This window comes from Vulpes vulpes, chromosome 11 (genome assembly GCF_048418805.1).
Source record: "Vulpes vulpes isolate BD-2025 chromosome 11, VulVul3, whole genome shotgun sequence".
Classification (NCBI taxonomy): Eukaryota; Metazoa; Chordata; class Mammalia; order Carnivora; family Canidae; genus Vulpes; species Vulpes vulpes.
In genome coordinates, this window is record NC_132790.1 from 101,374,733 (window position 1) to 101,663,090 (window position 288,358).

General features: G+C 43.8%; 2 protein-coding genes and 1 long non-coding RNA gene across 12 annotated transcripts; 1 reads left to right on the top strand and 2 right to left on the bottom strand.

Moving 5' to 3' along the window:
* Positions 1 to 6,777: 6,777 nt before the first annotated feature.
* VEPH1 (ventricular zone expressed PH domain containing 1) lies at positions 6,778 to 232,663 on the bottom strand. Of its 10 annotated transcripts, none has more exons than XM_072727239.1 (14): positions 232,393 to 232,661; positions 227,032 to 227,327; positions 208,966 to 209,181; positions 198,694 to 198,868; positions 174,953 to 175,119; positions 160,671 to 160,880; positions 134,973 to 135,193; positions 115,456 to 115,665; positions 114,273 to 114,670; positions 62,701 to 62,840; positions 59,377 to 59,511; positions 32,689 to 32,806; positions 13,133 to 13,269; positions 6,778 to 8,345 (listed from the first exon to the last, which is right to left on the bottom strand). In XM_072727239.1, exons 2-14 carry the CDS (start codon positions 227,227 to 227,229, stop codon positions 8,109 to 8,111), a joined length of 2,562 nt encoding a protein of 853 aa, XP_072583340.1. In that variant the 5' UTR covers positions 227,230 to 227,327; positions 232,393 to 232,661; the 3' UTR covers positions 6,778 to 8,108. The 10 variants fall into 10 exon arrangements, with proteins under 10 accessions (XP_072583340.1, XP_072583342.1, XP_072583343.1 ...); XM_072727241.1 differs by having other exon boundaries at positions 232,332 to 232,456; XM_072727242.1 differs by lacking the exon at positions 232,393 to 232,661 and adding an exon at positions 231,843 to 232,016.
* On the top strand, positions 182,895 to 189,403 carry PTX3 (pentraxin 3). The gene is made up of 3 exons (XM_072727249.1): positions 182,895 to 183,528; positions 184,295 to 184,585; positions 188,177 to 189,403. The coding sequence occupies exons 1-3, from the start codon at positions 183,399 to 183,401 to the stop codon at positions 188,788 to 188,790; spliced, it is 1,035 nt and encodes a 344-aa protein (XP_072583350.1). The 5' UTR covers positions 182,895 to 183,398; the 3' UTR covers positions 188,791 to 189,403.
* Positions 195,114 to 198,518, bottom strand: LOC140594475 (uncharacterized). Its single transcript, XR_011995327.1, has 2 exons — positions 198,408 to 198,518; positions 195,114 to 196,729 (listed from the first exon to the last, which is right to left on the bottom strand). It is a non-coding gene; the product is annotated as an uncharacterized lncRNA (long non-coding RNA).
* Positions 232,664 to 288,358: the final 55,695 nt, after the last annotated feature.

The window sequence follows — 288,358 nt, forward strand, 5'->3', positions numbered from 1 at the left end:
GAACTAATATAACACTGCATGTCAGTTATACTCCAATAATAATAATAATAATAATAATAATAATAATAATAATAAATGCTGATCTAATTGTGTCACTCTGTCTTAAGCCTGTCAATAGCTTCCCCCTCTGGGCCTGCATGACTTGCTCACCTCCCAGCCTCACTACCCTCATTGGTTTTCCTTTCCCTGCTGCTATTTTCTGGACACAGTGGCCTGTTTTGATTTCTCTGATGGGCTGTGTCCCTGAGATCTTCTCTCACTGTGCTCTTTCTTATCGGCTTCTCCTCCGCCACTGCCACAGATTAGAAACTCCTGTTCGTCTTTCAGATTTCGGGTCAGCCTCCCTAACTTCCTGACCACGTCAGATGTCTCATTTCACAATCTCCATGCACTGTGCTTCTTTGTAGTACTGGTCACATGGCAATTTCCTAGTTAATTAAGAAAAGACTTTAACATCTCTTTCCTCTACTAGAATATAAATTTCACAAAAGCTGGGACACTTGGATCACCTTAGCATTCCGAATCCCTAGTCCAGGACATAGGAGGTGCTTTATGTTTTGATTTACTTATTGGATCAATGTGTATTTATTTATTGAGTCTCTTAAAGGCGGGATAATTTACTAGTCATCTTTGATCCCTGATGTCCGAGCATAGTATCTGTCATCTATTGGATGCTCTAAGTATCTGTTAAATGAATGCCTGAATCTAACTATTTGAAGGGTTGTCGGGGAAGAGGGAACAGACATTTTGTGTGGCTGCAGGGGAAAGAACCAGGACTTGAGCTTAAAATTTAGGGAAAGGCAGATTTTTTTCCCCCAAAACTAATACTAATAAAAACCTAATAAATATAACCTTATAGGAATCACATCTGAACAAGTCTATTGAATGTGTTTGGGTTCTGGGATCATGAGTAATTTTTATTATATTTTAGTAATCTTTTTGTGTTTTCTAAATTTTTTCTACAATATTACATTGTTTTCACATACCATAAATAAATCCAGTAACTAAAATTAGACAAAGATTATTTTTAACAGCTATGGACAGGTGACAAGGTAGTGGGATCTCTGTCTCTAGGAGTGTTTGACCAGCCGGGAATGACACCTGCCAATGATGACAAGGAAGGGACTTCTCCATTGGAAAGGGGGACGTTGGAGTCCACATGCTCTAAGATTCTTCTGATTCCAATAGCCCATGATACTACATTTTTATGTATGTATGTATGTATGTATGTATGTATTTATTTATTTATTTTATTTTATTTATTTATTTGAGAGACAGAAAGAAAGAGAACACAAGCATGCAGGGAGAGGGACTGATGGGGGGTGGGGGAGCAGCTGAAGCAGACTCTGCGGAGCGTGGGGCCTGACTTGGGGCACAGTCTCGGGACTCTGAAACCAAGAGTCAGAGGCTTAGCCAGCTGAGCCACCCAGCACCCCAGCCCGTGATACTGTTAACTGAATGATAAATGCCGTGTCCTTTTTCTTGGGAGAACTTGCTCCAGTGTGCTTGGTCGCCTTACCTGCTTCCAGTGGCTTCCTTACATTGGAACCTCCCTGGGGCAGGATTAGCTACAGTAGAACATGATTCGTATTCAACTGAGGCTGATAAACAGCGGGATTTAGTGATGCCAAGAACATGAATATGTAGTTGAGGGCTGTTTGTGTGGAGAAGCATTAGAGATCTGCCTAAATTGTTTGAATAAGTCCTGATTAAAATGTTCTCAAATCAGCACTTAACTCACACATACATACCCTAAGTATTATATTTGATGGTTAATCTTTTAAAATAGACATTTCCAAACTGACTGCGGTTTTGGAAAAATTAAAAAGATGGGCTCCACTCTGATTTTTGTGTTTATAGGCTAGTTTGGCAAACGGGACCCTTGTTTTTCTCTCTCAAGAGAAAGGGCGTTTAGACCATTTCCTACATATTACAATAGCTCAGAACTGAGAGGGAACAGAGAACTCCCAGAGGGAATCTGGTGTGTAGAAGTGAATCTCTGTCCAGAAAACACTGGAACACACATAAAGCTCTTCCGGCTACATTAAATCCCAGCCTAGATAAACGGAAAGAGAGAAATCTAAGGTGATGAAATAGTACGACTGATTTCTACAAGGCACGTGTGAAAACCACCGCGCTGCTGCCGTAACACCCGTGTGAAAGCGTATGCGTATGTGGGCAAACGTGTGCTGTGGGCGTTGCTGAGTGAAAGCGTGGTCAAAAAATAGAACAAGGTGTAGAGGAATTCAAAAGGGAAAAAATAGTTTCCGGTGAGGTCTTGCGGAGCACCCTCATTCCAGGGACAAATGAGCCTGTCACTTGTATGTCACTTGTCATACTTTACGCTTTTACATTATTTGACTTCCTTAGGACTCTTCAGCTTCTCAGTACCACAGTGAAATCTAATCATTTCATTGATCAAAAGAGGAAATGCATTTTCTTTCTATTAGACGTAAGCTTTTAAAAAGGTTTGCCCGCAGAGCCATAAGGAACCACGTACACACGACGTGTCTGATTATCATCTTACAGAAAAATTGGCGAGAAGGTTTCAGGATTTCCAGCTCCCCCTCCCCACGCCCTCGGACAGTCTCTCTTTGAAGTAGGTAAGTTCAGCATGCATTGGGTTGGGGGTCTAGGGTGAGAAGAATGTCCATCTGGAAGGTACTCTGTAAGGCTGGAGTCTCGTGGTGGGCCCCGTGCTCCCGCAGGCCTCTGGGGGAGCTGGTTGCCTGTTCTGCCAAGGTCATGGCTATAAGGCCTGACGTAACCTAGTCACAGATAAACACGCAAGAGGAGATAGAGACCTGTCTCATCAAAGCACATTGAACAGAACCCTTCTCACCTGGCGAGTGCCTGAGAACACCCAGCCCTAGGGATTAGCATGCTGCTCCCCTAAAGGTCCTACAGGCCTCAGCACTTCCATCTGCACTACCCTGTGCCTCCTTCTGTTCTACCCTTGTTCCCCAGCTCCCAACCTGGCTCAAGGCCCTGCCTCCCTCATTTTGTCTCTGGTGTGGTTGACCTTGAGGGCCTCGTCTGGAAATGCTCTTCCTACTTGGTCTGGAATTCCTCCTTAGAAACCATCCTAATTTCACCTCCAGGCTTTCCAATCTGTGACAATGGGTAAAAGGCACACCAGTGCCCCCTATCCTCACCCCTGCCACCTTGGTCCATTCCCTATTAGCTTCCCTGCCAAGAAAGAGAACTTGGAGAAAGGAGAACGCAGGAAAGCAGATGCAGAGGCACCAGGAACATGCCTTGTGTATGGATATTAACCATCTTTATTTCCATCAAAAGAGAGGGTGTGATGGTTAATTTTAGGTGTCAACCTGACTGGCATAAGGGATACCCAGAAAGCCAGTAAAACATTATTTCTGGGTGTGTCTGTGAGGATGTTTCTGGAAGAGATTAGCATTTTGAATCATTAGACCGAGTAAAGAGATCCAGCCTCACCACTGTGAGTGGGCATCATCCAATCCACTGGGGGCCAGAAGGGAACAAAATGTCAAAGGAAGGGAGGATTCTTTCTCTCTACTTGAGCTGGGATGTCCATCTTCTGCCTTTGGACATCAGAACTCCTGGTTTGTGGGTCTTCAGACTCTAGAACTAACACCAGCGGCTCCCTGGCTCCCAGGCCTTTCAACCTGGACTGAATTACACCACTGGCTCTCCTGGGTCTCCAGTGTGCAGACGGCAGATTGTGGACTTCTCACCCTCTGTAACCACATGAGGCGATTTCTATAATAAATCTCCTCTTATATATCTATCTCCGTGTATCTTGTTGGTTCTGTTTTTCTTGAGAACCCTGATAATACAGAAGGTAAGCATTCACGGAAATGGTTGATCTCATACCTTTGAGAATGGATGCACGGGGCATATCTTTACCATTTTAAAAGATTTAAAAATGCGACGTGCCTTATTGTTCATGAAAACTTTTACATACAGTTTTGATTACTATGAAACAAATCCACGTACAACTCTTCAAGTAATACTTTTGCTCATTTATTTACATTTCTTCCTCCCATATATTAAGTTCGGAAATTGGGAGGTGTCTTAGAATCAGTGGTGTTTTGCAGTTGTCATCCACCAGGAATGACTGTGACCAGGTGTCACTTAAACTTGGTCCCAGTTCTTTGTGTTGTCACTTTGGTTGAGTTATATGCATGGTTGGCACCGTATGTGTTAATTGCTATTTGTATGTCTTAAAAATTATAATATGATTTTATTTTGAGACAAAAAGTTATCAGCTACAGGGAGAGGCAAAGAAAGAGTGGGATGAAATGTGACATTAGGGAACCAAAGAGCTGTCACTGGAGGAGTGACTGCAGGTCCTTATGTCTTGCAAAGCAGCCACCACGTGTTTTACCTAGTACAGGAAGATATCAACACGTAGAGAAGGCCGGATTTCATTTTGTTGCTGAAATAGATACAAAAGAATTTATCACACATCACTCAAGGTACCCCAACTAGAAACAACTGCCAAAACTCTCAAAATGGATAAAAGACATCTGTAAGTAAAACACCACTGATTTAAGACATGATTTAAGACTTTATTAAGACATGGCATCATAATTTCATTTGTAGGATTTTTTTCTCCGGTGGTGATGTGTCAGAAATGGTGCACAATAAGTACCTGTTCAATTAAAGGTTCTCTGTGGGATGCTTTTACTTGACATTTAAACCTCACACCAAGTCTCCTCCATTGACGTCATTATCCTCAACCTAGAGGTGAGAGACAATCATTTGCTCAGGTTGGTCATTTATTTTTTGTAGACCCAGGACTTGAATCCTCATATGCCCGTGTCCAGAGCCTATGCCACCCTCTCTAGCCTTCACTGCCTTGGTAGAAATCACCCTGATTTTCCAACTCCTCTGTCCTTCAGGAGCACTCATGGGAAGAAATGGCTCCAAAAGGCCTATAAACTAGAGCTGTTCTGGAACAAGATGACATTTTGGTTTTTTCTTGGTTTTTCATCTAAAATCTTATATTCTGGGGACTGGAAATCCTGGCTAGGGCTTTTAAGCCTAGTGTTTCAAATCTTGACACGGGTACTTATGGCATTTACTTCTCCATGAATTCCCCTCACGTATTCTCTCACCTCATCTTGCAATGGTTTCCTAAAGGCAATTTTTAAATGTAGATTTACCTTTAAATTTGAAAATAAATCTCAAAGGTAATTTTTCAGCTGGGTAATCTTTATTTATGCCCGAGAATAAAGTTACAATAATAGTCCCCAAAGGGCCTATAGAAAATAGGTGAATTGAAGATAACTCAATAAATGTTTCTCAACATCACCAGCCAAGGATTTTCCAGAAAACTTGATGTTAGAAAAGTATTGAACATTTATTTTTACCAAACTCCAGGTTCTCAAGAAATAACTAAATGAGAATTTCACATACAAATGTTTGTTTCCACAGCTATCTGAGACGGAAAAAAGAACCAAAATAAAATAAAAATGAAAACCACTTGGATTTCTAACCATTATTATAATTGTATTCATCCCAGCATTTTTAAAGGTTTAAACATGTTTAGAAAAGTGGTTTCTTCTTAGATCAGGATCAGGAACTTCAGCCCTCTTGGGAAAGGCCAGCCTGTGGTAAGCTAGCTGGCAACAGGGGTGGAAGTGCCAGAAATATCAGTGGGAAGACAACGAGTCTGAGATTCTTGTGTGATTCAACAATTTGCTTGAGTTTGGAATTACTACTATGTCATGGAATGAAACCAGAAAGATCATTATTCACACTTCATACATTTCTTTCTTTCTAGCTTTGTAAATCTTTTCTGAAAGTCTTATTCTTAACTAGAGGTATCCAGTTAATTAAATCACAAGGACTTTGTATCAAGTAACAAAAATAATTCATTTCTTCTAAATTGAGCTGGTGGGGCCATTTTCATCTTTCTCGGGACAAGCATTCAGTGAAAACAGAATCAGCGTGCACCCAGGTTGAGTTTTACTATAATCTCTCTACTATGAAAGGTTTGAGCACATTGCTGGCATTTAAATTATTAATAATTAATGCAGTGTCACTTAATATTCTATTTGCCTGTTACCAGTTTTTTTCCTAATGAACAGCTCGGATTATTCAATGGACTCTTAAGAATGGGCCTGCTAGATCTCACAATAATATTTAGAGACTCATGTACAACTATACCTATTCCCACCTTTTCCTGCCTGACTTCACAGGAGGAGATATGTCTCTAGTCCAAGATGAATCACCGATCTGTACTCTAAATGTTTACATGGAATTAACTTTACCATTTGGCTCACCTCCTAAACTATTGCTTTGGAATTTTTTCTCTCAGCAAATGCCACCATCTTGCGTTATTCTCCTTCCCATTCCTATATCTACACTCCATCCAATCCACCAGCGTCCAATTCATTTTACTAATTCAACATTAACTGATTACCTTCAGCTAGTTCCACATCTTCAATGACCATCTATATACCCAGTAAGGCAAAATCTTGACCTTCAGAACTGTTTCCAACTTGTAATAACTTCTGTGACTCACAATACCCTCAAACTTTACATGTTAAAATTCAATTGTTTCTTTCCTCCACCTTGGCCTCGTACATATTTCCTGTCCTACTGAGTTAGCAGTAGAGTCAAGATAGAATTAAGAATATTTATTACTTAGATTCCCCGCACCCCCCCAGGTTTCTATACTAGACTATGTAGTCAATAAATTTTAAAGAAAAAAATGACCCTTTATATGTACTCCAACTTAACTTTTGTATTAATGATCTATTTCTATGGAACAAATGTTCACACACTTAGTGGCTTTAAACAACATGTATTTATTATCTCAAAGTTCCTCTGGGTTAGATGTCCAAGCATGGCTTAGCTGGGTCCTTTGCTCAAGGTTTCACAAAGCTGCCATCAAGGTGTTGGCTGGGGCTGAGATCCTCTTCCAAGCTCACTGGTTGTTGGCGAAATTCATTCCCTTGAAACTGTAGAACTTGTGGCAGCTTGCTTATTCAAGGCCAGGGGAAGAGAGAGTCTCTGACTCATTCACTCTTTTTTAAAAGGCTTATCTGATGAGGTCAGGCCCAACCAGGTCGTATCCTTTTGACTGACTCAAAGTCACCTGATTAAGAACCAGAAACCTCTTCACCTTTGCCATGTAATATAACATAATCATGGAAGAGACTATCTTATTCTTTCTGCCATATCCTATCAGTTAGAAGCAAGTTATAAGTCCCACAATTAAGGGGACAGTCAGGGTGTAGACCATGGGGGATCATTCTATAATTCTATCTGCCACCGCTTAATTAAAAAAAAATGTATATATGAGTGATGAGAAAAACCATTAAATGTAATTTTGAGATATTAAAATGTTGACTATAGAGAAGAAAAGTATAGAACTTGAACATCTCCAAGTTTGGTGGAAATGGCACATATTTTGAAGATGGTGAAAATGGTTTCCTATGCCTATCCTTACATTTACTGCCTTGGGCAGGAGATATATCCAAGAACCTAAACTTTAGATCATATTATATGCACCTAAATGGAATAATCAGAGACGTTGTTTTGAAAGACAGACATTTAATTACACAACTGTCTTCACTTGCAAACCATCTTACTATGTGTTAGTTTCATTTGCATAAGAGAGAGAAAAAAAACACCATTTTATGAATGTAAGTAAGTTATATGTGTTCCCTCAGGGTCCATAATTTTGACTTTTCCTCTCTTTTTTTCTTCTAATACTTTTGGCAGACAGTGGTTTTCCTCAGAAGCGTTTAATCTTTCCTCCGGATAGGTATTTCAGGTATCTTGTAAAGTTGTGTTCTTACAGCATACAATGGAATACCTACAGAGGTTCCTAGATCCTCGACACCCCCCTTTCTGCCCCATATCATCTCTAGCTCCTTTTCCTCTTTTCCTGGATGCATCACACAGATGCTCTTGGAGTTAACGCAGGCGCCATTAGAACATGAGATGCATAAGAATCCTGCCACTTTTAGGTCCTGCTTCTTAGGGAAAACTGTTCCACTGGTACTTAGTAAAAACACAATGTGACTTGGTGAGTTTCTTTCTTTCTCTTGACATTGGCAATGATCAGGCAATGCCCACGGTATACGATCCGTGTGAGGTCGGCTTGCAAATCCCTAGAGATATGTGGTTACTTCTCTACTTTCCCTCTCTTTTGCTTGGGCAACTGCCACATTGATGCACTGGAGCCACTCTTCTGCATTCTTCTCATCCTTGGCCTTGAAAACATAGGTTTTATTGTCTGTGAAGATTTCAAAAGCCCGAGGGAGGGAGCGGTCCCTGCGTTTCCTGGCCACAACTTTCACACTCTGTACTTTGCTGAGTTCTATTGGGGAGTCATCAGGATCATCTTTCTGAAATGCATATGGGAAGGAGAGAACATGAGCTGGCTCCCAGAGTATGAAAAGATCTCTGGCAACTGGAGACTTTTTTAAGAGGATCAGAATCCTTTCACTGCATATAGTTCATAACCTTTGGTATTTTGAATGCTAAGGCCTCAATGAGTCATTAAAACAATGGAAGGAGTGAGCAATTGGCCCTATGTTACAGTCTATTAAGTTGGCACAGATGGCTAATTTATAAAAACTTATTATTTGGTGGGATTTGGGGAAATGTTTAATTCATTTTCTTTGATTTTATGTCATTTTTTTATTGATATCAACACTGTACCAATAGAGCAAAAAGCAATAGTACAGTTAGAGTACTATTAATTCAGAGTTTGAGACAGTTTGGGAAGCATGAAAATGAATTTTCCTTTGTATTATCTCTTAGAAAGGTGTATGAATTGAATAAACAGGGTTCTAATGTTTAAGTAAATCAAACTGTTTTTGAAATACACTGGAGCTTTGGAAGTATGATTTGTCTACAAACATTTAGTGAAAGAATACTTGATGATTTACATTTTTCTTGCATCAACACAGAGCCTCAAAGATCCCTGCTGCAACACAGGAGGGTCATCACAACGGGCTAGTATGAATAGTTTCAAAGGAGCAAGTACTTCTTTACAGCAATTTCTTTAAAACCCCTGAATACATTTGTCTACGGGAGGACTTGCCTGTGCCTGAGGCTCTTGCCAGCTCTCCTTTCCCGCCTCCCCTATACAACTACCTTTCTTTCACCTTCCAATGGAAAGGCACCCTTCTCACTCATCCCAGAGTTACCATGGTGTATCACCCAACTTGGAAAAATCTCAGGAGGAGATTTTTCTCCTGAGACAAGTGAGAAAAGCAATTGAAAATATTGATGCTGGGGAAGCATCTTTCAACCAAAGCAATACAACCACTCCCCAGCTGTTTCGTTAAGAGAAGCATTTCCAACAGCATTTCACTTTTTAATGGTTGGTACCCATTTATAACATTTTGCATTATACTCATGACTTTTCATAAGTGATAGTCTTAAAAATATAATAATAAAATATTAATATTTAGAGACTGATGTCACAAAATACTAAAATAAATTTCAATTTATATAGATAATTTTACTGCAGTGAAAAATGATTGGGTGATCAGGATAAAATACTGTGGAGCAGGTAGGAAACAATATGACTTGAAGGAAAAAGGATACCGTGTAAACGCTGCGGTAAGAGATGAACTAATTTGTTTATTTTTTTTAATGGATGGTCGTAGGTGCCAAATTGCTATGGTATGTTATTCCAATGGCTATATTTGAAGGAGAAGTGTGAACTTTTTATTTTAAAATGATAATATTTTCAGTTCAACAGAAATTACAATTTGGACAACTTCTTAAACGTAGGATAAACTTAAAATGCTGCAAAGTATTGCACAGATTTTCAAAATTCTTTTAGGGAATAGAATAAAGTTTGAAGATCCTTGTACTAGATAATACTTTGTTAGCACAATTTGGTCTAAAGTAAATATCTGACAGTGATAAGTTTGTATTTCTTTGAATTAGAGACTAGACATTGATACCTGGAGGAACTGATCAAGAAAACAAAAAGTTACCCTAATTCTCTGTAGTCTTTCAGTTCTTATTGAAAATGCACATTTTTCTCATTTACAAGAAAGGTCCTTTACTTTTATTTTCTGTCTTTAATGTTTGTTTGTTTCTTTCTTTATTTTTTTTAAATTATTATTTTTTTAATTGGAGTTCAGTTTGCCAACATATAGCATATCACCCAGTGCTCATCCCGTCAAGTGCCCCCCTCAGAAAGGTCCTTTATGATGGGGCCGAAGTCTCAGGTGGCCTGGTGACCCCTGCTAGGTCACCATGTCCCTGGGGTGAGCGGGAATTTGCTGTGGTCCTCCTACTGCATTATATTATTTCTCAATATTTGAGCTACATGTTCCATCACATTTTTGAAATGTCAAACCATTATTTCCCAGTAAAGATGTCAAACAAGTTATCCAATTATAAAGTAGTTTATTCTTTAAGCTTTCTTAAAAAGCTCTGAATCAAGAAGTATAAAGGTTATTATCTGAGCTCAGGAATAATATTCTTATGCACAAACTCTGCTCTGCCTCAAGGGATTGGAAAAATCACTGTATCTTAACTTCTATTTCTGATTTCTTTAATAAAAACGGGAAATTCAGATGGTCATTTTTAGATACTTTAAAAGTACTTCAATGTGGAGCTATGCTAAGAAGAGTTTCTTTAAAGCTCCAACCACGGTCTGAATCGAGCACACCATTATGCTTTTCCTTCAAAAAGATCTTCAGCCACAGAAAAGTCCACCTGTATATTTGATAATACCCACAGACGAAGAAAGTAGCATGAGCTTAGCGTAGGTATCACCAACTTCTCTCATTCAAAAAGTTAACATGAAGTTTAATTTTTTTTAACATGAAGTTTTAGTAACTAAAGAAGTGCTGATCAAAATTTGTCATAATTCAGATATACTATGTTCCTGTTGAGTAAAATGTTCAAATAAATTTTATAATGAGCACTCCAAAGATACAGTGCGAATGTGCTCAGTGAATCGTGATTTTTAAATACTTTAAAATCTTTCATTAATTAAATTCAAACATAGTTTGGTTTGCCACTGACTCTGTATTGTAAGTGTTCATGGGACGCAGGACAGTACACTCACTTAGTAACATGCTCCGATGTCATACTGCCTGTGTCAGACTCCAGTTTTATCCCTTTTTACCTTACTGGCTCTATCTTTGGTCAAGCTGATCAGTCTCTGTGTGTGTCTCTCCCTCACAAGGGGAAGGGAGTGGGGTGGGGCTTGATGTTATATGATGTTAAATGCTATACGGTGGAACAACTCTGAGATATGCTAGTTAACTGAAATTAAGTGGGCTATCTCCTGCGAGACTTGTCAGAGCCTTTAGCTCCTTTGTCTCTCCCAGATAACTTTGATGAGGACCAAGACCAACACCTGGTAATGACTGACAGACCCTGGGTTTTAAAGGCCACCAGCGGAACACAGTGGGCAGAGAGGCCAGCGCAGGGCGCTGTATGCGTGTTCTTTGGGGCATCTTTGTGCAGGAGTGGATGACCACATGTACATATGCACATGCTTTCTCCATCGCTCTGATTCTGGGGCTCAAATAATATCTGTAAAAGGAGGGACATGACAGAAATCCAAAGACCAAGGTCTTGCCCTTCCTGGCCTGCCTACCAGCAAGATAAAGACAGAAAGTACCTCCGCTGCCCACTCAAGTCAGATCCCACAAGGCTTTCTTGGGGTCAGACAACCTGGTATCTGCTCCTCCTGGGAAAGATACAGGCAAGTGAGGGCTCTCACTGTGCACTGTGCAAGGGGCCTCCGGGATCACCCCCCATCCCCAGAGGAGTAGGTTTCCATTCGCTGGCAGGGAGGGAGGGAGGGAAAGGCACCCCAGACTTACCCGTCTGTAATGCAGCAATAACAATAATGCTGACCTCAAAGGACTCTTCTGAAGGTTTTTAAATTGTGTTTATTTGACAGAGAAAGAGAGAGAGAGAGAGAGAGAGAGAGAGAGAGAGGCAAAGCAGAGGGAGTAGAAGGCAGAGGGAGAGGGAGAAGCAGGCTCCCATGTGGGGCTTGATTCCAGGACCCTGGTATCATGACCTGAGTGGAAGGCAGACGCTTAACCGACTGACCCACCTAGGCACCACCCCCACTTTTTAAAGAAGATTTTAGGGCAGCCCGAGTGGCTCAGTGGTTTAGTGCTGCCTTCGGCCCAGGGCATGATCCTGAAGACCCGGGATCGAGTCCCATGTCGGGCTCCCTGCATGGAGCCTGCTTCTCCCTCTGCCTGTGTCTCTGCCTCTCTGTCTCTCTGTTTCTCATGAATAAATAAATAAAATCTTTAAAAAAATACAGAAGATTTTATTTATTTATTTGACAGAGAGAGAGAGAGAGAGTTCTGAGGATTCTTTAAGGCAACCCAGTGTGGCATGCAATAAGCTGTTATCATTATATTCACAATATCCAAGAAGTACGTCAAGATTTCTTTCTCTCTGATCCTGAATGAGTAGAATTTAATGATAAATAAAACTGACTTGAAAAGAAGAGAATAGCTTCGCATTGCTGATTGGAGTAGAATGCTATTTCAGAAGTTTCCTACTCAAAATCCAGAGCACAGATATTTACTGAGCATCCTACTTCAGACTGAAAATGATATCCAATGAATATTTATTAATTCTTTTAGAATCCCATTCTAGTTATTATCTGGGTATTAAGTGAAGGGTGATAATGGTTTTCCCTAACCAGAACTGACCTTAGTTGACTACAAGGAGTACTTAAGATAAACCAGCCTTCGTTTCTTTCCCCCAGCCTGCTGTCTCTCTCCCCTGGGTCTCTGCCTCCAGATATAACCTTTAGTTCTAAAGGAAATCAGGGCCAATGTCATACGCTATTAATTTATGTGAGTGATCTATAAGGAAACAAAAGAAACACTGTTCAAGTCAAGCTCATTGGTAGGAGCTCGTCTTCAGTAGTTCATCTTCTAAAACTTAAGTCAACTTTTAAAAAGATCTCCCCTAATGAACCAAAGAGAAAAAGTGAACCGACTAACATAGGACCAAACAGAATAGACAGTCCAGGGAACGTATGCAAAAAACGCCGACACTGTAAAATTTTAAATGGAAAAGGGCAAATTATCGGCGTTTTACCTCAAGACAAAATGCCTAGCTGGTTGGTGGAGAGGGAGACCTTAGAAATACAGGTATAAAAGACAAGGGGGAAACTTACAGACTTTCCTTTTTGAAACAGAAGTTGATTTCCAGCCAGTGTAAAATAACGAGTTTTCCACCTCTTGATGAACTTCCATCGGACTTGCTTCTCTTTAAGTTTTCCTTCTATGAGAGGCTGGCCATCTTGATTTATAACTGTTGAAGGCAAGAGAATGATCAAGCCGTTTATTTCCCATTATTTTTTTGGCAAGCGATCAAAAGTCAGAATTATACAACAAACCAGAACCCAGGAAAGTATATTTGGAAAGTGCGGTAGTAAATTATGAATTTGGTTAACCTTTCCCCCTTTTGTCCCTAAAGGAATGCACAATTTAGATATGATAATGGGAACCCGTTGAAAGCCCTCATTGAGATTTTCAAAAGGAATAGAGTTCACAAAAAAGAGCATCTGGTTAGCAGTTTTTAAGATGCAGCCAGATACTCAACTTTCTGTGCTTCTTAACTCTTTTGTTTCACATTAACTGCTCACACAAGCTGCTTAGAAGTATAGCTCTATAAATAATCATAAATCAAGGATATTTAGCTATTTGGCAGCAAAAGCTGAAGAAATGCCCCTGAAGATGTGTTTTTCCTGAAGACATAACATCGCAAAGGCCAGCCCAACTCTTTTGAACGTGGTATTTCCACTCGGGAACACACGTCCTCCCTCTCCATTCTGCATACGCCCATCTCCGCCCAATCAACAACTAATCATTTCAGGTGTCAACCTAGATGTTGCTTCTTTTGGGAGAACTTCCCCAATCTCAGAGGAGGGCAGATTCACCTGCCATATGTTCTCATCACATCTGGCATGGTTTTTTGTGTGTGTGTGTGTGTGTGTGTGTGTGTGTGTGTGTTTTTTTTTTTTTACATCAGGAATCATTGGTAGATAGTTATTGGTATTTATCTGATTCACATGTGTCTTTCCCATTGAACTGAAAACTCCGCGAGGGCAAATTTTTGCTTTGTTCACCGATGTATCACCCGGCATCTAGTCTAGTAGTGCCTGACGAACATAGGGAATCTGTAAGTATTTGTTGACTGAAAAGGTTAATTTTACAGTGAGGTAGAGTGTACGATAACGATAACGTGTAATCATGGAATTAGAAGATGTGTTACAATGTCAGAAGTCAAAAGTTACAATGCTGAACTGAAGAGTTTCATTTATTTTGCCAACTACACAAGATTCACTCCCCAAATTCACAGGCGAGGATCTGATTTCTGGGGATTATGCAATATTTACTTACATACATTATGTTCAATTTTCATAACGCTTTGAATGTAACGAAATGTGTTCCATCACTTAGAAATCCAGACAGTGCCTGTTTGACCATAGAAGCACAACCCACTCTTGCTATCCTACTGTTTCTCTTTTCCAATACAGGTCAAGGAACTGCTTCAGACCAGGAGGATTTGTCCATCTTGACAGTATTTTCAGGATAAGAATGATGCAATTTACAGCATGGATAGTTTTCATAAACAAAGTTCTACTAAGGCTAGTTTGGCCCTTTTCCCCCCTGTCTGATGAACGTTCAATGGAATGTTCTATTGTCAATCCCAATAAGGCTAAACACTGAAAATATCAAATATACTGTTAGATAGTGACAGGGCTATGATGAAAATGAATTGGGAGTGACATGGGGGTCGGTGCCCACGCACATAGGTTGTCAGGAAATAGCCTGGACGTTTGAAGGGAACTTCAGTCTGAGACTTCAGTGCTGAGAAGTCTCCTGTCTTTGGAGGAGCTTCATGGCGGTGAGCATGGTGCACAGCAGAGCATAGAGAGAGCAGGAACTCAAGAAATATTGACTAACAATTTCAAGAAAATTATTTCAGAGCTCTGCCTTGCCTTACTAGGAATCATCTGATTTAGAGTATTAATACAGTAATGCTCTTTGCAAGTTGAAATGTCCCATCAACATGGTGCTTGCTCCTTTTGTATGGCCTCTACACTCAGCGGTTACCTCGGACAGAGCACTCAGGACAGATGCTCTGTCTTTCCCGTGCTGCGTGGCCTAGAGAGCCAGAACAGCCTCACAGTGTTGGCCGGGACCGTGGGTTCAGTGTTTACCAACAGCCTGCTCTTGAGGCACGAAGGGGGCCGCAGTCCCTCTGAGAGGAGGAGCAGAAGGTCCAAAGGGAGATCCAAGAAAAAAGGAAAACACACTCTAAGCAAACAATGAAAAGCCCAGGACAAAACTTACATTAAAATCTTTCCTAAAACATCCATTTCTTATGCTTTCAAATCAGAAAAAATCGCTAATCTAATTATGATGTCCGAGGATTTTTGAATAAGAATTCAGAACTAAGAATTCTTAACTCTTTTGAGAATTAAGTTAAGTTGACTCTTTTGAGTCCTTTCAACTATAGTTTTCTGATCAGCAAGATCCCACCTGCTTTGCAAAGATGATGCGATCTAAAGTCAAAATTAAGAAACTTACGTGAGGACACCGGGTAAGTAAACGCTACAGCCCCCTCCGTCCTCTGCTTTTAGTAGACTTTACCACATGGTTTGTGATCACATTGCTTTCTTGCCAAGGTTTTCATGGTAAGATGATTGAACGTAATGGCTTCATAACAGCACATTTTTCTAGTCTCAGTCTTCTATATTTACTCAAAGAAGCATTTGAAATAGTCATGATACCTGAGCTGATTAGAAATCATGGTTGACTTAAATAAGATTTAAGCCCATGGATCCTTCTGGATCTGACATAGGGGATTTTCTTCAAGTATTTCTCCTCAAGGCAGATCCAAATGTTGCTCTTGGGGCACCTGGGTGGCTCAGTCAGTTAAGCATCTGATTCTTGATTTCGGCTCAGGTCATGATCTCAGGGTCAGGAGATCCAGCCCCTCACTGGGCTCCACACACTGGGCATGGAGCCTGCTTAAGATTCTCTCTCTCCCTCTCCCTCAGCCCCTCCCCTGGCTCACTCTCTCTCCTCCTCTCTCATACTCTCACTCTTTAAAAAAAAAAAAAAAGACTTTACAAAGGTTGCACTGGAAGAGTATGTGACTGTGACAAAGGTTTTCAAGGAGCACTTGGCAAAATAGTTGAAGGAATTGTTTGAGATACAGAGTGGATAGGATCTCACACCCACAGACCGAACATAATGACCATAACGACCAGGAAAGACTCAAGACGAAATGATAGGATTACTGGAGATCAAAAAGATGAAGGACTGCCGAGAAATTCTGCTGAACAGAGGCTTTCCATTATATAGCCCAGCCAAAATTATCCCAGGGAAAAAGTCCACGGAAAGGGCTGTAGGAAGGAAATGTTAGCAGAACTTTAAAGTAGCTGCATGTGAGGGCCTGAATTTAGGGGTCGGAGTCAGCTTCTGATAGTTTTGTAAAAGCCAGACTATTTGTAGCTCTGGGATTAATTTAAAAATAGTTTCAGAAGTAAAAAAAAAAAAAAAAAAAAAAAAGACTTAAAAACGCTCCACCTACTATTCCATATCTTAATTTTATTTTGCAGTGATATCTAGCACGTGCACAAGAGGCCAAGTGTCCGTTTAATAGGTCTACTGCCCGTATCGTGTCCTTATCAGCAATAGTTCTCATGATAACACTGTCTGCATGATCAAAACGAGGAATTAATTCTTTCCAAGAATGATCATATCCTATTTGAAAAATAGCATATGTGGAATGAGACTGAGACAATGATCATGTGCCTGGAACTATGTAACACACGCAGGATATGTAAATCTTTTCTCACTCGCCAATTAATGCATTAGTTCATTGAAGGGCCACCATTGGTCTAAGACATTCTCTGCCAACCCAGATCTGTTCTTCTCTTCGTCAGTTAGCTGAAAAGCTGTGGAAAATTAAACTGAATTCCCTCGTGCAATTGGAACCCAAACTGTTAGCGTCTTACCAACTTAGAAGTCTTTCTGAGTGTTAATACAAATGTTTATACACTAATTGTATTTCTTTTGGGCACCAAGGGTTGAAGATATTTATGTCGATAAAAAATGAACTTTGAAGGCATTAATCTGACTCAGTGTGACGTTGGTAAGAGCGAAATAATACCAGGCAGAGACCTCAAAGCTGAGAAGCCCCACGGCAGGGAGAGCAAAGCAGTAAAGAATAGTCCTCTGTTCATCCGCCAACCATCCAGCCACCCCCGCACATACTCCCGAGCACAAGTAAGCTGAAAGGCACTGTGCTTGGATCTGAGCGGGTGACAATGTCCAGTTCAGAGGGAGCTTGAATTTATCATCTTGCAGGGGAGGTAAAGTATTTTTACAAATTACACAGCTCAATGTGGAGTTTGGCAAGTGCCACCGGAGAAGTAAAAGCCAAGCACTACCATACTCAAGGAAAGGAAATTCTACTTCTGGCTGGGAGGAGGTGACATGGGGACTGGGCCTGTGCGAAGGAAGAGAAAAAGGGTATTTAGGAAGAGGGAAAAGGGCAGAGGTACAAGGGGGGTGTGTAAGGGAAAGCTCGTGAAAAGAAAAGAACGTAAAGAATCTGAAAAAAATCCATGAACTCAGAAGCAAGTTTGTAAAGCACTTGCCCTGGGACAAAGCCGTGAGGACTGAGGGTATGAAGGCAATTCAAGGTTTTCTAGGTGTAAGATCCAGGAAAGAGACTGGGTAACAAACTGTCATGGCGAGGTCATATTGGACTTCAGTTGTAGGTCCTTTTGAAGACTCACTAGAAAGGACTTTGCTTTTCTTTTTTTTTTTTTTGGACTTTGCTTTTCTTAAGGACTAAGCAGGAGCCCAGAACCTGTGAAGGTCCTGCTGGCACAGGCACGAAGCCCCCCGGGGCCCCAGATGGGATCAGTTACGTATCACAGAGTCTCAGCAGGAAACAGAGGACACTTCAAGCTGGGTAATTGAGGGGGGTTAATAAAGGGACTATTTACACAGATGTGAGCAAGGTGTAGGCAAAGCAGCCTCGTGCCCTGGGGCCAGGAGCCACAGGGAGGCCTAACACGCCTCTGCATGAAGAGGAGAGGGGAGAGAGCAGTGAGGACCCAGAGGGAAAGCTGTGGGCAGAACACCACCGACTCACAGGAGCTGTGGCCCTGGGCTTAGGGCACAGTCAACCTGCAGCAACCAAGGGGAGGGGAATCTGGGAAGAAATGACCCAACCCCACTCCGCTCCCTCCCTCTGATCTCCTGCCTTTGTCCTAGTGGTCAGCTGTAACTGAAAGCCGGAGGTAAGGGGGACTGGGACACTTCTTAACTGGGCAGACGAGGCAGGAGAGCTTCCTGGAGTAAACGTATCTGAGCTGAATTCTGAAGACCAAGTAACGGTGATGAACATGAAGGGAGAAGAGGCATACTGAAAAAACAAACAAACAAACAAGAACAAAAACAAAAACCATAGGCAAAGGGCCGCAGCTTAGAGAGGGGTTGTGCAATGCATTCTAGAAACCAACTCATTCTATGAGATGGGACTTGGAGGGGCGGAGATGGTGGGAAAGTCGAGGAGAGGCCAATTCTTAAGGGTCCTGGACATTGTGCAAATTGGAATCTCAGGCTTTGCAATGAAACATAATGAAAAATAATAATTTCTGTAGTCACATAACTTTTATCTCAAGAGCACTAGTTTCCTTGAGTCAAGGTCTCCATCTTGTTTTAAGCGTTCTTGCAACTTGGAATATGTCTTTAGTCATTTATCGCTTTATTTATTTATTTATTTATTTATTTATTTATTTATTTTTTATCGCTTAATTTAAACATGGTGCACTGAATGCCACGTTTACTCGCCACACAGGGCTACACCAGCAACTTTTTCTGGTATAGGCCTATAGTTTATGAGATGAGGGCAGTGGTTTGAAGCCAGATCTCAACTGGAGTCCAGAATCTGCTACTTAACAACTGACAGGTCTTGTGCAAGTTACTCCACTGAACTTCATTTTTATCTTCCCTAGGGTTGTCACGCTTAACACCAAGGCCACCATGAATGGCTGTGCAGTTGGCCACTGCACAGGAGCACTCAGTCAAGGTCGTGAGTGGAGGCTGAAATTCGGCTTGTATTTTGCTGTCCAAGTCATACACCCCCAAGTGGATTTCATCCACCATAATAAATAAAGACACACAGAAGTGCCATTAAAGTTCACAATGGCCTTGCTTAACCAAATGGCTGGTATATTGTAAGGGATCAATAAATAGCAGCTACTATCATCATGATCATGATATCATCATCAACATAAAATGATGCTCATCATCCTTTTACTGTGATGATGAACAGATGGTTCTTATAAATCCCATATCCTAATGGCTCCAGGATAAAACCTGCCTCCATCCCCCCAAATCAGGAACGTAGTGAAATCCACATGAAGATGTTGGAATAATGAGAGAATTCAGGGTGAGGCAGTGAACACCCCTTTAAGGTTCAAGGACTTCAGGCTTTGAACTTAAGGTGTGAGGGGGATTTCAAAGAGTCTCAAAAAGGAGGTGAACTCTCCTGTTTTTGTGTGACAAATTAATTTATTCACTAATACTGCCATTTTCAAGCCAATCCAGTACGGATTGGGCTGCATTGGGAGTGGTTTCCACACCATCTGAGGTTGCTCCCCTTTCTTCCAGACTTCTGGCTTGTTTTTATGATGGTAGATGGTAACCCCCATATAACTACTATTCACATTGTGCAGTGACTTCCATCCAGACTCAGAGACTCAGAACTCCCTGATACTGTATGTCTTTTGGATTATGTAACTTTTGTCTTGAAAACATTGTGCTGTGCATGAATAACCCATAATGGAGACTGCCATGAATTTCATTTGTGATATGTGAGTTCTTAGATATTCTTTCCTGATTGTTAAAGATACATATACCTTCAAAAGAAGGCATATTCTGGAAGAAAAAATATATAAATGTCAAATACTTAGTTTTCTGAATAAGAACAGAGAAAATGCATTTTTTAAAAAAAATTTCCCTTGAAATTACTGCTTCTGGGAATTATAACTCCTATACAGTCTGTGGGGAATTTCTTTGTATGCACTGAGATTTACTTGAATTCCCTTTCATAGTTTTACCTATTTTTTGTAATGTGTCAGTTCTAATAAAGGCAACTCTAATTATAGAGGAAATGCTTAAAGAAGGATAGAAGCATTAAATGAGGAGGTTATAGGAGTCACATTTAGTAAACTGAGTGTCTGTGGTTTTTGAAATCACTAAGGATCATCACGAATGGTATGTTTCTAATGAACATCTAGGCGTTATTTTCGAGTGCCACATTTCTTTATCTGTAGTAAATGAAGCAGGAGGTACAAACCAGCATAGGTTTTGAAACATCCTTCAAGATGCCGAGGTTCCAGAATAGGACAGACAAACTCCATTTGACAGCAGCCCTTTGAGCACACTTCCACATATAACTGAATGGCTTCCCTCCTCAATAATTTTATACCTGTCAAAACGTAGTATGCTTCCTAGGCTTCTCTATCAGTCATGGAAATGTCGATCTACAGGAGCCTCAGAACTGCTATTTTATAAGCCCGTAGAACAATGTTTTCCAGACTGTTCTGAGGCCACCTACATTGGAGTTACTTGCTGGTTTGTTGAAATGTACCTTCCAAGGTACCGCCCAAACCTTTTGAATCATATTTTTAGGGTGGGGTGAGGGACCTTACATTTTTAATAAGATCCCTAGGTGATTCTCCTGTAGCCCAAGAACTTCTAGGAAATGAAAGCAGCCTCATGGCAAATGACAGTAACAGGTCACATAATACACAAAACAGTTAAACTGCAAAACCAAAAATGGGAAGAAAATTGTTATAACCTTTCCATGAAATTAAAAAACAGGATAGCAGTATGAGGTAGCAGGCACGTCCTTGGCTTAAATCAATAGCGTTAACAGAAAAAATGCTCAGAATCAATATTCGTGGAATTTGGCTTACTATTGTATCAGCTACTTGCTAAGAAGGTAACCTGTTCAGTAGTTTTGTGCAGCAAGCACGATCACCTTTGTGCCTTTATGGTAGCTATCAAGGAAGACTGGCCTGGACTTGCCCAGTAATGACTAGTAGGGGTCAATGGGAAATGATCAGGGGCAGTGGAAGTGAATGAAGATAATCGCTCAATTTTAGGATGGAATTTTGAATGAGGAAGGGTTCCAGACACATTTCTTATGTTGGGCTCACACTGCCATTCCGTTAATACGAGCTCGTGGATGGGTCTTGCTGGCAGAGTTGGATTTGCACGCTTGTAAATGTTGAGGGCTTTCTCACGCGCCTGTGGACTGTGGAGCTGCTTCCCTTGCAGAGGGAAAAATCCATCTGACATACTTGTCAGCTTGTTTGCATTGTTCAAGTTGAACACATCCTAGCCATCGTCCCAGCTTCCTGTACATTGCTGCTGTATTCGAACATCCTAAGGTGTTCTCTACAATGCTTTTGTGGAATGATTTAACACAAGTTCCATCTGTTGTGGTTCCAACTTTTTGGTAATAAATAGAAATCTTACAATGTCTACACTGGAAACTTGATCTGTAACACGTATACATGTATGCCATCTCTCTCTCTGCTCTCATATTACTTTGAAAAGAACTTATTTAGGAAGATACTGTTAATTCAAAAGAATACGTTTGGCACAAAAATTACACCAGAAATGTTATAATACGAATTATCTTTGTCTCTTAAAATGAAACACTGTGAATTCATTAATTTGTTTTTTGTCATCATTTGCCTGAGGAAAATTTTACTGAAAATTCTCTGAGAAGATACAAACTTTGGATGTTCACTTATTTGACAAATATTTATTGAGCATTGTGTGCTAGGGGCTGAAGGTGGATGGATGAGGAGGGCTCCCTTCATAGAATTTACTATTTACCAGAGGAAATAGACATTAATCAAATAACCACATGTAAAAAACAAAAACAAAAAACAAGACAGCAGGTGCTACGATTGTCGTGAGAAGAAGGCTTTGAAGGTTTTGAAGACCCTTGTTATCATGGAGGTCACAGAAGGCTTCCCCATGGTGGTGAATTTGAATTGTAATGGGAAAAGCTAAAATCTCTATTAACCAGATGAACAGAGGAGAAACTGCACTCCGTACAAAAACCCAGTGGCAGGAAGAAGCAAGGTGTGTATGGGAAACTGAAAGAAGATCCTCCTAGCCTGAGCAGAGAGAGAGAATAGATGACATATGGGACAAGATGCTGCTGCAGAGGATGGGAGAGACCATGTGAGGCTGTGAGGGGCATGTTACAGTCTGGTCTTTAAACTAAGACCTGTGGGAAGCTGTTTTAAGGTTTCATGCAGGGGAGTAGCATCATCAGAGTTGTGTTTTGAAGAGATTGTTCTTGTTGCATCATGGGAGGCCAGCTGGCAGGGTTAAGTAGCTCATTTAGGAGGCTTTTTCCATTATTTTAGGGAAGAGGTGATGTTATCTTGCTCTATGTGATGGAGAGAGACAGACAGGGTTGAGAGCCATTGAGAAGGTCAAATCCACAATGCTAAGTGAGGGGCTGGGTGGAGGTAGGGAGAGGGCAGTGGGTCTCTGACTGCTACAGTGGAATGATTGATGTGTTTACTCATAAAGGGAATGCTGGAAGACAACTTAGTCTTTTTCAGGGGTGAGGGAGGGACAATCATTTGAAATGAAATGAGCCTGAGATGCTTTTGAGGCAGCCAAGTAAGTGATGCAAGATGCAAATCCAGAGGTGGAAGGAGTGGCAAGCACCGCAGATAGACATTTAGAAGCTGTCACAGAGAAGGGGCTGTTGAGCTGTGGACCCAGTGAAGATTGACTGGGGAGAGGTTGTATGGTGAAAAGGAGAGAGGTCTCGGCAATGAGAGTCTGGATGGAGGAAGGCAGCCTGGAAAGCCGGCTGAAAGGACTATTTGGAGAGTAGGAGGGAGACCGGAGTGCTGCATCACACAGTTAAAAAGGGAAAATGCTGGAAGGAGGAGGAACTGGTCAGCAGAACTCAATGCTGCTCAAAGTCCATAAAGCAAGGATTGAAGCACACTGTACATGCGAGACTTACCTGCCTGAACCTGCCCGACTCCAGAGAGCACAGGGACAAAGGATTTAGAAGGCAGCTTAGAGAGGGTCTGGTTAGGAGGAGAAAGAGGCAAAGATATACAAAGTGAGCATTGACACTTCCTTTTGTCTTAGAGGAGGCAAGAGGCAGGGCAGCAGGTGGAGAAAAGGAGAGTGTAAGGCACTTTCGCTGAGTGAAAGCCAATGGCAGCCACCTGGCCCTGGACTCTTGTTTGTTGGGAGTTTTTTGATTACTGCTTCAATTTCCTTTCAGGGCAATTCTACCAAACATTTAAAGAAGAATTAACACCTATTCCTCTGAAGAGGATGGAAAGAAAACTTCTAAATTGGCTCTATGAGGCCAGCATTACCTTGATTCCCAAACCAGATAAAGATCCCAGTGAAGAGCAGAATCACAGATCAATATCCCTGATGAATATAGATGCAAAAATTCTCGCCAAGACACTAGCCAATAGGTTCCAACAGTACATCAAAAGGATTATTCACCACAACAAGTGGGATTCATTCCTGGGATGCAAGGATGGGTCAATGTCCACATATCAATCAATGTGATAGATCACATTAATCAAAGGACAAGAACCATATGATCCCTCAACTGATGGAGAAAAAGCATTTGACAAAGTATGGCATCCTTTCTTGATTAAAATTCTCCACAACGTAGGGATAGAGGGAACATACCTCAATATCATAAAAGCCATCTAGGGAAAGCCCAAAAAGAATATCACTCTCAGTGTGTGTGTGTGTGTGTGTGGGGTGAACTTAAAGCTCTTCCCCTCACATCAGGAACATGACAGGGATGTCCACTCTCACCACTGTTGTTCACATAGTACTAGAAGTCCTAGTCTCAGCTATCAGACAATGAAAAGAAATAAAAGCCATCCAAGCTGGCAAAGAAGAAGTCAAACTCTCACTCTTCACAGATGACAAGATATTTGATGTGGAAAATCCAAGAGACTCCACCAAAAAATTGCTAGATCTCATACAGCAATTCAGCAATGTGGCAGGAAATGAAATTAGTGCACAGAAATCAGTTGCATTTCTAGTCACCGACAATGAGACTGAAGAAAGAGAAATCAAGGAATTGATCCCAAGTATAATCGCATCAAAACCCATAAGATACCTAGGAATAAACCTAACCAAAGAGGTAAAGGATCTACACTTTGAAAACTAAGGAACACTGATGGAAGAAATTGAGGAAGACACAAAGAGATGCGAAAATATTTCATGCTCATGGATTGTAAGAATAAATATTGTTAAAATGTCTATGCTCCCCAGGGCAATCAGCACATTCAGTGCAATCCCCATCAAAGTACCATAGACTTTTTTTCACAGGGCTGGAACAAGTAATCCTAAAATTTGTATAGAACCAGAAAAGACCCTGAATAGCCAGAGGAATGTTGAAAAAGAAAACCAAATCTAGTGGCATCACAATGCAGGGCTTTAAGCTCTATTACAAAGCTGTGGTCATCAGGACAGTGTGGTACTGGCACAAAAACAGACACACAGGTCAATGAGCAGAATAGAGAACCCAGAAATGGACCCAATGGTCAACTGATCTTTGACAAAGCAGGAGAGAATATCGAATGGAAAAAAGACAGTCACTTCAATAAAGGATGTGGGAAGATAGGACAGCCTCATGCAGAAGAATGAAACTGGACCATTTTCTTACACCACACACAAAGATAAACTCAAAATGCATGAAAGACCTAAATGTGAGACAGGAATCCATCAAAATCCTAGAGGAGAACATAGACAGCGACCTCTTCGACCTTGGCTGCAGCAACTTCTTGCCAGACACGACTCCAAAGACAAGTGAGACAAAAGCAAAAATGAACTTGGTAGTTCATCAAGATAAGAAGCTTTTGTACAGCAAAGGATATAGTTGAAAAAATCAAAATACAACCTACAGAGTGGTAGAAAATTTTTGCAAATGTCTTAGCAGAAAAAGGGCTAGTATCCAAGATCTATAAAGAACGTATCAAACTCAACACCCAAGTACAAACAATCCAGCCAAGAAATGGGCAGAAGATATAAACAGACATTTCTCCAAAGAAGACCTACACGTGGCCAACAAGCACATGAAAAAGTGCTCAAAATCGCCTGTCATCGGGGAAATACGAATCAAAACCACAATGAGACATCACTACACATCAGTCAGAAAGACTAAAATTAACAGGACAGGAAACAAAACATGTTGGCGAAGATGTAGAGACGGGGGAACCCTTTCCCACTGTGGATGGAAATGCAAACTGCTGCAGCCACTCTGGAAAAGAGCATGGAGGTTCCTCAAAAAGCTAAAAATAGAGCTGCCCTACGACCCAGAAATTGCACTATTGCACATTTATCTAAAGGTTACAAACATAGTGAACCAAAGGGGCACCTGTACCTAAATATTTAGAGCAGCAATGTCCATAGTAGCCAAACTATGGAAAGAGCCCAGAGGTCCATCGACAGATGAATGGATAGAGCAGTGGTCTAGGTACAATGGAATGTTGCTCAGCCATCAGAAAGGATGAAATCCTACCATTCACACTGACGTGCGTGGAACTGGACGGTACTACGCTAAGCGGAATAAGTCAATCAGAGAAAGACAGTTATCGTATGATCTCACTCATGTATGTAAATTAAGAAACAAAACAGGACCACAGGGCAAGGGAGGGAAAAATAAAATAGGTTTAAATCAGAGAGGGAGACAAAGTATAAGAGATTCAACCGTCAACACAGTGAGGGTTGCTGGAGGGGAGGGGAGTGGGAGGATGGGGTAACTGCGTGATGGGCATTGAGGAGGGCATGGGATGTGATGAGCACTGGGTGTTGTATGCAATGGGTGAATAACTGAACTCTACATCTGAAACTAATGATACACTATATTTTAATTGAGTTTAAACAAAATAAGGGATCCCTGGGTGGCTCAGCGGTTTAGCGCCCCCTTTGGCCCAGGACGTGATCCTGGAGTCCTGTTATCGACCCCACATTGGGCTTCCTGCATGGAGCCTGCTTCTCTCTCTCTCCCTCTCTCTCTCTCTCTCTCTCTCTCTCTCTGTCTGTCTTTCATGAATAAATAAAATCTTAAAAAAAAAAGAATCTGTTTAAAAAAAATAAGTCTTAAAAAAAAAGCCAATAGGACAATTCAGTTCAGAGGAAGAAACAGAACAGGGAAGAAAGGGTAATCTATAGGATCTCTAGGAGAAGGGGGAAGGATGAGATCCTACGCAAAACACTAGCCCTCTCTTGAGACACTTGATGACTTTATTCTTTGTGGCTGCTAAGAGCACGTGTATGTCATCCACAGAGGTGAGTTTGTAGCCGAAACACAGATTCTTTCCTAATGTATTTGAATAGGTAAATAAAGAGGGTTACTCTGGAAGGTGATGACTGGAGCTCTTTTGAAATATATTACGTGCTTTATTTTAGAACGACATAAGAATTTCTTACATCAATGTTATCGTAAGGCTGCAGAGTGGTGAGAGATGGATTTGCTCATCTCGTCTCCCTTTGGAAAGGGAACTTCTCCTCCTCCTCCACAGATTTGCTTGACTCAGCTTGTTCTCCGCGGAGAAAAGGACACATTTCCACGCCCGATGATTCACTGGTGGAGAACCACAGGGTGACTAATGCTTGGCGGCAAGTATAAGGCCTATCGGACACTTTTATCCTATTTCAAGATAAGATTGTTGACCCAATATGAAAAGGCAGAAGGATGAGGAAAGTGACGGGAGACGCAGAATAGAAATGAAGCCATGAGGGGTGCTCGCTTACCGACCTCAGCTTCTTTCCCGTGGAGGCTCCCGTGTTACTAGCGAGTTTCCTGTGGACTCTGTGTGAATCGCAACCTTTTAGTAAGATATTAAAAGCGAGTATGTTGGGCAACCCCAGTGGCCCAGCGGTTTAGTGCCGCCTTCAGCCCGGGGTCCCGGGATCGAGTCCCACATCAGGCTCCCTGCATGGAGCCTGCTTCTCCCTCTGCCCTGGTCTCTGCCTCTCTTTCTCTCTCTCTGTGTCTCTCATGAATGAATAAATAAATAATCTTTAAAAAATACTTATTAAAATCGAGTATGTTAAAATCCTGTCCGCAGCAACATTTTCTTCTTACAGACATTTATTTTGCAGAAGTTGTTATGTTAAGGTTTAAGTTCAGGGTGTATTTAATTCTGAGAAAGTGTTAGACGCTAAAGTCACACTTCAAACCTTGTATGTCTCATAGTCATCCTGTCACCTACACTATCCACGAATTACTCAATGGTCCATTTATTACCTGGGGTGGGGGGTGCGTCTGTGTGTCCCAGCGTGCGAGCTTTGTGAGAGAGAGCGGGGAGTGTGCGGGCAGGTGTACGAGAGAGAGGCATGGCCACGCCAGGAAGGCGCAAAATAGAAAAATGGGAAGAAGGGGGAGAAGGAAAAAGATTTCAGGATAATACTTTATCTGAGTCAACCTACGTGTCATTAGGGAATAGAACGTACGTCGGAGCAACAAGCTGGGGGTCGCTCTTACAGAAGGAGTGTGCAGTCGGTGGTCACCAACAGGAGGTGAGTGTGCAAGGGTGACATTTTCCTACACAAGCACTGCACCGCTCTTGGGGCTCTAACAACCCTGAGCACGTAAGACACCATCCTGACATGTGTAGGAGGAGGGAAGGCCTCAAAAGACACCCCAAATGGGCTTTTCCTCTCATCACCTCCAAAGTAGTGTGCAGGCTGACCATGAAATTCAGTGGAAAGTTTCTTATCAGTGGACTCACAACGCTATTTGCCGCCTATGGCTCGGGTCCTCAGAGGTCACTGAGCCACTTGCACGTTGGCGTCTGGAGTGGGAGGAAGGTCGTGGAGCCCCCACCGGGGGTGTCCAGCGAGGAGCGCCCCGGCGGCTGTGACCAGTCACCTAGCAGCGTGTGGAGCCAATCTCCTTCCAGAGGCCTTTCTTTCCTTGCTGTCATTTTTTTTTTTAAATTTTATTTATTTATGATAGTCATACAGAGAGAAAGAGAGAGAGGCAGAGACACAGGCAGAGGGAGAAGCAGGCTCCATGCGCCGGGAGCCTGATGTGGGATTCGATCCCGGGTCTCCAGGATCGCGCCCTGGGCCAAAGGCAGGCGCCAAACCGCTGTGCCACCCAGGGATCCCTCCTTGCTGTCATTTTGAGGCCACCTCTGCCTGCCCATGTGACCTAGCGGATGGCGTGCTTTAGAGCACAAAGATCTGAAATCAGGTTCTAAAGAGGGATCCTGATCGAAGGTTGTCTGGGAAAAAAAAAATGCACTCAGTTTCCTTCATACCCTAAGGAGACCTCCTCCCGGCAGTCACGCTCAGCATCTAGATACCTAGTGACTAAGAGCACAATCACACCGGGGACCGCCAAGTCCCAGAGGAGGACCCGGTGCCAAAACCGAGAGGTCTCCGAGTTATTGTTTTGTAGGGTGTAAGAGCAAAGGCATCCCACGTGTCTCAAGAGATAAGTGAAAGTCACGACCTAGTTCTTCCTCCTTTTAACAAATGTGACTTCACAGAAAGTCGGACGTGTCCCAGGATGGCCCAGCTGACTGTTACCGTGACATGTGCGCTCGCGGCCCCAAGACATGAGGCCAACTGATAAAGGGCTTTTGCTTCATTTTCCGGAAGTAAGTTCTGTTCTGTTCCACCCACTTGCTCAATCTCTATTCTCTCATTCCTGTGGAGTAAGGGATTGGCCACGAACGCCGCCAGCAGCTCCCAGAGGGTTCCTGAGATATGTCAGTGATGTGCTAATCTCCTTGTCTGTACTTCCATGAAACGATTATCAGAAACGGAATCAGCAATTGGAAGGACTGGAAAGAGCTTCCACTAGACCCATTTCCCTCCTGTGACCATTTCCCACCCATTGTCATGCCAAAGCCCCTGTTCTTTTTTTAAGTAGAATAAGTCATCAGGGAGGCGGGTGTTCTAACATCACGGAATAACGGTTCTTGGCGTTCCCAGTACTCTCTGTCCTTCATTTGGATGTGCCCAAGGGGTTGAACTTTCAGGCTCAGGAATTAATCTGCATTAAATCTGATAGCAGCGTGACCTTGGGACAATTACTTAACCTCTGGGTTTCGGTCTCCTCATCTGTAAAGTGGAGTCAACAATGATGAGAATAGTGCTCAGCTCCTAGCCGATAAACGACGGCAGTGATGGTCATTCCAGGACGTTAGACCCTCCGGCGCTCATTTTCCTCGGAGTTCGGCTGTACCTAGTTGGATTCCAAGCGTATTTTCCTGACTCCTAGATATTAAATGTCCGAGAATTTCTGTAGGTTGGGGGGGGGGGGTGTTAGCGGGCGATAAGACTTTGATCTAACGAAGGGGATATACTCAGGCGACCTTGCAAGCCGCATGACTTGCTGTCGGTTTCTAGATGAGTCCCACGGTTAAGCGTACACACTGCTGGGAAGGATTTATATTTTAAGACGTCTTTCCTGATGGCTAACTGAAGTTTTCTAAATGACTCGTTTTATTCTTCATTTATGGAGATGTTGAACAGTCTTTTTTGTTTTATATTGGAAAAATGAATACTTGACAGCAATTGTCAAAAAAAAAAAAAAACCCCATCCAAATCCAGTTTTTAAAATTTCTTTTAACGAACTAGGGGTGATAGAAATGGAAGTGGGCGGGGGGTGGGGGTGATTGGGTGACGGGCACTGAGGGGGGCACTTGATGGGATGAGCACTGGGTGTTACTCTCTATGTTGGCAAATTGAACACCAATAGAAAATAAATTTATAAAAAAACAAAAATAAAATAAAATTTCTTTTGTCTTAGACTCCAATCCTACTTCTTTACATCTGAGGCTGAACCCTGTGAGGGGCCTCGGGACCCTATGGGGGCACTGATTAAACCCAGAACGGTAACAAGACTCAGGCATCTATGTCAGGTGCTAAGTTAGGAAGGGAGCCATTTGTTTTATATACGGTGACTTCTCTCAAGGAGGAAAGAAGCACCAACCTCCACTTGCCAGATTCACAATGCCCCGGGTATGGTATAGTGATGTATTTGATTTTATTAACACATAATCACACTCTTGAAACATCTTATTGTAACATTCGAGGTGTATTTGATTTTGCCATTCCCAAATATTATTCATTCATTCACTCACTCAGCAAGTATTCACTGCATGCTATAAACACACAGGGTGTGTGCTAGACTTTTTCCATATAGGCCTTCTGGCCCTAACTGGATTATGAAGCCTTTCAGAGCAGGGATACTGCACCTTCCTCGTATTTTATCCCAAGCCTCAGCCTGTAGAAGACATTCAACCAATGCAACAAGCATATATCACGTAAATGAAAAGTGGGGGATCCCTGGGTGGCGCAGCGGTTTGGCGCCTGCCTTTGGCCCAGGGCGCGATCCTGGAGACCTGGGATCGAATCCCATGTCGGGCTCCCGGTGCATGGAGCCTGCTTCTCCCTCTGCCTGTGTCTCTGCCTCTCTCTCTCTCTCTCTCTGTGTGTGACTATCATAAATAAATTAAAAAATAAAAAAGAAAAAAAAAAGAAAAGTGGGAGGCAGGTACTATGCTTGCTGTGCATAACCAAATGATAGAATATTTATTTCTATGTCTTGTTCATCTTTAAACTCAAAATTTAAGAACACGAACGCAGACATCACCTCCATGAGTAATATGTGTCAGGAGTATTACGTTGGACCTTTCACTTACGTGAAATGTATCATCTATACGCTTCTAATAAAAACAAGAGATCAACAACCTACATAAATTTTTCAGGGAATCGAGAGTTTTTGGTGAAAATAGTAAGTTTAAAATAGGATTTCTTGCAGACTCACATCCCCTTTCATGTAGCAAAAGGAAATGAGCAAAGAAATCTAAGCACACTGATGTTTTCAGGGCCACGCGTTTTGATCCAATATGTTCTGCTATAAAATATCTGGACTTGTTTGAATCTTTATTGCTGTGTGTTCTCAGTCTTTATTTAACTGGGAGAAACACAAGTAAGAAAGAGCAAATTGCAAAATGTTCTTTTCAAGTGTATGGCAGCGAATTTGAGAAAACCTATATTAAAGGAACGCTTTGTGTTTTTAACTTCCAGCCCCTTTTCTGAGGCCTCCATTGGCCAGAAACGATGAAATGTGTATTGGACCAAGGACTCAGTTGACTTGGAATAAGAATTCTTAAGGGTCTCTGAGAGCCACCTACGATCAGTGCCTTACTTCTCCGTGTCTTTCATGCTCTTTTTCAGAGGTGAAATCAGGTCTACTTAGAAAGTTTTAGAATTCAATTCCCCAATTCCTTATTTGCTCAAATTAACTTTTTAAAAACTGGGGTGTTCACTCTGGCATCAGCTCAGTGCAGACTCTGTAATCAGCCAACAATCTGCCTCACAGAGGCTGCCGCCCTTCACTGCCAGCTTCTTCCAGCCACACCTTTTCCGTGGGGTAATACATCTTAATTGGTGCCTCTCCGGGAGTCCCTCTCCTTTCCATCTGGCCGAACACACGTTTCCCCCCATTCAGCTTTAACTTCTTGGAAAGGGAATAGGCTTGCCACAACGGGCAATCTTTAAGATGCACAAAGTCCTAAAGTGAAGGGAATGGGTACAGGTGGTGCCATCTGGGGTTCTCTAGTTAACTCACCTACAGAGTGGCTTTGTGCTCAACAGTGTTTTAACACTGCTCTCCCGGTTGATACTGCAGCTCCCGAGCAGTGTCAGTGTTGAGAACTCTGTGTCCGCTCAGAAGGCAAATGAGTGATGAGATATCCCATTTCCAAGGGCGGCACAACTTCCTGAAGACAGGCTTACTATCAGCCTAATTCCACTGGTCAGATTGGAGCAAGTGCAACCAGGAGGCAGGGCGGTGGAAGGATGGTTAAGAGCACAGGCCCTGCGGTCAGACTGGGTTCAAATCCTGTTGCTGTTAATATGTGACCCGTGAGACTTCAGTCAATCAAATTGCTCCATGCCTCTGTTTCCCCATCAGTAAAATGGAGATGATATTAGTACCAACCTGATAAGGTCATCGTGAAGGTCAATGAGATATACCGACACATTTAGCCGAGGGCTTGCCTCATGTTCACTAGTAATTATTTCTAGGCAAGGTCAGTAGGCCAAATTCTTTGGGCACCAGAAAGGGAGGGAGAGGGTGAGTAACAGCTCTGCAGGGATTCCTCAAATAATTCCTCACTCCTTAAATGTTTCCCTTTTTATGCAGCTCTGTCATGAGCAGAAGGTAAGGGAGGACCAGAGATGCCAGCTGGAGCGTGCACCCACTGCTTCAGCGTGGACTCCTTCCTTTGGGACTTAGGATAGGATGGATGCCTGTTTTTCTCTAAGTCTCAGGGTCATCTGGGCTCTAATGACTGCTTTCAGGGCAAAACAGCCAGGCCTGCTTTCCTAATCACTACGGGCAGGTAAGGTGGTGTTTCTCTTGCTCGTTTCTGGTCTATGTTTCTCTCCCTTTCCACATCTTCCCTTTCTCTCCATCCCGCTTTGGTCAGAGACCTTCCTCGGCCATCAGGCCTTCCTCCATGCACTATCGCAACCTGGGATGTAAGAAGGTGGCCGACTCGAACGGCGGGGCCACGGGTCCCTGTGAATCCCAGGGGCACAAGGCTTCTGAGCAGCAGGTGGGAGGGGGGTCTCTCACCGGTCGCTTTGTCAGGGTTGTTGCACATGAAGCACTGCCACGCTCCTGCTGCTTCACTGAAGCCAAATACGTCAAAGAATCTCACTTCTTCCAGATGGAGCTGTACCTGGTCCAGATCCTGTTCCAGGAACACAAAGCACAAAGAACTCATAAGCGGGTGTGCCTGCCGCACAGCATTGGGAGGCTGGAAGGAAGGGCTCTGGAGCAGGATGGCCGCTGCTCCCACTCAGCGCTGCGGACACGGAGGGAGCACCGAGAAAGGCTCCCGTGGGCATCCCGGGCGGCCTTCTCAAACCCCTCCAACGCGGCGCTCCTCCGGGTGGGGGGCCCTGAGCACGCGGCCCAGGCTGGGCCCAGCCGCCAGGGTGCGGCCTGCAGTGGCAGGTGCATTCCCTTGCACGTAATGGCAGCTCCAGAATCTCTGAAAAGGTTGGGCAGCCAAGGGACAGTGGGGCTGAAAGCAACGCTGCAGGGGCGTTTGTCTTTTACGTACACTTTGCATAAAACTGGGAATCGACCGCACATAGAACAAATTATTTTTGTCATGTTGGTTTTGCAGGGGGCTGATGGGAAATATGGGAGAGGGCTAATCCCTCGGCCCTGGGCTCTGGCACTGTTTTAGGTCTACATTTTATCTTAAAAGTATATGCAAACCTTGCGTTACGTTCCACGATATGGCTGTGTCGGTTCTAATGGAAAATAATGTCTTAAATGACTTATCAGTAAATTAATTAATTTCTCCCTCCCAAGAGCTGAGTTGGACCGACCCACCGAGGCGAGGACGCCACCCCTGTCTTGGGTACCCTGTGGCGTTGTGCCAGTGTGTCCCCGTTGAAGACGCAGGGGAGAGCGGTTCCATCACACTGTAAATGGACGGAATACGATTAGCCTGAGCAAGTTAAATCGCTCTACTGACCTCCGAGGCTCTCCTGTTATGTAAATGGCTGTACAAGGCTCTGCTGCAGGGTGGTCAGAACCACATTCTTAAAAGCTTGCTTTCCTAAGAGGGATTTGATGTCTTCGCTAGCTAGCCTTACATGCGCCAGCTGACGGATGGGTTGGTCCTCTGCTCAGTTGTGATTCTATTCCCTTTCCTCTGGTCCACACACTGACCTTCTCCCCAGGGTGACAGCTCCTAGTAAGCTCAAGAGCCAAGGGATGGAGGCACTGTGCTGCTTTCGACGGATCTAAAATAGAGAATGGGCAAGTGGCTCCTGAGTCCCTACCCTAAAGTTCCCGTTTCTCAGGTCTACATTTCTTGACAGAGGTGAGAAATATGCCAAACTCTAAGCTCCTTGAGAGAATAAGCATCTATTTTGTTCACAGTTGTATCCCCAGGATCTAGTCCAACATCAGGAATGGATTAATAGCACCAGTTTACAAGCCCGGTGCAAAGTTTTCCAATGAGCTATGTGAAAGTATTATGAACACTTAAAGGGAATTCTTTTAAGAGAACATTTACACTCACCGGAACATAAACACAATGAAGGCAGGGATTTTCTCTGTTATATTGGCTGCTATGATCCCAGCACTAAAAATGCCTATCACATAAGCAAGCATTAAATAAATATATGTGGAATAATAAAAGGTATAAACTGGGACCAGAAATACATCCTTTTCAGCACTCTTTATTAAGACTGTGATGGCTTGTGTTCTGGGATTGGACATCTTGGAGGCTCAACATGCTGAATACAGCGTTTTGAGTTGCTAACGTTTAATATCATTTTTTTAAAAGCATTTTCCCAAGGTAAAGACCGAAGAAGCACCTGGGAGTTTTGAAGGTTTCAAAGGATGAAATCTATATTAAAATTTATGGGGAAAAAGCAGATGTTCATAAATATCAATTTCAAAACTGCGAAGTCTCTGAAGTCTACGCTTGGCCATTGGGATGCAGATCACTTCTCTGTCGCTCACACAACTAAGGACCAACTTTTCATTCACCACAAACACTGCTAACAAACAAAGTACTTAAAATAATACTTAAGGGTTCCTTTATCTTTCCTGTTCTGAGACAAGAAAAGTCCCAGGTTGTTGCTTATAATCCACACTTGTCTTGGCAAAAAAGTTACTTGAAAAGTTTAGGACAGATGGCAAGCTGCATCCCAGTATTCAAGTTCTGAAGTCAAAAGCAGGCTTACTTCTTCAGAGGATTTAGGTGATGTGCAAAGGGAACTGACTGAAGAAGATAGACAGTAATTCTATGAACTGTTGGAATCAGCAATAACAGCCAACTTTGAATATAGACAGATGAAACACACGTGGCTCCAAATATTGTTGGAAATTCAAAGTAAAATCAGTCACAAAACAAGCAAACAAAAACCGTGAACTAGTGATACCTAAATTTTTGGAATTTTGGTTTCCTGACTGTGCTTGAGATGATCATTTCTCTCCCCAACTTCTTTACGCTTCTGGGTCCTATAGCTTCCCAGGCCTTGCCCAGGAATTGCTTATATGATTTTATTTTATTTTATATTTTTTAAAACTAAACATACTCTTTTTTTAATTTTTATTTATTTATGATAGTCACACACACAGAGAGAGAGAGAGAGAGAGAGAGAGGCAGAGGGAGAAGCAGGCTCCATGCACCGGGAACCCGACGTGGGATTCGATCCTGGGCCTCCAGGATCGTACCCTGGGCCAAAGGCAGGCGCTAAACCGCTGCGCCACCCAGGGATCCCATGATTTTATTTTTTAATACAAGAGAACTAAAATTGATTTGTTTAAAGAATTACAAGCTTCTTTTAAAAACAATTAGAGTCCAGAATAATAATAAAAATCATGCATATCTAAGTGGAGTCCCTCCCTGAGTAGTTCAATGGGATTGTGGTGGACAGACCCTCTGGTGACCCTCCTCCCAATAATTCCCATCTCCTGGTATTCATCCCTTCATGTAATCCTTTTCCCTTAAGTGTGGAAGAGATTTGTGACTTGCTTCTAAGAAAATGGCAAAGATAATATCAATTCCATGATTACGTTATTATGTACACACACATACCACTTACACAGTACTCACGTATATACACCACATCGACCTATCTTATTAGCAAATGCATAGGGAGACTCTCCTGTTGGCCTGGAAGAAGCAGGCCATGTTGTGAAGTGCCTATGGAGGGGGCTACCTGGCAGGTAACTGGGGGTGCCCTCTAGGACCTAAAGGCAGCTCTCAACCAGTAGCCAGTATGAGTTCCAGGCCTTTAGTCCTCCCACCCCAAATAAATGGTATCTGCTAACAGCCTAAGCACATTTGGAAGCAGACCCTTCCCACTCAAACCTCCAAATGAGACCACAGCCCAGCCTGTATCTTGATTTTGCAGGCTTGGGAGACCTTGAGCAGAAGAGCCAGCTAAGTCACAAGCAGAGTCCTGACCCAAGAAAACTGCGATAACAAACAGATATTGTTTTGAGCTGCTGGCTTTGGTAATTTGTTACGCAGCACTAAGAATCAATACTGACATTGTGCCACGAAGAAGGGAAGGTGACGGATACCCTGTTGGCCAATTCTCAGTGAAAATGATGAATCTACTTAGAGGGGTTTAATTCTTCTGAGAACACTCCAGATCGGGCCTCAATAAAATCAGAAGGATATAAAGAGAAAGAGATATAATCACAGTAAGAATATACTTAAAAAGTTTTCCTGATAAACACCATCAAATTCAAAAGGGATAGAAGCCCCTGGAGGAAAAATGATGTTTTTAAACAGTTGATCAAATGAATGTTTCTCCGTTTTTTTTTTTTTTCATCATCAATGGGAGTAGGAATTTGCAGAAGTATATAAAAAGTCTCTTGCAAAGTCTCTTAGGGGAAAAATAAGCCAGATAGCATGGAAAGATGAGAGCATACTTATAACATTATTTTGATGACAGTGACAGCATGAGTCAATGCTATGGATTCCGTAAAAGTGCAAAGTAGCCTCTGGATCTTATAAAGTGGTCGATGTACTGTGAGAGGGTACGGGGAAGCAATTTTCCAGAAATCAGTGAAAGCCTACATCTGGAAGAACTTTGGGTTCTGGTACATTTAAATTCTGTTTAAAGCTATTTTTGCACAGATACAAAACATGGCATTGCCTCATGTGTTGTGTGTGCCTATGGTTAATGGGATCAACTCTAGGCACATACCTCAAGTATGTTTTAAGAAATGTAAACAAGAGTTTTTTTTTTCTTTTTTAACGATCTCCAACATTTTCACATATTATTTATGGTTATTTCTAGTGCCTGAATTCTAACTGTATGGAGTCCAGGGTGTGCAATAAACTTACTGAAGGAACAAAATTAATGAGGCATCCTTATACCATTTATCTTTCTATTATTTATATTGTCCTACATTGTGCAACCATAGGGTCTTGTAAGAAACATACTGTATGCTGAATGAATAAATCACCAAGAGAGACTCTAAAAAATATTTATGCTGTAATTTAATTTTTAAATTTACTTCAACTTCTGAAAAATGTTACTATAAAATTTAACTTATAGCAATTAGTATTTATGGCATCCAGTGTCAGGAATCAAGGATAAATGGAGGAAGGAGACGCCATCCCGTATGCCAAGAATGTTGACACAGTAATGCCCTGGGTCCATAGTATTCCTCACAGAGGAAAACTGGAATACATCTTTATTTGTGTTTAGTTGTGGTCATTATTAAATTTCTTCTGGTGTGACTCTTGGCTCTCAACCGGATTAAGGCCCCTTGGCAAGAAGACTAATTTCTATATTACATTTTAGCTTCTGAAAAGACTAAGTATAGTGCGTTGCCCATAAGAGATGTTCAATGAATCTTTTTAAATTTTTGCTAATTGAGGCACATAGATTTGTAATTTATATTGATAGTAGCATTTAGATTTCTGTTCTTTGTTTTAAGTAGGCTCCATGCCCAGTGTAGAGCTCAATGCAGGGCTTGAACTCACAACCCTGAGATCAAGACCTGAGCTGAAACCAAGAATTGGACACTTAACTGACTGAGCCACACGGGCACCGTAGCATTTAGGTTGTTAATTTTCACATCTATTCAATTATTCCCACTAAGATCTTTTAGAACATTTTTGTTTTTAAAAAACATACCTACATCTCTATGTATATTGGAGGAATTCATTTAATTTAATTTTATAAAACAAGTTTCTAGAATAAAATGTTAGTAATTGAAGAATGATTGTCTAAATCCATCAGTGTAGCATTGTCACTGTTTGTTCTCAGCTTTTCCAAATCACCAGTTCTCAGGAGGCACAATCCCAGGGAAATGTGTTACAAACATCAAATACAGGTTCCGCCCCTGGAAGCCTAACCGGATCAGTCTGTGTTTGTGCCCAGGAATCTGCATTTCTAAGCAAATCCCTAGGTTATTCTGATGTGCAACGACTGGCAATTAATCCTACATCCTTGGAAACAGATGAGGATGACTGATTTGACTCCATCGATTGGTATTTGAGGAATTTTTTTCAACTCTCATGTGCATATGTTCATACTTCTCCACAATAGTTTGGTTTCAAATGTCAAAATATACAATCTGGTTGCAAGAACAAAAATTCCATTCTTGAAGATCAGAGACATGATTACTCCAAATTGTGAAACTTGGAAGGAAAGAAGAGGCGTGAAAATTGAAATTGTTGGGGCTCGTTTGAAAGTTGGCAGAAGGCAGGGATGTGTGGGGAAGGGGTGGGCAACAGGTGGGAGGCAGACCCTGAGCAGAGGCAGTGAGGGTACTGACCCAGGAGAACTCCCAGGGTGATCCAGTGCTCAATGTAAACGCCACACGTGTGCTCTGTTCCATTGTCTCTCCTTTTTCTATCCCAGATTAATAAGGGAACACTAGGGACACACGAGTATATGAGGTCAGTGTGGCCAGCTTCTTAGTTTCACTACAGACCATGAAATAAACTTGACTTTCTTCCTATCCTTTGAGTACCCACATGTGGGGAAGAACTGAATCGCTTCTTGGCAAGTTGTGGCGATTCTAACCATGGGTCTGGCTCCATGTAGCTGGAACACAGCATGTTTGACTCATTTCACAGAGAGGTTCTGAAGAACTGTTTCATGTAAGAACCAACAAATATGATAGAATATTTGATTTGATTCAAAAAGCCAAGTTTTTACACTTGCCTAAGGATCGTGAAAAGAAAATGTGATTATAAAATGTTGGCAGTAAACATTACAAGAGTTTGAATAAAGCAGTTTATGCAAAAGCTAATGTAAGCATGTGGGTTGAGTGGAAACGAAAGGAGGAAAATTGGGTGAAGCTTTATGAATGTTTGATAAACCCATAATGACTTTCTTTATGAACCAACTTTCTTCTAAAATGGAGCCCATTAAAGCCAGCAAAGTATTTTTAATCAGAGTGGAAGAAAGGGCAAAAGATTACCAATGCTCAAAATGTCAAGAAAAATTGACATTTTACAGTGGTGGCAGCAGTAAAATGGAAATGTTGGCATGACGGCGAGCACTCACATGGGATCTCCTCTCATACTGGAAAGCAAAGAATTTCAGTGTTGTCGTTTTTTTTTCTTCCTGATGGTTGCCACCTGCATTTAACAACTATATATCAAGCATCTAGCGCCACTATGTCCAGTAGTTCCCCCTCTCTGTGGTTCCACCCTCCAGTTTCAGATCCCCACTGTCAACTCCAGTCTGAAAGCAGACGAGCCTCCTCTCGATGTGTCACCAGCAGGTCATTAGTAGCCTAATACGACTACGTCACACTGCCTGCGTCCTGCCCCTCACTTCATCTCATCACTCGGCACTTGATCATCTCACATCCTCACACGAAGAGTGAGTACAGTACGGCAAGGTATTCTGAGAAACTATGTTCACATAAGTTTTATAACAGTACATTATTATATTATTGTATTTCACTATTAGTTACTGTCCTTAATCTCTTTCTGTGCCAAATTTATAATTGAGCCCTTGTCATAGGTATGCATGTTAGGAAGGAGCATTGTATATATGTGGTTCCGTACTATGCCTGGTTTCAGGCATCCACTGGGGGTCCTGGAATGTATGCCCGAGGACGGAGGAGCAGGGGACTCCCCCGTGGTACTAGGCCACACCCAGAGGGTGCTGATAGGGAACTAGCTTAGCAAAGGGGCTTTCTTTTTCTCCTTTAGAAATCAATTAGTGAGGTAAACACACGCCTCAGCCATGTAGGTTATTTTGTTGGGGGCGAGGTCCTTCTCTTATTTTTCCCCAGTTATCCCCGATACCACCTTCATTCCCAGATGCTCCTTCCATCTCCCCTTTATGTAAGTTCTCATTCTGGGTTCAATACATTTCTTTGAACAGGTCTGGATTCATGAAAAATATGTACTAATGTTTAGTTATTTTTCATTTTCGTAAATGATGTGATGCGTGGACCATATTCTGTGTCTTGCTTGTTTCTCTCAAGCTCTACACATGGCATCGTATGTGGACTTGTTTGTTGCCCCCATCGCTATGGAGCGATTTCATAGTGCACATCTGCCAACCCCACATTTTACTTAGCCATTCCCCGTGCCTCCATCTTTGCATGTACAGGAACCGTGCAACAATTAATATCCTCAGACGTGTCCCCTTGTGACATGAGTTAGAATTTTTCTGGGATAAATTCAGAAGTGGAATTATTGCTGGATCATAGGGTATGTTTAAGACTGTAGAGGAATTTTTGTTGTTGTTGTTTCTACAAAGGCTTTCTGAGCAAATTTTCTTGAAACTTGGGATTTGGGCTAAAAGAACAAGCTTGAAAAGTTAATTTATGACTAATTAGAAAGTAAGAGACCATCTAGAGAGATTTATCTTCCCAGAAGTATGTGTTTACATCAAGGTAGGAATGAGACCCAGGATTTGAAGACATCTCTAAGCTGTCAAGCTGGAGACACTAGTCTTATCCTCTCCTTGGAGAGATTTATTTATAACCCACAAGACCAAATTTTTTTCTTCTCTTCTTTCAGATGAGGGAGGGTGCTGGCCCTCCCCTGTATAAATATCCAGATCCATAGTCTCAGGGTTCCTTTACCTACAACACAGACCTGGCATGTATAGGATGACATCAGGCTCTCACTGTGTGGTCTACGGTTAATAACTGAGGCAAAGGGGAGTTGGTGAGGTTATTTGCTGTAAGTCATCTGCTCTGCTCCAGAAATCTTGTTTGCATGACACATTAAAAATTTAACATTATGCATATCCTTAACTTCATTAAGTTTTGTTAAATTACTTTTCCAGAATGATCTAATTTATATTCCCACCAGCACAGTATGAATTCCTTTTCTGCATCATGATGGAAAGCCTTTTTAGGCTCTGAAATTTCTGGAAAATTACTATCTAATAGTCTTTTTTATATCTGAATTAGGCCATGCTTTTAGTGACCACAGTCATATTGGTCTGATTGCAGTCAGGGGCTGGCAGTAGTCTCTAGTGACTATTTAAACCATTACTTCTTAAACCAGGGGGAAAAATCAGCCACATTTCTGTGTCAAACATTGCATTTTTCTTCATCTTTATTGCCTTTTGCTATCATAAGAAGCATTCCAAGTTCTGGGAATCAGACCACCCTTTCTAGGTGCAATTACTTTAATACACTAGTGCATATCAGCATTTAGCCAGGGTCTAGTTTTATTTAAGAACTACCATTTTGCTGATATGCTTACTACTTGGAATGGTTACAAAGGTGATAAAACTGACTGTGCCATGGATGCATGGAGAAGACATTGCTTCCCATGATGTAGAAATTTCAAATGTCTCCACTTAGTTTTTCAAAGAGTAGAGCACAGCACTAAGTGCTGATGAAGTACTAAGAGATCAAGGCAGATGTAATATTGAATTATCTCTCATAGAGAAATGGATTAAGTAAACTCTGCTCTATTTACACAATGGAGAACTTTACAGATACTAAAATGAATGAGCTAGCTCCACATGTGTGAACAGATAGATATATTTTTAAAACATAATGGTAAGCATAGAAAGGATATTGCAAAAGATATGTGCAATATGATAACACATATGTAAAAGTTTAAAATGATAGTACAAAAATATCCATGGAAATAATACACACCAACCTCAAGAGAGTATTTACAGCAGTTTCTTTTTGTAAAGGAGAATATTTAAAGTAAATATGGAAGAAATGTAAACATCTTTTTTTATCTTGTGGTGGGAACGGGTATTATCTTTCTCCACTTTCTGAATTTATGAGCTATTTCAGAATTCAATAAAAAATAAAAGTAAGACAGAGAACATAAGGAAGCAGAAACTGGCTAGTGTTAGGATCTGTGAGGAAGAAAGGTTATACATTTGGGGAAGGCTTCCTTGGTACCCCTTGAATCCCTTGTAGGGAAGTCTCCTTATTTTGCCTGTGGGAGGCTGGCCTTGGTGGTTAAGATCAGTAAAAGACAACCTCTTTCTCCTGATTTTTGCATTTTATACTACGTGCATTTATTCTTGTTGGGGAGCTCCACATGAAAGCTTCTTTTAATCTAGCTCTTCGATCTTAAATGCACAAGCTAACACATCTAAAGGAGCTGGAGAAAGAACAGCAAATAAAGCCTAAATCTAGCAGGAGAAGACAAATAATAAAGAACTCAATAAAATAGAGACCAGAAGAACAGTAGAACAGATCAATGAAATGAGGAGCTGGTTCTTTGAAAGAATTAAGAGGATAGATAAACCCCTAGCCAGCCTTATTAAAAAGAAAAAAGACTCAAATTAATAAAATGATGGATGAAAGAGGAGAGGTCACATCCAACACCAAGGAAATACAAATGATTTTAAGAATGTGTTATGAGCAACCATATGCGAACAAATTTGGCAATCTGGAAAAGATGGATGCATTCCTGGAAACTTATAAACTACCAAACTGATAAAGGAAAAAATAGAAAACCTGAACAGACCAATAATCAGCAAGGAAATGGAAGCAGTCATCAAAAACCTCCCAAGAAACAAGAGTCCAGGGCCGGATGGCTCCCAGAGGAATTCTACCAAACATTTAAAGAAGAATTAATACCTATTCTACTGAAGCTGTTTCAAGGATAGAATTGGAAAGAAAACCTCCAAACTCATTCTATGAGGCCAGCATTACCTTGATCCCCAAACCAGACAAAGATCCCAGTGAAGAGCAGAATTACAGATCAATATCCCTGATGAATATGGATGCAAAAATTCTTGCCAAGACACTAGCCAATAGGGTCCAACAGTACATCAAAAGGATTATTCACCACAACAAGTGGGATTCATTCCTGGGATACAAGGATGGTTCAATGTCCACATATCAATCAATGTGATAGATCACATTAATCAAAGAAAGGAAAAGAACCATATGATCCCTCAACTGATGGAGAAAAAGCATTTGACAAAGTACGGCATCCTTTCTTGATTAAAATTCTCCATAATGTAGGGATAGAGGGAACATACCACAATATCATAAAAGCCATCTAGGGAAAGCCCAAAAAGAATATCATTCTCAGTGTGTGTGTGTGTGTGTGGGGGGGTGAACTTAAAGCTCTTCCCCTCACATCAGGAACACGACAGGGATGTCCACTCTCACCACTGTTGTTCACATAGTACTAGAAGTCCTAGTCTCAGCTATCGACAATGAAAAGAAATAAAAGCCATCCAAGCTGGCAAAGAAGAAGTCAAACTCTCACTCTTCACAGATGACATGATATTTGATGTGGAAAAACCAAAAGACTCCACCAAAGAATTGCTAGATCTCATACAGCAATTCAGCAATGTGGCAGGAAATGAAATTAGTGCACAGAAATCAGTTGCATTTCTAGTCACCGACAATGAGACTGAAGAAAGAGAAATCAAGGAATTGATCCCAAGTATGGGATCATACTTCCATCAAAATTGCATCATACTTGCATCATAATCGCATCAAAACCCATAAGATACCTAGGAATAAACCTAACCAAAGAGGTAAAGGATCTATATTCTGAAAACTACAGAACACTGATGAAAGAAATTGAGGAAGACACAAAGAGATGCGAAAACATTCCATGCTCATAGATTGTAAGAATAAATATTGTTAAAATGTCTATGCTCCCCAGGGCAATCAACACATTCAATGCAATCCCCATCAAAATACCATGGACTTTCTTCACAGAGTTTGGAACAAATAATTCTAAGATTTGTATGGAACCAGAAAAGATCCCTAGTAGCTAGAGGAATGTTGATAAAGAAAACCAAATCTAGTGGCATCACAATGCAGGGCTTTAAGCTCTATTACAAAGCTGTGGTCATCAGGACAGTGTGGTATTGGCACAGAAACAGACACACAGATCAATGGAACAGAATAGAGAACCCAGAAATGGACCCAATGGTCAACTAATCTTCAACAAAGCAGGAAAGACTATCCGTTGGAAAAAGGACAGTCTCTTCAATAAATGGTGCTTGGAAAATCGGACAGCCTCATGCAGAAGAAGGAAACTGGACCACTCTCTTACACCAGACACAAAGATAAACTCAAAATGGATGGAAGATCTAAATGTGAGACAAGAATTCATCAAAATCCTAGAGGAGAACACAGGCAACACCCTTTTTGAACTTGGCCACAGCAACTTCTTGCAAGATATCCATGAGGGCAAGGGAAACAAAAGCAAAAATGAACAATTGGGACTTAATGAAGATAAAAAGCTTCTGTGCAGCAAAGGAAACAGTCAACAAGACTAAAAGACAAGAATGGGAGAAGATATTTGGAAATGCCTTATCAGATAAAGGGCTAGTATCCAAGGTCTATAAAGAATGTATCAAACTCAACACCTAAAAAGCAAACAAATCCAATCATAAAATGGGCAGAAGACATGAACAGACATTTCTCCAAAGAAGACCTACGAATAAATGGTCAACAGGCACATGAGGAAATGCTCTGCATCACTTGCCATCAGGGAAACGCAAATCAAAACCACAATCCCACCTCACCCCAGTGAGAATGGGGAAAATTAACAAGATAAAAAACAACAGATGTTGGAGAGGATGTGGAGAAAGGGGGACCCTCTTGCACTGTTGGTGGGAACGTGAACTGGTGCAGCTACTCTGGAAAACTGTGTGGAGGGTCCTCAAACAGTTAAAAATAGACCTGCCCTACAACCCAGGAATTGCACTGCTGGGGATTTACCCCAAAGATACAGATGCAGTGAAACGCCGGGACACCTGCACCCCGATGTTTCTAGCAGCAATGGCCACAATAGCCAAACTGTGGAAGGAGCCTCGGTGTCCATCGCAGATGATGGATAAAGAAGATGTGGTCTATGTACACAATGGAATATCACTCAGCCACCAGAAACGACGAATACCCACTATTTACATCAACGTGGATGGAACTGGAGGGTATTATGCTGAGTGAAGTAAGTCAATCGGAGAAAGACAATTATCATAAGGTCTCACTCATATGGGGAATATAAGAAATAGCAAAAGGGACCACAAGGGTGGAAACTGGGTGGGGAAAAATTAGAGAGGGAGACAAACCATGAGAGACTCATGACTCTGGCAAACAAAAGGAGGGTTGCTGAAGGGGAGGGGGCGGGGGATGGGGTTACTGGGTGACTGAGGCACTGAGGAGGGCACTTGATGGGATGAGCACTGGGCATTATACAGTGTTGGCAAATTGAATTAAATAAAAAAACCTTCAAAAATAAATCTAGTTCTTCGAACTCAGAGACAGAGATAAACATGAAATGCAGAGTGTTTGATTTCAAAGAGTTGATGTTACGTTGTTTTGTTTTAGAAAACAAAACAAAGCAAAAATCCAAAGCATGTTAACACCAACTTATGTCATAGAGAAGTGCTACGGAATGGGTTAAATGACACAAGTGATACTTCAAAATAAGGGATTTTTTTTCTTCCTGGAGAGTGGTATGGCACAGAGAACGTAGGTTTTGGAACCCGATGTGAGTCTGAGCCCTGTCACTGCCACTCACTAACAGTTCTTGGGAAATACCTTAATTTCTCGATGCTTTCAATGCACTTTTCAATCTGTAAAATGTCTGTGATCTCTAAGCTGTCCCCTTCAGAATTTGCTGCTGCAAATAAATTCATGGATAATTGTACCACACTGTAAACTATAGAGAAATAATACAAAGCAGTGATAATGATGACGATTTGAACGCAATGAGATAAGGAGCTCTTTTTTATGCATATGGATGGATACAGGGTTCTTTGTCTCTTAGCTAGATAAATATGTAAATCTTTCCAAAATAAATGAGTCATTTAAGAAACACTGATGTTAGGCGCCTGAGAAACGTATTTTGTTTTCTAAAAGCAAGTAACATCCTTATTTGTCTTTGTTAGTTTGTTGTCAAATCTAGGGATATTGGATGTAATGAGATGCAAACATAGAAGGATGTAATGCAACGTGAACACTTGAAAGGGGAGTAATGCCATGTGCATGTTTGATGGGGCCGTAATGAGATGTACAAATAGAAATGCACATGGAGATGTGCATGGGCAATAGTGTAATGAGATGCATAAATGGATGGGTGTAATGATAAAAGCATTTAGGGGGGATGTAATGTGATTTATAAATGGAAGCATTAAATGGGAAGGGTGGAAAGGGCAGGCCGTGATAAGAAGCAGAGAGAAAGAATGCAGTGCTATGCGTGAATGGGAGAGCTAATAATATGTGCACAATGAGGATGTAATGAGATAAAAATGGGATGGCATAATGAGGCTCACAGATGGAGGGATGTAATGAGCTGTGCAGAAAGGAAGGAATCATGACAACCATAAAAGGAAGGATTTAATACTATGAATAAAGAAATGGGCACAAGAAGACGTGAGCAGTGAAAGAAGGAGCAAAAAAAAAAAAAGGACATGGATGAGGGGATGGGAAAGGGGATGGGAAATAACAAGGTGGGCAAATGGAACACTCTAATGAGATGCTGAAATTAAAGGGTGCAACGAGGTGTGCCCATGTGGGGAATAATTAGACACACATCTAGGCCTATAATGAGGTACCTGGGCCCTGATCAGACGCGGGCCACAGTGTTCAGTTCCTATGAAGTAGGTGAAGGTGGAAAAAATTCAGAGCAGAGCCATATATGTCTATCTAAATGGTTACAAATGCGAGAAAGAGAATACTGAACAGGTGATTTAACCGGAGCCTCAAAGTTTATGAAGCAACGGTTTCACTGATGCTGTTTATGGGGCGCTCACTCTGGGCCAGGTACTCTCCTGGGTGCTTGACTGAACGTGTCATCTCCGACCGCCTTCCTAGCAACCCTGCCAGGCAGGTGGGTTTGTTCCTAGTTAGAGGTGAAGAAGTTAGGCTTCAGGGAGGTGAACCAACCTGCCCAGATTCCCAGAACATGGTGGTGGCAGAGATGTGACTCAAGCCGAATCACCTGCATTCCAGGTGCCTTTGCCTCTTTTCAGGTAGTTCCCAAAGGGTAGTCCGTGGGACCTCCTGCCTCACAATCACCTGCACCATGTGGCAGAGAACCAGCCCATCCCCAAGATTACCACTTGCAGAATCCACAGAGGTCCCGAGAATTTGCATTTAAACAAGGTCTCCTGGGACTGTCACATGTGCTAAGGTCTGGGAACTACCCCACAGAGTCGGGGGGCGGGAGTGTTCTCACGCTTCCCACCAGCTCTGGTACAAGATCATGAAGAAAGGGGCTTACGCACAGCCTGAGCAGTTTAGGTTGGCTCCACGGGAGACTCCAGAAGGAATTATCAGACCCTGGAATGGGGCATCAAATGATTCTGTGGACTGTATTTACCAAAGCTGTTTTTTTTTTTTTTCTAAAGGCCTTTACCCTCAGAATGGCCTCCAATAGGAACCCCAAGTTGTAGTCAAGATGTAGAATGATGCAACAATGCATTGAAAATAATTAGACTTTAGGAAATATTTGGATACTGAATTAAAAAAAAAAAAAAAGGGTTACTCCATAATCCTAAAAGGAAAGAGGGTCTTGTGGCAATGTGTTCCGAGAACCAAAAGTCTGCTAATCTACATGCGACGTACAGGATCATAAAACAAAAGGCAAATAGTGCCTCTGACTCTTCTCTTTCCTGACACGCTTAGCATCGAGATATCTAAATTGCTATGATTTTTTTTTTAGATGAGAAAAACCAGAATCTGTATTTTGAAACGAGTGCTAGTTAAACTTGGATGACTGCTCGCACGTCAGTGACACCCTCTGGAAGTCTCCAGTCTCTTCCCGAACCGTTGTGTAGAGTACGCTCGTGAGCCCCGGACAAAACGGTTGCATGACTTTAATGAAACCCAGCTTGTACGTCTCGATGCCGTTGGGGCCGTCCCCCTGTATCGTCCACCTGGACCTGCATAAGCCTTTGGGGCTCTTGTGAAATCTGATCTCATTCTCAGAAGATGGAACCTTCGTCATTCATTTTAAGGGGAAGTACAATAAAATGAAACCCGTTCGCATTGGCTGAGCTCTTGCTGCGTGCCCAGGGAGTCTTCTAAATCTCCTAACATGCTGGTGAGGTGGGCACTGGTATTCCGTGCCCTTCACAGGTAAGGGAGATGAAGCACAGAGGACCTACCCCAAGAGTCCGCAAGCGCCGCGGTCAGCATTCACACCCAGATCCTGAGCTCCTAACTGCCGCACCTCCACTTTGCTTGGAAAGAGCTGGTTATTCTAATAGTTTAACGCCCAGGATTGCCCTTCACGCAGTATCCCTGACAGCACTGAGGGCAGAAAGTCTACTATCTGACTCATGCACTGATTCTTTAAGAAAAGGCCCCAAACCACTCCTGCACTATTGGACTGGAATAGACATTTCAGAGCAACTATGTACCTCTGTTCCCCCAGGAATAGAGTTATTTTGCTAAACTATTTTCTAAATTTTTTTTTTTTTTTTAATTTCCTTGACTGATGCAGACCATCTGGCTGACTGCGCAGGAATGTTCACTACAGTAGTAAAATCGACATGCCTCGTTATAGGACAGCGTGGCTTGTGAAAAGCCAAGGAAACACAAGACAGGTGATAAACCAGGTTTTAAGCTAAACCGAGAAAATCGCTCTTCTGCCAATTTTCATGTTTCGAGAAGAGCTGACGTACAACATAAGTATAATATGTGTGGGTGGTGGTCGGGGAGACACGAGCAGTGTGCATTAATTAGCCGTGCGTAAGGATAACGATTTTCTAGTTTTTAGAGGGTGAATCAAACACTCACTCAGGTTCAATGTGTTTATAGAGTCATGTGCAATCACTTAGTACGAGTTGCGTGTATGGAACTGTTTAGATGAGGGTCCCTATGGATTGTTCCAGTGTAGAGCTGTTAAGGGGGGACAAAGAAAGAAGCTGAGCGAAGGTCGAGACCGTATTTAGGGGGGCAAGGCTGAGAGTGCAGCTGACCTTCCCCACTCTGCGGGCCCCAGGCAGGTAAGTCAGGCCCGCACAGGTGTCCAGGGCATGTGTCTCTTCTCAAGGGCTCCCTCCACCTCCGAGCCTGTGTCCTCTCATGTGAGTCACCTTAGTCCCCGGTGAACGACACCGTGGCTCTGGTGGGCGCACAGGCCAGCAGCTGGGGCAGGAGTGCGTCTTGTGCCGAAGCTCACCATCCTAATTTTGCAAGCCTGGCCTGGGCAGCAGGGCGCCCCCAACCTCACCTTGCCCACTGGCCCCCGGAGAGGGGTCCCGGGGGGGGTCCCAGGGGGTGCCCTGGGGGTCTGCAGCAGCTCCACCCAACAGCACGACCACTGAGCTGTACCCTGGGCTCTACGGGGAGTCACAGAGCGGGTGTGGGGCGGAGAAGAGAGGCAAAGATGTCTTGTGAAGAGAAGCCCAACACGAATCCAAACCCTCCTTCATTGAGAAAAATAACCCGTGGTTTCCTCCCTGCGCTCTGAAGATGGTCTTTCTGTTTCTCAAATTGGGGTCCCTATGTACCCCCCTGGTCTGCGCCGTGGCTCTCCAGACCTGCCCTACCTTGACGCCTCTCAGCATCGAACTGCCCCTCAACTAGGGGACAAAAGCCCAAGCTTAGGCAGACCCCACTGTAGCACCTACACAGCTGAGCACCACCGAAGGGGACCCTGTTTCTGTATTACTTCATGTGTCTTATCTCGGATCCCACATGGACACGTCTCATTGCCCGACACTCCTGCTGTGTCTCCAGCAGGTTCACCGTTCCTTTGTCTGAGGATTTCATTTGAGACCTCCTTTGCTCTAGCCTCCTCCCTTCCATCCCTCCTCCCCCATCACACTCTCAGCTGACGGCCTCACCTCTTATTTCACTGAAAAAGATGAAAAGCCACGAAACAGAACTCATTCATCTTTCCCCCATCACATCCACTTCTGGATCTGGGTCTGTGTGCAATCGCTTTTTCTCATCTGGTCACCATCCTCGCCCTTTCTGTGGTGTCACCCCAACACTTGCAAACATGCGCGGGGGGCTTCCATTCCCAACCATCTCCATACTTACTCCACTATGAACCCATTCGGCACCAACCTCTCAAATAGCTCTCCACAGATGCTTGTCTCCGTCCTCACTCTCTCCTCATGTCTTCACCTACTCCGTTTTGAGCCTTGCCTTTAAAATCCTCCTAGAACGGCCTTTTCCAAGCTGCCCAGTTGGATGGACACTTTTCTATACCCTGCTGCCTTGACCTGGCCGCCAAATCCCATTCGCTTCTCTTCTCTCTCTTTCTTAGACTCTCTTGAGATGTGTGACTTCTCTTTTGTCTTTTGGCTGCTCTCTGGACTCAATCCTGTACTGGGTCCTTGGCTCTCTAGACTGTCTTCTCAGATTGGCTTAATCTTCCCGTGGTTTTCCCCACCTCAGTGCCCAGAGTGCCCTCTTCTGTGGCCTAAACCACAGATTTGCATACTAGATGATTATTCTGGGACATCTCACAGACATTTTTAAATTTAAGATATTCAAAAGTCCCCCTCCCCCTTACACTCTCCCATTAGCTTGCATTACCCTTTCACCTCCAAAATTTATATTGACTGTGTCATTCATTTTTATCCCTAGCAGGACCATCCCACCTCTAATTACCTTCTTCTCTCATCTGGGTGAGCAATAGTCTTCACAGTCTCTCTGATTCCACTTTTGCCCCTTTCTGATCTAGGCCCCACAGAGCAGACTGAAAATAGGCTGGGTAACGATGTCTGCCGCTCAAAACTCTTCAACGACTCCTCCATAGACCGCAATAAAATCTAAGGCCCTTGCCATGGCTTACAAGGCAGACGTAAATCACCCCAGACCAACTCTCCCTTTGGTTCCCTGGGCTCAACCCTGATTCTTTTACTTCATGGAACAGTGGGAGGGGAGAGTTCATTCCTGGGGTGGGCATGGCCACCCACAGTGTTGTAGGAAGAAGAAAATATTAGAACTCTCACTTTTGTTTACTTTTCATCTCATCCTTTAAGATTCCTATTTTGAATATTTTTAGAATAAAAATGAGTGTCATAATACATATATATTATTTATAGGCAAATAAATATATAAACACAGAGGGTGCTTACTCAAAATTTTTTTTTCTGATGGGATGTGTGATTTAAATTTGGAGGAGAATGCTCTAATGCACCAAGGTTTTGTCTTTCTCTTCTTTTTTTTCTTTTAATTATCATTTTTGTTTTTGTTATATGGTCTCAAGGTCTTTGAGCAAATTATTCTCTTTGCCAGGAAAACTCATCTGACACCAGGTCAGAGAAACTTCCCTTACCGCGCAACAAACACTGCTGTTCTTCATCACTTCCTTCAGGCATTTTTTTTTTTTTTACAGTATCTTTCAGTGTGGCATCGTGCATTTCTTTACTTGCAAATTGCTTGTCTCCTCGGGGGAAGAGCATGATGAGTTATTTTTGGTCTCTGCACAGAGCTTGGCATAAAGTAGGCATTCGCAAAAAAGTATTTTAACTTAATGAATGAATTTACAGTTCTATCCACCAGGCCTTCACTATGATTTTTTGTTGTTATTTCCTCCATCTTACTACGTGCATCATCCTTCTTACATGAAACCCTGTCCCTCTTTCATTTAAAAGTTCAGACTCTATTTTAATGTCCACTCCTCTTCCAACTAGCTCTCTGAGCCAGGGACGTCCCAGACATTGGCGTCTGTATCTACATCCCGCCCTCAATCTGCCTTCTCAACCCCCTTGCCTTCAGCTTCCTATTATGGATTATATTCTCGTTGTCTCTTGACCTCACCTTTGCCTCTGAGATGGTGCCAATCAGATTTTCCTGGTTCTCAGCTTACAGCCTAAAAGTCCCCACGCCAAGCTAGGCTTTGGAAATCACAAACACAAAACCAGTTCCCATTTACCCCATTCTCACCTAGCTTGCTCCGAAAGGGAGGGCCCGACAAAACCAATCTCTCTCCAACACCGTGACTCGCCCTGCTCCCCAGGAGGCTGACCCACCCCACTTGTCACACACGCAGACTTAAACTTATTTTGAGAATGTGAATCGTTGCAGCCTATATACAATAAATCCGCACCTTACTTAGGCATTCGTTGACTGGAGCACCGTATTAACACTGTGACTCGACACGTTAAATCTAAGTCTTGGGGAGCATCAGAAAGTCTCCTTTTGTTATACCCAGAATTGGTGTTTCAGTCTTATTTATGCTTTGACACTACAGCCAATTACCCTGGGAACTGTCAAGTATGTTTGTAGCAGTGTGGACTGAAAACAAATCTCCAAATGTTAGCCATATGGGGCACATTTTATTTCAGCAGTAAATTTAATTTTTTTTTGTTGTTGTTGTTTCCATAACGGACAGTTTTGAGACCTCTTTTCTACGGCATATGGAATTTCTCCATACTTTGGGAACTAGAACATGTGTGTCAAAAAAGGAGATTCCTCCCTCAAATTTCAGTCTTTTAGTAATCCCCAATCAACTTTGTCAACTGCCTGCTTCCCTGGTAATCAGAGCACCCCTCCTTCTGAAGGGCTGGGCCACACATGCACTGGAACGAAATCATTAATGAATCCTCTAGTTGCTCCCGGAAGCCATCCTCCTCATTTCTTGAGTAAATTATTGGATTTTCTGCCTTTTTCTAAGATCTTTATTTTATAATGAAAACTGATGAACTTAAAATGGATTTTTCTTTAAGTAAACGGCTCACTTACATTTACTGACATAAGGCAATGTAACTAAAACTGTTAATAACTGTTATAACTGTTATTCTTTGATTATAAAAAGAAGCCATACTTCTAACAGAAAATCTCAAAAATGCTAATTCCACCAACCAGAGCTAACCATTGCTAACATTTCAGTATATTTCCTTTTGGTAGTTTTAATGGAATTTTCCAAATAATCCTCTTTGGATAAATAATTTTGAATCTTGCAATGTGGCATTTGACATAGTACTGTTTCATGCCACTAAACACTTTTTATAAACATGGTTTTTCATGTTTTCTTAATATTCTTCCATAGGGGTGGAAAAAATATATATGTATACTTTTATTCTCCCATCTTGAGACATTTACACTAAACATAAATAACCCCACAATATTTTTTTGGTGTGCATATCTTAAGTTTTGTACACATTTCAGATTGTTTCTTTAGAATAGATTCCTAGAAACAGAATCACTGTGTTAAAGGATATGAACATTTTTAAGACTCTTGACCTGCATTGCTAAATTGTTTTTTAGAAGTGTTGAAATAATTTACACCCCAACTAAAAATGTGTGAGAGTGTCTAAACTCCCTTGCTGTAACCAGAACTGATTATTATCCTTCTAAAAATGGATTAAAAGGGGGTCATGTTAATGTTAATTTCAGCTTTTATATCTTTGACTATTAATGAAGAAAAATATTTTTTCTGAACTGAGTCTCCTTTGAGTTCTTTGCTCATGTCCTTGGCCCATTGATTATTGATTTACATATCTTAGGGATATTAAAAATTCATCTTTCATACTGATTACACATTTTCATTTTAAGTCACTGTGCATGACAGGTTTTGTTTTTTATAAGCTTTGTATTTTTATGTAGTTGAATCTGTCAACACTCTACTCTTAAATGTTACTCATAGGTTTAATTGATTTTTTTAAAAGAAAGAAAAGCATATGCAAAGGATAATGTAACAGATATCCATGTACTTGCCATATTAATAAATATTGATATTTTGCTTCTGATTTTAAAGGCTTATTTATTTTAGAGAGAGAGAGAGAGAGAGAGAGAGCCCAAGCGTGAGGGGCAGAGGGAGAAGGAGACAGACTCTCAAGCAGGCTCCGCACTCAACGTGGGGCTCAATCTCATTATCCCGAGATCACAACCTGAGCTGAAACCAAGAGTGGGATCCTTAACTGACTGTGCCCCCAGGTGCTCTTGCTGCTGATTTTCTAAAAAACAAAATTACAAATGAAATTGAGATCTCTTTAATTCCCTTTCCAGTAACATTTCCCTCTCTCCTTTACCCACGTCTTCATTATCCAGAGGCAAGCCTCTCATGAATTTTGGTGTGATTTCAAAAAAATTTTTTTAACATTTTATTTATTTATTCATGAGAGAGAAAGAGAGAGAGAGGCAGAGACACAGGCAGAGCGAGAAGCAGGCTCCATGCAGGGAGCCCGATGTGGACTGGATCCCGGGTCTCTAGGATCATGCCCTGGGCCTAAGGCAGATGCTAAACCATTGAGCCACCCAGGGATCCCCCAAATATACTTTTTTATATTTTTACCACAGGTATGTGTTCTCATAAGCATTCATAATACTGCTTAGAATGTTATAAAAATTTATGTAAGTTATCATACTATTTTTTTACACTTTTGCAACCTGCTTATTAAAACTTAATATCCTGCTTTCAAGAGGGACTCCACGTTACTACACATAGATCGAATTAATTCACTTTCACTGTCTGTAGAGCATGATTATACCACAACATTTCCTCATTTCTCTACTGATGAACATTTGCATCGCTCCTGATGTTTTGGTGCAGATAATATTCAGTGACATCTGTACATGTCTCCTGGTGCAGGCACGTTGAGAGTTTCACCTGGAAATGGAATCACAGGATGATAGGGTACAGGAGTTTATCATACCACCAGCTACTGCCAGGCTGTTCTTTGTAAAATGCTGTAAAGAAAATTGCTTTGGGACGCCTGGGTAGCTCAGTGGTTGAGCGTCTGCCTTCAGCTCAGGACGTGACCCCTTGGGGTCCCGGGATCGAGTCCCACATTGTTCTTCCTGCATGGAGCCTGCTTCTCCCCCTGTCTGTGTCTCTGCCTCTCTCTCTCTCTGTGTCTCTCATGGATAAATACATAAAACTTTAAAAAAAAAAAGAAAAGAAAATTGCCTTAAACTTTGTCTAGGACAGAACATTTTTGTATGTTATAATACAAAAGACCTCCCTGTGGTAAAAAAAATTAAGCATTTATGATAAAATGCTTAAGCATTTTTCTGATAAACTTTAAGTGGAATTAAAATTCTGGAAAGTTAGTTAATCACCTACCTTGTCAGTTATCAGTCATTTATGAATCTAATTAATGATTATTTACTTTTTTCTTAAGTACTTTTTTCTTTTTGAAGTAGGCAATCTTTCATATTCTTATCGATAGTATATGAATATTCTCATTTTTTTTCACATCCTTCCAAGTCTTGTATTGTTACAATTTTTTATCCTTGCCAGTCTGATCATTGTAAAAAGGCATATAATTTTTAAATATTTAAATCAATTATTTCCCTGATTTTTAGTGAGACTAAACATCTTTTCTTATGTTCATTGTTCATTTGAGTTTCCTGTTCTGTGAATTTTCTGTTCATAGTCTTTGTCCAGTTTTGTCTTGTGTTGTTTGTTATCTTCCTTGTTGATTTAGGATTTTTGTCTTAATTATCCATATTTCAAATACCTTTTCACATCTTGTGCTAGTCTTTTAACTTTGTTATAGTGTATTTTTGCAATACAGACATGTAAACAATGATGTAGTCAAAACTATTTTTTTCATCATTTCTGCTTACATATCTCAAAAAATTCTTTCTTATCCTGAGGTCACAAAGACAACTTTTGATATTTTCTTCTAATTATACAGTTTCATTGATTACATGTAGGCCTTTAATCCACCCAGAGTTATGTTGTCTAGAGTGTCTTTGTTATTCTTGAAAGAAAGAGGGAGAGAAATGCTGGCCAGAAATCAGAATTTCAGCCGACCTTTCTTGAGACATCGCAATGGCTGTCACTGTTCTGAGAACTACGTGTTGACTTAGTCCTCAAACAGCTCTATGAGGTAGGAACAGATATTTTGCAAAAAGAAAGAAACTGCATAAAGAAAGAAACTGAAGCTCAGAGTCAAAGTCTTCAGAACCCAGAAAGTGGCACAGATTTTAAACCCAGGAAGTCTGGCTTCCGAGCCTCGCTTACCTACTCTGGCAGGTGTATGAGTCACCATAGGTAGGTTATGTGGCTGCACTATCCAGGCCTTAGTTTTTAACAAAGCACAAGACTGTCTCTTCTTCATGGGAAGTGTGTAGTGGGCCTGGGTGGCTCTCCAGAGCAGCAGTCCTCCGCGTGGTGGCTCAGAATTCTGTGTGCACCTGCTGGCAACTCTCAACATTTGCTTCTGTAGTGACCGCGGTATAAAGAGAGGGATCACTTCTCATATTTCATTGGCTGAAGCAAGTCACATGGCCAAACCTTACTTCCAGATTCAGGGAGATGTAATCTTCTTATGTGCCCGGAGTAGAGAGGAACTAGATGCATTCGTGACAGCTGTGGTGTCACCTCGGCATGTGCTCATGTTCTAGCTCAGCCACTGACTAGCCGTGTGACTTTCGATAGGTCCCTTTGCTCCTGATTTTAATTTTGGGAAAATGACAGCATTCACCTATTTATTCAGCTGGTGCTCATTAGTTATTGAGAGTCCAGTGTATGCCAGGCGCTGTGTGACGCTGCCATTGCAAGGATAAATGGGGTGCAATTCCTGCCCTCAAGAGGGTGGCAATTTAATAGCTATCTTACTGCTGATTTTCAGTTCTAAAATTCCAAGACACTGTTAAAAAGCAATCACAATAACAAACCCTCCAGAGCATTATGTACTAGAGACTCAGACATTTTCTAAGAGTTTCTTCCTTTTTTGTATATGTGAATCCACTTGGCTGCAGTGTTAGCTCATTTGCAGCAACAGATACACACATGCACATCACTTCCAAATTTCTGGTGTATGCACATACTGGCATGTGTGGGGAAAATAAAGCAGACTTTGGATTATTCTCACGGCTCTTTTGAATTTAGTGGGCAGAACACTTCATAAAAAAAAAAAAAAGAAAAAGAAAATCGATTCGATTGAGAAATACCTGGGCAGATAACTTTGCTACATAATGTAAATTCCAGATATCAGTGGTTTTTTTTTTAAATTACTTATGAATAAATAAAATTATTAAAACTAAAGATTTCAAAACCATTTTGATTTGCAGTTAATTTTTCCCTAGAGGAATATTTATTCATATAAAATAGAAGAAATATGAAGACATATTTATGAGCATGCACAAAACTGGCTTGCCAAATTTTTAAAAACATCTCTCAGGACTCGAGGCAGACTGCCAAGTTTTAATTTACTAGTGCCTGTAGTGAAAATACAGCTCACATGGAAAGATTTATAAGAATTTGAGGTATTGTCTTTAATCATGATGCAACAGTTTAAAATTTGAATGAAATATGAAAAAAAATCCATTCTATTTTACATTGATGCAATTATGGCATTTCCTTTATTCCTAATACTGCAAGTCTAATTCTTAAACTAAAGCCAAAAAAAAAAAAAAAAGTGATGCAATAGTTGGATGCATTTTCAGTGTCTTACAGACCATTCTAAATAAATTTCTGATTAATCACATGCATTTGTCATCCTTCTTATAATCCTTCAACACTTAAGGGGTATTGAGTTAGTTTCACAATATAATAGTTTTTGATTAACTTACTACTTGTTTGTTCTCGAATTTATTTAACACTGATATGCTTGTTCCCCCTTCTAATAGTAAAACAAGGATAGAGACCATGACCATATACTCTCAGAACCTCTGGTTTGTCCAATAAACATCCAATTTCTTTCTTGAAGGTAAAAAAAGGATAATCAGAATCTTTGAGTATGCGAAGGGCTTAGAGAAGCTGGTTATATTTACTAAGGAGAGATCAATAACCATTCTCGATTCTCATCATACATATTCTCCTTGAATGATCTGATTTATTGCCATGACATCACACGTTACCTTATGACTTCTAAGTCTATGTCTCCAGGAATGGCCTTCTTCCTGGGGTCCACACAGGCATTCCAGCCACGATCACCACTTAATTATCTACACAGATAGCTCAGATTCAAAACACACAAACAAGAATGCCTTATCTTCTTCCTCCACCTCAGCAACATTTGTGGCCTTTTTCAGAAGGGTGCCATCAGCCATGCAGCCATATGATGCACCTGGAGTCATCCTTGGTTCTTCCATTTTCTTCAACAAGAACCAAGTCCTGTTGGTTCTATTTCTATAATAGCTCTTGAACCCAGCCTCTCCCTACAACTTCCAACTTCAGTTTACACCTTTGTTTCTTACCTGATTCTAGTAATAGTGTCTAAGTGGCCTTCCTATCTCCACCAAGCTTACTCTTGAATCATTTTCTCTATTACCCAGGCCTATGACTTTTCTCATGCAAATCTGAACATGTCAGTATTGATACACTTCCAGTTTTACCCTATTTGGTGAAGGGTGCTGTGCCACATTCTGGTCCTTCCCCAGCTTGGCTGTCTGCTCAGTAGCTCTCGGTCAGTTGTGTCCTGAGAGCATTATCCCTGCTTCCACACTCCTAAAATGCTGCGTCTCAAGTCATACTTGCCTGCCTCAGTAGAACTCTTTCTCACCTTGACCATGCTCTCTCTTCTGCTCACCTTCTTTTCTTTTCTTTTCTGTTTTCTTTTTTTGCTTTGTGGCAATTGCAGAGGACAAGGGGATGAAGGGAAGTATGGAGGGGAGAAATGAAAAGCACCAAAGAACTGGAGCTCAATTTCCTGATGCTCTTTGCCTTTCAACCCTAGAATCCATAGTCTATTTTGGTAAAACGTTTTCTATTCTACACCAGGTGCATAGTTTTTGTGTGTCTCTGAGTGGGCTGTGTTATGTCAGTTTGTCAGCCTTAAACAGCCCTGTTGAGAATTTGGCTAAGCTACTCCATAGTATTGCTGCCTCGGCATCCATTTTTCATTTTGGTTGGCCAAGTGGGCTGCAGGGGCCTTAAACTGGCACTAATCCTCTCATGCACATTCATGCCCTAGATAGCAGCCTGCAGAGTCACAAGCAAATACACACTCCTGATATGACACCTCCAATAGCTCTTGTGATCAACGGTTTTCCCTGCTTCTGAGGGCCTTCTTGTGGTGTCCCCTCTGGCCTTAGCCTTGGAACTCCCCAAAGCCCTCCACTCACAGCTGCAATAAAGACATGTGTCCCAGGTCCTGCCGTCTCTCTGCCTGCACCTTGCCTTGACCTCCCACTGTAGCCCCTAGGGGTATGCTGTATCCTTCCTGCGGAACCTGTAAGTAATATGTTTCTCTATTTCAGTCTCTCTTGTGGTGTTTTATTCACCCAGGACTCATCATCTAGCACTCTGTTCTGCCATTTAACAAATATTAATTTAACAATCATATCAGGCAATGACCCTATCTACCAATATCACAATGATTTCCACATCAAAATTATTAATCAGTGTTTTTTGATAATGATGAAAGAAGGTAAAGGAAAGAAGAAAAAAATTCAACTATTAAGAAAAAGGCAAACTGTTTCAAGGCAATCTTGAATATTGGTTTAGAATAACATGTCCGTGAAAGAAACACTTACCTTCTGCTGTGGAAACGTGGACTCCATCATGGCTGTTTCAAAGCTGTGAGCACCCTCTGCCTGAGTCTTCTCCCACAGAGCTCTGAGAAATTGTACAGAATGACTCTGTATGGACAGGGGCTCAGGAAACAGGCTCTGGAAAGGCATTAATGAGAAAACCATAACATTTCCTCTTGTCCCAACAATATTGTTAGATTGACTACCAGGTACTATTTAGGCTTGGTTTGAAATTCAATATGGTATAAATTTAAATAAAACAACAAAGCAATCTATCTTGAAGATCAAACAAATAATACATTTTAGGCTTTTCATTTTTTAATAGACAAGTAAAATTATATAATAGGATTCCAAGGCAGTTGATATTGATCTCTAAGTATGCCTAACCTTTGTAATGTAATGTTTACCCCAATCATTTCCCAAGCATGGTACTTACTTGGAAAGTGGTTAATATAAATATTCATATTTATTTGTTCAAAGATCTGACAATTATGGTATAAAATTAAAACTAAACTACAAATATCAAGTCTGTGAATACAGAGTAGATCATGAAGGCTAGAAATTAAGTAACTAAGAGTTCACTATGTAACAGCTCAAATATGAACAGTGTGAATGGATGGTGGGGAAACAAAAACACTTCTAATCCTAAAATGTGTAAGAGATGACTATTCTCAGAGCTAATACTCTAGTTTTGGATAATAAGATTATTCATATAAAGAAAATCACTTTTACATATACTTCATTCAAGTCAACGCAAATAAAATTTTTGAAGGAAGATGTAAATTGTGTTTGTTATGTATTTATTAATCAATCATGGGTTGAACAGTCATTTAAATATCATGATATGATATCTATAAAATGAGAAGTATCAATTCAAGGGAACAATTATATAAAAACATAGAGCATAATAAAGGCATAAAACATTATTTATATACATAAAATACCATACATATTATCCTTCATGTGTGAGGTATGATAAAATAATGATTTTGGCTTACAAAATTTTATTTTTGTGTCAATGACTGTCCAAGCATCAGTTTATGAGAATTTAGGTGGTTTATGTATATAAAGTTTCTATTTAGTAAATGAAAACTAAAAATGTTTTTTCCAGAAAAATCTAATTATTATTTACAAGATAAACTGTTTCTTATGCGGAGTGGGGAAAATGGATCTTCTACCAGAAATGGTCCACAGATTATATAAGGCTAAGAGCCAGTACCAGATAGATTGATGATACAACCCATAATGTGGACACATCTGGGAATTTCTTGATTATTATCAGAAACTTATACGGCATATGATTTTCACCTGAAGAACAGGGCCTGATGTAACTAATCACCATTCCAAAGGGGACTATTTAGACTGGAATCTGTGAATTGAGAATTCTATTAATGCGTTAACTTGACAGAGAAAGGAAACAGCCTGACCCAGCATAGAAGGCATCACTAAGTTTATAATGATCAAGTCAAAGATCTGATTTTTGATGACCCCAAAGTCAGGGTTCACCCAGACTATACAATATCAAGGGCGTAGAAAAAGAAAGGAAACATAGTAAAATGAACAAAGAGAAAAAGCATCATAAACAGATGCTTTTGGGTGATTTTGCTTAAAGAGAAATACAACGAATCAGACTAATTTAATAAAATAGGACTGAAGGAACAAAAACAAATCAAGTTTTTTGGTTTAGTTTCAGAAAACTGATAAGTAGTGAGCAAAGCCAATCATGAAACCAAATAAAGACTTACTGATGGAAACTATTTGAAAAACATAAGTATAAGAAAAATAGAGTCATTTCTAGAAAAGGGAAAAAAAAACAATGCTGGTTTTTATACACATACAGTTTGATTCACATCAAAATGTGAGTTGTTCTCTATGAGATATTATTAAATGTTCTTAAAAAGACTTCCCATAGGAAATGATGGTTTCCTAAGGCGTCTCTATGCTGTCTTTTCTTAATTATTATACTTCCATTTTATGATTATGATCTATTCAGCATTAAAATTCATCTTTTCTTGGGATGCCTGGGTGGCTCAGCAGTTGAGCGTTTGCCTTCAGCTCAAGGCATGATCCCGGAGTCCCAGGATTGAGTCCCACGTCGGGCTCCCTGCATGGAGCCTGCTTCTCCCTCTGCCTGTGTCTCTGCCTCTCTCTCTCTCTGCATCTCTCATGAGTAAATAAATAAATAAATAAATAAATAAAATCTTTTAAAAAATTAAATTCATCTTTTCTTAATAAGCTTACCTTTTCTTTTCCTTTTTTTTTTTTTTTACCTTTTCTTTATAAAAAATGTAATTGGTTGTTAGGGACTCATAGAAATATTTTACTAAAATAGAAATAACTAAGAATAGAAATAGAAACAAACTATACTATCGCTTGGCCTAATTTTTTTCTATTTTATAACATTTGTGTTCTGTTTTTTCTGCCTCAGCCCTCTCTGCTTCTGCTTATAGTCCCTCATTTTATTTTTTAACACAAATGCCACTGAGGAAAAGACCACTGAGTTAGGAGCCAAGTGGTCTGCATTCTGCCTTTAATCTTCTTATGAACTGTAGAAATGATGTCTGATATTCCTTCTATTACTAGCATTTTATAATCAAGTTTTAAAACATATTTATTTATTCATGAGAGACACATAGAGAGGCAGAGACATAGGCAGAGGGGTAAGCAGGCTCCCTGTGAGATTTGATCCTGGGAACCCAGGATCATGCCTTGAGCCAAAGGCAGACACTCAACCACTAAGCCACCCAGGTGCCCCTTATAATCAAGTTTTACATGAAAGTTTAATGCATTCAAGAGAAGTATTTCCAAATATTGAAGAATCTCTTTTGATGCTAAAATCTTTGCATCAAGTTGTTCATTTAGTTGAAAGTTCCTCTTTACATAACTTTTCCTATATCTATAAATTCTATGGGCAAAACTGGTATTCCAGTATCTTGACAATATCAAAAAAGATATGTTGACACTAAAATTAATTAGAAAGCTGTGAACCCTACATAAGGAAAGCTATTCCTCCAAATAAGCTGTTTTTGTTGTTATTTTACAAAAAATATTTTCTCTCTTTTTTTTTTAAAGAGAAGAATATTCTCTTCTTCTTTAAAGCGAAGGACATTAAAGATATTACTAGGTTTGGCCTCCTTAATACTAATCCACATTCTTTTATAAAGAAACTACCCTAAAATATAGAAAACCTATGTTAAGAATTAATGAAACACGTATGCATTGCTGTTATTTACACATGAACTCATCAAAGAATATTCAGTAAAAATGATTATAAACTCATACCCCACCAACTCACTAAGGAGCCATGACAAACATGCAGATACACACCTGCTGAAAGAGGAACATGATGTGGATCCATGGCTGAGGTTCTTGGCTGATGAGAATAAAACTGGATTTACTGTAGAGGCAGTAATGACCCTTCAGGGAGCATGTAAAGAACAACTTTGCTACACAACTTCTAACAGAATCTAGAAATGAATATACATAGCATTACACATAGATTCGTCCAGAGTTATACTTTATACTTCAATATAGAAACGCATTTAGAAATACGTTCTTCAGTTTCAGTCTGCAAACTAATAACTACAAACAAAACTATGCATTTGGGAGTGGATCCATTTCATGGAAAGTAGATTTAACTAAAGATGGTTTCAACAAGTTATATTCTTTCTATCCATCTTTCCCTTGTTTTCATTAATAATGCATTAGGAATCTCCAAGCAACTCACCTGAAGGAAAGAAAACCTCTCTCCAATAAAAAGGGAGATATAGTGTTATTACTCCCTGACTGGGCACTTTGAAATGAAAATGTGGGAAGGATAAGCAAATGCACAAGTAAATGCAAAGGAAACCTAGGCATTTTCTGCATGGACCAGTGACACTGTTCTCTTGGTTGTACAGGGGCCACAGAGACAGGCTCCAGAATAACTGCCAGAGGTGTGGCCTCCTGTGAACTGTCCTGGTTTGGTTTGAAAAGTTTATCTCAAATTGAAGAGGTTCATCAGGGACATTTAATGAGATTATTTTTAGAGATAAGAAAGTGGGGGAGGGTGGTGGTGGCGGCATGGAGCAGACGTGGCAAGAAGCTGTTAGTAGGAGGAGCCATTTAAGTTTCACACTCTACAAGATGGGTGTTCTTTCTATTTTAAAAATGAGGAAACTTAGCACATTAGCGGGTCAGCCTAGTGAACCACTGTGAGTGCCTAGTTCACCACCATGACCTTGGCATGTGGCATACAATAGATGCTCAAGAGAGCATCTGGACAGATGAATGATGCTCTGGTAACCAGAAAAACTCCACAAGCCTACCCAATCTGTGGCAGAGCCAGGATTTAAGCTCAGCTAAGCTTATGCCACATTAAGATGCTTTAGGCTCTACCATACTGGGAATTTTTAAATCTGTCATATTGATAATACATGAGATATTTATTATTTCAGAGTTCAGCTAATATGTTAAATGAAATGTTTTGAAAACCAATAGATTTTGGTATACACTACTTTTAAAAATGGAAATATGGGTTATGGTTTACTAAAATTTGATGGGGACCTTAATAAAGTAGCAATCAGTCCCCACCTAAGAGAGTACCCTGGGTTCCCTGGAGAATTGGGGAGGCCTGTCTGTGCACTATAAGGACTCAGGTGTGAAGGAATACCAGGCTTTTCAGGAAAAGGTTAGAAAAATTAAGGAAGAGTGGCCAATGACACATTAGAGGAGAAGGCATTGGAAATAAAGCCACAGATCAATTTAGAAATATGTACATCAATCTTAATAATTATAAATTTTTGTGATTCTGAAACACTGATATGGAAGAGGATGTTTTTGTGAAGTTAATTGTTTTGGGGAATTAAAAAAATGAGCATTCAATATTGAGATCAACTTCAAAAATGAGTTAAGCATTCAATATCCTTGTGTAAGATCAGAAATCATTTCTGTATTCTGTGGGTGAATGGATTATGAGATGTAGAAAGACTGAAGGTTCAGTGAAAAAGACCAGGAGGCCCTGCACTGAGAAAGAGAGATCTGAGTATAGAATTGAGCACAATATTGGCTTAAAATTGTCCTATCAGAAATTGTTTGAAATGGTAATTAAAAATATTTTTGGTACAAATGTTCTAAAAATTGGATTTAAATTAATCAATACCAGAGAAATAGAAGACCAAGTATTCTATAAATGCACATACACACCGATGGTATTTGCAATAAAACTAGCTGTGATGTATACACTGAGATAGCCATATGTTTTGCTTTACTAGAAGAGTTCAAAAGAGAACAAGTTCTTTTCTAAGAACCTATGCAATAGCTTGACAGTCACAAGGTGGACTTCAGGCCTCTGCCATAAAAAAAGTTTTGTCTTTTTCCTTTCCTTAAATATTCTCAGTGCTCATTCATGTTTCCTTTTGCAAATGAACATTGATTAGATTTATCTTACTTGCCTGGAGTCTACCAGTTTTCTATACACAAACCTCAGGCGTCCCAGATCACACAGAATGGGCAAAGCAGTAGAAGATAGAGGTATTTAACTTAGAAGCATATATGCTGGCTATAAAAAATAAGCCAGTTCTGTGACATCTTCTGTTAATGCTTTCCATAATCTGATCTGTAGTGATATTTTTTTTCCTCACTTTTTTTAGAACTTTTCTAACTTGGAAAAATTTCCCCACAACATTAACATTTAATTATTGATTTCTCTCTGCAATTTTCTCCCTCATGTTCACTCTGTGGTACTGAATGGTAGGCATGCAGTAAATGGTTGTTGGATGAATGAATGAATGTCAGACATTATGTGGAGAGCAAGAAGGGCCAGAATGTTGACTCTGCTCTTAAGAAGCTTACAGCAAAATGGGAGAAACGTTTTTAAACAAAACATAAATTGTTTTAAGACCATAGGATAATGGAGAAGCACACAATTCTAACTGCTCAGAGAAACGAGCACCTATTTTAATTGGGGAACAAGGGGAATCTTCATGGAAAAGAGAATATTTGAGGTCACTTTGAAAGATAACCAAGATCTTTAACTTAGAAAAAATTGGAAGGAAAAAAGCAATTTTAAGTGTATGGAACATCCAGAAAAAAACAAAACAAAACAAAACACAAGGCATGAAGTTCAAGGTAATTTGAGTTAGTAACTTTAGTGTATCTGGGTCATTATGATATTTTTTTTACTATATAGTTGATGTCCAAAGGGTTATTTATTTTTATAGAGTAAATGTTGAAGGTCATGCTTTGCTAAATATATAATGCTTTGCATATTCCCCAAATCTGATTATTTCTTTTTTTCTGGTAGATAACAGCCTATCTTTGTAAAAATCAAAGGATTTTTTGTGGTCTTTATAAATATTGAAGTTAACATGAACAGGGGGGGAGGGGCAAGACGGCGGCAGAGTAGGGTCCCCAAGTCACCTGTCCTCAACAAATTACCTAGAAAACCATCCAATCATCCTGAAAATCTACGAATTCGGCCTGAGATTTAAAGAGAGACCAGCTGGAACGCTCCAGTGAGAAGAGTTCGCGCTTCTATCAAGGTAGGAGGACGGGGGAAAAGAAATAAAGGAACAAAAGGCCTCCAGGGGGAGGGGCCCCGAGGAGCCGGGCTGAGGCCGGGGCGAGTGTCCCCAGGACAGGAGAGCCCCGTCCCAGAGGAGCAGGAGCTGCACCGACCTTCCCCGCGGAAAGGCCTCCCGGGGAATTGGAGCAGGATCCCCAGAAAGGCGGGGATGCCCTCGGGCTCCCTGGGACAGTAACAGAGGAACTGCGCCCCGGAGAGTGCGCCGAGCTCCCTAAGGGCTGCAGCGCTCGGCGGGACCCGGAGCAGCTCGGAGGGGCTCGGGCGGCGGCTCCGCGGAGGGGGCTGCGCGGCTCCGGGAACAGCTCGGCGGCGGCGGCTCGGGCGGAGGAAGAAGCTCCGCGGAGGGGGCGGCGCGGCTCCGGGAACAGCTCGGAGGGGCTCGGGCGGCGGCTCCGCGCAGGGGGCTGCGGGGCGGGAGCTTGAATCCAACAGCGCAGGCTCCGGAGCACAGGGCGCCGGGACACAGCCCAGGATCCGGCCTCCCCCGGGACAGGCAGAGGCCGGGAGGGCCCAGGACAGCGAGGACGCTCCTGCCCTGAGCTGAGCACATCAGCGGCCCCGCCCCGGAGCCTCCAGGCCCTGCAGACGGAGAGCCCCGGAGCTACTGCGGGGGCTGACTCCAGGGTCCCAGAGCTGCCCCCGCCACTGTGGCTTCCTCCGGGGCCTCACGGGGTGAACAACCCCCACTGAGCCCTGCACCAGGCAGGGGCAGAGCAGCTCCCCCAAGTGCTCACACCTGAGAATCAGCACAGCAGGCCCCTCCCCCAGAAGACCAGCGAGACGGACCAGTTCCAAGGGAAGTCAAGGGACTTAAAGTACACAGAATCGGAAGATACTCCCCGTGGTTTTTGGTTTTGGTTTTTATTGTTTTTGTTTTTGGTTTTTTTTTGTGTTTTTTTTTTGTTTGTTTTGTTTTGTGCTTTTTTTTTTTCTTTCTTTCTTCTTGATTTCTGATTGCTTACCCCACCCCACCCCTTTTTTTTTCTTTTTTCTCCTTTCTTTCTTTTTCTTCCTTTTTCTTCTCTTTTTCCCCTTTTTTTTCTTCTTTCTCTTTTTTCTTTTTCTCTTTTCTTTCCTTCTCTCTCTTTTTCTCCTTTTCCCAATACAACTTGTTTTTGGCCACTCTGCACTGAGCAAAATGACTAGAAGGAAAACCTCACCTGAAGTTAACATGAACATCAATAATTGTATAATGTAAGTTGAAATATCCAAAATACATACATCACACACATGGGTATATTTAAAGGTCTGATACAAAATACAAGAAGAGGTTCCAGTTCAAGATGGCAACATAGGAAAATCCTGGACTCAGATAAGCAATATGCTTGATAAATAATTTAAAATAATGATCATAAAAATACTAGGCCAGAGAAAAGAATGGAAGAACTCAAGTGAGACCTTCAATAAAGAGATAGAAAATATTAAAAAGAACCATTCAGAATTGACAAATACAATAACTAAAAAAACAACTAGAGCGAATCAACAGATTAGAGGATGCAGAAAATGTATCAGTGACCTGGAAGACAGGATAATGGAAGTACGCAAGCTGACATCAAAAAGAGAAACAGATTTTTAGAAATGAGGATTAAGTGATCTCTTGGATAATGTCAAGCCAACAAATATTTGCATTGTAGAGGGTCCCTGAAGGAGAGAGAGGTGTAGGAAACTTACGTCAAGAAACAATAACTGAAAACTTCCTTAACTTAGGGAGGGAAATAGACATTCAAGTCCAAGAAGCACAGAGAGTGCTTCAAACAAGATGAAATGAATCCAAGGAAGTCTACACCATGGCCCATAATAATTAAAATGTCAAAGGTTAGAGATAAGGAGGGAGTCATAAGAGCAGCAAGAGAGAAACAAGAAGTCACCCACAAGGGAAAACCTATAAGACTATAAGCTGCTTTTTAAGCAGAGACTTTGCAAGCCAAAAAGAGTGGAATAACATATTTTAAGTGCTGAAAGGAAAAAACCTACAACCAGGAATACTCTACCTGGCAAGGTTAACATCCAGATTTGAAGGTGAAATAACAAGTTTCCCAGACAAAAAGAAGATAAAGAAATTTCACCACTAAACATCCCTATAGGAAATATCAAGGGGATTTCTTTAAGGAAAAGAAATGGCCATAAGTAAACATAATAAAAAGATGTAAAATATGACAACATATACATAGATGTGGAGAAGAGAGTAAAAAGGGAAGAGAAGGTAAAAAAATTATTTTTTTCTGTTTCCTTTTTAAAATGTGTTTGAACTTACATGATCATTAAATGCATATGGACTGCTATTTACTTAGAATGTTATATTTGAAACTTATAGTAACCACAAGCCCAAAAACCTATGATAAATACACAAAAAGTCAAGGGAAAGAAAGGCAAATAAAACACTAAGTATACTCACTGATCACAAAGATATAGAGCAAAAGAATATAGGAACAAAAAAAAAGAACTACAAAAACAACCAGAAGACAACATTTTAAAAATGGCAATAAATACATACCCATCAATAATTACTTAAATGTAAGTGGCCTAAAAGCTCCAATCAAAAGACATATGGTGGTGGAATTGATTAAAAAAATAAGTAAAAATAAGACCCATCTATATGCCACCTACAAGAGACTAACTTCAGACCTAAAGACACATACAGACTGAAAGTAAAGGTATAGAAAAACATTCAACATGCAAATAGAAGCAAAAAATAATAACAATAAAAGCTGGGGTATCAATATTTACATTAGACAAAATATACTTTAAAACAAAGACTAACAAGAGAAAAAGAAGGCATCAATCCAACAAAAGGATAATTATAAATATCTACACAGCCAATACTGGAGCACCTAAATTTATAAAGCAAATATTAACAGATATAAAGAGAGAACTTGATGGTAAAGCAATCACAGTAGGGGACTTTAACAGTCCACTTACATCAATGGATAGATAATCCACACAGAAAATCTGTAAGGAAGCAATGTCTTTGAATGGCACATTGGACCAAATGTATATAACAGATATATACAGAACATTCCATCCAAAAACAACAGAACACACACTCTTTTCAATTTCACATGGAACATTCTCCAGAACATATCATGTATTAGGCCATAAACAAGCCTCATAAATTGAAGAAGATTCAAACCATACCATGCATCTTTCCTGATCACAATAGCATGAAACTAGAAATAAATCACAATAACAAAACTGGCAAAAACACAAACACATGGAGACTAAACAACATGATAGCAAAAAATAGGCTAATGAAGCAATCAAAGAAGAAATTGAAAAATGCAGAGAGACAAATGAAAATGAAAACACAAGAGTCCAAAATTTCTGGAACACAGTAAAAGCAGTTCTAAGAGGAAAGTATATAGCAATACAGACTTACCTCAAGAAATAAGTAAAACTCAAATAAACAATCTAACCTTATACCAAAGGAACTGGAAAAAGAAGAACAAACAAAGCCCAAGGTGAATAGAAAAAAGGAAATAATAAATGATGGAAGAGAAGAAATATATGATGTAGAAAAAGCTAAAACTAAAACAAAACAGTAGAATAAGTCAATGAAACAAAGAGCCAGTTCTTTCAAAATATAAACAAAGTGGATAAACCCTTAAGCAGACTCACCAAGAAAATAATAAGACTCAAATAAATAAAATCAGAAATGAAAGGGGAGAATGAAAAACTCACACCTCAGAAATACAAAGGATTACAAGAGAACATTATGAAAAATTATTTGCCAACAAACTAGACAACCTAGAAGTGGATAAACTTCTAGAAACATATAATCTTTAAAAACTGATGCAGGAAGAAACAGAAAATCCCACAGACTGATTACAAGTAATGAAATTGAACTATTAAGTAAAAAAAACTACCAAAAAATAAAAGTTCAGGACCAAGCGGATTCACAGTTGAGTTCTACCAGATATCCAAAGAGTTAACAGCTATTCTTCTCAAAATATTCCAAAAAATAGAAGACTAAGGAAAGCTTCCAATGCATTCTATAAGTCCAGCATTAATTACCCTGATACCAAAACCAAAGACATCACAAAAAAGAAAACTACAGGCCAATATTCCTGATGAACATAAATATAGAAATCCTCAACAAAATATTAGCAAATTGCATACAACAATACATTAATAAAATTGCTCACCACAATCAAGTGGGATTTATTCCTGGGATGCAAGGATGGTTCAATAGTCACAAACCAATCAATGTCATACTCCACACCAACAAAACAAAGGATAAGGGGCACCTGGGTGGCTCTGTTGGTTAAGTGTCTGCCTTCAGCTCAGATCATGATCCCAGGGTGCTGGGATCAAGCCCCGCGTTGGGCTCCCTGCTCAGCAGGGGAGTCTGGTTCCCCCTCACCCTCCACCCCTTCCCCCACTTGTGCACTCTCTCTCTCTCTCTCAAATAAATAAATAAATAAATAAAACCTTAAAAAAACAACAAAAATGAAGGATAAAAATCATACGGTCATTTCAATAGATGCAGAAAAACACTGGACAAAGTACAACATCCATTTATAATAAAAACTCTCAACAAAGAAAACCATAGCTGGGGGCATCACAATGCCAGATTTCAGGTTGACAAAGCTGTGGTCATCAAGACAGTGTGGTACTGGCACAAAAACAGACACATAGATCAATGGAACAGAATAGAGAACCCAGAAGTGGACCCTGAACTTTATGGTCAACTAATATTCGATAAAGGAGGAAAGACTATCCATTGGAAGAAAGACAGTCTCTTCAATAAATGGTGCTGGGAAAACTGGACATCCACATGCAGAAGAATGAAACTAAACCACTCTCTTTCACCACACAAAGATAAACTCAAAATGGATGAAAGATCTAAATGTGAGACAAGATTCCATCAAAATCCTAGAGGAGAACACAGGCAACACCTTTTTGAACTTGGCCACAGTAACTTCTTGCAAGATACATCCACGAAGGCAAAAGAAACAAAAGCAAAAATGAACTCTTTGGACTTCATCCTGATAAGAAGCTTTTGCACAGCAAAGGATACAGTCAACAAAACTAAAAGACAACCTACAGAATGGGAGAAGATATTTGCAAATGACATATCAGATAAAGGGCTAGTTTCCAAAATCTATAAAGAACTTATTAAACTCAACACCAAAGAAACAAACAATCCAATCATGAAAAGGGCAAAAGACATGAAGAGAAATCTCACAGAGGAAGACATGGACATGGCCAACATGCACATGAGAAAATGCTCTGCATCACTTGCCATCAGGGAAATACAAATCAAAACCACAATGAGATACCACCTCACACCAGTGAGAATGGGGAACATTAACAAGCAGGAAACTACAAATGTTGGAGAGGATGCGGAGAAAGGGGGACCCTCTTACACTGTTGGTGGGAATGTGAACTGGTGCAGCCCCTCTGGAAAACTGTGTGGAGGTTCCTCAAAGAGTTAAAAATAGACCTGCCCTATGACCCAGCAATTGCACTGTTGGGGATTTACCCCAAAGATTCAGATGCAATGAAATGCTGGGACACCTGCACCCCGATGTTTCTAGCAGCAATGTCCACAATAGCCAAACTGTGGAAGGGGCCTCGGTGTCCATCGAAAGATGAATGGATAAAGAAGCTGTGGTCTATGTATACAATGGAATATTCCTCAGCCATTAGAAACGACAAATACCCACCATTTGCTTCAACGTGGATGGAACTGGAGGGTATTATGCTGAGTGAAGTAAGTCAATCGGAGAAGGACAAACAGTGTATGTTCTCATTCATTTGGGGAATATAAATAATAGTGAAAGGGAATATAAGGGAAGGGAGAAGAAATGTGTGGGAAATATCAGAAAGGGAGACAGAACATAAGGACTCCTAACTCTGGGAAATGAACTAGGGGTGGTGGAAGGGGAGGAGGGCAGGGGGTGGGGGTGAATGGGTGATGGGCACTGAGGGGGACACTTGACGGGATGAGCACTGGGTGTTATTCTGTATGTTGGTAAATTGAACACCAATAAAAAATTAATTTATTAAAAAAAAAAGACAGATACATTACAAAATTAAAAAAAAATACAAAATGGGGTTAGAGGAAACATAGCTCAACATAATGAAGATGTATATGGAAAATGCCCTGTTAACATCATCTTCAATGGTGAAAACTGAGAGCTTTCCTTCAAGGTCAGGAACAAGACAAGAATGTCCACTCTCATCACTTTTATTCAACATGGTACTAGAAATCCTAGCCACAGCAATGAGACAAGAAAAAGAAATAAGCATCCATATTGGTAAAGAAGAAGTAAAACTTTCACTATTTGCTGATGACATGATACTATATAGAGAAAAATCCTAAAGATCCCACCAAAAAACTACTAGAAATAATATATAAACTCAGTGAAGTGATAGAATACAAAATTAAGACACAGAAATCAGTAGCATTTTTATACGCTAACAATGAAGTCACAGAAAGGGAAATTTAAAAAGTAACACCATTTATAATTGTACCAAAAAGAATAAAATATCTAGGAATGAACCTAAGCAAAGAAATGAAGGACATGTACTCTGAAAACTATAAAACGCTGATAAAGACATTGAAGATGACACAAACAAATGGAAACATATCATGCTCATGGATAGGAAAAAATATTATCAAAATATCCATATTACCCAAAGCAATCTACAGATTCAGTGAAATCCCTATCAAAATACCAACAGAATTTTTTTTTTTTTTTTTTTTTTTTTTTTTTTTTTTTTTTTACAAAACTAGAATTTTACTAGGATTTGTATGGAGCCAAAGTAGACCCTAAATAGCCAAAGCAATCTATGAGAAAACAGGAAAGAATATCCAATGGGAAAAAGTCTCTTTAACAAATGGTATTGGGAAAACTGTTCAGACATATGCAGAAGAATGAAACTTGATCACTTTCTAACACCACACACAAAAATAAACCCGAAATGGATTAAAGACCTAAATGTGAGACCTGAAACCATAAAAATCCTAGAAGAGAGCACAGGCTCTCTGACATTGATCATAGCAACATTTTTCTAGATATGTCTCCTGAAGCAAAGGAAACAAAGGCAAAAATAAACTATTGGGACTATGGTAAGAAAAAAGTTTTGCACAGCAAAGAGATTAAAAAAAAAGACAACCCATTGAATGGGAGAAGATATTTGCAAATGATATATCCAATAAGTTGTTAATATCTGAAATATATAAAGAACGTATACAATTCAATATATTTGCAAATGACATATCTAATAAGCTGTTAATATGTGAAATATATAAATAACATATACAATTCAACATAAAAAAATAATGATTTAAAAATGAGCAGAGGACCTGAATAGACATTCTTCCAAAGAAGATATACTGAAGGCTAGCAGACACATGAAAAGAAGCTCAACATCACTCATCTTTTTTTTTTTTTTAACTTACAGATGACGTTTATTAAGGAAAAAGCATCCTGAAGGACCAGGACCATCTTCATCAGCCAGCAAATCAGATGAAATACAATATAATGGAAAGAAAAACTTTCTTTTCCATAAAACCAGAGTCTAGGAATATGCTAGTAAACTTAATGCGAATATAAAGGCTGCCAGAGCAATCTTCTACATAAATGCCTCCCAAATTTCCATTTCAGACACAGGGATGAGGGATTTGGGGGGAAATGATCTTTGAATCAACATTTTATCTTCAATTCTTTGCTTCGCTGACTTCTGACAGTTTGGTAAATTGGGGGTGGGGGTGGGGGTCATCGCATTTAAAAGAAATGCAAATAACAACCACACTGGGGTATCACCTTACACCAGTTAGAATGGCTACAATCAAAATTACAAAGATTAGCAAATGTTGGCAAGGGTGTGGAGAAAAAAGAAAACCTCGTGCACTGTTGGTAGGAATGTAAATTGGTGCAGCCACTGTGGAAAACAATATGGAGCCTCCTCAGAAAATTTAAAGTAGCAATACCATGTGATCCAATAATTTCACAATCAGGTATCTACCCACGGAAAACAAAAACAGTAACACAAAAAGATATATGCACCCCTAAGTTTACTGCAGCATTATTTTTAATAGCCAAGACATGGAAGCAACCGAAGTGTCCATCAGTAGAAAAATGGGTAAGGAAACGTCGTATATCTACACAACAAAATATTCGATGGCCATAAAAGAAGCTGAAACCATGCTATGGAAGACAACATGGGTGGGCCTAGAGGGTATGATGCTAAATGAAATAAATCAACCTGAGAAAGACAAATAACTGCATGATCCCCCTTATAAATGGAATCTAAAAAAAAAAAAAAAAAAAAAAAAGAAAGAAAGAAAAAAGAATAAACCAACAAAAACACAGAATCAGAACTTTAAATACAGAGAACAAAACTGGTAGTTGCCAGATGAGAGGTGGTGGAAGGTTGGGAGTGGGAGATACAGGCCTGCAGGGATGGAATGAGGAAGTCAGGGGAATAAAAGGCAGGAATATAGGGCCAGTGCTACTGTAACAGTGATGTAATGGGACAGACGGTAGCTAAACTTATTGCGAACATGGCATAATGTATAAACTTGTTAAATCACTAAGTTGTGCACTGGAAACTAACGTAGCATTACGTGTAAGCCACACGATTCTTTAGGAATCCTTTGGAATTCTTTTTTTTTTTTCCTCTCTTACTTTTCTCCCTCAGTTTATACTCCTTTATTCCTGCACTATATTCATGGTACCATTTTAAAATTTTGTTTGTATTTTCAAACAACTTTTATTTTAGAGTACTTTTAGATTTACAGAAAAGTTATGAATAGCTAACAGTTCTCATACACTAGGCAACCAGCTTCTCCTATTAATTTGTTAAGAGTCATGAACCAATGTTGATACACTGTTATAAACTTACTTCTTAGTTTATTCAGATTTGTTTGTTTATACTTAGTGTCCTCTTTCTGTTCCAGGATCTGGTTCAAGATGCTGTGTTCATGACGTATCTTTAGGCTCTTCCTGGACGTGGCAAGTTCTCAGACTCTCTTTGTTTTTGATGACATTGACTGTTTTGAGGAGTACTTCTGTTGTGTGTGTTGTGGGATGGCCCTCAGATGGGGTTTGTCTGTTTTTCTTTTATAATTAGACTGAGATTTTGAGTCTTGAGGAGGAAGACCACACAGATAAGGTGCTATTTGCATCAAGAGGAGTTTATTTGATCAACATGACTTAAAAACTATCGATGTTGACTTTGATCACCTGGCTGAGATAGGGCTGACCAGGTTTCTCTGTTTCTAAGTTACTATTTTTCTTCTTTGCACTTTCTACACTATCCTCTTTGGAAGGAAGTCATTACGCGCAGCCCACACTTAAGGAGGGGGTGAGTCAGCTGCACCTCCTTACGGGCAGAATAACTACATTAATTATGTCAGATTGTGCACATATTTGTCTCTTATTCCTTCAGTCATTTCATTAAAATGATTTAGTCAATTATTATATCAGTATGTACTCATGAATATTTATTTTATAATTCAGCACTATTTTATTCATTTTGTTGCTCTAATTGTTTCTGCTTTGGCCATTGGGAGCTCTTTCTGTTGGCTCCCGTGTTCATTTGATGTGCCCCCATCATTGCATGGTGTGGTTTTGTTTTGTTTTTGAGCACTTCCTTACTTTCTGGTACTAAAAGATGCTCCAGGATCATCATGATTGTTTTCTGCCCTGTTATAGAATCATCTATTTCTCAAGGACTTCTTTTGATTGGAGAATAGTGTTAGAAACTAAGATGTGGGTACTAGGTATGTTTGTTGTTACTGGGGTGTCATTGCTCCTTGGCCCTCTCAGCTGACAAAACAAGGAAATTATGTGTGCACACTAACCTGGGTGTGATTATATATAACCTGTCTGAATATATGTCCAGAAAGATAAAAGTTGATGAATTTGTGACTCACAGTCTGTCCTTTGATCAAATTAATGAAGCCTTTGACCTGTTGCATGCAGGAAAGAGCAAACTGTTGTAAAGCTTTAAATTCAACAGAGAAAACATGTCCATCCTTGTACTGAAGTCTTGTGGTCCAACTGGAATAGCCAGACAAGCAGGGAGATGCTCTTCTAAGTTCACAGCCTCTTAGACCTTTTCTACTACTACTTTTAGAGTAACCTTCTCTAGGGAATAATTGTATAATTTGTATAATTCATAAATCTCTAATCAAGGACAAGGCTAATACAGTCATAAATTTGTTTTCTGAACTCTCCTTCACATGAATAATTGCCAACCCATTAAGGAATATTCTAAAGTAATAAAAGTAATTTCTGCATAAAAATTTGTAGTTTGTATATTTACATATCTGTAATATGTCTATGTATAGCCATCTGCATCTATGTTAAGCTAAACATGGGTTCATATCAACAACTTCAGTTTATTACCACATGGATCATTCTAGCCTCGTCCCCTTCTTATCTTAAAATTCTCACTTCAACAGTAAAGGAGCCTGGTTCTCCCTCTGTTAGATTTTATCTGTCTACTATAAAAGGTAGAGTTCTCTCCCTCTTCCTCCCTTCCCTTCCTCCCTTCTGTCTTTCTTTCTTAAAAACCTTTGTATATTGAGCATCCACTATAGTGCCTGGGGTACAGGCCTACCTCTAAACATAACCATGATATTTCATTCTACTCTTCCCATTCCTTCTAGAAAAACAAAGGTAAAACCAATAGGATAACTCCATGAACATAATGAAAAATTATAATACGAATAATACAATATTAACATCTATGTTGAAGTTTTATTTCACTTTAAACGCTCCACAATGTCATCTCTAACATGAGATATATTTGTTAACATGAACATTCTACCTTAGTTTAGCCACTTGTTTTTTTGGCCATATTCCAGATGCCAGTATCTCTTTATGATCTTGGTAAGTAAGTACTTCTTTGTTTTTTGGCTGTAAAATGCCAAAACAAACAAACAAACAAACAAAAAACCCTAAAGGGTATACCAATTAACATTTTGGAAAACATAAAATTAGCAATGGTCCTAAATGACATCCTGAAATTTCATAAAGGAGTTATAATTTTATAATAAGATTTTAAAAGTCTAGAGGAAATCCTAAATCAACCAAAACTATAAACAAAAATAAAACTTAGGGCAGCCCCGGTGGCTCAGCGGTTTAGCGCCGCCTTCAGCCCGGGTGTGATCCTGGAGACCCAGGATCAAGTCCCACGTCAGGCTCCCTGCATGGAGCCTGCTTCTCCCTCTGCCTCTCTCTCTCTCATGAATAAATAAATAAATAATAATAATAAAAAAAAATAAAAGTTAGACTTTTGTTGGCATGTGTATGAGTGTATGTGAATTACTTGAAATATTAGAGAAAGTCAATGTGTGAAATAACTAATATTAGTATTTACTCTTGTATCAATCACTGTTACACTTTATATAATTCAATAAACCATTCAATCCTCATAATTATCTATTATTATCTCTTTTCACTTAAGAGATTAAAGGGTTAGAGAGGTAAGTGACTTAATAAAATAGGATGTGGAACTACAATTTTGACTCAAGTTTATTAAAATGCCAAACCCATGGGTTTTTTTTCATAAAGAAATAGGACCTCCTTCAAAGTTGTCTATTAGACTCGAATCTGCCTCTCAGCTGAGCTATCTATAATTTTTGCAGGGACAGGATGAACAGTCCAAAATAAATCACCAATATCTTTAACAAGACCACATCAGTTGTCCAACTCTAAGAAACCGAAGGCATTAATTTCTATGCAATTACTATATAGTCAACATATTTTTCTAACCTGGGAGGAGGACAAATCTTCATAATCTAAAGAGCTGTGGCAAATCTATAAAGAGAAGTTCTTTACAGGTCCATGTAAAATGGGAATAATTGGTCTCCTTTAGCAGGAAACCACAAATGTTGGAGAGGATGCGGAGAAAGGGGAGCCCTCCTGCACTGTTGGTGGGAATGTGAACTGGTGCAGCCACTCTGGAAAACTGTGTGGAGGTTCCTCAAAGAGTTAAAAATAGACCTGCCCTACGACCCAGCAATTGCACTGCTGGGGATTTACCCCAAAGATACAGATGCAGTGAAACGCTGGGACACCTGCACCCCGATGTTTATAGCAGCAATGGCCACAATAGCCAAACTGTGGAAGGAGCCTCGGTGTCCATCGAAAGATGATGGATAAAGAAGATGTGGTTTATGTATACAATGGGATATTCCTCAGCCATTAGAAATGACAAATACCCACCATTTGCTTGGACGTGGATGGAACTGGAGGGTATGATGCTGAGTGAAGTAAGTCAATCGGAGGACAAACATTATATGGTTTCATTCATTTGGGGAATATAAAAAATAGTGAAAGGGAATAAAGGGGAAAGGAGAAAAAATGAGTGTGAAATATCATAGAGGGAGACAGAACATGAGAGACTCCTAACTCTGGGAAACGAACCAGGGCGGGTGGAAAGGGAGGTGGGCGGGCGGTGGGGGTGACTGGGTGATGGGCACTGAGGGGGGCACTGGATGGGATGAGCACTGGGTGTTATGCTATATGTTGGCAAATTGAACTCCAATGAAACATAAATACAAAAAAAATAGAAATAAAGTAATGGTTAGCAAAAAAGGAAAAAAATAAAAAAATAAAATAAATAAAATTGTCCTGCATATGAGGACTGATACGAAAAAAAAAGGTCTCCTTTATTTTCAAATGTGCTAAGAAGAAGTAGGAGATGGTTCTAAACCCAAAAGAATAATCAAAACGACTATGATTAGAGTTCCTTGAGGTGGACACAGCTGTGGAATCAGGAGAAGGAAGACTATGGTGGTAGTTTTAATGCCCCATGATGCTCTGCTAGCAGCTGACAAGTTGCCTTTTCCCCCCTAAATATCTATATTGGGTCTGAGAAACACATGATTCTTCTTGACTCATCACTCAGGGTGGTTCTTATATATAATCTATGCCATTATATACTTTTTATTTGGAGATAAATGCCTTTCAAGGATAAATATAGAATACGGCTTTGACTTTTTTTTTAAATATAGCTAGAGGAAATATCAAAGAGTTCGCTTTATTTTTTGGAAAAAAGAATGTTAGCCCTTGTTTTGAATTCTTTACTGAACTTATACTTTGAAACTTCTCTCCCAGCTAAATAAGGATCAAATAAATGTATCTGGCTCATTTCCCAGGTATTTTAGCTGAGCCATTTGTCTTCATATCCAAACTATATTTCTAGAATTATTTGTAAAAACTCAAACACAGGAATATATTTGCTGAAATTGCTAGACTGAAAGTATTCACACATTGAATATAACATAAATATGCAACAAATTTAGGAAGGCATTTTGTGGGACTTAGCAGCTAGGGAGCTAATTTTCATTGACTCCTTATTTTGTGCACAGGCATAAATATAACAAACTGAATCTTTATGCAGTAGGTCTTATTATGCCCATTTTACAGAGAAGGAGATTTCAAGATCAAACTTCCAGGAATCAACTGAGCTGGAATTTGCACCCAGGTTCCAAAGCCCATCTCTTTCCAGTGTATTATTGAGTGGCTCGGATAAAATAGAGGTAATAGAAGTACTTGAAAAAGGAATATAGTTCAATTTAAAGATCATGGGCCCAGAAGTCAGACACCAGGGTCTTAGTGGGTTGCCTCCTGTTATCTTTTCTCTCTGTTCTCTGGCTTCTTATCTATAAAATACAGCCCAGCCTAAAGCTGATCCAGAAAGTACTTTTTAAATTTTACATTTTTGGGACAGCCTGGGTGGCTCAGTGGTTGGGCATCTGCTTTTGGCTCAGGGCATAATCCTGGGGTCCTGGGATCAAGTCCTGCTTTGGGCTCCCCACAGGGAGCCTGCTTCTCCCTCTGCTGGCGTCTCTGCCTCTCTCTCTGGGTCTCTCATGAATAAATAAATAATTTTAAAAATCTAAAAATACTTTTTACATCTTTACTTGCTTATTATCTTTCTCTCTCCTAAATTGTAAGCTCCATGAGGATAAGGATTTTTTTTATTGTAGTAAAATATATATAACATGAAATGGACCATTTAAACCATTTTTGGATATACAGTTCAATGGTAGTAAGTACATTCATATCGTGCAGTCATCACCACTCTCCATCTCCAGAACTTTTCCACCTTTCCCAACTGAAACTCTGTAACCCTTAAGCTGCAATTCCTCATTTCCCTCTCCCACCAGACCCTGGCAACCACCATTCTACCTTGTGTCTTTATGGGTTTGACTACTTATAGGTATCTTGTGTAAGTGGAACCATACAATATTTAACCTGTGTTTGGCTTACTTCATTTAGCATAATGTCCTCAAGGTTCATTTATGTTCTAGGATATATTAGAATTACATTACTCAAAACTAAATAATTTTCATTCTATGTATATACATCACATTTCGTTTATCCATTCACCTATTGGTGGATGATTGGATTGTTTCCACTTTTTGGCTATCGTGGATAGTGCTGCCATGAACATAGGTGCACAGATATCTCTTGTAAGACCCTGATTTCAATTCTTTTGAGTACATACCTAGCAGCGGGATTGCCAGATCACATGGTAATCCTATGTTTAATTTTTGGGGAACTACCATACTAGAATGTACTTTTTAGCTCTGAAGTTCTATGATTCAGTGAAGAGCTAAAGAAGCCCATGAGGGTGTCTGTGATGACTTCCAAGATTAAGGTTGGATGTTTGCCCGGGGCTATCAGGACTTGCTGTCAGTACTCAATACAAGACAGATGGCAACAGGGTCTGAGAGAGTAGATTTCCTCCTCCTACCTGATACTAGACAGACAGGAACCACTGAGGCCATTTCCCCCATCTCCCATGTAGTCCTCCTCTGATGAATGTCAAAGATGTGAAATTCAAAATACTAAATTGGAATAAATATTATTGTCATTTCACTTCTTGCATATCCTAAATTAGATGGAAAAAAATAGGAGGAAATGAATCTGGTGATTGGTTAGATGAGAGCTTTTCCAAAACAGGTAAGATGAAGAATGTTTTTGAAGTCAACCATAAATTACAATTTGGGGGCAAAATGTAGAGCACGCTTATTAACTTTAAAATACTTTTGCTTTTGGGGTGCCTGGATGGCTCAGTTGGTTAAGTGTCTGACTCTTGATTTCAGCTCAGGGCATGAGCTCAGGGAGATTGAGCCCTGCATGGGGCTCTGCAGTCAGTGAGGAGTCTGTGTGAGATTCTCTCTCTCCCTCTGACCCTCCACCCACTTGTGCACTCTCTCACTTTCTCTCTGAAATAAATGAAGTCTTTAAAAAAACAAAATACTTTTGCTTTTGCCTGAAAAGAGAAATGGAAGAAGGCATCACAAGTCACTATGGAACACTTCTTAAACTTTAAGTCCACATGATTTACAAATACATATATTTATTTTAGACTAAAATTGTACTTGTCACTCCCAAATTAAAATTTAGGTGTTTTGAACAGAATAACTATTATTTTATAACTTTGATGTAGGGAATAGAAGGAAAGATATTCCAAAGTAATAATAAGTTCTATTACTATTATATATATTATTATATAATATGTATTGTATACCATAATATATATTATATATTTATTATATTATATAAATAATAAAAAAATTAGACTGAAAAGAAAGATGAATTTCTGAAATTACTTTGAAATATCAAATAATTCTCTAAGGGTAGACATGCTTTAATAATTGTGGTATTTCCAGGGCTTGCTTTTGCAGTAAGTGCTCAGAAGTATGAGTTATTGAACTGATGTGTGCTTAAGGAAAAATTACCAAATTTCTCATTTGATGAAGAGTCTAGGGAAGGAAAGTGACGGGAAAGGAGACTGTGTGTCTCATTTTCACTAAGTTCTACTTACAACATTATTGAGAAATACATGGTCTCTTCTCAGCAACTGGCTGGCTACTGGCCATATCACATGCACATGTGTGCAACATCCCCACCCAGAGCCAGAGTACAAGGCTCATTTTCCTGCTCATGTCAAAAATTTTAGCCAGTTGCCAGACAAGCATGACAGATGCTTTTGTTTAGTTAGAATCATCCAAAAAATGAAATAAAGTTATTTTGCAAGTGATTTTTAATCATACAAATAAAATTCAGAGAAGCAAAAGGAAATTTGGTAATTGCACATTCAGAAATGTACAAACCATTGGTGTCCAAAGTCCTATTCTTTGACCCTTGTTTTGGAAAAAAAAATGTCAAAATTATATATTTGTATATGAACGTGTATATTTATTTAAATGCTTAGGAGAAAGATCTCCTAAGGCTGTAGGAGATTACTGTAGGCTGTAGATCAATCACTGACAGTGATTATTCTGGGTTGAGGAGTGGGACTGGGCATAGGGGGCGTACACTTTTTATTCCATACGCTTCTATTTTGTAATTGTCTCCTTGTGGGTTTATATTCACATGTACCTACATAATTTAAAAAGAAAAAAATTACATACAATGAAAAAGTGAATATTGATGAAATAAGGTGACTTGAATAACATCTCACTAAATTACTATGCAATGGAGCCAGTATTTATCGTTTTAAAAATATTTTTCTCTTATGCCTTCCTGAGTTCACAACCTCTGCCTCTATCCACGTGAACCTCCACCTACCCGTCAGTCAGAGGGGTGTGGGAGTGGTTGTGGGTAGACATTAGGTAACGATGGGAGTACAAAGAGAAAGACCAAGGTAAAGTAGAATTCAGCTGCCAAAACTGGATTATGTAGCATGACACAGCCTTGCTAACAAAACTTTTGTCTTGATAATGGATATTCTAATTTATCTATCTCTGTTGAGTCTATCAACCCTGGAGTCTGGCGGACTTGCTTTATAGATTGGTGGCATGGAACAAATGGCAGCAAGGTCAATTTGATGGTTGGTTGGGAGAGAAAGAAAGTTGGAAAGTTGGTTGGAAGTAAAAGAGAAGGCTTTTCGGCTCTGGTAGGGGGGATTGTGGAGAGAAAGAAAGGGACAAGTGTGAAGTCATCAGAAACGGGTCCTGACTTCCCAATCTATTGGTGTCAGCCTGGGGAAGAGCGAATATATCAGATAAATTATGGTGACACGGGGGGCCTTGGTGATGTTTACCAAGGAGATCCACTCCCAGGTGGCAGTCACCACCAATACAGGGCGGCCAACTTAGCGACCAGCACAGCTCACCGAGCTAAGCAAAGAAGGTCTGAGGTTCAGCTCTCAGGGGCCACCCTTGCCTTCGCTATGGAGTAGACGGAAGGAGAAAGGAGCTGAGACTGTCCCTGGAGAACTTTTCAGAGAAATCACTACAATGTGTGTGGGAGTGGAAAGCTCTGCACGGGGGACTGCAGAGAGCACTAAGGCCGAGCTTGGAGAGGCGTGTCCCCCGTGAGCGGCGAGCTGGGGTTAGAATGGCCAGGTAGAGCTTTGGGCCTGTCCTTGTGTACAGTTCCTAGCTGATATTACACCACTTTGACTCAAGCTAGGAGAGCGTGATCAGGAAAACAAAGGGCACTCCCCTTTAGACGGGAAGACCCTCCTCCCCGCTCTGCACTCCCAGGCACAGGGCTTTCCACCGCCACACAAAAAGAGCAGCCCCCAACGCCACCTTAGGGAGATAAGCACAGGCGGGGGGTAAGAGAAAGAACATTTTCAACATTTTCAGCCAAATGAGAGATTGTTTCTTAAATGTACCCTTCAAATGATCACATGGTATTAAATTTAAATAGGACTCGGTTCATTTCCCCCCTCACTAGCCAGTTGCTAGTTACTGGACATGAGTCCTGGACAAAATGATAATACATCTTCTCTGCAGGTATGAGCCGTACTGTGAAATTTTGTAATATCACAATAAATGAAAATTAGAGATAGAGAATAAAAGTATACCGAATAAGAAGACTCAGGGGGGGAAGAAATCTTGTCCTAATAGAAAGTCAGGAAGTCTTATTAAGAGTCACGCAGCAAAGGATAGCGGGTAGGGAGTCGGCTTAAGGAAGGATGTTGGATACTTGGCACATGAGGGCTGAAATCTAATCACACACAGGGCAGTGTAGTTAAGGCCCCTTGGTGCTTATGCTTGCAAATTTCTTATATGAAAACGGTTCAGAAATGATACCAGCTACCATGTCACGTCATTGCTAAAGAACAGGATGAGACTTGCCCATTAACTTTAAGGCGACGGCGTATCTTGGATGCTGGCGTACAACCCATCTTTCTGCTCCACAGAAGGAGAAGCCCCTCTCAGCAGCCATTCTAGGGTCAGTTGCTCTGACCTCCCGTCCAAAGTCCAGTCGTTCTCGAAGGTGGTGATGAAGAACCCAGATTCTCAGCTGGACTTCCCTACTTACAAACTTCATGTCCTTAGGAAAGTTGCCTAAACTCCCTGTGACGTAACTGGGAATGAGAACACCTATTTCTAAGGGCTGTTTAGGGTGATCAACCATCCTGGTTTGCCGGGAACTGAGCTGCTGGGACTTGAGACTTTTCATGCTAAAACTGGGAAAATCCTGGACAAACGAAGAGGCAGCAGTCACCCTGGTTAATATGAGCACAAGAGGAGTTAGTTCATATGAACTTCTCTGACAGAAGCGCACTTGGCACAGAGCGAGTGCTTAGTAATGGTTGTTACCACCATCACGATCGCTATTACAATAGCGCTATTGAATATAAAAAACAAAAAAGAGGATTCCTCAGCCAAGTGGAATATTTAAACGTTGCCATAATGCTGTTTGGAATAAAGGGACCGAACAATGACCCCTGGAGACTCTAGGTCTCTTAAGTGTGCTGAAATTTTTGCCCTAATTGTTCATTTAAAAAGAACTGAATACAGAGCTAATACTGAAGTGCAGGCTGAAATAAAATTGGGTACAAGTGAAATAAACTTCTCTAGAAACATGACTGAAGACGATGTAGCAAGAAGGAAGATCTAGCAGCAGTGCTGGAAGTCATCCACTAGGTCCCTGAAATCCTCCAAGTTCTAGTACTCCAGATAAGAGCACGCGTGGCTTTTGATGCCCATGCTATTTGGAGGCTCAGGGGCACAGAAATGTGGCAAGAATGTGCCACCAGGAAGCTCTGAGAAAAGGTTTGATACTTGCTGTATTCAAAGCAGAGCAAGAGGAAGGCTTTCTTGCAGCTGAATAAAGAAAACACAGCTACCATGAATTGGTTCGTTTTTATATGTTGGGTGGTTGGGTGGTCTTTTTTTTTTTTTTTTTAAGATTTTTAATTTATTTATTTGAGAGAGAGAGAGGGAGCAAGCAAGTGAGTGAGAACACAAATGAGGGGAGGGGCAGAGGGAGGAGGAGCCAGTGTGCGCAGAGCTTCCTGTGTGTATTCTCACTTAACACTCACAACGGTCCTGTAATACGGATACTTCCAGTTTAGGGAAAGAAGTTGAGGCTCCGAGATTTTAAGTAATTTATTATGCTTAGATTAAATAGCAATTAATAACAGTTGAAGGGGGAACTTATTTATACGTGGGCATTTTAAATGACGTAAATCCTATTATAAATTGTGTCTCACTTAGATTTATACGGAACTTAGAGATTTGTTGATAGTTAATGCTTGGTTTTGATTGCAGTTTTGATCTTGATAGCATAATTGGGTGAGTTATGTGGTACATTCCCATTCATGCTCACACCTTTCTTGAAAGATGCACACGTGACTGACCCACGAAATCCCTGTTCAAGATATTACTGTTCCCCGGTGGGCACCACCTGACCTGGAAGCATAGCAGTCAAAGAAACAATAAGCCAAGGAGATAAACTGCCTGTGTCAAGTTAGCTTTGGAAACTAGAAAGCTTACCAGAGAAGCAAAAGTCATAATCATGAAATTATTTTTCTATAAATCAATGTTACACACGACAGAGGTCAATATATCTTTGAAAGCCTTAGTTTCCCCTCTTGTTTCTTTCAAGTTGTATTTTAAGCGCAACTTGTTTGATTCTTAGGAACCTGAAACCCATGGATGATGACATTAATCATCATAATTAGCATTAATGAGAGTCAGCTATTTTACTCTTTCTGGTAAATTATTCCTATCTCCATTTTCTTATTGCTGCCTAGAGAGAAACTTATATCATAAAATAGAGTAGCAATATTATTCAGCTTCCAGAAAACTCAGCCTTCTAGTTGTAAATTTGGAACAGCTGGTTATATATTTTGTTCCACAGAGGAGGAAGACAGAAAGATCTATTGAAGAACTAAACCGAGACTGAATAGAGCTGAATTATCCCTGCCTCAACTGGCTGGTTTTCAATGGTCTATGGGGTAGCATAAACTTTGAGGTGAGAAGACAATCAGCGTGCATTCGCCGGAGACTGCAGGAGTGGCCTGTTGCCCTCAGGAACTCTGGCATCTCAAATATTTGCCTTGTGTGAGAAATCTGATAAAGTCCCAGAGCTATAGTTTCTCTCTTATAGGATAGGACTGCGAAGGAACCAGCCCAGAAAACTATTCTTTTCTTTAAAATCTTGAGATTCAAACACACTCGGAAGCATGGCAAAGCTCACAATTCAATTCTCCCCATGCATTTAGATCAGAATGGCTTGATTCCGAAATGACATGTTTCTACATTGGCAAGGCCTCCATAGTCCATTTTTTTCTGCTTCACTGAAAGCCCCGTGTTGTAAAGGGGAATCCGAGAATCGGAAAGTCAAGATGGGAGGTGTCTGAAAACAGTCGAGAGATTTTTAAAACCTATCTACATGTGTGACAGCACCTTTCTCAAATGAGATCTCTCAGCGGAGAACCATTGGGCTTCCTGCCGAGGACTTCTGGAAAGAGGACTTTCCACATTCATGAATTCACAATCATCTGAGCAACTGCACAATGTCTGGTATTGTCCCGGGTGAAAAACTCTAGAAGGAAACATTTCATTATTGTTGAGTCCTGGATTGGTCTGGGATGGAGAGAAGCAAGAGAAAAAGAGCATGTGGGATAAAAGACAAAGGGTCTTTCCCAGGATTTGGGGGGCAGAAAGGCAAGAAGTGGCCCATGTGCTGTTTTGATTGCACCTAGGAGGAGCCTGAAATGGCCACGGTGCTCCAGGTATACCTATCACGGAGCTGGCCCTCGCCTGGGCCAGCCCTGGCCCCCTGTCCAAAGCTACTTCCAGAACCAAGGGAGGCAGACCTGGTGGTTAACCAGGAGGCTCTGTCGCCACTAACGTCCCCGGGCTGGAGAGGGTCTAGGTTGGAATGAACGAAGATGGAGAAACATGAATAGTGAGCCACGGGTCTCGCATTCTCCCCACTGCCGGGACCCATCCCATCTCCTCAGTGAAATGGGAGCTGACGGTGACCTTGCTTCACTGCAGCCAAGTGCCCTCCCCTCTGGAGACTGGCCCAGTGTGCGGATTTCCTTTGTCCACCTGAAAGGACTGTCCTGGAAGCGTGCCTTTGGCACTCACTTGCTGCCAAGAACTGCATCTGTCCAAGAGTTCTGCCTGCCCTGCAAACCTCATCCTTTTAGACCTGACTTTGGGCCTTATCTGCAGGGCCACTGCTTGCAGCCACACAGGCTTCCCCTACTGCAGGAGGCCAGAGAGTGTCATTCTCACCCGCCGTGGTGTGAATGGCTCCTTCCTGGAGTTGGCCAATGCAGACGCCCTTCTGGAGCGGGCCACAATTTTTGGACGGCATCATTTGGGGTGGTATGGAGATCCCTGGAAGAGGCTGACTTTCTATCTTAAGTTTTTTTTCTCACTCATGAGAGACTCCCATTCTTTGTGCTTATGATATTTTTTACTTCTCTAAACCTCTTGCATGCCTCGTGGCCAAGCACTTTCTTTGAGACTTGACCAAACTTAGCTTACTAAGCAATGAAAGACAGGAAGGAGGAAATATATTTGAGAAATTGCATATATCTCTTGTGTCAACAGAAGAAGACTGTAAGAGCCACAGGATACCTCTGACCACAGCAAATCGCCTTACAGAGCGTAGTGAATCCGCACTGAAAGGGAACTGTCCTTCTTGTGGTTACTTCGTGTCATGTGCATATATGTTTGATGGTAATTAGGCAAGTAAGCAATAAAGCCAGTAGAAGTATCCTTGTACTTTGCAGATTTGAATAAAAATAGTGTGCTCTGTAGGAACTCAAACTGCATGAGCCTTGTTCTGAGAACCTGACAACATGCTGCCATAAGCACATTAGCTTTATTATCACAGGACAAGATCAGCTCAGCCTAATAGCACAGCAGCTAATAAGTGCAGATTCTGCAGCTAGACAGCCTGGGATCAATCTCAGGTCTACCATCTATCTGCCAGTTATGCAATCTGGGGCAGATATTGTTTTATCTTTTATATTTCAGTCTCTGCATTTGTAATTCAGGAATAACAATACTTTACTCAGCACTAAAACCAGCATATTAATTGTGAAGGAGATGGATAAGGATATCTTCAGTCACTTTCATGGTCCCCTGATTGCACAGACAGATGAGTAGCAACTGTCATAAATAATTCTTAATATTGGGATTATTTCTGATCAAGTGACTGTTTATCATTACAGAAAAAGTTATTGTAGTAACATTAATCATATTTTTGTATTAATTTCAATATTGTTTCTAATATTTCCAGGAATTTAGCCAATACTTCTCCCAAAATAGGGATAATGAAAATGAAAATTATGAAACTAATTTAGAGTTGAGCCTAGCTTTAAGTGACGATGTTGATACTTTTATTACTTCTCCAGTGAAGTTTTGGCTGCCGTTAGAAAGAATGTACTGTCCAAGAACAATGATGAGTTTGATTCAGCTCTGGAAGGAGGAACCTGGGCGCTTTACATCACAAGCCCTTCAGGGGGAAGTTCATTAGGAAGAGCTCAACTGTTTCCTATCATGCACCCTTGATAATCACCAAATAGAGTTTAGATGTCCAAACAGTAAGAATACAAAGTAGTCAACATCAACATGGTCAGAAATAAATCTGGGATGGTTTCATAGAAGCTAGCACAATTCGAAGAAGTGAAAGTAATTTTGAAATTTATATGAATTTTAAATCAAATACATACATACGTATCTCTCTATTTTTTATGATGCTAATGTAGTTGATTTCTGGCAATGATACAGAGTCACTTTGTGGTCACACTGAGTCAGTGGAAGCCCATGTGTTATAAATAAACATTTGGCTCTACCAAGCAGAAATTTATCAAAAGTTGTGCAGAGGCAAACAAGGCAGGCAAGCCTTGATCCCCTGCAGGTACCATTCCATGTGCGACCAATTACTTTACGATTCTGCAAAATATATAACAGCAACCAGATTTAGGGCACAGAAAATTTTAGGAAATTTTATTATTAAACTCCATTAAAATAAGTCTGTTTACGTATTTTCTCTGCAAGGAAGGAAGGATAAGTCTACGATTGTCTACATGCAAGTCATCCGTCTTACTGCTCTCCACCTGGTAGTTCTGAACTAAGACGTTCTGGCCTAGCCACAACCCATCAGCCTCAAGAGAACACCCCTGGGAGAGTGATATGTATTTTCTAAGAGGTTTGATGATGTCAGATAGGTTAGTGCAAGATGTGTGATACCTCCACCTAGTATATATCAACTATCTCAACTCTTTGAAGCTCTTGCAAGAAGTGACCTTCAGCAACTCCTCGTGAAGCCTGGCTTTTCTAGGATGTCTGCTCGGATTTATTCCAGGTTGACTGCATAATCATGTGTCTGATGTGGAAAAATTAGGGAGCATTTTGTTGCATTAAATGCTGCTAAATGAGGACTCACTACCATAGGAAGCAGCTCATTTTGTGCAACCAGTTCTGGGGATATACCATGAATTTGGAAGATAATTTTAGAACGTAATTCTAGTCTTAAGGGAAACTCAATACTATAGTCTATAAATATGACTGAAAACATCCAAGGAAGGCATTTTCATGCGAACTATACTCTTAGAGCATAAATTCTGAAACACGTTACAGATTACCTTTCATTGGTATAGCTGTTGTAACAATGTAAATAGCTATAAACTTGAAGAAGGTTGACTTTTTTTTAAGATTTTTAATTTTTATTTATTGGAGAGAGAGAGGGGGAGAGAACAAGCACAGAGGGGGAGGGAGAAGCAGACTCCCCACTGAACAGGGAGCGTGACATGGGGCTCGATCCCAAGACCCTGAGATCATGACCTGAGCTGAAGGCAGACGCTTAACCAACTGAGCCACCCTGGCGCCCAGAAGGTTGATTTCATTTGTTATCTGGTACAAGGGAAATACCTAACATGATCATCATTATTAACAAATATTTTGTCAATTTACCAACTGTGGAACATTGGTCTAGGTATTGAAACAATAAAAAGGCTGAGTCTTATCACTTCAAAAGAAGTATTAGGAATATAGGAATATAAAAAAATGACAATTCAAGGGGATCCCTGGGTGGCTCAGCGGTTTAGCACCTGCCTTTGGCACAGGGCCTGATCCTGGAGTCCCGGGATCGAGTCCCACATTGGGCTCCCTGCATGGAGCCTGCTTCTCCCTCTGCCTGTGTCTCTGCCTCTCTCTCTCTCTCTCTCTCTCTGTGTCTATCATGAATGAATGAATGAATGACTAAATAAATAATAAATAAATAAATAAATAAATAAATAAATAAATAAATAAAATCTTTTAAAAAAATGACAATTCAAGGTACAGTGCAAGATGAGCAGTACTGAGGACAGAGGAAGTAAGATTTGATCTAGACTTGATGAATGATGAGCCCAGATATTTGGAACAGAGGGTACCTAGGGGAGTACTCGTATGGGCAAAGGCATGGAGGTGTGCATGAAAATGGCATGTCCAAAAGGGGAGTGTGGGGTACACTGGCAGTGGCATGGCCTTGAACCCAGGGTTGAGTCCTGACTCTGCCCACTGCTGACTGTATTACCTTGGAGAGGCTATTTGACTTTCTGAGTCTACTCTGTCATCCACAAAATGAGGACAATCATAACTAGACTGCAGGCTTTTCATCATGGTTAAATAAATCTATTCAGTTATTTTTTTTCAACAAATATTCCTTATGCTACATTGAATAAAGTTAGCTATTCTTACAGACAATAAGTTGATTTACTTGGAAAGAGCAAGTCCTTGTGGGAAATTAATGGAGCCCGAAACCAGAGGCATAAGCTGCATCCAAATAAAAATGACAGTCATCACCAACTGGTAACCCCTAAATACTAACACTGATACAAAGACAAAACAACAGCAAAAACCAAGTCATGGTCTATTTCTATTATTTATAATCAGTATATTCCTTTGTTCAGTAATTTATAGGCAATTCTCCATTTTCTTGTTTGTTTTTACAAGGGTAGGGATTAGCTGGGAATAAGGTTGTCAAAGCTATAAAAATAAAATCCCAAGTACCCAGATATACAAAGGTTAGAGTGGGCTAAGAGTGCTCCTTATAAAGATTTTGTTTTTCTAAGCAGAAAAAATATAAGTTTTAAGAGGGGTTTAACATAGTATAGACATAGATTTACAAGAATTTTCAGAAGATCATTTATTCAACGTTTACTGAGTTCCTACAGTATGGCCACTGGATATGTAGGAGTAAATAAAATAAGGATTATTTTGTTTAGTGGAAGAGAGAATAAAGGATAATACACAAAAAAGCAAATGTGATATATGCTCTAAAGGGAAAAGAAATGGTAAAAGTTCCCCCAAAGAACAATATTGGAACAACTCATTTAGACTAAGGTGGGGGTCATATAGGTTTGTTCCAAGGAAGCGGTGTTTGTGCTGAGACATCAAGGACAGGCATGAGTGAACGAGGTGTGGGCAGAGGGCAAAGTGGTCAAAGACCCTGGGTGGGAAAGAGCCTGGTCAATGGGGCTGGTACACAGAGTTTTCAAAGACTATGCCAGACCTGGTAATCCATATATACATATTTTAAATTTACATAAACCTTGACCACAATAGATGACTTCAAAGCCAACTTGGCCTGAACGATCTTTGAAATCCACTGGCAATTCTTATAAGTAGGACTTCAAATATTTGTTCGGGAAGCAGAGATATTCTAATCCTTGTATCCCCAGGCATATGTAGAAGGATCACTTTAAAAAGGCCTTCTGGGAAAAAAAAATAAAAACAAAAAAATAAAAAGACCTTCTGGCTTCAAGAGATCACATTCTTAAAAAGCAACTCAAATCAGACTCACGAATGGAGAGGAAACCCTGTGACTGTTTTGTGCTCTGAGAAGAAAATGGTGCTGAAGGGAGTAACAACAGGTGGTAGGGTTAATTTTATTTTCGCCACAATTATACGTTGCTTCCTCTTGGCTTGAACCACTACGCACCTCACTGGGAGTGAGATGGCCAAAGCCCTTTGTGCAGGGGCAACACGGCAAATGTTGGTTTGCCTCCCTGTAAACTGGCTGATTGAACCTTTCTCCCAGTACAAGCATCACTTAACATAAATCCAAATGGTAAACAACCACAGACTGTCTCTGGCTGTCCTTACGCAGGGTCTTGGCCACGTGGATGCCTCAGGTATCCACAATAATGTAAAATCCAGGAGGCTGGGGAAGCAGAGGCCACCGTGGGCGCACGGGATCTGGCAGGAAGTGATGACGGACAGTGCTCCGTGACCATGAAAAATACACGCCTTTCCTATTCCCTGTGGGGGGTAGGCCTGCTATGCTTGAATTCTATTTGATCTTATTTTTGCCTCTGTCAAAACCGAAAATCCGTGACCAGCACGCTCCCCTAATCACCTTCATCAGTATATGATGCTCTGAGCTCAGCGCAATGCTCTCTGAAAAGCTGCCGCTGGAGAGCCCAAAGTTTGTGCGTATGGGGTATTGAGGGATGGTTTTTTTTTTCCCCCTTTGACATTCTCCAAGAGAGGAGACCGATCTAAAGAACGAAAGGAATGAGGATGGAATAAGGAAATGCAAATACAATGAACTGAGACAAAGATGAGAACATCACAGAGGGAGAAGACAGGAAGATTTATTATGAGGAAAGGAAATCCAATCAAAGGAAAGACAATAATGGGATGGAGGTAGTCCTAACCCAAGGCATCCAGTTTTTTTGTTTTTTTTTTTTTTTCTCTCTGAATAGAGCAAACAAGACCTGAATATAACTAGTGTCTGACTTTGGGACAAAAGGGAGAACAGAATACAAAAAGTGTCTGTCTCAAACAACAACAACAAAAACCCACACAAAAAACGAAACCAACTCAGTCAACCATGTTTTTTTTTTTTTTTTTCTCATCAATGCTCCAAATACTCTGCTGGGAGAAGGCGATGGAGTCACTGAGGTCTATTATATTGGACCCCAGTCACCCCTGAAGTTTGCATCTGTCGCATCAGAGCACACAGCTTCCCCAGGCACCGCAGCTGGGCCTGCCTCCCCGCCTCGCCTCCCTGCCTCTTCTGCAGACAGAGCCCCAGACGTGCAAATCCGCATCCCCAGTCGGGCCTCCCGCCTGCGCTCCTTCTCTTCCAATTTTCTGTCCTACGCTTCCTCCCTTAATGGGATCTTGTCAGCGGGCCCCGGGGGTGACTCTGCAAACAAGGAGCCACGGGGTCCCTTGGAGAGGCCCAGAAAGGAGGCTGCACGGGAGTTTCCAAAGAGGCCTTCTCCTTGCACTGACCCTCTCCTCCCAGAGCCTACGGAGCACCGGGAGGTTTGCAGCCCAGGTCAAGGCCTCCACCCTCAGTCCCCGTCAAGTACATTTGAGTTTTGCAAATACGCTCAGTGCAGCTGTTCCAACAACGGAGCATCCGTCGGCCTGCAGCACCTGCAGCCCTCGGGCCCTGGAGAGCTCGGTGCACCTGCTGGCCCCGCCCGCCCCACCTGGTGCTCCACTTGCATCTCCTTTGCTCTGCCACATGCTCTGTGGACAGGACATCCTCTGTCTGCTGTTTTCACCTCCGTTTTCCCGAGCTCATACCTTTTAACTCCTCTATTATGATGTTGGTGGGATTTTAGTGAGAGTGGCAATAATCACGTATTTGACTGGCTATATGGACAGGCAGTCTGGGGTGTGTGTGTGTGTGTAGGGCAGTGTGAGGGGAGGGTCAGAAACCCTTAAACACCATCTACCATAAACATGCAGGTGAATGCAGCAGCCGGTAAGAACTGTCCTAGACCAAGGCTTGATAGAACTATAGCTCTGCACCAAGTCTGACCACATTTGTTGGTGTAAATAAAGTTTTATTGGAACACAGTAATGCCAACCCATTTATGCATTATCTGTGGATGATTTTACACTACAGTGGTGGAGTTGAATAGTTGCAATTGAGATCAAATGGTTTATATCGGACCAAAAAATTTCACTATCCGGCCTTTTACAGAAAAAGTTTGCCGAACTCTGGCCTATAATGCAAGCTGCTAACAATGCTTAATGATTGTAACACAATGCAAACATTTTTCTATATTTTGAACGTGTTTGAGGAATGTTCAAAGCTTTGGCATTATTACATTTAATTTTAGTGTCAAAGTGAATGGCACAGGCAAGAAGAAAATATTTTTTACTAAGGTATGGTAAAAGAATATCTTCTCTAAAAATAAAAGTACTGATCTAAGTTCAATATATTGTATTCAATATAGCTGTGAGTTAATGTTACTTATAGAGGGAAACCTGGCAACTCTTTAGCATATTAAAGAAATGTTAGTTGACAAGCAGGCCTGTCCTTTCCAGGGCCTCAACAAAAAATATTCCATTTAGGAGGTCATCATGCTAGAATTTTGTAGCAAACAGTAGCTGTGATTACACATTGCCTACTTGGATATTTAAATTGTATTTGCAAAATAATAAATAAATAAATAAATAAATAGTATTTGCAAACTAGTCCACACTTTTCAAATCCAAATTTTCACCATTATGATCAAAAAGTGAAGCATCTTCACTTTTAAAACATGACAGCCCTTTAAAAAGCGATGGATAGCTCTTCCCTGAAAGGTCAGAATACTTTTCAAAATAGGCCTAGGAAGAAAATATATAGCATTTCTAACAGTAGTTAACAATGTAAGGTTAAGGATAATTTTCTTTGCCCCCTTCTCTCTTTTCCAAGTTTTTACAGCGGACATGACACTTTTATAATTAGAAAAAAAATTAATTTTACAAGGGATTTTTTTTTCCTACCAGGAAATGGATTAGAATTGGGTTGTGCTATTAGTTGATAAATTCAATTTATCTATCAGCTGTCACAAAGTTATTATCACAGGGAGCTAGCATTCTGAGGGTTAAATGATGAGCTAAGGTTGTTTTGTAGATAAAATGATTTCAGGCAATACCAGTCTCAGAGGTGCAAAATACTCAGACTAAGAATTGCGTCTGAACACCACTGGACATAAATGGGTCGTCAGTTAGTTTGGTTTTGTTTTGTTTTTCTCCAGTTCACATGTCCCAAGTTTAGTTGGAGAATAGCATCATCACCCCCCAGGTAACACAGCCCACGGAACTGCTCTGGAGAATAAGTCCGCCTCGCCCACTGCTCCGCTCGAGCCTCGCCTGGATATGGGAGGTTGGCGAGGGTTCTGGAGAATTACACTGTGCACTCATTCCCCACATTTTCTACAGATAAAATCCATATGTAATTAATGTCCATGATAGCTGGAGCCTGCAATGTGAATACTGAGTTTCAGGTAAAAATCCCAAGAGCTTTTAGGAGTAATAATTTGGGGATACTTATCTCATTTAATTCTCAAATATGTGATGCATCAGGTCATTACTGGAGAAAAGAGACTTCTGGCTCTTAGTCTGGCTCCTGAAGTCCATGTTCCTAACCACTCCACCCAAGTGCCTTACTTTTGAAGTTCTCCTCTGATTTTATTTTTTATTATTTTAAAAAATTTATTTATTCATGAGAGACACAGAGAGAGGCAGAGGGAGAAACAGGCTCCCTGCTGGGAGCTCGATGAGGGACTTGATCCCGGATCCCATGATCCTGACCTGAGCCAAAGGCAGATGCTCAACTGCTCTGCCACCCAGGCATCCCTCTCCTCTGATTTTATAAATAACTATAATGATACTCACTTATTAAAAGAATTAACAGTTATCAATTTCCACTAATTCAGTATCTTCTTCAATATATCAAGTGTTTTGAAAAAAATACTATGCACATACTCCCAGCAAATGACTAACCATTTTGCATCTTATTTTTTTATTTTTAAAGATTTTTTTTAATTTATGAGAGACAGAGGGAGAGAGAACACAAGCAGGGAGGAGGAGCAGAGGGAGAGGGAGAAGCAGGCTCCTCACTGAGCAGAGAGCCAGATGAGGGGCTCTATCCCAGGACCCCGGGATCATGACCTGCACCAAAGGCAGATGCTTAACCAACCGAGCCACCTAGGCACCCCACATTTTGCTTCTTTTTAAATGATAAGTTTGAAATATAATTTATTTGTGGAATTCTCTGTGTGTTTCAACCTTTTATATTGTACAAGACAATTAACTTTTCTTTTCCTAATTAAGCAAAGGCTACCAACCTAACCATAAGTGAAAAGTCACTTGCAATGTTAAAATCCACTTGACAAAGACACTGATTCAGTTGCACACTAATGGTACACAAGCTGTCTACTAGATTAGGTTCTGGGTAAGCCTGCTCCTTGTTCTCCATTTGTTGGGTCATTTGTTCATTCATTCATTCAATTATGTGTGTTGGACACTTGTTCTGCACTACGCAGGGCACAGGGATAGCGAAGGTCTAGAGCCTACAGGGATGTCACAGGGATATAGACTCAGACCCACGGTGCTGATAGCTTCTCATTTTAGTTGCTGTGCTTAGGGGGTTCCACTGTCTTTCTCTGTGTGGGGGACTCCAAACCCTAACACTCTCAGCAGATACCTCACAAGGTGTGCAACTGTACAGGATAGTAGATAACTGAGTTATTTAAGCCAGAGCCCTAAAAGCCAAGTTATTGGAAACATTAAACAAAAGGCACTCTGAATCTTATTCCAGGGCCCAGGGAATCTCCTCAGGTTACAAATGCTACTCTTGTCCCACCTTGGGCCTGGTTGAGGCCCCTAGGGGCTGAGAAGACCATGTCTGGTGCCCTGGGCTCTGCTTCTTCCTGCAAGGTTAGTAAAAGACTAACCTTGGGAAAGCATTTTGGGAAAGTCATTTATTTGATAAAGGTAGTGATTTGTGACCTGAGAAGGCCTACAATGGCCACAAAGCCTGACTTTGATGGGATTCATTGCTGCATGGATTTCTCTGCCTTGGTCAGCTGCCCATCAAAGATGTCAGGTCTGCTTTTCCTCCTGGGATGGTGTTGTCGAGCACTGGGCCCTGCACTGAGCGAGCAGATGCAAAGGCTGCTGAGGGCTCCAACTCTTCTTATCATCCTGGTCCATTCACTCAGGACACCTAACGCTTACATTCCCCTTTTAGGGTTTTGTGTCTCCAGACCTGCATCTGTCTGAAGAATGTGAGCCCAATGCTGCCTGGAGGAATGGGATAAAGGGTGAAAACACAAAGACACGCATTGTTAGTAGAAATTATTTGAGGCTACTACCTAAGAATATGGTGATATGATAGACTTTGGATTGAGAAAGAGAAGGGGAATTCTTCTCAGACCTTTTAACTGATTTATGGCATATAACTCTCATCATTACTTTATTTTGAGATAGTTCCAAGCCCAACCTTGCCTAACATGAATGGGCAAAGTACCCTATCCACACTCTCCCTGTACAAACCCTGCCCACAGCTAGTTGATTCCATGATTCCATGTTAAGTTATGCAGATTTGTTTGTTTAGCAGTAAGAAGTGTGACAGAAACCAGAAAAAATTTTTTCACATCACTGAGGTCATTATTAAGGCAGTTTCGGTATAGGTTTCTTCTTAACACCAGCAAAGGTCCTTCTTTGATGATATTTTTATCAGTAAAACACCTCATAAGGATCAGAAGAGTTTACCAAGCCATATCTTGATGGATAAAGTGAAAATAAATTTGAAACACATGGATTACATTTCCTTAAAATGTGCATGAGTTCAAAAGTTAACAATAATAGTCTTTGACTAAAAGTATTTGGAAATTTCTTAAGCCTCAAGAGTTTGAAAAATCAGTTTCTAAGTTGAACTTAGATGAATCTTAGGACACTGTAATTAACATTAAAGTATTCACAGATAACACAAGGATGGCAATATGCTATTATTTTAGCCTTTGCTTTGGAAATTTCCTTGTATTTCAATGTTTTAAAATAGACTTTTAAATTTATAAGTTACTGAATTACTTTATGAAACCAGAATAATTCTTGCTATTGCACATAAATTAAAAATACACAATAGTAAATGCAAAATTAAACAGGATAAAATTTCTGAAAACATTAACAAACACCTTAAGTGTTGAATGTACATTTGACTTTGGAATTATGGAGAGATTATACAATTTCAGTGTTGTAAGATATAAAGATTTGTCTTGATTTTTTTTTTTTTTACTATAGATTCAATTGTTTGAGTTTAAAGGATTTGTTAAAAGAACAATCAAGGGGATCCCTGGGTGGCTCAGTGGATTAGTGCCTGCCTTCGCCCCAGGGTGTGATCCTGGAGTCCCGAGGTTGAGTCCCTCATCGGGCTCCCTGCATGGAGCCTGTTTCTGCCTCTCTCTCTCTCTCTCTCTCTCTCTCTCGTGAATAAATAAAATCTTAAAAAAATAAAATAAAAAAAAATAAAAGAATAGTCAAGCAAACACAAAATCACCTACGTATAACTGGTATGACTGAAAAATAGACATGATAGGCATATAGAAGACATGATAGGGATGTAGAAAGACATTAACAGGGATGTAGAAATGTCCTGTCTACATTTACTGGAAAAGGTAGGTTTTAAAAAAATATCTTCAAGTTTCTTTTTAAAAGAAGTTAGAAAAAAAATCAGGTAGGTCGAGTAGAGAAAAGATGGTCCAAAGTACAACTACATAATTGCCTATTAAAAAGAATGAGGGCCAATGGGATTAATCTGTAAATATTAATGATAGATAAGTTCACATATAGATACTTATCTAAACCCACTTTTCAATGTTTTGGGTTTAAGAAAGTATATATTACCTCTAGCACACTTTTGCTTAATTTAAATTCTCTGCATATTTTAAGGGAAATGTACTCCATATGTTTCTAATTCATTTATACAACTTTACTAATCATCGCTGAAGATGTATTTGATACCCAAGTTATTTTGAAGCTATTAGAACTACCTGCTGAAGAACTAAATTCCTCATTCATAAAAAAATCAGAAGGTCAAATACACTACAAATTCAAACATGTACCATGGAGTGGAGTTTCCTTACAAGCCTATTCATCCTTACTTAACTGTATATCCTGTGAGAAGAATCAAAGGACAACTGGAACCACAAAAATCAAGGAATAGTCCGGATGTCTGGGCCCTGTAACCTTGAGTGTCCTTGAGAATAGGCATCTCTTCAATTAAGAGGTGATTATTAAATGAAGTCAGTTAATTAAATCACAAATTCACTGTAAGGAATAAAATTATTTTCCCTACTATAGGGTCCACTGGCATTTCTCATTCTTGTAGTAGCAGTGCTTCTTAAACTCAATGTCCATATGACTCACTTGAGAGATCCTGTTAAACTATAGATACTGATCCAGTAGGTCTAGGATGGGCCTGACAATCTGATTTTCTAACAAGTGCCCAGGAGATGCCAATGTTTCTAGTTCATGGACCACACTCTGAGAAGCAAGGGTCTGATGCAGGGTTTCTCAACCACCACTGATATTTCAGGCTAGCTATCTTGTCCTTTGTAGAATGGTTAGCAACATCCCTGGCCTCTACCCACTAGATGACAGTAGCACCTAACTCCACTCCCCCAGTCATGACAACCAAAAATGTCTCCATGCATCATCAAAAGTCCTAAAGCTGGAAATAAAATTGCCTCCAGTTGAGAACCAGTGCTCTATTTTTATGTTTAGTGATTAAATATTTATTGTATAAACACCTCTTTTGATGAACTAGCTTCAGTGAATACAGCATCATTAACCAAATAAATAGTTTCTTTTCTATCCCCTCCAAGCTATTATACTTTTATTTATAGACACTCTTGATTCTTCACTGATTTTAGTTCCTTCCTTACTGGCCACCAGGGTGCTCAGAGTAAATTTGCAAACCACATTTAGCAATTGTGAAAATTTATAGGGATAAATTAAAAAAAAAAAAACTAAACTACTAGATTTATATTATTTCTTTTGTCCCCCTCATATTAGTAAATCATCTCTTTTTATTTTATATTTTCATAAACTCCTATATACCATTTGAAATAAGATTAGCTTCCTTTAAATAAGGTAAAAAAATTTTTTTTTCAATAAAAAAGATCAGCTAGGGGACTTCTAGAGAAGATGGCAGGATACGAGGACCCTAAACTCACTTCATCCCAGATACAATGATATAAAACTTGCACCAGAGCAAACAACCCAGATGAGGACCCAAAAACTGGCTGAACAAATTCCACAACTAAATGTACAGAAGTGTCCACTTCAAAGAGGGTAGGAAGGTCAAAGACTTGAGGACTTGGTGGAAACCTAAACCTTACAGGTATGCCACTGAAGGGAGGGAGCCACAGACATATAGAAGGGTAAGAAACAGACTAGCACACTGGGGATCCTACAAGGGGAAGAGTAATCCTCACAGCATTTGGCTTTGAAATCAGAGGGGCTGAATTTTGTGAATGCTTACAACCAGTGGGGACTTAAAGCTCAGAAATTTAAAATTCAGTAGGCTCAGCTCTGAGGGAGCCTAGAGGATGATAGGAAGCTGAGCCCCTGTCCTTAAAAATATAACAGCAAACTCCCTGTGGAGATACAGCTTGGAAGCAGCAGTTTGAAAGGTACCTGGAACTTCCAGGAGGGAGAGTTAGTTACTAATCTTAGAATTCACTAAAGAACATCTCTAGGAACAAAGGAGCTTCCAGGTGCCATTTGCCTCCCTAATCCCTCATCATAAACACAGAGCCACTTGTGGGAACCAGCATGGCACCTGTACTCACTACCTAACTTGCTTACACCATGCCCTCTCTCCAGCTAGACCTGCCTCAGTCCCAGTACTAGAGATCCCCTCCCCTAGAAGACCTGAACAAACCTTGCCAACACTGTCTCCTGATTTTCCACTAAGGATATGTGCACTTGTTAAAACTGTGCCTCCCTCCCACACATGCTTTGTGTAGTGGCCCTGGCTGGCCTGGACTCCACCATGGCTGCACATTTCCATGGAGGAGGACCAGTGTCACCTAGTGAAAGGTTCATATCCTGCCCACAACTCACAAGGGCAAGAGAGTTTCCTAACTTTTAGAGCAAGCTGACTTTCCTAACACACATAAACAGACACAGAGAATTAGGCAAAATGAGGAGACAGAAGAGTATGTCAGAAATGAAAGAAGAGACAAGACTACAGGAAGAGACCAAAGCAAAATGATTATAAGTAACATGCCCAATATATAATTTAAAACAATGATCATAAAGATGCTCAGGGGACTTGAGAAAATAATGGAGGACATCACGGAGACACTTAACACAGAAATGAAAAAGAACCAACACCGGTGAAGAACACAATAAATGAAATTAATGAACTAGAAGACAGACTAATGGAAAGCAATCAAGCTGAACAATGAGAGAAAAAATAATTATGTAAAATGAGGATAAAATTGGGGAATTTGGTGATTCCAACAAGCATAGTAACATTTGCATTATAGGGATCCCAGAAGGAGAATAGAAAGAAAAGGGGTCAGAACATTTATTTGAAGAAATAATACCTGAGAATTTCCCCAAATCTAGGGAAGGAAACAGGTATCCAAATCTAAGAGGCATTGAGATCCCTCAACAAAATCAACCAAAGGATGTCCACACCAACACACTCAGTAATCAAAATGGCAAAAAGTAGTAATAAAGAAAAATTCTAAAAGCAGCAAGAGGAAAGAAGATGGTTACATACAAGGGTAACACCTCCCCCCCCCCCCCCCCCATAAGGCTATTAGCGGGATTTTCAGCAGAAACTTTGTAAGCCAGTGGCATGATATATTCAAAGTGTTGAAAGGGAAAAATCTATAGCCAAGAATACTCTATCCAGAAAAGCTATCATTTGGAATAGAAGAAGAAATGATCAATTTCTCAGACCAATAAAAAACAAAGGAGTTCATGACCATTAAATCAGGCCTACAAAAAAATAATAATATTTCCACTCTGAGTGGAGAAACCATAATTAAGAGAATGAAAATTAGGAACCACAAAGGAAGTAAAAATAAGTATTTCTGTAAAAAAATCAGTCAAGGGATTCACAAAATAAAAGGATATAAAATATGACACCATACGCCTTAAACATGAGAGAGGGGAAGAGTAAAGAATGGGGTTGGGGGCACCTGGGTGGCTCAGTTGGTTGCATGACCAGCTCTGATTTTGGCTTAGATCAAGCCAGGGTCATGAGATCAAGGCCCACTTTGGGCTCTACACTGGGTGTACAATCTGCTTGGGATTTTCCCTCTCTGTCTGCCCCTCCTCACCCCCACTCACTCTTTTTCTCTTGAAAAGAGAAGAAAAGAAAAGAAAAAGAATAGGTTTGAACTTAAGCAACAATCAACTTAATACAGACTGCTATATGCAGAAGATGTCATATACAAACCTAACAGTAACAGAAATAAAAAATAAGTAATAGATATGCAAAGAATACACAGAAAAGAATCCAAATATTTCACTAAAAAAAAAACAGAAAACCATGAAAGAAAGAGAAGAATGGATCAAAGAAAAACTATAAAAAACATAAAACAAGTAACAAAATAGCAATAAATACATATCTATCTTATAATTACTTTGAATGTAAATGGACTAAGTGGTTCAATAAAAAGACATACGGTGATAGAGTGGATAAAAAAAAAGATCTATCTATATGATGGCTACAAGAGACTAATTTCAGACTGAAAAACACTTGCAGAATGAAAGTGAAGGGATAAAGAAACATTTATGATGCAAGTGGAAATGAAAAGAAAGCCAGAGTAGCAATACTTCTATCAGGAAAAAATAGAATTTAAAACAAAGACTATAAGAAGAGACAAAGAGGGACACTATAGAATCATAAAGGAAACAATACAACAAGATATATAACAATTGTAAATATGTATGTACCCAACATGGAAGCACATAACAAACATAAAAAATGTCATCAAGAGTAATACTATGATAGTAGGGGACTTTCACACTCCGCGTACATCAGTGGACAGATCATCCAACAGAAAATCAACAAGGAAACAGTGGCTTTGAATGACACATTGGACCAGATGGATCTAACAGATATATTCAGAACATTCCACCCTAAAGCAGCAGAATACACATTCTTTTCAAGAGCACATGGAACATTCTCCAGAATAGATCACATATTAGGCCACAGAAGAAGCCTCAACAAAATCAAAACTACTGGGGTCATACCATGCATCTTTTCTGAGCACAACACTGTGAAACTAGAAATAAATGACAAGAAAAATCTGGAAAGAACAAATACATGGACATTAAATAACACACTGTTGAACACCATTCAACAGTGAATGGGTCAACCAAGAATTCAATGATAAAATAAAAAAAAATATGGAGACAAATGAAAATGAAAACACCACGGTCCAAAATCTTTGGGATAAAAAAAAAAGCCCAAAAAACCCCAAAATCTTTGAGATGCAGCAAAAGCAACTCTAAGAGGGAAGTTTATAGCAATACCGGCATGTATAGCAATACATGGCCTGGACTGAAGGCGGCGCTAAACTGCTGAGCCACTCAGGGTGCCCTCTACCAACATTTAAAGAACTAGTATCTATTCTTCTCAAACTATACCAAAAAATAGAAGGAAAATTTCTAAATTCATTCCAGGTCATTATCACCTTGATTCTAAAACCAGATAAAAGACACCACAAAATAAGAGAACTTCAGGCAAATATCTCTCATGAACATAGATGCAAAAATCATCAACAAAATACTAGCAAACCAAATCCAACAATACATTAAAAAAAAATTATTCACTGGGTGGCTCAGAGGTTGAGCATTTGCCTTCAGCCCAGGGTGTGATCCTGGAGTCCCAGAACCGAGTCTCCCATCAGGCTCCCTGCATGGAGCCTGCTTCTCCCTCTGACTGTGTCTGTGTCTGTGTCTGTCTCTCTCTCTCCTGTGTCTCTCATGAATAAATAAATAAAATCCTTAAAAAAAAATCTATTCACCATGATCAAGTGGGATTTATTCCTGGTATGCGTGGGTGGCTCAATATTCACAAATCAATGTGATATGTCACATTAATAAGAGAATGGATAATAACTATATGATCAAATCAGTAGATACAGAGAAAGCATCTGACAAAGTACAAAATTCATTCATGGTAAAAGCCCCCAACAAAGTAGGTTTAGAGTGAACATACCTCAAAACAATAAAGGTTACCTATGAAAAACCCACAGCAAACATCATATCTGATGGGGAAAAACTGAGAGCTTTCCCCCTAAGATCAGGAATAATATGATAAGGATGTCCACTCTCATCAATTTTACAGTACTGGAGCATAATACTATAACATAGTACTGAAGGTCCTAGTCATTCAGACAACAAAAAGAAATAAGAGGCATCCAAATTGGTAAGAAAGAAGTAAAATATCTACTATTTGCAGATAACATAATACTACATATTGAAAACCCAAAATATTCTACCAAACAACTACAACTAATAAATTAATTCAGTAAAGTTGTAGGATACAAAAATCAATGTGCAGAAATCTGTTGCATTTCTATACACTAATAATTCAGCAACAGAAAGAGAAATTAAGAAAACAATCCCATTTACAATGCACCAAAAATAATAAGATACCTAGGAATAGGCCTAACCAAAGAGGTGAAAAACTTGTACTCTGAAAACCATAAAACATTGATGAAAGAAATCAAAGATGACACACAAAAAAGGAAGAGCATTCCAGGCTCATGGACTAGAAAAACAAATATTGTTAAAATGTTGATACTACCCAAATAATCTACACATTTAATGCAATCCCTATCAAAATACCAAAAGCATTTTTCACAGAACTAGAAGAAACAATCCTAAAATTGGTATGGAACCACAGAAGACCCTGAAGAGCCAAAGCAATTTTGAAAAAGAAAAACAAAGCTGGGGTGTCACAATTCCAGATTTCAAGTTATATTATAAAGCTGTAGCAATCAAACCAGTACAGTAGTGGCACAAAAATAGACACCTGGATCAATAGAATAGAATAGAAAACCCAGAAATAAACCCATTTATATGATCAATTAATCTTCAACAAAGTAGGAAAGAAGATCCAATGAGAAAAAGCCTCTTCAACAAATGGTGCTAGGAAAACTGGACAGCTATGTGGAAAATAATGAAACTGGACCACTTTTTTATACCACACACAGAAATAAACTCAAAAAGGATTAAAGATCTAAATGTGGGGCCTGAAACCATAAAAATCCTAGAAGAGAAGACAGGCAATAATGTATCTGACATCAGCAATAGCAACATTTTTCTAGATATGTCTCCAAGGCAAGGGAAACAGAAGCAAAAATTAACTATTGGGACTGCATCAAAATAAAAAGCTTCTGCACAGCCAAGGAAACAACAAAACTAAAAGGCTGCCCTACAGAATGGGAGAAGATGTTTGCAAAGGACATATCCAGTAAAGGGTTAGTATCCAAAATATATAAAGAACTTCTACAACTCAACACCCCAAAAACAAATGATCCAATTAAAAAATGGAGAGAAGACATGAATAGACATTTTTCCAAAGAAGACATCCAGATGGCCAACAGACGCATGAAAAGACGCTCAACATCACTCATCATCAGGGAAATGCAATTCAAAACTACAGTGAGACATCACCTCACACCTATTGGAATGGGTAAAATAAAAAAAAAAAAAAACCCACAAGAAACGACAAATGTTGGCAAGGCTGTGGAGAAAAAGGAAACTTTTGCACTGTTGGTGAGAATGCAAACCGGTGCAGCCACTGCGGAAAACAGTATGGAGGTTCCTCAAAATGTTAAAGACAGAACTACCCTATGATTCAGCAATGATGCTACTGTGCATTTACCCAAAAAATACAAAAACACTGAGTAAGAAGGATAAATGCACCCCTGTGACTATAGCAGGATTATTTACAAGAGCCAAATTATCGAAGCAGCCCAAGCGTGCGTCGACAGATGAGTGGATAAGGAAGAGGTGTATATCCCACGGAATACTATTCAGCCGTAAAAAGAATGAAATCTTGTCATTTGCTACAACAGGGATGGAGCTGCAGAGCATATTGCTAAGCAAATTAAGTCAGAGAAAGACAAATGCCATATGATTTCACTCATGTGTGGATTTAAGAAACAAAACATATGAGCAATGGAAAGAGAGAGAGAGAGAGAGAGAGAGACAAACCAAGAAACAGAATCTTAACTATAACGAACGAACTGGTAATTACAAGAGGGGAGGTGGGGGCGGATGGGTGAAATAGGTGATGGGGATGACAGAGCGTGATGAGCACTGGGTGACGCATAGATTGCTGAATCCGTATATTGCACACCTGAAACTAATAGAACACTATGGTAACCATATTGGAATTAAAATAGAAAAAAAAGTAAAAAAAAAAACCCCAAATATATATATAGCCGAGTCAGTACAGGCACAGTGCATTAATTTGCTAGTCTTGGTTGGTCAATTGCTGTCTGATATCAATAAATCTAGGCAGACAGTAAGACAAGCTTCAAAAGTATTGAACAATCTGGCCTATTTTCTCCCAACAAAGTATTATAAGCTGATGGATACAGATGTCTGGAGAAATGGCAGGAAATTAACATGAAAGAGGAGTATTTTTTTTTATGAACTTTACATGAGAGATATAGAATTAGCTATAAAGGTGAGGCTGATGAAAAACTTGGCCAAATAACAAACATTTACATTTTTCCAGCTCTGACATAGTATACACTTAGAATTAATTAATTTGTCTTAGAATTAATTAATTTAGAGCATAAAAGACTCTTTTAAAGGACCTAAAAATGATCCAGCTGAGGGTTTTTTAAATCTCCTTAAACTGTGGGATCCTTGGTTTAAATATCCCTCGGGAAGGCTACTGGGTAACACGAGCTGTATCACAGTTGCTCTGTTTGGAGGAAAAGGAAACGAGGAAAGAGGGGATCTGGGGCCCTTTGAAGGGACCCCTGGCAGTTTTCAGTGAGCACAGATTGAGAACCCATGACCCCGTAATACGTAGGTGGTACAAGGAGATGGAGATGACGCGTCCTGTGTGAGGAATTGAAACTACCCAATAGTAGAGTTGGGACTGAAACTCCATTCTATAAGCTCCGGTTGGGCAGGATGCTGGGAGTCCGGAGTTATCACCCAGGTCCAAGTTAACAGCGTCTCTCTTTATTATGGAAGCCGAGCACTCTCGTTGCAAAATTCCAAACCTTGCAGAAATACATACTAAATTCCAAAATTCCAAACCTTGCAGAAATACTTACTTTAAAACTATGCAAGTTTCACCTTCACTCTCCACTTTTTCACCTCCATCCCCAATCAGATTCTTCAGAGAAAACTAGTGGTGATATTTTGGTATGTGTCCTTCCAGACCACCCCCTTTTATAGACACACATGTGTAAATCCTGTTGTGTCCTCGTCCTTCTTAGCCGGCTCTGTATTTCCTTTTACCATAGTACTTAACACTTGCCAACACCCCACATCACTTGTTTGTCATTTCTGTTATTTATTGTATGTTTTTCACCACTAGAGTCAGCTCTGTCAACCTAAGGATTTTGCCTGTTTTGCTCACTGACATTTCTGAAGTTCCTGGAAGGATGCTGGCATGAGTGGGCACTCAAATATTTGTAGAATTAATGACGAATGAATAGTTACGAAGAAGAGATAGAGCAAAAATGATGGGGGGGGGTAAGTGAGACTATCCTCTATGATTCTACAATGGTAGATACATCCAAATAATGTAATATTATTTATGCAAAAAAGAAATGAGCTCTCAGGTCACCAAAGATGTAAAGGAAGCTTAAATGCAAGAAACCAATCTGAAAAGGCTACTTGGAAGGCAGGGGGCTTGGGGCACCTGGGTGGTTCAGTTGGTTAAGTGGCTGACTCTTGATTTAGACTCAAGTCACGATCTCAGGGTTGTAAGATTGAGACACACAACGGGCCTCCCACCACGAGGAGCCCCTTAAGCAATGAGCGCTGCGCTCCGTGGGATTCTCTGCATGGGATTTTCTCTCCCTCTTTCTCTGCCACGCCCCTGCTCTCTCTCCGCCCCCCGCCCCCCACTCTTTCTCAAATAACTAAATAAATCTTTACAAAAAAAAATCTTTACAAAAAAAAAATAAATCTTTTACAAAAAAAAAAAGAAATTAAGAGGTTTGCTATGAGAAGGAGAATCATACTCAGAGTTTCTGAAATGGCGTTATGTCTCCCATATTTGGGGCTTATTTTAACAGTGGCGTAATATTTTGTTGGCTGCTGGATAACCAATGTGAATATTTCATATGAAAAATGATGTCTCCCATCAGTCAAATTATTTTTAAAAGTCCATTGAATTTTTTTTTCTTAAAAAAGGAAAAAATTGATTTTATGATTTTTTACTCGTCTCTGATATGGACAAGGACAAAAATGTGAGCAGAGAAAACAAAGGCATTTGGTGTCCTTCATGTAGTTCTTTTTCACTTACTCTAAGTGGATCTGCCAACACGTGACATGAGATTGTCTGCTTTAGGCCGACTTATCTGCCGTTTGTAAACACACAACTCTATGAAAATAGACTGTAACACAAATAAACACCTTCTAAATGATCACTACCAGGACTCCTGATGGCCAATTACATAACTGCCTGTATTTTTTGGAAACACACTTTAAAATACCCCATTGTCTGAGGGTTTGATGGTTGTTGTAGATCAAACAAGAGGAAATTAATTTTTTTTTTTTTTTTGCCTTTTCCTATATCGTATCAAAACTCCTCACCAGCCATATAATTTCCTTTCAGTTTCCTTGGCTACCGGCTCTTCATCACAAACAGAGCTCAGAAATAGGGGTTTGCTCAGTTTTTAAATGAGATTTGATGATATCCAGGGACCATTTTGTTTCCCTACAGGGCATGTCCTGCCAGCTTCATAATGGAAGCAACTGGAAAAATAACATTCGCTTCCTGAGAAATTTCGTTTGTGGCAAGCTAGACTGGAGTGGCCCTTGTGCTGGTGGCCGTCCGCGGCTCGGGACCCTTTCGTAGAGCACTGTATGCTTTGGAGTAAAGACAGGCCCCAACCAAAAAGAAGGGATGAGCATGAGCTGCACTAAAAACAGATTAAGAAATACTAACTACCGCTGTGAGAACATAATGCCGTATCTTTTTATTTTAGAAATAATACACCCGGACGAATATATTTAAGAACATGACATCTGCTACAGCAAACTACTTTGGCTCCTAAGCACCTCCTCCTCCTTTTCTCTTTCTGTGGCTACCTTTAGGGCAAGATAAGCCAAAAATGAACTCCCACACGTTTTTGCTCCGTTATGAATTTACTTTTACTTCTCTTTATCTATTAGTAAGGGCTCTTTACACCCATCCAAGGCGGGTACTACATTAGAGGAACTGGCCATTTCAAGGGTTTAGATGACTCATTTGATTCACAAGCAGATACTCACTCCCGGATTTCCAAACAAAATGGCCCGAGTGTACGTGTGCTCACCAGTTCTACACTGAACTGTTTCCTATTCGGATGAATATATTTCTCATTCATAGATATATGTCGGATAAACCAACGTGCAGGTAATCAGCACACCCTTTTATTCAATAGCATGGCCAGGGCATTCTTCTTTACCTATTTGAATGGTCAAAGAAAATAAGACTTTTTCTTTTTTCCTTTCTTTCCTTTTTTTTTTTTTTTTAGAAGTAGTTTTTGAACATATAATTAAATGAGAAATAAAGTTATCTGATGTTCTCTAATGGAACTTTGCAAACAGTTAAGTTGGGTATTTAAATGCGTCCCATCTTTACCAGCGATGTGGTTGCCGGCTGGGGACCTTGCAGCTACTCTATTGGGGATGAACAAGGGCAAGTAACCTATGGTAACTCAATCGAAGAGTTTGGAAGAGATGGTTCCAAAAGAGTTTGGAGGTCTTCCTTTTATTTATTTATTTGTTTCATAATTAATTAAATGTTATTACTTAAATGTTTCTCATGGGACGTTGAGGAGGACTGGAAGCAGGATACGAGTGGCAGGAGAACGTTAAGGGGAGAACCTGGCCACCCTTATATCTATCTTCTTTTGACTAAAACCCACCCTGGAGAAATGGGAACTGCACATAGGTAATCCGTGATAGATTCCAGGGGCTCAGCCAGTTTAAGCATCTGCCTTTAGCTCAGGTCATAACCTCGGGGTCCTGGGATCAAGTTCACATCTGGATCCCTGCTCAGCAAGGGGCCTGCTTCTCCCTCTCCCTCTGTCTCTCCCCTGCTTAGCTCCCTCTCTCTTTCTCACTTGCTCCCTCAAATAAAGAAATTAAAATATTTCAATAAAAAAAAATTCCAAAGCACCAAGAAAAATTCTCTAGAATTTTTTCCTAACCAGGGTTCTTCACACAGGGACCCACTGGACCCTATCAATGAACTGAGGCAACAAGGAGTTCGTAGTATCTTCCTATTTGCTGTTTTTCCCACTGAGATTGTGTGGGAAAGCTTGAGGATTTTTCTCTGCCTCCAAATCTTAACTCTCCTCATGGATAAATGATCCTAATCCTATGATTAAAACAATTTATTTTTAGGGGGGGTGAACTTCCTCCAGAACCACTAAATGAATATCATCATCACCCCCCAGATCGGACCAACCAAGGAGAAAGAGGTAAGGACTGGCTTGGTCATTCCAACATGAGGTTACAGAATTTCAATAAGAAAACTTTATCTGTAATTAATTATGAAACAGCACCTACTCCTTGAAATTTTATAATTAATTTTTATTTTCGTATATTCTTATATCTGTTCAAGTTGAAAAACCACCTCATGTCGGTCTATTAGAGAAGAGACGACATTACCAGCTTTGAAATTAGCTTTCTGCAAGTCAGGCTTGCTGATATGCTCTACAGATGGGATGTATTTTCACCCAATCGGGGAATACTTCAAAGCAAACCAAAGCAGCATTGATGGGTTCTTGTAAGCTTTTATTTCATCCTTTATAGAACACTAGTGATGGGCCAGATTTTCAAGAATTTATTTCAATATAATGCATTTTTGGATTTTTTTTTTTTAAACCTCCAATCATTTTGGTTCACATAGAGGAATTCCAGGGATTCAGGCATTTAAAATGCCCTTGGGCTGATGAACTGAATTCCTTCAGTCTTGTAAGTAAATACAATCAGGTAGCGATGTGAGAGCATCACTCTGACTGTAAATACCTAACTTTCCCTGCTTGGCTGACCTGTGCCCGGGCCAGAGGCCTAGAAGGCCCAGGGGAGAGTTATTGACTTGGGAATAACAGGCTCTTTCATACCCCAAATGACACTGCTGACCCAACCTCAGTAAGACCTGGGGTTTGACAATTTTTCTAGACATGATGATAGATCTGTGCTGCTGTATTTATACTCTCGCCTGTCTCCTCTGTGATTAATATCGTGCAATAATAAGACGCCCGACTGAGGCTAAGAATGGCATTTGTGACCTTGATTCACCTCACCCTGAATTCTGCTGGGCTGTGACTAGTGAGGTTCCTGTTCTTTCAACATAGTTTATTACTAAAGTATTAGGTTGAACCCTACAAAAGTGATGTTTTTGTAGGTCAAAGTAGGGGGGGTGTCAGTATTGGTTTTTTTTTCCATACCTATAAAACGCTACCAAAAGAACTTATTTTTTTAAAATTTTTTTTCAGTATTGGGTTTTTTTTTCATACCTATAAAACGCTACCAAAAGAACTTCTTTTTTTTTTAAAATTTTTTTTCAGTATTGGTTTTTTTTTTTTTCATACCTATAAAACGCTACCAAAAGAACTTCTTTAAAGGGTTGTTTTTACCATTTTCTTATGGTATAGACATCATGACATCAGTCTAAAATTATTCCTAATACTTCGTTGCTGCTGTTGTTGTGTCCTGCTATTTGTCTTTTTAACTCTAAATGTTGTGGAAGTGGTTTTTATGCTTCTTCCCTTTGTTTCTTGATTATTTTTGCATAATTCAGCAAGGAAAACCAAATATGCCTTTTTTTACACCACCAGCACATTCAACATAATATAGTTTCTAAGCCTAAATCTTTCTTCAATAAATTTTTAAGGAAAGAAATGTGATATTGTTGAGCTGAGTGATCTCGTGACAGCCAAGCAAAACTGTGTCAGCCAGATGACTGCTGGCATTCTCCTGAATGGTTTACACAATCTCTGGAATAATAACAACACGTCCCCTGCAGTCAGCGTGAGTCCTTTCTTGGTAGATGTATTCACAGTGAATCATATAAATCTTCAATCCCTCACACATATCTCTGTGCAAGGAATTTTCCGGGAACTTCCAGGAAATTATAAAAATGTGAATAAATTCCAAAATGTCAACTTAAAAAAAATATACTCAGCTCTAGGTCACTCCTGGTAGGAAACATCAAAAGAAAGTATCTTTTGATTTTTGTTTGTTTTTAGTAAAGACGATGGATCCATTCAATATTTTGGAGGAAAAAATCCAAAGCACCCTCAAACCCCCCAAATAATTCAAGGCAATAAGAAATATGTGTTTTTGACAACTAGATGCTTGAAGTAACTGCAGGACCTCCACACATTTTCACAACATTAAAAGTCACTGCATAACACAGCTTCAATGCTTTAAGCCACATTTAAAAAAGAAAACTATTCTAGCAGATGGAAGTATGGCTGACTTTATATTTGCTACAAACTTCCTCTTTTAAGCTGGGAAATTCACGTAACCCCTTTTATATTAAATCCTCTAACCTGTGCATTAAATACATAGAGTATTAGTGAAATGGGAAATCATAAAGACTTTATGTTGAGTTTTATTGATTTTAGTTATTCCCAAATCTTGCACAATCTAAAACTTATGTTGAATATGAGCAATACCACTTTTATTGTTACCATCAAAAAAAAGAGTTTTAAGAATCTTTATCAATGAATTAATGTAAACACCTCTGAAAATGTCAGATTCTAAAGATCCAGACAATATTTGTCATTACCAAATGCTTGAATCTCCCTTTCCCTTTGTTAGCACAACAATAGTCTTTCCTCTGCTTCAAAATGGGAGAAGGGATAGTTAGTAGAGTATGGAAAAGTAGGGCCTTCCTAGTACCATCCACTTAGGGGTGACCGCCAGCTGGTGGAAGAAAATGAACTGGAATCATCGTCTTTTTGCTGCGTTTCTTTCTGGAAGATACGCTGTCTAGCTGTTTCAATGTGGATGTAGCCAGTGAAGAGCTGTCGTGTCCAACAAGAGGGCTAAGGACCTTCATCTTGATCTCCAGGGAGTAGCATGACTGCTAACTGAGAGAGACTCTAGGAAAAGCCTAATTAGCCGTTGATGCCTTCAAAACATCCCAACCTGTTCAGCCCACTCAGAGGATGAGCTTGCCCCAGGCACTCTTCCAGCTTCCTACCTGTGCCTCAGACCTACCTACCATCTTTTCCAGGACCAGGGCACAAAACTTAAGCACCACGAGAAAATCTAGTAGTCAAAATAAGTAATATTTTTCAAAAATCAAAATTAATACAAAAAGTTCACCAAGAACAAAAGATCAAACTTGTAAACGGAAACGTGATCGACATTGCTCCTTGCTCCTTTGCCTCTGCTCCAACATGGCTTCGCGAGACAACTGATCTTGTGTTTATGTCACATTTTACCGAGTTTTTTTGGCACCTTCTTCAGTTGTGCGCCTAAGGGAAGTCCTGGTTCCTGACCTCTCTTTTTTGGTCTCTGTTTTCTGACTAGCTCACACTCTCACTGGTTCCTGACATATATCACCTCCCAATTCACTCTTTTCTTTCTATTATCTTCAAGAGGCCAGGGATTGTGACTGTGTGAACCTCACAGAAAGCTGAATTGTTGTTAGCACAGTGCCTGGCACACAGTCACTGCTTCATAAGTGCTGTTGGACGATTGGGAGAAAAATCTCTTGAAGCTCAATGCTGTGCATGGCTTCCTTCCATGGTTACGTGGTTAGAAAAGTGTCACTGGCTGGACCCCTACACCCGAGCTTGCTTTAGGGAACACAGACCCTTTCTAGGATTTTCCTAAACACTAGGGACAGAAAGCCAGGAACAATATAAATTGAGGTTTAAGAAAAATCAGAGTTGGTGAACTTAAGTGCACCTCATGGATTCAAACAGAAATTAAAAAGATGATTGACCTTACTAGGGGGAGAAAAAAAAAGCAATTAAAATACTGTTAGGGTGTTTCAAGCAATCTATTTTGCAAAAAAATCCAGGGTATGGCAATTTTTATGATTTGAGCTTTTTTTTTTTTTTTTTTTTTGGCCCAGCGATGTCTGAGATTTCTCAAAGTTAGGGTATTCAGAGCACATACCTTCAATGGTACACTGATCAGGGACTGGAATCTTCTTTCCGATTTCCACAGCATATGCTTTTACCTTGCTGAAGTTTTCCTTTAAATGCAAGTAGAGCTTATCTTGGTATTCTACAGGACTTGCAGTTGTTTCTGGAGTTTCTTCCTGGCAGTTTTCTTGAACTGTTTCTGGCAAATTCTCTGATTCTGTGTACACAATAGTTGGGTGTGAAACTGTAGAGTTTCCCAGCTGCGATCTGTCAGAGTCTGCCTTAAAGGGCGACTTGTCATTTCCTTGGCTAAGTGGGTCTGTTTCTGAAACAAAGATGCTGGCTGGCACATCTTCACTCTCTACAACTTCTCCATCGTCTGAACTCAGGCTCTTTGTGAGCGCGGTGTGCAAAGCCAAGCTCTTCGACCTGCAATACAAGCAAGAAGCCAAGACAGGTAAAGAGGTTGAGCTAGCATCCACTGAGAAGGAAAAGAAAGGATAAGGATGGTGGGAAAAATCACTTCCTTTAGAGTGTGAAACCGAAAATTGGTGCTGTTAAGAGATTTGATAAAAACACTGACCAGCGACAAGTTATGTAATAAGCCAACGCTTTGAAGATCTAGGCCACCTCTAAAAACAGATTTAAAAATCAATTTCATGGCAAAACTAACTGGAAAATGGCACACTTACATAGTTATATTCTTTTTTTTTTTCCTATGTCTGCTTCTGCTTTTTCATCAGAAAACAAGAGAGGCTTTTGACAGTCATTCTCGATAGAGCACATTTATGTTTTAAAAAGTATTTTTAGGGCAGCCCTGGTGGCTCAGTGGTTTAGCGCTGCCTTCAGCCCAGGGCCTGATCCTGGAGACCCGGGATCAAGTCCCATGTCTGGCTCCCTGCATGGAGCCTGCTTCTCCCTCTGCCTGTGTCTCTGCCTCTCTCTCTCTCATAAATATTTTTTTAAAAATAAAAAAGTATTTTTAAAAAATAAGCCATAGGTTTGTTTTCCTTTTGTGTTCTCCTTTTAGCATAGCAAGCTTCTTTGGATAATGGACACATGATGAATGCCATTTCATTCATGAAAAGATGGGGCTTTCGGTGCTATAGGAAAATATTTAAAAACCACCTCACAACAGTGTGATAACAAAACCAGTAGCAAACATGAAGTGCATACTTAAAAAAAAAAAAAAAACAGCCAAGGAAAATTTATACCTGTTAAATCTAATGTCTTTTCTTTCTTCCTTAGAAAACTGGCCCAAACTATATCTTCTGATAGAGCTAGGAGTATTGCTCTCAGCATTTATTTTGTCTTCAAAAGCTTGTATTTTAACTTGCAGCTTTTCATGGTCTTCATTTTCAGCCAAAGTGAGCTTGATTTCTTCCAGCTTCTCGGGGAATTCAACCTCAGTACTGGTTTTTTTCCTGAAGGAATAAAAATTGCATTAGATGGTAGTCACATATACCTGCAGAACAGTGTTACTGTCTATTTAACTGCTTCTTATTCAAAACAGAAAAATTTACCCAATAAATTTATTATTAGTCACTTAGCAAATATTTCTTAAATAACTACAATGCACATAATTTTATTTTTTTAGATTTTATTTTTAAATAATATCTATACCCAATGTGGGGCTTGAACTCACAACCCCAAGATCAAGAGTTACAATGCTCCACCCATTAAGCCAGGTGCCCCCAATTTTTTTTAAAGAAAATTATATTTGTTCTAGTTTCCAACATCTATATCATTTCAGTGGTAGGAAATGTGCTCATTGTGGCCACCATCACTGCTAGCCCATCATGGAAGCCTCCCATGTACCTTTTCCTGGCCTATCTCTTCTTTATTGATGGTTGCTATTCTTCTATAAATATCCCTACACTGATTATAGATTTACTCTATGAAAGACCATCCTATTGAATGAGTGTATGACCTGAATCTTTGGAGAACATTTCTTTGGAGCTGCTGACACCATCCTACCTAGTGTGATGGCCTCTGTTATGTGGCCATCTGCAAGCCGTTGCGTTATACAACTATCTTGCACTGGCGGATGTGTGGCCTGCTAGTTGGAGTGGTGTGGGTGGGAGGCTTTCTTCATGCAACCACATAGATCCTCTTCACTCTGATTATCCTTCTATAACTCTAACATCACAGATCACTCTACGTGTGATTTGAACCCTTTGCTCAATTTTGCCCGCACGGATACCCAACTCTTTGTTGCAGCCAACAGTGGATTGATCTATGTGCTAAACTTCCTTTTCTTTTAAAAAGATTTTATTATTTGAGTATAGTTGACACACCATGTTATGTTAGTTTCAGGCGAACAACGGACATAGATCTTTGAAATTGTTTCTATAGCTTCTTCTGCCAGAAGTCTATAAAAATTGGTGTGTGTGCCAAATTTACATTAGAAGGATTTTTTGAAGAATTCAGAGAATAAAAAGCAGTTTTTATGGTTATCTACTATATTCTTATCCAGTTCTACAAAAGCACAGCTTTCACATGAAATTCATGCCAGACATTTTTTAGAAAATTGTTAAGAGATAATTTGTGCTGAAATTGATAGAATAAGAACATTTCAAATGGACTGTGTAAACTCGTGGTTTTGTTAATTTTATGACAATCAGTGTGACTCTTTTATGTTATGAAATAAGAAAAATCTTTCTGAATTTTAATATGTTGGAGGAAAGAGATTTTCCATGAATGATATTAATAGTTTCAACCATCTTTTTTACAGTAAAATTTATAAAGCACTTTGTGAGTCATTAAAATGATCTTCTTTAAGGCAGGGGTTGTTTGAGGAATAACTTTGGAACCCCTCGAAGGCCTTAGATAGAGTAGGGCCTTAACATAGGGCCTTAGATAGAGTAAGAGTCCACAGATAAGCTGTAGAAATGGTTCACTGACGCTCACCGAATGCTACATGATTACAGAAAATGTAGTGTGTGTTGATCTTCCTTCACCTGCCTGAGCCAGCCTAGAGCTACTTTAATTTTTATTTAATGATCACTATCAAGCATATCATATAGGGTTACTAATTCTTTCTCTATAAATATAGGGTTAATAATCCCTAGAAATTCATTCATTAGATGGCTTAATGTTTCTGAAGTTTTGTCTATGTGTATTTCCTCAGCCCTCTTTACCATTTTTCCTAGAAGTTGATGAAAAGAGCCTCAAACATACAAAACAATCCTGGCTTTTTCAAACATATGGCTATTGTCCCCAAAGGGTCAAGGTGAACCTGGCATTGTACATAGGTGAGAGTGAGAAAATACAATTTTGATTTTTTTCATGGCACTGCTTTTTAGGGAAAACTAACATGAAAGTGCTGGTGACAGTTTTGTTTTCAATTACATTCCAGCCGTTCTGGGGCCATGTGTGTGGTGGGCACTGGGAAAGGTTGGTTGGCAGCTTTCCTGGCTGGCCTAGAGAGGGGTACTGGCTTTGAGGGAGGGCTCATAGTTTTCAGGCCCTCAGTTTTTAAAATTCCCATTAGTCCAGCCCATGGACAGACATAAATAGTGCCATTGGGAAAGCAAGTAGATCATCCCATAAGTAACTAGGATATTGTTTATTGTCTGATAAGCAATTGCTGAAAAAACTTAAATACATATTTATATAATTTTCATAGACCTCCTATAGTTTTGCATACATAATGCAGAATTTATTATCCATGCCACGCTTCGCTGAAATATACATGAATAGATTTTCAGAATCAGTATATGGGAATAAAGGCTAATCATGAACATGTTTCCCTTTATGACACATATGATACTGGCTGCCCACAAACAGATGGGAGGTTTTGACATCTTCCAGCCAGATGATTCTAAAAGCTGAACTTTTACTCCCACTACAAACAAAGATACTACTATCACTGGATGGTATTTTACAAACCATGATGATTATCAAGATCCAGCGGGACTTCTGGGGAACATGGTGGAATAGGAAGATCCTAAGCTCACCTCGTCTCAAGGATACAATTCGGTAACACCCACATCAGCGTAAATAACCCAGAAAATGACCTGCATTTTGGCAGAACAGACTCTCCATAGCTAAATGTAGAGATGAGGCCACATTGAAGAGGGCGGGCAGGGTAGAGACATGGTGGGAGCTAAATGGACCCATAGGACTATCGGTAGAAGAGGGAACACCATGGGCATGAAGGAAAGAAACAGACCCTTAAACCAAACAAATACCCTAGGCGTGGGAAACCCATACACGTAAAATGAATCTCCATAATATCTGGCTTTGGAAACCACAGGGGACTAATTTCATGAGTTCTTACAATGGAGGCTTAAACCCTGAACTTTAAAAATCAGCAGGCTCCACTCTGGGAGAGCCAGAGGGCAAGAGGAAACTGAGTCCCTGCCCTTAAGGAGACAGAACAACAAACAGCTCTGCTACAACAAAGAAGTAGCAGGTACAACATAGAAGTAGCAGTTTGAAAAATGTTTGGTGAATACAGGAAGACTTATTTACTAATCTCAGAGCATGTGGGGGAAGAAGGGCAGACATGTTCAGCAGACTTCTCCAGGAAAAAAGATGCTGACAACCATTTCCCTCCCATGAACCCCAGCCTAGACACATGGACACCTGTAAGAACCAGCAAAGCACAAACATTCCCCACGTAATTTGCTAACCGCATGCCCCATCCCCTCCTGTAGACATGCCCCCTCTAGTTCTGCTGCAGTTTTCTAAAGCAACTCAAGGTCTGCTCCCACAACACTCCTGCACGAACCATGCTAATATCACAAGTTCCATCCTCACATTCTCCTGCAGACCTACCCACATGGGCTGGGGGCAGACCTCTGGTCTGAATGCTAGCTGCCAATAAACCTTCTCAGGGGACAATACAGCAAAAGCACACTGCTGATCATTTCTACTGCATCGCTGGCAAACTCCTTGTCTGACTCAACTCAAGACCGAGGCAGACCCAAACTGACCAATAACAACAACACAGGGACCAAACGCTGCCCACAACAGGCAAAGAGAGACAGGGATGAAAGCAAAAGTGGCTCAGACAAAATAGTAGAGCACTTGTAATACACATAAGAGACACCACCAAATTAACAAATTCTGGTGAACAGGAGACATTGCACTACAGGGCACTACACAACCTTTTGCATAAGGCCACTACTTTAAAGAGGAGGAAATGAGACTGATTTTCTTAACATATAGAAAAAGCACAGAAAGGGGCACCTGGGTGGCTCGATCAGTTAAGTGTCTAACTCTTGGTTTCAGCTCAAATCAAAATCTGATGGGTCATGAGATCGAGCCCCATACTGGGCTTCACACTCAGTGAGGAATATGCTTGAAAGATTCTCTCCCTCTGCCCTTCCACTCACTCTCTCTCAAATAAAGAAAGCTTTAAAAAAAGAAAATAAACACAGTTAGACAAAATGAGGAGACAGGGGAATATGTTCCCAATGAAGAACAGGACAAAATCACAGCAAGCAAGCTAAATGAGAGATGAGTAATATGCCTGATAGGGAATTTAAAGTAATAGTCATAAAGAAAGAAAAGAGTAGAGGACTCATTGAAACCCTTAAGAGATAGAAAACATAAGAAAGAATCAGTCAGAGATGAAGAACTCAATAACTGAAAGTAAAAATATACTAGAGGGAATAAATAGTAGACTAGAAGAGCAGAAGAATAGATAGGCAACCTGGAGGACAGAGTAATGGAAAGCAACCAAGCTGAAGAGGAGAGAGAAGAAATGATAATAGTAATAATAATAATAATAATAAGACTTAGAGAACTCTACAGCACCATCAAGCATTGTAACATTCACATGATAGGGATACCAGAAGGAGAGGAGAGAGAAAAGGGGGCAGAAATTTTATTTTAAGAAATAATAGCTGAAAATTTCCCAATCTGAGGAAGGAAACAGAAATCCAGAACCAGTAGGCACAGAGAACTCCCAAGAAAATCAACCCAAGGAGTTCCACTCAAAGACATATGGTAATTTAAATGGCAAAAAGTAGTGAAAAAGAATTTTAAAAGCAGCAAGAGGAAAGAAAACCTTACATACAAGGGAAACTCTAGAAGGCTATCAGCTGATTTTTCAGCAGAAACTTTAAGGGCTAAAAGAAAGTGGCATAATATATTCAGAGTGTTGAAAGGAAAAAAAAAAAAAAAACTGAGAATACTCTATTCAGCAAGGCTATCATTCAGAATAGAAGGAGAGATAAAAGAGTTTCCCAAACAAAGCCTAAAGGAATTCATGACCACTAAACTAGTCTGACAAGAAATGTTAAAGAGGACTCTTTGAATGGAAAGGAAAAGATATAAGTAGGAGGAAGAGAAGCAGGAAACACAAAAATAGTAAAATTCATTTTATCTATAAAAATCAGTCAAGCAACTGATAAAATAAAAGGATATAAAATTTGACGCTCTATACCTAAAACAGAGGGATAGAGGAGTAAAAACGGTTTTAAACTTACTTGGCCGTCAACTTGATATAGACTGCTAAATGCATAAGATATTATATACAACCTAATGGTAACCACAAATCAAAAACCTGCAATAGATATGAAAAAAAAGAGCAAGGAATCCAAGTGTCTTATTAAAGAAAATCAGCAAGCCATGAGAGGAGGGCAAGAGAAGAAAGGAACAGAGAAAAACTACAAAAACAACCATGAAACAAGTAACAAAATGGCAATAAGTATATTCCTATCAATAACTACTTTGAATATAAGTGGACCAAACACCCCAATCAAACGACATTGGAGTGGAAAAAGAAATAAGACCCATCTATATGCTCCTTATAAGAGACTTACTTCAGACTTAAAGACACATGCAGATGGAACATGAAGGGATACAAAAGCATTTATCATGCAAACAGAAGTTGAAAGAAAGCCAGAGTAGCAATACTTACATAAAATAGACTTTGCAACAAAGATTGTAGCAAGAGACGAAGAGGGACGCTATACAATCATAAAGGGAACAATACAACAAGATCTAAGAATCGTAAATACGTATGCACCCAACATGGTAGCACCCACATACAAAAAAAGCAACTAATAACAAACCTAAAAGATGTCATCAAGAGTAATACTATGATAGTAGGGGACTTTCACACTCCGCGTACATCAGTGGACAGATCATCCAACAGAAACTCAACAAGGAAACAGTGGCTTTGAATGACACATTGGACCGGATGGATCTAACAGATATATTCAGAACGTTCCATCCTAAAGCAGCAGAATACACATTCTTTTCAAGTGCACGTGAAACATTCTCCAGATTGGATCACATATTAGGCCACAAATCAAGTCATGCCAAATTAAAAAAGATTGAAGTCATACCATGCATCTTTTCTGAGCACAACACTGTGAAACTAGAAATCAATGACAAGAAAAATCTGGAAAGAACAGAAATACATGGAGGTTAAATAACATGCTTCTAAGCATGAATGGGCCAACCAAGAATTCAACAAGAAAATTTTTTTTAAAAATATGGAGACAAATGAAATGAAAACACAGCAGTCTAAAATCTTCGGGATGCAGCAAAAGCTGCTCCAAGAGGGAAGTTATTAGCAATACAGGCCTACCTCATGAAGCAAGAAAAATTTAAATGAACAACCTTAGCTTACATCTAAAGGAGCTAGAAACAAGAAGAATAAACAAAACCCAAAAGCAATAGAAGGAAAAAAATGCTAAGGATTAGAGCAGAAGTAAGTGAAATATACTCTAAAAAGAAACAAAACAAAAAAAAAGTAAGAAGGATCAATTAAACCGGGAGCTGGTTCTTTGCAAAGAACAACGAAATCAATAAAACTTTAGCCAGACCCACAAATAGAGAGAGAGAGAGAACTCAAAAAATCAGAAATGAAAGAAGAGAAATAACTGACACCACAGAAATACAAAGTATTCTAAGAGTATATTTATGAAAACTTTATGCCAACAAATTGGACAACCTAGAAAAAATGGATAAATTCCTAGAGACATAAAGTCTTCCAAAACTGAACCTGGGAGAAATATATACATATATGAATACTACTCAGTTCAAGGTTTTGAACTTTATTTCAGAAATTTCTATAGCTGGGATTGTTAAAACTTAAAAATTGTTAAGGCATAAAGTACACCCAATGCACACACATCAGATATTGAGCATATACAAGTTTTTAAATCTGAAAACATAGGACTTGTTAAAGGAAAAATTTCTCAAATTCACTAGTTTTGTTGGTTTTTTCTACATAAAGCTCTGGGTTATAACAACAGTTAATATCATTTTCTTCTAAAAAACTTCAAATTTCATAGGATTATTGTAAATCTTTCTGGATAATTTTATTGGATCAGCTTCTGGCTTTTTTAAATATACATTTTTTTTTTAAATTTACAGAGATCTTTACTTTTTTAGTCTTTGTACCCATTTCCCTATCTACATAACAGGGAAAACAACTGTACTTAACTCATAGTGTTGTTGCAAAGATGAAATGACAGAGTCAGCATGAAGCACTGAAGCTCCTACCAGGTAACATGCTGCTCAACAGATGTTAGATTTTATTCTTAGTATTATTATTAATTGAAATAATAATAGTTATTATTTTTATTATTCCTTTGGAAACTTCATTAGCCCTGTCTGTCTTGTGTTAATATATAAAGAAAACATCAGTGGTCTAGCCACAGGCAGAGCAATATTCCATATCCTGGAGGGAACTAAGGTGCCCTGGAGGATGCCGTGGCAGCAGACTTTAGGAGAGGACACTCCGCTCCCGTGCCCTGCCCTGTGTCTGGTTATGAAGCCGTCCCCTGAGGGAGTCAGCCCTCCAGTAGTTGGGAGCCTGCCTTCGGTCATTCTCAGATTACCTGGGAACACCCCTCAGAGGGGATCTGGGTGCATGAGAAGTCATGGCCTATCCCCACACCCCCACTGATCCCAAGAGGGGCAAGTCAGGTAGATACCTCTAGGGTACAGCTGCCTCATAAGATACAGGATGCTCAACCAAATTCGAATTTCAGATCAACAACAAAAAAAAATTTTTTTTTTTAGTATAGCTCTACCCTTAGTGGGATACACCCTAAGTGTATTATACTAAACTAGACTGATTATACTAAAAAATTATTTGTTCTTGATCTGAGATTCAGCTGGGTGCCCATACCTCTATTTGTTAAATCTGGCAACCCTACCCTGGGGTAATGGGGTAAATCCCTGCTGCTCAGTGGGTGGGGACCTGCCCCGTTCATCTTTATTCCCTTGTTCCTGGCACAGTGCTGGACACACACGGGTACCTGACGTGTTTGTGGAAGTGCACTCACACCACCTTGGTTTCTAAAGCCAGCCTGCTCCCTGGGCCCCCAAAACCTCCTGAGTTCTACCAGAAGCCCATGAGGCACCGGACACTTCTCCTGGCCTGTAGGGGGTAGGGAGCGGGGCGGGCGTCATTTGGTAAATATCAAATGTAGAGAAGCAGGGGGCAAGGGGAGGAGGAAAATGAGGGGTTTGCAAAAGGCTAAACAAGGGTGAAGACATGACAATAAAACGTCTGGGCCAGAGAAGCTTCCCTACAGATGAAGCTGATGAGCATTTCGAATACGTAGGATTCTCACCACAAAGACCTTCTCTTCTGACACAGTCTTCCTTGTTTTTATGATTTGGAGATTCATGTAACACAGAAGTCAGGGGGCAGGGGTGGTGATGAAGACTCACCAAGGCAGCCAGAGCCACAAGATGGGTCAAAGGGAACTTTTTGCCACTGGGCATCGGTCCACCCGGGTTTTGTTACAGAATTTTGCTGGCAGGGAGTTAGAAGAAGCCTTGGTCCTAGCAGGGTCGAAAGACCAGGAAATGGTAGACGGAAGTTTGAGTTTATACGAAACATTCATGGCTCCTTCGCTCGTCCTAGTTTTTAAATTTGGTTTAAGAACACAGGAGAGAATTTGTTCAAAACCAAGCCAAACCAAACCAAAACAAAACAAAACAAAAAAAAACAAAAAATTTTTCTGGGAATCCACTCTTTTCCTTGGAGAGCAAGGACATGCATCACAAACCCAAAAGCGCTGGTGGAACCATTGGTCCTGCGTATGTTTACTTGTGTGGGGTGGAGTTGGGGGCCAGTGGGTTGGGCCCAGGCAAGGGGGTTGTTATTTCTCTTCCATTTGTCACTTCTAGCTCCAGAGGTAGTTTTACAGCAATCTTTGTCAGAGTTCTGTAATCCCCTAAATATTAACTTGGCTTTAACTCAACACGCCACATTTAAGAGGCTCAGATGATTTCCAGTCTGAACAGTTTCTGGTCTTGCTGCCAAAGTAAAGTTTTCAGAAGTACCTCTAGGGATGCTCAGGGGGAGGCCCAATTACCTCCCTCTTGTGAGAGCAGGACTCCCCTTGGAAACAAATTAGGCCTTGGGCAGCTCGCTCGCTGCTCTTGCTGAGCCTGAGGATGAGACTATGAGGTTGGCGGGGGTGGAGAGACCGGCAGCCTCTCTTCCTGGCTCCTTAAGTCAAGGAAAAATAATAAAGTTTGACCACCTCGGCCTATGATCCCACGTCCAGAATGCGTACGTCCTCCGGCAAGGTTAAGGGTGTTGGAGAGAAGTAGGAGAACATGAGGGACCAGAGCCACGTTGGGCCCTAAATTCTTAGGATGCTCTAATCCTTCCGCTTCAGCAATTTCTCGGCTCATCGGTCATTGTAGGAACGACGGAGGATCGCGAGCCCCACAGCACTGTCACCTGTTTTGCGACTGTCGGAAGTAAGCAGCGCTGGAACAGCCCTACTCAAATACCAAGGGGAAGGAGGACGGGACGTCGGGGCCTGGGGAGTCCCTTCTGCCTCCGAGAGACCAGTAGACGCCCTGTTCCAGGGACCAGTCCTGCCGCTGGTACAACTTTGCCTAAAATGAAATAACTTGACAGTGTGCTTCACTCACACAAGGTTTTTTAAAGGGTTCTCAAAAGAGATGGTTGTGGGGAGATGAACCGACCGTAGTCTTACGGAAAGGTTTGTGACTCTAATCCCCTGGTTACGGGTAATGTGGTAAATCTCTTTATAGAGCTAAGTCTCATTTTTGTCATACAAAAATGGGATTTTTGGGCAGCCCGGGTGGCTCAGCAGGTTTAGCGCCGCCTTCTGCCCAGGGCGTGATCCTGGGGACCCGGGATCGAGTCCCATGTCGGGCTCCCTGCATGGAGCCTGCTTCTCCCTCTGCCTGGGTCTCATGAATAAATAAATAAATGAGTCTTTAAAAAAACAGTGGGATTCGCGAGAGGGTGTCCTCCGACGGCCGAAGGCGTTATATCATGGGCTTGACGGTGTGGCCCGCACAGAATGGGCATGGAAAAGTCAAATGGTAAAAGCCCGGGGGGCTGCTGCCCAGCCTGGCGCGTGACCCCGAAAGGCAGCAGCCTGCATGGATGATGCAAACCTGGAAGGCGAGCTGCCTCCGCTCAGAGCCACGGGGACAGGTGCTTCTACCCCTGTAGCTCCCTGGGGAGTACGGGCTGCAGGGTAGCGCCCCTCACTACTGCAGTGCAGAAATACCTTGAAAATCAATCAATCAATCAATCAATCAATCTGTTCCAGAAGCACAAACTGAGCGACCGCAGACCAAGAGAACTCCCTGCAGTTAGAACAAAAGCCAGGAGCCCTCGCAGGAGGTGACTGACCGCGTGAGCGGGAGCGGGACACGGGGAAGGATGAGCAAACCGTGCAAAGCACCTGCCCCCCACAGTGGACTCGCCGGGCCACAGAGTCCTGGGAGGCGGCTGTTGCAGACCCAGCTCGGAGCCACCGAACCCAAACGTGCACCTGAACACGGTCCGCAGGTGCGCAGGCTGAGACGGAACAGAGCCCGGGGAGGGGGCGCGAGGGCCTTCCCCGGCGCCCCAAGCCCTGAGGTCCTCACCTGAGGCCCAGGTACAGGCGCTGTGCCTTTAGCCGGGCCGGTGGTGCAGGCGCCCCTGGATGTGGGCCCCAGAGCCTGGGACCAGGGTGGGCAGCGGCCTTAACGGGAGGTGCGGGACCCTCACACCTTGTCACCTGGTTGCGGCACAGGGGACCGACGCACTCGGTAAACCACGAGGGAGGTGAAGATGGAAGGTGGTGGCGTCATCAGAACACTTCGAATCGCGGGTAAGGACCCTAAAAGCCACACGCTCCCGTTTTTCTGGGCCAACATCACCAGCTGGGGCTGCGTGTAGGGAACAGGATCCCAGAGAGGGGTCCTCCCTGGAAACCCAACCGCGGGGCCTGGAGGGGAAAGGCGGGGAGCCCCGGCCAGCGGCCCCCCAGGAGGAAATGCTTAGGTTCTCCTTAGTGGGTGCTCCCAGCCCGAGGCCCCAGGCCAGAGAGGCCGTACCCCACCTCTCCAGGTTGAAACGTGCAGCGAGACACGGGTGGATGTCGTGGGTCAGAACGCCCCGCACGGAGCTGGGGACACGGGCCTTCACGAAAGGCTGCGGCTCGATCCCCTGGACCCAGGAGGCAGCCTCTGCACCCGGGAGGCCGAGCCCGGGCCTCCGCCCGACCCCAGGCCCTGGCCGCCCCGCTGCTTGTCCCCGCGGGGCCTCGGCCCGGCCCAGGTGCCGCTCAGTCTCTCACCCGTTGGGCCTCCTTCTTGAGGCCCCAGGAGGGTTTGGGGCTGAGGCGTCCGTGGGCCAGGAGGCTCCTGAGGCCCGGCCCAGCCAAGGTGGCCCCGCTCTCTGGCAGTGCAGACCCTGCGGGCGGGGGGCGAGTCCCGCCACAGCCAGGACGCTGTGGGCCCCGGAGAGCAGGTGGCCCGGCACGACGGGCCACCCGGTGTCCCTCTCGGGCCACGAGGACGGCCTCCACCGACCCACGGGGAGGCCCAGCCAGGGCCTGCTCCGGGCTGCGGCCTCCCCAGGCCGGGGTCAGGGCCCACTTGTGCCACCCGCGAGCCCATGACACCCAGGGTGGCCCTCCTGGCGGGGCCCTTGCACCCCAGGTCTCCGAGGAGCATCCTGCGGGCACAGGTGCCACAACAGGGGGCCCGCGGTCACCGGGTCACCTTTACGGAGGGCGGCACCCCGTTCACCAGCCTGCACAGGTGTTCACGGAAGGGCAGGACCAGAGAACTCAGGGTTCAGCCAGGACGGACGCCAAGAAGGACCCAGGTGGGGGGGGGGTTACATCTCCTGCAAGAGGCCACAGGGGCCGAGGCCTCTCCCCTCTTCTTCCACAAGCGCCCTTTTCCCTTCTCCCCGGCCGCAAGCTGGGGTGTTTCCTGTCTTGTTTGCAATAAGAAGCCAAGCCGTGGGAGCCTGATGAAAAGCTCTTTTCCCTTTTGTGTGTCTTGTGTTTTTAAACACTTCTGTGTTGCAGGCGAGGAGCCTGGAGACCCTGGCGAGGCCGCAGCTGCGTTGCCCACACCCCTTGGCAGGGCATCTCCAGCCCTCCTGGTCCACCCTCGGGGGCCCCGCGCTCCCCGGGCTCGCTTCATTGTCTCCAAAGAGGATAATGATGTCTCCCACCTACATCTCTTGCTGATAAGCGAATTCCTGAAATACCTTTAAAGACCTTCGCATCGCCATAAACGCTGCTTTAAGGAAGGACAAACGGTGGAGTAAATGAACAACACATGGCAAATAAACGGTACCACATGTCAGGCTTAACCTCCTCGGGAAGCAGAGGGGCAGAAAAACCCCAAGGCCCTCCCTTCCCCCTGTACGGAGTCACCGAACAGCCACGGCTACTGCCGCAAATAGCTGCTACAACTCACTTTTTATACGAGTGACCAGCGTAGAACTCTCTAGATTGAAGAGATGTCCTTGTTGTTTTGTATTAAAACTCTGGTTACCTTGGTGGGGCAAAATTGCATTCAGCTTTCCCTAAGCAGGGGGCAACGCTGACCAGAACATCACATGTTTCTAATTACGATCCCGAATCTCCTCATAGTCCCTGAGCCAACAGTTGCTCTCAAAGAATCAATTCCTCTTTGTATAAACACGTCTTGCCCAAAAAAAAAAAAAAAAAAAAAAAAAAAGGGGGTGGGGGGAACTCTTAGGAGAGTTTTTAAGACTCTATTTTCCTTCCATGGAGCATAGGCTGTGGCTATGAGCTCTCTCGAGTCTGGGGGAGGCCAGAGGGGCAGCCAGGGAGACCCCTAACCCTCGAGGGCAGGACTGTGGGTGCAGAGGGGTGGAAAGGCAGGATGGATGTAGGAGCTCAGGGGAGAGAAGGCCGCAGCTGGCAGGGGTCGGTGGCGAACACCTCAAAATGGAGACTTCGAGAAGGGAAGCCTTCAAAGGGAAAAGAGGGAGGAGGACGGCGTTCTAGAAGACAGGGGTAAGGCTTACGGAGGTATCGCTTTGGGGAGGAGAAGGCGAAGGGACCCTTGACATTTCTGCAAGCTTCCTTTGTTTTTTTTTTTTTGTTTTTTTTTTTTTATGATAGTCACAGAGAGAGAGAGAGAGAGAGAGAGGCAGAGACACAGGCAGAGGGAGAAGCAGGCTCCATGCACCGGGAGCCTGACGTGGGATTCGATCCCGGGTCTCCAGGATCGCGCCCTGGGCCAAAGGCAGGCGCCAAACCGCTGCACCACCCAGGGATCCCTGCAAGCTTCCTTTGTATCGTCCATGCAGTACTGGGAGCACCGAGATCCCGTCCACACTAACATTTGCCGTCTACTGGACTGGACCGAAGGAAGAAACAAAAGGAAATTCTATGAGCTGACGTCGGGGCATTGGCACCATTGCCCCTCCCAGAAGTCCCTTGGACCTAGAGGGCAGTGGGATTGGAGAGAGAATTCTCCTTTATTTGTTATTATTTGTTTGTTTTTACTGAAGTTCCACCTGCCAACATATAGCGTGACACCCAGTGCCCACCCCGTCACGTGCCCCCCTCCGTGGAGAATTCTCCGTTACTCCCTCCTGCCTACGAGGTTGACCCCATCATACTGGAATGGGAAGCCCCTGTAGTCCTAGTACACATGGGAAGACGTCGTCGCTGTGGGGTGACACAGTTGGGCGCCGATAGCACGAAGTCTACCGAGCCGTAGGCGCTGGTGGCCGGCACGGTCGGGCCTACAGGTGACAGCCCGTTGTGCAAAGTCGTAAAGAGCTTGGCCCCCCCACTCTCTGCGATTTCTGTTGTGGACTCAGTACAAAGCCATCACCCTCAACCCCGTGGTTGAGGTGGGCCGTGCCTCCAGGGGCTGTGTCACAGCAGGGGTGGGCTGTGATGCGATCCCCGGGACGTCGAGGTGGGACCTCGGGAACACGAGTAGCAAAAGGTTTGAAAAGGGTCTTTGCGGGCCGTGTTGCGTGGCTACACATCGGGGCCACGCGCCGACCCAAATCCCTGGGGCTCCCTTCGCGATGCATTTCTTTGATGTTTATGGCATGAAATTTAGGATGAACCACAACTGTGGGGCCACTCCAGGGAGGACACATTTCCTGGCGTCATTCCTCATGAACAAAACCTTCTCACTCTGTCTTCCCTTCCTCCTCCCTGACATACTGTGGTTCCGCTGCCTTCCCTCCACCGTGTCATCTCTTGCCATTTATACCAAAATCAGGTTTATACCTCCCCTTTTGTTTTGACCATGATTTACCTTTCATTCTCCCCCACCCCCACCTCCGGGCTTGATTCTTAAAAACAAAGAATACACACAAAATCTCGCCGCTGTTACCACCATTACCACCAAAACAACCAAGAACACACCACCCACTTACCCAAGCCAGAGGTTCGGGAAAGCTTTAACCACATGCTTTGTGCTAAAACTTTTCTTATAAGCAACTCCACACCCGCCCCCTCCATGACTTGATGGCTTTGGCTACGGTTCAAAAGCTGGATCAGAGGGAGGCGTAAAACCCGACACCCACGTACCCCACCCAGGCCTGGGATTGGGGCTGCGTGCAGGTGCCCTTCGTCCTCGTCCTCTGCTTTCCCTAGGCCCTTTCCCATGACCATCCTTTCTTCCTGTCTCTTCTCATTTCCCTTATTGATCCCCTCAACCCATTTCTTTTTCTTTTTTCTTTTTCTATTAAAGATTTTTATTTATTTGAAAGAGAGAGAAAGAGTGGGGAGGGGCAGCGGGAGAGGGAGCAGCAGGCTCCTTGGCAAGTGCAGAGCCCGACATGGGGCTCGATCCCAGGACCCCACAATCGTGACCTGAGCCAAAGGCAGATCCTTAACTGACTGAGCCACTCAGGTGCCCCCCCCAACCCGTTTCTTTTCACAGTTTCCATCCTCAGCTGCGGCCCGAGCCTAACCACCTGCTAAGACCACCTGTGACAAACTGTCCCCAAATTTGAAGGTGCCTGATTAGCAGTCTCCCTGGAGCCTCATGCACGGCAAAGGTGCCTCCTTAAGTCGGAGGACCCCGTGAATGCTCAGCCAGGAGCCCACCCTCTCCTCCCCCAGCTTCCCTTGGGTCCTGGTTGGCATAAGGCTCAGGGATTAGCGTCTGCCCAGAAGGCTACTTAGGGCTCCGGCGATTTGGAAAGGTACAGATCTTTCTCCTGATCTTGTCACCTTCCTTTCTAATCCCCAGCTGCCGTTACCTCTTTTTGCTTCTCCAGAATTAGTTTCGGTATCTAAATGCTTTGCTTGGCTGTGCTGTTGTTTAGCTCCTGTTGGTTTATTGTTTAGATACAAACATTCTTTTCTAAAACACAGGGACGAGAAAAGCGCAAATGTGTTACCTGGTGCATCTAATAAAACTCACTCAATTAATTCAGAATGGCTTGGCACAAAGAAGGCTCCCGTCTGCTTCAAGTTTTCATTCTCTCTGGGATGCTAATTGTTTTTTCTTCCGATAAACTTGTATTTTTGGCCTGAAGTCTAAAGTCTGGCCTGCTGGGCTATGTCAGATTTGTAAATTAGATGACATCTGTTTTGGATTTTTATCGTCTTTAATTTTCTTTCGGACTCTCTTCATTTATTCATTTCCCCTCTAATTGTAAGGATCACACTTTGCTGGGTGCTTTAGACGAAAGTGTAGATCTTTCTTCTTTGGGGAACACAGATTAAAATGACTGAAGCTAAGTGGTCACAATGAAGGCTATTCAGGAAAAAGATGTTGGGAGAGAAGCCTTAGCAACCCTCCCAGAGAGGATGACCGGCTAATACAAAAGGCCGGCTGTCTACACCAGCGTTTTGAGGTTCCCACTGAATAATTACAGTCAATTAGGAGATTGACAGTGAGTGTTGAACACTGGCAAAGTGAGTATTTTGAATTGAGAAATGTTGACAAAGTAGGGACGGTGGTGGTGGTGGCGGTACGTGAGGGGAGTGGTGACATTTTTATCGCTTCACGTTTGACTTCTCTCTCTGTGTATGTGTTTTCCCCAGAAAAATAATAAAAGGAGGAGAAACTTAAGTGCATTCTCATATCTACAGATTCATATCTTATTTTATTTTATTATTTTATTTTATTTTATTTTCGGGTTCATATTTTAATAGTAAAATCTTATTTTTTCCTCCTATGTACGTAGCTCCTAAATTCTTCTTTTTCGTGGGGGAAATTGTTCGTTGCTAACTAGATTGGGCCTCCTCATTAGGGATCAGTTTCTTGTTAGAATGCCCAACGCAACACCCTTGTGTAACGTGTTTTTCCCTTATGCAAATATTTTTCTCATATATGCTCTTGCAGATGCCAAATGGCCTCTTGCAACTTTGCACTTGTCCAGGCGATAGAGAGCGTGCAGGACACCGGCCGGAACATGTGCCTAAGCTTTCGCATCTGACACACATGCCACTCCCCGCTGGAGGAAGAAATAAGCAGGCTGGCCACGCACAGGACACAAAACGGCTGCCCCAGACACCTGCGGCAGAGGCTCTAGACCAAGTGGCTAAGACCACATCATGAAAATCGGCCAACAGTGACTTCGTACTTGCACACAAGTGACAAACCACCCCTTCATGACGCTGGCCTTGGGTTTCTCGGGTACTGCTGTGTTTGGGCAGTTGCTAGGCAGGTCGTGGGTCTGCGAGAAGGCTGTTTTTGAATACCATACGTATATGGCAGTAGTTCTCAACTGTGAGCGGTTTTTGTCTCTCGGGACATTCGCCAATGTCTGGATACATTTTTGGTTGCCACAACCGAGGGGGAGGTAGGACCCAGGGATTCTGGCAAATATTCTGTAAGGCACAGAAACAGCCCCATAAGCAAGGATTAACCAGCCTAAATTTCAATGGTACCAACATTAGAAACCCTGAGCTATAGGCCTTTATATATATTGAGCCATCCAACAGCAGATTAGAACTACGGTGTGTGTCTTTTTTTTTAAATAATAAATTTATTTTTTATTGGCGTTCACTTTGCCAACATACAGTAAAACTACGGTGTTGAGAGAAAAAAGGGCACTTGTGAGCAGTCCTCTTTGGGTGAGTAGCTATTGTTGATTTTGGTGACCCTGTTGGTTAGATAATATTCTCTGTGCGTAGTGGACTGAGACATGCTGCCATTTGGGCTCCCCTCCCGCTCCTCTTTTCATGGTTATTAGCATCATCTTCCACGAGCGTTCAGTAGCTCAAACTATGCGTCTCTGGGTCTTATGCACAATCGTCCCCTTCTTCTCGCCCTACCTCCTGTCGGTGATCAGCTCCCCATAACTTTGTGCTCTCCTCATTGAAATGACATATCCTGACTTCTTAGGTCCCCCACTCCTGATTTAGCCCGGGCCCCCCTCACAGTTGAAAGAGCCTGTTGTCAAGCTTCCAACGAAACTATCGGGTCGCTCTCTTGCCATCCTGCTGCTCCGGCCACATCTACTCAGTGCTCTGTCCTTAGCCTCTTCCTCATTTACCTGGTCCTCCAGTGAAGACTGAAGTGCCTATCCGGTAAGTACTCTGTTAGGAGCTGGGATCATTCCCTGGATTAAAATCTTAATCTTTCCAAGGCTACCTATTGCTTAAGACACAAACCCCTCACTTCCTGACCCAGTAAAAGCCTCTGATAGTCTGTCCTCCTTAGTTTGGGGCGTACACTCTCAACCCCTCTGACTCTGCACCTGCTGTTCTCTCTATTTGAAGCATCCTTTCCACCCTTATCTGAAGAGCTCTCATTCATCCTCTGCAGCTTACTCTAGTACCTAGAGAAACGCCTGGCCCATGAAGCTGCTCAATAAATATGGGATGAACTTAAATTTCACCCTCTCTGTAAAACATTCTATAATTTCCTGGCTGTTGGTACATCTCTCATGCTCCACAGCCGTTGTATGCACGTCTACCAAAACCCCTTCACATACCTGACTGTGAGTCCCTTGAGGGCAGGGATGGTGTCTTAGGTCCCTTGGAACCTCCAGACTCTGTGCCAAGCTGGACATAAAGTGGACCCTGATGATGAAATGTTCACTGTTTTGTCCAAATGGCTTCTTATGTTCTGGGAATCCTTAATACACCCTGGAAATGGTATGCACCATTTGATATCCCCAAAACTCACAAAATCTGACACTAGTCTCAAATGGGCTCTGCCCCTTCTCTAGAACTGAACACGCCGCAGTGCACAGTGTGAAGATAAGGTTTCAGTCTGTCCTCTGTCACCTAGTCACTGTTTCACCTTGGGAGGACATTTAACTCACCTCGGCCCCTGTATTATTATTTTGGTAAAATGGGAATAATGACACCTTTCTTACCTTGTGGAGTGGTCATGAGGATCAAGTGAGAGCACATGTTTGAAATTGTTTTTTCTGACTTCTAAGAGTTATAAAACTGTCCAAGTGCTTCCCTATTCAAAATACAGCAAAATAGGATAGAACCCCTCCTTCAGTCTTGCATGATCTTTATTTTTTTTTTAAACAAAGTTCTGCCACAAACTTTGGCCAGTTTGAGGTACTGTATCCTCTCTCTCCCTTCAACCCCAGGTATTGTTTCCTTCCCAGCCATACCACTTCCAGCTCATTCACCACAACCGTCAGTAGTTTCCCTATGGCAATACCCATGGACACTCTTCTGGCCTTCCCTCACTGGACTTGGCATCAGCCTGCCTCTTCCTGAGACATTCTCTCTACTGGAATCAGAGTGAGTTTCCTGAAACATGGATTCTGATAATACTTTGCCATGTACGAACCCCTACAGCGACTCTTCAGAGCCTACAGAGTAAATTCCAGACTCCTTGGGAAGGTGTCAAGCCCACCATCATGTGGTCCCTGCCTACTGCCTCACTGGCATTACCTAGTGTTGCTCTCCCTCTAACACACACCCTACCCATATAAAATGACGTCTGTTTCTAGAAAGTGTTGTGCTCTTTCATTGCTGCCCAGAAGGGAGCCTAGGACTTGGTTCAAAATATCATCTCTTCTGGGAAGCATTCCCTGATCTAAGTCTCCTATTCCTCTTCATTCCATGCAGAAATAGATATCCCTACCTCTGTATTCCCAGACTCCTCGGCAGGATCTTGATTAAGCATGACTTTCACACTCTTCTCTAATTACCCACTCAAGTATTTATTGCTTCTACTAGACAGTGAGATCTTTGGGTACAAGGAATATGTTTTTTCTCCCTCTCTATGTCTAGCTGCTAGCAGAATTCCTGGTACAGAGTAAGCAATTGCTAAGCGCTTGTTGACTAAATAAGTGAGGGATATAAGCATGATTTGTACCACATTCTTATTCCTTTGCCACATTTTGTGCACTTTTTAGAAATTTTTTGGTTGCATTCTGGTTTTCACTGATTTAGAAAAAATTCTGGCAAAGGCCATCATTTATTCTGAGGCTACTCTGCACTGAGATAGTGGGTTTGGTTTTCTTTGGGGAGTTGAGTGCCTACTGTCTGCACTACACCTCCATGGGTTTATGACACCCCTGAGGTACACAGGAACTCCTGCTTACCTGCTGCTCCTGGCCTGGGCAGTTTCCAGTTGTTGGGTTAGGAGCCTGGCAACAGTGGTGAAGCTGTTGCTCATGCGGAAGATATCTCGGCTTTGAGGGCCCAGGATGGAGGAGAAAGTATCGGTGATGCTCTTGATCTCCAGCAGGAGAATATGATGAAACGAATGTTCCATGTTGGCCAACTGACTCACCAGGAATGGCAGGCAGCTTCTGGCTCTCTCCTGCCAAGAACGATGAAAAACAGTGTGCACTGTTGGTGGGAACGTAAATTGGTGCAGCCACAATGGGAAACAGTATGGAGGTTCCTCAAGAAATGAAAAAATATAACTACCATATGGCCAGCAATCTTACTTCGAGATATTTATCCAAAGGGAACAAAATCATCCCAAAGAGATTTCTGCACTGCCACGTTCATAGTGGCATTGTTCATACTAGCCAAGACATGGAAACTGCCAGTGTGTCCATAAAAGGATGAATGGACAAAGAAAATGTAGTATTCCATTGGACTACTACTCATCCATAATTATGTCACAAAAAAAGAAGGAAATCTTGCCATTTGCAACAACATGGATGAACCTAGAGGGCATTAAGCTAAGTGAAATGAGCCAGACAGAGAAAGACAAGTACCTTGTGGTATCATCTACATGTGGAAACTGAAAAAAAAAAAAGTTAAAGTTGATCTCATATAAACAGGGACTAGGGGACAGGGATGGGTGGGAGAAATAAAGAGGCTGTTCAAGGGTACGAGCTTACTGTCAGCTATAAGTTGCATAAGGTCACGTATAACATGGTGACTATAGTTGATAACACTGTATTGTATGATTGAAATTTGCTGAGAGGAGAACTTAAATGTTCTCATTTACCTGCGCCACCCCCCCATTCGCCCCCGCTGCCCAGAAAAGGTAAATATGTGTGGTGATGGATGCATCAACCAACTCAATGTAGAGGAATCATCTCATGATGAATATGTGTATCAAATCGCCACATTGTACTTTTTAAACATCTTAAGGTTGTACTAGTCAACTACACATTAATTAAAGCTGGAGGGGAACAAAAGAATAATGAAAAACAAAAGTCTGTGTTTTAAAAGAAAAACATAGTCCCCTGACCAACAGATGACAATTCTATGGGGAACTGGGAGAGCTGGGGAAAGCTAAATAATGTCTCATTCATGGCGCCACTGAATTGGCATGAGAGTTTAACTTTTCTCCTGATTTTTAGAACCTTTTTTTTTTTAAATGAAAACCTTTCCCCCGTTATTCTTTTCTTAGAAATACATAGTCTCATATGCTTATCTTGTCAAGTCATAACCTCTCAACTACCATTAAAGATCTGACCCCAGGCATCTACTCTTCCCAACTTTGTGTCCTCCTCAGGCCAGTCTCCATGTCTGTGACTCAATAACTTTGCCTGCAAGGAGGCAGCTGGTCAGTGGCCCCCTTGATCCATCCTTCTGTCAGACAGGGCCATGGTGTGCAAGGTTTGCCTCCTCTCCACAGGGTATTCTCACTTGTTTCTTCGTTTTAAGCATCGTTCAACATGTTACAGATTCCATGTGCCTGGTCAAGTGAACGGATCATATTATCTACCTTTGACCAAGTTAATGCTCACAAGTAGGTTAAATAGGCTCCTTCAGAGAAATGGAAGATCAAGGACAATATGAACAACGCAGGCATGAATGAGTCACAAGTAAACGTCTTAGCCAATAGGTCTCCTATATCTACCTCTTCTTGAGCCAGGAGGCACCATGATTTCATCCAACATGACTGGAAGTTAGCCAAAAATTCAAAATTATTAAAGGATAATTGGACCACGCCCAATATAAATAATGATTTGTATGCAATATAAATAATGATATACAATTAATAAAGATAATTTAAAATATGGCTTATTTCATCTTTAATTCTTCCTTTAGAATCTTATTTTAAAATGTATTTAAAAACTGTTCATTATGTTAATGTAGTAGAATATACATATAATTATAAATAAATATATGCTAGACGTTGATGTTCAAAATCCTTTTGACGGATAGGTGTATAGGTCTAAATTACTTTTCTAGCTAGCTATTCCCTTTGACCCTTTGTAGCACTTGAAGACATAATTTCTTTCCAGATGTAACTCCTACCCTATCTCCTCCATAAAGCCATTCCTAATGACCTTTTCGGTCCAAATTTTCATTGCATTATAGACTTTTAAAAAGTCTCATGAGTACTTGATTGCATTTGATCATTTGTGTATTCATGCTTTAATTTAATCACCAGGTAGGCATCGCATCCCTAAAACATGCTTGTGCTAGATTCTAGATGACAAAGGTGAATAAGAGGTGGACTCTGCCTCGGAGGGACTTGCAATCCCCCCCCCCCTTCCATTCATAATTCCCTAATGGTTATGTATACCAGTCGAGTCTCCTGAAAGGGTTATTTCTCAACATCAATCACCAGCCTGGCAGAGAATTGAGCCTGTAGAGTCTGCACCCAGTGTATGAGTCTTGATTCACTAATTTAAATGAAACTTATATGCCAAAATATGACTTTACAAGTAAAATATGTAGTTGCAAAGGAATTTTGTGCTTTACAAGAAATATTTATTACTGAACAGATTTAAGCAGTGAAGTTCCCTAGTCTTTAATACTTAACTAGGTTTTCAAAGATTTCATGTGCAATTGTACTGGAACACATCTCTTGGGGATCTGGAGGCAGCTGCCAATCAATCCCTTCATAATTATTTTTAAAGAACCACTAAGTCAACGTGCTCCATCTGGGTGTATGGGAAGAGGCTCACTTCGTGAGCGAGACACCTAATTGAAGAGACATTTATTCATTAAGGGGTGAGAATATTAGAAGACTAAAAAACAGAGACCATTGGAAGAAGTTCCTGACAGCCCACTTTATATTTTGGCTCCTACAGTTGGCAGGTTGCAGAATGACAGTTAAATGCTCTGGAGTCTAATAGGTTTTTTTGCAAAACATAGATGCTTTCATTCATGCAAGGTCTCCATGTGTGACTTCACAGTATGCAAGGCATCACGGGGCCATTTCCCATTCCCTGTTTGAAAGCAAAAGCTGAATGTGGGGGTCCCTACCCTGTGCCAGGCTCTGTTTCAGAAGCCAGGAACACGTTACTGAAGGAAAAGGATAAAAGCCTCCGGCATCACAATGCGGCAAGCAGATAGTGAACAAAATACTTATATAAAACATATAATGTGTTGGATGACGAAATACGCCTCGAAGAAAAACGTAGCAGGTTGGGGTGTCCCATGAGGGGGCGTCAACGTTAAATAGTGTGGGGCAGTCAGATCTCACAGAGACAGTGATGCTCCGATTTAACTGGGGTTTAGAGTCTACACTTGACTTTCTCAGTGGTCACAGAAAACAATTACAGTAGAACTTGTCCTGCTGGATACAGGGAGGCGGAAGATATGAGAACATAATGTCAAATTTCAAGTCCCTTCCTTCCTCACCTTCAGAATCAGATTCATTCTTAGCATTTTTTTTTCAAGCTATGTCACAAATATTTCATTTGCTTATCCAAGAAGTGTCCCTATGGTTTTATTGAGGATTCTTCTCACTATAAAACTCAGACAGCCCATTCTTTAAAGCTTGTGTCTTCCTAAAGGTGAGAGTGACTGAATGGGTATCTGTTGAAACCAACACAATCCTGGCTGATTTTCTGGCAGCCAAACTGAGCTGAAGGGAAAATTAATCACAGTGCGGGAACAAGAAAAATTATAACTGCTCTGGAGCTAACATATGAAACCAAGCCAACCCCACATCGTTTGTTTTGAAACCTTGGAGCACGTCCATGTACCTTACGGGGGTAACAGATGTGATTTTGGATTAGAAAGTGTGGTGTTAGGGTAAGAAGGGGGTTAGGAGATTCTGATTTCTTTCTCGGCTCCGCGATATTTTCTCTCTGGGGAGCCAGTGATTTCATTTTTTCTGCTTTCCATCACTCCGCCGGGGGTAAGGTCAGCAGCACCTGTATGTCCTAATTGCAGGCCTGACCTCATCTCTTCTGACAAATTATTTATTGTAAAAATAATAATAGCTGACCCACAGAGTACCCTTAATCTAAGTGCCAAGACTATTCTACACACTTTTTATGTGTTTATCCATGTAACCCTCTCAATAATACTCTGAGGTGAGTACTGTGATCACGGCTATTTTATAAGGAGGAAACTGAGGCACAAACAGAAGACTAACTTGCCTAAGGTCACACATGCCTTTCGTCTCTAAAGCTGTGTAGTCACTGGAGATACCCGCAGTCCCTCCCATCAAAAAACCCAAACCCACCCACACACATATTTTTGTACTTTTTGTTTCTACATCGTGTTCTTCATCACTTATGTGGTCCTTTTCATTTCGTTATTTTTGATTTGGTGATATAAACACCATAAATACTCTGTGAATATAAAATAAGGCAGCAGACAGATCTCAAACTTTTTGGTTTCTGAACCTCCTTATTCAGTTAAAAATGATAAAAGACCCCAAAGAATTTTTGTTTATCTGAGTTATAGCTACTCAAATGTGCCATATATTGTCACATATATTAAGTTGAAACTGAAAAATTAAAAAAAAAAAGTGTCTAGTGACAGACACTTTGGGTTGTCACAGCTGGGGAATGGGAGAAAGGGCTGGTAGTATGGAGTGAGTGGAGGCCGGAGAAGCTGATAAACATCCAACAAGGCATAGGACGGCCCCCCACAACCAAGAGTTGTCTGGCTCAAAATGTCAATGGTGCCAAAGCTAAGAAACCCAGAGTTAAGTAAAATTGGCTTTTGTTTGCTTTTTCCTGAAAATGTGTGGCGGGAAAGGACACAGAGTGCATTATGGGGCCATTGTCTGGATGGGCGCTAAGGCATTAGCTTTAGCCACCGACGCTTCCGTCCTTCCAGCACCAACGCAATGCAAAAGGTCGATGATGTGTGAGTGTTACTGTGAAAATAACTGACCTCGCAGACCCCCTGAGGGATCACACTGAGAACTGATGAACTAGGGTTGAGGGTCAGCACACTTTTTCTGTAAAGGACCCGATAGTAAATATTTTTGGCTTTAGGGGCCATATGATCTCCATCGTGGGAAAACAGCCACAGACAACAAGTCAATGAACGGGCCTGGTTAGATTTGGCCACAGGCACTAATATGCTGAACCCTGAGCTAGAGTATGTGCTTACAAAATTGCCTTGGCCATACCACTCGTTTTTTATCAGTTATTCATTTTTGTTTTAAAAATACTGCTACTCCCATCCCATAAAGCTCCTCTGGTATTCTTTGTCAGGATAAGAGAATGCAGCTCAGAAAGTGGCCAAAAATGAAAATGCGGGCGCCCGCGAAGATGCCGATCGTTTCCCTCTATTAAGCACCCCCGTGTGCCAGGTCCTCGGCACGTGCTGCCTCCATCCGCACAACAGATCTTGCACAGGGGCTCTCGGGATGAGGATTCTGATGACAAGGGGGCTAATCACCTGGCCGGCGTTACCCAGGTAAGAGGGCCATGGTGGCGGAGCCAGGAGAGAATCAAGAGCCGCCTGATTGCGGAGTTTGAATGTTTCCACTTCACCTGGACTGAAAATGATGCTTTGTAATACAGCCCCAGGCCCCGGACGTCCTAACCGTCCCTGTCTCCCATCTGCTGCAGACCCCACCAGCTGATCATAGTGTTCTCTGCTGAACCTGGAAGCTCCCACACCTTTTCTCAACACTTTTTCCCACACTTTTTCTCTTCCTTGTGAGTGCTCCTCAGCTCAGGCTGAACCTGGAAGCTCCCACACCTTTTCTCAACACACCTTTTCCCACACCTTTTCTCAACACTTTTTCTCTTCCTTGTGAGTGCTCCTCAGCTCAGGCTGCACACTAGGGGACCTGAGAAGCTTTTTAGAACAATTCTAATGCCCAGCAAGCCCCCCCACGCCCCATTCTTATTTAAATTCATTATAATGGGTGGAGTCCAGGCATAGGAGTTCTTGAAACCTCCCAGATAATTCCTAATGTGCAGTCAGGGTTGAGAATCACCAGACCGTATAGACGCAAATCTCTGAAAAGTTGAGAATTTGTTGATTTAGGAAATGTAGATTAAATCCTAAAATCCACACTTTTTCTCCTCTACCATTTATCAACGTACAAAAAGTCATGGAAAAGAATATATTAAAGAAAGAAGAAAGAAAGAGAGAAAGAAAGAAAGAAAGAAAGAAAGAGAGAAAGAAAAGAAAGAAAGAAAGAAAGAAAGAAAGAAGAAAGAAAGAAAAGAAAGAAAGAAAGAAAGAAAAAGAAAGAAAGAAAGAAAGAAAGAAGAAAGAAAGAAAAGAAAGAAAGAAAGAAAGAAAAAGAAAGAAAGAAGAAAGAAAGAAAGAAAGAAAGAAAGAAAGAAAGAAAGAAAGAAAGAAAAGAATATATTTAGGTGCCTGAATAAAAATATTTAATTTCTTAGGCATCTGTTATTTTTGCTTATTTATTGGGTCGTCATTATATTTCTTCACAGCTCAACTGTGAAGTCTGTACACACTGAAGAGACACAAGGGCCATTAAAAATGTAGATCAAATGAACTTATTGTCAATGCTTTCTCAATAAAGCTTTGCCAGAGAGGCCCCAAGTTTTGCTCATGAACCCTTAGAAGCATGAGCAGGGCCCAGGGCGCTTAATGGCTTGGGTATATGTATTTTATGAGTCTCTTTCCTAATAATGGTGGCACTACTAGCTCCAGAGCAAGAATTGAAGGATCCCACCACACCCCCCCCAACCCTAATTCTTTGGCTTTGAGAAATTCCAGAGTAGGGGGTCTAACTCTTTCCAGTTTGTCCTGGGATTTTCGCAGCTGCAGCATTTGAAAGTCCCTCATCCTGAGACACCCCTCAGTCAAAGGCAAATGGGCAAATTGAGACAGTTGGTCACCTTATGCTGCAGTCTGTGAGAAGGTGGGAAATTATCTCAGCTCAGAGGTTCTGTGAGTCTACAGACTTGCGTTGTTGGCGATACGATGACCTATCACTGTATAGACCTCCATGTGTGTATCTGTGTGTGTCTGTGTGTATACACACAATTATTATTATTCAAGGTAATTATGCAAAGTCAGTAGGAACACTGAATTAGCAAATACAGAAGCACTGTTTCTAGGGGAACTACAGGGTGATGCTGTCACAAGCCTCTGGTCGTACATCTTCAACGACTGAGGAGTCCATAGCCTTGTTTCAAGTGTGTTAGACATCTTACTATGTATCATGAATTCATTTAAATTGAACTCCCAGCCAACAGCACTGTAACCCATGCTTGGGTGAAGCTTATGGTAGCACATGGATTTTCTCCATAAGGCACCTCACAGCCTTCTTATACTTGGAAACAATCACGTTACACTTGTGGGACATTTTAAACAGCAAAATCAATAGCAAGAAACACAAAGATGAGGGAAAATGTGGCACTAAATAGGCCGTGAAAAGAACAGACACTTATTTACAGTATAAGAGCTGAAACAAGAGGCAAAGCAGCACCCTGTTCCACCTCACCTGGAAAGCTGTGGGTCGGGGGGCTCAAATTTTTGGCTGTTCTATGCCTGTCTGTGGATGACCTCACGAACACCTTGAGTATTGATCTGGGGCTACAAACACATTTTACTGGTAGGGGAATTCACAAATATGAAATCAATGAGGAAGATGGAAGGAAGGAAGGCAAAAGGGAAGGAAGGTAGGAAGAAAGGGAGGAAATTGGGTTGGCAGGTTGGTAGGAAAATCCATCAATTGATCTCAGATCTTTGTGGATCTCCCATAAAAGGAAATATCTACTTTTTCCATCCACGCTCATTCGTCCCAGCAGGCCTGGCGGTGGGTAGTGTGGTGCTCACAGAGTGGGCTCAGGAGCTCCTTCCTGAGTTTGAAGCTTGGCACTGTGGTGGCCACTCATGGACCTCGGGCAAACTCTCCATGGTTTGCCTTATAAAACAGATTAGTAAGCAGTGCCTGCCCCATCCAATGGCTACAAGGATTCAAGAAGTTAAAAACAAAGCATTCAGAACAACACTTGGCATGTGGAATGCTAAATAAATGTTACCCATTATTTCCTGAGTGTCAAAAATTGTAAATGCAAATGCTGACGTATTTAAATTATCACAAAACCTAAAACAAGCTGTCTCAGAAGCACTATATCTCCTCAATTTTCCCCAATTAACCTCTTTTGTGAATTGACAAGGGTTTGGAAGTTCTAGAAATGTCCAAAACCCCAGTATCAGCTCAGTATCAGCAAATATGGGCCACTGAATGGTTAACCTACAAAAAAAGTTGACCTAGAAGTAAAATATGCTCTACATTTTACTGAAAAAGTCTGTTTCCCTTTTTAAAAATGTTACACTCTTAAATTAAAACACTCTACAATTTAAGATTTTCTTAGTGATCTGAACCAAGTTTTAGCTCATTATCTAGAGTTATCTAGATCTTTTTCTCTTGGCAATTATTATCCAGTCTTTTCCAATACTTTCCTGTGTCTAAAGTAAAAATATTTTACTATTTTACCATTTCCAACCCCACAAAAAGTTACTGTTATTGAAGTAGGCCAAGCAGTAATGGTCAAGCTATCCAGTTATCTATAAATGCCAAGCTAACTGTACAACTAATAAATTTTACTCTTTAAAAGTTATGTTACCCGCGGGATCCCTGGGTGGCGCAGCGGTTTGGCGCCTGCCTTTGGCCCGGGGCGCGATCCTGGAGACCCGGGATCGAATCCCACATCAGGCTCCCGGTGCATGGAGCCTGCTTCTCCCTCTGCCTGTGTCTCTGCCTCTCTCTCTCTCTCTCTCTCTGTGACTATCATAAATAAATAAAATAAATAAAAATAAAAAAAAAATAAAAGTTATGTTACCCAAAAATATGCTCTTCTAGCATATCTTAAAAACTAGGATAAAAATGTATGCAAAATACTTGCACAGTAAGTAGGTATCAAATGTCATTAGTTTATAAATATCAAAAGCTAAGATTTGATCAATTTTTTAACAGAACATTGAAAAGGCAAGCTGCTTGAAATCTTCTTTTGTGGAACAAAGTAGGGAATAAATAAATAAAACATTGTTAATGTTCTGTTAGATAATCCTCCAATTTTTGAGCTGATTTGTTTGGTTTGGTTTTGTTTATTTTTGGTTTTTTTGGGTTTTTAACTTTTTGAGCTGATTTTTTAAATAGCATTCCAAAAAGTCATATTCATCAGTTCTTCTTTTTGTTCTCTAATCATGCCCCAATTTTTCTGTATATCAGCTTGGAGTAGTTGGACATATTTTTGTTGCCATGGATAAATAAAAACTCTGTTGCAATGTAAAATGTACTCACACATTCTAAATGATTATTTAATCCAGTGTAAATGAAATAAGTTCCCATCTTTTTCTTCTTGTTTTTGATTCAGTTTGCATTATTTTAGGAACACACAGTTTCCGTGGGCACATGGGAGAGTAATAAATCATGCCTCGTAAAACAATACCATCTAGGCAAAACAATTTAAAAAAATAAGTCCCAGTAATAAAAGTCAAGAAACAGCTGATGAAAACAGATGTATCCCTTGTTTTGAATGAACCTCAAATTTTGTAACATGGCAAAAATTAAGGACCAACTGGACTCAGTTCAACTGCATGCATTTGGCACAGAATGCCAAAATAAACCCCACCCTTGTTTTAAAAAAAAGTATGATTTTTTTGTATTTATAAACCAATTATGGCTTTTATTTAAATGTGGAGCTTACTATGTCTTCCTCAAAAAGACTTAGGATTTAAAATAGAAATCAGAGAATGTGAAAGGTAGCTTACCTTTATGCTTTGCTTTTTGAGACCATAATGAAGCCAAATAAACTATATTTTTCGTGTGACTTTTTTTAAAGAGGAAAAAACTGGACATGATCTGCTGTCAAATAAAGTTTTCCAATTTAAAAATAAATTTATTTTTCCTAAAACAGCATTCAGCGTGGCCACAATTATATTTGAAAACCCAGATTGGGCTCCATTTGTCCTGAGGGTTTATTTTCTAGCATCTTTTCTTTGCATTGAGTCCCAAATACAGATGTTAAAGCTTGTAGAAGCCCTTCTAATTTGCGCTTCTAACATTGTGTTATTTTGTGAGTTGATAAAAGATTTAGAGGTTCTTTAGTTTGGATTCACTCTCTAAAAATTGGGGGCTTGGGAACTTAGCCTCCCAAAGGTAAATCTTTTGTGTGGGCACAAGGGGCCCAGAATGAATTATACTGAGCCCGGATTTCTTCTCCCACTACACCACGGTCCCTTCATGTAAATGACTTTTCACTGATTACCCTGAACAATGGTTCCACTATTTCTTTTGCATCAATTAAGCAAACATTTTGAAAGACCACTGGGGCCTTTAGCGTTGAAACATTTCTAGAGAACTCAAGAAGCAGCCCATCTTTAATTACACAATATATGTTTGGCAAATGTAGTGTAATCGCAAAATGATAGAAAAAGTAACCACAGACCTTCTAGCCCAATCATGGAAACCATTTTGAAGAAAGATGCTTATTACGGGCCTGAAAAGAAAAGAAAAGAGAAGGAGCAAAGGAAAGGAAAGGAAAGAAAAAGAAAAGAGAAATTGTGTTTGAGCTTTTAGCCAGGAAAAAAAAAAAAATGCTTCTGCTCATTAGAAAAGGAGCAATTTGGTAAGATTTAACTCAGTTGAATTACACACCAGCTACAATTGAAGTTTCCATAATTTATTCATTACATAATTTACTCATTATATAATTAAACACTAGATGCCTATCTTTCCTTGCACCTACTTATTTTCGTAAGAAATAGCCAGGATGTTTTATTCATGGTAGCTGAGATTTAGCTCCTAAAATATAGGTTAGAGGCAAATATCTGGGTACTACTTCATTACTTACGGCAGAGAATAAAAGCAGAAAAATGCAGTTTTCAGGCAAGCGTAAATCTTGCCTGAGACTGGCCAGGAGAGTTTGATGTCGGTTTTCCCGTACCCTGCTCCCCGTCCTCCCAGTGCTTACCTCTCGGTTATTGGATTTTTGCCTTGGGTTCATTATTTTTGGTCTCATAGCAGCTACGTTTTCATGGTAAACTGCCTTAACTTCTTGCTGACATAAATAAATTTATTTACCTTTATTTAAACTTAACTGGCATAAATAAACAAGTAAATAAAACCACGCATGCGAAGGGCAGCGAATAGCATGGGGTTTGGGACGTATGTCTGACCGTGTGTGCTCAAAAGCTCGAAATACACCAGCCTGAAGAGCACGATTACTTTCCAAGTTGCTTTCCACTTATTTGTGAGCTCACTTCTAGTAACAGTGGCAACAGAGTCCAACAGTCTTTTAGGATTCTTCGATGGGGTTGTATTGAGATCTTGCGTGGACTCCTTTTTTTGTCTTAGTCCATTCAGGCTGTTATAACAAGACGTCACATGCTGGGTGGCTTATAAACCACAAACATTTATTTGTCACCGTTCTGCAGGCCAGGGAGCCCAAGATCACGGTGCTGATAGATGTGGTGTTTGGTTTCATGGAGGATGGGGGCAAGAGAGCTCCCTTGGGCCTCTTTTATTGGGGACCTAATCTCATTCAGGAGGGCTCCATCCTCATGACCTAATCCCCTCCCCAAAGCTCCACCTCCTAATTCCATCACTTTGGGGATTAGGTGGCAACATGTGAATTGGATGGGGTGAGGGATGCACATTCAGACCATAGCATGGCTCACTCTTGCCATTTCTCAACAGCAGAACAGAAGAGTCACCTCACTGTATCTTCTGTGTCCACGTATCGACCACACGAGATACTAAAACCCACGCATCTTGCCTTCAAGGTCATTCCCCCTCTGTAAGGTGAAGGAACGTAGAATATTTCCTTCAGCAGATCTTTGTAACCTCTACTCTTTCCTCTCGTCACCCTCCTTTCCTGCCCAATGAATTTGTACCTACCAGACCCGGAGGAGGGAGAGTTTGTACCCAAACAGTGCCTTGGGAATGGAGAGCTGTCCCAGAGAAGGTGGGAAAGAAAGGTTTTGAAAGAAGAAGGGGACTTTTGAGTGAGACACGGAGCCTCATCACAAAGGACGCTGTCTGCAAGGGAGGGAGGTTGCCTCCAAAGCAGACGTCGGTGCAAGAAATCCTCAGAGAATGGAGGGCGCAGTAGGAGCTTTCTAAAATGAGCCGTCCTCAGGGAATAAAGACCTCAATGACATGAGACAGTTAGGAAGGCTTGTTTTCCACTTTTCTGGGTGAACTGCCAGATATCTGAAACTCTATGGGATCTACGTAACCTTGAAGAGTGACCATTTCCATTTACTCCCATCCTGGGGACATGTATTTTCCAGTCCTCTCTAACGTACTAGCCTTGAAGAGCAACAGCTATATCTTTATCTACTCGAGATTAATTTATCACTTAACAAGAAATAAACCAACGCCAAGACACCCTCCTCAGTCTCATCTCTTATGCGTTGTCTTCCCGTGTTCGGGCGGATATCAAGCGTCACTCTGGCTAATGCTAAGAACCTTAACAGGAACGTTCCAGTGCGACGGCCCATGGATCAGCCGGCTGTCAGACGTGTGGTTTCTTAGGGGCGTTAGCTGAGTCCAATGAACCAATATCAAGTTCCCAACTCCTACTCGCTGCAAAAGAAATCCAGGCTTAAATTTTTTGATAAGTACATCTCTGAGGGATTCTGTGGCAGATAAATCCTGCAGGGTCTGGCTCCTTGAGAGCAGTACCTCTTGCACTTTCATGTGCATACACGTGACCCGGGGATCTTGTTAGACTGGATTGTGATTCCTACGTGATGCCCAGTGCTCCTAGTCTGAGGACCACGCTTTGGCGACCACACAGGAAGCAGACTGACAAGTTCTGAAGACCAGCACCCACCAGCCATGACCAGGACCCAAGGCCTGTAGGTTCCTGGCCTTCCTTAAACACAACCCGCCTTCTCATCCGCTGCCGTTTACTAGTACAAGATAGTGATGCTTGGGCAAGTTCCAGTCTAAATGAATGAGAAGCGCATGCAACACGTCACACATGTGTTCAGGGCAGGGGGATCACCGTGGCCTGGGGACGCATGGAAATGCCTTGTCCTTGGATCAGGATCCCTGAGACGACTGAAGCGCCAATCCACTACCTGGAAGCTGCAGGAGCCGAGCAGGGGAGTAAAGTGCAGAGGGCAGTAGCTCACACGGGGCGCCTGGCAGTGCTGCGAACAGGGATTGCATTTGAGGCACCTGCCTCAGCGTGCACCATTGGTGGAGCGCCGTGGGGGGGAGCTGGTTCTTCGCGTCTCTATGCAGTCGTGCAAGTTAGCACAGTGGTGTGAAGGTGAACAGAGCCACAGGCAGAGACGTGCCGACGCCGGCCCTGGAAGCAGCCCGCTTGAGCCCCAGTGGTTCAAGTCAGAGGGGGAGCGGGAAGGGCAAGGACTGCCGCTGCCTTTGTACAAGAGCAGCAGGATTTGAGCTGGAATCACCACCTACTCCATCCTCTCCAACCCCATCCCCCAACCTGCTGCCAAGGCTCAGTTGTCCTTCAGGTGAACCCAGGGCTCAATCACTTCTTGAGTTCAAGGCTGCAGGGACGGTCCCTGGGTGGGAGCTTTCTACTTTCTGGGGCAAATGCCCTCGCCTACTTCCTCACAGATACTGCTGTGACAAAGGCAAATGGTCCCCCTTGGGGGAAGATCAGTTTGGGGGGGACCCTGGGCTGACCCCTCTGGCTTTCCATCCCCAGGCGAGGCTGGCCGTCTGGGTGCTGCCGCCGCACCATTAGCTTTGTCAGGCTGCCCGGCTCGCCCAGGAGCCCAGGGCCCTTGGTGAATCTGGTCAGTCTTGGCCTGAATTACAGTCCATAATTACAAGACATTGTTGAAAATTCTTGCAACATGTAACTTTTGTAACCGTTATTTCCTACCCTACATCTGGGACTATCTGCAGGGACTGTGTCCTTTACCAGGCAGGCTCCTTAGTTTCTTGGGAGCTCTGAGGTGCACAGTGGCCAATGCGAAGGGAAACAAAATACGGTTCCAAGGTCATGTGAGCACCAGGGATGAATAACTTCGGAGAGGGAAGGCGGAGGACAGGAACTACCTGCTAATCAAAGAGGAGTTTTTGCAATCTAGCCGCGGCCTACCGACCAGCCTCATGCCCCCCTCACCCCAGCAGTCCTTCAGTGCTCCAGACCCTCAAATTCTTCATGGTTTCTACAAGCCTCGAGGTCTTTCCCCAGCTGCCTGCTACTGTACGTGCTATGCCCTCCCCTTCCGCCCATGACATGACCCCATCAGCCGGCAAACCAGGCGACTCCCCCACGCACGGTTACCTGCTTCCTTCCCGATGTGTTCAGAACGGGGTGACGCACACCAAAGCAAACTCAAACCATCTCTTTGTCCATCTCCCTTGGCCCACCTTCCCTGGGAGCCCTTCTTGGGCCAGGACCACAGTTTCCTCTTCTCTGGGCCCCTGTCATCAGCACTGGGGCCTGTGCCCGGAAAGAATCAGCGACTCAGCTCTGTGTCCTGGATGGAGGGAGCATGTGGACTACCAGCACCATGATTTGCAACCTGATTCCATGTATACTCAAAGTTTTCTTTTCCTTACACTCTGGGAGGGGTTTATTATTGATACTATTTCCCATTAGCACACGTAACCATTTCACAATGTAAGAAAACAAGAGAGCTAATTGTATTTTTTTGGGAGGAAAAAAGGTGATGACAATTCTCTAGTATTAAGCACAGACCAAGGCTTAAGAAAAATGAACCTCCAAAACCACTAAGCCCACCAAAGTTTTACCTAAATTCTCCATTTTTGGCAAAAGTGCAATTTTAAGCCACAGGCTCTTCCTCTAACGAGGGGCCCCCCAGATCCCTTAGACTTGATTTGCAAGTTAAAGGAGTAAATCATCCATCCAGCTCCTATTTCCCAGGATGTTTTTCCATGGGCAGGATGAGGACAGTGATGTGGGTGTCAGTTGCCTTTGTCGTTCTTTTCCTTTTCCTCCTGAAAGTGTTTTTGTGGAAACCCCTGCCGGATGTCACAGAAATGCGACCTGGGCAAGATGTGTGTCACTTCTTTACTTGAAAGGTGCCCGGGACTCTGAGCCAGAGAGGATGTCACAGACAGCCTGGTGCTCGGCCAGCATAGTCCGGCCGGTTAGGAAAACAAGGCTGCAGCCACAGGATTTAACACCCCCACGGCCGCGGCTGCCGGGGAGGGCAGGCCATTTGATTCCTCGCAGGTGTGCACTGTCGGTCTCGAGCTCGGAAAACAACTGGCCACGGCATCCTTCCATGTGCTAAATCATTTCTAAAGAGCACTTTAAAGCACCTTGTCTCAGTTTGCACCACTGGGTCTGCGCCTCGCCGGCCTGGCATAGGGAAGCCCGTGTCTACACAGCGTGCGCTACACACCAGCGCGGGCCTCCCAGTGAGGCTAGGTCCCAGTTAGCGTTGGACTGCGAAATAAAATCGCTTCAGTTTGTTTACTTGGGCCTTTGGTAATTCACAGAACACATGAATGCAATTCAGCCTCTCAAAAAAAAAAAAAAAATCAAAGCCATCCCTAATGGAGTCTCCTTTCCACGTTACCCCACATTGGGAAAGAGGTCTACAATAACCGCAGGACCCAACCCAGTGGGCCGAGGCCACTTGCATGTCCAACGAGTCAAGAAAATGATGGAAAAAACAAAAGCCTCTAGAATTGAAATATTCTATTTCAGTTCTCCATGAACCGAAAAAAAAAAAAAAAAAAAAAAGTCAATATCTGGTCTGGGTTTAATTTAAACCACTTCATATTTAGTTAATAAGAGCTTTTAAAAAAAATGCTGCAAAATTATTTTAGCTGTTTTTATAGGTGAGGAGCTGGGGACGACCTGCCCTTTATGGAAAGCACTTTCAGTGCCCCCGAAGAACACAAGGTCTATTTTAAATTAGAATTTTTTTTTTTATGAAATGTGCTTTTATTATTATTTTTGTTACTCTTATTCCCCTCAGGAATAATTGTCTACAAAATAAATATAAAGCAGATATACAGTCCACTCAGGAAAAAAAAAATCTACACAGACCAGTTATTCTCTAACAAAGAAAAAAGATCTGGTCAATTCTGCTTGGCACCTTTAGGATACATGCAGTTGCCTATGGTAACTGTTCCTTTCCTATCTGTCCTTATTTGGACTCGTCCCACAGATACGCATCCATTCAGCCTCTTTCATTGGAGGAGCAGGGAAGAGGCAGGCCATCTCCCTGGCTGCTGTCTTCCCTAATTTCAATCTGTTAGGCTTAAACTTCAGTCTATACCCAAATAAATGCAAATGAGGAAGTCTTGAGCAACACGGAGGAGGTAATACATTAGATCGCTTGGACTTACTGACGGTCCACCATTTGCCAGACACTGTTCTATAGCATATAATTCATTAAATCCTAACAAAACCTTACGAGTGAATAATGTTGCTATTCCCATTTTCAGATGAGGAAACTGAGCCAAAGGGAGGATATAACTCGCTGCTGCTGTTATTATTCATTGAAATGTATCATCAAGATCAAAGAAATTACTGCCTGTGCTGGGCTCTCTTCTAGGATTTTTATGATTTCAAGTCTCACGTTGAGGGCCTTAAAACATTTTGAGTTTATTTTTGTGTATGGTGTAAGAAAGCCGTCCAGTCTCATTCTTTTCCCTGTAGACATCCAGTTTTCCCAACACCACTTATTGATGAGACTGTCTTTCTCCGTCGCATCTTCTCACCTCCTTTGTCAAAGACTAACTGGCCTTACAAATGCAGGTTTCTATCCGGGCTCTGTATTCTGTTCTATGGATCTATGTGTCCATTTTTTTGTGCCAGTATCGTACTGTTTTGATTACTACAGCTTTGTAGTGTATCTTGAACCCTGGGATGGTGATACCTCCGCTTATGTTCTTTTTGAAGGTTGCTTTGTCTATTTGGGGTCTTTGTGGTTCTTTACCAATTTTAGGATTATTTGCTCTAGTTCTGTGAAAAATGCTATTGCTATTTTGGTAGTGATGGCATTGAATCTATAGACTGCTCTGGGTAGTACAGTCTTTCTAACAATATTTGTTCTTCCAATCCATGAGAATGGAGTATCCTTCTATGTCCTTGTCTCATCTTCAGTTTCTTTTGTCAGCATTTCATAGTTTTCAGAGTACAGGTCTTTCACCTCCTTGGTTAAGTTTATTCCCAGGTAGTTTATTATTTTTCAAGAAACTGTAAATGAGATTCTCTTTTGGAATTACTCTTTCTACCACTTCATTATTAGTGTACAGAAATGCAACAGATTTCTACCATATTGATTTTGTATCCTACAACTTGATCAAGTTCATTTATCAGTTCTAGAATTTTGTTGCTGGAGTCTTTTTGGGTTTTTAAATAACAGTATCACGTCATCTGTGATAGTGAAAGTTTTACTTCCTTTTTACCAAATTGGATGTCTTTTCTTTCTTTTTCTAGATTTATTTATTAATTTCAGACAGCAAAAGCCTCTCTGGAAAACTCTTTCTCTTTTGCATCTGAATGATAGCTATGCTGGGTAGAGTATTCTTGGTTGGAAGTGTTTTCCTTTTAGCACTTGGAGAACATGTCATTCCACTCTCTTCTGGTGTGCAAAATTTCTACATTTTTTTAGGGAGGGGGGAAGGGCAGAGAGAGAGAGGGAGAATGAGAATCTCAAGCAGAGTCCCCACCAAGCATGGAGCCTGATGTAGGGCTTGAGCTCACAACCCTGAGATCATGACCTGAACCAAAACTAAAAGTCAAAATGCTCAACTGACTGAGCCACACAGGCACCCCATTTTACTCCTTCTCCTTGTCTAACTGCTGTAGATAGGACTTCCAGTACTGTGCTGAAGAAAGGTGGTGAAGAGTGAACACACTTGTCTTGTTCCTGATCCTAGGGGAAAAGCTCTCAGTGTTTCACCATTGAGTATGATGTTTGCTTGGATTTTTCACACATGGCCTTTATCATGTTGAGGTATATTCCCTCTAAACCTACTTGATTGAAAGTTTTTATCATACATGAATGTTGAACTTTGTCAAATGTTTTTTTTCTGTGTCTATTGAAATGATCATATAGTTTTTAATTCTTCTTTTGATGATGTGATGTGCCACATTGATTGATTTAAGAATATTGAACCAATTCTGCATCCTAGGAATAAATCCCACTTGATGGTGGTGCATTATTTTTTTTTAATGTACTGTTGGTTTCAATTTGCTAATAGTTTGTTGAGGACTTTGCATTTATATTCCTTAAAGATATTGGCCAATTCTCTTTTTTGGTAGTGTCTTTCTCTGGGTTTGGTATCAGGGTAATACTGGCCTCAGAATGAATTTGGAAGCTTTTCTGCTTCTTCTTCAGAATAGTTTGAGAAAAATAGGTATTAATCCTTCTTTAAATATTTGTTAGTGTTTGTCTTTTGAGCCATCTGGTTATGGACTTTTGTTTGTTGGGAGTTCTTTGACTACTGATTCAATTTCTTTGCTGATAATCAGTCTGTTCAAATTTTCTATTTCTTCTTTACTCAGTTTTGTGAGTTTCTATGTTTCCAGGAATTTATCCTTTTTTTTTTTTAGGTTGTCCAGTTTGTTGGCATATGATTTTTCACAATATTCTTCTGTAATCCTTTGTGCTTCTGTGGTGCCACTTGTGTTTTTTTTTTTTCTTTTTCTGATTTTATTTGTGTCTTCTCTCTCATGTTTTTAATGAATCTAGCTAAAGGTTAATCAGTTTTGTTGATCTTTTCAAAAACTAGCTCCTGGTTTCATTGATCTGTTCTATTGCTTTTTTAGTTTCTATATCATTTGTTTTTGCTTTAATCTTTGTTTTCTTCTGCTGGTTTTAGGTTTTGTTTGTTGTTCTTTTTCTAGCTCCTTTAGATGTAAGATTAGGTTGTTCATTTGAGATTTTTTTGCTTCTTGAGGTAGGCCTGTATTGCTATAAACTTCCCTCTTAGAACCGCTTTTGCTGCATCCCAGAGATTTTGGACCATTGAGCTTTCAGGTCCATTTGTCTCCATGTATCTTTTAAATTCTCTCTTTGATTTCTTGGTTGATAAATTCATTGTGTAATAAAATGTTATTTCACCTCCATGTGTTTGTGTTCTTTCCAGATATTTTCTTGTGGTCAATTTCTAGTTTCATAGCATCAGGGTTGGAAAAGATACATGGTGTGACTTCAGTCTTTTTGGATTTTTGAGACTTGTTTTATGGCTTAATATGTGATCTCTTCTGGAGAATGTTTTGTGTGCACTTGAAAAAAATGTGTATTCTGCGGTTTTAGGATGGAATGTTCTTAATATACTTGTTAGACCAATGTACCATTGAAAGCCACTGTATCCTTGTTGATTTTCTGTTTGGATGATCTGTCCATGAATGTAAGTGGGCTATTAGAGTCCCCTACTATTATTGTGTTACTCCCTATTATTTCCTTCATGATTGTTAATAGTTGCTTTATGAATTTGGGTGCTGCCATTCTGGGTGTGTAAATATATATAATTGTTATATCTTCTTGTTGGAATGTTCCATTTATGATTTTACAGTGTCTTTCTTCATCTTCTGTTATAGTCTTCATTGTAAGGTCTATTTTTTCTGATATACATATTGCTACTCTGGCTTTTTTTTAACTTCCATTTGCATGATAAATGGTTTTCCATTCCTTCACTTTCAATCTGCTTGTGTCTCTAGTTCTGAAATGCGTCTCTTAGAGGCAGCATATAGATGAGTCTTGCTTTTTTTATACATTCCATCACCCTATGTCTTTTGATTGGAGTGTTTAGTCCATTTACATTCAAAGTAATTATTGATAAGTATGTACTTATTGCCATTTGTTACTTGCTTTATGGTTTTTTTTGTAATTCTTCCCTGTTCCTTTCTTCTCTTGCTCTCTTCTCTCATGGTTTGCTGGCTTTCTTTAGTGATATATTTGAGCTCCTTTCTCTTTATTTTTTGCATATTGTTTTTGTTTTGTTTTTTAATTTGTGGTTACCATTAGGTTTGTATATAATATTTTCTGCATATAGCAGTCTATATGAATTCGATGGTCACTTAAGTTTGAACTCATTCTTTACTCCTCTCCCCGTCTCCAACATTTTAGGTATCTGGTATCATACTGTACACCTTTCATTTTGTGAATCCCTTGACTGATTTTTATAGAGATAGTGAATTTTACTGCTTTTGTGCTTCCTACTTTTCTTACTCCTGCTTATGGTCTTTCCTTTCCACTCCAATGTTAAATGGCTTTTAACATTTCCTGTAGGGCTAATTTAGCCGTCATGAATTCCTTTAACTTTGTTTGTCTGGGAAACTCTTTACTTCTTCTTCTACCCTGAATGATAACATGCTGACAAAAGTACCCTGGGCTGCAGACTTTTCCCACTCAGCACTGTGAATATATCACACCACTTTATTCTGGCCTGCAGGGTTTCTGCTGAAAAATCCACTGATAGCTTTATGTAGTATCCCTTGTGTGTACTTTTATTTTCTCTTGTTACTTTTAAGATTCTCTCTTTATCACTACTTTTTACCATTTTAATTACTTACTGTGTGTCTTGGTGTGGGCCTCCTTGGGTTGATTTTGTTGGGGGCTCTCTGTGCCTCTTGGATCTGGATTCTGTTCCCTAGATTCGGGAAGTTGTCAGCTCTTATTTCTTTGAATAAATATTCTGCCCCCTTTTCTCTCTCTTCTCCTTCTAGGATCCTTATAATATGACCATATTATGCCTTATGCTGACACTGAGTTCCCTAAGTCTATTTTCACTCTTTATTGTTTTTTCTCTCTCCTCTTCAGATTGATTTCTTTCCATTACTCTGTCCTCCATGTCACTGATCCATTCTTCTGCTTCCTCTGGTCTATTTATTCCTCTTGTATTTTCTAAAATTTCAGTTATTGAGTTCTTCATCTATGATTGGTTCTGTTTTATGCATTGTGTCTCTCTGTTAAGCATCTCAGTGAGGTCCTCCACTCTCTTTTCAAGTCCGATAGGTATCATTTGACTATTACTTTAAATTCTTTATCAGGCGTATTGCTTATCTGTGTTTCATTTAGCTCTTGGGCTGTGGTTTTTGTCCTGTTCTTTCATTTGGGACATATTCCTCTGTCTCCTCATTTTGTCTAACTCTCTCTGTCTGTTTCTGTGTGTTGGGAAAGTCAGATACATCTCCTGTTCTTGAAAGTAGTGGCTTTATGAAGAAGAGTTTCTGTAGTGTCCTGTAGTGTAATGTTCCCTGTTCACCAGAACCTGGTGCTTCAGGGGTGTCTCGTGTGTGTTGTGTGTGCTCTACCATTGTGTCTATGCCACTTTTGCCTTCAGTCCAGTACTATGCAATGGCTGCCTTTCCCTGTTGTGGGCAAGGTTTGGTCCCTGAGTGGTTATTGGGCCAAGTAGGGGCTGCCTTGGTCTTGGGTTGAGTCATACCAGATGTTTACCAGAGATGTGGTGGCACCAAGCTGCTAGGCACTTTGGGGATGGATTCTTAGGAGATGCTGTTGTCTCCTGAGGTCTCCACTGCAGTCTTCTCATTGGAGAAAGACAAAAGGACCTGTGCATTTTTGCCGATGTGAGGACACATCCAATATAGTAATATTTCTTATTTGTGCATCTGCTTCAACTGAGCATCCCACATAAGTGGGGTGAATCCTGGCATGATAGAAACTATGTGTCTCTTACTTGACAGTGCCTAGGAAGGTGCACCTCAGGGACAATAATGCATCAGTTGCCCCAGGAACACGTTTCTCTGGCCTGTGATCCTTCTGTTTTATTCTTAATCCACTAGATGTGCTTCGGGTGTCAGCACAAACCTGAAAATGGCTTGTGAGGTACTGTATTGCCTCCTATTGTGACACAAGCACTATACAGCTACTAAGCATGGTTTCATTTAAGTTTTGGTGAAAAAAAGATCCCTGAGTTCATTTGGGAGATAGAATAAGGATATATAGGTTTTAGTTTCTGGTTTCTCTACACAACCCTCCTCTCTGGGTGCAATGCAAATGGAAAAACTGTGACACTGCTCTCAAGCAGCTGAAAACAGTGCGCCCACTCAGAGAGGCCCTGATATGAAGGACAGGCACATCCAGGCTGGTTCCCTGTAGTCAGGCCTTGCAGTTCTCACACCTGGCCTCATGCAAGCACAAGTATTGAGGCATAAATTGATTAATAACTCATGCAATTGATTCCAGTCTAGCTCTATTCCAAGGTTATCCCTGACCTGATGACTGCATACTCCCAGGAGACTTGCCTTTTACTCTTAAGGATCTAACAATTCAGTTTTCCATAGGCCAGGCAATAAGGAAGGGATGGAACAGTAGGCTACAGTCCATCACAGACTGTCCATTTCTAAAGTTGGAGCAAGATTCTCAAAGTTGGATTGGTTTTTCTGCATTTCTAAAACTACTTAAATCCTAGCAATGTCATCATCTGATACTTGAAACCCCTAAATACATCTGAAAGTTCTACTTTGATGCAAAGAGAGAAATTTCTAAATGAAGTCAATTTTTAGATGAGACCAGGACAGGATGAGAGAATCCTAGGGCCTGAGGTCACTAGAGTTCCATGCCTGTCTTATCATTAACACCCTAAACATTTCCATGTCTCATGTTATTCCTGTGTCTCTTTATCTCACCATAGGCCAAATTTTCCACACAGAAAGTGGTGCGGGTTTTTCAGGGCAAAGTTCCTGCTGCTCCTTCTTTACTGCAACTCCCTCCTCCATAGGTGTCCAGGACCCTAACTTGTGCCCTTATGTCCACCTGGCAATGTACTTCAGTAACTTCATGTTTCCTTTTAGAATGAGGCTGTGTAGAAATACACATACATATATATCTTCCCTACTGGATTTGGTCTTTGGGAATATGATTCCATAAGATTTTTAGAAAGTTGAATCGGCTCAATCAAATTGGTTAACAGCTGCTTAGACTACTACACTTATTCTTAGGACATCTGAACCTTATTATTCTTTAAAGCTAAAAGAGAGACTCTTGAATGGTAATAGTTTAGGTGTTAGAAACAAATAAGAAGAGTTTTATTTCTCAGTAAAGGAGCCTGACATTTATAGGTAATTTTGTTAGACTGGTCGTAAATGAAATAGAATAATGAAATCAAGAATATCAGAGCAGGAGGGAGGTAAACCTGTGAAAGGATGTTATTTTTTGAGGAGAGAAAATAGACCCAGACAAATGAAGTGACTTGACAAGCTGCAACAGAGGCATTCTTTGTCCCCCATCATTATTTCTGCCCTTCTCTCTTGATATGTAACCATCTGAATCCAGACTACATGTTCCAGCCTCCCTTGAAGCTAGGTGTGGTCATATGCAGCTTTGTTTTCTGTAGCCAATGGGATGTGAATAGTAGATTGTGTTTGACCATCTGGAAGAGTTCTTTCCATTCACCTTCTTGCTAGTTGAAATACTGACTTGATGGGTAGAGATAAGTAACCACCTTGGACCTTGGCACAGAAGTTATGTGCTCTCTAGTGTGCTCAAGGATGGGTCTCTGGGTCTCTGAAACATGGATTTCTAGACTGCTTTCTAAACTTTATGGGTGAGAGATATAAAAGACTGTCTGTTTTAGCCACTATTGTTTTGAAATTTTGTGTTACTCTCAACCATACCTAATTTAAACTGCCATATCAGTAGTCTGGAAAAGTTTTAATTAATTCACATTACTTGATGGATAAAGGCAGGAAGAGTGAAGGACAAGACCTGATTCTAAGTTTAAGATAGAAAATGCTTTAAATACTTTACATCAAGGGATCTCAAATACTGATCCACTAACAGTTGCATAAAAATTACCTGGCACAGGGTCCCACAGATCCAGGTTTCTAGGTCCCTTTCCTGAAGATTATGATTTAGTAAATTTTTCTATGAGTCTCATGAACTTATATTATTAAAAATCCTCCCCATGTAATCCTGATATCCAGGTACATTTGGAAGGTATTTGATCCAGAATTGTTCTTTGCTGAGGAGATGAGTCAGAACCACCAGAAAAAAAATTTTTCTCCCCCAAACATAGATGCCTTCATGGACACATGAGAAGGAGAGATTGGGGGAATGGGGGAGAAAAAATATTTTAATACTCTGAGTTCTAAAATAAGTGATTCCTCGATCTCTAGATCCCCTCCTTTTCTCCCTGCACCCACCTACAGTCATACAAATGTCACCCTAACAGGTCACTCTCTGTCAAGTTAGCCTTAGTTCAGGGAAACCTACAATGACATAACCGTATATGGCTAATGGGTTTTTTGTTTTTGTTTTGTAACAGAGTACATTTTCTATGGGAGGTTTATTCACTTCCAATGTGCATGACTACACATCAATGAATCATAAGAGTATTTGTGATGAAAAGAACTACCATTAAAGGGCAGGAGGAGTTCAATTTTTAGAGATTCCAGGGCCTCACATATCAGAGGTTGAATTTTTTGGTACATACAAAAACCTGCCAGGTCAGCAGATTCCGTCAAACAGCTGTCAACTGAAGTTGTTCTAAAAGCACTAGGGCACACCAGCGGGTTCTCCTGGCAGCAAAGGTAACAGGCACGGCTAAGTGTTACCAGAAGGCAGATTGTGGCAGGCGCGAGACATTCCCAACAGCAGTGGATAGAACAGGATTATACTAAGCGGCATGTCCACACCAAAGTAATCCTTTTACAAGATCCCCCCGCCTCCCACCTCATATTGACAGTTCCAGGCTGCTTGGCAGCTCTGCTCTCCCACCTTCATCTGGGAAGCTAGAAAAAGGCCTTCCACCAGAAGGAAGCCTCCCATTCACCAGGCCATCTGCAAATCTCAGCAGAAATAAAATAAAACGGAACCAGAGACCCGCTCTAAGATAAACTTTGAAAAGAATGCCAAGGATAGCAAAGACCTAACTGCAACTGGGTCACAAACTAACCCAGTCGCAGTCTGGGTAAGTCACTCAAATTTTCTAGTTTTTAATTTTCTCCTGTGTAGAATCAAGAAGTTGAACTTGATGAACAATGAATTCCCTTTTAAGAGTTGCACAATTTTATATTTATCTTATAGGAAACTGTGTTATGTGAAAGTAAAAATTTTCTTCTATCAATTATATATTTGCTTTTATTTTAAAGAGATAAAAATCCTAAATCCCAATGTAGAATCATCAGAGAGACATGCTCATCCTTCAGAACCTGAATTTCTGGAAATTGTTTCTTGGTCACCTAATCCCCACAAACTGATGGCAACCTCTGTTCCTGCCAAAAGATTCTATTATGTAAATATTTAGCTAGGCCTTCTAAACATGCACAAACATTTCATTTTTCTAAGTAACAACCTCCAGAGGACTCAAAAGATACTAAATCTAGGCATTTATTGACAGCATCGCTATGGGATCTTATTAATAGGGACATCTATGACCTAACCCTATGCTTCCTGAGGGTCTCCTCAGTTGAGCAGAACTGCAACAAGAAATGAGATGAAACCCTTTTATTGGTTACTATTATTACAAAGTGTTCTTGAATCTGTCATAGTGCTCGCTCCAGTTTAATCCTTCCCCTTCCTCAGGTGACTCTCCAGTAATGAGATCTTTATTTCCTGAGCCTTCCAGCTAGTCCTGCTATAATGTGTCTTTGATCCGAAGGCCACTGTCCATGTACAAGGTTTTGAAAGAGAAATGGGAACTCTTGGAAGTTCCAGGACAAATTTAGAGGTCATAGAGCCCCAATGGATGAAGTGCCAATGGAATTTAGGGAAATGGAGATTAAAAAAAAAAAAGCCAAACTTACTTCATCTACATGCCCCACAGCTCCATAGATTTTTGCCATTTGTCCGATGAGGTAGGGGAATCTCTCACCAATCTCTTTCATCATTGGAAGGAAAGTGTTCAAAGCCACAGGGTCATAGCCTGCTATCTCTGTGAGGATGTTTAGGATGACATCGCTATGAGTTGAGTCTTTCAAATGCCCAATTAGGAAAGGAATACACTTCTGAGCCACCTACAAAAAGAAAATAGATGGAAAGAGAAACAAGAAGGAAAATTAGTTAAATCAGAAACAATCTAATATTTTTTGTGTGAAATCTAAAGTCTGGAAATTGCCCTCACTGGAAAGGAAGCCTATCCCCCAAGTCTGGAATTTAAAATTTACAATAAACTTTCAGAGACTTCAGTTTCTTTTTTCTTTACATCTGTGCTCTGCTATTAAAGAGTGAAGTTTACAAAAATGTTTAGATGCTACTATTCATAAACCAAGTTTTGATGCTTTATGTCCTCACCAGGAGTATTATATTTCCTCTAACCCGCAATGAGAGCTGTAACTTAAAGGGCAATATGATATGAGTACATAAAAGATCCTCGATGACTTTAATGAAAACCTTCAAGTTGGAGAAGTATGGCTTGGACATACTTAATAATAAAAATAAGAAAGTAGGAAAGGTTTTTACATTTTCTTCAATTTTCCATTTTGATTGCAAAAATGTACAAGACAAAAAAGATGACCAAAGTAAAATAATTTCTACCATATTCCTGATACCCTCATATTGCTTTCTTGACCTGGAATGCTTTTGTGAATATAAACATGCAATAATTCATATTAAAGAAAATGTGACTTTTTATGTAATAAAGTCACTATTATTAATACACAGATATGTTGCACGTTGACAATTTAATGACTTGTTTTGTCTGCTAAAATAAAATAATTAGAAAGGACTACATGTGGAGAAAACCATAAAAGTAAAAACAATCTTCCCACCCACATGTCTACTGTGCTGATTTCTTTTGGTTGATGTTGGTTTACTCTTTTGGAGTGTTACTTTTTTGGGTAAGGTCAAGTTGAAATGTAGCTTCCAGTATTAAAACAGAATCTGATACCCAGCTCAGCCTGCTAAATTTATAATCCACCCCCTGCCAAAACCCTACTTCTTCCACTTCCCTCTCTAGCCTCAAGTATCTCTTTTCTCCATAAATGACACCATTATCTGCCTGGCTACTCAAGCCAGAAATCGGGGAGCCACTTTTGACTGCTGTTTTTCCCTTATGAGCAGCCTCATCCAAGCAACCGCCAGGTTCTCTTGATTCCACTTCCCAAGTATCCTACAGATCTTTCCACTTCCCTTTGTTTTCACTCATTTCTCCACTCACTCTTCCCAGATATCCATTGAGTCCTCCCCGTTTGCAAGGTAATGTTCTAGGTGCTGGTGTTACAGTTGCTAATCAGTCTGACGGGTTCCCGCCTTTGTGGAACATTTCACTGTCTAGTAAAGGAGACATTTGGTAAAACGAGTAATTACAAAGGAAATGTGTAGTCACAAATTCTAATTAATTCCAGGCAGGGAAAGTACAAGGTGCTATGAGAGACTGTCCTGGGGCCCTACTCTAGGCTGGAGCCAGGGAAGTGCTCTCTCGGCAGGCACATGTAAGCTAAGACCACGGCTCCCATCGTCCTGAGCTCGTGTTATTCCAACAGCTTTCTCACTATTCTCTCTGCCTTCAGTCTTGTCCACCCAATTCCTTTTCTGCTCTGTGGCCCCGATGTCAACACGTCCCCTGCTTAACATACTTCACTAATTCGCCATTGCTCTCAAGACAGAGACTCAACATACCTTTTCTGGGCTGACTCCTCCATCTTTCTAGACTGGTCTTACCTCTTCTACTCTCCCCCCTTCAGGTCCCATCACATATCATACTTCAACCATGTTGATTTTTAAAAGAACTTTTCTTGAACTGCTAAGTTTTCTCTTGCATCTAGAATTTAACTCATGTGATTAACTTTGCCTATAATTTTTATTGCCCCTATTTTGCTGGACACTCCTCATTCTTGAGGCCTCAGATTAGCTATTGTTTCCTTTAAAAGCCTTCATCCACTCCTTTCTCTTCCCCTTCAGTCTAGTGCCCTGACTGACGCCCCGACTGTGCCTTAAGTGGCTCCCAGCAAACCCTTCTCAGGCTTTCTTCATGTTACTGGTTTAGAAGGATTAAAAACTCTACAAGGTCAAGATTCAATTCTAATTTGTACTCCGCTGTATACCCAAAGCCTAGCACAGAGCCTGGCCAGACAACGCGTCAATAAATATTTGAGGAACAAATCAAAGGAAGACAAATCTAAATGATTTTATAGAGTAGCATGGGATATGCTTTATCCCATAGCATAATAGTTGTACATATTTTTTTTAAGATTTTATTTAATTATTCATGAGAGACACAGAGAAAGAGGCAGATGCACAGGCAGAGGGAGAAGAAAGCTCCATGCAGGGAGCTCGATGTGGGACTCGATCCTGGGAACCCAGGATCACGCCCTGGGCCGAAGGCAGATGCTCAACCACTGAGTCCCCTGGGCGTCCCTGTACATATGTTTAAACGTACATATTGTCACATGTCATATACAATATAAATAATAGGGACATAAAAAAAGACATTTTGAGATGACTAAAACTATCCTACATATGAATTTAAACTTGATATTCGTACCCAGTACTTGTGCAGGAAGGGCCAGGGCTAGTCTCTGGTACATGGCTCATATGAATGAACAGTCCCATTAATGCTGCGTGTGCATCTGGGAGCGGTCGTATGTCCTTCAGAAGAAACCACGAGAGATCCCTGGCACATGAGGCAGAAGTGTCAGCCAGCTGCTCTGGGTCGGGGCAGCATACTTAACCTGAGCCTTTTAGGAATGGAAAATGCTTACACACTTCCTGCCCCATTCTATAAAATTCCATTTCCTAGTCCCTGCTTTTCAGGTCCTATTCCTGGAACATGAAGGTCTCTGTGACATGTGCTTCCAGGCATGCCAATTTTACTTAAACTCCAGCCATACATCCCAAGCCATGCAAGAGTATATTGTATCCATTGTCCCATAAAGGAAAAGAAAAAAGAAAAAAAAAAAAAAACAAGCAAGAAAACGAGCTGGCTGGCAAATACGTATGCTTAGGCAGATTTGAATCCATAGAAGCAAAGAAAAGAGAAGCTTTGTGTAGTATAACTAAAGTAATTTTGCCAGTTAAACAAAAGCTGATTATTTTGTGATTTCCTGAGAACCCAAAGCTGCTTATTATGGTGACAGGAAAGACAGATATTTCTGAAGTTTATCACACACACACAAAGGCAAGTGGCACTTTGGGCTTTAGACAGATTATTCTTGGATAAGAAGGAATTTTATTTCCTACACACAAGGCATTTCCTTAGGCTGGTCTCTTTGGGGTTGCTTCACTGGGAGCTGCTGCAGGTCTCATCACGGAGAGCAGGGTAGCCACTAAGGCAGCAGAGATGGGTGGTGGAGAGCAAGCTGACGTGGCCTTTGTTAGCCTCATGACGCAGACCTCTGGAAGAGCTTCCCAGCTGGCCTCCTGGCCCCAAATGTCTTTCCTTCTGTTCTGCTTCATTGTCCTAAAACCCCATATAATCATGTCAAGACTTCAAAGAGAGCCCATGGCCTACGGCTGGAGTCCCGATGCCATGGCATTCGCTGACGGGCATACCTGCTGCCTCCCACCGTGAACTCTGACCGGGGACATACCACCAGTCACCCACAGCGACTTGAACACAGAGGCATGCTCATGCTCTCAAAGCCTATTTCAAATAGCACTACTTGTGGGAAGCCTTCCCGTGGCCCAGCCTAACACACGCAGGACCTGGGAGTAGAGGACAAATAGAGGTCGCCACGCTGCACACTCAAATACTCGGCAGCTGCTTCTCTGCATGACACATAAACCTTTATGACAATCTGGAGGCCTGATTTGAACTTTAAATTTTTGGTCTGCTTAGAGGGAACAGAGAGAAATGACCGTTAGGCCCCATTCCTTGGCCTCCTTTTCTCTTTCTACCCCTGGCTTTGCCCTGCAAGGAGTCTCATACGCGTGCATGTGAATACCCCCGCCCACATGTGCAAGCTCATCCGGGACACTGCTCAGGCCTGTGGGGTCATACGGTCGGAATGGCCTGTCCTTGGAGAACAGATCCAGGGCCAGGCCTGTTGAAGCCCAAGAAGGAGGAAGGAGATACGTGCAAAAAGAATCCCAAGGTCTCCGTTACCTGGACGACATTTAGTAGGCGACAGAATGTGTGGAAACTGGGGGAAATCCAGATGGGGCCAGACCAGACCCTGTAAGGGAAGTAGTCCAGGGACGGCACCTACCCCTGGCTTCTCCACGCCGTCAAGAGCAGAACTCATCACTGCCGCTTTTTTGTGCTCCCCGAGCAGTCTCCTGACAGGTTTAGCATCTTGTTATTGAGCTGAAGTTTTGTCAAAGCTTCTCATCACCCCAGGCCGCAGGGACCTTAAAGGTAGGGCCATCTGAACACATCGCACCATAACTTAATTGCCAGCAAATGACATTTCAATTCTTACGCGTAAAATAAAGGGTAGAGCTGCCGTATGCGTGCACCTGTGTGTGCGTGTGTAGTCCTGTGCTCCCTCTTAATTTAGTCCTTAGGCTCAATTTCCTCCTCTAATTAATTTGGCCTGCATTAACAACCTCTTTAAATCTCCAAAACTCTATAAAATAACTGTCATTCTTCCTTTACTGATTACTCCCACCAGACTGACCAAATATATATTCCGAAAACCACAGTTCTGCTCCAAAGACTGTTGCAGAACGTTCTATATATTCCATCACTCCGTCTTCTGAATGTTCTGCAAATGGCTTCTTATTTTAAATAAATACCAAAAGTGACCTCTGAGCATTGTCAGCCGGACGATGCTGTGTTAGGTGCTGTAGGATTAGGTATGTGAATAGGAATGCTCTAAGCTGCTGAGAGAAAATCCAAGAAAATGACTCTGTCCTCTAGGGACCAGACCACAAAAGCAGCACCTCTGGCTTGGGACATTAATCAACAGAGGGATGACATTGCTATTTGCTGCCACTCACCTCTGTATGGTGGGGGCCAGAGGCCCAAGTCCTGGGGATAATAGCAGATGGGCTCTTACGTGTTACCATTCTGTTTCTTTTGTTGGCTGGACTACAGCATGGCTTGTGGCAGCCAAGAATACAGGCTGAGCCCCAAAAGGCCACTTGGAAAATTGACCACCCAGCCTTTTCCTATAAATGGACCCTGAGCATTCTCTGGAGGTTCCAGCCTGAGTCACCAGCCAGGAACTGCCTCCTTCCAGCTAGGAAGGATGGTTTCCTGAAAGAGAGATACCCAGAGGGCAGCGATGGAGGAAGGGGACCCACCTGCCTGGCCAGTCACAATATCCACCCAGCCCCGGCCCCCACCCTGCTTCCTTTTTTGCCCACTAATTAAGGAACGTGAGAGAGGGGAGCTGAATCCGCATGTCGGGCCCACCGCCTGCACACCTCAGTTAGCAAGTGTGAGTTCACGAAGAGCTGCGTGAAAAACCACAGGAGGCAGGTGGGGCCTGCTTTCCCATGAGGGGCGCGCTGATGGGAAACAAAGGTTGGGGTCATTCCTTTGCTACAATTTCTTCCCCCTTCAGGGGCTCTGGCCCAGATGGGGTCCACTCACGTCACTGCGGCTGTTTCCTAAACCCTTGCTTCTTCGTTCTGGGGTTCGCTCAGCACCCACCAGGCCTACGGGACTCCGCCTTCACTCCCTCCTCCCCATTCCTACTTCTCCTAACTGGCTCACCTTTGTGACCATCCACCGTCCCTCGGGAACTCCCACGGGCTTCACAAGCCATAGGCTTACACCTCAAGTTTTCAGGGTGTTGATGCCAACAGATCTCAATGGCCGGAATTAGACGGGGCTTTCTACGTAGCCCGGCCGTATCTGGAAGAGTTGCCTGACCAGTGAGAGCCCCAGATTCTCTGCAAGTGGCAGTCTCGGGGATGGCAGTATGACGGGAGCCATCAGCGGGACACGGCAACATAGCCCGTATGCAAACTGGAGGGGCTGGTGAAGACGAAGAGGGTATGAAAAGCCACCTCACTGCCGCTCCTTTGTACCACCGCAGTTCCTACCCCTCCTGGTTTGGACTTTTCTGTTTCCCAAAGGAAAAAGTGGTTGTGGGGAATAAGTGAGATAATGTTGTAAAACACCTACACAGTGTCCGGCACTTGACATTACTTCAACCACGATGAGTGCCCCTTGTTTACCCTCCTCTGCTTCCTGGAACCAGCTGAGGACACCACAGGAATACCCTGGACATGGTCCAGACCACCACAATGAAGTGCGGAATCGAATGAATTTTTTGGTTTCCCACTACATGTAAAAGTTATGTTTATGCTCTACTGTAGTCTGTTAGGTGTGCAACGGCATTATGTCTAAAAAAATACTTTAAATAAAATATTATTGTTAAAAAATGCTAACGGTCATCTGAGCTTCCAATGAGTTAGTTGCAATCTTTTTGCCGGCAGAGCGTCTTGTCCGTATGTTGGTAGCTACTGACCGCTCGGGATGATGGTGGCTGAAGGCTGGGGTGGCTGCTGCAATTTCTTGAAATAAGACAGACATGCAACCAGCCACATGGATTGACTCCTCCTTGCACAAACGGTTCCGCTGTAGCACGCAGCACTGTTTGAGGGCGTCTTGCTCACGGTAGGGCTGCTTTCAAAATTGGAGTCAATCTTCTCAAACGCTGGTGCAGCTTTGTCAACTAAGTTTATATAATATTCTAAATCCTTTGTTGCCATTTCAACATTCTCCATAGTGTCTTCACTGGGGAATAGATTCCAGCTCAAGAAGCCACTTTTTTTTTTGCTCCTCCCAACGAGGCAAGTCTTCCTCCTTTAAAGTTTTATCATGAAGTTGTAGTAATTCAGTCTCATCTTTGGGCTCCACTTTTTTTTTTTTTAAAGTAGTTTTCTTTTTTTTTAATTTTTATTTATTTATGATAGTCACACACACAGAGAGAGAGAGAGAGAGAGAGAGAGAGGCAGAGACACAGGCAGAGGGAGAAGCAGGCTCCATGCACCAGGAGCCCGACGTGGGACTCAATCCCGGGTCTCCAGGATTGCGCCCTGGGCCAAAGGCAGGCGCCAAACCTCTGTGCCACCCAGGGATCCCTGGGCTCCACTTTTAATTCTAGTCCTTCTGCTATGTCTGTGACAGCTGCAGTGACTTCCTCCACTGAGGTCGTGAACCCCTAAAAGTCATCCAGGGAGGTTCGAATCAACTTCTTCCAATCTCCTGTTCGTGTTGATATTTTGACCTCTCCCCACGAACCATGAATGTTCTTACTGATGTCTAGAATGGTAATTGCTTTCCAGGAGGTTTTCAGTTTACTTTGCTCCGATCCATCAGAGGAATCATTATCGATGGCAGCTACAGTCTCATGAAATGTATTTTTCTTTTTTTTTTAAAAAAGATTTTATTTATTTATTCATGAGAGAGAGAGACAGACAGAGAGACAGAGATGGGGAGAAGCAGTCTCCATGGAGGGAGCCTGACGTGGGACTCGATCCCGGGACTCCAGGATCACACCCTGGGCCGAAGGCAGGCACTAAACTGCTGAGCCTCCCGGGGATCCCCAAAATGTATTTCTTAAGTAATACTTCAAAGTTCAAACCACTCATTGATCCACAAGCTGCAAAATGCATGTTGTGTTAGCAGGCATGGAAGCATTAATTTTGTTGTCCGTCCCCATCAGGGCTCTTGGGTGACCAGGTACATTGTCAACGAGCTGTCCTAGCTTGAAAGGAATCTTTCTCTCTCCTCTCTTTTTCTGAGCTGTGAGTCTCAACAGTGGGTTTATAATATTTAGTAAACCATGTTGTAAACAGATGTGCTGTCAACTAGGCTGCATTGTTCCATTTCTAGAGCCCAGAAAGAGTGGATTTAGCACGATTCTTTTTTTTATTATTGGAGTTCAATTTGCCAACATATAGCATAACACCCGGTGCTCATCCCGCCAAGTGCCCCCCTCAGTGCCCATCACCCAGTCACCACCCCCGGCCACCTCCCTTTCTACCACCCCTTGTTTGTTTCCCAGAGTCAGGAGTCTTCCATGTTCTGTCTCCCTCTCTGATATTTCCCACTCATTTTCACTCCTTTCCACTTTATTCCCTTTCACTATTTTTTATATTCCCCAAATGAATGAGAACATACAATGTTTGTCCTTCTCTGATTGACTTATTTCACTCAGCATAATACCCTCCAGTTCCATCCACGTCCAAGCAAATGGTGAGTATTTGTCATTTCTAATGGCTGAGGAATATTCCTCTGTACACATAGACCACAGCTTCTTTATCCATCATCTTTCGATGGACACCGAGGCTCCTTCCACAGTTTGGCTGTTGTGGACATTGCTGCTAGAAACATTGGGGTGCAGGTGTCCCGGCGTTTCACTGCATCTGTATCTTTGGGGTAAATCCCCAGCAGTGCAATTGCTGGGCCGTAGGGCAGATCTATTTTTAACTCTTTGAGGAACCTCCACACAGTTTTCCAGAGTAGCTGCACCATTTCACATTCCCACCAACAGTGCAAGAGGGTTCCCCTTTCTCCGCATCCTCTCCAACATTTGTGGTTTCCTGGTTTGTTTATTTTCCCCATTCTCACTGGTGTGAGGTGGGATCTCATTGTGGTTTTGATTTGTATTTCCCTGATGACCAGTGATGCGGAGCATTTTCTCATGTGCGTGTTGGCTATGTCTGTGTCTTCCTCTGTGAGATTTCTCTTCATGTCTTTTGCCCATTTCATGATTGGATTGAGGAGAACACAGGCAACACCCTTTTTGAACTTGCTCACAGCAACTTCTTGCAAGATACATCCATGAAGGCAAGAGAAACAAAAGCAAAAATGAACTATTGGGACTTCATCAAGATAAGAAGCTTCTGCACAGCAAAGGATACAGTCAACAAAACTACAAGACAACCTACGGATGGGAGAAGAGATTTGCAAATGACGTATCAGATAAAGGGCTAGTTTCCAAGATCTAAAAAGAACTTATTAAACTCAACAGCAAAGAAACAAACAATCCAATCATGAAATGGGATTTAGCACGATTCTTAAGGGCTCTAGGATTTCCAAAATGGTGAGTGAGCACTGGCTTCGACTTAAAGTCACCAGCTGCATCAGCCCATAACGAAGGAGAAGCCTGTCCTTTGAAGTTTTAAAGCCAAGCATTGATTCCTCCTCTGCAATGAAACTCCTACACGGCATCTTCTTCCAGGAGAAGGCTGTTTTATTAACACTGAAAATCAGTTGTTAAGTGTAGCCGCCCTCATGAATTTTCGAAGCTAGATCTTCTGCACACCTTGCTACAGCTTCAACACCACACCTGCTGCGTCACCTTGCTCTGTTAGGTTATGGAGACACCTGCTCTCCTTAAGCCTCACGATCCAGCCTCTGTTAACTTCAAATTTTTCTTTGGCAGCGTCCTCCCCTCTCTCAGATTTCGAAGAAGTGAAGAGAGTTAGGGCTTTGCTCTGGATTGGGCTTTGGCTTAAGAAAATGTCATGGCTCGTTTGATCTTTTATCCAGACCACTCGAGCTCTCTCCGCGACAGCAATAAGGCTGTTTTGCTTTATCACTCACGTGTCCAATGGAGTAGCTCTTCTAAATTCTTGAAGACCTTTTCCTTTGTATCTACAACATAGCTAAGAGGCCAATATTTGGCCTAAAAGGCCTAGCTTTTGACCTATGTCAGCTTTTGACATGCCTTCCTTACTAAGCTCAATCATGTCTCGTTTCTTATTTAAAACAAGAGAGCTGCTACTCATCCTTTCACTTGAACGCTTCGAGGTTTTTGTAGATTAAGTGGCCTAATTTCAATTGTGTTGCATCTGTGGAAATGGGGGGCCCTAGGAGAGGGAGATGGATGGGGAATGGAGGGTCGGTGGGGCAGTCAAAACATACCCATTTACTGTTAAGTTTGCTGCCATCATATATAGGTGCAGTTTGGGGTACCCCAAAACAATTAAAATAGTTTCGTTAAAGATCATTGTTCACATATCACCATAACAAATATAATAATAATGAAAATATTTGAATTATTGTAATAATTATGAATATGTGACACAGAAACACAAAGTAAACAAATGCTCCTGGAAAAATAGTGCCCGTAGCCTTGCTCGATGCAGGGTGGCCACAACCTTCAATTCGCAAAAAATACAACATCTGCAAAGTACAACGAAGTGAAGCACAGTAAAACAAACTATGCCTGTGCTTCTCTCAAGTGGAGGCTACTTGGTTGTTTCCCCAGGCCAAGGAGAGAGAAGGGGCAGGGGGTCAGAAGTCCTTGCCTGTCACTGACTTCTTACTATCTGTGTGCCGGGGGCGAGCTAACCTCCCAGAACATCCATTCTGACTGTTGTAAAACACAGAAAACTACAACACACCTTGAGTCATTGAGAGGAGTACATTAAATTGGTAGGATTAGATGCTAAAAGAAGAAGTCCTTTATGAATGATACAGTCCTCTGCAAATTGAGGCACGGATACTAACTCATCTGTGTTAAGAAATATTCACAAAGTGACCTCTGTGTGCCAGATACTCTGCAAGGCATCAGGGACACGGTGGTGAACAAGATGGCCTTCACGTCGCCGGCGTTTGCGTCGCAGCCAAGGTGGTCCAGAGATCTGCTATGGCAGGGAAGGAAGGAGTCAGAGAAGACTCCTGGCAAGAAACTGAAATCTAAGGACCAGGAATAGTCAGCTCAGAAAGAGTGGGAGTGGTGAGGGAAGAACAGCCAGGTGCAGGACACAGCGTATACGTAAACACTCAGCTCCCTGAGCGGGGAGTCCCTGCCCATCCCTGGACTATACGATTGTGCAAGGCGCTGGAGTTAGAGAGACCCTATGACAACAGGCAGTGGTCAGGGGCCTGGTTTGTAAATGGTCTCCTACATCCTTTCTTGAGCATCTGGGCAGCCACAGAAGGGCTGGACCAGGTGTCTGACGGGACCTCTTTGAATGTCACACATGGTGCCACCCTCACTCTTGGACCCCATCGTCTTCGGTGGGGAGACCCCAAGTCTTTTCTGTCTTCCTTCCTAGAAGTGAGTCTCCTGCTGGTTTCATTTGCCTTTCTGTCCAGCCTTTAGCTCCTGGGAAATAAATTGAATTAAGTTACTCTCCCCAGATCCCCCTTGTTTTGAACCTGCCTTTCCCAAAACTAGGCTTTGCTCTTGCTTGCAGGCTGCAGATAAAATGGCACACCAGCTGCCTCCTTAATCAAGTCAAGTTTGGCCTTTTGGTCACCCTTCCCCGTCACCTGTATCATCTGGTCCCCAGGCTCTAGCCGTGGTAGGCAGAAGAATGACTCCCCAAAGATGTATATACGTCGTAACCCCCGGAACCTGTGACCATGTTGCCTTACATGGCAAAAAGGACTTTGTAGGTACGATTAAGTTAAAGGTCTTGAGATGAAGAGATAATCCTGGATCTTCTGGATGGCACCAAGGGGGCCTTAGAGGAGGGACGGAGGAGGCTCAGAGTCAGAGAAGGAGACGTGATGAGAAAAGCAGAGGCGAGAGGGAGGCAGGACAGGAGCTGAGCTGGGCAGGCAGGAAAAAGGGCAAGGAACCAGTGTCTCCCCCAGCACCTCCGGAAGGAATGCAGCCCTGCTGACCCATTGTGGACTTCCCATCTCAAGAACTGGAGGATAACAGATTGGTACTATCTTAAACCACCAGGTTTGTGGTCATTTGTTTCAGCAGGGATGGAAAACAAACATCCCACTCCTTCTGCACCCTTCACTCCCAGCCTCCATTTAGATGATCCAACGATCCTTCAACTCTACTCCTTGTCCAAACTCTGCTACAGTTTTGCTCGAACTTTCTGTCCTTAATTCTTTCCCAAACGGATTCCTCCATTTACACTCTGGAATTCATTCTCTAACTTCTACTAGCATCTGATTCTAGCTAGTACTTTGTTGCACATCTTCAATCTCTTGTCATTAAATTTAATAGTCCCCAGTTGCCAAATCTAAGGTCAGTCCTGATCTCCAGGCTCCTTGACTAGATCTTGGTCCTGTGGGGCCACTTTACACCCTTTGGAGCCCACAACACATCTTTTCCCCGGTTCCCCATGGTCTCCGATCTCTTTGATCTCTTCTGGTTATTGACTTATTTTTGAATTCAACAACTTTTCATTGAACAACTACTGCGTGTCCAGCACTATGGTAGGGAGAGCATCTAAATACGCAGACACAGCTCCCATGCCCCTCAAGGCGTCCAGTGTGCCCCGGGAAAGACAGGCACGCAAAAATAATGATGATACACTGCCCTAAGGGCAAAAGCAAAAGCGCACGCACATCGGGTAACAGCTGTCCCCAGTTCCCTGCCCAGCCTCTGGCCTAGCTACTCCGAGTGTGGTCCCTGAAGCAGCAGGAAAAGAGTCTGGGGCCCCTTCCCAGGCCTCCTGAATTGAAATCTCTAGGGGTAGGGCCAGGTCTCTCTCCAGTGTCCAGGACCCCCAGCCCTGTCTCCGCTCCCCAAGGCCCTGTGCCCCATGCTCCACCTGGAACAAACCCTCCCACTCTTCAAGGTCTGGCCATGATGCCACTTCGGTTGTGTATCTTCTTGACACTTGTTCCTCCCTAAGGTAGAACTCACTGCCCTATCTTCTGCTTCTACCATTTGCAAATCATTTATCACCATTTATTCTGTTTGGTTTTGTGACTGCTCACGGAGAGCTACCGCCAAGGTCTGCGATACAGAAGGAGATAAGAAGTCGTTCCTACCGTCGGGCCCTTGCAGCCACGGCAGCCTACCGCGGTTAATTGTGCACACGACCCTTCTCGCCTGCTTTTCTCTGCATGGTTCGAGGGTTGACTTCAAATGTTCCAGTACTCACCTTCACGTTCACTGATTTTTTTTAAGTGGTGGGTACTGACTTTATCAGGAAATGAAGCGGGGTTACAACCACGGTCGATAGACCCTTGGGCTGACCTTTAATCTTCACTCGTACGTACCTTCCATGATCCATTCCTACTCTCCCCTTCCTGGCGGCCTCGAGTCTCTCTCTGAGTATCCTCGGGAGTCAGCAGAAGCACCAGGCAGACGGTGTGTGTCCTAAACACAGAACCTCAGGACTTTTGTTTGGATGCTGGTGGTAGAGGTAGAAGAGGTGTGGTGCCTAGAGAGCCCCTTGGACCGGTTTGGAGCCCACGAGGAGAAAGCTTGCAGAAAATGGAAGCCAACGCCAGAAACCAAATCCGAGAAATAGAGAGTAGGAAGAGTGTTCTGCTCGTACTATTTGAGCTCCTGGATCGACCACTTCACCTGAAGGTATTTTTTTCCCCATCACATTAGCTAGTAAATTCCTTTTTATCATTTAAACCAGCACTCAGTTGGATGTTCTGTGACGGATAATCACAATAATCCTAATAATTATAATCTTTTCTTTGATCCCAAAAAACCAACAACTTGCTATCTAGAAAACGAGCCTTTGCTCTCACCCTAGGCTGCTTTCCCCACGTGCAGCTCATTTCCTCGGCCCAGAAACCACAGATTCCTGCGCCTCATGGCCACACTCAACTTCAATTAAAGCTTTTCCGCCATAGTGACAGGTTTTACCTTTGTTCTGTTTTCAGGACTGTACCTGTTATGGTTAATTTTATGTGTCGACCTCACTGGGTCATTGAGCGCCCACACATTTGCTTGAACACTATTCTGGGTGTGTTTGTGAGAGTGTTTCCAGATGAGACTGGCATGTAAATTGGTAGAATGGGCAAAGCAGATTGCCCTCCCCAGTGTGGGTGGGCCTCGTCCAAGCTGCTCAGGGCCTGAACGAGACTGGCTGAGCGGGGACACTGGTCCGCTCCTGCCTCTGGGCTGTGGCTTACACCATCAGCCCTCCGGTTCTGAAGCTTTCACGCTTGGACCAAAGCTCACACCATTGATCCCCCTCATCCTCGGGCCTTCGGACTCAGACGGGAATTACACCCCGTGTTCCCTGGGTCTCAGCTTACAATGGCATCTTGTGGGTCTTCTCAGCTCGATGATCACGTAAGCAAAGTCCGGTTGCTCACGATCTACGTGTCCATCCTATCGGCTCTGCTTCTCTGGGGACCACAGTGCCATCCCCTCCTCGCTTTCACGGTTCTAGGAAAAGTGAATGAGAGCTTTCACGTAAAGGCGAGTGTGTTTAGGCCCACGAGGGAGGAAACCCGAAGCACACCTGCTGTTCTCCTGCCTGGTTGTGCGGACCGTCATGCATGTGATGTACTTTTTACCTCGGGCTGCTTTCTCTTCGCAGCTACGTGCAAAAGCCGTAGGAGATGGTACTGCTCTGGTTGCTCCAGCTGAGGCATCAAGGCCAGGAGGTCCATCAGGTGTCTGTTGATCGGCTGAGGCTGCTTTTCATACACGGCAGGTAACACCCTCAACAGCATGGCATTGCCTGTTGAGGGAACAAAACCGGGAATGACGAGCATTAGCTCACAAGCAGTAGAAACACGCTCACTGTCAATGCAATAACCCTTGCACTTGCTCATTAAACAGCGTGGAGTGATGGCCAAGCCTTCTGCTAAAAATAACCCAGTATCTTATTTTGAAAAATCACTACAGCGGGCCTCAAACGGATTCCATAAAAGGGACTATCATATTTATTTATTATCTAATGAAAAAGTTTTCCTGACTAATGCTCCACGGGGAAAGAGGAACACTTGACAGTAACCACACCACACCCTGAAGAAGGAAACAGTTCTGATAAAGAATTCCTGACGAGAAACAACATTTGGATGCTGTTTAAATGAAAACTATGCAGTGTCATAAGCATGAAACGGAACCAAAATTTAAAAAAAAAGAGAGAGAAAGAAGGCGCAGAGGAATGTTTTCACGTTCCTGAGAGATATGGAGGCCTGGTTCAGACAGCTGACATGTGGAAATGCAGCCTTATTTTTATGAATAGTTACAAAAAAAGTAGCAATGCAAATTTAAATCCCCAATTTCTATACTATCTTCAAGGGAAGTTGACAGTCCGCTTGTTTGTCACCCATGATTTGCCTCAAAGACATGTATGGACAACTGGATTTAAGATGGCAAATCTCAAGAAGAGATATTGCCTAAGCTACAGGGACTTATCGGCAAACGGCATATGGGAAACATCTGCTTATCACTTTATGGTACGGATTTTTTTTTTCTCAAAATCCTCTCAAGTACTTAAATGTCTCAGGAGAATTGGTTTCTAGGGATTTCTTGAACAAAAAAAAAGTTTGTGCGTCTATTACTTTCAATCTGGCTTCGTATATAGACGAAAGACACAGGAGGAGGAATCAACTGAGCAGCAGTGATTACACATATGTGACCTTTCTCGAACAGGGGGGACATGTCCATATATAAAGGACACTTAGGAGAATAGAACAAAAGGGGCAGCCCGGGTGGCTCAGTGGTTTAGGGCCACCCTCAGCCCAGGGCGTGATCCTGGAGACCCGGGATCGAGTCCCGCATCAGGCTCCCTGTGTGGAGCCTACTTCTCCCTCTGCCTCTCTCTCTCTCTCTCTCTCTGTGTCTCTTATGAATAAATAAATAAAATTTAAAAAAAGAGAGAGAGAGAGAGAATAGAAGAAAAAGGCAACCATTTTCAGAATATCCGGGCCTAAAAATAATAGAAGGGTAACTCTGGATCAGATTGAATGAGTGTGGGTGATGATACATAATGAGAATTGCTTTTCCCGCACGTGGTTCACAGAATTAGTCTCCTGCAGATTTCCATATACTAATGGAATGCGAAGTATTAGAAATATTCAGGGTTTTCTTTTAAAAAAAATGTTGAGTCCATCACAAAATATTGCTTGATTTTGTTTTCTATCTCTTTGAACCAAGAGCTTTTCCTTAAAGGATCAGGAATTTTTAATGTAATGCCCAGTCTGTACAGGGTACAACAGATCTTAGAACTTAATTATGTAGACATACTGATCAATCTCTAAAAAAGTTCATGATAAGTCAGACTCTCTTTGCAACTGAAGACAGGAAACTGGTGTAAGGCTTTTGATACAATACCCATTAAATACCCTGAGAGCCTTGAAGGAAAAACTCCAGATTAGTCATTTTCAGCTGACTTGCATTTTGATCACATGTTGCAAAAATAAATGCATAAAAATTTTTTCTGTGTTAGAAACTGATGAAGACACTTTGGTATAGAAATCCTGTACATTCAGAGAAAAAAGAGAAATCCTATAAATTCCATGTATGAACTAATATTTTTTTTAATTATGGAATATTTGGGATCCCTGGGTGGCGCAGCGGTTTGGCGCCTGCCTTTGGCCCAGGGTGCGATCCTGGAGACCCGGGATCGAATCCCACGTCGGGCTCCCGGTGCATGGAGCCTGCTTCTCCCTCTGCCTGTGTCTCTGCCTCTCTCTCTCTCTGACTATCATGAATAAATAAATAAAATCTTAAAAAAAAAATTTAATTATGGAATATTTGAAGCCATTAGGCAAAAGTAGGCAATAAAGAATAAGGTCGTGCCCACCAAAGCCACGTGGTGCCAGAATCACTTCCTATCCCACTCATTTCCTTTTTCTCCCCTAGGGCAACCACCATCCTAAAGTCGGTATTTATCATCTTCATGAATGTTTTTTTTACATTTCAGTTGCACGTGTATAGACCAACAAATATTTTATGGTGTTGTTTTCAGGCTTTAAAATTTTTTGTCAATGGTATTCATACTATACAAATGTCTTTGCAAAATTTAAATTTTTTTTACATTCAGCACTGTGTTGAAGTCTTAGCTCCAGGAAGCTCTCCATCGCTTAGTCTCACAGTTGTGTGGCATTCTGTCGTGTAAGCAGGCGACAACTTATTCATACACTCTACGGTTGAGAGACATGATGATGATGATGATGATGATGATGATGATGATGATGATGCTTAGCTTTTACCAATAGTGCTGTAATTTTTATACCTATTTCTTGACTCAGGAATGGGAGATCTTCCCCAGGGCACTGCCTCTGGGCTTTACGTGCTCAGAAATCACCTAGGATCCTATCTTGTTACACCACAGACGCTCATCCAGTAGGTTCAGGGTTTGGGCTTGAGAATCTTGAATTCCTACTAAGCTCTCAGGTGATGCTGGTGGTCCCCGGACCACATAATCAGGTAGCAAAGCAGTGGCTATGTCCCTCGGAGTTAAGTTCCTATGTCTTCCGAAGTTTTCTTTGCAGTGTGGTTGGTCGTATTAGTTTTCTAGAACTGCCGTAAGAAATCACCAGAAACTCTCAGTGCCCTTCCTCCAGCGTCCAAGTCGACAACAGAGCGAGCGTCTCTCCGACTCTGCCGCTAGCATCACGTCTCCTCCTCTGATTCTCCCCTCTGCCTCCCTCTTCCGCTTTTAAGAACCCCCGTGATCACACTGGGCCCACGTGTGTAATCTAGGGTCATCTCCGTATTGTATGTAGCAACCTTAAGTCCATTTTCAATGCAGTGAAACGCAACACGTCCACAGGTTGTGGGGATTAAGTTCCACAGGTTGTGGACATTTGGGGGGCACTATTCTGCTTTCCGTCATGACTACGATGATGTACACACCCACCAGCAGCAGGAGTGTTTCCACTGCTCCGTATCTTTGCCAATATTTGGTCTTGACAGACATCGGTTGTTGCCGGACTGATGGAGAGTGAGATGGTGTCTCATTTTTTTGTGGTTGTTTTCATCTTTGTTTCTTTAAGTACTTTGCAGCTAAGCATGCTTTTACTTTTTTTTTTTTTAAGATTTTATTTATTTATTCATGAGAGACACACAGAGAGAGAGAGAGAGGCAGAGACACAGGCAGAGGGAGAAGCAGGATCCACACAGGGAGCCCGACGCAGGACTCGACCCCAGGTCCCCAGGATCAGGCCCCGGACGGAAGGCGGCACTAAACCACTGAGCCACCCGGGCTGCCCTAAGCATGCTTTTAATATGTTTAGGTCATTTCCCCTCCCATGAGGTGACCATTCATATCTTTTGCCTATTTTCAACTGGGATGTTTGTGTTTTCTTCTTGATTTGTAGAAGCTCTTTATTTATTCTGGACACTTATTTTTTTGTCACTTTTAAAGTTGCAATGTCAATGTAGTTGATTTTAAGAATTTCTTTATAGTTTATGCTTTTTTTTGTTATTGAGGTATCTTTCTCTACCCTAGGTTCATAAACGTTTTCTCCTAAAAGCATCATGGTTTGTTTTTTTTTTTCATATTTATCTTTAATCCATCTGGAATTTACCTTTGTACATAAGGAACAGATTTTGTGTGTGTATGTAAACAATTGCCCTGGCTCCATTTATCAAGTTGTCAGGTGCTTTCCTTCTGATTTTAAAAAATTTTATTTATTTATTCATGAGACACACAGAGAGAGAGAGAGAGAGAGAGAGAAGCACAGACACAGGCAGAGGGAGAAGCAGGCTCCACACAGGCAGCCCAGTGTGGGACTCGATCCCAGGACTCCAGGATCACGCCCTGGGCCAAAGGCAAGTGCTAAACCGCTGAGCCACCCAGGGATCCCCTCCTTCTGGTTTTTAATGCCTTTTGCAGATATAAGATTTCTCATATGTCTGGGTCTGTTTCTGGGTATTTATGATACTTTCACCAGTTATACATTTTGTTAATAACTTTATAATAAATCATTATATCCCGTGGGGCAAATTATCATCTACTTCAAATCCCTCTTGGTTCCTTTATATCAATTTTACCATTAGTTTGTCAACTTCTTTGAAAAACTAGGTTGGGATATTTTTCCCCCCACACCGAATATACAGACTAATTTGGGACAATTGATATCTTTGTGAAATTGAGTCTTCCCATTCAAGAACATATGTCCTGCCATCTATGTAGGGTTTTTAAAAGGTCTTTCAATACAGTTTTATGATAGTAGCTGTGTCTTATGTATCTTCTAAATAAATTGATTCCTAGGTGTCTCATTTTTGTTGCTATTGTAAATGGAAACTTTAAAAAATGTATTATCAATTTTATGCTGGTATTAAGAAAGCAACTGATTTTTGTGTTGATCTTTCAGCCAGAAAAACTTGCTCAATTCTCTTATTAACAATCTGTCTTCAGAATCTCTTCGATTTTCTGTATATAGGTAATCAACTCATAATAATTGATGATAGCTTTTTTTTTTCTGTTCTTAGATCTTATTTAAACCCCCCCCCCTTTTTTTTTTTTGGTCCTACTTTACTAACTAGAACCTCTAATACTTCAATGAAAAGAGCAAGTGTCCACAGGCATCCTTTTGTTTTTCCTGTTTTTAAAGAGTATGTTTCTTTTTTTTTTTTTTTTAAGAGTATGTCTCTAAGGATTCATCATTATGTATGTATATGTTTCTATCAGTTTTGGTATTTCCGTTTCACCAGTTTAAGTTCTGTTCCCTAGTTTGGACATAAATGAATGTTGAATTTTATTAAATGGTTTCCTGTATCCATTGACATGATCATACGATTTTTCCTTTAAATTGTTAATGTAATAGATTAATAGATAATTCAAATATTTAACCAATCTTGCAGTCTTGGAATAAACTCAACATGGTTATAATGTATTTTTATGCATATAGTGCTGAGTTTGTTTGGCTAATATTTTATTTAGAGCTTTTGCATCCATTTTCTTGAATGAGTGGCCTTCTTGTTCTGTCCTTGTCTCTCTTTAATATCATAGTTCTTAGATATGTAGAAAGTATTTAGCACATTCCTGCACACTTTATTTTCAGAAGCAGTTAGTAGAAGAGGAGGATTATGTGTTTCTTGAATGTTTGGTAGAATTTGCTTATCAAACTTTCTATATATTTCATTATTTCAAACTTTATACAGTTTAAGTTTCTGTATCCTTTAACAGTATTTTGGGTTTTTTTTGTTTTGTTTTATTTTTTTTTAGAATTTGAGTGGTCATTTATGACAGGAGTGGACTTATTATGAGAGAGGTATGTTAAAATCTCCCTCCATGATTATGGATTTGCCAGTTTCTCCTGATAATTTTGTCAGTCTTTAGCATGTATTTTTTTTAAACCATGTTACTAAATAATTCCAATAAAGTGTCTATTATACTTTATTCTCTTTTCCCTTAAGGTTATTTTCAATTGATATTAATATAGCTATCTTAGCCTTTTGGAATTGTTCTTTATGTTCTCCTCCTGACCTTTCCAAATTTTTTGTTTTGAACATCTGTAGATTCTTATGTTTTATGTGTGGCTCTTGTAGGTGACTCATAGCTGGGGATTTTAAAAATATTCCTACTTGACATCTTATGTCTAACTGGAAAGTTTGTTTTTTAAATATCTTTGATGATTATTGTGTATTTGGATTTTTTTTGGTGTTGTGTCTTTTATTCATCTTGTTCTGTTTTTTCCCTTCTTTACTGCTTTCTATTGAACAAGATTTGTTTAATTCTATTTCTTCTATTTGAACATTCTATTTTCTTTGGTTTTCATGGCTGCCTTTAAAAAGATAAAGTTTCTGGTACTAACAAAGCAAAATTAATTTCTCTATCCTCTTCCTGAAATATGAAAGGATTTCCTGAGTTTAAAGAGCACATTTTGGAAGATTTTTCTCAGATCCTTCTTCCAGTTCTTTAATATTCTCTTCAGCTTTGCCTGTCTGCCATTCAACCCATTCCTTGAGATTTTTAAAATTTCAATTAATCTTTTTTATTTGTAGAAGTTACATACGGTTCTTTAAAAAAAAATCACCTAGTTTTTTTCTTTTGACAATGTCTTTCTTTGTTCACGTTTCCAACTCCTTGTGGACCTAAAATAATTTTAAATGCACTTATTTTCTAGTTCCTAGCTGAGATTTTAAATAAATGAATTTCCTGGGAGAGGGGTTCCTAATTTTTTTTCCCCGTATCTGCTGACTCTGATTCATGGTGGATTGTTTCCTCATATGTTTAAATATTTTTATGGTGAATTTGTTTTTACTGTGGCAGAGAGTATACATTTGAATCTTGAACATGTATGAGGGCAGACCCCTAGTCAGAAACTCTTAGGGACCCTGCAGAGCGCAAAGAGAGACAGGTCTCCTCACTTCTCTGTGTTAGGACGGGCAGCAGGGCTATATCCACGGAAGTCCAGCTTGCAGCTCTCTGAGGGGCTGGCTCTAGGTGAGGGTCTCACTTCCTGCTCCCACGCTGCCCTAAGCTTTCTCCCACATGGTCCTTAACACTGGATTGCTACAAAACTATGACCCCTACCTCCCTTTGTTTGGGAGGTGGGGTGGCTAGCATCAGCTCTCAGGCTTACAGGGTTGGTCTTGGATTCCCTCCCACCCTCCACCTCTTTCTTTGGCTCCTGGAGGTTTCCCTTACTTTATTGGTAGCTCATCTGTACATTTAAAGTTCTCACTATAGGGGGATCCCTGGGTGGCTCAGCAGTTGAGCATCTGGCTTTGGCCCAGGGCATGACCCCGGGTCGCAGGACCGAGTTGGAGTCCGGGCTCCCTGCATGGAGCCTGCTTCTCCCTCTGCCTGTCTCTCTCTCTCTCTCTGTCTCTGTCTTTCATGAATAAATAAATAAAATCTTTAAAAATTAAAAAGTCGGCACTTGAGATGAGCACTGGGTGTTATTCTGTACGTTGACAAATTGAACACAAATAAAATCATTAAAAAAAGAACAAACAAAATAAACAAAATAAAATCCTATTTAATCATTGCAAAAAAAATTTTCAAAGTCATCATAATGTAAATGCATTCCTAGGTGTTTTGTGCAGGAGAGTTTTCAGCTTGTTTGGGCCTTCACATTTCGAAGGAAGCAGGAATCCCTAAACTTACTTTATTATTATTTATTTCTTTATATTTATTTATATTATTTATATTTATTTATATTTTTATATTTATATTTGTTTGTTTATTAATTTATTTATTTATTTACTTATTTTTACTCCTGCACTGTTGGTGGGAATGGGACCTGGTGCAGCCACTCTGGAAACCTGCGTGGAGGATCCTCCTAAACTTGCTTTAGGGGCGTGATCTCGGGTGAGATGACACAGTTTCCACCCCACGGCAGCTCAGGCCGAGCAACGTTCCTAAAGGCCGCGCTTCCCTGTCCCCGGTGCCGTTTGCGGGTGGGTGAGCCCCTCCCTGTGGAGGCCTCCGAACGGCTCGCGCCTGCAGGGGGACCCAGACGCAGGGCCTGGGCTGGGCCGGGCTGGGCTGGGCTGGGCTGGGCTGGGCTGGGCTGGGCTGGGCTGGGCCGGGCCCGCCCCCGCCCCCTGCACCCGCATCCTCCCGCGCACGCTGGTCCCGGGCATCAGCTGGCAGCAGCCCCCTCCGCCCCGGAGGCCGCGCGGGCAGGGGCGCAGAGCGCTGGCAGGGCCCGGCCTGCTCCCCGCCCCCCTGGGCCCTCGTGGGGACGGTCCCGGCCCAGTTTCCCCACCTCCTTCCCCTCTGACCCTCCTCCCACTAATCTGGCTGCAGCGGGGACCCCGGCGGGCTGCTCTTGTGCAACGTGCCGGCCCGGGTCGCCCGCCCCCGCCCGCGCCCCCGCCCCCGCCCCGCTTCGGGGGGGCCCCGGACCGCGCTGCTCCCCCGGCTCCCCGCAGGCGCTGCCCGCGCTTATTAGGGGCGCGGGGCCGGACGCCGGTGTCCGCCGGTGTCCGCCCGGTGTCCGCCCGGTGCCCGCTGCCCGGTGTCCTCCCGGTGCCCTCCCGGTGTCCGCCCGGTGCCCGGTGCCCGCTGCCCGCCCGCCCGCTCCCCTCCCGTCCCCTCCCGCGGCGGCGATGCGTCTCCCCGCGGTGCTGCTGTGCGCGCTCTGCTCCGCGCTGTCGCCCGAGGGCCCCGGGGACTACGAGCTCATGTACGTGGACCTGGACAACGAGATCGACCACGGCCTGCAGCCCACGGAGGACCGTAAGTCGGGGGCTCGGGGTCACCTCGGCCGCCCCAGGGCTCCGCGGGTCCCCGCGAGGACGGGCTGCGGGGGGAGGGGGAGGTCCGGGGGCCGCAGCAGGAGCCCGGGGGTCGGGGAGGGGGCTCGGGGTCACCTCGGCCGCGCACCCCAAAGGCTCCCGCCGGGTCCCCACGAGGACGGGCTGGGGGGGAGGTCCGGGGGCCGCAGCAGGAGCCCGGGGGTCGGGGAGGGGGCTCGGGGTCACCTCGGCCGCGCACCCCAAAGGCTCCTGGCAGGTCCCCGCGAGGACGGGCTGCGGGGGGAGGTCCGGGGGTTGCAGCAGGAGCCCTGGGGGGGGCTCGGGGTCACCTCGGCCGTGCACCCCAAAGGCTCCCGGCGGGTCCCCACGAGGACGCGCTGCCGGGGGGCGGGGGAGGTCCGGGGGCCGCAGCAGGAGCCCGGGGGTCGGGGAGGGGGCTCGGGGTCACCTCGGCCGCGCACCCCAAAGGCTCCTGGCAGGTCCCCGCGAGGACGCGCTGCCGGGGGAGGTCCGGGGGCCGCAGCAGGAGCCCTGGGGGGGGCTCGGGGTCACCTCGGCCGCGCACCCCAAAGGCTCCTGGCAGCTCCCCACGAGGACGCGCTGCGGGGGGAGGTCCGGGGGCCGCAGCAGGAGCCCGGGGGTCGGGGAGGGGGCTCGGGGTCACCTCGGCCGCGCCCCAGGGCTCCGCGGGCCCCGCGGGGACGGCTGCGAGGAGCGGCGGGCGGTGACGCGCGTGTGCCCCGCAGCCCCGCCGTGCGCCTGCCGCCCGGAGCTCAGCCGCTGGGACAAGCTGTTCGTGATGCTGGAGGACTCGCGCCTGCGGGAGGACAGGCTGCTGCAGGCCGCCGACGCCGTGCTCCGGGCCGAGCTGCGCTCGCTGCGCGCCGAGCTGGGCCGCCTGGGGCCGCCGTGCGCGCCGCCCACCGAGGGCCCGGAGCCGGGGCGCGCCCTGGGCGCGGTGCTGGACGAGCTGCGGCGCACGCGGGCCGACCTCCGCGCCGTGCGGGGCTGGGCGGCGGGGCGCTGGCTGCCGGCAGGTGAGCGCGGGAGCGCGGCCGGGGGCGGGGCGGGCGGGGGGGGGCCACCTGCGCGCACCTGCGCACACCTGAGCACACCTGCGCACGCCCCGCGCGGCGCCAAAACGCGCTGCAGAAGGCGGAGCCCGGGGCCCTCCACTCCCCCCAGGTTTCGGGGGCTCTGGGTCCCCGCGCTATTTCGGGGCCCAGCCTGCGTCTTAGGGAACCTTTCCTGGGCCGCCCCCCTCCCCTGCCTCCTCCCTGCGTGCGGGTTCTGAGCCTGAGGCTTGAGACTGAACCTGACCCCTGGAGGGCTTAGTGGGATTGCCCGGGGTGCCCCCGCCCGAAAAGGGGCCTGTGGGATTCGCCAGCCCGGAGGGAGCCCCTCAAGTCCCGGAGGTTCGGGGGAGCCCCACCTGCGCAGCGAGATGGGCTGCTGTGGGAGCGCACTGGGAACCCTCCTCTCCCCAGGGACTTGCAGGGAGGAGGGTGCAAACAGGAGAGAGGCGGTTCAAACCAGATAGGACTTCTTGAAGGCCCCCCCCCCCCCTCCCCTGCCATCCTACAGGGATCTCCAAAAAACACATGTGGGCCCGAAATAACACGTTTGAAAGGTGGGTCAAAGAAAGGAGATTTGGAGCCAAAGAACACTCCTTTGTGGAGGCCAAAATCTCTAAGAGATCGCGGCGCAGGAATCCTTTGTTGGGCCATATGGGAAAATCAGGGACTTAGGTATGAAAATCAGGGACTTAGCAGCTTTCCTGTGCCTGAGAACGTGGGGAACAGAGGACGATGACTTACAAGCAGCGCGGCCCTCCTTAGAGTGGCCATAAAGCAGCTCAGCTGTTGGGGGGCAAGGATCGTAATGGTAAGCACCTGGGGGAGCATGTTTCATTTAAAATTGCAGAAACCATAGCAGGGTGTCAGTCGTTCCTAAGTGTTGGAGGACTTTGTCAATGCTGGGCAGATTTTCTGGACTATTCAGTACAGTTTCGGAGACTGGAAAAGCATAAAACCAAATACGCGATTAGCTCCTCAGTGTAAGTGACAAGGAGACAAGACATAATTCTGTGGCTATTCTAGTGGGTGACATTTCTTGTCTTTGGCAAAGCATATTAAAGTGATTGTACCTAGGATGCACCCCCCCCCCCCAAACTGAAGAATTAATGCCAGTTTTCACTCACCTCTGTGTACTGGTTAGAGCAGACAGGGATGTATTTCTGAATTCTAAATTCTAGAATGCTAATTCCTTATTCCATCCAATAGTACTTCTACCCACATGGTTTTATTTCCCCCTCTTGGTTTCCTGCCAGCTTGGTTCCTCGGGGATTCCTAATTATTCTGTTGTCGGCCTCCTAAGAACCTGGTTTTAATTTTGTTTGGTCTTTGATAATATAATCAGAAAAACCTATTAGTTAAAAGCCATTTCATGAGAGAGTTTCTGACATTTTAAAGAGATATCAAGAGCTTCAATCACTGGTCCCCACCAAAAAAAAAAAAAAAAAAAAAGCCACAAAAAAACCTGTGAACACGAAATTCCACTCCAGTAACTCACACAAGCCAGTGCAGCCGGCAGGGGAGGGCCAAGTCTCTGAGAGGCCATCAAGGAATGCTTTGGAATGCAATCCTGCCTGCCTGGGTTTATTTAAACAGGAAATCAGTTAATTAGACTGCAGTAGGCCCCCTCTTGAACACTCCTTTACTGGGACATTACAGAGAATAATATCTCAAATGGTTATGCATATGGTGATCTTTTGTTCCGTGATCTTTGTTTCACTTAATTAACAGAGGAAAAAAAAAAAAAAGTACCGATTTCATTTGAAGAAAGATTGTCTCATTAAGAATGAATCTTAAAAATCTTCAAAAATTCAAATTCTTCAGTGAAAAAGAGAATACCAGAAACGTGACGGGACCAATTTGTGCTTTAGTATTGTAGGTGCTTTCATACGATTTTTTGAAACTCAATATTTCTTTGACTATTTCTAGGTCCAAGGCTGTTTAATTTTTTTAGGGCCGAGCGTAGCCCCCCAGTCACTTGCAGGCATTTAGCGTAGTTTAACACGCTCTGCATGGACGCTGGGTGCCTCCAAGGTCTGTATATTCATTCACCGGTTGGTCTTTAAATGCTCTGGACGCCTGCATGCCAGAGCTATTTTATAATAAATCTTTAGTTTGTTATAAAGTGAATACCTAGCCCTCGTTTAGATTTAAAAAAAAAAAAAATTCTTTTTCTCATCTCTCCTACGCCTATGAGGTTATCACAAAGCAGAGCTCACCTATGAAAGGCTTTGGCACATTTCCCAGAGACACCCAGAAGGGCTTCCCTTCAGCACCTCTAGCTCCCTGACCAGACAGGTGACCTGGAGCTGAACTGAGGTGGGACTTGACTGAGCTCCCAGCCCCACGGCTGAATGTCTCCTTCTCACTGCTCTTTAGCACAAATATGTTCTCCGCCAGGCCCTTTAGAAGAGCTCACTCTTCCTTAGAGGTTTTCTGTTGCTGCCTCCATAGTATTTATAAGCATGTGGACAAACGAAGCGTTTCTAATACCCTTGGCCTCACAGTTCTTCTCCCGAGCACTACGTTCTTATTACTTAGAGGCGGACAGATCAGTAGCAGGTGGGAGGGGCTGTCATGGAAAATAGGAAAGCCCGGAGAGATTTGGGGGCTCATCAAAAACTGCATGCTTGCTGCTAGTAAAGCAGACGGAATCCCAGCCCTCCTAGCCAAGTGCAGGGGTTCCCCTACTGGGAAGCAGGGCGGGTGCAGGCCAAGGGCACGGCCTCTGCAGCTCCAACGCCGCAGTGCAAAGCCCGTTTTACCACTTACCAGCTCGAAAGTGGAACCAAGTTGCTTCACGCTCTATGCCTCAGTTCTCTCATCTGTAGAATGGGAATATTAAGACCATCTCTTAGGGTCGATAAATAGGATTAAAACCATCCAGGGCGGTAAGAACGGTGTCTGGGGCCTAGGGAGTACCGGCCATCGTGATGGCTCCTTGCTGTCGAAGGTGACCTTCCACAGACTCTGCGGTTCACAGGTGTCTGGAGCACGTGGCATTTTACGGTTCCAGCAACAATAGGACCGCCCTGGAGTTCCACTTAAAAACACGTAGACAGCAGGTAAAGGGTGAGCTAGGTCCATCGAATTTCAGAGGTGTTTTTGTCGTTGTTGTTCAATGGAAGTTTGGTGAAGTCAAGAAGAGGGAAACAAGTCTGGCTCTAAGTTCTTGGAAACTGCAGCGTCACTGAAGGTAACACGTCGTGACTCAACATGTTCATTAAAAAAAGTAGCAACAGACCGTCAGCTAATTGTGAGGGGAAGTAGTTATTAAAACATGGTTTCCACTATTGTTTGAGTTTGGACAATCTGGCTGCTCTGCCCGCCTCCCTCCCCACGTGAGGCTTCACGGAGTAGGCCTGACAGTTGACCTTATTCCTCTTTCCTTGGCTCTGCCGAGGTCCCGCGAAGCTGCTCGGGGCGTGGTGGGCCACGGCACAGGGTTTTCAGCTGTAGTCGTCCGAGTGCCGGGCGGAGGCCCCTAAATGCTGGGGTGACTTGTGAGTGACGTCTGCTTTCTCTCATGCCCTTGTCGTGGCCTTGCTCCTGTAGGTTGTGAAACCGCCGTCTTATTCCCGATGCGGTCCAAGAAGATCTTTGGAAGCGTGCACCCCGCGACGCCCATGAGGCTGGAGGCTTTCAGTGCCTGCATCTGGGTCAAAGCCACCGATGTCTTAAACAAGACCGTCCTGTTCTCCTATGGCACCAGGAGAAACCCGTACGAGATCCAGCTGTACCTCAGCTATCAGTCCGTGGTGCTCGTGGTGGGCGGAGAGCACAACAAGCTGGTGGCCGACGCCGTGGTCCCCCTGGGAAAGTGGACCCACCTGTGTGGCACCTGGGAGTCCAGGAAAGGCCGCGTGTCCTTGTGGGTGGCCGGTGAGCCAGTGGCTGCCGCGCTGGAGGTGGCCGCGGGTCACCTGGTTCCCGAGGGGGGCATCCTGCAGATCGGCCAAGAGAAGAACGGCTGCTGCGCGGGTGGCGGCTTCGATGAGACGCTGGCCTTTTCTGGAAGACTCACAGGCTTCAATATCTGGGATCGTGTTCTCAGCAACGAAGAGATCAGAGAGTCGGGAGGAGCGGAGTCTTGTCACATCCGGGGCAATGTGGTCGGGTGGGGGGTCACCGAGCTCCAGCCCCACGGAGGAGCTCAGTACGTTTCCTGAGTGCTGTGAAGCTCCACTCGAAGCCAAAGAAAGAACCTCACGTTCCAGACACTTGGGAAGGTCTAAAAACCTCAGCGCGTGTTGAGAACACTTGAGACTAATGAAGGGGAGAGTTGACATCAATCTTTATTTATCTGGGCAAAATTACCGAAAAACAGTTGAAGAGAAGGCATCGGAGAAGGCTTGTGGGGATGTTGTTTCCAGACTTCATGCCACGGTGCTTTGCAACTAGTGCTGTGTCTTTGTCAGATAAACTCGCAAATAATTAAAAAGGACTGCGTCGTGGAACAGAAGGGCAATTGTTTCACTTTTCCTTGGTTAATTTTGTTTTGGCCAGAGATGACTTTTACGTTGGAAGGAACAGAAGATAACATTGGCTGCCCATTATTCACTGTTAACTGCCATGTACCTTATGATTACAAAATACGATGATGGAACATATTTATACTACGATGTGACTTAACAAATGCAAATGTAGTTTATGTGTCATAATCGAATGTCACTTTTCTGAGAAGATAGTTATATAAGTTATATTATAAAATGGTTTTGTATTAATTTTATTAAGACTATTTTTGTAAAGCTCTACTGTAAATAAAAGTATTTTATAAAACTACCCCCATGTCATCTAATTTTACATTTGAAAGATGTTTTGGAGCAAATCCACACTCTCGAAGTAGGAGCTAGTTTTCAGAAACCAGTTCTGGTTGACATTGGTAGGAACAGACTATAGAGTTGTTGTAAGCTTTGGCTTCCTACGAGTCATAAGCAAGAAATCTGATCTCGGCTAAGTCAGTTCATCTCTCTGGATTTTAGTTTTCTCAAATGAGAAATCAAGGAATTGAGGAAATAATGATGTCTAAGTCCCTTTCAGTTTGATGATTCTATGACCACATACAACACTCTGCCCTGTGGAACACAGAAACACACATAAATTATCAGAGTTCCCCAAATATCCGTGGTGAGGGCCATTCCTGGGTAGATCAAAGAATCTGGAAAAACAATGATTCCTGCCCTTAAAGCGTACCCCATTCTCTTACTCGTGCATGAAGAAAGGACGGTCAAGGTCCTTCACCCTACAGATGGGGAGGTCACTCTCCACCACACTAGTGTTCTCCTGTAAATGCTTTTTGGGGCGAAGAGAAGACCATCCCAAAGCTGCTCCTGAACATCAGCAGCAAATGTAGAGCCACAGTGATGATGTGTTCGCCTAAGGACAGGTGTGGACAACCACAGGTCACCTCTGGTTTGTGAGATTTGGAGCATAGGGCCGGGAGTAGTTATCAAACCACATTTTATAACCGGCTAGTTGAGTGTCCTTAGGCAAGGTACTTAACTCCTCTGGGTCTTCTCAGTAAAACAAGGGGATTGGTCTCACTGCCTTTAGCAATAAGATGTCGCGATTCTAGGAATCTTTGAGGATGCTCGTGATAGCAGTAGAGCTTCATCCCGCTTGTGAGACCTGCAAAATCAGCCTGATGGATCTCTAGGAAGAGTGTACACAGTTACGAGGCCGAGGGCCAGTCTCGGGCCCTTGGAGATTACACAGTGGCCAGACGTAAATCCTTCTTTACATTATGTCCATGACTGGAATGCTTCACTGGAAGAAGAAACGCCGGACCCGACCATAAACAGAGTCAGGCGTGCTTTCAATTTCCACATCTCAGCAGGAATTAGATCAGCTCAAGAGATCCTAGACGGCGCAGGCCAGAATGCATGCAAACTCCTACGCCCACGGAGCTAAACCTGGGGGCGTTTTTAGTTTTTCTATGGGAATTACACATTGAGGGCAAAGAAGAAGCAGAGAGCAGAAAAGCAAGCAATTGCTGGGTTACAGAAGTAGGAATTTCATCTGCTACAGCAGTAACCCTGGGTAAGTGTTCCAGGGGACTTCCGATCGTCTCCTAAGACCTATTTTCCCTCTTTTCCAAAGGAACAGAATTTTGGTTCACATGGTGGGTGTGCCCACTCGGGTGAAGCCTCTATTTCCCAGCATCAGTTACAGCGAGGTGCGGCCAGGGGCCGACGCCCCGGCTGATGCTGGAATACACTGAACGGGATTCTCTCTCCCTCCTTCCTTCTGCCTGATTGGAATAGGGCAACGATCGCAAAAGTTCTAGCAACCTCGGCGGCGGGCAGTCCTGCCACCGCACGGAAGGCGCCTGGGCTCCCGGGTGCGGAGCTGCCTCGCCAGGCCTGGGCTGCCTCTTCCTGCGCTGCTTTAACAGGGAGAAAACGGCACTTCTGTCACTGTAAATCCACCAGTGAGGGCCCCTGGGGGCTCAGCCGTTGGGCATCTGCCTCCGGCTCAGGCCGTGACCCCGGGGTCCCGGGATCGAGTCCCCGTCGGGCTCCCTGCATGGAGCCTGCTTCTCCCTCTGCCTGGGTCTCTGCCTCTCTCTGTGTGTCTCTCATGAGTAAACCAAATATTTTTTTAAAAATCCACCAGTGTTTGATCACCTAATATGATCCAGTAGAACAATTTTTTTAAAAATTGAAAAAAAAAATCACTTTATCTCCCCAAAGCACTCAGAGACTATACTTAGAAAATACATTTTACAAATTCTCAGTTGTTGGCTCTCTGGCTTTCTTTTTTCTTAATACCATTTAATGAGTTCCATAATGCATAACATTTGCAAAAGGAAGAGGTAAGAAATGTATAAAACGGAGATAACATTTCTATAAAGAAGCATCAGTATGCTGGCTTAGTCTGGCACGTTGGCAAAGAGTTTCATTTGCCAGAATGGTTATTAAGGGCATCCCTATATCACAGCAGTATAAAATAATTTTGCATGATGACTCAAGTCATTACGAGGAAAAAATGCATTATATATATATATAATATAAAATATTTTGTGCGTGTGCTAGCGTGACCGACTGTTCTGGTTTGCTTGGGATTGTCCCAGCTTCCACACTGAGAGTCCTATGTCCCAGAAAACTCCAGTTCTAGGCAAATGGTGACAGTCCGTCACTTTGTTACTCTAGTACCTACATATGTATGGACGTCAGGGCAATATTTTTGCAGAGGGATATATGAATATATGAACAAAATACAGTTGATACATTTTCCTTGTCCAATATAATATAAATTGGCTTTTAGTGAAATGTTAATTCCTTTAAAAATCTATTCAGAACCTTTTACTACAAAGGGTCTATTGCAGAATTTTATAGTTTGGTATTTACAATTACTTAGTTAACTTCACTTTAACAATTACATTTGCAAACAGAAGGAATTATCACTGATATTTTACTTTTTTGTTGAATTTTGTATCAGGAAGCTCTTCCTTCAGAAGCTTACTAAGGCCAAATGTTTCCAGAACTGTCCTTCAGCCACTTAACAAACAGCACTCAAAAAGTTAAAAATCTTGGGCAGAGTGATTATAAACATTCACGTCTATATTTGTGGATTTAACGAACTGGAAAACTGAGATTATTGACGCTTGCATTCAGTTTTATAGATCTGGACCGCAGAAGAAAGCGTGCTGGGCTCGGGCTGGGAAGTTCACCATTCGAATCCTAGAGCACCATCGCCGACCATCTAGAAGCCCGGCCTGCCAGCTGATCTTTCTGAGTCTCACATTAGCCAAGAAATTAGCGATAACAGGACTTGCCTCCCTTACAGAGGGTTATTATGACAATGACATAAAAACTGATGGCGTATCTAAAAGTACTTTGTAAACCATAACATGATATTTGAAATGAAAGTTGTCCTTAAAAAAGTTTTTCCAAGTCGTTCCCAGTGGTTTAAATTTAAAAAAGAAGCAAAGGTGCAAAAAATACAAACAAATAAGGGAATATAAAAATTCCCTTGTATTGCGGATCATTCTCAGAGGCGTGTTCCTCGCCGGGAAGGCCTTATTTTACTTCACAGCAACATCTGCTGGTGGAGTCAAGAAGGTGCAAACCCTGGCCTGCAATTGATCCCAGCCCTGGTTAACAATTCAGAAGAGGCCCTTTTCTGTCTCAAGACGTGTCTCTATTTCTTGATCCACACTTGGATGGCGTCGTAGAACATGATTTTTAATATTTCCCTATGTGCATTATTATTCAGTTTGAATATTCTTAATAAGATTGCTTAGCAGCCTGTTTCCTGGAAATTGGATTAATACATTCTTTCTCAACAACCTATAATATGGTGAACTTAAAAACTTTGTTCTTTAAGAATAATTGTATTATGAATTTTTAATGGCTAAGTATCTCCCCAAGGATTATAAACTCCACAGATGAATCCGGTTCTGCCTTTAATATTTTAATATGGCCCCGGTACATGGCAGATGCCCAATTAGGGATGACAACGACAATGATGTTGATTATGATAATGATAAGAAGAATCACTGTAACCCTGGATGAACTACGTGCCTGGCATTGTGCAAAGTATAACTTCTTTATCTACTTAGGCCTCACCTCAGCCTATGGGGCCCATATCACTGCTACCATAATAAATGAGAGGTTGATTTTTTATCTCTATTTTCAGAGACGGCTCACCAATCAGTGGCTTGAAATGTTGTCTCACATAGAGAAAGAAATGAGGTGAATTTATCATAATTAACTAGACAGTCTCTTCTAGACTATTGCCAGTAAGTCAGAAAGGAATTTGGACTCTTGCTGAGACAATATTACATTTTCTTTCCAAAGACTTTCTACTTAAGTTTCCAATCATTTGAGGTCATCTTGTGATCTGTGCCAGAGGACCGGGTAACGGGCACGTTGACGGAGAGGCGTATTTCCTTATTACGCCCACTGATTCAGAAATGCAGAGGAAGAGACATCATTGCTTTTAGTGTTGAAGGTAGTGATGCGCAATGCATCACAGAGATCCAAAGCAAAATTTGGAAAGGGTTTCCCTATATGCCCTCAAGTAACCCCTTCCACTTGGAGATATCCTCATTTGCAGGTTCTCCAATAACATTGTCAGCTTCCTGGGTAAAAGATGTGCTAAATGATGCTGTACTAAGCACTGCTGTCATATGCCAATACGAGGCAGGCTCTCCTAAGCATCTACATGGCAAAGAACAAGTTTGGAGAATTATTCAGGAATACTGAAAAATGACTCCCACCCTGAAAAGGTGATGTCACAAAATACTAAATTACTTCTGATATTATTTAAGCTGAAATAAATTTGTTACCTAAGTGACATCCTTGTCTTATTTTTTTATTTTTATTTTTTATTTACTTTATTTTTTTGAAAGATTTTATTTATTTATTCCCGACGTGGGACTCGATCCTGGGTCTCCAGGATCACACCCTGGGCTGAAGGTGGTGCTAAACCACTGAGCCACCCGGGCTGCCCTTATTTTTAATTCAAGGGGAAGAACTTCGTATTTTCCCATTAAGGATGATTTTAGTTGTAGGTTTTTGTAGATACATTTTATTAAATTAAGGATGTTCCTTTCTATTACTAGTTTGTAGAGATTTTTTTTTTGCCATAGACAGACTTTGAATTTTATGAAAGAAGAGGATATACATATGTATGTAGGTGTATATATAGTAGTCTCTTAATTATAGATAATAATTTTATATACATATGTATATATACATATACGATATTCCCTTAAACAGTTTAAGGAAGTTCTGCAAAATTCCTAGCTCTCAAAAAACTTCCTTTTCATGCATGGGTCCTGAATTTTTGCTCTTACTGATTGATCACATGACTTTTTAGTCTTTTACTGTGGGGAATTATATTTTGAATATTAAGACATTCTTATATTCCTGGGACAAACTCAACCAAATCGTTGTGAATTTTATACAATGAGGATAACAATACTTCTTTCCTCATAAGATATTGGGAGAATTGCATGAGTTAAAAGACCAGAAAATGGTACACAGGAAGCATTCAGCAAATGTTAACTATTATTTTCCCTAAGCATTGCTGGAGTCATTTTTATTTGTGATTTGTGCATCTATGTTCATAATTAAAATGGGCTGGCATTTTCCTTTCTTATGTTGTCCTTTTCTTGTTTTGATATCACATATATACTAGCCTCATAGAATTAGCTAGAGAATGTTTTTCAATTATCTGAAAAAGTTCAGTCAAGCCTGTAATTATTACTTGCATATTTGTTCTGATTGGTCTATAAAAGTAAATGGGACAGGTTTTTTTTTTTCTTTTGGGGGTGAGGGGGGTGGTTGATGTAAAAGTACTGACATAATTGCCTTATTTGTTATAGGGATATTCAGGTTTTCTGGCCAGTTAGCTCTTAAGTTTGAACCAAAGCAATAATAACGTTCATGGTTTTAATCTTTTCTCCAAATGGAAAGGACTTTTCAATTTCTTTCTTACTAGGAGAATTCAGAGAATACAAAACAGACAAATGGAGTCCAAGCAATTTAAATAAAATCAATTTCTATTTACATTTCATGTAAAAGTCAACATTATTACTTATATATTATTATTAATAATGAAAAGAAGTAAAAATTGGCTTGGAACAATTGAAATATTTGCCTTCAGGGAAAAATACATAAGCTCATTTGACAGTCTCTCGTGATTGATTCACAAGCATAAAGGAGGCATTTGGTCTGGAATCGGGGACAGACATATGTATAACACAACCTAAAAATATGATCAATGGAGTAATATCAACCAAGTAGAAGGAGCAGTCACCACTGGTATACCACAAGCCTTGCCTGGCCCCATCTGGTCTACTTTTCCATTAGTGTTTTTTTTTTTTTTTTAAGATTTTATCTATTTCTTCATGAGACACACACAGAGAAGCAGAGACACTGGCAGAGGGAGAAGCAGCCTCCCTGCGGGGAGCCCGACGTGGGACTCAATCCCAGGACCCCGGGGTCATGGCCTGAGCCAGAGGCAGACACTCAACCACTGAGCCCCCCAGGGGCCCTTCCATTAGCGTTTTAAAGTGAAGGTAGAGTGGTTCTGTTCATAAAAGTTTAGATGCCAAGAACCTGGGAAGAACTGTAGATACACTGAAATGGGAGAATCATTGTCTAATAAGGTCTTGTTGTGCCAAAGCAATGGGTTGAATCTTTAAAAAAGAAAGTATGAAAGGATAAAAGTAAATACATAAAGCTGTTTGTTGGTACCCAGTATTCACTTTAAGTATTGCTGGCAACAGCCCTGAATTTGGTCGGGGGAGGTGATCTGCACCGCGGCGGGGGGTTCTACTGCAGTTGACCCCCATTTCCTGCTTTGGTGGTGTTTCATTACCCAAGCCCCGTCAATGGAAATCCTGTATCCCCTGTCAACAAGGATGGATTGGTTCAGAAATGGGCATGTGGCCCAGGTCAGGTCAAATAGAGACAATGAGACTGGATATGGAGTTTCTTTGCTGAATCGGTGTTCATGATGATGTGAGCTGGAAACTGCAGAGGGCCATAGCATGGCGCATGGAAATCCCATCCAAAAGGATGCAGAGCTAAGTAATGACTTCTGGGACTGCCACTGAGCTCTGAATCAAGCCACACGAGAAGTCTGATATACTTATGCCCTTTTCAGTCATGTGTTCTGGTAAGAAGTTCTTCTTCCTCCCCCTCTTCTTCTTCCTCTTCCTCCCCTCCTTTTCCTCCTTCTCCTTTTCCTTTTCTTCCTTGTCTCCATCATCACCACCACCATCACTGTCATCATCAAGCTATTTACACCTGGGGTTTCTATTACTTAAAAAATACTACTAATTGGTAAAATGAGATAATAAAGGTGCTTTTTTAAAGGAATTTCTGGGAGGACTAAACGATACAATCCATATAAAGTGCTTAATACAGTATTTGGCATAACGAGAGCATGAGATAAATTTTAGCCATCGTAGTTATAATTGTTACTATAGTCATTATTGCTGTTGAGTAGATGACCACTTGGTGGGGATTTAAGCATCGCCTGGGTAATTGAGCTGAATCATGTTAATGTCCCAACACAAGATTCTACAATTTTTGTAATTGTAGTCTTGAAAAAAAAAAATCGAATCAAGAAACTGCCATACTTGAGCACTTTCTGTAGAAGTAGAAAAATGGGAGAACGCAGATTAAGGTAATATAAGCTAAGGAGAAAGATCTAAACGAGAGAAAACGATAGGCAGAGAAAAATAAAATCCCAAAGATGGCTCCCAAAGCTGGTTGGGAATCAGGGAAGGAAAGAAAGAGAAGATATAACAAAGATTTGTAGAGCAGAAAACTTACCGAGAAACAGGGAGATCTCTACTTGGCAGGTCTAAGTTTGATGGGCTCATGTGAATGGTTGTGGAGTTTTATAGACACATTAGTCTTAAAAATCTAAGCCCTGAAATATGTAGTCCCAACTTCTCATAAGTCAGATTATCATTTCTCTTATGGTAATTTTTATAATGCCAGATCAAATAAACTAAATCATTCGTTTGTTTCAAATGCTTGCCCTGAATTCAGAAAGTGCATTTTGTGTTTCAAAAGATTTATCATTGAAAGTGCATTAAAAAACAAAAACAAAAACAAACAAACAAAAAAAACCCAAAAACAAATACATGAGCTAAGTTCTTGGCAGCTACAAAAAAAAATTTTTTTCCCAATAAATCTGTTACTTGCAAGTCTGACTCTCGTGATTTTAAAATGTGTGGTGTGTATAAGTGTTTGTAATATCCTGTCAAATCTGTCCCAAATACGTAGCCAAGGTGGTGAAAAAAGCATAACCAGTTTTCTGGGCTTTTAGAAAATGTAGTATCACGATTAAAAGTCAAATTAGCAGTTCGATCCCATAGCCAAAGAAAATGAGACATGAATGCTACTGACTCGTAATACCAATGACAGATCTTCAGAGGGCACCCAGGTAGAGTGACGCATTTCCAGGGCTGTGCCTGGGGTCGGACATTTGTGGGCACCTGGTAGACCGCTGAGGTGGCTGGTCAGACGGTGCGGAGGGGGAGCGTCTGGTACGATGAAAACAACCTTAGGCCTTGGAGGGCCACAGTCATCCTGAGAACCGGATGACTGGTTTCTTGCCAGCCTGACTCTTAGCTGGAGAGCTGAGCCCAGGAAAGAGAGAGAACGTTTTGGGCACAGCACAAGGATACATTTTACTGCAAACTTGGGAATGGTTTGGCCTTGGGAGCTAGGCAACCCCACTCTGGGGCCTGTCTACCAAAGTGGGACGCCAAGGAGCAAGACAGGCGTCCCCCCGACCCGATCCTGCCACAGGCTGCCATGCGGAAGTGGGGGGCTGAGGACTGGTGGCTCCCGAAGCTCTGGGGGGTAGCGGCACAGAAGGACAGGTGCTCCCACCCCAGCCAAGGCTGTGCACAGTGAAATCCGCTCCTGGGACCTCCGGAGGAGCAGCCACAGGGTTTGTGGGGCCTGGGGTGGCGGGAGGCACAGCCCAACAGCCTGGGCTCAAGGCCGGGTCTGGATACCCCCGAAAGGGCACATCTGTGGGGCCCCCTTGGGGACTCTAAAACACTTGGTCTGGGAGTGCTTTACAGAGTTGATGTTCAACTTGAGCACGTGGGGTGTGTGGCAGTAAAACATGGGTCCGGATGCTCACGGGCCTCCTACATTTCTGCTAATGGCAACTGGGGACATTGGATGCATATCAAACAATACCGGATACTGTTCTCTGATCCCAAATTAAAAAAAAAAAGGAAAAAAATGTAAAGACATGACTTCTGATAGATGTGAAACCAAAGGAAACAAAAACCCCAACAAACCGTAAGGCAGAGAGCAGCAGGCCTGGACTAACTTGGTCTCTTCCAGTCGAATGTGGAGCAGTGAGCGGGGCGTCCCGGCTGGATTTCTCGACGGTGGGACCGGACAGTCACGCGTCAGGCCCGGGTCACATGTTCCCCTGCGCGGCTCCGCTAACGTCCCTTGCTTGGGGACCCGGCTGCCCCAGAGCAGGGGACATCGGCGGCCGGGAGCCTCCTGCCCGGTGGGGGCGCCCCCCGGAGCCCGCGGCCCACAGCCCCGCGGCCCACCCGCCCGCCCGCGGCCTACCTCGCAGCGCGCTCTCCACGATGGCGTCCGTGTGCCGGGCCAGGAGGCCGGCCTGCGCCGTGGCGGCCAGGGCCAGGTAGCTGGACACGCTCCTGCACACGCCCGCGTCGCCGCCGCCCAGGAACTTCGCCGCCACGGGCACGGCCAGCGCCGCCACGGGGGCCCGGCCGTAGTTCTGAGGGAGCACAGGGGGCACACGGGGCGCTCGCTGGGCCTCCCGCGCCCGCTCGCCCACCCCACCCCAGCACCTCCGGGCGCGGCCGGCAGAGCACGGGCCCTGAAGGCACAGCCAGCCCCCCGGGAGCCCGACGAGCCCCGGGCCCGTCCTGGGGGTGTCCAGGAGGGCCCCCTGACACCCGGGGGCTGCACCGTGGGGCGACTGCCTTGGGCCCAGGCATGACCCCGGGACGGGATCCAGGCCTGCATGGGCCCACATGGGGCCTGCGGCCCTGCCCCTCGCTGGGTCTCTCAGGAACAGATAAATACAATCTTAAAAGAAAAAAAAAAAGACTTTCTGGAGGGAGTGATGTCACAGCTGGGCCTGATGAACAGGGGCGCCTGGGTGCAGGCAGGAAGGAGCAGCCCCCGGAGGCGCAGGTGCAGGCCGCCCGGGAGCATGGGGTGGGGGGCACAGCTGGGCTACGGAGCTGAGCACCAGACGGGGGCCCAAACGGATGTGACTAGCAAAGGGCTGGCCTTCCAGGCCCGGGAGGCTGCACTTGATGGCCAGGGTGACCAGGAGCCCCTGATGGTGACGAGAATGCCCCAGGTGTTCACTGGAGAGAACAACCCAAGGACTGTTGAATAAGGTGCTCTCTGGCCATATCGTAAAAACTAAAGTTGCAGCCAGTGAAATTCAGAAAAAAATAAGTGGATGGAAGGCTCAAAACTAAAGAAAATCTGGGTCCTAGACTAATTCTCTTTTTGTTTACTTTGTGATTGGCCATCAGTATCCTTATATATATGAAATAGTGCCATCAGCATCTAATTGCATAATTAGGGAATAATGGCTAAAAAAATGCAAAGTGCTCTTAAAAATCGTTTGTCTTCACTACCATCAACTATTCTGTCAACCCATCCTTCGGCCTAATTACAAGGCAGAGTTTGCACACTGCGCGCTGTTTGACTCCATATTACCATAGTAGAAATAACAGACCCATCAGAAAATCACATTTCTTTGGTCCCAATGAAAGGTTCAAGAATGGGCAAGTTACCCAATTACAGCGAAGGAGTCACTGCAAGGCTCTGGGAAAGACATTCTGTCCTCTACTGAAGCCAAAATATTGAGACTAGGAGACCAAGAGTAGCTGCTGCCAGGGGGTGGCCTCAGGAGGAGAGAATCTGTCTGAGACTCAAGGCAACACGCATCTACGTAAGAGACAAGTTGAGAAAAAATAGGTTTGGGGAACATCATTCGTGCCCCGTGTTTTAGTCTGTGCTGAGGCCGATGCTAGCCCCCGATTTTTCTGAGTCAATTAACTCCCGTTGTGCTTAAGCTTTGCCCCCTCAGTCCCTAGAAACAAAAGTAGACCGTTTCTGTAGTTCTAGCCGTTTTCCAGATCCCAGGGTCAACCTGACTCCTGAGCAGAGGAAGTAGGTACTCGAACCCCCACCTGGTACTGCGCGGCCACGTCAGCCATGCCGGGGTTCTGGCCCTCCCGCTCTGTGCCAGACCTCGTGCTTCTGCAGCCTTCCGCTCACGAGGCTGTGTCCTGATCCTTCCGAGAGCTCCTAACCCCGTCTGACTATTAGGACCATGGCTGGCGGCCAGACTTCTCTGATACGACGCTTTGACTTTATCTAGAGCACTTCCTCTCCCGGTGAACTTAATTGGGCCTGATTGGACTGGGCCGTTACTGATGTGATGAGCTGTGAGGCCTCCCTGGGAGGCTGGCTGCGCCCTGCCTTTCAGCTTTAGAAGTCTGAGGGTGTGCTTAGTCAGGCCAGACAGAATTGTTCGCATCCACTGATGCTAACTCACACCAAGGGATTTCCAAAAGCCCGGTGCATAATCAGGCATGCTAGCTTACTCGTCTACAGCGAGGGTCTTTCCTAGGTCAGACTCTTTCACATTATCAGGATTGCAGGAACCAGATTACTAACCAGAATGGTCCCTGACGGGCATAAAATCAGATAAGAGCAAAGAGAGATCCTGAGGGTTACGTCATCCGGACTAAAATAGCAATCCTACCCCATAACCAAATCCCCATCTCTGGTGACTGATGGGAACTTTCCTATCCATCAGACTTGGTCTCTACCAGCCCTCACCACCCCCCAACACACACACAGAACGGTGCTGGGTAATTGTGCTAATTGTGCCCTAATAATGACCCCCCACTGAGCATCCTCCCCTTTGCTGACATTCTCTTCAGAGTATATATTTAGGATGCGGTGTTGTTTAGCAGGGCTGGTTGACGTGCTCATTTTCTCTATCATAATCTTCTTCTATCCCTGCTCCCTTGGGGTTATTATAGTCAAGTTACCTCAATTACCGCGTATGGGCATTTCCCAAGCCCCTCAGTGCCACCCATACAATTTTTTGGTTTGCCCTGCAGACAGCCAATCTGCCCATTGCGTGTAGACTTTCGCTAGTTTAACTTTTAGATGACACATCTTTATCCCTGTCGTGGCTGAACAAAGCCCAAGTTTTGAGTGGAACACAATCACACAACTCTTCTCAGAGCTTTCCAACAAAGAACTTTGTGCCCGGGTTTACTTTACCTAATCTGAGTCCTTACCAAGAACAACTTGCAGGTAGAGAGAAGTACACATGTTTCGTTAGAGGAATACGTCTCCAAGCACATTCACCTGTAAGGGGCTCAGAAACCCCAGATGGTGGCACTGGGAAGCACAACTCATGTTCCTACTAACTGTGAACACAGACAATGAAAGACCAATGAAAATCGGTATTTGCAGCAACTGATATCTTTAAACCGCGGGGGGTGAGCTAAAGTTTGCCGGCAACCATGAAAGAACCGATTCCATTATATTCTTCTTACAACAGTTCTAGATGCTTTGAGAAAAACAATAGGCAGCTACTAAAGTTTTTGAGATGTGATTCTTCGTGAAATGTGTAGTTTTTTTTAACAGTATAATGTCATTATTAAAAAACAGTGACATCATACTTTTAAAAATGCAGAAGAATAAAGCTGAACTACTCTCTCATACCAGACACAAGGGTAAACTCAAAACGGATGAAAGACCTAAATGTGAGACAAGAATCCACCAAAATCCTAGAGGAGAACACAGGCAGCAACACAGCAACGCCTTGCAAGACACGTCTCCAAAGGCAGGTGAGACAAAAGCAAAAATGAACTATAGGGACGTCGTCAAGATAAAAAGCTTCTGCGCAGCAAAGGGAACAGTCAACAAAACTACAAGACAACCTACAGATGGGAGAGGATATTTGCAAATGTCTTATCAGATCAAGGGCTAGCATCCAAGATCTATAAAGAACCTATCAAACTCAACACCCCAAAAACAAAAAGTCCAGTCAAGAAATGGGCAGAAGACGTGAACAGACATTTCTCCGAAGACATCAAAACCACGATGAGATGCCACCTCGCAGCTGTCAGAACGGCTAAACATTAACAAGACAGGAAACAGCAGATGTTGGCGGGGATGTGGGGAAAAGGGAACTGTTACAGTGCTGGTGGGAACGCAAGCTGGTGCAGCCGCTCTGGAAAACAGTGTGGAGGCCCCTCAAAAAGCTAAAAATAGAGCTGCCCTACGACCCAGCAATTGCACTACACGGTGTTTATCTAAAGGATACAAACATAGTGATTTGAAGGGGCACCTGCACCCCAATGTTCACAGCAGCAGTGTCCACGACAGCCAAACGGTGGAAGGAGCCTCGGGGTCCATTGATCATTGATTCTTGATCCACTGGATAAAGAAGGTGTGGATGAATATCGAGAGATGAATATTGTTCAGCCATCAGAAGGAAAGACTCCTTGCCCTTTGCAATGATGAGGATGGGACTAGGGGGTATGATGCTAAGTGAAATAAGTCAGTGAGGAAAAGACAAATACCATATGATTTCACTCATATGTGGAATTAAAGAAACAACACAGATGAGCATAGGGGCAGGGAAGGAAAAAATAAAATAAGATGGAAATAGGGAGGCAAATCGAAAGAGATGCTGAACCGTAGAAACAACCTGAGTGTTGCTGGAGGGGAGGTGGGTGTGGGGGTGGGGTAACCAGGTGATGGGCACTGAGGAGGGCATGGGATGTGACGAGCGCTGGGTGTTGTACGCAGCTGACGACTCACTAAATTCTACCCCTGAAACTAATAAAGGAAATAAATAAATAAAATGCAATTAAATAAATAAAATGCAATTAAAGTCAAATAAAAAAAAATAAGAGCATAATGTCATTATTTTAAAAACAAACAAAACTTCAACACACTCGACTTTCCTATTTTCCTCCCACATACGTCCCCCGGAAATCTCTCAAATGACAGCAGAAGTACAACATTAAGCAAAGAGCAAATGGTTTGTATGAACACCAAGGAGTGACTCCCGAGGGCTTCCCATCCCTACATAGAGTCGAGACCGCCCGTAGCGTATGGAGAAGCCAGGGCCGCTGAGTGCGGCCTGGGAAGCCAAGCCGCGTCTGGACAGACTCGGGTCCCGCGGGCCTAACAGGCACCCTACAGCCTCCTTCTGATGCTGAGCTCACTCCTAAACGAAGCAAAGGACTTGTTAATGCAGCAGGTCTCGGCCCGTGAATTTATCTTATCTTTAGGATTATTTAGATCAGAGGAACCCTAAGGGTACACGTGCAGAGAGGGCCCCGTGGTCACCGGCACAAACAAACCACTTTAACGGCGGCTGGAAACGGGGCTGACGACGGGCCCTGCCCCCAGGGCAGGTGTGAGCGGGCCGCGCGCCTATCACCCCGCAGCTCAGCGCCCGCTACTCGGGGCACAAAGCCAGTGAGCCGCAGCGGAGATGGAGAGACTTGCTCGTGGGCGCGGTTATTTTTTCAGCTACAGAAGCAAAACAAAAGGTCTTTGTTCAGTGGACGCCAAGAATTATATTTCTTGACTAGATTAGCGCTGATTTGAGCTTTGGTGCGGGCTTTCCTTTTGAAAACATGCACTTTGGGAACACTTCCCAGAGTTTTAAAATGGAAAAGAATAAAGCTAAGTACAGGGGATATCTATCGAGCTGAGAGCAACTGAAAGGCTCGTTGGCTCTTGGGCTTTGAATTCAACGACCAGCCATAAAAGAGAAAGCTCGAGAAATAGTGAGTGTCCTTTATTAAAATCACCGTTTTATGGTTTTTTCATCCCGCATCACTGATCAGATAATCAAATCTTGGATTTATGTATAAAATGCTTGGTTCTTAGCAGCTTGGGGGTGCACACGAGGCCTAAATGGCACATGCGCCTAGACTTTCCCAGGGTGTTTTCAGACAGGTAACAAGGAGTGGGTCTCAATACCCTGGGAGGTTGTGTCCCAGGCTCCTCCCATTTTTTTGTCTTGTGTGGCATAACGGAGACCCATTCTAGGGAGAAACACAGCTGTTCTGCAGAATCCAGAGGGCAGTCACATCTCCTGATCTGTCCAATCCTTCATTTGTTCGTTCACTCATTCATCATTCAATAAACACTATTCCGAGCCCTTCCTATGTGCCCTTTGCCTCGCCGGGTGCTGGGGCGACATCATGCAAACACGGCTTCTGTTTGGGGGAGGGAGAGACAAGCAGTGAACAACGGCTACAACAAATGATTACACGACAGCTCGTCGGGAAGCCGTAAGTGCTGTTTTAGAGTTTTCTGCAGATGCCAAGCGGGCACCTGCGCAGCGTTTCCCGCGTCCCGAGCACTTTACGTCCATCCACTAATGACTAATCCTCAGCCTCACGGGGGCGGTGGCAGCATTTTGGGGACGAGGAAGCGGAGGCACAGAGAGATGGAACCGCCCGGGATCTCCCTTTATGTAGGCGGTGGAACCGGGATCGCCTGGTGGATAAAGATCTGGACCGAGCGGACCCATTCTGCCCCTAGGAGCTGCGGAGGACCTGCCCTCGGGAACGTCCAGGGCCCCCCGGCAACGCCGGCCAGGGCCCCGCCTGTTCACGCAGCTTCCACCCGAGGGGCAAGAGGAACACTGAAGTGTGGGATCACGGTGAACGGGCAGGTGGTCCATCGACGGAAGAAGAGAAGTAAATACTTTCTGATTTCCACATGAGTTCGAGGGCCGTCTGTCCTCTCCCTCCTGCCCCCCGACAGCGCCTTCCCCTTGTTCACGCAGTCATCCATGACGTGAGGGGAGAGCCCGCTGCGCTGACCTGGCGACAGCCCTGCGCAAGGTTGGGCTGGCACAGATGCTCTAACCGCCTTCGCCAGCAAACCAGGCACCGACTCGACGTCCCAGCAGTGGGCCTGGCCACCCAAGCGGAATCCATTCTTGCACCTCAGCTATGACAATCATCACGGTCTCCCTCAGGTGCATCTTGACTTTGCGCAGGCCCCTCCGGGCTTGAATTCATCCTAGGATGCAACGTGCCTTGGAGGAGTATCTTCCCTCTCAGGGCTCCTCTCGAGGCAAAGCAAGAGGCATTGGCCAACTCCACCTAGCAACCTGGTCAGAGGAAGCTGAGGCGTGAGATAGATCCTTCTGGAGAGTGGCTGGGCCGCAGATGGAGTGCTTCTAGGAGAAGAGATGGTTCTCATGAGCAGCACGGAGGGCTGTGCCCCTTTCACAGATGCAGAAGGAGCCACAAGGGAACCTCCAGGCTCCCGTGCATGTAAGACCAAGGGCGCTGGACCCAGGAGCCCTCCAGCTCCGAGGCTCTTTGCCATGCTACGTCTCAGGGCCTCATCCAGGACGCAGAATTTTAGAGCACAAGGTTTGCGGAGAGATCCCCTGGTCCACCCTCTGTTTTATGAAGGACAGCTTGCGAGACGTGTTCAAGGACGTGGGGAAGGTTTGTAAGGTTTGTCGCTGGGGGCCAAAGAAACCCAGACTCGCAGGTGCACGTCATACGGGCACGGATTTTGTATTGAGGACTGTGTAGAAGGCGACCACCGGAATTTTTAAGAACCATTTTAAGGTAAGTGTGGCGAGTTCATAAACGCAGGGGCCAAGAAAAGAAAGAATTAAGTATATATAATCACTAATTAAAAGTGGAAAAGGAACGAGGCACCCGACGTAGGTTTGCAGTATAGGTTGAAAAAGCAATCTGGGGAGAAAAGGACAGAACGTTGCCGTGTGTGTGAACCTATTTAGCTCGAGATGAGAGAGAAATGGCCAGGAAAAAAAGAAAATTGGGTAAAATGGCCACAGATGTGGGAAGAGCTGGAAGGTCTGTGCCTGGCAGTGCGATTCCGGCGTAGCTTATCTGGGGAGCTAGACGGGTGCAGAAGGACTCTCTTTCTTTGTTGTTTTCTCATTTTGGGGGGGGGTTGTGCAATCTCAAAATGCGGAGCGGTTGGCTTTAAAGTTGATCTACTGTTTTATTTTCCTAAAAAAAGCAGAGCAGAATAGGAGTCATCTGGATTTTTACATGGTTCCCACAAGAACCTAAATTACATGTGGTACAAAATCCTGTTTTCGATATTTACCACAGGCCAAAAACATTTCCTTTCAAATCTGATCAAAGCTAAACAGCAAAGCTGCAACCACAGCCTTGCCTTCGGTCCCCGGGGCTGACTTTCTGGAGCCACATCCCCGGGGGTGGCCTGGACAGCTCACCAGGCCTTGGCCGCAAGCAGAGTTGCCCGTGGGGCCCCTTGCCTTCCTCTTCATACCTCTGCCGCCTGGGAGCCGAGGTGCCCGCTGGCCCTGCAGGCTGCAGTCCCCGCCCGTGACTCACTGTCCCTCTCAGCCCAGAGCTTGTCCCCGGGCCTGTTCTCTGTCCCTGCCCCAGATGCCAGGCCTACGCGTAAGGCTCTGCTCTCAACTGTCTCGCAAACTCATCACCCGGGGGCCCCTGACGGGCAGGCGGGGTAGCGTGTCCATTTGCTCCCCAACCGCCAACCCCTTGTAGGACACCCAAGGCCTCTGCCCAGAATGAAACATCCCCTGTACGCTTAAATTCGGAGCATTTTGGAGGGCGGCCTGCTCATAAATTCTTTGACCTCGATCTCAGGTCGCAGATCTGGACTGTGACACAAGCCTGGAAGGTTCTGTTGGCTGGAAATGCCCTCGCGCTCCACCTCTCTACCCCGTGAAGTCGCCGCGCGTTGCTCGTAACCCTTTGCGAGTGTGCTCTCCACGCACGGAGGCCTCCTGGCTCGCTAGTCGTGCCGACGCCGGGGCCACGACGCGCGGGAAGCAAGGGTGGCCACGCCCAAGGGCCATGTGCAAAAGCACACGCCGGCTTTCCCACACGTGGTTTACAAGAGAAGTAAAAGAGCTCGTTGACCTTCGTATTGATCACACGCTGACATAATAATAGTTTGGACATCCTGGGCTAAGGGCAACGTATTATCAAGCGAGTTTCATCGGTTCCTTTTCTCTTCTTCACGTGGCCACTAGAAACCTTGAAATTCCACTCGTGGCTCACGCTCGTAGATGGCGCCACTCGGGAGTCCACGGCAGGAGCTCTGAAATCACGGGGGGAGCTGCCCAGTACGGACGATTGGGGAATTTCTGTCTGAACGTCTGTGGGATGGCACTTTGGAGTGAAATGATCTATACGTCTGATGAACGTCAATGACACATTCAATTATCAGTGGAGAACAGACGTATTAGGTCTTTGTTGTTATAGCCACGCAGCATTAACCTGTCCCTGACTGTGCTGAAACCCCCGTTCCTCCCCTCCTACCTCTCACCCTGGGGACAAAGGAAAGACGGTGTGGCAGGTACGGACAGTCTTTTGTTCACCTGACCAGTGTCTGGACTAGACAGACAAAGCGGAATACGCTCCAGTTAAGTAGGGACAACTGTGAAGAGGAAGGAGAGGGGGCGAGGGAGAGGAGAGAAAGGAAGGGAAGGGGGACGGGGAGGAAGAAGAAGGAGGAGGAGAAGAAAGGAGGCCGGTATTAGATGTCACACGCAGTGCTGGACGCTTCCCCATAACCAGAATTTCTGGAACTTGCTCCGAAACCATAGTTCTCAGAGATATTCATAGATGTTGTGTTGGGGGTAGGGAGGGGAAAGGAAGAATCACGGGCAAATCAGAATCAAAAACACGGTGCTCAGCGAAAGTGCCCAGCTTTCTAAATCGCACCGTTTTCCAGAGCCTTTACTCTGCCACGAAACAGACGGCAGCCCAACAGGGAAAAACTGAATCCAGTGCTTCCAGACTTACTTGATCCCAGGATTGTCTTCTGAGAAACGCCTATCCACATCACCATTTACCGGTTGGTAAAATCTGTCCTAGACAATGTCGTTCCATCCGTATTTTATAGGCATGAAACCGTAGCTTAGCAAGTTAAGTGACTTCCCCGCCATGTCGATCTTACGTAATTGGTTTGTGGCTGAGCCCAAATTCTTTTTTTTTTTTAAATTTTTATTTATTTATGATAGTCACAGAGAGAGAGAGAGAGAGAGAGAGGCAGAGACACAGGCAGAGGGAGAAGCAGGCTCCATGCACCGGGAGCCTGATGTGGGATTCGATCCCGGATCTCCAGGATCGCGCCCTGGGCCAAAGGCAGGCGCCAAACCGCTGCGCCACCCAGGGATCCCCTGAGCCCAAATTCTAAATTCATGTTTACACCAAGAGGAAGGAATTTTTTTTTTTAATTTAGTAGGCCCCGCGCCCCACATGGGGTTCGAATTCATGGCCCTGAGGTCAAGAGTCGCATGATCTACTGACCGAGCCAGCCAGGCACGATTAGAGTAGGCAGGTATTATTATCATGGATTGTTCGCGATACCTAGAGACGTCTTAAAGACGGCATAGTCGCTTCTCTCCACATATTCCAAGCTCGTGGCCCCTCAGTCCTGACCCCACCCCCCTTTGGTCTCGTTGGGTAAACAGGTTTTTTTTTTTTTTTTTTTTTTTCCTGAATTTTCCAGGAAAATTTTCATCTTTTGGATCTTGGCATGCCTTCCTGTTAAGTCCTAATATGCACGCGTCCTATCTCTCTACGTAGCCCGGAGCTTGCTGTGGTAGGACTCTGAATTTCCCACACTGTGTCTGGCAGGCCGCAGAGGCTCTCTGGAACCTTGTCGGGCTCCGCTGTGGATGGCTTGTGGTATCTTTCCACAGCGCCAAAAGGCTAGAGAAACGTGAGCTGCTGGTTCAGAGATACCTCATGTTCACCTAAGTGGCAAAGACAGTGTCAAAGAGCGTGATGCCGAGCGCGGACCCACCTGCAGAATGCAGCTCATGATGTCAGAAGCAATTTTTGCGTGGGGAGTGTCTTCGTCCTTGCCACAGGGTCTCAGGCTGTGTTCCAGGCAGGAGTCCCAGAGGCCCACCAGGGCTCTCGCATGCTTCTCAATCGACCCCGTCTCTCTGATGGCTGTGGTGATTCGCGTGATACAGACTTCAACCACCGCCTGGTCGTTGTTATTGGTTTGGTAATCCTGGTTGAAAGAAAACCTTCATGTTAAAGACCACTCTGGAAAGCTCTCTTTCAAAGGACCGACGAAATACCAACTTACTCACTTAGCAGGTGGGCGTGCCGTGCCATGTGCCAAGGGGTGAGGTTGGGAAGCCCCAACACAAGGAGGGCCTTCCTCCCTGGAGATGAGGATCTCTGGACAAGGCCACATGCAACCGTGCAGAAACGGAGCGGGCTCCTGCTCTACAGACCACAGCCGGGGAGCGAGGAGAGGCCAAAGAAGCTTAATTATTCACTTGCCAAGCAGGTTTAATTTTCGGGCTGTTTCAGTTTTCAAGTCCATTACAGGTCAGGGTTGACTTTTTTGCTCTGACATTTCAGTCATTTTTGTGAAATGTTTCAAACCACCCTCTAATTTCCCCTCATAAACATTCTTTCTCTTTCTCTACGCGACCGAAAACACATCATTTCGGCTCTCTCTTTTCGGTTCAGATAACTACCAAATCCATGTTAGCTTTCCCCAACCACATTTCCCCTCATTCAACTCGGATATCTAATCCTCTTTATTGAGAGGTTATATGACCCTCCCAAACATCTAACTGTGAAAAAACAGGCCCATCACTCTAATTTGGAAAATTGGTCTGCCCGTGGCCTACTGAACTGACAAAAATGAAAATATAATCGAGCAGTGAAGCAATTTGATCCTGACACCAGCATGTGCTGTTAGAGATGGGAAGTGGTGGGGTTTCTCTGTTCCGCTGCAAGCTCCGGCCCTAAAAATCTGGTTTTGCTATTGTATCTAATGCTGCAATAACCATCTTATATGCACGAAGCTCTCTCCATACCTAGATTATTTGTGACCTAGATCCTCTGGAAGTGGAAATTTCTGAGACAAAGGACAGGAACATTTTTAGGGATCATGACTCATACGGCCAAACCATTTTCCAGAAAGGTCTTACTGATGTATAGTCCATCCTCTGGGTGAAAGCATGCTTTTCCCATTGCCCCTTTGCAAGAACAGAATATTGTTAATTTTTGCTAATTTGACCAGTGAAAACCAGTTATCTCATTGCTATTTTACTTGGAATTTCCTTGATCAGAAGTAAGGTTGAGTATTTTGGCTTATTGGCTATTTGCATTTCTTCCTTTGGGAATTGCCCACTGTATCCTGTCAATTTTTCCTTACATGACTCCAATTTTTGGGATCCTCCTTTGATATCTTTTTCTACCAAGGATGTTAAGTCAACATTTGGCATATTGGTCATGACAATGTCTCCATGTTTCATTATTTTTACTTTCTTTGCTGCTATCTATTGATATGCTAAGTTTTTAAAGAGCCAAATCTGTCAACCTTTTGGGATTTTTTTGTTTTTCCTTTTTTTTTTAAGATTTTATTTATTTATTCATGAGAGACACAGAGAGAGCGAGAGAGAGGCAGAGACACAGGCAGAGGGAGAAGCAGGCTCCGTGCAGGGAGCCCGACGTGGGACTCGATTCCGGGACCCCAGGATCACGCCCTGGGCTGAAGACGGTGCTAAACCGCTGAGCCACCTGGGCTGCCCTGTTTTTTTCTTTTTTAAACTGGAAATTTGAGTTGTTTATTTTTTTAAAAAAAGTAATACATGGACACAGTATAAAAAAGCAAAAGATATAAAGCAAGGTTTACAGTGAAAAGTTAGTATCCCTCTCACCCCAGTCTCCAGCCATGGGAAAGCCAAGCTCACAGTTTCTATGTGTTTGGCAGAGCGACCCTAAGCATGCAAATATCCACCTCTTCATCCTCGTTGCTTTCCTGTGATTCCTTTAACAGCTTTGTTTTTTAACTTCAAACTTGCCTCATCCAAAGATTTAATAAAAATTCTCTTGTCTTTTTTCTAGATTAGAAAATAAAAACTTAAACATTTAACATTTGGTACGTTAGAAATTAATCCTTTAATCATTCATTTAGTCTTTAAACCTATATGCTGTGTATAGAAATAAAGATGAACATTTTCTACTAAATAGCTAATCAATTTCCCCACCATTATTATTGAATAATTCCGTTACTAGTAATTGTTTCATATACATCTGTTTCTATTTCGGAGTTGTCTTTACTGTTTGCTTGTATCATTTTCCAATTCTTTCAGAATACTAATTTTGCCATTTTCTTCATATAAACACAAAGTTTTAAAGATGCTTCCTAGTGTATGTCTCTGTTGTACCTGTTAACAAAATCTGTTTTTCTCCTCGTTAAAATACCCACCATTTGCTTCAACGTGGATGGAACTGGAGGGTATGATGCTGAGTGAAGTAAGTCAATTGGAGAAGGACAAACATTATATGGTCTCATTCATTTGGGGAATATAGATAATAGTGAAAGGGAATAGAAGGGAAGGGAGAAGAAATGTGTGGGAAATATCAGAAAGGGAGACAGAACATAAAGACTCCTAACTCTGGGAAATGAACTAGGGGTGGTGGAAGGGGAGGAGGGCAGGGGGTGGGGGTGACTGGGTGATGGGCACTGAGGGGGGCACTTGACGGGATGAGCACTGGCTGTTATTCTGTATGTTGGCAAACTGAACACCAAAAAACATAAATTTATTATAAAAAAAAAGAACTTTTAATGTTATTGCTGATTAAGTCACCCTACATTTCTTTTGTATTCACCTTGCGTCCACCTGTTTAGCTCAATTCTTTTTAACTGTTATAATTTTTTCAGATTATTCTCTTGGATTTTCCAGAAACATGTCTGTATTGGATCCTCCTTTTATATATTCCATGGCTTATTGTGTCAGCTAGAATTTCCGAAGCTATTTTACATAAAAGTGATAAAAGCAAGAATGCTGATTTAGTTCTTGGTTTTAGTTCTTGGCTTTTGATTTAAAAATTTGTGGCCAAAAGCAAGAAGATGCTGTAAATATTTCAAAATCGTATAGGATGCATCACTTTCTTCCTGTTGTCAAAGTTTAAACATTTGTTTTAATTTTTTTAACTGCCTTATTAGCATCTATGGAGATAACCAAGCACTTTTTCTTAGCTGGCATGTACATGTGAGTGTGATGTAAACATATAGTATGAAATTTCCAGATATTAATTGATCCCCACATTCCTAGAATGAACACCACTTGGTTTGGCAGACTGTTTTAGTATATTTTCTTTTACCCGCCTCCTTTGTTGGTGACTGTAATCTTTATTTTAATGCAGCAGAATTATTATTTATGCCAGAACAGAATCCTGCTGTGCAGTAAACAGGTTCTTTTGGGGCCAACTCATAGAGACAAAACAGAATGTGAATGAGCAAAAAGTGATTCTAACTTTTCCAAAAAATCTCTGCAGTCACTGAAAAGCCAAAGTCATTCTCACAATGAAAAATAACAGAGAATACTCGTGGGCTAAAATCACTTATCTTTGGCCACAATTGCCCTTGTACGTAGCAGTTACTTTTAATGGTATTATCTTCAAATATCAAGCAGCATCATGTGTAATAAAGAGTATTTTATGTGATAAAGAGAATATACACAATAAGGATAGCTAGAGCAGAGAACCAATGCCATTGACAAAAGGAAGCCGACACTCAAATGACATGAGCTGTGCCTTTGTTATAGTCACCTCCATGTGATCCAATAGGTGAAAAAATGGACTAATCTTGGTGAGAAGAACAAGAGCTATGCATTACCCAATGGCATAAACTCCCATTCACCAAGGTGATCTCATTCCCTAAACATGCAGTTTGTTAGCTACAGAGGTCAATGTCGAGCCTCCAGAATGGCAGTCTCCCTCAGGGAAACCAATCAACTATTTGGTGCAAGCTATTTACATAAGACCTTTTCCACCTTGGAAGGGACATCAATAATATTGAGTGGAATTTATAGTGATCCAGGTCTGGGTTTGACTTTTCCTGCCCACAGGACCTAAGCTTGAGCCACTATTTGAAGGATCAGAGTATTTGGTGTGCTGACACGAGACCCCACATCACATTCCACCAGACTAGAGAACCACTGAGAACAGCAGTGGGCACCTGATCGTGGCTTTATTAGTCCTATCGCATATGATGACCTTTCCGTAGAAGTCTTCAAAGAAGCAATTTAGATTAGTATCTTGTAGGGATGAGAAGCCATCCTCTAAAAGGCAATGTATATACTAAAATAACGACTATTATATGGTGTTAAATTCCCTATGGGTAAAATACTAAGCCTGGGAACTCCATCACTTCAAGCTCCTGGATCAAGAGACCAACAAAAGGAAAAAAAAAAAAGAGTGATCATCTTGGCAAAGCAATTGACCATCTCATCAGGAGAAGGTGAGGCTGCTGTTAAGTAAAGGGGGCATCTCTAGGCACTCCCCTGCCCAATTCTGGTGGCCAATGGATAAGGGAGCCATCATACTCTGAGAGAGGCATGGAGACCAGGGACGCAGATCCCTCAGGAAAACACATGTGAGTCACTCAACTAGGAAGCAACTTAAATCAGCAGAGGTACTAGCTGAAGGGTTAGGAATTAGAGTAGTTGGTAGAGGAGGGAGGCTGTATTAGCTTTCTTGTTGTCACTATAACTTATTATCACATCCTTAGTGGTTCAAAATTTGTGTTGATAAATTTATTTGCCTATAGTTCCAGAAGTCAAAAGTTGAAAATTAGTTTCCCTGGGCAAAAGTAAAGGTGTCAGCAGGGCTGGTTTCTCTGGAGGCTCTGAGGGAAGAATACATTTCCACTCTCTTTTTCTAGCTTCTAGAGGTTCCCTGCTTTCCTTAGCTCATCACTACCACGAGCCTCTATCTTCAAAGTGCATCACTCAAACCTCTGCTTCCATCGTCCCACCTCCTTCTTCTTCAGAGAAAGGCCTTTGACCTTGTTGCTCCCTTATAATTATATTGGGTCCATCCAGATAATCCCCCCATCTCAGGATCCTCAACTGTATTACATCTGAAAAACCGTATGTAGGATAGGATGTAAGATAAAATTCTATGTAAGGTAAAATTCACAGGTGGACATCTTTTGTTTGTTTTTTGTTTTTGTTTTTGTTTTTTTGGTGGACATCTTTTGGGTGGGAGACATTACTCAGTCTACCACAGAGTACCAACTGCAGCCTTGATAGCAACTGGCGTGATAGAGATGATAGATCCTCTCACTAACCTTCTTCTTATAAATTTTGTCAGGAAAAGCATCTTAGAGAAGCTGCCTCCATATAGAATGGAATTATTATACAAAGCAGGTGGATCTGAATGGTGAGAGGTGTAGACGGTAGTAGACACTATGGTGCATTGCCCATAGACCCCTTTAGGACAGAGGCACTCATTTTCTCAGCTGCCAGTCCAGAGCCAAGTCTGCCTGCGGACGTTGTTGTTTGTCAAAGGGAATAGCCTCCCTCAGGGGTTTGTTCCTCCCTTGAAACAGCCACCTTGGAATCTGTATTCCTGGGAACCCAATTACAACAGAGTCTATACAGATGACTCTGGGAACCATAACAAACGGTCTAAACAATGGTTTAACAGTAAATAGCAAAGGGATTTCCATTTGGATGAAATACGCCTCAGTAAAAGTGAAAGGCACAACTCAGTGAAAGTACATGACGTACGTAAGCGTCTTGGTTCATGAACACCAAGGTTCCATTTTCTTACTAAAAGAGAACTGAATTGATGGAGAATTCTGAAAGGAGCACTCTGGAACGAAGCTGGAATATACAGGAGAGATTAGTGTGTCGGCAAGATTGTTTAACAAATGGTACATATTCTAAGATTTCTAACTAGGGAAGTTAAGCAGTTGTCCATAAGGATAAACCAGGGCACACTGGTCATAATTTTAGTGAATATATTAATATATTAGGCATAGGTGCATCAGTTATGAATTTGATACTACTGTGAATCTCTTACAGCTAAGAATTTCCTATGACACACTACTTTACTAAGAAGAAAAGATTTTTTACCTTGAAAAAATTTATAAATTTAAATTCCTACATATGACATGAAGAAAAACATTCTCCAAAATGGAGAGTTCCCCAAAAAAGGGGTTGAAAACCTAAAAAGCTGTTAATTGCTTTCTTCAACAAATATCCAAAAAGACAAAAGAACAATTTTTAAAAACTTTTAATGATGTAATCGAATAGTTTAAAGCCTTTTGGCACAGGATCAGTTTTGTAATTAGGGTTTTCCTGACTCACATTCCAGGAAAACACCCTGTTCTCATGAAATATATGTGTGTGCATACATATGTGTTTATGTTTGAGTTCGACATTTAATCAGTGCCTGTGGGTATTAAAATTAGTAACTTCTAAGAACCAGATCTACTTAATATCAGACTCATTAAACTGGGGTTTTGAGGTTCATTCTCACAGTAACCTGGTCACTGTGAATTTTTAAGTAACTTACCCTAACGCGGTGGGGAGATCAAATTATAAAGGTGGGACAATGAAAAATCCACACATTGTGCTGCCCCAAGTCTAGTCACTAGGATGGATCACCCCCACTCAGCCGCAGACACCACACCTCCAATCAACATCCATAAGCCATAAACCAGTCAGACTTTATGCTGTAAACAGTCTTTAGGGGGATGGCCCACTGGCGAAAGGGAATGTGGAACATCTGAAATAAAGTCGTTAGTGGTGGGGATGGCATTGGAGTAGAAGTTGGAAGAGAAGAAGGAAAACATCTTGAAGATCATTTCTTCCTCCGTCCCTTGAGAGACGGAACAACACAGCAGTTAAAAGCATGGACCCTTGGGTCGGAGTGCCTGTGCCCCAAGCCACATTCTGCTCTTAGCAGCTCTGCAATCTTGAGTGATCACTTATCTCTCTGCCCTTCAGTAAGCTAATTCTTAAAATCAGGATATTATTAATATCTCTCTCCTACTACTATTGTGAGGAGTAAATTGGTTAATGTAGAGAAAGGATTTACAACAGTACCTGGCACATAGTATGTACTGATAAATATTATAACACATGAGGAGTTATGAATATTTCCAAAATATTTTTGTACATTCATTTCACAACCACTTCATAATGTACAGCACAAAAAGACCGCATACTTAACTCCTCTTACTGTCACATTCTACACGGCCTCCATACTAATAACATATTTATAAGTATATCATTTTTTTCTGCTTTCAAGAGTGCACATGTATATATATCTCACTTCTTCTATCCTTCTAAGAATTGCCAAGGTGGAGACAGGAACAACACCATCAGCAGCACCAAAGATCCCAGAGCTGATAACGTCACGGGGACTCCCAGCAGAAGCAAACATAAAACTACTTTAGGGGTGGAACACTCAGCTAAAGCCATCCAGCGCTCACACGAGTAAAATTTTATTTAAACCAAATTCAAAAATTCAAACTTACAAAACTCTTAAGGAACCAAGCCAATATGAACACAGGTTAGCAGGTACAACTTGGGGCCATAGTAGACAGTCAAAAACCAGATAATGGAATTATTGACTTCAAATTATGCAACCAGATGTTCAAAATGATTCAATGTATTAAGGCGAATTCTTTTTATGAACAAAGACTAAATCTCTTTTAAGAAGAACAGAAAGATGTTAAAAGGAAGCAAATGAAACTTCTAGAAATGAAAAACTCAGCAAATGAATGAAATAGTGGATAAAATACAGTTGAGAAAAAGACACAGTGGATTGGAATATAGAGCTGAGGAAATGAAAACATGATGCATCATTTAGAGACAGAAAATACAAGAGAACAAAAGGCATGGAGGATAAAATTGGAGAATGTGAAGGATGTGAGGGCAGTGGTTTTTGTCTGCTTTGTCTATTGTTATATTCCCAATGTCCAGAAGAAAGTAGGCACTAAAAAAAATTACATGTGAAATGCATAAGTGGTGAATAAATAGAATTTCCAGAAGGAAAAATGAGATGGAGAAGACAATATTTGGTATAATGTTTTTTAAATTTCCCAAATTGACAAAGGGCATGAACCCCAAACTCACAAAAAACACAATGAGAGTTGAGTAAGGATATACAAATAAAACCATATCTGGATACATAACCATGAAACCACAGGACACACCGAAGATGGAGAAAAAATAGGTTAGGCATAAAGAATGACAAATTGACAAAAGATTTTATAATAGCAATGGTCAGAGTTACTGAGAAATGAGAAGACTGCCCAGCTAGAAATCCATGCCCAGGTAATCTTCGTTCAATGTTAAGGGCAAAACAAGGAACTTTCCAGAAAAGACAAACATTTATAGGGTTTATCACTAATAGGTCTTCACTGATGGGACTTTTAATTTGTATACTTCAGAAAGTGGAATCTTAGATGAAGAAAAAAAAAAAAAGGAAGACTACAGGGAAAAAAGAATAGTGGGAAAAAATGGGGAAATATTAGGTGCTTGAAACAACATTGGTTGATTTTTTTAAAAAATCAGTAACTTTAAAGAATAGTTTCAAGGGTATTAAGGTGAAATAAAAAGTGCTGCTTAACATTAACATATAAGAGGGGCATGAAAGTATTCCAAGGGCCTCCTAGTAACAGGAGAAGAGAGCTATCGAATAGCATTGTAATCAATCAAATGTAAGATGGTGTCAATTTATATAAGATCTTCTGTCATAAAGAAAGAGAGAAGACTGCTAATTAAATAGTGGGTTATCTCAGGTCTTAAAGAGAATTCTATGCAAGACATAAGTGGATGGTACTGGCCAGCCTCTTATTTCTTTGAAATTTCTTTCATGTCTTCCAAGAGAATTGCCTGTTTCTCTTACTTTCTGTTGCATTACTTATTGTGGTATAATAGACAATATTTTACCAGTTTCTCAGTAACAAAAAAATATATATATTCCTCTTGAGGTTCCATAAAACTCTCAGTTATTATTTTGCATGAAACTGTGGAATTCCTATCATTCTTGCAATGATGAATATTTTGTCCACTGATATAAAATCTGTATTCTGATGCTCTCTTCCAGGCCTTGCTGCATACCCTTTAAGTGTTTGTTTCAGTACCAAATTATAGTCCAGAAGCTTTGGAAACATTTTTAGTGGACATTTAACCCAACACTGGTAGTAACAATAATGCACCTAATTCAGCTGGAATGTTAACGATATGAAAACCTATAGCCAATTTATGCACATGTAGACAAAGGCAACTTTATATGCCTAATACCTGGCCAACAGGAATTGTAAAAATTACAATTGATTATAAAATATATACTTGTTTCAGAGTTACAAATAGGTGAAAAAATGTCTGTCTTGGAATTGATAAAATATGGTGACAATGTTTGCTAAAATTTTAAAGGTAACTACTAAAAAACTAGAATGTAACTTTCAAATCAACAGAACCAATAGTGGTAGAAAAATAAAAGTATAAAATTTTACTCAATTATAAAAATGCAGAAGATAAAGAGAAATTTAGAGAAATCAGGAAATGTAACTCAAAATAAAATGGAGAAATATATCCAAATATATAATATATCCAAATATATAATTTATCATGATAAATAAAAATTAATTAAATTTATCAATAAAAGGCACATTTTCAATTTGGATTATTTAAAAAATCTACTTATGTGTTTACATATTATATTTCAGTCATGAGGACTCGGGATGGTAAAAAGTAAAAAGATAGAAAAAGAGAAAATAGGCAACTACCCCAAAGAAAACAGGCAAAACTTATCAGAATAAAGTCGCACAATACGTCATAGTAAGAGGAAAAGTTCTCCAAATGATAAATACCAATTCTAAACTTGTTCTCCTAGGAATAAATAACAATTATAAACTTATAATACATAATAAAAAAATACATACACGCGCACGCACACACACACACAGGAATACTACTCAACCATAAAGAAGAATGAGATTTTGCCATTTGAGACAACACGGATGGACCCAGAGGGTATTATGTAAGTGAAATAAGCCAGAGAAAGACAAATATGATTTCACTTATATGTAGAATCTAAAAGGCTAAACAAATGAACACAAAAAACAAAAAAATACTCTCTTAAATACTGAGAACTGGTGGTTCCTGGAGAGGAACTGGGTGGGAGGATGGGTAAAATAAGGGCATTTAAGAGGTACAAACTTCCATTCCTTTTATATGTTTATAAGATAAACATCACAGAGATGAAAAGTACAACATTGGGAATATAGTTACAATATAGTAATAACTCTGTGTGGTGACAGATGGTGACTTCACTTATTGTGGGGCGCACTGAGTAATGCGTGAAATTATTGAATAAGTATGTTGTGCACCGAACCTAATAAAACATTGTATGCTAATTATGCTTCAATTTTTTTTTAAAAAAAGCTCCCAAATTTATAAAGAAGTCTTGACAAAATTACAAGGAGAAACTGCCCTATCCAAAATGATAGTGGGAAATGTTTAAACACTTGTTTTAGCATTTGGCTGTCTAAGCACACATGAATTTATTGAGGATATAGAGAACTTAGTACAATCAAAAAGAGTTCTTTTTTTTAAAAAAAGAGTTCTTTAATCAACTTAATACCTTATTCTCACTAACTCAAGAATACACATTCCTCTCGAGTACAAATAAACCACCTCAAGATCAGGGCGGTGTGGTGGGTGGCTAAGAAGTTTCTGAATCCAAATGCTCTGGGCTTGATTCTTGGCTCTATTATTCAGTTATATAATCCTGAACAAGTTAAATTATTAACCTCTCCGTGCTTCGGTTTCCTTGTTTATAAAATGGGGGTAATATTAGTACACTTACCTCCAAAGGTTATTGAAAGGACTAAATGTATTAACGTGTGATGAGCTCTTAGAAAAATCCCTAGAGCGTAGTAAGTGCTACAGTATTAGTTACACAGATGAGCCATAGACTGTGCTAGAGAGCGACCGCTCCTAAACGAGTGGCATCAGGCCATCCACGCTGTCTACAATGCAGCGAAATCTTAACCGAACAACAAAAAGATCACAAAAATTCTTCAGGAAATTAAAGCACAGACTTCTAAGCCACTTATGAGTCAAAGAGGAAATCACAATCAAAATAAGAAAGTATTTAGAATTCATAATGAAAATACGACATCTCGAAAGCTTGTGGGATGACGCTAAGTGGCACGTAGCAAGAAATGTAAGGTCTTACATGCTTCTATTAGAAAATAGGAAAAGTAAAACAGGCAAGCAACAACAACAAAAAACAATAAGCTGATTGTCCAACTAGGGGATTAAAAAAAGAATAGTAGAATACAACCAGAAAAGGAACAAAGAGGAAAACAAGTGAACATTTAAAAAGGAATTAATGAGATAGAATAAAAGACCCTACACACATGATTAATGAACTAAAAGCTTTTTAAAAAGACAAAGCCCTGAAAATATTGATGAAAGAATCAGTGAAAAAGAGCATTTAAATACAGATAGAACAGAACAGAGAAAATAAGAAAAAAGTTTTATGCCAGTAAATTTGAAAACTCAGATAAAATATACAATTTCCCAGAAATGACATTTTACCAAAAGTGACTGAAGCAAAACTCTGATTTTCTTCAAAGAAATGAAATCGGTAATTTAAAAATGAACGAGCACCACCCCCCTCAAACAACAAAACAAAACAAAACAAAACAAACTTCATGGTGTCCAGAGGGCTTTAGAGTTTTCTATGAAATTAATAGATTGCCACAATCTTATAAAAGTCTTGTAGATAACAGAAATGTGGAAACTTTTCCCAGCTCATTTTATGACCTCGTACATATAACTTGATACCAAAGCCAGGGAAAGACAATGGAAGAAAGGAAAATTCGAGGTCAATCCAATGGTTCCAAAGCTCCTTTAAAAATATCAAGCCAAATCAGGAAATGTACTAAAATTAATGTCAAATCTCACTTTATCCCAGACTGTTATAATGGTTTTATATTTTAAAAATCAGCTATTACAATTCACCACATTAATGGATTAAAAGGGAAAATAGGATTACTTCAAAAGAGAAGAAACAGCAGTTAATAAAATTAACCAATTCTTAGAAAACCAGGAGTAAAATGGAACAGAGATTGATCTATTTTTCTTACTCTTGTATCACCAGCATCTGGTACAGTATGTGGCGTATAATTAGTAAGCACCTAATAAGTATTGGTGAATAAGTTGAGGAAAAATCTATAGACAAGATATCAGGATCAATAAGAGAGTTGAGTAAGTTTACTGGGTATAAGATCATGATACAAGGGTCATTTCTGTTTTAATCACTTGAAAAAATAGTTGGAAAATAATTTTTTAAAGGTGTCATTTATAATGTCAGCAAAAAAATCTAACATACTTATTATTTTAAGGAGGATTTATACAACGTTTAAGATCTTTAAGAAAAAATAATAAAATGTTATTGAAAGATTTTTAAGAAGATCTAAGAAAATGTACAGATACATAATATCTGCAGATAAGACAGTGACATAAAGATGTTAATTTTCTTCAAATAAATCCATAGATATAATAAAACTCCTATTAAGACAGTGACAGAATCAGTCATTAAAATTGGGAAGCTAATATTTTAAAGAAGTTTGGGGATATTTGTCCTACCAGATACCAAGACTTATTACAGTAGCGGTGTAAGGCCAGCTGTATTAGGAATAGGAGAGGTGCAACATGCATAAGAGACAGGGTTTATACAAGAATATAGAAAAAACTCCTTTAGATTACGAAGAAAAGACTTTTTAAAAGCCTCAATAGAAAAATGGAAAGAAAAGAAAAAAACCTAAACCATAACCAGATATTTTACTGAGGAGGAAACCCAGATGGCAAATAGCAAACAAATACGAAAAAATGATCTGTTGCCCTTCCCAACCATGCCGGGAGTGTAAACTGAAATAGCAGTCAGATACGGTTCACTTAAATCAACCAAAAACTTCAAAAATCTCATAAAAGCAAGCACTGGTGAGGATATAAAGCCACTGGGAGCCTCAGCATGTCTGAGGGAGCGTGAGTTGGTACAACCACGGTGGGGTGCAGTTTGGTGGCACATCAGAAACCTGAAAGGAGCCCATAACCAGTTGTTTCTCCCCTAGTGGTCTTCACGAGAGATACTAGCACATCGGCCAAAAACACTGGTTTTAAGAATTGTTCACTGTAACACTGTTTAAATAGTAAACGTCCATCCAAAGAAGAACGCATAACCGAACCGTGGCCTAGTCATGTAGGGGAACCCTCCATCCCTCCAAAAACAAACGAATTGGGACTACCTACCCCAACATAAACCTCAGAAGCATTATATCAAGTCTTACGGTACCATTTATATAAAGTCTAACGGCATGGAGTACAACGCTACAAATAATTTTTGAGCTACGCGTGTGTAGCAAAGAAATGATAATTATCATAGTCAGGATATCGGCTCCTTGGGGATGAAAGGGAAGAGATCTGAAGTAGAGAGAAACGTTCAGATGATTTTAATTTTATCCAATTTCTAAAAATTGGGCAATTTGAGTGTATATAACATTTTGTATTTAAAAAAAAAGAGTTAAAGAGAATTGGAAGGTGGGTGCATGGATTAGGCAAAGGGGATGTGGTAGGGGAGGGGGAGTGGAAAGAGTATGAGTGGGCGGGGATGAGTAATCTGGGAGGACAGCCGACGCCGACGCCGTAGAAGATATAAGTAATCCAACATGGACTTGAACAGACAAAACTTAAAGGCACATTTGGGAACTTGGAGAGAACTTTGAGTGAGAAGTCGCATTTTTCAAGCAAAGCATAAGGACAGAATAGTCCCCAGTGGTGTTTTGGACTAACTAACGGAAAAGAAGGCAGGGGCTGTACAATGGAATCCAGTAAGGTTCGATGGTTTTGTGAGTGACTTTAGGGAAAGGATGGAAGACCCTGCTTGCCAAATTTTCAGATTCTACAAAGATGGGAGTGATCACTAGTATTTTGGACAGAATCATGATTTTTAAAAGGTATGAATATCCTGAAATGAGGGCCTGAAGACAAGAATATTATTATACTGGTTTAAAACGTGACATAGTACGCTTACAATTTTTTTTTTCAAGTTCTCTAATTACAAGTCTTGATTCAACCTTAGGGTTCTGGTACATGGCAAGATAAATGTGGCCAATTGTGCGATGTTACGGCTGAAAACTAATGTGAAAGATGGAGTGTCTGGCTCTTATCAGCAATTGTTCCAAGCAGTTGGATTAAGTACTGGGCAATGATAAATTATAAATAAATATAAATTTAATATAAATATAAATATATAAATATAAATATAAATAAATTATAAATAAATTTATAAATAAATCAGGAAGATTCCAGGGGGAAAGAAACCAGAATGTTGAGAACATAGGCGGTACTTGGGAGCTACAGTGAGACGTCCTCCAAGAATGGGGAAACGGGATTGCTCGTTGAGGATTTGTGGGGGGGAAACATCCACTTGTATGAGTGGGATTAACCAGCTACTGGGCTAACCCAACATGCTGCCTGTACATGAGTGACGACAGGTGAGCCAAATACAGGGCGCTAGGACTGGATGTGATTCTGAGGGAGAAGGAGGAAACCTCATTGACGATAATATCCGTCGTCTAGATAAAGACTGGAGGAGGGATCCCTGGGTGGCGCAGTGGTTTGGCGCCTGCCTTTGGCCCAGGGCGTGATCCTGGAGACCCGGGATCGAATCCTGCATCGGGCTCCTGGTGCATGGAGCCTGCTTCTCCCTCTGCCTGTGTCTCTGCCTCTCTCTCTCTGTGTGACTATCACAAATAAATAAAAATTAAAAAAAAAATTTTAAAGACTGGGGGAATACACTTGGTGATGGCGGCCAGGAAGCGCACGAATTCTGGCGGACCTGAGTCATATTTTTCCCTGTAAATCGGTAAGTCGGCCCTCCAGTTTATACCTCTGAGTCTTGCATTTGGACAGCGCGATGTGGACAGCATTTGTCACATCCTGACAAAACTGAGTTTCCAGACCTAAGTCTTCTCTGCCATAGGCTCCTTCTTTGTCATGGAAAAATCCTAGGGACACTAGGACACCAAGGAGGTGTGGCCGAGAGGACAGAAGCCAGAGGTGATCCTGGTACCTATCTTCCTTTGTCTCACGTTCCCGCAGGAACAGGGTTGCACTCGTTTGATTGTTGGGGCAATGAACAGGCCAAAGAACAACGTATAGAACGTGCTGAGAGTGTCTCTTTCCAGACACGAGCGACAGGAGGTCTGGATGGACCACAACGAAGGACCATCTCTTTGGAGAACCATCCTCATGACAAGCCACCCCCTGCTGACTTCTTCCCTACAACCACCAGGTAAGAAGTTCTGGTTGGCATAGTCAGGTGTCCCCACGCCTTCCGTCTCTCCTGGCAAGGGCAAGGTGGAAAACGACGGAAGGCTCCGTTGGGGCTTCATGCAATGGCAAAGGGAAATCTATGAAGGAGAAGTTGAGGAGCAAGAAGAAAGGTCAGAAGCTTACTACGTTCTCATCGTCGCAAGCGTAGAAGGAGAGGCCACCTCTTTGTCAGGAGTAGTGAAGAAGGGGTTTCTGCGCTGGAAAGAAGTCAGAAAAGATGATTTAGAAGATCCCTTGGCATCCTCTGTAAAGAGGAGATTGAGATGTAGAATGGATCACAGAGATCCAGGGTCATTAGGAAAGCTCTAATAGGGGAAAGGGGGGTAGAGCTACAGGGAAGTGAGCCATAGAGCGGACGTGGTGTTCAGTGGGCTGATGACTGGCATCGGTCATTGAATGTCATGCACATTGGGGTATCATGGGAAGGTTTGGAACAACGGGGTACGTGCAATGAAATCTTGTTTGGGAAGCTTAGTCAGGGAACGGTTAGTACATCGAACTAGAGATTGGTAAGAAGGCAAGAAGGTCAACTCTGTTGAAGGCCTGAGCCGGGGTGACGGCAGCAGGACGGGAAAAGAGGGAGGCGGCGAGGAGGCGTTTCTCAGGGAGACCCCGCAGACCTACAGGGAAAGGAGAGAGGGACAGGAAGCTCAGGAGGGCCTGCAGGTTGCACACCTGGGGACCTGAGAGAGTGACAGCACAGCGGGAAGAAAGCTGATAACTTCTCATCTGCGTAGGTTGAGTTTGAGATCATGGGATCGACTAGGACGGGCTTGCGGCCCAGGGACAGAGACCAAGGCTGAAAACAGATCTGGGATTCCCTAGTGTCGACGTCGCCCTGGAGGCGCTCAAATGCGAAGAGGGTTGATGCCAAAGAAGAGCCTCAGTGTATTTTTAGGAGGAAGTGATTACTAAGGACTGGAACCACTGGGGGGAAACGAAGCTCGGGCTGGCTTTTAAAGGAACGAAGAGGGAGCCGGAATCCCACACTGAGACATGGGGGCCCACGGCACGGAGCGCCAGCCCCTAACCGTGGGTTGATCTGCGGGTCGGGCTGAAAACGACTTCTGCTTATTCTGCTGCCATCGGCTCAGCCGCCGTCGTGGACGGGGAGGACGGGACATGCAAGAGGAGCGACGTGAGGGGCGGCGGCAGGTGCAGGGCCGGGGAGCTGCTGGCCCTCCTGCTCTCGGCTGCGATGCCCATCAGAGGGCTTGAGGGGCAGACCCCGCTCCCGGCGGCAGGACACCTGCCTGCCTCAGTGGCGACAAGTGGGGATGCACAACGAGCCCACTGGCCCTAAAATTCTCAGTCAGGAATGTGCTGAAATAAGCCATTGGCGATGGGAACAAAAGAAATCACTGGCACTAGTGACCTCTAGTGGAAAGAGGCTTCAGGGCACTTACACAAATATATACATTTAAATGTAAATACATGAATATATAGACGTGTGTGTGTGTGTGTGTGTGTGTGTTTCCGTTGGATTACACGAAGATCGGTGGCATATTCAGCTTCATTTCCACCGGGTGTGAAGGGAGGGGCTGCTGCGAGAAGCACACACGTCCTGCCGGGAAAGTGGGAACCGAACCCAACACTTCGGGTTTCGAGTCACACGGAGGCGATCGACGTTCCGCAAACACCTGAACACGTGGTGGGTGTCAAGGACGCGGGCCGAGAGCGGCGTGCTGGGGCAGGGAGCGCGCCCCAGGCCTGGGGGAGGCCCCGGCCCCCCGTGCCCCCCCATCTCACGGACCCCCGGAACGCGGCGATGCCTGCGACGGGTGTGCTTCAGGCAACTCGGAGTGTCACGGCTCCAGCCCTGTCCCTTCCCTGGGCCCGGGGGCTGCTGGCGCCAAGTGTCAGCAAATGCTTCGGAGCTGGGGGGACACAAGCCATGCATGGGACGATCGGCCTTGGGAACGGGACTGGGGCCACGGGGCCACGCGCCACGCAGAGGGCAGCAGCCGGGGCCACCCTGGCACTGCCCACAGCCACCCGCTCGGGGGGCGCTTGCCGAACGCCCAACCTGGACACGGAGGAAGGCCACAGGGAAGGGCGGGATGGGGATCACCCACAGGGCGAGGGGTGGGCGAGTTCAGTTACATGCATCGCTACAGAAAACGGCGTAAAGAGAGATTTTTTTTTTTTAAATGGAGACTCTACACAAAATCCACAGAACCAGTGTCACCAAGGCCTGGGCAACTGCCCCCTCTGGCAGCAGCACCATCCTTGTCCTCGTCTCGTGTTACCTGGTGGCCACAGGTGCGTCCTGCCTGCCTTCCTTACCTAGCCCCCTGCACACACCCTGCTTTGTCTGCGGAGGCTGTTGCACAGCCCGGCCCCACGGCTTTCCCCGGGATTCCCGCCCCACCCACCTCCTCTCCGGGTCATAGAAACAGCCCTTGGGTGAGCCCTTCGTGATAATCTCACTCTGGTCCGTGATTTCCAGAGGCCTGGCCTCCCTGAGTGGGCGAAGTGCGGTCCAGCGGCCCCCGGACTCCGGGTCTGGCCTGGAGTCACTCCTTAGACGCCGAACTGAACCACCTGGCCCCGTTACAAGGACACGGGGTGCTCAGGGCCCTCCCTCCTCCCCCTACAAAGATCCCCTCTCCCCAAAACACGTACAATCGTTGGGCTCCGGAAGGGGTCATTCCGGCGTCTAGTTCACAAACGGGTTTACTTACTGAAGACGAGCTAATTATTTTGATTTGCTCCAAAGCTTCCGTCAGGCTGTCTTCGATCTCGGAGTCATCTAAGGAGAAGAGGTCCCCGGCCCGTGAAAGGTCTTTTTGTCCTAAAACCAGTCTGAACAGTTGATGCATGATGAGAAGACTGATAACCGCTGGACTCTGTGCAGGCCCGGGGCCGCGGGTTTCAGTCATCAGAGCTTAAGGAAGGTGAAAGCACGCAGCGGGGGGCTCACTTTGTGTCCCTTAAAAGGTCATTTTTCTCCAGAATTTGAGGTCCTCTTTGACTCTCTCTGGAAAAGAAACAAATGATACAACATATTCGTTAGGAGAACCATGAGCTGGGAATTGGAACCGGGTGCCCAGCGGCGGGGGGCGGGGGCGGGGACATTCAGAAATGTGCTTAGAGTGACAGATCCTGACCTGGTGACCTTCAAATGAACTCTTCCATTGTTATTTCTTTTTTTTGGAAGGTGCCGTCAAAAATTATTAGGTTTCTCCAGAATTTGATACGAACCTAAGAAGCTGCTTGACCCGCATGTTTACTTTTCTCCTGCCTCCTCCTCCTCCTCTCTGCGCCACAAGGGAACAAGGGGACAAGCAGAGTGGTGGGCCCGCCACCCGCTAGATTTCCCCCAGATTCCCATGGAAACCACACAGAACAGGGCGGTGAAAGGAAAGAGGGAACAGAAAAGGTCGCCCAGACTCCGCCTGCTTCTCTCTCTCCTGCTGCCTTCTTGGCTGGCTTCCTTCCCCTTCCTTCCCCTTCCTTCCCCTTCCTTCCCCTTCCTTCCCCTGACAACAGGCGCTGCCCCAACCCTAAGTGCAGGAGGAGGTCGCAGCACCTGCCTTCTTCGTCTACACTCTGAAAACAAGTAGCAGGGAGCCCAAGGGCCCGTGAGACCAGCTAGATCTCTGCTGGGCGTGAGCCTGAGCGTGAGCGTGAGCGTGGACGCGGGCGTGAGCGCTGGGCTCCAAGTGATGGCATCGCGACGCCCGCTAAGGGGGGAAGGAAGGCCTTGGGGTCGGGCCATGCCCCCTCTCTCCCCACAGCTGAAATAATGTGCTTCTTGCTCACTTAACGGTCCCCAGAGAGAGGAGCAAGGGTGCAAACTGAGTGTCCGATTCCTCTCTCGTCAGCCGCCCCCGGGGCCTCCTACAATCCCAGGCCACCTGCAGCCGCGGCCACCGGAGCCGTCCTCTCCGTCGAGAGCCCAAAGGCTCGAGCAGCTGCACGTGCTGCCGTCCCGGGCGCCTGGCTCCGGGCCCGTGTTCACAGCAAGTGGAGGTGGATCCTAAAGCGTGTTCCCTGGAACAACTGTGTGCTGTCCCCCGGGGGGTCCCGGCCTGCCCCCCACTGTCGCCGTGCAGGCCCGCGTGCTGAGTGCAGCTGTAAAGTGTGAAGATACACACTCGCAGCGCACTACGGTCTCTGGCGTCATCAGGCAAATAAGCCGTATCGGTGGCTTACGGGCCACCGAGCGGGTGTCGAGGGGCATGTCACCTACAGGCGACCTGTGTGCTCTCTGCCGACTGGAGAGCGTGATGCCCAGTGCTTACGTTCGCCGGCCTGCGCCCAGGCTCCGTCCTGGGTGTTTGCAAACAGGAGCTCACTTAACCCGCAGCACGAGAGGATGTTTCCCCCGTTTCACTGGTGAGAGCCGGGGACCTGCCCCGCCGCGGCCTGGCCAACCGAGAGCTGTGCTGGGTACCCAGAGATCGCAGCGCTGGGCCCCACGACCACCCCGGGCTGCGGAGTTGAGTCCACGCGGGCGGCTGCTGGAAGCAGGAGCCCCGAGCACCAGGAACATTGGAAGCAAAGATGCGGGCGGCATCAGGGCACGTCACGGACTTCCCTCCGCCGCTGAGGGAGACGGGGCCCGCGTCCTGCCCGGCTGTGCCCTGGCGTCGGGCCAACCAGGGAGCGGGAAAGTCACACGCCGAGGGGAGCAGGAGAGTTGGGGGGGAGCTGCAGGGGGTGGGGGAGGGAGAGCGGACGGAGAGGCCTACCAAGTAGGACGCACCTTGCGAACGTGGAGATTGTGACGGGGGACACTGGGTGAAACGGAGAATCTATGGGGAAATCGGGTCAGCGCACTCCCGAACTGTCCCCTGAACACACCTCTCCCCTGGACATTTGCAGTGACAAGGTCCCGGTGAAAGGACATTCAGGAAAACAAGACACTACAGCAGTGGGAAATGGGGTCACCCTGACCTGGCAGCTGGTTGGTCCCCAGCCCCCCTCCTGGAGCGGAGTCAGCTGTGCCCCACACACGGCACAGCCGGGGCTCTGAGAAGGAGGCGAGGGGCACCCCAGGCTCCCGGGGCCCCTTCCTCGCTCCCCCCACTCACAGTGCCCCGGGACGGAGCCCCACAGTCACGCCACCCTCGAGTGTCCATCACACAGCAAACATCACTGTCACAGCCCCGCCGGCCCGAGAACTTCCGCACCCTAATGGTGGGGTGGGGACAGCTGAGGCCTGCACCACACGTTCGGTGACACAAGGGTGACCCGCACAGACGGCTCATCTGTTCTGCAAAAGGAAGCTTGGGGGAGCACAAGGGAGGCGGGGATCTCTCCTAGGGGACGAAGGCTTTGACAAGGAAGGTGCATGGGCCACTTCCGGGCCGTTTGGGTCCCACTTGCGGGAGCTGAGGACACACTGAGTCAGCTGCCTCCGCTCGGTGGTTGTTGGGCCTCTGGCTCCTGCTCTTCCCTTCTCCGAGCCTCAGTTTTGCTCTCTGCAAAATGGAGCTGATGCCTGCCTGGCCTCTGTGACCAGGTCGCTTCGGACATGGAAGCTAAGGACGCGGGCAGAGCCCTTTGTCAACTCGGGGCAGCAGCAGGTGCAGCAGCAGGTGCTCAGCAGGTGGCACCTCCCGGGGATTGTGTGCTCCCTGAGGACCGTGTCCCCTAAAGCTCATGACAGTCCCCTGGGGTGACAGGGCGATGTTTGAGCGGATGGCAACCCGGCCAGGGCACCCAAGAGGCACCGTGGGGGCGGGGCTGGAGGCTTTGTCTCCCAGAAGGAAGCCCCAGGGCACCCCGTGACCCCCTCCTGAGCACCTGCTCTCTGCACCCGGGGACCCCCCCAGGACCCTCGGGCTCGGCCTCTGGGGCTCAGCCGCGGGGTCAGCCCTGCGCTCCGGGCCGGATTCCGGCCGATGTCTCTGCAGCAGCGGGGGGCAGGGGGTGGGGGGGGTCACCCGTGTCACGGGGTCCCGGGGCCCCCAGCACGTGCACCGAGCTCGCGGCTAGGTACTTGCTGCTCGGTCCTCCCCGCCGGGGAGCAGTAGGCCGGGAAGGTCACGGCAGGTCGTGGCAGGTCGAGGCTCAGGTCCCCTGGGCCAGCGCCCCCCCCCCCCCCGCCCCAGGCCCCTCCCCCCGCCGCGGGCTGTGTCTGGGTGTCCCGGGGTCCGGGTGTCCGGGAGCCCGCGGCGACTCGGGGTCCGCAGGGAGAAGCGGCGCCGCACCCGCACCCGCACCCGCACCGGCACCCACACCCGCACCCGCACCCGCACCCGCACCCGCACCAGCACCCGCACCCGCAGCCCCGCGGCAGGTGCGACACAGTCCAGGGGCCCCGGCCCGACCCCACGGCCCCGCACCCCCGCGCCCCGGCCCTGACCCCCACCCGGGCCCTGACCCCCACCCCGGTCCACATCCACCTCGCACCCCGCACCCAGGCCCCCACCCACCCCGACCCCGACCCCAGCCCCACCCACCCCGCACCCCCCACCCCGGCCGCCCGCACCGCACCCCCCACCCCACTCCTCACCCCACCCAGGCCCCCCGCACCCCGGCCTTGCCCCCTTGGCCGCCCCCGCCCGCACCCACCCTGGCCCCCCATCCTCCCCCATCCTCCCCCATCCTCCCCCCATCCTCCCCCATCCTCCCCCATCCTCCCCCGCCCTCCCCCTCCCCCCATCCTCCCCCATCCTCCCCCCATCCTCCCCCATCCTCCCCCATCCTCCCCCCATCCTCCCCCATCCTCCCCCATCCTCCCCCGCCCTCCCCCTCCCCCCATCCTCCCCCATCCTCCCCCCATCCTCCCCCCATCCTCCCCCCATCCTCCCCCCGCCCTCCCCCGCCCTCCCCCCGCCGTACCTGGTCTCCGGGGCTGGGGGGGCACGGCCGGGACCACGCAGCTCCCCGCCCGGTGCCGCGGCTGCTGGAGCCTCCGAGGAATGCGGGGAATGCGGCGCGGTCAGGTGACCGGCACCTGGGGCCCAGCCTGCGGGGAAGCTGCTCTGCGGCCCCAGACGCCCGGCGCTCCCCACGGCTCACCCCTGCCCTGGGAAGGGAAGGGGTGAGGCGGGGGGGGGGAGCCTACGCAGGAGCCGGGCCCCCCGGAACCCCCCGGTGACCCTGACCCGCGGCTGCTGGAGGCATCACCCCGGGGGGCCGGGCCTGTGGCTGCGGGAGCTCGGGCGCTCCGGGCGCTGAGCGCAGGGCGGGGTGAGAGCCGCAGCTGCTGGGGGATCCCCTCGGCCCCCTCGGCCCCCCGGTACCCCCGGGACCCTCCATCCCCCCATCCCCTCTGTCCCCCCCATCCCCCGGTCCCATCGATCCCCTCAGTCCCCCTGATCCCCTCAATCCCCCCATCCCCCGGTCCCCCCTGATCCCCTCGGTCCCCCCCATCCCCTCAGTCCCATAGATCTCCCGGTACCCTCAGTCCCCCGGTCCCCCCAGTACCCTCAGTACCTCCGATCCCCCTGATCTCCCTGGTCCCCCAGTCCCCCCAGTCCCCTCGGTCCCCCCAATCCCCTCAATCCTCCACCCCAGTCCCCCCAGTTCCCTTGATTACCTCGGTTCCCCCAGGTCCCTCAATCCCCTCAGTCCCCTCCATCCCCTGGATCCCCTGGGCCGCCGCTGGACTGGGGCTGCTGTGAAGCTGAGGGCCCAGGAGGCAGGAGGTTGCTCCTGCAGGGGGCAAATCACTAGGCCGCACGTCCTCTTCTGTTCCACCCGCCTGTGTGGGGAGACTTGGGGGGTTTGGGCTCCGCATCCACTTCGGTGACACCCAGAGGAGACGTTTATCTTGCTTCACCTCACTGACACTCCCAGGGGAGGAAAAGAGCCCGAGACACACAACACTCAGAGGGTTCAACCCCTGATGGGGCATGAAGAAAAGCCGCTTTCAGGGGCACCTGGGGGTGCCACCAGTGAAGCCTGTGACTCTTGGTCCCAGCTCAGAGTGGGCTGCGTCTGCTTGACATTCGCTCTGCCCCTCTCGTCTGCTCTCACTCAAATAAGTAAATAAATCTCTTAAAAAAAAACAAACCCATCTTTCTACCTGTACTATTCTCTGCCTGCATTTTGTCCTTAGAGGGTCCACTGGCCACCACATCCCCTACCTGCGGGCGGAAGGTCCAGGAGGCTGCGCTGCAGACAAATTCCTCTGTGCAGTCACCAAGATGTGACTCCCGGCAGCACTACCCGGCAAAGGCATGTGGCCGGAGGGACTGCGCACCTGTCACTGACCCCATTGACCCAGGTCACATGCTCCAGGGGAATGACCTTTCTAGACCTTTGGTGATCGATCCCATTTTTCTGCCATCCTGTATGAGAATTCCTTTGCTTTGCACAGTTTGCTCCGTGACAATGGAGACTCCAGCCACCCGGAGCAGGTGTAGCCTTTCGCTGGTGGCTTTCTGGCCTGCAGATAGTGGTGTAGTTTCCTCTTTTAAAGGAACAGACTCGCTTTCTGTAGGCTTCCCCTTCTTCATCCCCTATTCCTTATTTCTGGTTCTTATGGCTAGATTTTACCGAACTTTTTAAAAGGAGTATAGGTTCCAGAATTGGACATTTTATGGGAACCCGTTAAGAAGAGCAGCGTGGTAAGAGAATGGGAACCCAGACCCCAGTGGGCTCAGCTATGCCGTGACCCGCGAGGGCACATCCGGGCCCGCTGATGAACCTCCTTGAGCCTCAGGTTCCTTATTTGCACCTGAGGATTGTGAAATGGGTTGTTGAGAGGCTTCCTGAGATTAGGTGAAGCATCCAGCACAGAACCCAGCAAATAGCAGCCACACAAGAAGGAAGAGCAGTCAGATCCCCAGTAACGTCGTGATTGCTGCGGGTCACTTTCCTGGTAACGCGTCCTTAGGCCCACACACTGCTGCCCGCTACCCCACCCTGAGTTCCCATGTTACAGGTGCGGAGGTCTTTCCCGTTTGGGGCATATTTATATCCTAGCTGTACTCTCCTCCAACGTAAATCTGGGTAGTGTATGCCCTACCTTGAAAGTGTCCCTATTGACTTTCTTTCTTTCCTTTTCCTTTTTTTTTTTTTTTTTGGCAGACTTGTTCTTTGGAGAGATAGCCTTATAGCCTTAACCCCAACCATGGTGAAACAGTAACTGGATTTTTTTTTTTTTTTTTTTTTGGAGTGGAAATGGACTGGAATTCAATGCATCTCAGACTTTTTGTGGCTGGTTAATCCAAATACCTGAGTTTTCTATGTAAGAGGGCTGCTCACTGCCCCATTTCTTAGTGAGAATGGAGCGAATAATTCCCTCCAGGGCACTAAAGGGAAAAGTTCTCTAAGACTTTCCAAGGTGACCTGCACTCAGCGAGCACTAATACAACATGGCTGGTTTACTCCATTCTTCATCAGTAGATCTATGAAATAAAAATACCCGTGAACCAGTGGATTCAACTGCCCCACTATTAAGATACCAACTGTGGAGGACGCGGAGGCTATTTGGGGGAATTTCAATAAACTTCATTAACTCAGGAAGCCAACTTATTCTGAGAAAATGAGCCTCTAGCTTCCAGTTTGGGGTTAGGGTATTCTCTAGTTTCCTCAGTTTGGAAAAGTCTAGAATAGCAACGTTTATTTACGGGATACTTCGGAACAACACTGCTGCGCGTCGAAATCCCCTCACCCTGCTCACCTGTGTCATGGATGGCCACTGATCAACTTCGACCCGTTTGGGTTCTAGCAACTTTCAATAAAGTTCTCAGATTTTTCCCTTGAAAGGAAGGATTAAAGATTCTTTTCAAGGCGCATCTTTTTCACACAGTGTGAGAGCGCCACAGGCGTCCCCATGGGAACTGGCCGGACACTGCAGCCCTTGCCACAGGATGTCCATTGTTCCCGGAGCGCCCCTCGGGTTCCTCTGCCGGGACATGTTGCTTCATTCCCGTCCACTGAAAGCCTCCGACGCTGGGTTATTCCAAATGATGCTAAGGATTCACCCCCTTGGTCTTTTTCTAGAACTCATCCAGTCTAGGTTTGTAGCAGGCTCATTATCATAAGCACACACAGAAAATAGGTTTGGTGACCTATTTAGGCAAGAGCTCAAGAAACATTTAATTTTGAACACATACTGCTGTGTCCTGAAACCCCGACGGGGAGTATTTCCTTTCTTTGGAAATGAGGGAAACATCCCTAAGTCTAACAGACTTTCTACACTGAGAATTTGTGATCTGTCCTAATGATTTCATAGTGTACCCATTTTCGTAGATTTTGACTTTGCGGGTCACATTTCCTTGATTGCTTACAAATCTTGGTACAAATTGAATGAAACTTATAACCATATAAATATCAATAATGAATATAAATCTTGCTGAGATCTTTTAATTCAAATTCTGTAGGTGTTATTTTTCCGGAAAGCATACCCGAACTCCCACATTACAAAGAAAATTCCATGTTAAACGTGTCTTTATTTACATTTAAATTCCATGTCCTGGAATTGGTCCTGTATTGACCAGTTCAAACGATGCCTTAGCTATTTTTTTTTCCATCCCTTAAATTGAAAACCTCCATGTTTCAATTTAAAAGGTCATGGAATCCAACGGCTGATTACTATAGCGACTTAAGCACGTATCTGACGGAGCAAAAGGGACGCTCGGTTCAGTTACGATTTGTAGGATAACTGAACTATCAAAGGGAAAAATGAGACCACCGGTAAACAGTAACGGTGCCTCCTCAACCCACCGACTGGAAGATGCTGTTGAATTTTCTTTGAAAATCGTAGGCAGGGCCGGCTTCTTTGCTGGTTGCAAGATATTTCTTGGGGTAAACAAAAAATATGAAATAGAAATGAGCCCAGACAGCTACAGAGTAAAACAAAAATGCACATACTGTGAATCTAGAAGCTCAGTTGTCTGCTCCTGAGGCCTAGAGACATGTTTTAATAACCCACAGAGAGGTGGCTTCTTTACCCTAATAACCGGGAAGCTCGCACACGGGGCCAGACACACAGCTCCCGAGCGCTCTGTCTGCATAATCAGCCAGCCCCTGGAAGTTTCTCTGCCCCACGCCCGCAACCCACCCCCCTGTCGCTGCAGCTTCTGACATTTAGTTTAATTAGCTGCTGTTTGGGCTGAACAAAAGGACAGGGAAAGAGCCAACACAGGATGGCAAGGCAGATGCTTGCTGCTTGGGGCCAGGCCGCCCTCCCCTGCGCCCCCCAGGCTGCCTGGACCCTGAGCCCCTACCTGGGCTCCCCATGGGGGCCGGCAAATGGGTAACTTCACTGTGCCCCCCAGGCCTCTGCCTGGAGCCAACAATGGGACACAGCCTCCGGATGGGCAGTGGCAGAGGAACGGCCTCCCTGGGCTCCCCCCAGTCCCCCCAGTTTCACCAAGCACCAGCCTTCCCGCCGTAGCTTGGCGTCTGTCCATGGATGACCCCCTGGCAGGAGCCAGGACGCAGCACCTAACGTGGCATCTGGAGCCTTCCAGGCTGCATGGGCATTGGGGAGACTGGGGAGCAGTGGGGAGAGGGGAGCGGTGGAATGAGGGAGCATTTAAACCCAGCTCCCTACCAGGAAACACCACAAGAGAAATGAAAGGGCCGGAGTAGGGGCCAGGCCGCGGGTACTGCAAGGCCACCCGGACCCCAGTGAGGGCCCCAGGGGCCCTGGGGTTCCTCGGAGGCGGCCCTGCATGATCTTGGGGCACCCCCAACCGCTAATGCCCTCCCTCTACCATCCAGTACCCTCTCCTCGGGCCCAGGGCTCTGGGGACCCCTTACGAGTGGAGTCGTACTCTCTTCCTCCTTTAAGGAAAGTGCCGCCCCCCAGCCTCTGATGCATGAGTTGGTGAATCCCGGGGACTGTCGTGTCCGGAGGCCCCCTCTCCCCTCACAAGTGTGTGACATGGGCTTTCTCCCCTGGCTGATTGGGTTTCGCCTACGTGTACAGCAGTAGAATATCTCGGAGCCTCTGCTAAGAGTGTGTGGGGCCAGACGAGGGGGGTGTGGCGGGTGGGGTGGTGGGACCAGTAAGGTGTAGGGGGTGCAGCTGCAAACAGCGACCTTTCCATGTCATTGGCCCTTGTGCCGCCATCCAAATACATTGCGGCCTCCGTTGAAAGGCGTTCTCCTGGGATGACGAGGACTTTCTCCCGTAGTTACTCCCCAACACCCACTTATCCCGCTTCTGATAAAAACTGTACCCAAGGTGCCCTTCGGAAGCAACGCTCCTGGGGCAGAGCTCACTCACATGATCACATTAGGTCTTAGCTGATCAGAAAGATCCCGTTCTCCTGCCCGCCGTGATTCATGTGGAGACTGAGACTCAGGAGAAACATGAAAGTTTGGCTTTGAGGCGACAGAGTCTTTTCTGTTAGATCTGACGACAGGATGACACAAGGTCTGGCTGCCCTTGCCCCATTGCCACCAAGAAACCAAACCTTAGGTAAAAAAAATTAATAAATAATTAAAAATAATAATAATAATAATAAAAAGAAACCAAACCTTATAGACTTCGTTTGGGCCACTTAAGCCAGCCTCCCCTGAAGCTGACAAGACCCACTCTTCACTGAGCCAATTCCTTAACGGCTTAGGTGATTTTTACGCTGGGTTTTCTGCCATTTGCCATTGAAAAAACTCTGTTTGGTTAAATTAGGTGAATCCTAGTTTGTGAGAGGGCTCTTCTGGGTCCCCAGAGCACAGTTCCTTCAGAGGAAGTGGAGTAGGAGGTCCATTAGGAACCAACTATGACAAATGAGCCCCTTTAATGACAACCAGAGGCTTTCACAGACGGCCAGTAGAGGCAGGGAAGGCCTGGGAGACACTGTAGTCATCCAGGGTATCTGAGAGTGTGACTTTCCAAACTGGTTCTCTTAACCAACAACATGTTCACTTCCCCAGATACGTCCACTTGAACCACCTAGACTCGTCTGGTAGTTCCTGGTCACCTGCTGTCTGACCTCAATAAACCTGACCATGAAATCCATCCATCCATGCTGAATTTTCATAAATTCCTTTGGGCAATTAGTTCCACGGAATATAGCTTTATTTTTTCCTCTTCTGTTTCTGCACAACTCCCACCACCACCCTCCACCACCCCGTTCGGTAAACTTGAAATAAAGAACATTCTCTCTGACCACAAAGTTGGACTAAGATGCTTCCTTTACAGAAAACACATAAATTGTAAAGCAACTTAAATGGGTAAATTACCTATAAACACAGAATTTTTTGATGATTTCATTTTCCATAATAATTTTTCTAGCTGAAACCAGTGATACTCCTTCAGATACACCATTTATGTGTTCGGCCCCCCAGCTTTGCAAGAGTTTGTTACAGGCACAGACATAACCCAGGCACATCCAGGAACTCCCTTTTAGCTCAGCAAAATAGCACGTGGCTTGGACCGTGAGGATCCAGTGTTGTGTTTTTGTTTCTGTTTTTTTTTTTAAGAACAGGAAAATGGAGACCTGTGGCTGGGGATTATTCAGTTTGATTCATTATAATAAGGAACACAGTCCAACTAACATCTTGAACCACTTGGGACCCCCTGAGCAGAAGACCCACCTAAGACTGCCTACACTCCAGATCCACAGAAAATTAGGAATAATAAATGTGTGTCGTGTTAAGTCACTAAGTTCATGGCAATTTGTCACACAAACTCATACATGACTATTCCCCTCTCCCCACTGTGATAGCTCGGTAGCTATTGTTTCTGTTAAATTCTTCATTGATGGGAGAATATTGATGGGAATCTCTTAGCACAGCCCCTTCCACTCTGTCATCAAATCAGCTTTCTAAGATAAAATATGATATGTAACTCTTTTACTTAAAATTAATAAGTGACAACCATTGTTTGAGGGTGACATACAAAACTCTTGGCTTGGCACACAAAGTAATGTGGCCCCCACGCCTCTCCAGCTTTGCTTCCACCACTCATGTACCATGCAGCTGGGTCAGTACCTTCAGAATAATCTAGGAGCCCATCACCTCTCACTACCTTGGCTATCACTACTACTGTGACCAAAACACCGACATCTCATGTCTCACTTAGATTATTACAATAGCTCCCTGACTTCTGCCCTTGCCTTGTTAAAATATAGTCTGAGTAGAACATCCAGATAATCCTATGAAAATGCAAGTCTGAGCTGACTCCTTCCTGCCCAGTTCTCTGCAATGGAATGATTCTCCATCTCACCTCGAGTCAGAGCCAAAGTCCTTTCAAGGTCGGCAAAGCCTGTGTAAGATAGCGTCCCCCTTCTCCCTTCATGGCTTCAGCTTCCTCTTCTACCGCTCTTGCTTTGGGTCACCCTGCCCCACCACACTGGAGCTACACAGGGAACAGGTTTGAATTCATCTGAGGAACTCTAGCACTTGGCTAACGGGCTATTATCTGGTACAAAGGAGGAATTCAATCAAAACTTCATGAACAAAGCCTTTCTTTACAAAAGCATCAGTAAAATAATAATTATACAATTGAAAATAATCCTGATGCAGAAATAAAGAGATGGGTAGCAAAGAAATCCACTTGACTGAGATATAATTATTTTCTTGTTAAGTTGGTAAAAAAAAAAAAAAAGTTTTTTTAATTTCCCAGAAATTAGGAAAGGAGCATATCCTTTTGCTGAAAATCTCTAACAAGACCGATTGGAAAAACAGAGAGAAGACACAAATTACCAATATCACAAATGAGAGAGTTGACATCACTACGGATTCTACAGCCATAATAAAAGAAGAAGAAGGAAATGTGGAAATTTTATGTCAATAAATTTGGTGACTTAGATGAAATGAATAAATTTCTTGAAGGACAAAAACTGTCACCACTCATTCAAGAAAACATAGATAACCAGAACAGCCCCATATTTATTTACTTAAAAATTGGAATTGTAGAATAAAACTGGACCACTTTCTTACACCATATAAAAAAATAAACTCAAAACAGATTAAACAGGTCTAAACACGAGACCTGAAACCATAAAATTCTAGAAGAAAACAAAGGCAGTGACTTCTTTGACATCAGCCACAGAAACACTTTTCTAGATATCTCTCCCCTGACAAGGGGAACAAAAGTAAAATTGAACTATTGGGGCTACACCAAAATAAAAAGCTTCTGCACAGTAAAGGAAGTCATAAACAAAATAAAATGGTGACCTACTATCACCAATAGTGATATATCCTTATATCCAATAAGGGGTTAATATATATCCTTAAATATCCTTATATTCAATAAGGGGTTAATAATAACCTTTCTCAAAACATGTAAGAATGTATACAACTCAAAACAAAAAAAAAAACAATCTAATTAAAACATGGACAGACCTGAATATACGTTTTTCCAACATACAGACAGAACATAGATAGGTGGCCAACAAACACGTGAAGAAATGCTCAACATCATTAATTATCAGGGAAAAAAAGCAAATTAAAACCATAGGAGATACCATTTTATATCTGTCAGAATGCCTAAAATAAAAAAACACAACAAATAACAAGTATTAGTGAGGATGTAGAGAAAAAGGAACCCTTGTGTACTATTGGTGGGCTATAAATTGGTGCAGCCTCTGTAGAAAACAGTACGGAGTTTCCTTAAAAAATTAAATATAGAATTACCATATGATTCAGTAATTCCATTACTGGGTATTCACCTAAAGAATACAAAAACACTAAATTGAAAAGATATGCACACCCTTATGTTTATACATTATTTACGATAGCTAAGATAGGAAAGCACCTCAGGCATCTAACAAGAGATGACTGGCTAAAGAAGATGTTATACACACATAATCTATATAATATATATATATATACCCTACATACTACGGAACATTACGGACCCATCAAAAAGAATGGAATTTTGCCATTTGCAACAACATGGATGCACCTAGAGGCTATAATGCTAAGTGAAATAAGTCAGTCAGAGAAAGACAAACATCACATGTTTTTACTCATATGTGGAATTTAAGAAACAAATGAGCAAACAAAGAAAAAAAGAGAAAAGCAGAAAAACAGGCTCTTAAATACAGAGAACAAACATGGTTGTCAGAAGGGAGGGGGCAAGAAGAATGTGTAGCATAAAGGGAATTAAGAGTATGTTGATCGCGATGAGCCCTGAGAGATGTACAGAATTGCTGAATCGTTGTGTTGTACCTGAAATATATAATGCTAATATAATGCTGTATGTTAATTATACTTGAAGAAAAATAAATAAATAAATTTATCTTTATTTTTTTTTTAAGATTTTATTTATTTATTCATGAGAGACACGGAGAGAGAGAGAGAAAGGGAGAGAGAGAGAGAAGCAGAGACACAGGCAGAGGGAGAAGCAGGCTCCATGCAGGGAGTCCAATGTGGGCCTCAATCCTGGGACCCCAGGATCAGGCCCTGGGTCGAAGGCAGGCGCCAAACCGCTGAGCCACCCAAGAATCCCCTAAATTTATCTTTAAAATCAAATTGGAATCACAGTTAAAAACATTCTTATGGAGAAAAATTGAGGTCCAGACAGTCTCATTGATATATTCTATAAACCACTTAAGAAGTAAATGATAATGGGAGCCTGGGTGGCACAGTTAGTTAAGCACCCGACTATTTTGGCTCAGGTCAGGATCTCAGAGTCGTGAGATTGAGCCCCGCATTGGGCTCCACGCTGGGTGTGGAACCTGCTTAAGATTCTCTCTCTCCCTCCCCTTCTGTCCCTCCTCCCTCCCAGCCACAAGCGCTCTCTCTCTCTCTCTCTCTCTCTGTCTGTCTCTCAAAAGAAGAAAAAAAGTAATTAACACTCATTGTTTACAAATTCTTTCAGAAATTTTATTTCACAATATGATGCTTTGAAGTCACTTACATATATATAGAATATATTATATATGTATATAAATGCATGGATACATATCTTTTTTGTGGCCGGAAGCATTTAGCCAATGAATACAGCATTTCCTGCTAATCCGTTCTTTTGTTGATGAAGCTGTAGGTGCTGGGCAGGAATTTGCCAAGAGACCACGGGGTTGGGATTGGAAGAGCACGCTCAGGCGAGGCTGCCGGGTTCACATCCAGGCCTCACACTTACTAGCCACGTGACTTCAGGCAACACTTTTAACCTTTCTCTGTACAGGCCTTTTGTTTTCTTTTTTTTTCCTTAATCTGTAAGGGTATTAATTGTACCTACCTCCTAGAGTTGGTATGAGAATTATCTGAGGTAATATTTGTAAAGTGCTTAGAAACATGCCTGGAACGTAGTAAGTGCTACAGGACTGTTTGTTAAATACACACAAAAGGAACATCCTTGTGAGTGCTTCCTGGTGCGGGAATTCACGTAGGATGTACACCAGGAGTGAAATTTCTGGGTCATAAGACAGGCGACGTCTCTTCATTTCAACCTCCCTTTATCCTTATGTTTTGGATACGTCTTTTTGACATGATGTGGCTTTTTTCCCCTCTTCAAGCTGATAACCTTTGTATTTTAATTGGAACATTTACACTATTTTCATTTCATCTGAGTATATATATTTGGGTTTAGATTTACCATCTTAGTATTTGTTTTCTATCTGTTCTGTTTGTTTTATGATTCTTTCTCTCTTTTCTTCTCTTATTTTGATTGAGCATATTTTATTCCTCTTTTCACCCTTCCTTGGAGAGTATAATAGGTATAGGCGTGAACTATGTTGTGTGTGTGTGTGTCTCCACATCTTGGCTCACACCTTGATTCTTTATTAATTTAGTGTCTTTTCAATGCCTTGAAACACGTTTTTTTTTCAAATACCTAAAAATATGTATTTTGTCCAGATTTTACTGTCCTCGGCAGATCAGACTGATCAGATTTACCTAGACCAAGAAGGTGGAAGTCTAAAACAGTTGTATTTTTGTCTCTAAAATGCATTGTTTTTTCTTTCATAGGATTAGAAAATTAGTCTACATACGCACTGGGGTTGTACTAAAATGGCATTTGCGGGGATTTTTGTATCATTTCTACAACCTTAGTTTTAAAGATCCAGGAGCTGATATCGTGAAGACACTGAATAAGGCAATAACTTGCCCCGAAAAAATGTCTGAACTCCAATTATGATTTCCCAGCATACATGATTTGGTTCTTTATAAACAATGGTCTTACAGTTGCCAGGGACACATCTTACCTAGCTCCTTTGTCCTTGAGCCATCATAACAGATTTCCACCTACATTTTCAAGGACAAAACAGTTGTTAACTTTCTTAACTAAAGGATATTTCAGAAAACAGCTAGTAAGGCTGATATGAAACATATGCTAAGAAGGCAAGACTGTGAAATCAAATGTTTTTTATGTCGGTACTATTGTCCATTTCTTTACTACCCCATAAAGAGTGGTTTGTAGGTTGGATACAACCCCCATCCCCAATGTGCTTCATTATTAAAACAACACTTAATTAAATGGCGGACAAAGCCAGAAACATGCCATGGTTTAGGGAAATCTCTTAGGTTATTTTCAGATGTTTCTAGTTTGGCAAAAGCCAAAGCATATTTTGTCGAGCACATTTTATTCCTATGTGTATTATAAGGGAAATCTAACCCATGTGTTTTATTTCATTAATATTTTGCCAAGTTAAATGGTTCTTTTGCAAGATATATTTAATGTTAAGTTATTTTTATGAGGCTTTTTCCCTTGGATTATGAATTCATATGTCACCTAAAGTAAGTACACTTTGATCCAAATATCTTGTAGTTATGAAGTCAGAAACCCACAAAACTTGGGTGATTTCCCAACCGTGCCAAATATAATATTTCATTTCTACCACTAACATCATGATTTTTTCCTCATATTTGTCAATCATCACTTTATTGAGGAAACAACGGAGTTGTTCTCCTTTTTTAAGCCCAGCTTTTTGATAAATGTCCAAATGAGGCCGTGGCTCAATTCGACACGGGCCAGTAACTTCAAATCATGGGCATAGATCTAAGTGTAGGGTTTGTATACCGACTGAATCACATCTGCAGTTACTTAAAGTTCTGATATAAGTTGGCACATCAGAGAGCTTGATGAATACTAATCCATAAGAATGACAAAAATGACAGGTGAAGATAAGGGGCGGTGGGAATTTTCAATCAATGCTGGTGGAAGTGCAAATTAGACAACTTCTACAGAAAACAATGATTATCTAGCAAAGCTGCGGATGTGCATGCCCTCTAACCCAGTAATTCCAGTCCTAGGGACAGTCTCAAAGAACTTTGCACACGTGAACCAGGGGACACACACAAGAGAGTTCCTAGTGTCATAATCACAAGAAACTGGAAACAACTTAAATATGAATCAATAGGAAAAATGAATACATATGTTGTGATATCCATACAATGTGATTGTAAAGAGCAATGGAGATGAATAAAGTATAGACACATTACATTCTTAATATAGACAAACCTCAAAAACGGAGTGTTGAATGATAACCAAGTCATAGTAGAAAAATGCAGCATTATTGTATTTATATGAAGCTCAGAAATCTGCAAAAACAAAGAAGTTAGTGGTTAAGAATACATACGGATATGCAACCCTATAAACAAAAGCCATGGAATAATATAAATAAAATTCAGGATAGTCATTATTTCCCATGTGGTGCTGGAAAGTGGAAGGGATAAGACATGGGAAGATTCTCTAACGCTGCGTCAGCGTTCAATTTTCTTTAAAGCTGTGTGGTGTGTCCACCAATTTTTGTTTGTATCGTGATTTTTATTGTTTAAAACTGTGTTCTGAATATTATTTTGTATTTATTCAACCTTTAAAATTAATTTTTAAAGTGCAGATTTAAGCATGCAGTCAAAGTCCTGAATTATTTACCCAGTGCCCCAATTCTCATGAAACTGAAGGAAAAGGTACGGTCTGTCAGAGTTTAGTTATGTGTTTAATGCTTCTCTTCCTGTCCTGACTTTCCAAAAAAAAAAAAAAATTCCCATTGGGTTCTATGCCTTATATCCTGGGCTATTTCTTATATTTTCGGGTTAGATTAAATACTATCAGGCAACTTCTGTCATTCGGCATAAGTAGTAGTGATTACTCCATCAGAAAAAAAAATCTATAACCGCGTGGCACAGGAGTTAATGTTTGACAAGCAAGTCTCAGTGGGGCGCTGCAGCTGTCAGCGCGGCCACTCGGAACATTGAGACACGACGGGCTGAATTCTGCGAGAAAATAGGGTTCCCGCTCCGTGAGCCCAGGCTGAACTCTTCCCAAACAACAGGGAATCGTCCCCGTGCGTAGGATCAATTCTTCACAAATCCAGGATGGCCAGCCTTCCCCGCCACCCCCTTTCCGTCCTTTTCTCCTTCTGTCTCCCCAGCCTCTTCTCTTCCTCTCCTTCCCCATCTCCTTTCCTTCCTCTCCTTCTTGTCTTCCTTTTACCAACTGTATTAAATATCCGCCGTGTGCCAGGTGCCAGATATTCATGCACGTACTGAGTGTCCCAGAAGAGTTCACGGGACCCTTGGCCCTGAGGGCCCTGCAGTCATCCCTTCCTTCTCTCCCTGGCACAGAATGGCCCTAATGTGATAAATCAAACGGTCACAACTTTCGCCGTATTTAGAATTCTTTTGCCCTTTTTGAAATTGTGAGTATTATGATATATGCCAAAGAGAATGAAAAAAACGTATATTTTTTAAAAATGCAATCTAAGGGATGATAAGACAATCAACACTCAGGTACTCACCATCCAAGAAGTCCACAGTAACTGAAGTCAAAATGTGCGTCCTCCTCCAATTTTCCTTCCTCTTCTCTATCTGGAAATGATGCATGATTTGAACTGTATATCCTCATTCTCCTGCTTTTCTTTCGAATTGTGTCGCTCGCGTGTTTATCTAAATATGTCACATTTTTGAAATATTAATTGGATAATATGTATTCTTCTGCGACCCAATGTTTTTCATTCCACATTCTATTTTTGCTGTTAGTCCATGGGGCTGTGGTCGATCACGGGTGTATGGTATTCCACTGACTGCATGCCTCTGTCTCGCTCGATTCATCCGATGTTGGTGGGTGTCTAACTCGCTCTGCTTTTGCTGTGATGGAGAGTCTGCTCTGGGCATCCTTACGCGTGCGTGTCTCCTGGTGCAAATGTGCAAGTGTGTCTCTTGGTACACACCTAACAGTAGAATTGTTAAGTCACGGGTTATGTGACTCTCCCACTGTCCTGGAAAATGTCTGTTTCCTAGAGTCTTGATTTACATTCCCAGCTGCAATGGGGGAGAGCTCTTAGCTCTACATCATTACCAACAGCAAACGCTGCTTGACTTTTTAAATTTGTGCTAGTCTGGTGAGTATGAAATTGTATCTCACCCTGGTTTTACATTTCAATTCTTTGGTTACCGAGGAGTTTGAGCATCTTTTAATATTTATTGGGCATTTGTAATTCTTTTTGTGTGTGCAGTTACTTAAAGTTCTGATATAAGAACATGAACTGCCTATTCATGTTTTTTGCTCATTTTTATATTTGGCCATTTGCCTTTTAAAAAATTATTCAGAAGACTTCTTTATATGTATTTTTGACATGAGTTCTTTTCCAGGTATGTGTATCACAAATATGCCCTCCCAGCTTGTGGTTTGAACTTCACTTTCTTTACGATCTTGTTAAATGCCTTTTGAGATCTTGATTTTAATATAGTGAAAATTATAAGTCCTTTTGTTTGTGTATTGTGCTTTTTGTTTCTTTAAACAGAAATCCATCCCTACACAGAGACCATAAATATATTCTCCTTTACTGTTTCCTAAAAGTTTTAAAAGTTGTGCATTCCTCGTTTAAGTCCTTAACCTACAAGGAATTGACTGTTGTGTGTATGTAAGGATCTGTCTTATCTTTCGTCATATAGTCGATCGATAGCCAGGGAATCGTTCACAGGATTTCACTCCTTCTCCAGGAACCCACACTGCCAGAGCAGTCTATACCCTTTCCTTCTAGGGAAGGCCCTGTTCCTGGGTTCTTTTATTCCTTTAGATGCCGTCTATCTCTACACCAACACTGCATGGTCTTAATTACTGTATTTGAAGAGCAACTTGCCTCTTTTTCTCTTTCAAAATTCTGCTGGCTATTCTTGGCCCTTTGAACTTCCATGTAAATCTGAAAATCCGATTGTAACTTCCATATAAAACTCTTTTTAGATTTTGATTGGAATAGCATGGAATTTACAGTTCATTTGAGGATTAATACTTACATCATACTGAATTTTCCTATCCATAGCATAGGATAACTCCAAAGTTATTTATGCCTCCTTCAATGTTTTTCAATAAATTTATTTTTTTCATATACAAATTGTACATTTTAAACATATAAACACTTTTAAAATAGCAGTATTAATGTATCATTGATGTGCAAAAACTACAGCTATTTAATGTATACGACTTGATGAATTTGGATATACACATACACCCTTCCGTGAAACTGTCACCACAGGTATGGTTATGGACACAGTCACCCCCTCTTAATGTTTTCTTGTGCCCCTTTGTTTTTGATTTTGCTTTTGTGGTAAGAATACTTAATATGAGATCTCCCTTCTGAACAATTGTTTTTAGAGCAAATATAATATTGTTAGTTGCAGGAACTATGATGTACAGCGTATCAATGGATCTCACTCATCTTGCATTACTGAAACCTTATACCCACAGAACAATAACTCCCCATCTCCTCTTGCCCCCAGCTCCTGGTAACCATCGTTCTGTACTCTGCTTCCGTGAGTTGGAATATTTTAGATATCTCCTGAAAATGGAATCATGCGGTATTGGTCTTTCTATGACTGGCTTATCTCACTTGGTATAGAGTCCTTCAGGTTTATTCATGTGGTCACATATGGCAAGATTTCCTCCTTTTGGAGGCCTGGATAGTATTCCATTGTATGTATATGCCACGTGTTCTCTATCCATTACTTCACCAATGGACATTTGGATGCTTCCGTAGTTTAGCTATGGTAAATGACACTGCAGTGAACATGGGAGCACAGATATCTCTTTGCAATCCTGATCGCAATTCTTTTGGATATTTACCCAGAAGTGAGGTTGTTGGATTATATAGTTGTTCTATTTTTAGTTTTTTTTGAGGAATCCATACTGTTTCCACAGTGGCCGCACCATTTTACCTTCCCATGAGCAATGCACAAGGGTTCTGACTTCTCCGCATGCTTGTCAACATTTGCCATTGGGTGTTTTTTTGTTTTGTTTGTCTGTTTGTTTGCTTTGATAATAGCAATCCTAACAGGTCGGAGTAAAATCTCATTGTGGTTTTGATGTGCATTTCCCTTATTTTTAGTGATGATAAACACCTTTCCATGCACCTGGTGGCCATTTGTCTTTTTGGAGAAATGTCTATTCGAATCCTTTGTCTATATTTTTTTACTGGATTGTTTGTTTGTTGTTACTATTGTTTTGCTATTGAGTAGTTGGAGTTTCTTAAATACTTTGCATATTAACTCCTTATCAGATATATGGTTTGCAAATACTTTCTCTCATTCCATATGTTACCTTTTCATTCTGTTGCTGTTCGGAAGCTTTTTAATTCCTTATTATTTTTGCTTTTGTTGTCTGAGCTTTTGGTGTCATTTCCAAGATATCATTGCTAAGACCAATATCAGGAAGATTGCTCTCTGTTTTCTCTTCTAAGAATGTTGCAATTTCAGGTATTATATTTAAATTTTAATAACTTGACTTGATTTCTGTGTATTCAGTAAGATAAAGATCCAGTCGCTTTATTTTTCTTGTTATTGGAAGTAGTGGGAGTATAAGCTGATGAACTGTTTTGGAAAACAATGTGACGCTACCTGAGACCTAACAATTCCAGCTCTAAGTGCATACTTGAGGGAAGCTCTTGGCCAAGAACACAGGAGACCTGTAAAGGCAGCATTGTTCATGATATTAAAAAATCAGTTCAAACGTCCATGAGAAGTACGGTGAATGAATTATTGTGGTATATTTGCTGAAATAGTACACAGGAGTGGAAATATATAAACTAAATCTACGTCTATTAACGTGGGTCAGAACTAAAATAGTAACGTTGAGTGAAAAAGGCAAGTTACAAAGAATCCATGCAGCGTGATTCCTTTAATATAAAATTGAAGTTCAGGAAATTTTTTTTTATTTTTTTTTTTAGGAAATTTAGATAATATATTGTTTGGGGCACATGCACGCATAGTAAGATTATAAAGAAGGTAAAGGCGTGATCACCGTGAAACTCAGTAAAGCGGGTATCTGGGAATGGGAGGGTTGACCAGGGTTGCTGTTGTGGGGACACACTGGCAGCTTCAAAACACCAGTCATTTTCTATTTCTTAGGCTGGCTGGAGGGTGCAAACGTGTCTTGTTATTTTGAAAATATACGTAAATATGTCTGTGTGTATAACTATACATGCCACACATCCATAGATGGTGTACCTACCTTTGATACATATTATAGTTTGTTTTAAAGTCTTCATAAAAATTTAATTAAAGCTTTTAAGAGCTGGAAATTATTATTTTTTTTTTTTTGGTAATCCAAAGCATATTTTCATCATTTTATGACAGCTCATTAATGTGTTAGCTCCTCAAGAGTGTATTCTGGGTCTGGGCTTCTTTGCATCTCTGTATATGGTGACATAATTGCTAACTCCAGTGATGTGCTTTAAGATCCTTCCGCCTGTGTATTACACATTTTTGAAGTTAACATTTTCTGATTGCTCTAGGAAGGAGATTCGCTGAGGCTTGCAAGGTCCTCCTGCAGACCTGGGCCTGGCCCCCATGGGAGCATTGAGCAGTGTATAATGTGTGCCTGTCACTGAACATGGCACGGAAAAAAAAAATCTGTTGGACGTTAACTTGTTTCTCCTCCCAGGCTTATGGCTGGAGAACTTCCCTTAGCCCATCTGACAAATGAAAATGGGATAAGTGACAAATTGTAAAATCCTTTTTTTTTACTTCCATGGTTTATATTCCTATCCTCTATTTTCCTGTTTCTCCCTAAAATCATTTTAAACAGCAACCTACATCTTTTCAACACATTCACAGAACTGATTGATAGGCTGAAATGCATGAGACCTTCTTACCCAAGGAACATGTTCCAGCCCAAATTTTCCTAAACTTTGGCCGTTTGCAAACCCTTTTATGATTTTCGACATAACCATTTATCACATGTCCTGTCGTATCAATAGTACTTTTCTTTAGATTTAATCCGACTCGCTTTTGCTATCTTTACTTCACTCTAAAAAATAGGTGTCAAATCATGAAGTTGATGTGCTATTTCTAAGTTATCTAATATTCATGAAAAAGAATCGAAACTGTTATTAGTTTTAAAAGTTTGCCCGTACAACACATTTTGACCGAAACTCATTCTAGGTATGTCCGTGTGCTACATTTTGGGGAAACCTAACGAAGTTTAGAAAGACTGAAAAAAAAAAACCCAAAGAAATCCCCCTCTGTGCCACCTCCTCTGCCCCCACAGTCCGGGCCCAGCAGACGGGCAACTGGCAGTCCGCTCCAGCCTCCGCGTTTGCCAGGCTGCCAATCCTCTCCTTTGTCTGCGGAATGTGTCCCATTTGGATTTGCTTTCTGCCTTTTATTGGGATTGCCGGCTTTCTGCTGCGCGGCCCATTGTGGGAGGGGGAACCGATGCCCTGGGAAAGCGGCGCCCCCGCAGCTGCAGCGCCAGCCGGTCGCCGAGATAAAGTGGCCGAGCAGGCTTAGCAGGCCGGGCTCCGGTTCGCCCTCGCGGCCCATCACCGGGGCTGAGCCTCCCCATCAGCATCCTGCCAACAGGAGGGTGGCAGGAGTCCCCACCGTCCGCCGTGACAATCCAATTCACAGCCGTGGGGGCTTCTTGTGCTCATGTTGTCCCCCAATTCCTGGCTGGGGCACTTCTGGCTCACGAAGGCCTGCTTCTCTCTCCACCGCATGGCGCGGCCCTGATAGAGTTGATTAAAGAGCTTTTATTTTATTTTTTTCTTTTTCCTCTTCCTTTTAGCTGTTCTTCAAGGTCAGATGGTTTAGATATTTCCAGAAGGCCGCCGCTGCCTCTTAGTCCCACACTTGTGTAGATGATGCCATTGGCAGGGGCTCCTGGGCGCATGGCTGGGCCCATTAAGGTTTAGTGAAGCCTGAAAAGGAGAATCAATGTTTCATTTACATCAGAAGGCTCAACATCTCATCACATCCTGGTGGACACAGGCCGTACAACATCTTAATACTAATCAGCTCTCTCTGACATTGAACTCCAAGGATTGGTATTTTGAAAACCAACAGCGGTAGCTCCGGCCCTCCCCTCTCCTCTCAGCCGATCACCTGCCCCTTGCTGGGCTGTACAATTTGACACTCTTGTTCAGCGACTTCTCACTCATTAAACTGATCAAGATACAAAACTTGTTAGTTAATTTTTCATGCACTTGGGGGATCTGCTTGCATATTTTAATGATCTGCTCTCAGAATGTGCTGATCAAACTGCATATTTTGTTGATTTGCTGTGACATCTCCTTAACCACAGTGTTGCTCGCACAGGGTCTTCGCCGATGTGAGCTGCATCCAAGCAGCGTAGAGCGGATGCCGTGTGTGCTAATTGAGCCGTGCAGCTCCGCCGAGGCGTTAATGTGCTCTTTACTGATTGATCTGAATAATAACCATTTGGAATTTTCATATTCCGTACCCCAGGGCTCACACGGTATCAAAACCAATATTTGCCAGAGTCGCGTTGGTCCTGGTTACACCTCGAGGCGCTTTTCTCCTTCGCTTAAGGTTTGGTCCTGAAAACTGGGGACTCCACCCCCGCACACACACACACACACCCCCCACACCCACAGCCCCACGCATACCTGAGACAAACAAGGAGATTAGGGAGTAAGTCGGAACCACCGCGTAAAATAAAGGAAAACAGAAAGGTCACGAGAATCTTTAGCTGGACCCGCTGGATCCTGTTACTGCTGAGGCCTCAGAGTGGACTCTACGCATTTGGAAAAAAAAAAAATAGCTCAGCGTTGCTTCTGTGTCCCCAACTCACTGACTCCAAAATGAGTCGCTCAGGTAGGGTGGGTGGCCTGGGAGCCCTGCCAATGGGGAGGCAGTGCTGGGTGCCAGGGCCTCGGTGAGCAGGTCCGAGGACCTCTCGTCCAGCTCCTCCACTTGGCTGTTTGCAAGACTCTTAGGAAATGATGCTGGATCTCGGGACTCCCTTTCCGATTAAAAAAAAAAAAAAAAAAAAAAGATGGGAGAGGCTGCAGGCATCTTCTAAATTCTCTAAAGTAGGAGGAGCCAGGTCATGGATTAAAAAAAAAAAAAAAACCTCCACCAAGGGAAAGTATTTTATATTATAGACAGATACAGTTTTGCTTTAATATACTTTCAGAGCGCACCAAAAATTAAAAATGGAAAATTAAAAATGGAAAATTAAAAATGGAAGTGTGGGGATCCCTGGGTGGCGCAGCGGTTTGGCGCCTGCCTTTGGCCCAGGGCGCGATCCTGGAGACCCGGGATCGAATCCCACGTCGGGCTCCCGGTGCATGGAGCCTGCTTCTCCCTCTGCCTGTGTCTCAGCCTCTCTCTCTCTCTGTGTGATGATCATAAAATAAAAATAAAAAACAAATTTAAAAAATTGTTTAAAAAAAAATGGAAGTGTGGTGGTTTGAGAACGTGAAGTCGTCATCTCAGGATGTCCACAAGAGAGCACACGTAAACATGGTTTTCAGCATGCCCCAAACGCCCTATAAAGGGCCAAGTAGCCAACAGCTCCGGCTCTGGGCCGCGTAGTCTCTGGCACAGCCACCCACCTCTGCCATGGTGGAGGGAAAGCCGCCGTACAAGACGCATCACCCGGCGGGCAGACTCCACCTGCGAGGGGGCAGCTGGCCCCATCCGGGCTTGTTGACCACCCGGGCTAGAACAGTGTTGTAGGATCCTGCGGTTTACTCCCCCGAGGAAGGAAAGCGAGTCAGTGCCTGCCTCGTGGGGGTGTTAGGAGCATCATAGGAGTCCAGCAGCACTCGGGTCCCACACGGGAAGGGCCCCGGGTGCTGGGACTAGCACAGGGGTCCGCGTGAAGAGGTGTGGGAGAGGGGGAGAAACTGAGCGGCACTGAGTGTAGCTGGGGTGGGGCCGGCGGGAGAAAGTGCCCGGGAAGCCGGCGACAAGGGACGGGAAGGGGACGGTTGGTGGAGCCGGGCCCTGAGGCCGTCTCCAAAGGACGGAGCGGAGATCAGCCCTGGCAGAAAGTCAGACCCGGCCTGGGCCTCGGGACCCAGCCCCGGCGCCCCTCACGCTCGCCCTTGGCTCCCGAAGGAGGTGCAGGGTCGTTTTTCTGGGCCCCCTCGTATCCTGCAAGGTCACTTCTGCTGTCATAGTCGATGCTTTCTTCTGTGTCTGGCGGGACGTGGCCCTCCCTTCTGCCAGGACACTTCCACCTGGTAGTTAGTTCGGGGTGCCCCAGGGGCCCCGCGGTGGGGCGTCCGCCTCTGGCCCAGGCCGTGACCCCAGGGTCCCGGGATCGAGTCCCGCGTCGGGTCCCCGCAGGGAGCCTGCTGCTCCCTCTGCCTGGGTCTCGGCCTCTCTCTGTGCGTCTCTCACGAATAAGTAGATAAAGAATCTTTAACCACAAACAATTATTAGTTGATTCAAATGGAATTCCCCATCTGAAAAGCGTTTCACAGAAATTGCATTTAAAATCCAGGTTGTGGAAAAAAGAAAAGAGACCATCGGGTCCGGGGACTTGTGCAGCGGATGAGCGCGGCGGCGGCTGGGCCCCTGTGTGACCCGGGGACAGTCCCCCGCCTGGAGCTGGAGCTCAGCCTCCGCCTCCCATGCCCAGCTGCCCCCGTGCCCCTGACCCGGCAGCTCCTTGATCTCCGGCCGCGTTCGAGGGACTTCAACGACAAATACTTAGGTTTGTTTAAAGCGAGTGTCAGAAAACTTCCCGTAATTACCCTGCTCTTCTTTGGTTTGCCGCTGGCACCAGGGGCCACCTGAGGGGAAGGCGTCTGCAGCCTGGGGCAGGGGCAGGGGCCCAGGCGGACTCCGAGGGACACAGAAGCAGGCGCCCAGGCCGCGGACGCCTGCCCACACCTGTCCCTGCCCCTGCCCCTGTCACAAGCCACAGGCACCTGCCCCTGGCCCTGGCCCTGGCCCTGCCCCAGGCTGTGGACGCCTGCCCACACCTGTCCCTACCTCTTCCCCTGTCACAGGCCACAGACACCTGCCCCTGCCCCTGGCCCTGGCCCTGCCCCTGCCCCAGGCCACTGACTCCTGCCCCTGCCCCCTGCCACAGGCCTCAGACACCTGCCCCTGCCCCAAGCCGCAGACACCTGCCCCTGTCCCTGCTCTAGGCCTTGGATGCCTGCCCATGCCCCTGCCCCTATCCCTGCCACTTCCCTGGCCTCAGATGCCTGCCCCTGACCCCGCGCCTGCCCCTGCCCCAGGCTGTGGACACCTGCCCCTGCCCCTGGCCCTGGCCCTGTCCTTGCTCCTGCCCCAGGCCGCTGACGCCTGCCCCAGGCCCCAGACACCTGCCCTTGTCCCCACCCTTGCCTTGGCCGCAGACACCTGTGCCCGCACCTGGCCCTGGCTGCAGATGCCAGGCCATGCCCCGGCCGCAGGCTGAGCCCTGACCCCTAGGGCCCCACCACCACCCCCAGCCCCGGGCGCCCCACATCCACCGCAGTAAAAGTGAGCGGGTCACAGGGCCATGGGTGCGTCCGTAGACCTGGCTGGCCAGAGCCCCAGGCCGCCTCCCCCATGGCTGGGCCGGGCCGGGGTCCCCCTGGGGGTGCTGGCACAGCACAGGGCTCTGTCCTCCCAGCTCCCGGCGCACCCTGACCGTGCCCACGCACCCAGCAGCACCCAGCACCCTCCAGGGCGCCCTGCCGGCCCGTAGCCCAACAAACCGCCTCCTGCCCACCTTGCACCTGCCCGTGCCCCAGGCACCCTGCGTGCAGCCTGCGTCCCAAACCACTGAGGTTCCCAGAAGCCGACCCTGAGGGTTAACTGCCCTCCACCCTCCTCTCCTCCAGCCTCGGCGGGGAAGCGCCTTCCCCTCCCTGCGGCCACACCGCGGCTCACCTGGTTCCCTCTCCTGAGGCCTGTGCGCTCTGTGGGGCTCCCGGGGCAGGTGCTTCTGGGGGCGGGGTGGGCAGGTGCTCCTGGGGTGGGCAGGGGCTCCTGGGGCAGGCGGGGGCTCCAAGGGCCAGGGTCAGGAGCTCCCAGGGGGTGCAGAGGCTCCGGGGACAAGCAGGTGCTCCTGGGGGCAGGGGCGGGCAGGTGCTCCAGGGACGGGCAGGTGATCCGGGGTGGGCTGGAGCTCCCAGGGCGGGGGTGGGCAGGTGCTCCAGGGGCAGGTAGATGCTCCCGGGGTTGGCAGGTGCTCCGGAGCGGGTAGGAGCTCCCAGGCAGGCAGGGGCTTCTGGGGGTTCGGGGGGTGGACAGTGGCTCCAGGGGCAGGTGGGTGCTCCAGGGACCAGCAGGAGCTCCCAGGGTGGGCAGGTGCTCCAGGGAGGGGCAGGTGTTCCGGGGCGGCAGGTGCTCCAGGGACCCGTAGGTGCTCCAGGGTGGTCAGGTGCCCGGGTGGGCAGGTGCTGGGGCGCAGCCTCCGCGCGCCCTTACCGTCCGCCACCAGGGGGCGCGGTCCGACCGCAGAGCTCCGCGTCCCCGGGAGCGAGGCCCAGGCCGCCGAGGCCTGGATGGGACCGGATGGGACCGGGGCAGCCTCATGCCCTACAGGCCCTTACAGGCCCTTACACACCTTACAGCCCTTACAGCCCTTACACACCTCACACACCTCACACACCTTACACGCCTCACACGCCCTCGCACGCCCGGCTCCTGGGCCTTCCTTCCTGGGGCAGCAGGGGAAAGGCAGGCCTGTGCTTTCCGTGGCCGACCCTGGGTGACTCGGGCCTGGGCCCCGGGGGATGTGCGAGCCCAGGGAGCGGCCGTGTCCCTCCTGAACAGACAGGAGCCGCGCTCGGTCCTCAGACTCCCGAGGCCCCTGCCCGGGCCATCAGGCAGCACCGCCCGGGGGCAGTGCGGGGGTGACCTGACGCCCCTTGGGTCACCGGCCTGCGGGCAGGGCCTGCAGGGTCTGGGCCCCACAGAAAGGCTCAGGGAGCGGCTGCATTTGATGTGAATCCTGCTGCGGACTCGACGTGGGTCCGGACACTTGTCCCCGAGCCGCAGGGAGCTGGAGGCTGCTGGCGGGCCCTGTGTGGCCGAGGACAGCGTCCCCGAGGGACTCCCCGCGCCTGAGCGGCAGCAGGGCTCCTGTGCCCCGGGCGCCTCCTCACCCCACGGAGCTGTCACACGCACGAAACACGCGGAAACACACTTGTCACGGGGAAGGAAAGACGTCCTGGGGGCCTCCGGCCCTGGCCTCAGGGTGGGCATCCGGCTGCCATCCGGGCCCCTCTTCGCCGTCGGGTGCCTCCCCTAGTGGGCCTTGTCCGTGTTGATGCCTTCGAAGGCCGTTCGTTGAGCGATGAGTCTCGAACTCCTGTGCCCGCAGACCTCCCTGCAGCCGACTCGTTCCTAAACACCCTCCGGACACCTCCACGAGGACAGCTTCCCGCCCTGTGAGACCGGACAAGTCCTAATGGAACGAGCGATGTCCCACCACCACCCCAAAAAGGCATCGCCTTTCCCCCAAATTCAAGAAATGGCCCCAGTGCCCCCTTGGTTTCTAAAACCAGACCCCGGGGCTGGGGGGAGCCATCGGACGTCCACCGCTGCCCCAGCCCCGGCCCCTCATTCTACCTTGATGACGCAGCTTACGTGTGTTACTGTTTTCTCCCCAGTTCCTGGTCCACCTCGGGTCAAGGTTCTGGAGTCTCTGGCCTGGCCCAGCGTGGGAGCCTCTGACGGGCCCCCCGACTCCCATCCTGGTCCCTGTCCCCAACAGTCCCGCCCCCACACAGCAGCTTGATTCGTCTTCCTAAAGTGTAGATCTGAGCCTGGTTTCTCCAAATTAAAACCCTTCAACGGCTTCTCGCTGCGCACAGAATAAAATTCCGGCTCCTGACGAGGGCCCTAGAGGACCCGTAACCTTTCCGGGGTTAGTCCAGTGCCCTTCCAGGCAGCACCTTCTGGGGCATCTGGAAAAGGCCATGCTCTTCCCCACCTGCGGCCCCTTGTGCCGGCGGGTCCTGCGGGCCTTTCCCGGCCGTCGTACGGAGGTGGGTCCTCCTGGTTACCCACCAGCACCTTATTTATTCCCTTCCCAACGCTGTCTGCAGCCTGTAGGCATCTTATTAATTTATTTGCTTGCTCATTTACTAGCTCTCTCTCCAACTATGTCATCTCCAAAACTGGTTCAGCGGGTTAAAATCCACTGTCCGTAACACAGGTGTATACAAATATGACTATTCCGTCTTTCTTTACCGATTCCCATTCGACCAAGATAGATAAATTTAATGTGAATCAAGGTGGGCCCCCCCCTTCACTAAGGAGCACCTCTGTTGTAGAGGAATTACACGGCGCCCCCTCAAGATGTCCGTGTTCTCGGGGCGCCTGGGGGGCTCCGTGGTGGAGCGGCTGCCTTGGGCGTAACCCTGGGGTCCCGGGATCGAGTCCCACGTCGGGCTCCCTGCATGGAGCCTGCTTCTCCCTCTGCCTGGGTCTCTGCCTCTCTGTGTCTCACATGAATGAATAAATGAGATCTTTAAAAAAAAATCTGGGGATCCCTGGGTGGCTCCGTGGCTTAGCACCTGCCTTCAGCTGAAGGCATAATCCTGGAGTCCCGGGATCAAGTCCCACATCCAGCTCCCTGCATGGAGCCTGCTTCTCCCTCCCTCTCTCTCTCTCTCTCTCTCTCATGAATAAATAAATAAAATCTTAAAAAAAAAATCTCCATGTGTCTGTCCGGACCAGCATCTGGCCGCACACCCCCAGGCCCTTCCAGGCCCCAGGTGGTGTTTCCCGAAGGCCACCAGAGACCGCCTTTTCCTATCACAGGCCTTTCCCTCCGGTGGTCCTACTAGGTGCCGAGCGCCACCCTACAGTCGTGCCATCACACCGAGTCCTGGGCAGTGGGTGCTGCTGGCTGAAGCTTGGTCTGTCACAATCTGGCTCTGAAATCATTCCTACTTGGGGATGGGCACCGGGCCCCTGTGCCAAGGCCTACCAACGTCTGCACTCTTGCCACCTCACCCCAGCTCCTCTATTTTCTCAGCTCGGAGCAACTTCTAGAAGGAGCAGGAGGTGGGTGCATAGATAGGAGCCTTGCCCTTATTTTTGAGGTCCCGTCTCTCAAACATCTTTTTCTCTACGGGGTCCTGTGCATTGCTCGAAGGGCCTAATCTTCTGAAACTCAAAAGACAAGCGTAAAGTCTCTTCTCCTCCTTCTGCTTTCATATCACTTTCTCGAGTCTATGAACGCAGAAAAATCCAACCAGTCAATTCGGGGAAAGAGCTGAAAAAGGAGGTTGAGAAAAGCATACATATTTTTGCAATACGGTAATGGCTCAAAAGTATTTCTCCACCACACTACTACTGTGCCTGGCACATTGTTGGGGGTGGAATCGGTTTTTGTAAATTTAAAAGTCAATAATGGGTAAACGATGGAATGAATCTGTGGCCCACGTCACAAAGCTGCAGTCGGGCATGTCAGGAGGCCGGACCACGGACTAAAAGGTCGGACCACGGACTAGGAGGCCGGACCATGGACTAGGAGGTCGGGACCAAGGACTAGGAGGTCGGACCACGGACTAGGAGGCCGGACCACGGACTAGGAGGTCGGGACCAAGGACTAGGAGGTCGGACCACGGACTAGGAGGCCGGACCACGGACTAGGAGGTCGGGACCAAGGACTAGGAGGTCGGACCATGGACTAGGAGGCCGGACCACGGACTAGGAGGTCGGGACCAAGGACTAGGAGGTCGGACCATGGACTAGGAGGCCGGACCACGGACTAGGAGGCCGGACCACGGACTAGGAGGTCGGGACCAAGGACTAGGAGGTCGGACCATGGACTAGGAGGCCGGACCACGGACTAGGAGGTCCAGGTCCTGCCCGACGCTCCTGCTGAGCCCGACTGATCCCTTCCAGCTCGAGTCCTTACCCCGATCCAAGCCTCTGGAGACAGACAGAGCTACGGCTGCTGTGGTCAAGAGCTCATGATGACCACTGGGCCGTTGTTTGAGCTCCTTGTAATAAAATGTAAGAGTGCGACGGTTTATATTCCTTACAGAAGTCAGTTTATTGTGGCATCTCCTCCACGAGCAAAATATTTAAATATTTGCCAGGATTCTTGCATTAAATTTTAGTTTTATGACCTCCTCTCCTACAAGACAATGTGGACTATGAGTTTACATTCATAGGCTTACTTCGAAGTTTACCCAGAATTTAGATTCTTCCGAAAGTAGCTCAAATTTAAAAAAGAGGGGGGGTGGGTGCTTCACATTAAATAATCCCTTGTTGGGACGCCTGGGGGGCTCCGTGGTTGAGCACCTGCCTTCAGTTCAGGCCGTGACCCCGGGGTCCTGGGATCGAGTCCCGCATCGGGCTCCCTGCATGGAGCCTGCTCCTCCCTCGGCCTGTGTCTCTGCCTCTCTCTCTCTCTGTGGGTCTCTCAGAAATAAAGAAATAAAATATTTTTTAAAAATTCAAAAATAAATAAATCATCCCTTGCCACTGGCACATAGGAAAAAGCCAAAATCCCCCGAAGGGAAATAATACAGCACTAACTGTGAAAGCCTAAAACCTACCTGTCTCCCTGAGGCTGCGTCTATGCCTTTGCGTATCAGTTGGCTCATCTATAAAATGGGATTGAGAAGAGGCGGCGTCTGGGACCAGGGCTCATCCCGCGGGTTAGAGAGCGAGGGCCTGAGGCTCCCGCCCGCTCTCATTACCGTGGCACACAAAGCACAAAGGACGAGCTTCGTCGCCACCTACCCACCACCGCGTGACAAGTCATCCAAAGTCAGTGGCTTAAAATAAGGGACATTACAATATGCTCAGGGGTTCTGTGGGCCAGGAACAGGGGAGGGGGCAGCGTGGGAGCTGCCTGTTCCCACCCCGCCACGCGTGGGCTTCCGCGGGGAGGCCGCTTCCCTCCCCTGGCCCTGGGCCCCAGCTGGGCGCCCACCCGCTGCTCTCGCTGTGTCCTGGGCGGGTTGGGGCCGAGGGCGAGCCGAGCCCTGGAGGCCACATGCCCTCCCGCCTGCCCCTGGCCCCGCAGACCTACCCTCCTGCTTGGAAGAGCGTCTACACCACATCCTAGGAAAAGCATGCAGACGGGGATCTCGCGGGGCCGCCTGGGCCAAGGCATCTGTCACTGCTTCCGAGTGGACAGATGCTGCGACCTGGGCACCTCATTCTTGCTGTTTGTCATTCTCGAACAGATTTGTTTTGGTAAACGAGGAATAACGCAGTAAGCACGATTTAACGAGCTAAAGGACGCTCGGTCTGTGGAGCTCCAATCAGCAGCAGCAGCAGCAGCACCTGGCAAAGAGAAGGAAGAGAAGAACCTATAGGGCCTCCCTCACTGACAACGGGATGAACTCTCTAGGAGTTCGCCACCCACGGCTCGGGACTAAATCGCTGCCCCAGTGAGCACAGCTGCTACGAAGCGACGCCCCAGTCAGGACCATGCTCGGGGCTGGCGCTCACCTGCACAGGTGAGGTTACACTCCCTCCTATGTCGCTGCTCCACGTGGCCGGGCTGAGAAGAAAAGGAGGCGGCCCCACTTGGGACCTCGTAGGCCCGCCCCGTCCATCAGGGCAGCTGGGGAAGCAGATGTGGGGACCAGGGGCACAGGCGTCCGACAGGAAGCCTGGGCAGTAGCCCAGCTGGGTTGCTGCGGTAATGGTCCTCCCAAGGCAGCTCCTCTTCCAGGTAAAGTATCCTGATTCCAAGACTTCTGAAATCCTAGGAGAGCAAAAAAACAAAGCAAAACCAAAACAACATCAGAAGTGAAGGAAAATAAGTATACAACTGCCCACTTTTAGAGTTTAAGCTAGAACATTTTTTTGCAGAAGTAAAAGGGGAGAGAGGGGAGCACCGGGGTGGCTCAGTCATTAAGGGTCCAGCTCTTGGTTTCAGCTCAGGTCACGATCTCAGAATTGCGGGGTTGAGCCCTACGTGGGCTCAGCACTCAGTGGGAAGTCTGCCTGACATTCTCTCCCTCTGCCTCTCCACCCCGCCTCTAAAAATAAATAAATAAGTAAATAAATAAATAAATAAATTAATTAATTAATTAATTTTAAAGCCATAAGTAAACAATCTCTACCTACTTCCCCCATCATTTCATAGCAGATAGGGTGTTTCACAGTCTCTGCACCTCCACTCCCACCCCATGTCCACCAAGAAATGGGGGGATACTCTGGTAGATCGTTATCTCAGAGCATGAGCCAGTTTTGAAAAACTGCATAAATGTAGTTTTATGAACAACTTCCTATGTGGTCCATATCTGTCTCACTTTGGTTTGGACCAGGGAACATTCTATTACGTCCCTTTATGGGAACAGCAGTTGGTATTTGGGAGCCATTGATTTGGGGACTCTGATTCCCCTGGAAGAATTTGAGATACAGCAGCAGACTCCCTGCTGGAGAGAGTTGTCTATACTCAGTGCCTCCTCTTCCTCACCTTCTCTCCATCCTTTGTGGTTAGGGCCTTCCCCTCCCTCCCCATCGCTTCACCCGAAATGGTGTGGAGACAGTCACCAGTGACTCCCTACTGACCCTCCTGGGGTGGACACTTCTCAGACATCTGCCGTCAGCTCACTGGCATAAGCACCTTTTGATCACTGTCTCCATTCTTTTTTTCCCCCCCCTCCGGTATTATTAGCAGATTTTACACCAATTAGGTACTGCTTTCGCTGACTTCTCATACACAACTGAGCCAGACAAGATTTCAGCTAGAAATTTTAACCATAATAAGAGAGATGTATGTTTTGCACAGGAAAATGTTAAAAGAAGTATTTTTTTTTCCTATACGGTGATATAAATGTAACATTACCAAGTACAAATGATGTAGGAAAATGAATATTTACTTCTTTTTACGATAGTCAGAAGAGGGTACAATCATGTTTCATCCCCACTTACAATGAGAAAAACATACTGAAAAATGACTTTATCCAAGCCCTAGAAGATTATGTTTTTCTTGCAAAGTACTGAATTGATGTTAACTCCAAAATTACAAAAAAAAAAAAAAAAAATCGAGTTCTAAAGCTACTAAAAGTAATTACTTATGGGCAGTATTTTTTGTCTATTTCTCTAAAGAGGGTACTACAACTTTTGCGTCTCCACTCTATTTCTTAAATTTATGTCTAAAGTGTATCTTTTCTCCCTAATACAATATTTCCCATAATTCTGACATATAAGATGTCCTTTTTCTTCTTGTAGCAAATATTCTAGAGTTTAGCACTATGGTGGGGATGCAGTCAGTCTTTTTCTCTTTTTAAAACCTTGGGGCTTTCAGAGCTAAATCATTTAAGTACTGAAAACAAATTTATCCTTCCTACTAGCCTAAGAGTTTATTCATTTAATTTTTAGAAAAATGTCTAAGATTTAATTAACTTCTTTTTTTAAAGATTTTTTTTATTCATTCATGAGAGACAAAGAGAGAGGCAGAGACACAGGCAGAGGGAGAAGCAGGCTCCTTGCAGGGAGCCCGATGTGGGACTCGATCCCGGGACCCTGGGATGATGCCCTGAGCCAAAGGCAGACGCTCAACTGCTGAGCCACCCAGGCGTCCCTAAATAACCTCTTTATGGAGACGTCCTTAATTCTTGCACAGAGTAGGCGCTCAATGTTTATTCATGGAGTTGAATCCTTCAAGGAGATGATGCAACATCTAAACTATTGATTTGTATCCTTCATTTGTTCTTGCTCAAGCTGCAATGGATTAAAGTTATTTGAACGTGTGTCCTATCACTAATGATCCAGTTTCCTGGGGTGGGAATCATGTCCCGCACATCTTTGCCCTCTTCATGGCCCGTAGCACCGCTCCTTTCATATTGCAACTGTTTTGTAGATATTTAAGCTGAGGGGGAAATAAACTCCCCATACAGAACTTTATAAAAACCTACAGCAAACTTCAAGCTAGTGAGATGTTAAAAAAAAAAAAAGTTGTTTTTTTTTTGTATTTTCAACTGTTTTATTTTTAACTCTTGACAACTCATTTCAAGAAAAAGACAGTCAAAAAGAAATAAAATAAAATAAAAATAAATAAAAAGAAAAAAAGAGAAAGACACTGTCACCAACATTAGATACTTGTTCACCAATATGAAATTATTAACATTGCAGTTTTCAAATGGCATCTCGGGTACTTCCAGTAAACAGTTAAGGCTCTGGCGAGTATTTCATGCTGTGATCTGCATCACATTATCACAAACCACCTGCCTGTAACACTGAGAAGGAGACAAGAAGACCTGCTACCACCACTCGTATTCAGTATTGATCACTGAAGTGGATACTCAGGTCAGTGCAATGTGATCAAGAGCGAGGACAATGGGGGGTAAGGTGGGGAAATAGGGAGAAAACACTAAAGAGAAAGGAAGGAAGGAGCCGTGGGAAAGTAGAGGGAGGGAAGAAGAAAGGAAGAAAGGAAGAGGAGATAAAAGAAAGAAAAAGTATGAGATTGGAAAGAAGGAGAAAACTATAATTTTACACAAATGATAAAATTATCTACATAAATCCAAAATGCTCTCTGGACATAGTTCATAAGAGTTTAGCAAGGTTGCTAGGCTTTAAGATCAATCTATTTAAGTCAACTGCGTTCCAAAACGCTAACTACAAAAAATACAGAAATACGTTTTCTAAAATAGCGCTTATAATTGTAGAGATAGATAAAAATTAAGAAGAAATGTTAAAATAAATAAATAAATAATAAATAAATAATTAAATAAAAATTTTAAAAAACAGAAGAAATGTAACAAAAATGTGCAAGACTCTAATGGATAAAATCATAAAAATGTGTTTATTAATCTTTAAGAGTCAAATTTTCTGTTGACAGAAATGGAGGTTGATCAGATTGTTGCTTCCGGTCAGCCTGGTGTCACAAGGATCAGGTTTGTCCTGTACCTAAGAAAACAAAAAAATGGACAAGACATATTTTAAGAATGGTTTTCATGACCTTGAGCATCAGGCAGTGACGGAGGGGGATTCCCGAGATATGGAAACAGGCGACAGGGGCCTTTGCCTGCCCCGGACAGGGGCCTTGGGACAGTGTCCATGCCAAGACGTCGCAGAGGGAGAGCCCGGGGGAGCCAGGTGGCCCCTGAGTTCCGGGGTGGGGCTTGGGCCGGTGGGGGGCCAGGTGGCCGGGCTCTGGCGGCCGGGTACCCCAGCTGCCACCACCTAGGAGGCCAGTGGGCCTTTCCTTCCACGAGCTGCTCGCCCGTCCAACGCTGGCGACGCTGCGCTAAGGTCGCGGGTGAGCTGCGCCAGGGGAGGCAGTGTCTCTGGACGACGGGGGACCGCCGCTGGCTAAAGAGAGTGACAGGGCCAGAAGCTGTCCCGTGGAGGTTTGGGACCAACAGATCTCACACCTGCCACTGCAGACCCACGACGGAAATAGGGACCACTGATAGACGCCTGGTCAGATCCCTTTGCAGAAACTCCCATTGCCCAGGCTGTCGTCCACTCCGTCCTGCGGAGCAAGCCCCACATGACCTGGGGGATGCTTCTCCGGACACAGGGGACCCCGCAGCTTGGCGCGGTTGTGGCCTGCGGTCCTGGCCAGCAGGCTGTGGCCGGGGATGATGCACCGTGACCTCCCGCGTCCTCTACGGGGGGCCGTGCTAGCCGCGGGCGACCTTCTGCACCGTCCCGCATTTCCCCTTCTTCCAGCAGGCCACCCGCAACTCCAGAAGCCAACTCTAGACCCGAGGGTGACATTGAACACGGGAGCCACGGGCCGGGCCGAAGGGGCCTCCCGGGTCCAACGGATCAGACCCTCCAGGTCTCTTTTACGTGATTCAGGAATAAGCTTGTAGTTTGTCTAAGCAGCTTTCTTCTCTTTTTCTTTTTCTTTTTTCTTTTCTTTTTGTTTTTTTACCTGTGAGATCCATTTGTTTCGACTACAGCCAATGTAGATGTAACTAAGATTGAGAAACACGCAAAGCGAAGGCGTGGGGCAGCAGGCACCAGAGGACTGTGATTGCTCCCGGGCCACGGCTGCCGTGAACCGTCGCTTCACTCTCTCCCTTCGCGCTGTGTGTGTCTGGGCCCCCGGCGTAAGGCTGTTCCAGGCTCTGGAGCAGAAAGCCTCCGGAGGTGTCACTGGAGGTGTCACTACGGGCCTGGCTTCGCTCTGCGTCCCTCAGCTCGCCTTCGCCTTTGCCGTCCTGCGTGGGACAGAGAGGAATCAGGCTGCAAGCCTCTTGGCTCCCCTGAGGAGCAGAGCAGCACCCACCTGCCCGCCCCCCCTCGCCCTCACCCTCCCAGATACGCAGAGGCCCAAGGCTTTCCAGACCCGAGTCCCGGTCGTGCTCCCTCCCCGAGTGTCCTCGCAGCCCGCGTCCCTGCAAAGGGAGACGCAGAGGCCGAGGACAGGGAGCCCCTACCGTCCTGCCTCTTGGGGGGCCTCGGCTCCCCTCACACGATGCCTCCTCTCCCCGGATGGCCACGCTTCTGACGAGCGCAGGAAGGACAGACGTGGCTGCAGGGCCGGCCGCTGCCGAGGGCTTGGCGCGTCGGGCCGCGGTCCCCCAGCACGCACCCAGGACGCCAGGCCCGGGGGCATCGGGAGCGTGCGAGGAGCGTGCCAGGAACAGAGCAGCTCCCACGGCCACAGTGTAACCACTTCCCCTGGAACGTTTCACAAACGGGCTGATGGGATGAGGCAGCCTGGCTTTCTTAGCAGACTTTATAGACACGACCGTTTATTCAAAGATGAAAGTGGTGTTTTGGGGAGGACGCCAAGTTGCAAATCTGAGGTGGGGAAGATATTCCATTAACCTTGTATCTACTAGGCTGTCTATTAATTTCAAATGATAAAGGGATGTCAGATGAAGCCAATTAGCATAAAACACTCTTAGTCAGCTTTGCAAACCTTCAACAAATAGAAACAAGAATGAAGGACATTTGGGGATGGAGATTTTCCAAGGGACTATTAAAAGTGATTGTGTCTTCACTTTCTTTCATCTTGTGTATTCTCTGTGCCAGTCCTAGGGCAACGACTAAGTGATTTCCTAAATCCACTCTCCCTGTCTCTCCTCCCCTTTGGGATTTAATGCCCTGGGAAGAGACAAATGCCCTGGGTGACGCGTTCTTCTGGAGAAGGAAATGCACGATTACACCTGCGACCTAGAATGGCTGGGAGTCCTTTGTCCTGCTGGGAACCTGCCATTTTTTAAATTCTTGGTGCAACTGTAGTGATGAAGTTGAAGAAACATCACTTGGGAGTGTTCCAGCGCTCGGGAGCGATCACGGGGGGTACAATAACGATGAACACTGTACCAAGTTTATGTGATGGTGATTCTTTGTTTCCCAAACGGGTATACTATTGCAGGGAAATTTTTATTTTTATTTTTTTATTTTTTTAAAGGATTTAGGCCTTTTTTAAATTTTTATTTATTTATGATAGTCACAGAGAGAGAGAGAGAGAGAGAGAGAGAGAGAGGCAGAGGGAGAAGCAGGCTCCATGCACCGGGAGCCCGACATGGGATTTGATCCCGGGTCTCCAGGATCGCGCCCTGGGCCAAAGGCAGGCGCCAAACCGCTGTGCCACCCAGGGATCCCTGCAGGGAAATTTTTAAAAAGCTATTTATTATTCCCATGCTATTGATAAGAAAACCGAGATTTACGGTACCTAAATAACGGGCTCAGTGCTACCGCAAAGTTGGATGAGGACTTTTTTTTTTGGGGATCAGAAGATTCCATATTCTTTTTTTCCCCAGTTTTACTGAGATATAACCGACATACACCACTGCATAATTTTAAGGTGTTCAGCGTTTTGGTTTGACTTGTATTGTGAATGGTTACTACGGTCATTTCAGTTGCTGTCATCATCATCACCATCTCGTGTAGATACAATGAGAAGAGAAAGCAATGAAAAAGGAAAAATGAGTTGTTTTTCTTGTGATGAGAACTCTTAGGATTTACTCTCAAGGTTTCTGTATCTCACACAGCAGGGTTAACTATAGTCACCACGCTGTACACTGTACCCCTAGTATTGATCCATCTTATAACTGGAAGTTTGTGCCTTTTGACCGCCTTTCTCCAAGTCCCCCTCCCCCCTATCCCAGGGGATAGGATGAGCATGAGCAAAGGGCCAGAGGTAAACGTGATGGAGGATACTTGCAAGGTGAGTAAAATAATCTTGTGTTGAAAGTATAAAGCATTCCTTTGGGGGAAACAATAATGTCAATAACAACTAACACTTTTCTAAGCACTTGCCACCTACGAAGTCATTTGATCCTCACAATAATCCCATGAGGCCTTTTGTCCCCATTTTATAGATGTGGAAACTGAGACGGGGAGAAGTTAAGTAACTTGTCCAAGGTCACTTAGCTTACAATCGAAATGAGTTTGTTATGGACTGAATGTTTGTGCCCACCGTCTCACCCCACAATCCGCATGTTGAAGCTCTAACCCCCGATGTGATGGTATTTGGAGTCGAAGCCTCTGGGAAATTATTAGGTTTAGTCATGAGGGTGAGATCTTCATGATCTTAGAAGAAGATCTTAGTGATCTTAGAAGTGATCTTAGAAGAAGAGACACAAGAGAACCTCCTCTTTCTCCTTATCCCCCCCCCCCCCCACTTCTCTCTCTCTCTCTCTCTCTGCTGCATCAGAGAGGAAAGGCTACAGGAAGGCACAGCATGAAGCAAGCAACAAAGTGAGTCCTCACCAGAAATGCCTCTCTCTCTACGTCTCTCATGAATAAATAAACAAAATCTTTAAAAAAAACAAAAAACAAAAAAACCCAAAAACTTGATCTTGGACTTCTCAGCCTCTAGAACAATGAGAAACAAATTTCTGTTGCTTAAGTCACCCAGTCTGTGATACGTTATGAGCTAAGAATTCATATAACCTGGACCCACAGTCCATGCTATTAAGTAGTAGGGGATGAGAGATTGCTACCCCGATTAAAACAAAATTCATGCCCCATCAGGATTTAGCCCTGGAAGGTGGGAGCAGGTGGTTGGCGAAGCAGTTCTGACCTTTCCTGTGGCGTCTCCCCGTCCCCCTGGAGTTCCTTCATGTAGGCTACCATTGTCTTCCAGCAGAAAATGCTCCACCAATTCAAAATGCTAGCCCAAGTGTAGACAAAACTCCTTTCTGTGTTAGTGCATCAGGATCTGCTGAAAGTCACAAAAGGGATTGACCAATGATGACATGCAGACAAAAATAAAAGGAAACACAATCAGAAAGGTGAATAAAGTTGGGCCTATGACGTAGAGGTTTCTGAATCTATTGCATTGGGTTTCAACGGGTTTTACACCAACCTGAGGTTATGCCCGCTGCAGACCCAGAGGGCAGGGACACGCGGTCTCCTGAGCCCCCAGCTGGAGCCCCAGGCCTGTGTCTCTACCAGCCTTCCAGTCTCCGCCAGCCACTTAGAAATGTCCACAGGCCCTGGTCGCGGCCAAGACGTTGGGTCTACCTGCTGTCTCCCCGTGACCATTCCACAGGTAGCAGAATGGCGATGATGACAGAAACATGAATGTTCTCATTCCAGTGGAACCAGCTGCCAAACCTTAAAGTCTCAACAGAGAATAGATTGTTCCTATCCATAAACTCACGAGGGGAAGGTAGGGTGGAAACATGGCGGCCACGCGGGGAGCTAGATAGGTGACCGACACCTCCTCACTCTTCACACTGGAAGTGCTGCATCTCCGGAAACGCCTCCGTCGCAGGTAAGCCAGGGCAGCTGGTCACTCTCGGCCTAGTAAATCAATTTAGTTCCATAAACGACATTTTTGAGCACTTACTTTGTATCAGGCACTGCACTGGGTACTGGAGGGACCAGGATGCTTAGCACCTCCTTGACCTTCCAAAGTTTTCCATTCAACCAAAAGAGACAATGGGATTTTTTTTTTTTAAACAGAGATATTAAGAAAGTGTTGTTTGAAGAAGCTAACTGTGGTAGACATTGTTGATTGCTGTGTCCCCTACCTACCCTCTCAAGCTGTCCTAGTTTCGTTCCCCCAGAAGTAAACCCTATGACGAGGGCATTAGTATGACTTTGGTATAAATATCGTTTGAGAGGTTATTCCAGGAAACATAGCTAGGGACTTGGTGAAGACAAGGGGAGTGGGGGGGGGGTAGCTAATAAAGAGTTTGTTGTTTAGCAAGATTACCACCATGGGGGACGACAGGTTAATCCCATGGGAACAGGGAGAGTCACGTACCTCAGAGTTATCTCCTCAAAGGTGAGGAAGAGTTGGATATTTATACACCCAACCGCCGTCAGCCACAGACTGAGGGCTGCTCCCGAAGTGTTGACCCCTTGCACTTCTTCCCTTTGCAGGTTTGAGCAAAGCAGGAGCCAGAGGAAGCCCCCAGCTAGCAAAATGTCGGGGTAACCAGTTAGAAGCCAAGCTAGCATGCTGTGCGGTGGTGAGGGCAAGAGGAGGGTCCCCACCGCATCCGTTAGAGAGTCTCAGTTATCTTGGCTTCGGACCCTCCCTTATGCTCAGGGAAGGTGACCAATAATGACGATTTCATTAGTGACTGGTGTTGTCATGGGTAGGTAAGCCAATCCTGGAGGAGTTCGGGGTCTTCCGGAGAAAGGTCTTCCTCACGAATTAAAAGGAAATCAAATCGCCTTTTCTTCACTAGGCATTGTCCTGTCTGCACGTGATCCCTAAAACCATGGCAGCCCCTTAAACCCATGAGGATAGACATCGTCACACACCAGGAAGATGGGGGGAGGGGGGAAGACAGACAACAGGGTGGGTGGCAATACAGGCCAGTCAATCCTGAAACCACTGACCCTGAACTACAAAATGAGGTGTTATGTGTTATAATCATTTAAGCCATCTTCAGGCTGAGTTTTCTGTTGCACCCAAAAGCATCCTACGCACGTAACTTTCCCCCAAACAACGAAGGAGACTTTAATACCTTCAGCCCCTCTAAATAATATAGGGAAACAATAATAATGATTATAATAAGTACAGCTAGTGTTGATTGAATGTTTATCGTGCACCAGGCGCTTTCCTTAGCACTTTGCAATATTTAATCTACCGCCAGCTCTTAAGGTCAAGGAGGTGCCAGTTATCCTGCTATCTCCCGTACCAGGATATTTGCATCAGTTAAGGCAACGCTCCCTGCTTTGGAGTCTGTCAAATTCCAAAATGTACTATGGTTCGAATACAATAGAAGCTTCTCTGTCCCTCCAAGTCCAGCATGCCTATTCCTGATTGGCAAGTGGTTTTCCTCCAAATGGAAATCCAGGGGGCCCAGGCTTTTTCCGCACTGTGATGTCTTCATTTCCAAGGTGTGGCTTCCTCGCATGTTCTGGACACTGATGTCTAGCTGGCGAATGAGGAAACAGGTGCAGAAGATACACCTATTTCCAACGCACATTGACAGAAAGAGCAATGCACATCACTTACCGTTTGTTTTTGTTTGTTTGTTTTTTTTTTTATTTATTTATTTTTTAAAGAATTTTCTTTTTTTTTTTAATTTTTTTTTTTTTTTTTTTTTTAATGATAGTCACAGAGAGAGAGAGAGAGGCAGAGACACAGGCAGAGGGAGAAGCAGGCTCCATGCACCGGGAGCCTGATGTGGGATTCGATCCCGGCTCTCCAGGATCGCGCCCTGGGCCAAAGGCAGGCGCCAAACCGCTGCGCCACCCAGGGATCCCTAAATTTATTTATTTATGATAGTTGAGAGAGAGAGAGAGGCAGAGACACAGGCAGAGGGAGAAGCAGGCTCCATGCACCGGGAGCCCGATGTGGGACTTGATTCCGGGTCTCCAGGATCACACCCTGGGCTGAAGGCAGGCGCCAAACTGCTGAGCCACCCAGGGATCCCCTCACTTACTGTTTTATTGAAGAAGTGCACAGTCCCACCTAGAAATGTGGTGGCCGGAGAATGTAGTTCCTGGCCAGGGAGCCGCTCTGCATGGCAGTTCTACACGATGGAAAGGAACTCGAATTGTCTGTCCTTGGGAGGCCCTTGTCACCCATTCTGCAGTTGAGGAAACGGGTGCATAGAGAAATCAGCACCTCGTCTGAGATCACAGTGGTGGAGCACATTGGAAAATTTTTGTTTTTTTTAAATTTCTGCATATTCTGGGGTATTCACTGTGTTTGTAATTGCGCATGCCTATTGTTAAACGAGGCCCTACGGAATGTAATGAGGAAGATGCAGAGGTCAAATTCATTGAAAAATTTGACCCTAAGGAGGACTGTTCCATCATGTGACCTCACTTCCCCACTCCTGTTTGGAAACGTGTAGTCAGTTTTGATCGTCACAAATACTGGGGTACCACACAAATTAAATGATTAAGTCCAGGGTTGCTGCATGTTCTACAATGCCCAAGGCAGCCCGGCCCACATGAAGAATCTTCCCGTTCAAAAAGCCAGGGGTGTCCCTGTGTGGCCGTCGCTTCCGTGGTGGTGGTGGTGGGGCTTACATATCAGGGCGGAAAAAGACGCCTGTGCCAAGAATGAGCTGTTAGAGTGGTTTCAACGGAGCCTAGATTCGGGGTTGGGAAGGTTTCCGCTTGAGGACTGCTCTGCCGCTTAAAAGCCAGGTTAGGGCAAGTTCAGGTGTGAAAACAGCTCGGGTCAGAGATGGGACGACCCCTTGCAGTGGAACAGGGAGCCGAGAAGAGGAAGGCCCTGCAGGAGAGGTTTAGCTCTGTGTGGATGCAGGCCGGCCCGACCCATGGTAAGGGATGACGTGAACCTCCATCCCGAGAGAGCCACCGCTCGTCACGCAGACCCCGCTGGGGGTTTCAGGCTTGAACAGAAGCAAGTGTAGGTAGCATCGCTGGAGGGAAAGGCGCAGAGCGACGGTGGCTTACGGAGCATGGGGAGACCAGCTATCCTGTCCCGAGGGTAGGGAGCCTCTTGCAGCTTTTCTCATTGCCGCTTCTTTCGGATCCTCTCCCCGCAGGGGGCTGGCGGGAGCGCCCATTAAAGTGAGGCTCAATCTTTGGATTCTGGAAGAGGACGGCCAACACGTGCAGGCCAGACCGGGCGGTTCCAGGAACTTCCCTGAGCTCGGCAGGAGCGTTCAGGAGTCTCCCCCAAGCCCACCCCAGAGCAGGGCCTGGAGCCAGAAGCAGCTGGTGGGGCGGGGAGCGAGGCTGCACATAGGCCGGGTCCTCACAACCACCTGCTCCTCCAGTAGCGCACGGTCCGGGTTTGTCGGGGACGCCGAGGCTGCCGGAGTCTCCACCACTGGGCTAAAGGCACAGGACTATTGTAAGCGGCTTGATCCCAATTTCCACTCCGAGAGGCTGACCTGTGGGTGGCAGGTACGGATAAGAAAGGACTCGTTTCCGTGATTTCCATGGCGGGGCACCCCTGGGGGGCTCGCAGGCCAGCTGCGGCCTTGCACAGCTCTGCAGCCCCAAGGCGGACCCGCGTGTGGGGCCCAAAGCAGGGGTGGCGCCCGCCCGCTGCTTCCCGCCTCTCCAGCCCCGGGGCCTCTCCAGCTCCCAAGGCCGCGCTTCGGGCCCACGCGGAGCCCTGGCCGCCCCTCCAGCTGCATGTGGTCTCCCTGCAAGACCCTTTGTTGCCATAAAAGAGAACATTCAGGGGTTGGGGAGCCTGGATACCTTGGGGTGGGGGGCGTCATGCAGCCCCCCCAGGAGGCCTAGCTTTCCACCGTGTGCAGTAACGGTGTCTGCGGGCAAGTGTGTCCAATGTGAGCCCATGCGGTTGGCCGTGTGCATGTGAACACGGGTGTGTGTGTAAGAACGTGCCCGCGTGTGCTCACACGGGGTACATGTGAGTCTGCGCCGGCGGCTGCCTGTGTTGCCCTGTGCTCACTGAGTTCAGTGCGCGGGCTACACCCGGTGTGAGCGCGGGGTGCCCCCGGAGGGCCCGGCGGGGGGCTGGGATTCAGGGCCGAGATTCAGGGCCCGGATGCAGGGACCGGGTGAGGGGTATGGGCCGGAGTGCGAGGCTGGGGTCCGGGGCTGGGGGTCAGGTTGCGGGGCCGGTATGCGGGGTTGGGATGCGGGTCGGGGTGCGGGGCCGGGGTGCCGGTCGGGGTGCAGGCCAGCAGGGCCTCCGGGAACCGACCTGCCAGCACATCCCCACCGCTCCCCCCACTAGCTCTGTGACTCTGGACGTGTCACTTAACCTCTCCAAGCCTGAGGCTTCTTATTTTGTGAGAACTGAAGAAAAGGATTTCCGAAGGTTTCCCCCAGGGCCTGGCACTTTGCAGGCACCCAGCAAAGGGTACTAGTGCATTATCAATTTGCATTATCTTTTTGCAATTTTTTAAAATTTAAATTCAGTCAATTAACATATAAAGTATTAGGAGTTTCAGAGGTAGAGGTCAGTGATTCAACAGCCTCGTAGGATCCCCAGTGCTCACTGCATCCCGCGCCCCTCTGCACGGTCCTCTTACTTAATAAGCCTCATTGGGGGATCCCGGGGTGGCTCAGCGGTTTAGCACCCCTTGGGCCCCGGGGTGTGATCCTGGAGATCTGGGTTGGAGTCCCGCCTGCAGGGAGCCTGCTCCTCCCTCTGCCTGTGTCTCTGCCTCTCTCTGTGTGTCTCATGAATAAATAAATAAAACCTTAAAAAAAAAGCCTCATTGACTGCATGGAAATACAAGGAAAGATGGAAGGCAGAGAAGGAGCAGGGACTGCCAGAGTTCAGCTCTCATTCCTGGATTTAATCTGTGGGGCTAGAGAGGGTGCTGTGTCACCCTGCTGCCCTCAAAGGTTTACGGATGACTGTGGGTCCCTTGAGGGGATGCAGGTGTATGGAGAATAGGTGCCTGTGGGTGGACCTACTGGGAGGAGGGCTTCCGCGCACCAAAGAGGCAGCGGGGCTGGTTCTCTGCATCACAAGCTGCTTCCGTCGAGCTTCTCAAAGTCCCCAGCCTCAAAATACGAGGAGCCACCCCCAGCAGGACCTGACTGCCTAAGTGGGCCAGGCATAGTTTTCATCTTTCATCCAAATCACGGCGGGGAGGGAGGAATTTGACAAAACGGTCAAATTCCCATTTGACTTATCTCTTTGACTTACCTTTAAGTATTTCTTCACATGCATTTTCTACAGCTTGGGTGCCCGTTCCAGCTTGCTGGCTTGTGAGTGTGAGCAGAAGGCTAAGGAAGGGCTCTGGGAGCACATGAATATTAATAGCGACATTCCGGAGCAGCTAACTGCAAAGTGTGACAGCTTGCTTTTCCCCCCATGCTCTAGCTTGTGATTTTTATACCGCAAACACATAATTTAGGGCTGCATCCTGCTAGTAGAGGTACTTCTCATTCAAGTGATAAAATTATATGTCTGATATTCCAAGGTGTTCTCCAGAGTGATTACTGTAGCTTTCAGGCCCGGCCTCCTAAGCCCATTCGACAGCCTCAGCTCTAGGACGGAGGGTTAAAGTCCTGCTGGAGAGGCCCCACGATCCCCCTCTTGACTTGCCTTTCTCAGGGAAAACACTCAAACGGTCTGAGCTTTAGTTTGAGCATATAAACATTAATCATAATAAATCCTACTTTTGTGAAGATTCGAGAATATCAGCATCTCTCACAGTACCTGGCACATAAAAAGTGCTCGATGAGCATCCTACAGAGGTGATCAATAAAGAGCCCACCTGACAAGCACGTGAGCTACGGCAGTGCTGCTCGCACTTCAGTGTGCCTGGGAATCATCTGGAAATCTTGTCAAGATGCAGCATCTAATTCTAGGTCTGGGCGGGGGCCCGAGGTTCCGCAGGTCTCACAAGCTCCCGGCTGATGCTGGTGCTGCTCATTCAACCAACGATGAATGTCGCAGAGGTAGCAGTATTGTGGCTTCTAGGGAAAAGAGAGAAATTAGAGCAGGGAAGGCACCTGCAGCCATTTAACAAATAGCTTTAATGAAATGAGGAGCCTAAGTTCAAAAATTCTAAATGTTCCTCAAGTGAGTAACAGAGAGGTCTTTTTTTTTTTTTTTTTTTTTTTTTACTAAAAAAGTGTAACAAGAAACCAGAGTCATAATGGACCAGTTTTACTACAACACACGCAAAGCCATGCCTCCCATTCAGAAAGCAATACCGTCCTTACAGTTTCCTCCGCCTTCGCCCCGGAGGTTCTGTGAGCATGTGTTAGAAGTTGTGGGGAACTAACCGTACGGTCAGAGCTGCAAACTCAAATGTCACCCGGTGCATTGGGTGCTTGTCCTGTCTCAGAGGGTGAAGCCTTCTTCCTCGGCCCACGGTCCTGGAGAGAGCTGTTCCTGTTGCCAAACGTTCTCGTTTCTAAGAGAAGCCCAAATTCTCTATTTTTATGTGAAATCTCTCTGAGTTAATATTGGCAACAACTTAAAAAAAGTTTACGACTAGAGCCCAAGTAATTATCCTGCTCCGGGCTACGTTTGACTGTAGCTCTCTGGTGTTGTACCCTCAAAATAGACCTTAGGGGATGGATAAGGAATTGAAGCTGGTAGATGTACAAGAAGGCAGAGGGGGAGGCCCGGGCCCTATCCCTTAGTAATGACGTGGCCTGGGATTTCTGGGGCCGCCAGTGCTGGTTTCTGGGTTGTCAGAGGGATTTTTGCCCCAGATCTCAGTTCCCAAGCACCTCTTGTACCCACGGTGGGCCCCAAGGCAGCCAACCCATTTGTGGGACTTTAGATAAGGTCCTGTAGCAACAAGCCAGTGGACAGTCCTCTCAGGCACATGTGTGTCTTAGATCCCTTTCAAGGGATCTAAAAGTCACCAGCCCAGAACCTTATATGGTGGTCGTGAGGCACTTTGGAATGAGCAAAATTGGAATTTGTCTGGATGAGTCCCTTCGGCTGGTCTGTGGGCCTAGACATGGCACCATTAGCTGCTGGAGTAGAAACGTCACGACACCTGCCCCACATAGTCTGGCTGTGGCTACTCTTGGCTTGGCAGTGTGTGCCCAGGGATCGGACACCACCGGGGCTCAAGCCTGTACCCTCTTCCTGACTTCAGACACTGAGAGGAAGGGGGATACAGTGTGCTGTGGAGTATTCGACTGGCATAGCGCCCACGAAGAACAGAGAGTGAAATATTTGCTTTAGAAATTCTTTACCTGAAGCTTCGAATTGTGTCTTAAGAGATCTTTTTTTTTTTTAATTTTTATTTATTTATGATAGTCTCACAGAGAGAGAGAGAGAGGCAGAGACACAGGCAGAGGGAGAAGCAGGCTCCATGCACCGGGAGCCCGACTTGGGATTCGATCCCGGGTCTCCAGGATTGTGCCCTGGGCCAAAGGCAGGCACCAAACCGCTGCACCACCCAGGGATCCCCGAATTGTGTCTTAATTGGTATCTTCCATTCAACAGACTCTAGCTCACTCTTCTTTGTGATCTGAGGAAATTGTGAAAGTGTGTTCTTCAAGCAGGGAAGAGGGTCAGGACAGAATTTCCCGTGAATAATACTTTTTAGATGTTTGAGTAGCTTCCATCGTTCTTATAATGACTACAATGGGCCAAGATTGGGTTTTGTTTAAAGTCTTTGGGAAAGCTCCACGTTACCCAGTGAGAGAGGGTTGTAGGGATCTTTACAGAAACCTATTCACACCTGAACTGCCGGCAGTTTTTTGTAGATTATGTAAAATACCCATAACCACAACAACATCTGTTGGGCCACCCCACCTACCAGCCGCTGGGCAGCCAGAAAGCTGGGCTGACCTAAATACAGGTATGTTCCTTGAGGCATAATTTCCATCTTGGATTTATTTCTGAGCACAAGAGAATGATGGTAGAGCCACACATCTGAAATATTAGTAAGAGCCCACTAATGACATACTGGGGGGTATTTGCCACCTGTGACTAACGTTTACCCGCCGCGATAGACCGATAGTGATGTGCAGCTCTGCGAGTGTGTGAGCTTTCTCCCTTTATAATTCTTTAAGAGACCACATCAGAATAGTTTGCAAAAGATTAAACCAAAGGCATTCATTTTCAAATGGTTTTGTTTCTACAGTAGATTACTGAGCAGCAGAGAATGGAGAGCGGAGTGTGTGTGTGTGTGTGTGCATATCTCAAGGCTAAATGTGATCTCAAAAGAAAACGTGGCTGTTGATGATTAGCTTCAGATGAAATCCTATGGATTTTATAGATAGGATCTGAATTTTTATTCTAATAAAGTTGGTAGCACCTCTAAGGTGATTAATGGCTTACTGTTGCATTTTGTACATCGGAGAGTAAATCTAATGAGAACTATAATGAGAAACGTGCTGCAAACATTTTTTTTTAAATTGTTTTTTCTACTTCCTCTACTTTACTCTACTCTTCTTTACTTTAATGTATAAGTTAAAAGAAGTGGCATATTTGGGAATGGCCAAAAAGAAGAGGTTTCAATCTCCAAATTCTAAGAGAAGCTTCCAAGATACACACAAATTGTTTTTCCCACCTCGTTTCATTGATTTTGAACTCTGAGTGGGCTTTACCTTTAAGCTTTTTCTTGATCACATTCATTTTCAAAACACATTCTTCAGGATCTAAACATGTAGCACTTTGATAAATAAGATAGACCTCTGTATCTTCTTAGATTTCAAAACAACAATCACGCTCCACGCTGTTGAGGATCAGAATTGAAAGAAGCAGTAAACAGTAAGATAGGCTGCTTGTATGATTTTTTTTTCTTAGTATTAGCATGTTAGAAGCTAACCATTACCCAAAAAGCCACTAAATAAGATGTCAAATAAACACATAAGGTTTGCCAAATGCATCACCCTCCCTAAACCAGCAGTTCTTCAAAAGGACAAAATTGTTTCCAGGCCTTTTTCTCGACTTGGGAGAGAGCTGTGAAATAAGCTTGCTTTTTAGGAATTTAATGCCAAATTCTATTCTAACCCTTCAAAGAAACCCTCCCAAGGGTCCTTAATTAAAATTGATTTCTCTGTCATCAATGTCCTTCATAGCATTAAGAAATATATGTATCATATTAGAGAATAGGAAAACAATAGGGAGGATCAGTGAACCAAAAGTTGGTCCTTTGGAAATATCAACAAAATTGACAAAACTTTAGCTAGATTTACTGAGGAAAAAAAAGATGAAATAACTAAAATTAGAAATGAAAGTAGATTGTTACCATCAACCCTACAGATAATAAAATGGATTAAAAGAAAATACTATGAACAATTGCAGGCCAACAAATGAGATAGCCTAGATGAGATGGATAAATTCCTACAAATACCCAAAATTGACTCAGAAAAAAAATTAAAAATTAATCCTGATTTTTCGGGACGCCTGGATGCCTCAGCAGTTGAGTGTGTGCCTTTGGCTCAGGGCGTGATTCTGGGGTTCTGGGATCAAGTTCCGCATTGGGCTCCCTGTGAGGAGCCTGCTTCTCCCTCTGCCAGTGTCTCTGTCTCTCTCTGTGTGTCTCACAAATAAATAAAACCTTTAAAAAAATAATTCTGATTTTTAAAAAATCAGAAAAAATTAAAATCTGAACAGATCTATAGCAAGAGATTAACTCTTGTTACATAATAATCAAACCTCCCAACAAAGAAAAGTCTAGAGCCAAATGGCTTCATTGGTAAATTCTACCAAACATTTAAAGAAGAATTAACCCCAATCCTACTCAAACTCTTCTAAAAAACTGAAGAAGAGGGAAGACTTCTAAATTCATTCCAGTACACCAGTGAGACCAGTACACCTTACTCTGAAACCAAGGTCAGATAAATACTCCAGGAGAAAACTACAGGTGAGAACCCTTATGAGTAAAGGTGTGAAATTCACCAACACACCACCAGTAAGCTGAATCCAATAGCACGTTAGAAGGATTATACACCATGACCAAGTGGGATTTATGTCAAGAATGCAAGAGTGGGGTCATATAAGAAAATCAATCAGTGTAACACATCACATTAATAGAATGAAAGGAAAAGTACATCTTGTCAGTTGACACAGAAAACATGTTTGACAAAATCTGGCCTACTTTCATGATGAAAATACTCAGAAAACTAGGAACTGAAAGAGCTTCCTCAACATGATAAAGGGTATTTATGAAAAACCCACAGCTAACATCAATTCACAGCTGACATTTCACTCAATGGTGAAAGACTATAAGCTTTCTTTCTAAAATGAGGAACAACATAGTGGTGCCTGCTTTCACCACAAGTATTTGTAATTGTACTGGAAGCAACCTCTAGCCAGGGAAACAAATGGATAGAAGACGTCCAAATAGGAAAGGAAGAAGTAAAACTATTCACAAGTGACATATTACTATATATAGATAATCCCAAAGGGTCCAAAAAACAAACAAAACAAAAGGTAACAACAAAGACAACAAACCATGAGAGCGAGTAAATGAATTCGGCAAAGTTGCAAAGGACAACGTTAATACACAAAAATCAATTGTGTTTCTTATATACTAGCAACGTGCTATCCAAAAAGGAAATTAAGAAAAGAATTGCATTTACAAAGCATCTAAAGATTGAAATAACTAGGAATAAATTTGACCAAGGAGGCGAAAGACCTGTATGCTGAATACTGTGAAACACTGCTCAGAGAATTTAAAGAGGGTCTAAATAAATGGGAAAACATCCATTTTCCTGAACTGGAAGACCTGATGTCGTTGAGATGGCGCACTACTCAAAGAAGGCTACACAGTCACTGAAATCTCCATCAAAACTCCAGCAGCCTTTTTTGCAGAAATGGAAAAGATAATCCTCAAGTTCATATGGATTTGCAAGGGCCCAAATAGTCAACACAATATTGAAAATAGGAAAGAACAGAGTTAGAGAATTCACACTTCCTAATTTCAATTGATAACAAAGTCACAATAGTCAAAACAGTGTGGTACTGGCTGGCTGAGGGTAGGCATGTAGACTAATGGAATAGAATTGAAAAGCCATCAGTAAACCCATACGTTTATGGGTAATTGACTTTTGACAAGAGTTGCCAAGGTCGTTTAACGGAGAAAGTGTAGCCTTTACAACCAATGGCTCTGGGACAACTGGATATCTACCTGCAAAAGGTGAAGTTGGACCCTGACCTCACTCATATACAAAAGTTAACTCAAAATGGATCAATAATCCATGTATAAGACTGAAAACTGTAAAACTCTTGGAAGACGGCATAAAGTTAAATCTTTATAATCTTGGATTTGGCAATGACTTTGTAGAAATGACACCAACAACATGAGCAACAGAACCAAAATTAGATGAATTGGATTTCATCGACATTAAAAACCTTTGTGCATCAAAGGATCTTGTAAAATCGTAAAAAGGTAACTCACAGAATGGGAGAAAGTCTAGTATTACTAGGCCCTACCCAGTAAGGGTCTAGTATCCAGATGATATTAAGAATCCTTTCAATTCAATAACAAAAAGACAATCCAATTAAAAATGGGCAAAGGACTTGAATACGCATTTCCCCAAAGCAGGTATAGATATGAAAACAGGCAGATGAAAAGACACTTGACACAATTAGTCATTAGAGGACTGCGGATAAAACCCAGGAGATATCATTTCACGCCTACTAGGATGGCTATAATTTTTTTAAAAAAGGAAAATAGGTGTTAGAGGGGATATGGAAAAACTGGAACCCTCGCGCATGGATGGGTGGCAATGTAAAATGATCCAAGTTGCTTTGGAAAACAGCTTGTCATTTCCTCAAAAAGATAAACATGGAATTACCACATAATGCGGAAATTCCACTTCCAAGTATAAAGCCTGAATAATTGAAAACATGTGTTCGCACACAGACACATGCAAGTTCATAGTAGCACTGTTCACAGTAGCCCAAAGGTGGAAACCACCAAAATGTCCATCAATAGATGAACGGATAAACAAACAGTGGTGTACACCTACCAGGGAGTATTAATTGGCTATGAAAAGGAATGAGCTATGTATGATACATAGTATGATACGCTACAGCACGGATGAATCGTGAGAACATATAAGGGAAAGAAGCCAAATACAAAAGATCACCTATTGTATGATTTCATTGATATGAAACACCCGGAATAGGTAAATCCCCAGACACAGAAAGCAGACTGGTGGTTGTCAGTGGCCAAGATGAGGGAGCAATGGAGAGTATTTAATGGGCATGAGGATTTTTTCTGGGGTGATGAACATGTTTTGGAACTAGACAGAGGTGCTGGTTGCCTAACATTGTGAATGTGCTGGAAGCCATTGGGTTTTACATTTTAAGATAGTTCATATATGACATAAAGCATATGGCGGCCGGGGTGGGGGGGGATGGATGAACCAGGTGATGAGGATGAAGAGGAGTACGCTTACCACGATGAGCACTGCGTAGTTTAGAGAATTGTTGAATCACTATATTGTGCACATGAAACTAATAGAACATTGTATGTTAACTACACTGCAATTAAAATTGAAAAGCTTAATAAAAAATATATGGTAAAAAAAGAAAGGTATTTTAAAAGGCAAAAAATAAAATAGTTAATAGAAAACTAATTATGTGAATTTTACCTCAATCAAAAAAAAAAAAAACTTTCCTTGAGGTATAATATCCATGCAATAACATGCACTCAATTTAAGTGGATCCGTCCACGACGGCCTACATAGCACAGCCCTTTTGCGGGTGCTTCAGTAATTCATTCTTTTTAAATCCTGAGTAGGTTTCATTGTGCAACTAAGCCACAGATTTTTATCCAGTCATCCGTTGATAGACATTTGGGTTGTTTCCAGATTTTGGAAATTATAAATAAAAGCTCCTATAGACTTTTTTGTGCAGCTCTTGGTGTGGTCATGTTTTTATTACTCTTGGGTAAATACCTACCAGTGGCATTGCCAGGTCATGAAGGAAATGTGTATTTAATTTTATTTAAAAAAAAAAAAAAGCCGAACCTCTTCTCGAGTGTTCGAAATATGTCACGCGGTCATCCGCAAGGTATAAGGGTGAGTTCTCACTCCACACCCTCCCTGAACCTTGGCGTGGTCGATCTTTTCGATCTGAGATACCCTCTGAGGCAAGTCACCCCTACTTCCAAGGCGAGACCTTCCGGGATCTCCACTGAATAATTAATAATTATTTGGAGAAGCCCTGCCGAGGCCGGACTCAAATGCCTTCCAGCCCTTTTAGGAGTTTTGCTTGCCCCGGCAGCCTTGCCTGGCCTCCCAGAGCCTTGCCCTGCTTTGGGTTCATCATCCGCCAGAGGCTGGAGGCCACCCATGTGCAGACTCCTGGAGCCCCTCTCCACCTCTCCCCGCCCTGGAGCTCCAAACCACAGCACTGCTCCGCACCCCCATATGTTTTATTTGTGTCTCTGTAAGAGGCTTGACCATTGCCTGTCCTTCGTTTAATTTAATTGCTAGTTCAGTTTATGTGTACAGCTTACAGCCATGAGCACTCACTGCCGCCGCCGAAGCCTAGATAATATTTCTGCGGTCACGCTCACCTTGCTGAGGGTGCACGGAGGCAGGTCCTGCGGCGCCTCTCCTAGGGACCGCGTGGTCCCGTGCACCCCCCTCCTGTCTCACTGCACAGGCCGGAGCAGCGCAGGGGCTCACACCAGGCCGGGCCCTCCTGTGGCGTTCCGGCCCGGCTGCAAGGTCCATGGACACAAGGCCTCGTTCTGAAATTAGAGTTGCATCTTCTTAGAGGACAGAACCATCGGTCGTCCACCCTTTAACGATGGGATGTTAAGGGCGCGTGCTTGCCGCCAGCATCTCGTCAGCAGAGTAGGAAGGGTTGTGGGAATGTGATATCGTTGATTTGGCATCTCCTGTAGGAATGTGTGTTCAACTCCTGGGAAAACTGGAGCACATTTACAGGACTGGTTTCCGTTGTCTGTTTTCTGTCTGCTACTCGACCCTGAGTTAAGAATCTTGGCTTTCGAGTTCACGGGTTAATACTCTTGTCCATGACATTCGTACATATTTTTAAAAGTTCAAATGTTCTTATTCAAACTAATCCTATTGGGCTTGCTGTCGGACAACTGTTCCATATCTGTAGGGTGTATTTGTGTAGTATATTTTGAATGTACTAGAAAAACCTTATTCTGAAACATTCTGAAATAGGAGAGCAAGGTCGTCGATGTGTTGCACTGACTGCCTTTTTCCTGAATCAGGTGTACCGACCTGTTATATTTAGAAGAAAAAAAAAAGGCAACAAAGCATTTGTACTTTATCTCTTCACTACTGTAGGTCGAGTTCCTTTTGAATGTGTTCCTTGATGAGAGCAAAACTTAAAGCATCCTTGGTCAGATATTGCACTATGCTCTTCTCTTGCAGTGGACAAGGGACTACTTTTTCAAAAAGGGTCTGAGGAGGAGCTCAGCAGAGCAAAGTTGTCAGTCTTATTCATCATTAGAAGTCAGGCACCAACCACGTCTACCATAAATAATCTCTAATAAGTGAGAACTGCTTCCAGGGAAGCTGTAAAATGTTACACATGCGCAGATAAGTCATCTGTTTATAAAATATTGTAGAAAAGCACGGAATACAGTCCGTCCTCAGATGCACTGGAAATCTGAAACAGAAGGATGTGCATTTTGAAAATCATGAGGTATCCCATGCACCGGCACTCCATGGAGGCATGAGTGAGCATCGAGGGTTATGGTCTCAGATCCGTGTGCTAGGAATGCTCACTCTTAGGTCATTCGTGTCTAATTTTTTAAAATATTTTATTCATTTATTGAGAGACACTCAACCGCTGAGCCACCCAGAGGCCCTAGGTCATTAGTTTCTATCTTACTGGAAGATTTTCTGGGAGCCAAGAGCCTTAGGGTGATGCCACTGGTTTGTGATCGTCAGCATTTGACCTCATTTATAGACACAGCAACTGAGGTTCTGAGAGGTTAAATAACTGGTTTTCTGGGGATCCCTGGGTGGCTTAGTGGTTTGACACCTGCCTTCAGCCCAGGCCATGATCCTGGGGTACCAGGATTGAGTCCCAAGTCGGGCTCCCTGCAGGGAGCCTGCTCCTCCCTCTGCCTGTGTCTCTGCCCCTCTCTCTCTCTCTCTCTCTCTCTCTCTCTCTGGCTCTCATGAATAAATAAATAAAATCTTTAAATAAATAAGTGGGAAATATCAGAAAAGGAGACAGAACATGAAAGACTCCCAACTCTGGGAAACAAACTAGGGGTGGTGGAAGGGGAGGTGGGCAGGGGATGGGGGTGACTGGGTGATGGGCACTGAGGGGGGCACTTGACGGGATGAGCACTGGGTGTTATTCTGTATGTTGACAAATTGAACACCAATAAAAAATAAATTTATTAATAATAAATAAATTAATTAATAAATAAATAACTGGTTTCCCACTGGTAACAAGTCATGGCTCCAGGTCTTTTGGTCCCCAGAGCCTAAGCTTTTTATTTTATTTTATTTTTTTACCATCTACACAAGAGTTAAGTAGATCTTCGCATTCATTTCTCTACTTATACTAGGGCACATGGGCAATTTGATTACCAGTGATTTCCTTTTGTAAAAAAAAAAAAAAAAAGGTGCTGGTTTAGCATCTAACCACTGATAGAAGTTTTGAACCTGTGCTCTTACATTCCAGCAACATGTCTAGTCTGATTACCTGACTTCATACATTCCCCCAGTATGAGGCCAAGAAGGCCCAACATGCGCTTAAGACATGCATGTATGTGACTTTCCATATAAATGGTGGAAGAAAGGCAGAGGGAAGACGCAGATGAATTGTTTAGGGCTGCCACTGGGTTTCTTTCAGATCTTAAACGTGTTTGCTCCTTGCCGTAAAGAAAGACAAGCTAGAGAACAGTCCAGGAGCCTTGACCAGGAGCCAGTGACCTGTTTCGTTGCTTTGTTTTATCAGTTTTGTCTGTAACTGGTACAAAGTTGGCTCATTAGGTTTTGTCGACTGGGTGTTTGCCGGTTGTCACTTTGCAGCCTCCCCTGCAAGGCCTGCAGGACTGGAAATGTGGACGCAGCACTTTCTCCAGGCTTTCTGATGGGCCGGACAGGTGGGGACCTGACAAATTCCACGGGCCGCTGCCTGACAAATGCCTGCTCAGATAAGCCTTTCTCAGGGCTTATCTTCAAGGAGTGAAGGCTCTGTGTTACACGTACACGGGGGACTTCACGCGCAGGGTTGCCAGATTTAGCAAATAAAAATGCAGGACACCCAGCTAAATGTTGTTTTCAAATAAACAAACGATTAAATTTTTAGTACGAACATGCTTAAATATTGCATGAAAACCCTGTGTTTTATCTGGCAACTCTCTTAATGTTGCGACTTGTGTAGACTAGAAAAGAGGCCAGTCTGTTTTCAGATTTTTTTTTTTAAATCTACATCCAGTTTTAATTTCTTGTTTTCATCCGGTTTTAATATTTTCTTGCCTCAAGGTAGCTGAACATGATATGTTGCCGTTGGGGGATATCTTATTCTTTTCTATACTAAGGTTGAAGAATGATCCACAGATGCTGACAGAGAGTCCACAATGAGAGTAATCATTAAAAATAGAGTCAGTGGCCACAGGCAAACATCTCTGAAACTGTATTCAAATGCAAAAAAAAAAAAGAAAAAAGAAAAAAGTGGAAGGTTTGTAAGCTTTAAAATATCGTGTTAATAAAAAAATAAAAATAAAAATAAATAAATAAATAAATAAAATATCATGTTAATGTATTTTAAACATGTAAATGACTTTGTCATCTCCGTACGCCACATTGTAACGTGGGATCGTGGTGGCTTTGGATTGTCGTGCTCATGGACGTCCATCCTTATTTCCCACTCCAGGTTTTTACATAATTATGGATATAAGCACGCTCTCATGAGTCATATACCACAAGTTAAAGAACCAGAAGGAAAATGTAAGGTTGGTAATCATCTATTCTAATAGAATCCTATTTGTCACGGACATTTCCTCATTCAGAAACCAATAGAACATGTTAGCATCGCTCTCTGTGGGACGAGGCAGGCTTTGATAAGACGTAACATTTCTCTTACTGATTCCAATGAGTCCTTTGAGAGTTTCTGGATGTGGCACATTCAGATTCCGCGGTATGGCTTTCTGTTTCAACTGGCCCATGGGGTTGGAAAGTGAACAGAAACGATAAATCATAAAATTTCGGTCCCTCGTTTAGGGGGATCGGCCAGGAAAGTCAAAGACTCCTAGAGATTTCTGTAGGTGATAAGCAGCACCACTTTTCCTCTCCTGGCTGCTCTATGAATAGCACCTGCTCCCCAAAATCATGACCACAAATAGTCCCCGCGTGGACTCTGCGTGGGGCCGGGTGCGGCGCGTGGGCCCTCTCGCCGCCCCGCGGGGTGGGCCCCCCTAGCTCCCGGCGCTGGACAGACCAGGCCCTCGGCGCCTGTTGGCTGAACCCCAGTATGGCTCTGTGCTCTTGCTCTGACTGCCGTTTCCTTAAACGCTGCTCAAGCCCTATGTGTCTTCGTGTGTTTGCTTAGAACCAGCCCCAAAAAGGAAATCTGGTTTTCGCGGTGTCGGTGCAAGCGGCCCCCACCTCTCTGCTGAGCACTGACGGGACACATTTCCTCCTGCCCCCTGATGGCTGTAACTCTGCCAACGGTGAGGAGGGCCATGCAAACCTCCACCATCAGCTCCAAGTCCCACGGGGTAGGGAAGGAGGAATGGGGGGGACACCTCCCAGGGATGTCCCTTTATATATATATATATATATTTTTTTTTAATTTCTCCATGAGAGACATGGAATAAGAGAGAGAGGCAGAGACCCAGGCAGAGGGAGAAGCAGGCTCCATGCAGGGACCTGATGTGGGACTCGATCCCAGGACCCTGGGGTCACTCCCTGGGCCGAAGGCAGACGCTCAACCACTGAGTCCCCCAGGCCCCCCCGGAATGTCCCTTTGATACGTGTTCTTGCCTCTCACACATCCCTCGTAGCAACCTCAGTTTGGCAGATGATGAAACCCACGTGCCAGTGACCTGGACCAGGGTCGTTAGGTTCCTGCAGGACCGTAGGTGTCTCAGGAGTTTATGTGACTGAGGCGGAGTTTGCGTGGTGTCACCGCCACAACCGGTTCCGTCTAGAACGAATCCCGAGCTCCTGCGGCCAACCCGCCGAGACCGTAGGACGCAGCTGTCCTCAATTCGATCCCTCGGCCCTAAAACGAGCGCTCATACGATTCACCAGGCTTCCCGGCAGGGTTGCTGGGCTGCGGGGTCTCGCGTGGGCAGAGGAGGCCGCGCCCGGCTCCACATTAGACCCAAGGCCCGTGCGGGGTTCGAGGGAAAACCGAGTGTCCCGAAGGGATGTGCGCTCGGTGGGGTCCGAACCTGGGCCGTCAGGGGATAAGGCGCATGCCCCCCGACACAAAATGCTTTTGAAGGTAAGTTTTTTTCTTAAAGTTGGGGGTCTGGGAGCATGGGGGCATGGGGACGTGGGGGATGGGGGACGGGGGCATAGGGGGTCATTGGGGAACATGGGGGACATGGAGGATGGGGGCATGGGGGACACGGAGGCACGGGAGGCACGGGAGGCACGGGGCCACAGGGTGCACTGGGTGCCTGGGGGGTCATGGGGGTGCCCAGGGGCATGGAGGCACAGGGGGACGGGGGCATGGGGGGCACAGGTGCATGGGTGCCTGGGGGGGCCCGGGGGGCACATGGGCACGGAGGCATGGGGTGATGGGGGCCTGGGGGGCATGGAGGGACAGGGGGACAGGGGGCAAAGGGGACACGGGAGATGGGGCCACAGGGGGTAAGGGGGGCAGGGGGACACGGGGGGTGACGGGGGTCACGGGGGGCCCGGGGGGCTGGTCTAGCACCAGCCACTGCACCACTGAGCCCGGGAGCCCGGGGAGGAGTCCTCACCGGAGAGCCGTGGGGCCCCATGTGGGGCCGGCGGTGTGGCCGTCGCGTCCAGACCGAGTCCTTCCCTGGCGTTAGGTGTGTCCCCGTGGCAGAGACTGCGCCCGGCTCGCGGACCTGGAGACGAAAGTCTGCTCCGGGGGGCTCCCGCCTCCACGGCGCTGTGACAAGGATGGACACAGGGTCTTTGTTCACTTTTTGAAATGTGTCCGAGAAGCCGCAAGCGCCTGGGATTTCATGGGGGGGGGGGGCTAGTACCCGTGACCTCAGGGCCTATGCAGCTCCGCACCCAGAGACCCCCCAGCGCCTCTCCCCGTGGGGGACAGAGCCCGGGGGCGCCACCCGGCCCGCAGCGAGGGGACCATCCTGCCGCTACTGCTGCCCCCACCACCCCTTCCACAGGCCGGCGGGTCCCTGGCACCGGGCAGGGCTCCACGGAGCAGAAGGGGACACTCAAATGAACCCGGTAAATGGAAGGTATTTAGAAAACGGTGCTTTTTAAAGACTCTTGTATTTATTTGAGGCCGAGTGTGTGCACGCACAAGCTGGGGGGGAGAGGCAGGGGAGAGGGAGAGAGAATCCTAGACCCCCCCCAGCATGGAGCCCAACGGGGAGCTCACCCCCAGGACCCTGAGGTCATGGCCTGAGCCGAAATCAAGTCAGGTGCTGCACCCCCTGAGCCACCCAGGTGCCCCCAGGAGATGATTTTTATATTGTCATTATTCAAAACCACTTAGCACAGCGGACTGTGTAGACGCATGACTTTGCTGATTAGGATGCTGCCCATTCCAGAAGGAAATGATTATGGGGACACCCGGGGGCCCAGCGGTGGAGCATCACCTCCGGCCCAGGCCGTGACCCCGGGGTCCTGGGATCGAGTCCCGCATCAGGTCCCCACAGGGAGCCTGCTCCTCCCTCTCCCTGCGTCCCGGCCTCTCTCTCTCTCTCTTTCTCTGTGTCTCTCGGGAATAAATAAATAAAATTCACAAAGAAATGCTTCCTCTTCATGAGTCTCCAAATTACTCCTATCCCAGTTCGTTAAACTCCGTTCAGTTCAGGCAGCAGAATCAGATGGGCCAGAATTTTTGCTGAGTCCTTTTTGCTGGGCTCGCATATTCACGTCGATCTAACGAAGTCACGACACGTTGTGCGACGCATCCGCCGTGGACACTGGTTGTTCCAGCTTGTGAGAAAGTCACTGTTTCCTGGCACTTGGCCGCGGACTTACTTCACTGTGGCAGCCCAGAGACGACCCGACTCGGAGCCGTGTCCTCTCCGTACCCGGTGTCTCCGCCGTCCGGGAGCTCCGCGAATTTCCACGTTATTGCATTCTCTCCTCCGCCGGGGCCTGGACATCCAGACCTTCAGCTGAACCTCTAAATGTTTAATGGGAGTAGAATCATATTTTTCTCTAATTAATGCCTCT

Coding starts and splice junctions, on each gene's coding strand:
- PTX3 (XM_072727249.1), top strand. CDS start 183,399: ATGCGTCTCCCCGCGGTGCTGCTGTGCGCGCTCTGCTCCGCGCTGTCG. Junction 183,529..184,294: donor CCTGCAGCCCACGGAGGACC/GTAAGTCGGGGG, acceptor TGTGCCCCGCAG/CCCCGCCGTGCGCCTGCCGC. Junction 184,586..188,176: donor GGGGCGCTGGCTGCCGGCAG/GTGAGCGCGGGA, acceptor TTGCTCCTGTAG/GTTGTGAAACCGCCGTCTTA.
- VEPH1 (XM_072727239.1), bottom strand. CDS start 227,229: ATGACTGAAACCCGCGGCCCCGGGCCTGCACAGAGTCCAGCGGTTATC. Junction 209,182..227,031: donor AAATAATTAGCTCGTCTTCA/GTAAGTAAACCC, acceptor TCTTTCAACCAG/GATTACCAAACCAATAACAA. Junction 59,512..62,700: donor TCATGTTCCTCTTTCAGCAG/GTGTGTATCTGC, acceptor ATGCCTTTCCAG/AGCCTGTTTCCTGAGCCCCT.